We start from the raw sequence: 288,358 nt of genomic DNA, 5'->3' as shown, positions 1-288,358 counted from the left end.
TTAATCTGAAGATAACTGATTATGTAAAAGGACACATTTAACGTTGTCCGTGTTGTCATAGTTCAAATATGCAGCCAACACTGTTGGTCCAACTCCACGAAGAAACTCTGGACAGCAGCGTGCGTGTGTGTGTGTGTGAGAGAGAACGGAAGATAGATGCATATTTTATTACTTACACGGTCTCATTGCCCATAATTGTTGAGTGCTTCCTCTATCATTATTACAGTCTGTTTTCATCAATTGATAAGTATCAATTATGTAAGAAATGTTAATCGCCAAATTATTTAATGAGCCAGAACACGTTTTCAGCTGTGCACGTCACGATGTCCGAGAGTTTTGCCTTCCCGGACGCCAAGTCCATTTTTTGTGTTTGAACTTACTTTCAGAAACCAGTGACGCAAAGCAGGTGTTGACTTCCACAATGGTAAATGCTGTTCAATGAGCCGGAGCGGACCCTGAGTGTAAAAAGACTTAACATGGAGACAAAGACAGGCCGGCTGCGCAGGCTTTTAGCACATGTAAGTGCACGTGCGCTTCGCCGACTGGTTAGCTCACGGCCGCTGCTCTGCACCGCACTCATACGGCGGTTACAGCTGATAACGCCGTCCCGATCAACAGCATCGTCGCGAAGGTGTAGAATCCTCTGGTTGCCCCTCAGGTGAACACCGTTAGCTCGGTAAGCACTTTCGTCGTTGTTTTCTCTTTTGGCACCGTTAGCTGTGAGCCACTTGCTCGCCTTCGCCATGTTGAGAACCGTTGAGAGGCAATCAAAATGCTCCCAAACTCATATCTTGCACCTTTAAGAAAGTTGATAACACATTAAAAGCATGAATTGAACTGTTTTTAGCAGTACGCATAGATGATTCTTGTTACTCTGAGCTAATATACAACTGATTACAACTGGTTCCATTGAAGAAAAGTCCTTCAAAATAATAGGAATAATACGAAAATGATTTCAAAGTAAAGTAAGACAATTATTCAGTTCACCTATTACTTTCTTTATTAAACTTTTTTTAAGGAGTGCATTGCTTATGAATGACCTATTTACCCAGATGTGGTAAAAGACAGTGAGACAGTGTGGTGAAAGACATTTGACAGGCATTAAGTAATACACCCATAGATATGGTACAGTGGAAATCTACACAGAAACAGACGGACCTTGGGCCAGGCCTGCACTGACTTAACTTGTTTGGTGTTATTCAAACATTGTGGTATTTGAATATGTTTTTTCTGCTAGCAGAGGTTGTTTTGCTTGCTATAGTCTCTGTCTAAACAGGCCTCGAATGGCCTCGAATGGCATGGATGTGTCAGAGACTACCCTTCCACATATCAAATGAAAAGTACGATGCCAAACTCATGTCAACAATATATATATATATATATATATATATATATATATATATATATATATATATAAAGTTATGTTCAAAGTTTTAAGATTTTGTTCTCTTAACAGCACATCTCCAAATTCAACATATATTTTAGGATTGTTTAAAGAAAAACCTTTTGCAACACTCTGAAATATAGCTGGACAATTAATCTAAATTTCTTCAAAATCAGAATATGGCATAAAACAAAGACGTAAGTAAACATCTTTGATTGGTACATATCCAAACAAAAATCACAACATAATTCATTTATAATTGTTTCTATTAAAATGAGAGTAATGGTTTGTGAAACTGAACATTCTCTAGTATATTGTGAATCACATCTGCAATATCAGAAATAAAAAATAATCACAATTACATTTTTTTCAACAATTTCCATTACTTTTCATGTTTACAAACAAATGTAACACAATGCATGCTTCGGAGGAGAGACTTTTTGAACGAGTGCATTGTTTTCCTCGTAGCCCTTTTTGTAAAATTAATTATGTCAAGACCACAAAGACACCAAATTCTTGGGCAGTGGGATGCAGTCAGCAAGAGGCTATGACGGCAGGTTTTGCTCGTGGACATTTGGAGCACTTACAGTATAAACACTTCAGCCTACACATGTAGATAGAAAACACACAGTTTAGTCTAGTTAGTTTGGAGCATATTGAGGCCGTTACAAATCTTCTAATATGCATTGTAAGCATAGAAATGAAAAATGAAAGACCAGAAATTCCAGACTACTTCTGCTGAACCCTTAAGCAGATGTACATTATTTTGCCACAAAGTGAAATATCACTTCAGCCTTCCCATGATCTCCCAGACAGGAAGAAGAAAGGTTACAATCCGCGGTTCCCCTTTCTAATAGTGTTGAAAGAAAAAAAAAATGTTCACTTCTCTTTTCATTCTCTTTCGCTGCACCAGTATTAGACAGTTAATACAATGTCGAAGCTCAGACACTGTCATTCACTGCTCTATATATAATAGAAACTGAATAGAACAAATTCTAATCATCATCATTTTGTGTCATCACTGTCAGAGTCTCGTCGAGACACGTTCTCATTCCTACTCGTCACATACTGGCTCTTTGTCAGACCGTGGCATCACTTTCTAACGCATGGTTGCAGTAAACACATAAATAACGTTGTGAATCCAAACGAGACTGCGTATCGAACATCGGTCCGCTGGTTGAAAGTCCTGTGTTTGTTTGATCCATCCACCCTGTGTGGGTCATTATGCCACATCATCAGAATCCGGAGAGTTTTCTCAGAGCTTCTTATAAAGACGCAGATAGTTGATACTGCAGTTTATTGAACGCCTGGTCTCATACAGACGCTAAAGGGTGACCTGTGTGTCGATAGCATACGCAGAGAGGCGTGACATACCGTCGGTAGTTGACACTCTGGGAATGAGAAGGGGCTGGTCGCACAATGTTAAATTTCAGTCGGGTTTCCGTCAGATATGATCAACATTTAGCCTGCAGCAGGTCTCCGTACATGAATGTACTAAAAGGCACTACTCTCGTCTGTAAATTAGTCAAGATGTTGCATGCCTATTCCTGTTTGTTGAGCTTCTTTCAACTATAGGTGAGCCTTGACCTTTGAAACAGCAAACAAAACTCAACTCAAGGGTACTTGTTCTGGAGCTTTTGACTGTACCTTGTGGTCTTCATCAGCAGATCAAGCTAAGTTGCCATGGATATGTATGCTCAAACCTTTTGTTGCACTTGAGAGCTTTTAGGAGAAAGCTAAATAAATTGATCAAATCAAATGTAAAATACTTTCTTGCATCCAGAATGTGTTTTAAAAAGTCCACAAATGTTGGTGCTGAACTCAAAATAAAGTAAAAAGATGAAAACTACTGTTTTCACTAAATACATTTGTTCATCAGCCAATACGGTATTTTGGACTGGATTTTTAGGTTACTGGACACACATCGCAGCTTAATACAGTTCAAGAAACAAACAGAAAGCCGTTGTGGTGTGTATTTAGAAAATGTGAATGGGACCTGGGAACTTCACTAATGTATTGATAGAGTAATAACGTTCTGAGAACCAACCTTTGAAGGCCGCAGGAGGATTTTCTCAAAATTCGTAGTTTCTTCTATGAGCATCGACTTGCTTTATTGATTGAAGTTCATAGTTTCCCAGGGATGACTCATCCATGATCCCATTTGAAATCCCATCATCATTTTCTGAACAGTGGCTATCATTACATAGTGTTTTATTAACATTTGGTTTAAATCCGCCATCCGCCAACCCAGAGTGATTTTCATTGTGAAAACTCAGAGAATATTTTTCATTTAGCGATAGTGAGCTACAGTCATCAAACAGCACAATCAGGCAGTGATAAAACACAGCAATGACTGAAATGTTGTGCATCGCTATATAATCATGTACGTGGTCAGTGATATCACAAAATGTTATGCTGACATTCTCAGTCTAGTATTCTGTGGAGAGGTATTTTCGTGACGTCCTTTAGTCTCAGCTTCTTTCCTCTGGCTGTGAGACTCTTTAATTCATCCTCCACCCTCCACATATGTTTTCGTTTTTTGTTTTTTTTTGTTGCGTAACAAAATGTGAACTCAATCTGCATTTCATTGCGCAAACCTGTTGTACAATGACAATAAAATAACCTTGTACCCTTGTAGTGCAATACAAACTGCGAAGGCTGCACTGCCTCACACACTTTTAGCTGAAAGTTAACTTATTAGGGCACAAAAGTTGCAGAAAAGGCACAAAGGACAGTGTGATTAAGTACAGTTTAACACATAAATGTGACTGAAAAGAAAACAAGCGCATCTTACTTGAGGATGTCCTTGAAATGATATATATTACTTAATTGGTCTTCTTTATCAAATCATTAAATGGAAAATGGTCACATGACCATATTCAAGTTCATCAGATATTTGCGTTAAGTAAAAAATGAGTCTAGTATTACATGGACATCTGGTCTCAATGCAGTGGTACGTGTTGCAAATGAATGCTGCGTTGTGTGTCCTTCTAGAGCAATTTCCAGAAAATGCATGAAGGGGGGCATCCCGGTGAGGAGTGGTTAAGATGGATACCATATAACCACGGCTATGTTGTGTGTCATAACCCTGTTTCTCTCTGTCAACTATCCGATACACACAGGAATAGCAACAAAAAAAAGGATGTTGAAAACCAATGAAAGTTTAAAGATAAGATTTAGGCGTTCTCATAATAGATATGTTCGTTTTCACATCTGACACATCCATCAAATATGAGTTAACATACTGTCTTCATCTCAAAGGCAAAACCTACACAAAGGAAACATAGCACAGTGTATGTGGTCGCAGGTGCACATCATTTTCGAACAAACAGCAGCTAAAGTGCCCTCTTGGATGCTCCTGTAGGTAAAACATCATGAAGTGGCCTCTTGCACACCCTTCTAGTTGAGAAAACGTGTTGAAGCACATTCTCGGGTACTTTCTGCATGCTGGTGACCCACCGTGTGCAGCTGGTGACCTTTCTATATTTCTCCACCCCGTCCTTCAGACGGCCTGAGGCCGCCACACTCACTAAAACAATTGAAGTAGGTGGTGGTCTTAACAGCGGGGTCAGGACGTCTCAATGTGGTGAGAGATGATTAAGAGGGAAGCTTAATTTCTGCAGATAAGCCAGCCTTTGATCAAGTATAACCAGGGACACAGTGTCTGTGTCCAAGAACAAGCACGCAGTCGCTGAAATGAAACATACACACCCTGAAAACATACTGGTATCTGTTTGTTTCAGTAGAAGCTGGTGATTAATTCTCCACAACAGCCAACAATGGTACAGTGGTTGTTGTGGGATGTAATGTGATTTCAAAGTGACATGACACACGTAGTGTGCAGGAAAAAGCACAGTCATGTGATAACAATCGTGGCTTGGCAACATGCAAAGGGAGAAAGGGCGGCAAGTAGCACGCGATAGTGAACCATGTCAAAAACGGCAGACGTAAGACGAAGAGGGAGATTCTGTTGTAAATGTTTTTGGAAGGGGAGGTATTGTGCGTATACATTAGTTGAACTGTTCAAACATATTATTCCCGAAATAGTAACACACTGAGCAGAGCAAAGTTGACATAATACTCCACAACCAGCTCGCCCGGGTAAATGATGAGAATGAAAAGGTTTCTCGAGCTAAGGGGTGGTTAGGTTACACGTGTACACAGTTATGTATAGTGGGTGTGGTGCCACCAAGCAAACACTTTAATATCTTACAATACAATTCATGCACACACACACACTGACACCCATATTCACACACACAAGCACAAGACGTATTTCTGTATTTAAGAAGAACTGAATTAAAACAAGCTGAATTTATTGAAAATTCAGCTGTTTTTAGTTATATTGTCTCTTTGTTGTCTCAGCCTCACTGCGTGTCCCAAATAAGACACTGGCAATAGAGTTAGAGGATGTTTAAACAGCACCACCTAGTGTTGAAGTTATGGTCAAATCCTCTGCTACCGTATGAGGTTTGTGGGTTTATTCAATGTGTATAGGCCACAGTGTGTATGGTGCCTAGAACTTGACTAACTGAACCTTAACTTATGTAATATTTCAAAGGTATTTGATTAAAGATACCAGTGCAGATCGAAGGCTTGGTAAAAAATGTAACTTATGGCCAACAGTGGTAGAAAGTAATTAAGTACATGTATATCCTGTTGGGTAGTTTATTCTATAATATTGCATCAAATTCTATAACGTCATGTATGTATAATTGTAGAACTATAGCAACTATGTCCAACTGTAGTAGAGTTCAAAGTTAAATATTTCCCTCCGAAATAGTATAAAGTAGTACATTTAAATATTCACAAATACCTCAAGCGGTACTTAATTACAGTACTTGAGTAAATGCATTTAGTTGCTCTTCATCAATGGAGATAATGCTGTAGATTTACTGTAAAATAAAACAGATACCCGAATATCTCCACTAGAACACCCAGATATTAGCAAATACCAGAAGTTACATGTATGATTTATTTAAAGTGCATCTGATGAAACCAGCCTAACATTTAAAGAACATCTGTAATTCTCACAGCTCTCTGACAACTATATTATCATACAGCGCAGAGAGAGCTACACCAGCGACGTAATCACACCTGCATGTGCCTGTGATGCTGCAGTTCTACAGTCCTGCTGAGTGTGCTCCTGTTTCATAATTCATTTTCCTTATCTACTTAACCAAACGATTAGCATGTCAACACACATCCAATCACATTTACCTGCCCCAGATAACGCCTCATTCCATTGGCTGAGGGAGTTGCCTGTCAGCCAGAAGGCGAGGGCCCCTTGTTTGCATTTGTGTGGGTGAAAGGTCACGACCCTAAAGCTGACAGGGATTACCACAGGCTCCAGTAGCTAGCTCAAGAGCCACTAAATATAGCCTGCATCTGAGATGGTTCTCCAGTTAAGAACTAGAGTGACTTGCCCCGTCCCAACATGAGACTGCCTGGATAGGATTAGTGTTCCTTCACTGGCAGGGGAAAGGATATAGTGCAATACTGAAGAGTGGCATTTGTGAACGCCATTGTCTTCAAACCAATTGAAACCGGATGAGTGTCAAATAGAGATTCACGTTAGATTAGAGATGACAGCGAAATGCAGGTGAAGTAAAGCTCAGTTTATTGATTTATGTAAAATATATCACATCTTTACATTTTTGAGATACCTTCAGAAGTTAACAGTCTATTCACGTCCCCGACATCCGGATCAAAAGTTAACCGATTTCAACGCCTCAAGCAGAGCAGTTTTTAAGTTTCATGCTTTGAGGATATCAAAAGACACCTCAGCTAACCAGCTCCTTAAATTCAGCCAACTGTTGAAAAACCCCTAAACCATCTCACTTCTAAAGCTGAATTCTTTGCTACAACCCCGTTTCATCCCTAATCTTGGAAGTCCCACTCGAACAGCCCAAATTAAACACAATCACCCCCACCACCAGTTGTTGTGAATATACAGTATATGTATTTCGTTCAGTAAAACAGCAAGCAGATTGAAGATTGAATCACTGGACTAATCGAAGATCAGACACCAACAAGGAAAACAGATGAGTTGTTACAGCAGCAGCAACATTTAGTTTTCTTCTTCTTTTACAACATAACCTTTTTTTTTTTTTTAAATATCCACGTGGTTTATACCAAAGTGCAAATATGTTCAACTGCATGTACTTTTATACGCTATTATATTAAGTTGATGTGTTATATTCTAATGAATTACGAGTCTTGCAAGAAGGTTGAGGCGTTTTAGAGTATTATGGCACATTTCAAAACCAAAAGGGAAAACATGTCACAGGTAATTTACTACAACAGTTTTTACGATACACTAATATATATATATGGATATATTTGGTGACCAAAGTTTGTCATTAATACATTAATATTTGAGGAACACATTTATAAAGCATTACATCAATATTGTATCAACAGGATATCTGAACATTGCAGAACAAATATATTAACTGCATTCCAGTGCAAGTGTTGTTTTCACAATAATCCTCCTGAAGCAATATCAGATACTAGTATCTCCACTCAGTGCTGCAGGCACGCTGTTAAAGCCCACGACTCAAAACCAGACAACACATCACCCCCGAGAGGACAACACCGTTTGCACTTTCCAGTCTCTCGCTCTCGCCTGAACTCTTCAAGGTATTAGGACTGCAACCGAGCACCAGCGAACACCCTACACCGCAACTATTTGCTCTTGCAATAACCAATGGTGACACAAATTTTACAGATATATAGCTATATAGTAATGTATATACCTCCAGTGTGTACACAGTCTGACCGCTACTTCTGATCAGAGCCTCCTTGTTGGGACAAGAGACCCGCCACAGAAAGGGTGCATGCAAGAAGAGTACTCAATGCAGTATTTAGAGTTCTTTGTTAAATATTGGAAAGAATGAAATAGCCAACGTCTCTATACCAACTGTGGCAAGGGCTCCAATCCCTCCGCCTTTTCAGTGTTGCTCTTTCCTCTAAATTAATCAGGAGCTGGGTGACTCAGCAGAAACTTGGTCTGAAGTACAGGGCCTCGGCCCTCTTAAAGGTCCATTAACTTCTCCCGGGATTATTCTGTTGGTGTTTGCTAAACAGATACCTTAGAAGTATTTGGATGTACTTAAGCGCAAATTGTTTGATTTTATAGTGATTTTGAGGGGAGGGGGGGGGGGGGGAGGGGGGGGGGGGGGGGGAGTTGGTTTATCGTCCGATAATTGATCTTTTTTTTTTTGTGGTTCTTAAAAACAGTGATCTCAGGAGGACAAGCAACGTTGAGAAATGTGTTGTTCTCTTCACTTGGCAGTCATCATCTGGACAAACTCTGTGAATACAACAGAAAACAATGATTTAATGACAGATGCTAAAAGGGAGAAATTGTTAAAATGTATGTTGCAACTGAAATCTTAGTAACAACAATAAATGTGTTCCTCGTTCCAATAGGATGACATAATATCGCACCTCTTCAGGATGGAAATAACCACAAAGAGCGTCTCACCCTCATAGTTGACCTGACCATCGCCGTCAATGTCAGCCTCGCGGATCATTTCGTCCACCTCCTCGTCGGTGAGCTTCTCCCCTAGGTTGGTCATGACATGCCGTAACTCTGCTGCACTGATGTAGCCGTTACCATCCTGCCAATGACCAACAGAGGAACTATTGTTAAAAAACAGAGTTCCTGATTTTGTTGAGCGGTGCTAGTTAATATTGGCGGTCTGTTCAGTCTTAACATACCTTGTCAAAGACTCTGAAGGCTTCTCTGATCTCCTCCTCGCTGTCTGTATCCTTCATCTTCCTGGCCATCATGGTCAGGAACTCAGGAAAGTCAATTGTACCGTTGCCTACACAGTGATACAAGCAGAATGAGGTCAGAGTGGATGTGTGACTTTGGTCACACAAAACCTGAGCATATCAATCCAAAAAACACTTTTAATGGCACAAGACATAAAGGAAATACATTTTAATGAACTTCCAAAAACAGATGTGGCTTCAAGAACAGATTCCATCGAGAGTAGAACGGATGCATGTAGACTGGGGATACTACTGACACATTCTTAGCTCATCTCAGCATCTGCATATAAAATATGTTTAAAGCATATAGGAGTAAGATTCTGGCATATCACAGAGGTAACAGGGAGGGATAATCTGCTAGACAATTACAGTCACCAGTGGAAATCGTCACAATTCTTAAGGATGATATAAATGATGGTAATTTAAAGCAAAGTGCTTCAGCTGATACACTAAATATCTTCAGTATAGTGGTGGAACTTTCCAGTAGTTTTCTTTAAGGCTAGAGGAACACTCGACATGAAGATTACCTTTAAAACTTTAGTAATTATAAGTTTCAACAAGGGTAATTTTCTTGTGCGTTTGATCCTCACCGTCAGCGTCCACCTCGTTGATCATGTCCTGCAGCTCAGCCTCGGTGGGGTTCTGTCCCAGCGAGCGCATCACGGTCCCCAGCTCCTTGGTAGTGATCGTACCATCACCGTCCTTGTCAAACAGCGAGAACGCCTCCTTGAACTCTGTGGATTTACAGAAATAACACCGTTAAGTTTGCCACGAGCAGTCATGTCGATAAGGACCCTTCACTTTCAAGTCTTCCAAGCAGTCTGAATAGAAAACACACGCTAAGCATAAACAGGGTCTGAGCGTGACTAACTCAATGCTGGGAAGGAACTAAACATTGTGGGGCGCCGGACTGACACTGGTGCATCTGTTGCAACATATCTAAGATTGATGTGCATATGTGAGCTTTCAATGTGACGTTTCATCCTGTGACTCAAAACCCGTCATATTGTAATTTCAGACATGCCAACCACCAACTGATCTTAACAGACCTGTGATTACTTAAACCCCTTAAGACACTCTAGCTCCTCGGGTTTGGTGGAGAATTGGGGCGCTAAACCTAAAACAAACCAAACATTCCCTCACCAGCAATCTGCTCCTCAGTCAGCTGATCAGCCTGTTAACAAAAGAACAAGACATTGATGAAACACTGATATTCAATCATGAAAATAATATGTTAATAATAAATGTATATTTCATCAGAGAATGTTTTTAACTCTGTAGAATGATGATGTATGTTTTAAAAGAGCAGTCAAATGTTGAATTGGAGTTGGTTAGTTGAATTTGTAGGTACATTTATTTTACATTAGGCTTGGACAAACTGATATAAAACTAGACAAAATAAAGAAGGCCAACAGAAAATTGTTTCAATCCAGTACTCCAGTCTAGTTCGGAGTTCCTTGAAAACCATAAAGCTCCCGATCAGGATATGTTACGGGAGGGTGTTCAAGATTCAAATGTTCAAGATTTGTTTTTAATGTAGTGTTTTGTCATGATTAGAAGCTAAATCCTAAATAACAGATAATAAGATAATATCCCAAGCAAAATGGATTCAGCTACAGGAGTAAGTTGCTACTCGTCCATTTCTTTCTTTTCCAGCATTGCACAGCACAGCTGCCACACCTGCTGTTCTTTGTGAGGAAGGAAACTACTGACTTTTAACAGTCATCTTTACGCCTTCAGTGGGTGAGTGGTTGATCTTAAAAAGATTCATTTTGTGTGGATCTGATTCTAAAGTCACAGTACAATGATTAAAGAGATGAAAGCTTTGGGTAGGCCTAACGAGGAGCACCTGCAGCAGCAGAGCAAACTTCTCTGTTAAATCATCTCACAGCTGGGCCTAAGGAGCTAAAGACTCCTTAAACATGCAAGGAAATGAAAACAGTCCTTTATTAGGAGGGTGCTTAATAAATGACACATTATTGAATGGGCCTTTTTCGCTTTGAAAGATGATATTTCATAAAAAAACAGATTTGGAAGTAGTCTTTAGATACAGTGGGTTAGTTTGTTTATATGTTTTTATCAATGAGAAACACGTATTGATATTTAACACAAACCCACAATACTAAGATCAGTGTGACGATGTTATCCAACCCTGCTGCTCTTATGATTGGTTTTACCTTTGCATATATCGCAACAGATTTTTAAACTTCCTCGGATACGTCACTCTGCCGTCCTCCTTAGGTCTTACCGGGCCTGTCCAAGTCAGTCAACATGCCCACTTCAAGGCTGAGAAAGTGCGATGAGGGACGGGTATAAATACCCCGCCGCCCGAAATACACACGCCTGCTATAATTAGTGAGACACGAACAGGGTCGCCAATGTAGCACACTGAATATCACCACAACCAACCACCTCATTGTATCTTTTTTTCTTTTCACCGAACAGATGAGAGGCTCGTTTTTATCATTATAAACCAACTCCTGTGCCAACTGTTGCTTTACAGTGGTTGCAGCTTTGTGTCTGTGTTTAGTCTTTCTTTTTTTTATTGTCAGGAAATGATTCTCAGATGACTTGAAAACAACTGGTATGATCAGACACAACAATAACTGTGGCATTCAATAAAACCTATAAGTCTACAATAATATAGTACCGACTAAGGGCTCATTTATCTGAGGACAATCAAAAGTTGAAGTTGAATCACTTGAATCTAGTTACAGAGCCAATCCATTAAATAAACAATAATCTTGTTTCCATTTGCTCTCGCACCAGATACACGAGAAGAAATTAGTTTCTAATAATCCCTTGCTTTTTTCAAAAACCAAGGAGAGTAAAGCTAACATTTCTGTAGCTCCAAGTGGTGGTAACGCCACGTGTTCTTCTTCGAGTCAAATTCAATGAGTCACCGTGTTGGTTGGGGAGGGGGGGTTAAAAAGACGGACTGCAGAGCGTTCACTCCGTCCACTGCCAAGCACTTCAGTGGTGCTGAAGCAAGCAGTGTCTGGATCAGACAGACCATGGCACACCGTGCAGTGTGAGAGGATTTAAGGAGTGCTGTGTAAAGTGCAAAAGCAAAACAGTAGTGCTGCTTTTCAACTCATCAGTAAACAAGAGACCATGTTCCCTTTCTAATGTCAAGTAAAGACAACTGCAAAGGCTGCAGGTGATTTAAAATAATCATACATGCATAGGATATTGTAGTTTCCAGAACTTCTTTTCACAGATCATGCGTCTGTTCTTTCACAATACAGACAGCGCGTATACATCCGCAGTGCAGCCTCCAAAAAGGGGAATATTTTGGAGGGTGCACTGCGGGTCCTGACAGCCTACTGCACCAAGCATGGTTTGGTTCAATGCGGGGGGGAAGGGAAGCTCGGAAGGAGGGGTGGAGAAGAGGATCATTCAGCAGGAGCAGAATGCGGTTCAACGCTATGGCGCAATACGTAGCGGAGGAGATGCTGTCATGGTGGTGCTGTGAGAAGACGTAGCCCAAAATGTTGCAACATAACCTTCGTGATCTCCGTGCATTAAGACAAAAAAATATATATGTTTTGCATGCGGTGAGCAGCAAACTACTACCTGTGAGTTTATGTAATAGCAATTGGTGGAGATTACAAGCTTCTTTTTTTTCGCTTGTTGCGCATGTCACACTGCATTCAAAGCGCACTGCTGATGTGCCTGCTAGAGGTACTGTACTACCCGTGTTTGCAGCCACTTGTTATGTGGGATGTCAAAATAGGTTGGTAGCAAGAGTTTTGATATCCGTCTTGGGAAGATTAACGACATGTTTCGAGATCACGTTAACGCTGGACGGTCTATTTTTACAGAGCACCTCCTTCACCACCACGCCCACTCAAAGGGACTCACAGTAAACGATACAAACCTCGATTCGATCATGGAGGTTAAACCACAGTATTTACAAACACTTGACAAAACCAGTTTAATGATTATGACACGAGTACAGCAGACAACAGGCCGCCTGTTTGCTCCCGCAACACGACGTGTAACGTTACATTACGCAGCGCAGATAATAAAGAGAAGTGTTTTCTCTGTTTAACTGCAGAGTAAGTTAACGTTATATAGAAACCCACTGACCAACAGTCGGTAACGGTAATGTAAAGTAACCCTCCACCGCATGGTCTCCTGCATTTGTCCAACGTTAGCTTGTAAAGATACTAGACAGCTATCGTTAGCTCGGGTGTAGTTTTACGTTGTGTTACTATAAAACGTTAGCGGAGGATGTGATTTAACGCAATATCGATTCAGTTAGCTAACGTTACTAGATGGCGCAAAGCAGTATAACCAACGTTAACGTTAGCTAGCATAGCTAACGTAGCTAGCCAACGTTACTCACCATTGTCCCGTTGACGTTTCAAGCTTCGTGCAGATGACAAAACGACCGTTGGAAGGGTTTTGTTTCGACCTTGCTTGGACGGCAGATATTCTGATAAAGTACTTAAATGATATCAAACGTTATTTCACTATATGTCTCGGGAAATCTGTGGAGAATCTGTATCCCTGTGTTGCACCAGAGTGGCCCGGAAACCTCAATTCAGCGACACCGGTGGGTTATGACTCTGTTTCAGCACTGTATCCCTCCGCCTGTAACGTTACATCTTTGGTCCTCCCTCTCGATGCATGCAATAACACTAAACACTGATCATATGAATGTGTTTTAATTGTAAAACATGTTCAATACGCATTACTGAATGTCCATTTGACACATAACACAACGCAAAACCACAATAGCTGTTGCTCTATTTAAACAAAGTGCGCAAAGATACAACCCCACCACCTTGCCGAAGAAGGGACAGTGTGGATTAATAGAGTTGCTATAGAGGCCCCTCGTTCCGGAAGTGTTTTTCTTCTTTATGTATTCCAATTTCAATTATTTCTTTCAACAGTATCCTTACTGTTACTCTCCCGGATAATGCAATTCTAGTAAACTATTTCTGTCTTTTCATAAATCTCCGCATGTCTGGCTGGCAGCTCTCCCTGGGAGTCAAAGTTAATTTCTCCCCTGAAATGTGTACCTTTGATCATTTATCAAAGAACCAGATATTTTCAACGCAGCTCTTAACATTTTTGACTGATGATTTAACCAAGTGAGTTTTATCTAAGCTCTTGAAGTGGTCCAACTGGGACTTAAAAATCTTGCGGAGCAAGCATTGTAACGTCACAACAAGTTTGAAAGCTCATGGTTGAATATGCAACAAACACAAGACGTGGAAACTTGAAAACACCAGGTCACGTGCACAGAGAATAGACTTTTCAGTGAACTAGGAGACATCTTGTGTTCAGTTCTTACATTTTAGAAATGAACAATACTTATGCATATTCATTCAGAAAGAGTTGATGTTAACGTGGCTCTGCACTGGGCACACTACTATTCATCCATCATATGTTGACCTCTTGTGGTCAGTACAGTATTAACTTTCATTGATATCCAGATGACAACCCAATATACTGGTGTCAATCCTGATGATCTCACCCAACTTTACAGCCTTGTAAACTGCATCTCTGACAATTTAAGGATGCCCAAATATTTCCTAAATCCAACTCAGAAATTACACAAAATGTATTTGAGTTGACAGTCCACGGCAAAGAGAAATACAGTGCCCACCATATATTAATTAGGATGTTGTCATTGAGTTCGATATAACTTTCCAGCTGCATATAAACAACATCCCGAAAACAGAGTTCTATTATTTAAAGACTATTGCCGAGGCCTTGTTTTGAGTGTGTCTGCCTCTTTTTTATTAGAGAGTATGCTCAATTACTGCAGTGCATTGTTCGCAGGTCTCCAAAAAATGTCTAGAAGTGAGTTCTAGGTAATCTGTAGCAGAAGGCTACTGCTACGGATTAAATGGAAGAAAGAAAAGAGCTCACATCGTGTTCTAAAGTCCCGGCACTGGCTTCAGTTAGAATACATGTTAAAATTCTATTACTTTTCTATATCTGGATTAATGGGCTCGTCCCCGACTATTTAATTTAAAATGTCTTTCATTAGACTTTACAAATGTTAGTAGCGCCCTCAAATCCACAGATTCTCTATTGCTAACTAAAACTAGGACAACAAACTATGGAAAAGCTGCTATCTTCAGTTAGTTCTCTTACCTAAACAGTGGAATTTATGCCTCTGGATCCAAGGGCAGGAACATCAATTAAGGTTTAAAAGCACCTACTAAAAACTTTAATCATTGCTTACTCACTTACTTACTTATTTAAAATGATATACATTTCAGTACAGTTATTTAATATTACAATAATGATGATGATAGATAATAATTGGATGGCTATTATTGTTACGGTTATTAAATTAGCATTGGCATCCAGCAATGCAGTGTTTTTATATCAAGTTTATATGAAGATCAGGTAATCTCTTGGACCAGTAGCAATGTTCTATTAAAACACACAAACATTGCCATGATGACAACCTGATGAATGTATGAGCAAAGGCCTTTGTATTATTTAAACAAGATATTTAATTTGAACAGGTTTACTGGCCTGCACTTCGGTGACTAGTTTTTTCATGTGTTTAAAGGCACTCCAGCAGAGGGAGACATTGCTCTGGTGTTGCTTTCCTAGCAGCCAAAGCTGACAGTGACACCACATTGCATCAGAAATGAGTTTGAGAATGCTGAGGAACAACAATTGCGGGAAACCCCAATTCAATAATTTTAATAACTAACTGCCTACGTGATTTCCACCCATGACAGACCACAAAAAACACTCAGCTCGTTGTGCACACCTCCAGCAGGTGTAAACTACAGATACCTGATTTCACAGGAACAATTACATCATCGGAGGATCAGCCAGAGGGCTGTCAGTGAAATCCCACTGCATCAGATGTGAGTTGCAGAATAATAAGTAACAATAACAAATGAAGGATAACAAACATGTTTTTGTGAGCTGTTTCATCAGTGCAAAGTTTGGCTGATTTTATAAGTGTTTTGTTTTTTTCTTGCACAGCTGCAGACTGTGTGACTCTTGTCTAGTCCTCACACGATCACCAGGATAAGAATCCTGTGCAGGATGATTTTTCACGTTCCAAATGGAAAGAAATGTGTTATTAAAAGTTATAACTGGTGATGCAGGTGGATCTAGTGCTACCCAGCAACATTCAACTTGCTGAGAAACTTCTAATTCAATATTCTATGTGTAAATCTTATACGTAGGTTGGATAATGGATTTCTTGATAAACAGTTCCCCACCGTGTCAGGGTCACTGGTGTGTTGTCCTCCAAATTTCACTTCTCCACATGATCTCCATAGAGTTGCGTCATTTCTAATCTTGTACACAAATACTTACGAACACAATTATTTCACAGGCATGTTTTGAAACGTGCTGATGACTTGCTGACCACTTGTTAATGATTGTGTGTCTTGGTTTAGTTTCATTCAAACATAAATTCACCAACAATGTGGTAGATGATTTTTACAGTAGCTCAGTCATCTGAGACAACATTAACAGCATTTTAACCCTTTGATTACTAATTAGAGGTACAGATTACTATTGCTGTGTTTGTTATTATGTGTTCAGAAATAATTTAATTTTGCCAGGTAGGCAGTGGTCTAGCATAGATTACATTCCTTTCATATGAACTAATACCCAGCTCTATCTCTCTCTGTGGCACACCGTTTCTACCTGTGCCTCATCACAAAGGCATTTTCCAATAGCATTTGGAACAAAGGAGTGCCACATCATACGGTGGCCTGAACTAAAAACTGCTTGTACCTGGCGTCTATGCAGAGTGTCATCTTCACAATAGCATATAGGTGGCTCAGAGTCAGAAGAACAGAGTTTGAACAGTGATCTGAGTTGCAGCCTATAGTGGCGGATACAGCTACACATCCAAGCCATTGTTCCAAGCATCCAGTTCAGCCCCTGTTTGATGATCACAGAGATGGTGTTAAAGAGGGAATAAGTGCAGCACACTCCCAAGAGCATCAGGAGACAATTTGCAACCTGGTACGCCAAGATGTTCTCATGGTGCTCTCGCTGGCCACTAACAAAGTCCCCAAAGCCCACCGTGCTGAACGCCACGAAGCAGAAGTAGAGGGACTCCATGTAAGTCCAGCCCTCCATGGTTGAATAGAGAGAGGCAGCCCCACATGCAACCAGCAGGACAACAACAAAAAGGATGAGGGTGACTTGGTATACTGATGGTTTCCATTCTTCATTTTTGTTGTCTTCACTGGCTCGGCCCTCCAGTCCGCTGTGTCCAGTTCTTCTGTGGCACCAGAATATCAGCAAGCTCAGCAATGTTATGACTCTCTCCAGGAAGAGATTGAAGAAGAGTATGGTGGCTGAGCAGCCCAGCAACCCATAGAAAACAAGCAAGACCTTCCCTGTCACAGTGGAAGGGGCCGTCACTCCAAACCCTAAGAGAAACACTTAAGGTTAAAGGTCTCATCTGTGATTACGCACGCTATCATAACATTGGTGTCTTTTCACAGAGGATTGTGTCACTGGAAATGTTTTGTGTTCAGCAATTGCTTAGAAAGTATGACAAGTCAACATCCCCTTTTATGCCCTGTAAGGATGTTAGAAGTTTAAACTGTGTACATTTTAAAAATAAAAATGGCCTGTATTTTGACGGGAGAAGATATGGAACAAAAATGCAAAACACATGTAAAAGTTAATGTTTATGAAATATTAAGAAAATAACTGAAAAAAGTGATCAGAAATCTACATTAAATAAATGGATTATCAAGATAAATAACCATATTTGCTTATTTTCCTGCAAACTTATTTAGGTAGCTTTTGGCCCATAATATATGATTTAGTTTGTGTGCTTAACAACAAAATAAATGTTTATTTTTCCTCCAAATTTCCCTGAACGAAAACTTGACCTTTGAGTCAGCAGTCCACAGTGTGAGGCTCTTACCTCCGGCAAACACCGGAGGTGGTAGTGGAGGTTGTGGCTTCCCTCCTTCCCTTGGTTTGTCTTTCACAAGTTAATGACCGGATTGTATTGAAATGTTGATGTTTCCGAGGAAACAGAAATCTATTAATGTTGATGATGTCAAGACCTTTACCCTAGTAACAAGTAAGTAGCTGTTGTACAGCTTCTATCATCGACGCAAAATGTTGAAAAGTAATTTTCAACATGTCCATTTCTGTCTTTTGTCAAATGTCTCTGTGATCACTTTTGTCAAATGTCTCCTTGCTGCACAGAATCAGTTAATCCCTGTTATCTCTTAATGCACGGTGGTTTACTCTAACATCCCACTCATTAATGAACATCATCTGTCAGTTTTTCCTTTCCAGGGCATACCAAACAACTCCTCTGTAATCTTCCTGTTTCACACATTCCATCCGGTCTCAAACTTCTGGAGGCGTATGTGGGAAATCTGGAGGATATCACAGTTATGAGTTCACACCAAACGCAATTCGTGCCGCCGGTCTCAATGGGGACCATGTGTGCTCATTCGCGTGTTTTGTTAGTTCTCTCCGCAAAATAAATAACTTTTAAAATACTTGTTTTCTCAATGGAGCATAGATCGGTGCTATTCTATGCTAACATTGTAGCAGCTCCATCAACACTCACAATAACGTAATATAGACGTAAATACGGCAGCGACTTTTTCATTGTTTGTATCATATGGTTTACACACACACACATTTATACACATAGTTTGGTCTCTATTGTTATGAGGTATCGTAGAGCTCTGGTTGAACACAGATGGCTACTGTATTTGTTTCCTGATTCAACAACGGCAGCACGTCAGTGATGACAGGAGAAACATCTCTAAAGCCTCAAACCCTGAACCCTCAAGGATTTACTGACGTCACCTGGAAAGTGGTTGAGTGTGAGAGACAGTGAGGGCTTGAAATGGTGTAAATAGGAACGGGACAGCATGCAACATATCACATTACCATGAAAACGACAAAATTAGATGTATAATTGTGGGTATTTATTTTATACTTTGTACTCCCTGATTTCAAAGTCTTCCAGGCTCTTTCCTCAAAGGATGAGAGGTAACTTCATATAATCTATTTACTCGTTTTTGTCAAAACAGCTTCAATGACAACATCAAATATTTGATGAATAAATAAATAAATATCTTCCGATTTGCTCCGGCCCTCGGTTCAATTATATCCGGCTGATAAACATGGCCGCACTTCGCACTCGGGTTAGGGTTAACCAGCGATTTGCCGACTTTGCAGCTCAGAAATTTAAATTTGAACTGCTCAGCAAACCAAAAGAGCACATGTGCACATCCAAATGGAAATGATAGACCTCCAGTGTAATGACACACTCGAGGCAAAGTATGACTCTGTGGGCACTGCACAGTTTACAAGCTTCATCCCCGAAACGATGCCTCAACTCCGCCTACATGCTGCTCAAACACTCTGCATGTTTGGAAGCACATACCTGTGTGAGCAGCTTTTTACAGGAAACCCACACAGGAGTCGTCTCACACTGATGCACACCTTCACTCCATCTTGAGGGTTTCCATAGCACAGAACCTAACCCCAGACATTATTGAACTGGCAGCCAAGAAAAGATGCCAGACATCTGGCTCCGGTACATATGCATAAAAGAATGTAGCCTATTTGTTTTTGCACTTTGTCCAATATCCCTTCTATCCAGTTTATTATTTGTTGCCTGGTGGCAGTCTTTTAGGTACTGTGTGGACTGGCGACAGTCTGTGTATGTAATGTATGTATGCAATATGTTACTTGTATGGTTTTAACAGCAGACACTGTATGTATGTTTCCAAGACAAATTTCCTTCAGGACAATAAAGTCTATCTGAATCTTATTAAACGTTAATGACCCTCTCTGTGATTGAGTTTGAGAGCCCTGGCATACAGTATGCTGTATTATGCTAAAAGCTGTCATTTTGTAACTTTTTTGGTTGTTGGTGTGCCGCGGGATCTTATTAATGTAAAAAATGTGCCGCGGCTCAGAAAAGGTTGAAAAACACAGTCCACAACTTCTGTCTATATGAAATATCTCAACAAATATTGAATGGACTGCTATTAAATTTAACCTAGAGAACCATGAATCTAATGACTTTGGTGATCCTCTGACTGTTCGTGAAGCACCACCAGCAGCTCAAAGTTTTCACTCATCTTGAGAAATATCTCAACATCTACTTGATGGATTGGCACAAAATCGGACTTTTCTTTTAGTGCTACATACCATGAAGTTGACATTTGTGGTATTTGCCAAAAATTGCCTTCAAAACATGCCTTCCTTAGGATGAATTGTAATAACATTAACCGTTAACTGTTTTTTTCTAGCTCCACCATCTAGTCAAAATTTGATTGGTCAAACACTTTGGTATTTGACCTGTAAGACATTCTCGTTAGCCTCAGCTGCACTTTGTGTTAAGCATGCTAACACACTAAACTCAGACGGACAGAGAACACGGTAAACATTATACTTGCCCCACAAGTAACATCATTATCGTGACCATGTTGCCATATAAATATTTAGTTAAATAAAAAAACATTTATGCCTCAGTACAGCGACAGAGCCAATTACATGGCTGTGAACTTGTTTTTTTAAAGATTGTTTTGGCACCGAAGAGGTAGGACAGCCACATACTGTATGTTTTGTTTCGTTATGCCTATCCCTGTCCAAAAAGTTATAAAAAAATGTTTGTAGATAGTGTGCTGAAAGGAAGGAAGGAATGAAAGGCAGCTCTTTAGAGAGGGAATACAAACGTGGGAGTCATAACCATGACCCAGGTAGCCAAAATGATCTGGGCCAGATCCGGCTTAAGCTCGGCACGCCGGAAGAAACGCGTCGGGCCGAGTCCGGTTGCCGACTCTCAGCAGACTCGGCATGAATGACGCCCCAGAATCGGGACGAATACACCGGCCCGATTCCGGGTGCCGACACTGCCGTCACTGGGCCATAATCGAAAATAACCAGGGCCAGCATCGGCCCGAACTCGGCTCGCCGGATGAAACGCATCGGGCCGGGTCCGGTTGCCGACTCGTCTGAGACTCGGCATGAATGACGCCCCAGAATCGGCCCGAATACACCGGGCCGATTCCGGGGGCCGACACTGCCGTCACTGGGCCATAATCGAAAAGAACCGGGGCCAGCATCGGCCCGCCAGAAGAAATGCGTCGGGCCGGGTCCGGTTCGGGTCCGGTTGCCGACTCGTCTGAGACTCGGCATGAATGACGCCCCAGAATCGGCCCGAATGCACTGGCCCGAATCCGGGTGCCGACACTGCCGTCACTGGGCCATAATCAAAAATAACCAGGGCCAGCATCGGCCTGAACTCGGCTCGCCGGATGAAACGCATCGGGCCGGGTCCGGTTGCCGACTCGTCTGAGACTCGGCATGAATGACGCCCCAGAATCGGCCCGAATACACTGGCCCGATTCCGGGTGACGACACTGCCGTCACTGGGCCATAATCGAAAAGAACCGGGGCCAGCATCGGCCCGCCAGAAGAAATGCGTCGGACCGGGTCTGGTTCGGGTCCGGTTGCCGACTCGTCTGAGACTCGGCATGAATGACGCCCCAGAATCAATCAAGTTTCAGACCAGACGTTCAGGCATTGAGGACGGCAACAATGGGACTGCGGTTGAAGGAGGTTTCTTTAGGTGAAACAGGCACCACGCTCCTGTGTGACGTCTCCACAGGTCAGCCACGGCCGGTCATTCCCACCAGATGGAGACGGCAGGTTTTTGACGCTATTCATGGTCTGTCACACCTCGGTAAGAGGGCCTCTCAGATGTTGGTGGCAGCTAACTTTGTCTGGCACAGGCTTAAGAAGGAGGTGCTAAAGTGGGCCGGGACTTGCGTGGTGTGCCAACGCTCCAAGGTGCACCGCCACATAAAGGCCCCATTGGCACAGTTCTCGGTTCCAGAAAGGAGGTTAATGTAGACCTGGTTGGACCTCTTCCTCAGTCCCGTGGTTTCACACATCTCCTCACTACTGCCTATCACCCACAAGCTAATGGGTTGTGTGAGCGGTTCCATCGCTCAATAAAAGCTGCTCTTCGGGCCAGCCTCAAGGACGGTGGCTGGGTGGACAGGCTCCCGTGGGTCGTATTGGGGCTCAGGACAGCCCCCAAGGAGGACTTTCAAGCTTCATCCGCCAAGTTGGTTTATGGCCAGCCGCTGCGGGTCCCTGGGGAGTTCATCTAATGACTTTGGTGATCCTCTGACTGTTCGTGAAGCACCACCAGCAGCTCAAAGTTTTCACTCATCTTGAGAAATATCTCAACATCTACTTGATGGATTGGCACAAAATCGGACTTTTCTTTTAGTGCTACATACCATGAAGTTGACATTTGTGGTATTTGCCAAAAATTGCCTTCAAAACATGCCTTCCTTAGGATGAATTGTAATAACATTAACCGTTAACTGTTTTTTTCTAGCTCCACCATCTCGTCAAAATTTGATTGGTCAAACACTTTGGTATTTGACCTGTAAGACATTCTCGTTAGCCTCAGCTGCACTTTGTGTTAAGCATGCTAACACACTAAACTCAGACGGACAGAGAACACGGTAAACATTATACTTGCTAACAAGTAACATCATTATCGTGACCATGTTGCCATATAAATATTTAGTTAAATAAAAAAAACATTTATGCCTCAGTACAGCGACAGAGCCAATTACATGGCTGTGAACTTGTTTTTTTAAAGATTGTTTTGGCATGTGCAGGTCGGCCAGGACAGCCACATACTGTATGTTTTGTTTCGTTATGTCTATCCCCAGTCCAAAAAGTTATAAAAAAATGTTTGTAGATAGTGTGCTGAAAGGAAGGAAGGAATGAAAGGCAGCTCTTTAGTGAGGGAATACAAACGTGGGAGTCATAACCATGTTATATATGAAATGTCATGTGTTTGATCTTGGGGAAGAAAAACGCCAGAAAGTCTGATTTAGTTGATTTAGTCCGGGAACTGTTGACCCGGACGGGGGACATCGTCGGGCGGTGGAAAGAACACTTTGAGGAACTCCTAAACCCGACCAACATGTCCTCTGCAGAGGAGGCAGCGCCTGAAGACCTGGGGGGCTCACCCATATCCCTGGCAGAGGTCGCTAAGGTAGTCAAAAAGCTCCTTGGTGGCAAGGCGCCGGGGGTGGATGAGATCCGCCCTGAGATGCTGAAGGCGCTGGACACTGTTGGGCTGTCTTGGCTGACACGCCTCTTCAGTGTCGCATGGGGGTCGGGATCAGTGCCCATGGACTGGCAGACCGGGGTGGTGGTTCCCATTTTCAAAAGGGGGACCGGAGAGTGTGCTCGAATTATCGGGGTATACTCAGCCTCCCGGGGAAAGCTTATGCCAGGGTGCTGGAAAGGAGGCTCCGACCGTTTGTCGAACCTCGGATTCAAGAGGAGCAGTGCGGATTCCGTCCCGGCCGTGGAACAGTGGACCAGCTCTTCACCCTCGCAAGACTACTGGAGGGGTTCTGGGAGTTTGCCCAACCAGTCTACATGTGTTTTGTGGACTTGGAGAAGGCTTTCGACCGGGTCCCTCGGGGGTTCTTGTGGGGGGTGCTGCGGGAGTATGGGGTGCCGGACCCGTTACAACGGGCGATCCGGTCTCTGTACGACTGCAGTAGGAGCTGTGTCCGCATTCTCGGCAATAAGTCAGACACGTTCCCGGTGGGTGTTGGCCTCCGCCAGGGCTGCCCTTTGTCACCGGTCCTGTTCGTGACTTTCATGGACAGGATTTCTAGGCGCAGCCGGGCGGTGGAGAACGTCAGGTTCGGGGGTCTCGGGATCACCTCTCTGCTATATGCAGACGAGGGAAGTCTGGGTCAGCCTGCTTGGCCTGCTGCCACCGCGACCCGACCCCGGATAAGCGGAGGAAAATGGAATGGATGGAATGGAAAATCCCATCGGTTACATCATGAGATGATTGCGATCAGTAAATATGGAAGTTGTTGTACAAAGGAAATTGATCCAGGCTGAGTGTCGTTTGTCCCTCAGTTTCCACAGTGACAGAGAGTGCCTGAAGATAGTGGTTACATTTAGAAGGCTGTAAATTGATTCTCAGAAACGAGGCTGGTTTAATTTGTAATGTTTGCCCTAAGCTCTATGGGTTCAGGTGAAATATGGATTTGGATGGATTGCAGTGGAGTTAAAACATCTGTACCCTGTCCCCCCCCCCCCCCCCCCCCCCCCCCCCCCCCCCCAAATCAATATGGCTTGCCCTGTCTAATAGGATTAGTTCAATTGTGTGTGTTACTTGGAAATGGTATTGATTGGTTGTCAACGGGTCCTCTCTGTTTCAGCACATGCTTAACAATTGGCCTTTGTTTTATCTGTGTATCTGTCATTTTGCATGACATAACATTTTGGCCGCAGCAGTCAGAACGAAACAACCATCACTTGGTAATGAGGCTTGTCTTACATAATTTGTTGAAGTTATCAACTTTTCAAATTCTGCACTTCACATTTAACTGTAAAATTGACAAAGTTAAAATTCAAGTTTTTCACAGGCTGATCATTCATTAAAACCAAGCAACATTTTGGAACTGAAACTGTATTTTGTGTTCTGTTTTACAAATATGGATTGTGGATGAAACAGCAGATGTTACCATTTTCAATATAGTATTATATCCTGACTCACCAATGGTGGAGACTACAGTACCCACGAAGTAGAAGGCACCTGGGATGTCCCATAAGGCTCTGCCTTGTTTTGTCCGGATGCCTGCAGTCCTCGCCTCTTCATAGTGGCGCAATAGGGATTTCAGCTCTTCACAACTAATATTATGCTCATGACCGAAGTCTCTTAGCCTCGTTTCCCAGAGCTGGTGGGCCTTTAGCTCTGCTGGTCTCTCCAAGGAGGAAAATATGGCTGCACCAGCCAGCATGTAAAGAGCAATGAGCACGGAAAGCAGGTAAAAACGAGCAGTTTCCCTGCTGGGGCTCAGGGATGGGCAGCAGCAGGAGAAATCTTTCTTCATTGCCTCTTGTTAAGGCTGCAGATGGATTTTCTTCTTTGTGTGCTGTAAAGTCATGTGCTAAGTAACAGCATCAAGATGAACGATATTTGCTCAGTTGTTTGACACCATCTGTATACAGGTGCTGCAGAGGAGAAAATTGTTAGTCTAGTTTGCTCTTCTCACTGTCTATATATTTAATCCATGTAATTCTGTCTTATTCTATGCAATTAACACTACTTACATAACAACAGTTTCCCCATCCGAAAGTGAGTTGGTACTCGTTGCTTCTGGATCTGGAGGTGGCTTCAACGATGGTGGTAATGATCTGTATATGGCTACTGCTTATCACCAACTCAATAATCCATCTTTACTCTCCTTTTATGAGCCACAAACATACTCAAACATATACACTCCCGCTTTGTCTTAGTCTTCTCATAAAACAGACAACATGTGTCTACTTGCTGAGTTTGTTTCAGATATACTGATCATTGTGCTTTCAGGTCCACACTCACCATCATTGTGTCAAATTATCCTTCGTATGTCTTATCTCAGAAGAGATTCTAACAATATATTTAGAGTGTGTTTATGATGAAGCTGTCAAGGTGTCCAGTTGATCTGATTTCTTTTAGCATCCTCAAACCACGTTAAACAAAACTGAACAGTCCCGAATGAATTTGTTCCTGTTGAAACACTAGTCAACTAAGCAGTCTTATATCTTGTTTTGGGTTGATAAATGTCACATTTGAAAGGATTGTGTTTATTCATAATAAAAAAAGTCAGTTTGAAAAAATGAACCACAAAATATGTGGGACACCCAAGTGGCAGTGGTGGGCCGTCAGGGCCAGCAAAGCCTTCTCTGCTGGCCTAAACAGAATCACAAAGTTAGCTATTTTATATGGTTTTATGTGGTGTCATAATGAGGTTATTAGGAGGTGGTTCAACTGTAGGACAGCACAGAAGGCCCAGGTATAAAATGCACGGCCCGCCACTGCCAAGTGGTTGTGGTTACTTTTAAATGACTCAGTCCATAATGGCATGTTAAGCATTTCCGTGTTTCCATAACTGCTGCCAAATGTCTGGTATTTTCTCTTGAATAGAAGGACCTCATTTAATCAGACTTTCCAGCCGGCAACATAAAAATGTGTTTCATGAAGAATGTGAAACTAACTGGAATTGAACGATACGTGCCAATTTAGAGCAAAGGTCGGCTATCAAGGGGGTATTTGTATTTAAATATTTTCCTCCTTAACTTCCTCGTCCATTGGTCATTGTGAATTACTATCATTACCACACAGTTCCACTCTTGAAAGTTATCATCTGTTTATGTCTACAGATTGGAAGAAAAAAACATTGGATTCAAACCCGCAAACACCATTGAATTTATTCAGTACATATTAGGAATCGATTAAATACGTTCTGGGTACCTATCACAAGACTATGTTGCTAAAAGGCAAGAAGACAATTGGGATTTTTTTAATTTGACGAATTAACCAAATACCTAATTATTACAGTGTATATGGTAATCTCATACTGCAACAAGAAAATGTTATTGCTTTGCATGTGTACTGTGACAGTGTTGCTTAGTCTACTTGTGTGCTGCATCGGTTACTGTGTTTGTTGTCTTTAAAGGTGCCAGAGGAGCTGATGCAATGTCTAGACCAGGAGTCGACAACCTTTACTGTCCAAAGAGCCATTTTGCTCTATTTTCCACCAAATAAAATTCATCTGGAGCCGCAAAAGCTATTTGATGTCACAGTTTATGAAGTTTTATATATAGTTATATTATATATACAAAAAACATAGTTTGTTGTATTTATGAAATTACAGAACAAGAATAAAGACACTTGTTGACATCTTATTGCTATTTTACCTGTTAGAACAATATCAAACTCTAATGAAGAGGAGAGATTGCTGCAGCAGTTGAGGAATCAATCTTTTTCGCTCAACTCCAGCGTGATACTTTCCAGCAAATGCTGTGTGCTTGTTCTGGAAGCGTCTTTCAACATTACATTTTTTGTTGTTTGCAAATTTCTCGCCACATATCAAGCATACAGGTAAGCCAGCATCGTTCGCAGTGAAAGCAAATGAATACGTCCACGCAGAATTAAACTATTTTCCTCCGTGACTTTTCTTCTTTTGGATTTATCCATTGATAGTTTACCGAGGGCGGGGGTCATGATCAGCTACGTTCAGGGAAAGGCGCTAGACAGTGACGTAAGATGAAAGTGGCGGATCGCGTAGCGCGGCCGTTTTGGAATATATTACTATCTTGCTCGACAGAGTTCGAATCCACGTTGATGCGATCTTTCCATAAATATATTTTCTTCATACGTGGCTGTGATGTAGTGCTCACTTATACAATCGTAATCCCCGCAATATATATATGTGGCTTTTAGATCTCCAGTAATATGTTTGTGAATGTGTGACGAATCTGGCAACAGAGGCAGAAAACAGCTGCTGCTGTTACGCGAACACAACACACGCACGGAAGGGAAACCAGTAGGTTTGAAAACCAGGAGGACCGGCACCCACTGCATGCCCGGTGTACGTCAATAGTCACGTGATGTTAGTTTTCAGGCTTTTAAGCCGCTGTGACCATGTTCATCGTTTACTATGTGGGTTTAAGTGTGGAGCAGAGACTCAGGCGCAGACTCAGACACAGGACACAATGTGAGGTGAAATGCAAAGCTCTTTACTGGGCGTTCAACAGTCAAAACAGAGATACAAAATAACTCCAACCGGGAGCGTGAAAAATCCAAACTGGGAAAAACATCAACGTCATAAAAAGGGCTTGGTCGCAAAAGACAAAGACACAAACCGTGGGAGTCAGACAGTCTACACAAGAGAAGACCACCAGAGACGAGACCATGGGGAGATGACAGTAACAACTGAATGAATTGATAAGCCTGTAACTGGAGCAGGGCAAGCAGGGGAGTATAAGTAGGTGAGGAGTGATGAGCGGATTGCTGGCAGGTGAGTAGGAATGAGTGGGGTCGACAGAGGGAAAAACCAGGGGCAGGTGATTGAGCACAGGTGGGGATGATGAGCATGATCAGGAGAGAGAGAGACACACACACACACAGAGCAAGGCCCAACCGTGACAACCGCAGCGGGACATTTACAGGATTACAGCAGCATACAGTATAGTGCAAACAAGATACAGTAAAAAAAACAAGATCACTACAAGTATTATAAATAAGTAAATAAGTAATAAAACAGTAAAGAATATTAAATAAGTAAAAAATCCACAATAACTAAAATATTATATATACAGACAGAATAATTGTTGTATTGCACAGTGTATTTATATTACACAAATTCGTTTGTGTTGTGTGGTCTACTGGGAGCACTGCTGATTGTGCAGCCTGACAGCTGCAGGAAGGAAGGACATGCTGTATCTCTCCTTCACACACCAGGGGTGAATCAGCAGGTGGCTGAAGGAGCAAAGCACATCCACATTTCTCAGTGGAAAGTCATGTTCCAACACCCGATAAATATATTAAATGGACTATTACTTTATATCGTTGTATGTTGCTGTATGCCAAACAACAATGTTTTGACCCTCTTCTCGTTTGTACTCACTCCCGCCCCCCCCCATTTAAACCACATGTAGCCCGCACTCGCTTTCTGTAGTGTATTTTACATGTAAAATAGCCTAAAAACACAATTGTATAACGTTTGGCTACATGTTTGCACTTGCTGAAAGGCTCACTAGCTGGTGTACGAGCATTGGCACGGCATGTGTTGGGAGTGGCCGAAGATGAAATGAGATACAGGTGAGGAGGTGGGTGGGAAATGCCAGGTAAGAGCAGCAGAGCATGGCGAAATAGGAACCAGGTCAGTAGATGGGTGGGGGAAGCCAGGTAACTGCAGGGCTGATGAGAGAAGTGGGGACAGCTAAGTAGATTGGAGAGGCAGTATTGTGATGATGTAAGAAGGGAAAGCCTGAGGGTATCTGAAGTCTGGAAAGTTCTGAGCAACTAAGAACTTTAAATCACTGAAGATACCATTTGGATATAATTTTGCACACATTTTCAATAAGATAAGAATTATTTATCTTTGTAGATTAAATGTCATCTCTGTTTACATGTATTAGTTATTTGTGTTTAAAGTAAAGGATGGATTGAAACTCAAATATCTGATATTCTGAAAAACATGTTCAATGGGGAAGTCAAGGGCACTGTAAAGGAATAGCAGCATATTGTCTGCATACAGAGAAATGTAGTGCTTGGTGTTGTGGGGTCATGACTAAGTGAATGGCAGCCCCGTCTAGAGCTACAACACAGGGAGGTATTTAAGCAATTGTTCCCTGTCAACACCATGACAAAGTACTAAAATTATTGCTATGATGTTTACTTGCATCGAGAGAAAGAACCACATCATGACAATATCCTACCTTTTTGCTGATTTCTGTAAAAACAGTTTAAATTTGTGTTACACGTGGATGGAAACCTTACTAGTGTTAGCTAAAATGAAACTATTCAAATAAGACCCACACAAAAACAACAGGCAAACCATGTCAAAGTAAGCTCAAGCTTCAATTAAGTAAAATACGACACAACAGGTTTGCTTGTATATGGTTTTTATTTAGATAAAATGGCATAAAGCACTCACATGAGGCCCTGTCCTAAAACATACTTAAACATGCAATATGAGTTAATGCTGCTTAAAATAAGTAAAGAAACTGAAATTATGAAGTCGTATAAAATAATGTTGGTAAAATAAAAAAAAACAGTACAGGAATGAACAGTACAACAAAAAACAGCGCATGGGGTTTTAGTTCCGTTTAGCATATTTGACTCCCTGATATTTTTGAAGAATTGCTTATCAATTGCTGGCTTTATAAATAAGGACGTGAAAAATCCTCTCATTTATATTTAAACATGCATCTGTATGAGTGACTTGTGTGCAAACGGTTGCCACTGACTATGTAGTTTTGTGCAAATTTAAAAATAATATATAAGAATAACAACATAATATTCCCAAAACACATTAGCTAGTAGCTTTTTAGCTTATTTGAAAATCAAGCTACAAATGAACATATTCTTGCATGCTGCCAGCTAACAGACAGTCAGCTATTTTTTTCTGCAGACAGCACAGCTTTTACTCAAAGTCTTGAAAAGTATACTTCACAGCGTAAAGATGAATATGTCACCATGCACCATGTTGGGCAGTGTTACAGTGATTACTGAACATTGGTGGCTGCAACCACCATTCGTGCCAAAAAATTAGGTACGTCATTCGTAGAACTTGCACCGTTTTTGGACATCCTGTCGTGAACTACAGAGACATTTTGAACTAGATTATTTCATAAGCATGCAAGAGTTTAGAAATAGGATTAAGGATCATTTGATCATCATCATTAAGCCGGCAAATAAATTTATACATAGGATTTCTTAAGAGGGTTTAATTCTGTTTTTAATGTTTTTATGATGCTTTTTAACTTTTTGCTGTTTTGTTTTTTAAGTCCGTGATCTGTGCCATATTGGCCAGGATGCCCTTGTAAAAGATATTCAAAACATTATATATTATCCTGGCTAGATGAAAGTAAAAAAACAAACATTGTAGTTAATAATTGTAGTGATGCTCTGCTACTTCAACATTGTGGAGAGTTGCCTTATTTGATGACTGTCCGTGAACAGACTGTTTGGGACGTGTGGACTTTGTGAGGAGGCTGCAGGTGGGAGATGATGGCTAGCCTCCGCTAAAAGACAAGGAATATTCCCTCTGATAATTCCACAGATGTGCTGTTTACACATTGTGTCAGCTGGCAAGCGTCTGGGAATATTCAGGCGTCAGCAGGCTTTGTTCAGAGTTAGAAGAAGCCCTGCAGATTCCCTATGAGGACGAGTCTTATGGAGACGGGTAGAAAGGTTCCTGGTTAATTGGCTGGCAATTTGTTGGTGGTAATTTGACTGCAAATTATTTTTTATTTTTTAAACTCAACAATTGTAGGTTGAGTGCATGTTGTTTTTCGACAAGTAATGAACAATGATTCAAGTAAATTGTCCAACCCTGACTATACAGGAACGGATTAACTGGTGGGGGTAACAGGGCAGTAACACTTGGAAATAATGAAATGGAGGGACTGGAGAATAGAGTCATGGTTGAAATCAGTGAAGACATTAACATTATCAAAGAAGTAGCTTTTCCCAGGGACCAGTTTCGGGGTGCTGCAGTAATCAGGTGTTTTCAGGGTGTGAGGCGAGGGCAGAGGTATCACAGTAGCCTTTCTTCCATGGATTCTCCACACACTGTTGAACATGATACCGTGCAGGGGGGAAACACTTTCCACAGTCCCGAATTGCACTAAACAGGGACATAAACAAACACGAAATTTACAAATTCACATATATTCATGAACAGTATCTGTTCAAAAATTCAAAATGTATAAACTGATATCTTACTTTTGTCACAAAGATGTGTTTCATTCAGATTGTTCACGGACAGATGTTTTGATTCTGAAAAAGAACATTGTACATATATTATTGCTAAGATGCAGAAACTGGAATATACAGGACGTGACAAAATGACACAGACCTTTAATCTTCTCACTCTGCTGCTGTCCTGGTTGAGGTACAGGACTCAGCTTCCCTGCACAGCATGACCACAGGGAGGTGTTGTAGTAGAGGTGACCACAGCATCCAAATCCCATCTTGGCAGAGTAGAGCACCTCCATGTCCTCACTCGAACAGCACACATTCTGTTTATAAACAGTGTCACATTAATGGTCAGTAAAACTATGCTTGTTTGCCATCTTACTAATATGCCGACTCCTTGAACGATTCAGAGCACACTTATATGAATCTCATCACCAGGCTTATGAGCAGAAGTGGTGTGACTAGTTCACCAATCCAGATGGTTGAGTTCTGGTATATAATATTGTAAATTATATATTTTAGGCTTGAGCCTTGTTAAATTTACATGCACACTAAAGATGAAGTTGGTTGTGTTTATATTCAAAAGATGTTTTGTTCGAGTTAGTGTAAGATTATCTGCAGGACTTCTTCTATTGCTGCCAATATCTATGGAGGAGTCCATAAAAAACTGAAAAAAAAGTGCTTTCTACGTTCAGGAAAAAAATTATAATAATTAAGCTTACAGTTATTTAAACAAACGCAGTCTCATATGTACTGCCCTTGTGGTGATGTTGTCGGCCTTGCATGCCTTTCAAAACTGAACAAAAGGCGGCAGCAGGCTGACCCAGTCTTCCCTCTTCCCCACAACATTTTCCAACTAATTCTGGGGGATCCAGAGGCGTTCCCAGGCCAGCTGGCAGATATAATCCCTCCAGCGTGTTCTGGGTCTTCCCCGGGGTCTCCTTCCAGTGGGAGGCGCCCAGGAGGCATCCTGATTAGATGCCCAAACCACCTCAGCTGACTCTTTTCAACGCAAAGGAGTAGCGCCTCAACTCCAAGTTCCCTCCTGATGTCCGAGCTCCTTACCTTATCTAAGAATGAGCCCGGCCACCCTACGGAGGAAACTCATTTTGGCCGCTTGTAGCCGCAACCTCGCTCTTTCGGTCACGACCCAGAGTTCATGACCATAGTATTATTACCCTTATTATTATCATCCTTTATTATTATTATTATTATTATTATCAATAAAACCTACCGTTGCGGTTTGCAGAATGGATCCACAGCACTGCTCATGTCCAATAGTCAGTTTGTGCAGTGTCCCTGCGCAGCACTTCATCAGTGGGTCTTTAATGTTGTAGGCTTTTACCCCACAGCAGTAAGTGTTTTCTTTTCTGAGATGTCCGGGTGGACAAAGAAAGCTCGTTGTTAATATCAAATCAGGTGAGTGGGATCAAGAAGTTGTTATGAAGACAGATCATTTTACATTCAAAAGAGGCTGAGCTAGAATATGCTTCCTCCGTGCATTAAGTACGCTGGATGTCAGAATAGAAGATAACTTTGTGAAAACAGTGTCTACACAGGATGTGAGGTGAAAGAAGCATGTCAGCAGCACAGCTTCAGTACTGTGCCAGACTATTTAATTAAACAGACCTGAAGCCTGAAACAATTCTTTGGGCTGCTGTTACAAATGGGTAAAACTCAAGCTGTTACATGTGTAGATCGCTGTAGTCTGTTTCATCAGACAATCATGAGACGCATGACGTCAATGTTATCAAGTTGATCTGGCCAACATATCAGCAAACAATTTTCAACACATCTGGCAGACACAGAGCAAGCCTCTGCATGTGTCTCTTGCCACTTGACAAATGTCAATCCAAGGATCACTCTCCTTTGAGCTCTCAGAAAAAAAACCTCAGAAAAATATCTAGGTCTTTAGCTGGCCAGATTTTCTTCACCAACTAATCGCAATTAATTAAAATGCAAAAGCATGTGACAAACATACGCACAGACAAAGCAAACATTCGTCAGAGCAGCAGTGTAGCCAGACAGACATTCCAGACACTCAGCAATTTTAAAGGTTGCCAGTAACCATTCAAAAGAGGCAAGGGGTCAGTGTATCTGCTGGAATGTCTGTCTGTCTCGGAGACAGTCTGAAACTAGCCAGGGAGAATTTTTCCATGCCACTCCTGTCTGAGTTTGTCTGCATCCTCTCTCACTGTTTCTCACACAGACACATTCTTTAGCTTTTGAAAACCCACTGTGAACAAACAGCACACAAAACACAACTGCAACACACTAAGCTGATTAAAGAAAAGGTTCCACAAATAATCACCTTTGTCCATCGCAGCAGATCTCAGTGCGAGGCCGACGGACTTTTGTCCAGCAGCAGTGTTGTTCAGGTAAGCCATGAAACTGAGAACAATAAATAGTCCCTTTAGCTTGGTTACAAGGAATGCTGATCTCTGAATATTTCGCACCATCTCCACGTTGTGCCAAGCCATATAGCGTCTCTCCGCAGCATTTGAAGAATCAGAGGAAATAGAGTGCAGCAATACAGACTCAAGCAGGCACATTCATACACACATTCAATGCACATATGAAAACATATGTATGCATGAATTCTGACAAAAATACAGACCCAATACAAAAAGATGTAATATAATTTTGCAGACGGTTAATGTAAATGACGCTAACGTTAGCAGTGCGTTTATCCATTAGACAAAAAACAGACACACTTGCTGTATAAAAGGAGCTGGGCGGAGCTCTGAGTCCTCTCAACAAAGCTGACCCAATACAGCAGTTTTATTATTTTTTTTACAGTATTATCTGAGGTGCACTGCTGTTAGTTCTAAGACTGAAAAAATATTCTTTGCATAGATTATATCAAAGAAATGTGCTGCATTTCCTTAAACCAGCATTTGTATTGATACAAAATGTTGTCAGAAGACACACAAGGCAGCCACCTAAAAAAAGCAATTTTGTTTTCAATTCAGTTTTTGAGAAGGGTGTGACGTGAACCAATTATTTACAAGCCCACATATCTCTCTGAAAACTGTGGTTTACATTTCAAATGTAAACCACTTGAGTGTGGGTGTGACGTGAACCAATTATTTACAAGCCCACATATCTCTCTGAAAACTGTGGTTTACATTTCAAAAAAATGTAAAAAACATGGAGAATTCTTGACCTTCAAAGGAAAAACACTCCACCCAGCTGAGCAAATCAGAAACAGTAAGTGTCATTGATACATTACTTGATCTATCGAAGGCTTCCTCTCAGATACACAGCCATCACAGCAGACATGTGTATGCGGGTTATACACAGAGGGAGCATCAGCAGGTCGACCTAAACAGACAGGGGACGGGGTGGGGGGGGCAAAGAAAAAACTGTTGCTTTACCAGACAGAGGGAGTGGGGAAGAATGACGTCTGGGAGAGGTGACTCAGAAGATTAGACAAAGACAAGAGAATGGAAATTGTGGAAGGGAAAATGTTGAAGTTTGAAAGAAATCCGCAGGCACGTCTGTTAGGGAGGTTACCAGCAGCTGCAGTTTAACATATTGTTTTTCAAGACACTACCCTCATTGACACACAAACATGAGAGCATGTCTTTTAACCTTCTGATGCAACGGGTGGGAAACCTGTTCATTCGCTTTTTTTAGTATCGAGCTAAACATTAAGAAGAAAAAAACAACTGAAGTAGGAGAGAGCCCTCAGATAAGATAATGATCCCAGATCTGTGAGACCAAAAGCCTTTAATCTCTCATCTGATCTTTCATGCCTCTCCTCTGCCCATGTGTTACTTTCCAGGTGTACAGATTAATAAAGAAGAGGGGTTTTCGTGCTCTTTCGTCCACTGCCCCCATATTTCCAAGATCCAGGTCTGAACAACAAGAAGACAGGAGCTGATCTACAGCCCTGAGAAAAGCACTTTTGTTATGCACCAGGAGTCATTAGTCAGATGGGATATTTGTAACCTCAGGGGACGGTGAAGAGCCCCCTGAGGTTTATGTTTCACATTCTACTGCTGCCAAACAACTCTTGTCACAAGTCATCCTGCCCTCTGTCCCCACATTATACAAAGTGTGGTATTGATCTTGCAAATAGAAAAACGCAATAAAGTGAATATGCTTGTAATTTATGCTTCGACATACTTTAAGGTCTGGAAACTTATCTAAGTCAGAGGAAAGGAAGGGCGTCAGCCAGTTTAGAATTAAAAATATTGTCCTTAACTTTCCATGCATTCTTCCAAAAGAAAAAAGAGTTCACACACCCGAGATCACAATGCTGTTCTTCTAAGATGTTTCAGATGTTCCAACTACTCTTTCTTCAGTGTGCAGTTAGTTATTTAGTTTCAGACCAGAAACTGTCCTCTCTGACAGAATTTTGTACTTGCTGGACTTTTCAGAAAATCAGAAAACATGGGTTGTTTTGAATTAATCAAGACTCAAACCGTATGCAGGGGAGTTATAGTAAACTACACTATCACTGTTTTTCATCATCCTAACCTCTCACGAGCGTAGCTTAGCAACGTCTCCTGACACAGTAGCATGTTAGTCTTTGCCTTCACAGTTGCCCCTGAGGGTGTTTACAGGTGCCATAAAAATGACCTAATATCTTCAACAAACGGCTCTAGAATCTTTTTAAGTATCATGCCCTTCAGGGGGAATTTGTGGTGCAAGTAGTTTCACACACCCTCACACACAACATAATGATGACATGACGTCCCGTCATATAACAACTGATAGATGCAACACCCACACACTCAAAACAAACGAAACCACTTTCCATACCTGGGGCACAGCACCGCTGAGACTTACCCTGGAGTTTCTTACAGCAGCGAAAGTTACTTGTTACATTGTAACACGATGATCCACAGAGATTCGTGTCCGGCTCAGTGCTGTGATGTGCAAAGACAGGCAAAAGCAATGTAAAAAGCTTGGACACACAATTCTTTGTACAGCTAAATTATCAAAAGTGTGCATGACTTCAGTTCAACTCATTAAAAGTCACATTAGCAACAATGTAATCATTGGGTTAAAGGTTCCCTGTGGAGTTTTTGACCTCTAGCGCAAGATGCACACTGGTGACATGGTAATCGTGGATGGTTTCAGGCTCACAAATAGAATGAGAGTAGAACTAACATTCTGATTTAAGTCAAACGTAGCAGGATGGTCAGAGATGCAGCTAATTTAACGTGAACCATTTCCATTGCAACCTTCAGCGAGCTAACTTCCGTATAAACCGACTTGCTGCAAGTCGCAGACTCACTCTTGCAAAACAATGGCCTCTTCGTCTTGTGTGTAAATAAGTAAGAAAGTGTATAAATTGGCCTGCTGCTTGCTTGCTTTGCAAGGATGTTATGAGGAAGGCATTGCCTTCGACATGTTTGTTAGACCACAATGCATATTGGTGAGCAACTCTCAATGCATTAACATTACAAGAAAACAACTCATTGTAACTGAGTATAGCGACCTAAAATGGTTCAATATTTAACCACGCAATTTTTACTGTGAATAATGATTTGAAGACTGTCAGTGTGTGGGACAAATAAAAGTTGTGTTGGTCCCAGTGAGTTAATAGTAAGATAGTTTGAACCTTTGGTTGTCTTGCCAGTTGGGTCGAGGCTCGGGTTCCTGAAAAAAATTAACAGATCATGTAAATTTCTCACAGGGCAACCCACTACTTTGCTGCTCTGTCCCTGTTCTTCACTGATCAATGCAACAACATGACTAAGGCTTTAAACATTATTATGATCCATCTGAATCCTCACACTCAAATTAAACTGCCTCACAATGGTAAGCTTTATTAATAAATAACTACTGTGGATTGCATTATATTGTCTGATTATTTTACCCACCCTATATTTATTATAATGTGTTGCAGATAGTAGATACTGTCCATGTATAAAGTTATTGTTGTGGTGCAATCAATTTTGGACAGCTTCAAAACAGCTCACTTGTTGTCTCATAACAGGGAGGTTAATCACATAAACTGAAAATAGCAGTTTGTTTCTTACCTGTTGTTCCACACCTGTGGAGATAAAGCACATAACGTGTCTTGAGCATAGCATGATTAAATAAATCAGAAATGTTGACAGGAGACAGTGAAGATAGTACGTGGGCAGCTTATCCTCCCATCTAGACCAAATTGAAGAGCTGTCAGTGACTCATCCTGCATGTTCAGACATTTGCCGTATTTCCTCTCCTCTGTCTCTGTGCCTAACCAAGATGGAGAGCACACTGGCCATGTCATGAGAATAAACTGCAATAATTTCTTCTCAAATGAATTAAAATAAAATAAATAAAAAGGCATTATATTCAAGTAGGGTCTACAATCATCTATGTAATAATTGAAAGTTCCTTCTTTCTAATTTCATGAGGGTGGATTGCGTTGGGAAGATGAGCTGCAAATATTGAAAAAATAAATATGAACCTGTGAGAACAAAACAGACTTCAAAGATTTACATGAAACTACGTTAGGCAGATGATGGAAAAGGTTTAGACGCACCCGACTCGTTCACACAGCTGGTACTGATGGGTTGTATCTTTAGACCTTCTGTCATATCACAGCAGCGCTGCTTGTTTGTGTCAAACTGGTTCTGTCCACAGCACAGGTGGTCACTTGAATTTCTCTCCAGGATTGTCTTATTTTCAATCGGACCACAACACAACTGTGTGTGATTATCAAACGCCTCTGTGGAAAAGATCGGCCAAAACACAACTGACATGAGTCAGAGTCTTTCACCAAGATACTGTGCTTCGATTCAGCTCTACTCACGTTTACCACAGCATTGGGCATTTGGTGGAGGTTTGGTTACAACAGTTGATTGACAGCATAGTTCATGAAATTCGTTGTAGGCCGTCGTTCCGCATTGAGCTGTAAAGACAAAGATCCCGTCAACATACAGTCTTCACGCACACATTAATTAGCAGGAAGTTCTTTGTTCCTTGTGCGTTGATAACTATCGGCTTTCTAAGATTGCCATGACAATGGGAGATGTGGGAAGGCCCCTGTACACAGTGCTATTTTCATATCTCAGATGAAGATTGATAATCATTAGAGAAACGCGGTCAAATCCTTGGTTGTCAATTGTAAAATACCATATTTATTATATAGTTTGAACCTTGCGATGGGATCACACAAGAGCTTGTTTCCTTCAGCATTTCCTGAACATAAGAGCGGTGCAAGTTTATCTCTCTACTTGCATATCTTTTTATATTTACATCATATTTTGTATACTAAACATGAACCTGAGATAACAATACTAAACAGATTTCAAAGATTTGCATGCAACTTCATTAGGCAGATAAGGGACGACGTTTAGACGCACCTGACTGATTCACACAGCAGCTGTAATGTATGGGTTGTATCTTTAGATCTTCTTCCATCCGTGAACAGCAGCAAGAAGTCTTAGTGTCAAACTGGTTCTGTCCACAGCACAGGTGGTCACGTGAATTTCTCTCCAGGATTGTCTTATTTTCATCCGGACCACAACACAACTGTGTGTGATTATCAAACGCCTCTGCAAAAAAAGATCTGGATGATTCTTCAAACGGTATCCCTTTTAGCTCAGCCACAACTAAGGTGACAAACCAAATTTTGTACCAGGAAAACATCGTATTTATATGTGAGGAATACCCAACAATGTGGTGAGATTCCAAGCTCTTTAGCTCGAGTTTAACACTCTGTAAACAAAAATCTGCACCATATGTGTCTGGCTAAACTGTCTGGTAACTAAAAAATCGAATAGACACCTGCCAGCCAATCAGAAGAATCAAGTATTTGTTTTGGGAATGGTATATTACCATAAGGAAATCTAAGGAAATTGTATCAAGTAAGTGTATACTGTTTCTATGATGCTTTACATCCATTGTGTCCAGCTTAACTCACCTTTACCACAACATTCGGCCATTGGTGCGGGTTTGACAACGACTGTTGACTGACAGCATTTTTCATTGAGTTGGTTGTAGGCCTTCAGTCCACAGCAATCTGACACCTTTCCACTTAGACCCTTTGTAACGTTGTAATCTGGAAAAAAAGAGATACATTTAACATACAAAGAGAGGTGGAGTCAAGACACTGACACCAGCACCACAGTAACAGCTGAAGTACCATGTGATATAGTAGGTCCATAAGGCAGTGCTGGGAAGTGCCCCGGTTCAAAGAGAGGTCAAAAGTGCAATACAAAACACATGGTCTCTGAGGCTTTTCTTCAAGAAACTCACTAAGCTGGCTCAAGTCCTATTTATCAGATCGATCTCAGTTTGTATTTGTACACAATGAAACCTCGATGAACACCAACGTTAGTCATGGAGTTCCACAAGGTTCTGTACTTGGACCAATTGTATTCACCTTATACTTCCATTCGGCAATATTGTCAGAAAGCACTCCATCAACTTTCATTGTAATGCAGATGATTCTAGCTCACTAAACTGCAAGCATGTCTTAAGGACATAAAAACCTGGATGACCTGCGACTTCCTAATATTAAATTCAGACAAAACTGAAGTTATTCTACTCGGCCCAGAACACCTCCGAAATCAATTATCTACCGGTAATGATATAGTTTCTCTAGATGGCATTGCGCTGGCATCCAGCACCACTGTAAAGAATCTCAGAGTTCTCTTTGATCTGGATTTGTCTTTTAACTCCCTGATAAAACACATTTCAAGGACTACCTTTTTTAACCCTACGTAATATTAAAAAAATCAGGCACATCCTGTCTCAAAGTGATGCATAAAAAAATGTGTTCATGCATTTGTTACCTCTAGACTAGATTACAGCAATTCCTTATTATCAGGTTGCTCTAATAAGTCTCTTAAATCTCTCCAGTTGATTCAGAATGCTGCAGCACATTTACTAACAAAAACTCAGAAAAGTGATCATATCTCTCCTGTATTAGCTTCTCTGCACAGGCTCCCTGTAAAATCAAGAATCAAATTAAAAATCCTTCTCCTTACCTACAAAGCCCTAATTGGTCAGGCACCATCATATCCTAACCCTAACCCTAAATGCAGGGTTACTTGTGGTTCCTAGAGTCTTAAAAAGTAGGAAGGGAGTCGGAGCCTTCAGTGATCAAGCTCCTCTTTTGTGGAACCAGCTTCCAGTTTCAGCCCGGGGGCCAGACACTCACCACATTGAAGAGTATAGGCTTAAGACTTTTCTCTTTGATAACGCTTATAGTTAGGACTGGCTCAGGTTTATAGTTAGGGCTGGCTCAGGTTTATAGTTAGGACTGGCTCAGGTTTATAGTTTGGGCTGGCTCAGGTTTATAGTTAGGACTGGCTCAGGTTTATAGTTAGGACTGGCTCAGGTTTATAGTTTGGGCTGGCTCAGGTTTATAGTTAGGACTGGCTCAGGTTTATAGTTAGGACTGGCTCAGGTTTATAGTTAGGACTGGCTCAGGTTTATAGTTAGGACTGGCTCAGGTTTATAGTTAGGACTGGCTCAGGTTTATAGTTAGGACTGGCTCAGGTTTATAGTTAGGACTGGCTCAGGTTTATAGTTAGGACTGGCTCAGGTTTATAGTTAGGGCTGGCTCAGGTTTATAGTTAGGACTGGCTCAGGTTTATAGTTAGGACTGGCTCAGGTTTATAGTTAGGACTGGCTCAGGTTTATAGTTAGGACTGGCTCAGGTTTATAGTTAGGACTGGCTCAGGTTTATAGTTAGGACTGGCTCAGGTTTATAGTTAGGACTGGCTCAGGTTTATAGTTAGGACTGGCTCAGGTTTGCCTTAGTCCACCCCTAGATATGCTGCTATAGACTTAGACTGCCGGGGGACTTCCTACACTGAGCTCTTTTCTCCTCTTCTGTCTCTCCTTCTGTATGAATTCATGTTCCATTAATGCACATTACTAACTTTGCTTCTTCACCGGAGTCTTTGTGCTTTCTCGCCTCACAGGTTTCCGTGGATCGTGGTCATATCTGGACCGTGGTCCTTCCTACTGCCATGAACCTGCTGACTGACACCCACTGCTACTATCCTTATTCATTTTAGGCACATTGCTATTACTATTATTACCAATATCATTGCTGATTTCACTATCATTGTTATTCAACTGTATCCACTGCTGCTGTTATTAGTAGTCATCATTTTTCCATAATTATTCTGCTACTCTCATTATTTGAAAGATTTATGCTATATGCATTGACTGTGTTGTAATTCTATTGTGTTGTTCATTCTGTTCACATGACATCTATTGCTCTTCTGTCCATTCGAAAAGAGGGATCCCTCCTCCTTTGCTCCCCCTAAGGTTTCTTCTTTTTTTCTCCCTGTTAACGTGTTTTTTGGGGGAGTTTTTCCTGTACCGATGTGAGGGTCCCGGGACAAGGGATGTCGTATGGGTACAGATTGTAAAGTCCTCTAAGGCAGATTTGTGATTTTGTGCTATTCAAAATAAATGTAATTTAATTTAATTTAAATTTAATTGAAGAGTGTATTACCTCTTACTGACAGTGTAAGCGCTGTTTTATATTTACAGTTGCCATGGTTATGACACAATTATCACGGCCACGCTTTGTGCCTTTATTCTCAGCAGCTTCTTGATGCTGCCTGAGGAAGAGCACCGAAGTTACAAGTTGCAGTCCAGTGTTGCTGCCACTGTTGAGCCTTTTAGTGTTATCTGTCTTGGATAACGTCTTTATTATTAAAGTTCCTCACCGCATTCAACAGCGCCCCTCCTTTTTTTAGGGGGTAAAATTACAAATCAACATTTAATTTTCTTTCTGTTTGACACAAATGTGTGATTATTACCTGTTGTGGTGTTTCCATCTTTTACTTTACAACAAGTGGCTTCTTCTGGGTTGAAAGCCTGCCCTCCACAACATGACAGCCCTGCCCCTGGATAAAGATGATTCTCACAGCACACGGCGTTGCGGGTGTCGTACTTTCCTTCTTCACATGTATTTCTGCAAGAGAGTCATTAGTATTGCATATACATCAAAATAAATATGTAAAAGATAATGTTATTTGTACATATAAACGTAGCTTTATTTCATGTCTTTGCACATTTCACCATTATCCTTTGCAATACTGCCCTCTGATGGCCTGTTGTAAAAACAGTCTTAACTAGAATAGTTGCACAGGTAAAAATTAGGTAAATACACATTTCCATCCTTGCTGTGCACATGAACAGATTGCATATTACTCATACATAACTTATTCATCTTGTATTACTCATACATAACTTATTCATCTTGGAACCATGAATGTGCGACAAGATGTCCACTCAAGGTGATATTTTATTTGTCCAAGTGGATCTTTTAACCTGATGATAAACTTGAGAAAAGCTCATAGGGTCACTTAGGATGGATCTCTGGGAACCATTAATATATAACATTTTATGGCAATACATTTGAGATACAAGGGACAGAGTGTATAATTTATAGGGTCCAAAGGTTTGGAGGGGCCCACAACAATTGCTTGTAATAATAATTTTAAAACAAGTATACCACCATTACAAATAAGGCTTCTACAAAGAGTAATGGTTGAATAAACAGAGAGACCCTCTATAATAAAAAAAAAACATAGTCTTATGCAGGTGCTCCAATGGCCCCGCCTAACCTTTCTGCGACCTTCATGGATCGATCCACTACTCCCAATATGTTCGTTTTGAGAAAGCCTTAAGTTCTGTCCTGGTCTTGTTGGAGCCAGTTGATTAGTCATGCCTTTTCAAAAGAGGAAATTGGGTTTGCAAAAGAGAAACTGAAACTAAAAAACCTGTTTGTATCCAACTTGTCACAAACTGAGGCATTGCTGACCTTGGCATGACTTTTTAAAGCACTGGGTAGCCCAGCCCATGGTCACAATAAACACGTGTTTAACATTGTGAATTCAAACAAAAACACTTCCTTAGGTTTATGCAACAAAACCACTTAGTTGGGTTTAGGAAAAACATCACTTTTGGGCTTAAAATAACTATGTAAACTAAGAAAACACATCACAAACATTTTGTAACTAACTCAACACCAGTCTCCTGTTTGAAAGTCTTGTGTTTTATTGATCCATCCACCTCCCCTCCATCCTGTCCTATGAGGGATTTCTTTGGTCTTTATACTACGTCACTGCACTCACAGAGCGTTTTCTCTGAGTGGCTACTGTCAGGGATAGGTTTACATTGTGGTTACTTGAAAACCTGGTGTGTTGCCAGTTATCCATGTCTGAGAAAATATTAGCTAAACAACTAAATACATGCACAAGCAAAGGGAAATATTTGAAATGTGCTTGATAGATGTGTGGTCAGCGTGTAGTCTTAAAATGGGTTGGTAAATCGAGTTGCAGCTTGCTGCACGAGAGGGCAGGGGGAAATGTGAGCAGCCCGGGCAATAGTCAATAGCCTAATCAAAAATTCTGATTGCAAAGAGGATCCCTATATTATAATAAATGACAAAGTGTCTAAAGACACGACAAAAAAAGATGGAGCTCAACCCATGTGTGTAGCCTCCTTAGCACAAGTAAGAAGAATTCCCTTTTCCTTTTCACTTAATTAATTGTTAAGGGTAGGCCTATAATTCCTTAAGAAACAGACATTTACAAAAATTAAGAAGAGATGAGCACAATGAACGAGGTGTGTGTGTGTGTGTGTGTGTGTGTGTGTGTGTGTGTGTGTGTGTGTGTGTGTGTGTGTGTGTGTGTGTGTGTGTGTGTGTGTGTGTGTGTGTGTGTGTGTGTGTTTGTATGCGTTTGTCTGTGTATCTGTGTCTACACAGCACACGAGTGACATGTCGTCACAGTGTGCTTTGTGCAAATACATTTTGGCACTATCTTCATAATATTTTCGGCAGACAGTCTTGGCTGACGTGTGTTGGGTGAGGATGATCACTGTATTTCACAATTTTTTGACACGAATGTCTCGCTTGGAGGAACAGGTATATCAGTTTCCTCATCTGATGGTTCATAATCAGCACCATTATAATCTGAATTGACCTCAAGATGGTCCTCATCTTCAGACACATCCTCCTCTATTTCACTGTCGGGATCAAGGATGTGCTCCAGAGCCTCCAGGGCTGTCATCCTTTTGTTTCTGTTGCTCATGTTGTCCTTCAGTAAGCTGCTGTAATGTATCTGCAGTGTGTAATGTTGGTAGGACTCCCAAGAAACCATTTTGTATGTTTCGCCCTGCATGCTTTCTCCTGCTAAGTGTGGGCGGAGTCCTGCAATCTGCTATTTGAAACTGTAGAACACTTTAGCAGCCTGAATTTAATGAAAGTTATTTTGAGGAACTTGTACCTGACTCAATGTGATGCATCTACCAGACCATCAGTGAGAAGATTTTCTATATAGTTATTCTCAATGCTTGCTATTGGTGCCTATGTGTCAAATTCTGCTGTAATCAGATGAAATCAGAAGAAAGAAAGTGTTGTCAGGCTATCCGTATAAAATATGTGCAATGATGGGAAGGAGTTGTATTACTTGGCTATCACAATGATCAATGAGGCAAAATTTGTATGGAAATGTCTAGACGGAGGGTGTGTGTGTGTGTGTGGGAGGGCGAGGGGGGGGGGGGGGGGGGGGGGGGCTCGTGCACCGCCTACAGAGCAGAATTCATTGCTACACCCCTGACTGCCACACACATGTTTTTACTTCTGGACTTCTGAGCAATTTCACCAACATTATTCATTCTCCAGCCCCCAACTATTGCCATTAATTTTCAAAAGACTAGCCACAATGTCTTCACTTTGCAAAAATGCCTAACTCCCAAAGCATTGAAAGCGTACCAGTCCTCACAAACACACACACACACAAACACACACACACACACTCATTGGGAACACTCACCGGTTGCTGTCACTTTTAGAGGCTGCAGTCGCTCCCATCGCAGCCTCTGTGCACAAACACAAAAGTCACAAGTTATGAGTCATTGGTAATATCATTATAGAATGTGTTAACCATCGCCACATTTTCTAACATTAGATGAACATTACGTAAAGTCTCCTCCTGCTGCAGTAGCCAATGCAATCACACCCAGATTACCTTTCTGATCAACATATGAAGTGTATTGATTACTAGCAAGTTATGCGGAGGCAAGTTTTTTTATTTTGAATGGTCATTTTACCTTTTCTTAATTACTATTCATGACATTTTTGTACTTGATTTAAGTCGCATCCCTTAGCCTACAGAGAAAGAAAAAAAGTCACGTGAAGAAGTTAAATTGCGTCAGAAAGGAACAAAAGAAAAGTGCTGAAACAGCAAAGAAAAAAAAAGTTGCGTCAGAGCCGGCACTCTGCGTCAGAGCCGGCACTCTGCGACAGAGCAGCAACCGTATATTTTGTTTACAGACCCTTTTTTAAAATGTAAAGGGAAGCAGTAGGTTCACTCAGAGTTTACTTTAGTAACCTTTAATATTCTAGCAGTTTAATGTTTATCTTCATGCATTTGAGGCTATTTCCTGTCAGCGGATTCTAGCTCAAACCCTGACTCACCCGTTTCTCCGGGGTCAAATCATATGCAGACATCAATCCACCTCCTCCACATCCACCGCCTGACTTTATAGCCATACTGCACTTCCTTCCAATTTCAACACACAATGGGAAAAAGCAAAAAGACTACACAACTACGTGCATTGAAGAAAAAAAAATAACTCCGCTCTCTATTCACTTTAATAGGAACTTGAGATGTGCTGTGTGAAATGCTAAAAGTTCCTTTTGCAGAGACTTTAGTTAAGGCTTTATCCTGAATAGTCACAGTTTCACAGCAATTTAAAATCCATGTTGGTTTTTAAAGGGGAATCATTGCGCACATATAACTGACTGATCATCTGCTCTCTAAAACCACCAGACCATCACTGAAACATTAATTTCCCCATTGATTCCTCTCTCCCCACCACACACACACACACACACACACACACACACACACATTGGCATCTCAGACGTGGAATACCTAAAAAAAAACACATCTGAGACAGCATGTTCTGGGATGACTCAATGAACAAGAGCACTGAACGAGCTTTTGCGAATTAAGGAAAACCAATCAACAGTATTGTCACTTACCAGCGCAGACAGTGGTGAAGCCGCAAATCAGAGAAACTGAAAAAGTGTAACCAAAGGCATGATTATATTGGTAACAAGTGATCACTGTCATTAATCCAAATTAATTTGTGCTAAATTACGCCCCTAGCCTACCCAAGCCGAGAGTCAAAAGTGGGAGCATCTTGGAGCCTGTTTGGATCGTCTGACTGCTGCTGAGAAACTGATATGTAGAGATGCAAATAAATGAACCGACGCCTAAATAGAACCAGTGAGCCACTCCTCCCACCTAAAATAGGCTATGGCACTTATAAACCTGGATTCAGGGTCACGTGACGCATGTGAAACAGACTGCCAATCGAGTACCTGCATAAACATGTAGACATAATAACCCAACTTTATAGAGATGCAATATGTTGATAAAGATCGTTTGTTGCAGGTTGGAATGTACAGTTGTGGGAAAGATGTGGCGAGAAGGCTATAAAATGTGGTTTTGTCATCACAGGAAGGCTGTAAACCGCTAAACATTAAGAAAGCACTGCGTGACGCAGTCACCGGTCTATCCTGTGATCGGACCTTCCGGCTGTGATTAGCTGGACAATAACTAATTTCCTACATGCTAAGAATAACCACCATGTAAACTCAAGTTAAGTCCTGCATTTGAAATTGACTCGCGTCAAACTGAACACCATCTGATCAAAATCATGCTTTTAAGAGCATCCATCAACTGTACCTCTGTACTGTAAAATATGTCCCCTCAAATGTAATGGAGGACAAACAGAAAATACATATTTGAGTAATATTTGAGGATGTCTTTTTGCATTTTTACAGCAATCAAGAGCAGTACCAACTTACTCTGATGAAATATGCTTGATGGTCAAAGTCTGTCGGACTGTTCATATGAAAATGATGCAGCATTTGAGTGTGACTGTACATTTCTGTCTCGTGTTTCATTTATGTTTTACGTTAGCCTGATAAGTTATTAGTATTGTAAAAACTGCTTCCCGTATGAGGTTGTAAGCAAAACCCCCACAGTGGAAGGCATGGAATAAAACAAATATAGGCCACAAAAATTATCCAGGAATATCTCAGCCTAGAACAGTGTCGGTGTTATTGAGAAAGGGCGATGTCATCTGTTTTTCGATTACGCGATAAAAGAAAAGAAAAGAAAAAGGCTGACTTGAACCATATCGTACAAACACATTTTCCTCTTAAAAATAAGTCGAATTAAAATGTGCAAGCTAAAATTAAAATAGAATGATTTTTTGAAGCTATGCAGTTCTTCCCTTCATTATTCAGTTCACAGTGCGCACTTTGCCCAAAGTACTATTATAGGTTTGTTTGGCAGCTGAATTCATTCAAAATAATAAATATTACCTAAACCACAGCTTTCGTTTTTTTCCTCTGATATTTCCTGCAGTGATTAATTGACTCTCTTTAGAAAGCGTGGATCTGCTGAGGCAGGTTGGGACAGATTTCACCACCAGCAACAAAATAACGAACATGTGAATGCAGTTGTAGCAGCACGTAGGATGTGAGCTTATGTTGAAAATAAAAGCGCAATAATGATCATTTAAAACAAACATATTACTGTTGTTCATATATTCAATGTCTCTGTATTTAAATTCATAGCAGTGTTTTGACGGAGCGCGATGAGGCGCCTTGAGATCTCGATCTCATACATGTTACGACATCTTTACTTTCACTTTTTTCATATCAGGGTGGATAATACAATGTTTGTTTACGTGTAGAATATTAAGTCTTCATTGTTATTGAAGAAAATAAAACGAAATACTAGGCCTACTAAAAAAATAGTGTTATTATTATTAATAATATTAATAATACTAATAATACTACTCTTGATAATAATCATAGCCTAAAGTTAAGATACCTTGAAAGGTGAACCCCGAAAGTTGTTGATCTCCTGACATGTTCAGGCAGGACAAAACGAAACACACAGAAATGTATATGAATGGACCTGCTGCGCAGGAGGATTAAAACTAAATAAATAAACTATAAATAAACTAATAAACTAGGCTATTGGGAGACGCAGCATGCACTCATCATTCGTTAGGACGTTGGGTGTGGCGCGATGCAACAAAAGATTCATTAATCTCAACCATATCTATTTACCAAATTAAACCAGACAGAGGTTCACATTTAGTCACAAATATTTTTGCATTTGGGGCAAATAGGGCATCACATTTCACCGAGGCCATTACAGCCTATACACTAAATGTTAATTGGGAGTATTAATTCAATGATTTTATCTGCCATTTATCAAACCAATCCAGATATTCAGGTGATGCTTAAATATTGTTTTATTTCCTATTTCATTTTCATTGTTTGTTGATTATTTTCTTTTCCTTTTCTCTCTCTCTCTCTCTCTCTCTCTCTCTCTCTCTCTCTCTCTCTCTCTCTATATATATATATATATATATATATATATATATATATATATATATATATATATATATATATATATATACACACATATATATCGTTTTATTTGTCAACTTGCTCATTGTGGGACTTTGGGTTTTCTGCTGCTGTTGTTTCGTTGTTTCACTTGTGGATACTGATTTGCTTCTGGATTCACCTCCTGTGTTAGTTTTGTTTGTCAAAATCCTCCTCCTGCTCCCCGTGTCATCGTTCGGGTCCTATTCCTTTTCCTGACATTATGGAGAGGAACCATAAAAAACCCTACCTTAGCTTTCTGTTTATTACTATTCCTGCCAGGAGATCATGAGATTGGTCCTGTGAGTTTGTGCGTGCGTGTGCATCTCTGTGCCTGTCCATGCAAATCTTGTATATTGCTGCTAGAAAATACATAATATTTTGGGTGCTCATTTATGGCGGCATCTTCTATACTGCCAATAACTGCCTGCTGACTCTTCACCTCAAGAGATGGCACTTTTTTATTTTTTGCTCTTTTATATTTTTTGGGATGGTGTGTTTAGTAAACAGCTAACAGAACTACAACTTCAAACAGTTGAGTACCACTGAGCACTGCTAAATGGGCAGACAGCTAGGTGAGTTTGATTTTGTCAAGTTTGTAAGTCTTATACGACTCTGAGCCGATTGTCAGAGGTTACCACAAAAATAATCCTCAGCACGCATGAAGTTGTCTTGCTTCCCAGCTGCTGGGCAGAAATATGACTTCCGTGTCCTGCATGAACTAACGCTATGCTTCATAAGTCAAACAAAAGATACACATATTCTACCGATAGCTTGATCTTTTCTGCTTTCTTATTAACTAATAAACTTTAATGACCCTTATCACTGGTTTTTTTTTACAGTTATAATATTTGCATCCATTTTGATTAATTCATGCAACTAATGTACTGTATTTTGAATTTTTGTAATGTAGTAGATACAATATATTTGCGTGGATTCATTTATATTTTTCGTCTCTGTAGTTTTCAATTGTAGTCCATTTCATGCGTTTCACTTCTAACGCATTAAATGCATCAGTCCAGAGCTGCTCCGACTGTTCAAGTCTAGCAGTGACAACATAATCAAAATCAGCAACGTTGTCATCAGATTCTAGTAGGAAAATGTGTAATACAGGTTCGATGACACAATTAAAGTCTCCAATCAATTCTGTTTCATTGTCTTAGAATGTTTGCTGACTCACTGTCATGTCTACTGGGAAACTGTTATTAGTAACATCTCTACTTTTTCCTACGACAAGTTGAAATGTCTGCCGAGAAGAAGAAGAAACTTTAATCCTCTCAATCGTGGTGAACAGCAATAGTAGTAGAGTATGACATGATGACTTAGCAAAATAAAACCGTACCTACAAAACAGTATTCTGCACCAAATAAATAATAATAATAAATAATTAAATAAATGAATAAAAAACGTTCTTCTAAAATGTCAATACACAGTAACAGTATATTCTATATCCAAAATATATATATAAAAAACTTTTCCCAGTTGTGCAGCCAAAAAAAATAAAAAATAAAAAACTATTCTGTAGGCTATAAATAAAGTGCTTTCCTCCTTTATGCAATTATTAGTATAGTGCTGGGCAACGATTAACCTTTTAAATCACGATTAATCGCATTGTTATGCGCAAAGTTCAATAATGAATTCAAAAGTTGTGTATTGTGCACTTTTATTTTAAAAGTACTGCTATATGAACAAAAGAGCAATAACATTTGGTTTGCAAACACTTTAAACAAATAAGGTTCTTTTTAACAGCAGTATTCTCTTTACACAGCAGTTATATCTCTTCAATGTGCTCAGTGTGTGACTTTATGTGAAACGTTCCACTGCTGTGCAACAGGAATAAAATGTTTCAGCACGTTTCATCTAAATGTGTGTCTTGTGTCTTCATGACAGTGCATGTGAATGCAGCTCTACTGTTCATCAATATAATGCTGTAACTCCGAGATGATGATGGTTACCCAGCGATCAAAGAATAAAGACACTTTACGCACAATTTAGGTGAACTTTCTCTTTAACTCACGAGATGCAGGTAGTATGTTTTATACTTAATGTGAATATAATTCATACTTTTCATCTTATTCTGAAAACCGGATGGTCGTCTGAAGGAACCGGATGTTGTCTCACGTTAATCTTTCCGCTAACTTTCAAAATCCTTCGCTCGCTCCCGATCTGTACCGTTTGAATGCGTTTACCGTGAATTTCAGCATATAGGTGCACTATATGTCTGCTGAGTTGACCACGGAGAGCTGAGTGTCTGCTGTATGGGGTCAGATCAGTCTCAATAATTGCAAATGCACACAGAAAGACTCACAAATGCAAACAGAAAGATTCACAAATGCGCACAGAACAATTCACAAATATATTCGATTTACAAATGCACACAGAAGGATTTACAAATATATTCGATTTACAAATGCACGCAGAACGATTCACAAATCCATTCCAATGCACACATAAATAAATTACGATTTATATAAATGTAAAAAAAAATCACAAATATTTTTCTGCATTTGTATGCATTTGTTTGTGGATTTGTATGTATTTGTTTGTGGATTTGTATGTATTTATTTGTGGATCGCACTGCATTTCTTTGTGGATTGCTACACATTTGTTTGTGGGTTTTATGAGACTCCCCTGACATTGCTGGATTCACAAATGCGTTTTTTTCAACATAGACCTATCTGTAGCCAATCAGATGTCAGCCTCATTTTCAACCAATCACATGAGCGCAGCTCCCCCTCCCCTCCCCACGAGACTGCCAGCTTTGTTGAATCAGGAAGTAAATACTGTAGCCGTCTCTGTTCACCCAGAGCTCTACGATACCCCATATCAGTAGATATGTAGTGGGTCCACCTACCAACAAAATGTCCTTTTCAATGAGGTCATATGACAGCTAAGTTACTTTTGTCTGTGAACTAACCTACTGTAAAGACTTTCTGTTAAATAACAGTGAAGTGCTGGCAGCAGAGACGCCATGACTTTACAGCATATTACTGTAAAAGTAGAATACAGTATATTTCTGTATTGTTTCAATCTACAGTAAAATACTGGCAGCAGAGCAACATACTGTAATTCTACAATAGTCACTGTTGAACAATTTCAGTCTATTACAGTAAAAATGAATGCAGTTTATTTCTGTAATTATTTGAATTTACAGTAACTTATTGCTTAGGGCAGGGGTGGCCAACCCGCGGCTCCCGAGCCGCATGCGGCTCTTTGCCCGGTTTCATGCGGCTCTTACGTTCATATCGAAGTTTGTATTTGTGTTTTTTTAATGTTCGTGTTCGCTTCGCTTGAGTTAAATACGGTATTTTCGTCAAACGCGCATGTGCGGCCACAGATTACGTTCCTCGTCGACCCATTTAACGCCGAGACGGACTGTTTGAAAGCCCCGCTAGTCACAGATGAGGATGCGGCTGAGTTGGAGATGATCGATCTTTGTGAGGAGGACCAACTCAAACCTGCTTTAAGGGACGGGACCATTGAGTTCTGGAAAAGTGTGCCAATGAAAAAATACCCCAATGTCAAACGGGCTGCGCTTAAGATACTGTCAATGTTTGGGTCAACATACGTCTGCGAGTCTGTGTTTTCTACCGTGAAACACGTGAAATCAAAGCATCGATCTGTTCTGACTGACACCCATGTGAAAGAATTGCTTCGAGTGGCAACAACGGAATACAAGCCAGATTTGAAGAGGATTGTTCAAGGCAAGGAATGCCAGAAGTCCCACTAAGAAACATGCATAGTAAAAGAAAAACACTATTGTTAATTATTATATTTTTGTTTGTGGACTTGGTTGAACTGAGAGTTTGTCTGTGTGAGACAGTGTACACAATGTTCATTGTTGAAAATGACTGGCCTGTGGTCTTAGGAGTCAATTTCTGTCATTATCATATTGGTGTGTGACATTTACAATAAATCTGGCTGAGCAAAGGTATGTGTGTGTGTGAGGAAGGGATAGGGTGATGTTCATGTGTGCCCATGTGTGATGTGGCTCTTTGCGGTAACACAGTAAAAAATGTGGCTCTTGGTCTCTGACTGGTTGGCCACCCCTGGCTTAGGGGGTTATATTACTTTAAACTCTGTGTTTACTGGAAAGGCAAAATGTATAATACAATAACTCAATTTAGCAGTTTAGAATATCTAAGATATTGATGCAATGCAATTAACATTAGAACGTTATTGTTCTGTGGGCTACACACATCTGCATTATTATGAAAAGTATGCAACATAAGCAATAAACAACTTCTACAGGATATGAATCAAACAAACTTTTAACAGAGCAGTGTCAACATAAATACTGCTACAGTAAAAAAAAAAAAAAAAAAACACTTAGATGACCCTTCGAAACAAGCCAAAGACATTGAGTGGCAAAATAAAACCTGCCTGATAGTGTCTGCCCAAAAGAATGGCAATATGTCAACAACTGCCAGTGCCAATAGTTGTCACAGGAGTGCCGCCAGCAGTCAGAGGGGTGTCGGAGGGTGCCAGAGAGTGCTGCCAGATAAATTAATATTAAATTGCATGTAGTCAACTATTGTTGCTAACACACTCCCATCAGCCCACATTTATTTATATTTATTTATTTGTCTTCTAATGTTACCCTGGTATGTGCTTGCATCATAGACGAACCATTTTCTTGCATATGGTCATTCTATTACCTTTACTTTTATTTTGACATATTCTTACTTCCAGACTACCTGTCTTACTTTGCGTCGCTCTTCAAAAGAAAAACAAATAAACCACAAAACAGACTATCAAAACATACAAGGACCAGGGGGGCACACTCCTCTGCGGCACCCTCCGGCACCCCTCTGACTGCTGGCGGCACTCTCTGGCACCCTCCGACACCCTCCGGCACCCTCCGGCACCCTCCGGCACCCCTCTGACTGCTGGCGGCACTCTCTGGCACCCTCCGACACCCCTCTGACTGCTGGCACCCAGACACTGGGGTGCCAGTGCCACAAGGAGGATCTCGGCCCTACACAATTGTTATAGAATAGATTCATAGTTGAAATCAGTGAATACATTCTCATTTTTAATGAAGTTCCTCTTCACATGAAATCTGTGTGTTAGGGGTAGCATCACATTTACCCAATCAAAGATGTTTGAGTGTGGATAAAAAACGGAGCAGTTTACGGTAAAACAGGAAACAGGACTGTGGGTGTGTGAGGCAGCGGTTGGGGGAATGAATGCCATGTGAGAGACATTTCTCAGAAATTGGAGAAACTCACAATAGCAAGAGCTGTCATGCATGAATTCCTTAAAAAAAAACATACAATGTGACAAATGAAGGGAAAACCCAATGTTGTGCAAGTAATATTTATGTTAGCATTATGCATCATGTATTGAGAAGGGGACCCATCATGTTAAAACACCAAAAGACATACTGGTTACAGCTTGACCTATATGCAGCACATTCAGAAAGAGATAAAGGAAGACAGACCTGAACAGAAGTTCATATATATTAATAATTTTCTCGACAAGCGTTCATCCGAATGACTTCTGTTATGGTCTGGCTCTAAAACCATAGCAAATGATCACGAAAACTCAGGCAAGGAGTTAACCAAACAAAGACCTTTATTCCACAAAGGCCAGGACATTTCAAATTGCAACAAAAATGAGTATTCTCATAGCGAATGCTGGTAGGTAAAAACGTGCCGCCAGTTCAAATCAGGCAATACTGCTGCCAGATGTGGCAGCAGCACACCAGGTGTGTCAGCGGGGAAGAAGCCAGCTCTCCCTTACAATGGGGCGGGTCTTATAGACGAAGGCATTGGCCAGCTGCCTCCTATCTTCTTGATGGCCTCACTCCCCAATGATCCAGGGACACTGAAAGATAGACACAATTCCCTCTTATATTTGAAGTACATTACTTAGCGTCCGATTTGAACAGGAAGCAAAACCTGTTTCAAGGCCACTGATGTTATTTTAAAACTGATGTGGAAAAAAACCTGCATTTATCTCTTAAAATTGTCGGTTTTAAGCTATTTTGGTGCAGTGTTTAGGTATTGTAGTCTTGCTGGAAAATATATGATCTCCTAAGCGGTAGTTCTCTTGAAGACATGCTTTGATTCAGATGCATGTATTTCCCCTCTACTGTCACCGGCCTTTCACGGTGCTGCAACACCACTGACATTAATACCACATCCAGATGGTATCTTGACTGTTTTCACAACAATTCACGCTTTACTTACGTGGGACTCACTCAAACCTACAACTGTTTAGTTCAGCTTTAGTATCAATAATTGTTTCTCACTTTGTACTGAATCAAAACGAGACATTTTATATTATGAATGATCACTGTCGGTGAAGTATGAGGACTGGCTTGGTTTGTTGCTACAACTGAAGGTTTTACTTTGAATGATAATAATTGATATTTCTAAGTTTGCAGAAGTTGTTATCTTTATCTATGTTAAACCTTTAGCATTCCTCATTTAAACTAATAATAACAGAAAGCTGCTGGCAAACTGCAAAACAAATAATAAAAATGAGAAAAGTGTCTGATGAGAAAATTGTGTTAAAAATCCCACAAATCCACTGAGATCTCAAATATGAAGGAATCTGTTTGATGCTAATTGTTGTGGACTCAAATGATCTGATCTGATGACAGCAGAGATTGATGGACTTTATTTAACTTTGAGAAGTGCAGGAGTTGGTGGTGAACGTGGAGGATGAGGAGGAGGAGGAGGAGGAAGAGGCATCTCTGATGCTCAGATCTTGCAGAAGGAATTCATCCGTTGGGTCTTGAGGTGAGGCATAGGTGTAGATGGAAGCTGCTGGTCGCTGGCGAAGGCTGCAGGATGGAACTGGAAGAGGATGAAGGTGGAGCAGGAGTCTGGAGATGTTTACCAGAATCGACAGGTGGAGGCCAGGGCTGTAGACTGCTGGAGGAGGCTGTAGGTGGAGGTTCTAGCTGCAGCTGTCTGCCAGAATTTAGGATACAGTTGACTGCCAGCAACCTGCAGGTGGAGGCGACAAATGCAGGTTGCTGGCAGAGGCTTTAGGTGGAGGTTCTAGTTATAGCATACGACCAGAATGTACTGGAGGCGGCTGCACATTCTGGCAGAAGGCTGCTGAACCTTAGGTGGAGGTGGCAAATGTAGGTTGCTGGCAGAGGCTTAGGATACAGTTGACTGACAGCAACCTGCAGGTGGAGGCGGCAAATGTAGGTTGCTGGCAGAGGCTGTAGGTGGAGATCTAGGTTACAACTCTGCCAGAATGTGCAGTTGGAGGAGGCTGCAGATTCCGGAAGGCTGCAACATGAACTTTAGGTGGAGGCCGAAGGCAGAGATTTAGGATACAGTTGACTGCCAGCAACCTGCAGGTGGAGGCGGCAAATGTAGGTTGCTGGCAGAGGCTTTAGATGGAGATTTAGGTTACAACTGTCTGCCAGAATGTGCAGGTGGAGGAGGCTGTAGATTCTGGCAGAAAAAGCTGCAACCTGATCCTTAGGTGGAGGCGGAGGCTTTGGTTGCTGGAGGAGGCTAGAGATGGAAGTTAAGGTTACAACTGTCTGCTAGAATCTGCAGGTGGAGAAGGCAAATGCAGGTTGCTGGCAGAGGCTTTAGGTGGAGGTTCTAGTTGCAGCTTTCTACCAGAATGTGCAGTTGGAGGAGGCTGCAGATTCCGGAAGGCTGCAACATGAACTTTAGGTGGAGGCGGTAGGCAGGGATTTAGGATACAGTTGACTGCCAGCAACCTGCAGGTGGAGGCGGCAAATGTAGGTTGCTGGCAGAGGCTTTAGATGGAGATTTAGGTTACAACTGTCTGCCAGAATCTGCAGGTGGAGAAGGCAAATGCAGGTTGAAACCGTTCAAATATCAAAATGTTCAGCTCGTTAAGGACACGTGTGCTATGTCTCTTCATATTTCTAATCTTTAAACCTTTTGAATTATTAAGCTTTTTGCAATTTTTTGTTTGAATTGGATATCTATTTTCAGCAATGTTTTTGCAATTCATTTCAGCTTTCAGCATTCCAACGCATTTTCAGCAGGAAATGCATTTTCTAGTTAGACTTATTAACTACTTTATACTTTTGGCCCTTTAAGTATAGTTCGAATACTTTTGTACTTTTACTTAAGTAAAAAGATTATTTCTACACTGTGGTATTGCTACTTTTACTTTAGTATAAGATGAGAACTTCTAGCACCACCAGCAGAGAAACACGTTTGTTCATTTCCTCGTTTTACCGCCTTCACACTCCAGTAGGCGGCGGTAATAAGCCTGTGAGCTACTTTCCTGTCCAACGAAGAAGAAGAAGTAGTAGAAGAAGAAGAAGAAGAAGAAGAAGACGTGCCCGTTGTCTGGTACCGCTGATGTTGATAACTGGAGGAAACAGTGAGTAAATATATATATTAACAATACGAGGGTTTAGTGAAACGTTAGTTAATCTATTGGACGTTATTAACTTCTACTGTGAGGAAGAGAGCTTGCTCTGCGGTCACAGCGTGTCCAGATAAACGTTGTACCATTTTATTTTTTTATCAGAGTAGTCTGAGCAATTAGCAGCGTGCTCCAACCAAGTTGCTAAAGTAAAGTTTAAATGTCAAACGTTGGCTGTAACAGCGGTTCAACCTACAACGTTAGCCGTGGATTAATAACCTGTAGCAATGTGAAATGTGAAGCTTGTTGTAACTTACACCACATGAAGCTAAGTGTAACGTTAGCAATAAATCCAAACATCATGGCACACGAGTCTTTAAAAATATACATGAGTTTCAGTATTGACGCCAAATCTTTTCAATGTGTTCTGATGCTGATGGTGTTAAACTTATGACTTATATTGAGAGGGTGGCCTGCTTCAATTTAGTCATTTAGTAAGCAAGGCGGTGTCCAAAAACAGAAGCTTCAGCAGTGAAGAATGTCATCACAAGTCCCTAAAACACGAGGCTGAACTGTCTTAAAAGTTATTTAATTCATAATGTTATAAAGCAGAGACAGCAGTAAACCTTCACATGGGATAGAAGCTGCTTGATAAGTGACCAATAATCGATTATCAACATTATTTCCATCAACTAAATGTTTGCATTGTTTTTGAGTGCTTTGAGGTAATGCATGCACATCTTCAGATTTTAATCATAGTGCATTCATTGTTTAATTGATTTAATCGAATCACAAAAATGCTACATTTTTTAATCATCATTTAAATTTCTTGGTCATCTGTGTGAATGGTCTATACGCCAAATGAATGGGTTTAAAAGTAGGCGTTATGCCTGGTTAGTTTTGATCATTTGTGTTTTATTTTTAATTGGCAGAAAGACTCAAGATGGCGACGCCGGTGTCTGTGCTCCGCCTCCCAAAAGGACCCGACCCCAACAGCCGCGGATTTGACCCCAAATCCCCCCGTTTCATCGCTCTCTGTCGAACCACCATTCCCTCTTCTGCGGCGTCTGACACAGATGCCGAGCAGCTGCCGAGAGAGCAGCACGCCCGATCCGTGCTGAGAGAGAGTTTCCTCCGGTGTCTCCTGGCCATGGCCAACAAGAAGATTCAGTTTCACATGTACGAGCGGGTGAAGGTGGAGGCCACGTTTAGGGCGTCCGACATCGACGTGCTGAACTTTCAGGTGTCGGACCTGCACACTCCCATCGGGGTGCAAAAAGAGGCTCTGATCAGGTGTCAGGATGTGATTTCATTCACTTTTGACGCGTGAACACTTTTGTTTTGTTTCCTGTTTAAACAGAACACGCCATTTGGGATGAGAAGCACTTGGGAGTCTCGTTTGTTGTTGCAAGTGAGCTCTGTTTTCACACTGTGAGATAGTTTATACAATGTGTTGTATTTTGTTTTAGGTGTGGTTGTACATAGCTGTTTTCAGTCTGTATACTTCAGTCCATCGTACTGCTCTGTGAGATTGCTTTCAGATGCTGATGAGCAGTCCCACTTTTTAGCACAAGAGGGAGTCGTAAGCCTGTGTTTTAAGAGGGATGCGACGGAGAGATACTTTCTGTAGAGCGTCATCACTGCTGTCTTTCTTTTTGAGATGCAGAAAGAGGTTATTACTGTGCTCGAGTTGACATGGTATGTCTTTTGTCATATTCTTTAACTGAGGCAAATGAAACCTTGCACTTAACATTTCTTTTGAGTGGAACACTTTTCTATTTTAATGTCTTATTTTGTATTTTCTTTTGTTTGGAAAAATATTCAAGACACCTGGAAAGATTCATGTCTGATAAAGATTGATGTTGCTTAAGAAAACAAGTTGTTACTCGCGTGTGTAACCCCCCCCCCCCAGACCACCACATCCATCAAAACAATATCGTTTTTCATAATCACCTTAAAAACAATACAATAAAATGTATATTAATGGATAATAAATAATTATTGAATGCAACCCTGTTCATAATAACGGCAGCTTTAGCATCTATGTAGTTTTACATCTCTTTGTAGTCATTTGGCGTCTCTGTAGTTTGCATCTCCTTGTGGTCATTTTGCATCTTGTTGCGCCCCCTTCAGGTAGTTGTGCATTACTTTGTGGTCATCTCATGTGTCTCTTTGTGGCCATTTTTGTATCTGTTTGTTTTGCATCTTTCTATGACTGTTTGTGCATGCAGTCCCTTTAAACAGATGTTCAGGCATAGGCGCCACAGGGCCTGTGTCCAGTAGGCCGCAGTACTCCATACATGAATACAGAAGAAGTTCTGAACCCGGAGAACACCAGAAGGAGCTATAACTTAGCTTTGATGTTTTCAGTCACCGATCTAAAACATTTACAGAGTGGGATATCAACCCGAATCAAAGTAATAGCACCTCAAATATACTGAAATCCGAGATGGATCAGGTGAATTCACATCATTCTTCCTGAATGTTTCAGTAATCTAACACAAACTGAGCCCACGTCTGATGGCAGCACAGATATTCATTGTGGTCACTTATTTAAATCCTTGTAGTCATAAATAATACAGAAGAGCAGGATTCTTCATTGTTCAGCACCAGCCTCATGGGGAGGAGCAGCGGGCATCAATACTATTTAATCTTACTAAAAGGTGTATTTTGCGAGTTCCCAATAAGTCATTTTATTTGAGTGCCATTAGGCGGGCGTGCTGTGCCTGTGTCTCTTTTTGTACCTGAATTATCTGACCACTCAGTGGAGACAGTCATCAATGAGGCAGTGACTCATCCTCTCTCTCTCTCTCTCTCTCTCTCGCCCTCCCTAATCCGAAATATGACTTAAACCTTGCATGACGTCATCGAGCCTGTGTGATTCAATCAGGAAGCCCTCAAGGACAACCAATGTTAATTTCATATACACAAGCCTGCTCCCTCAGTTCTCACTCTCACCTCTGTGATGAGTGTCCACATCAGCGGCAGCACATACTGTACAGAAACACATGCATTTCCATAACTTTTTTATTGTACTTGTACAGTAGGTATGTCACAGACTACATTTTTACTCAACACATAACTAGCTAATACAATATGATGAATTGTGAAGATGAAACTGCCCAACTGTATATGAAGTAGTTAAGATGAGTTCCCCTTAAAGCAGCTACACCATTAAGTCCCTTGCTTTTACATTGTATTACTATTTTTACTTAAGTAGATATGGATTTGAATTTGAAGAAAGGACAGAGAAGGGCAGGGTGTGAAGTTAACTTATTTATTTAATCAGTAGTGCAGATGTTTTAGTTAAGATGGATTTAGAAATGATATTCCAATCCGGCCATAATAACGTCCCAAATGTCTAATTTAATGATGTTGGCCAAATGCTGCCATAATATAGGACCCATTGGCTCATATTGTGTCATCTGTAAAGCTGCTAATCATTATGATTTATGTTAACAAAGGATGAGGTGACATAATGTGAAAGGGGTCTTTCCTTGTGATTAATGCAACGAGTATTATCAATACATCAACAGCTAGAGTGTCTTAGCATCTTTGATCTCATTGCTTTGGTTTTCCAGTGTTGTGTTTAGTTAAACCACAGATCGTTTACATGATTAAGATATGAACGGTTTTGTGAGAATATATATGTTTTAAAAGTGGATCGGCCATAAGAATGATCTCTTCTGAAGAGCTCGAGCTGGATTCATGTTCTCTAATGTGTACCCGGGCCCGGGGACACGCTGTCTCAATGTTATCTACTCTTACTGTTTGTCTTTCCTGACAGTCTGCTTCTCCCCGATTCCAGTGGAAAAACATTCCTACCTCTTAGTATGCATGTGTATTTGTGTGTGTGTGCGTGTGTTGGTTGTGTCAGTTATGATGGTCCAAGGAATCTGCCCTGTATAACAGCGCTGGCCAACAGGAAGCACATTCCGCTTCTTCCTGTTTGTGGCCCTCTCTCACTTCCTGGTGAGTGTCTGATAACTTACAAAACCACTTAATCACCCTTTTGCTTAAAACTACCAGCAGATTAGAATAGTTGGGCGGTGAAATCATGATCATGTATATTTATTGTGTTTCATAAATGGACACGAGGAGATGATGTATCAGCTCAGGTATTATTGTATCAGACTGAACACAAAAATGCCATTATTAAAAAAAACAGAGCAAAGGAGGCTGCATACATTTATAAATATGAATCAAGCGGTGAGACAAGTCAATGAAACTGCTTCTCTGCTGGCTCATTATGAAACTGAAGTAAAACATTGACTGAATGGCTCTGCCTGCTGATAATTTGACTTTAATTCCACCTTTAAATAACTTTTCTTTTTTTTTGCTTATTTCCAGCCTTAATTCAATGTCTTTTCTCTTCTGTGGCTTCTGTGCATTTTATTTTTAGCCTCACAGCGTGGCTCTAGGCAACCCCGTCTCCTACAAAATGATGTTCCCGTACAACTGAACTGCATTCTCTATTACGTTAAGAGGGAAACATATTTTCTCCCAGATTACGGTTGAAGTTTTAAACACATGGTTAGCATTGTAAAATAAAACTAAACAAAATCACAACATAAGTACTTGGTTATGTTTAGGTAAAAAGTGAAATCATCTGTTTTGGCTTAAAATAAGCATGTTTTATAAATCATTAATCTTACAGATGTAAATTTAAATGAGTGAACATTGACTTATGGTTTGACATGGTACACAAACAGCTGGTTGAAGGCCCTGTGTTTGTTCGACCCACCCATCCATCTAATGTCCTCCATACACAGACTTCCGCGGACTATAATTAGAAACATATTTGTGAGTCATGGGACCAACGTCACAAACAAAAGTAATCCGGTAAAAAATGTGTTTCCTTCAAGACGTCATTCCCAGTGCAGTTTCGTTGTATGGGAATGTTATTATTAGGAGACCAGTTAGGTCAAATTATCTATTATTAAATCACCTCAAAATGTACTAAATGTATTGACACAACATTTGGTACAGGCATTCGTGAGTCCTAGGTACAGTATTGTTATGACTTTTCGCCTAAAGTGCAGTCTCTTTAGTACTTTGGTTTATGACCAAATACCTGCAAAACCACCCCATGTACTGTACCATCAACAGCATGTCAATATTGTCATTGTGAGCTGGTTCTAGACCTATTTCATATATAGTGCATTACATTAACGTACAGCCATTTTATTTTAGCTTCTGAACTCTTAAATGTGAATTTCATGCGCTATATAGTACACTACCTACCTTGATGTGATGTGTCCCTGGGCAAGACACTTGACCCCAAATTGCTCCCGAATACTGTGCCTTGGTGTATATTTGGGTATGAATGTTAGCTAGTCCTGATGGGCAGGTGGCACCTTGCATGGTACCCCGCCATCAGTGTATGAAGTTGTGTGAATGGATGAATAACATGCAGTGTAAAAGATCTTTGAGTGGTTGGAAGACTAGTAAAGCGCTTTACAAGTACAAGTCCATGTAGCATTTACCCTCATAAATGTTCACAGTGGAAAGAAAACTGCTGACAATCCCACAATGCAATGAGTAACTGTGTGTACTAAGTAGGGAATAGTGAATCAGTCCATGAGCGAGTGTTTTTGGAACTTTAGTCTGTTTTTGCATCATAAATTGTATCTCTTCATTATGTGTACTCGTTGTCACTATTATTATTATATACAGAAGTATTGTGTAAAATCATCAGTCATGATTAATCATAATTAACAAGAACACACCCCATCTACATCAGTGCATCCAGTACAATCATTAATGAATATGTTTCTCTAAGTACGACTACATGGTGATATTTACTGTTAAGTGCTCACTGGAGGTAGCCAGACAAGCAGACACGAGAGGAATGGCTGAGTCACCGTCAGTCCCCAGCTTTGTTTGAGTTGCCGCCGGGGGGGAATGTTGGAGGAGCTCCAGCGATTGTGAGGACCAGGCGCTGTGTGGCAGCCTCACTTCCCCGACTCAAGTGGCCAGAGAGATAAAGAGGCTGGCAGGGGAGCATGCCAGCTGGACCCCACTGCAGCGGCCCAAACATAAACAAAGGTTTAAGGTCAATATAATGTTAATTTACCATTACCATTTACCATATTCAGCTGGTTTTGCTTTTGTATAAAGTTGCCAATTGTTTCAATTTTAAATTAAACACTTGAGTGCTTTTAGGCAATTTAGAGAAATCAAAGCATTGGTTTTCTTCGTCAGATATTTAGTATGTCAGTCACATTAGGACCTGCAACCCTGTGAGGTCAGTGAAGGCTACTGTAAATGTCCAATTTAAAGAGACAAAGGATCATCGGGAAAAGGGGGACACATTTGCACAACTGGTGTCTAGACAGGAAGATATGTGAGGAGGTGGGAGGAGAAGGGAAGTGCTCATTAGGAGTTAGATTAAAGTTATCTTCATTTATCTATAAGTCTGTAGACTCCATCGTGGTCCACTCCCTTTCCCACAGGAGTAAACACAGGAAGATGATGCTAATTAGTGTCTGTGATGCTGAAGACCCAACGATTTCATCACGGATAAATTCACCATCTGTGACCATTTATCCTGACCAATCAGAAGTGGAAGGGCGGAACTTTTGCTGACTGGTTTGTGAGTCTAACTGTGGGGTAGTGCGTCAAATGTGTCTTTACACAAATGCCAAATTAGTGAATAATGTTTGTTTTAAGCCATTGATGGATGGCATTTTGGTCGGTCAAATGCTTGTTCAGACTGAAATATTCCAACACCTACTGGAGGGATTGCCATGAAATATTCCATTCGTGGTCCCCAGAGGATAAGTTGCACTGACTTTGGTGACCCCCTGACTTTTCCTGTAGTGCCACCATGGTGATGATATTTTTCGTTTTCCAGCAAAATATTACTATATATACAGCATACAACTAATGGATGGATTACCATGAAGTTTGATGAGGACATTCATGTTCCCCTCAGGATGAATTGTGATCACTTTTGTGAACCTCTGACTTTTACAGCACCATCATCGGGTTAACGTCCTCATTTATCCAATACTTTAACATTCAGAGCAGCCTCAGCTGTACTTTGTGTTCAGTGCTGTTTAGCAAATCTCAGCATGTTGACTCGCTTTACTACAATGGATTAAAATACATGATATACTTTGTATAGCATAAGATATATACTGTATATACATATATATATATTTATATATATATACATACTGTATGTATTCGTTATTTACTGATTCTGCTTATATGTGTCATTAGCTTTAATGATCTAAAACAATTGAAATATTTTCCTCTTACTTTACAATTTGGACGTTAAGATGATATAATCATTACTTTGTATTTGTTCATATTGTTTTGTTATTATATTTTTCTGTGTTCCATTGATGTTCTCTAGTGCAACAGTCACTTTAATACAATTTGTATTCATCAAAGTAGGTCAGGCTGAATAAAACCCACTTCACATTTTCAATGACCAAGCAGTAGTAGTTTTACATAAAATGACTTCCTGCCTCACCTCTAAAACATAATTTGAATCACAAATTGTACAGAAACTGAAGAACCACTGGTCAGCCAGGGCCTGTTGCCGAAGCAGTTTCTTTTTCAGCGCTACAATCCTCTAATCGGACAAAAATAGGAAGTAGTCATGCGGTATTTGAGAAGTGGTTTCCTGTTGGAACCGGCTGCAGGCACAGACCCAATCCTGACTTCTGCTGTGTGTGCCCACTCTCAAAACGGATCATATTATTATTATCAGCATCTTATGTGGGAAAACATTTGGATACACTCCAGCCAACAGAAATTCCTTTGGAGATGTTTCCATGACCTGAAATGACTACATGGCTTTTAAAGAGATGTGCTTATGGTGTTTGTGAGGGAGGTTGAATGATGGTGATTGTAGAGGGGAAGCTGCCTTGGCAGAGGAGGTGGTTGTCTGCTGCAGAGCTATTTAATCAGGAGGAAGATCACATGCTTGTGTAAGTTTATCATCCTATGGTCATTAACTGAGTCTGTGGGACAGACCTGGAACAGACTCTAGGTGTTTCCCACAAGGATGAAGGGATGTTCCTGAACACCAGTGGTACATTCACCCAAGTGCTCTGCTTTGTACTCCCGTAGTACAATTTCGTGGTATTTCTACTTTACCTGAGTATGAAGCATTTTCTTCTTCTATACTTATGCATTACTTTATACTTGTGACTTTTACTTACTAATTGAGCATTTTTATAATGTTGTATACTTTCACTTTAGAAAAGGGTCTGAATACTTCCCCCCCATCCCTCCTCCTCTCTCAACCTCTACCTCTCATTTTCTCTCTTCCACCTTTGTCCACTCCTCCGTCTCGTCAGATCACCTGTTCCCCTCTCTGGTCTAAATACAACGCAGCCCACTCACCCTAAATATTTTTAAACACTTTAAAGGAGTCATTTCACCTTCTCCGGCTTCCCTCCTTCGTGTTTTCTGCCTTCATCAAAACAGCATTTTAACAGTGGACTCAGGCTGAACTGATTGCTCATAATTTCACTTAGACACGCACTCACGTCCAACCCCAGTGACGCGCTCCTCCACACGGCAATCTCACTCTCTGCCTTACTTTTTTTCCTCCCTTCCTCTCCTCCTCTCTTTCTTTTATTCTTTCCCCCAAGAGACATGATTTACTTGTGTCAGGGACAAGGACGTCTGCCTATTAGCAAGTGCCACTGACGTAGCCATCGCCATCCCCTCCTCCTTATTATCCCCCTTCCTCGTCCGCCTTCTTCCCCCTCTCCTCCTCCTCCTGCCTTACTCAAATTGGGGTCACCCACCTTCATCGTGCAGGCTGGTGAATCATCAGTGGGCCTCGCGCCGCACACGGAGGAGGGACGTTGCCCGCCTAGGATACTTCCGTCCTCCTTCCCAAATTACCAGGGTAACCCGACATTGTCTGCTCTCTACTGTCACATCACTCTGTCGCACAGAGAGGAATAAAGAAATAGAATATGAATGAGGGACGTAGTGGTTAAGGGGAGCGGGGACTTGTGAAAGATACGGTATAATGTTGCCTACATAGTCATATCAAAGCTCACCACCTTTTTCTTGCTTCATCAAACAGCTATTATAGTGGTATGATATAGATACCCCAGTACTCATTCACTGCATTAACAGGACAGAAAGTAGACAATAAATGTGGCCTATACTCCACCATTACCTCAGCATTTTGTCATGTGTGTTTAAAACATATACCACCATGCTTTTCAAAAGGAGTTCCAGGATTAAAGAGTAACAGTTTCGGGGTCACTTCACCCAAATTCAGAAATAGTAGATTCCCTCTCTTGTAGCTGTCCATGATCCCTAGAAATTAAAAACAAATCAGGCAATTCTTCACCTCACAATTTACGTATAGTATAGTGTGCCTTAAGGCTGAGGAGCTCATGGTGGTGGATCAGCATGAAATGCAGGAATTTGACTCACGTCACAGACCTAACCATAACCACCATCTCTACCTAACCTCAACCGTTCTTTTCATATTTCTGACAGGACATGATCTCCACTCTCCTACATTAGAGCTAAATGCGCTACGCGCCCATCTACGGCCCCAAACTCCTCACCAGTACTTTCCGCTGAATAGTAATCACACCACTCCAAATGTTACTGGGCATAAATTGTCCAAATACCGTAATTCATCAGCTTTCTCTTCCATTCAGTGTCTCAGTCAGTCTCAGTTTTAATAGATTATTTCTTCAATGAGAAAAATTAAATCAAAACTATTTGCATGGACGGATACATTTGAGACACACTCAGTAAGAACATGTGTTTTTTTAAACTTTGGTAAACTGAAACTTAAATTCAACTGCTATTTAAAGGGTTGGCAATGTTTTTAAGAAACCGTTATGCGTTAAAATTCAACATCCCGACAGCAATCAATAAATCAAAATAGAAAATAATCTGGTATTTGCCTACCTGCCTACCTGCAGCTGCTGTGCACATATTGCTCGTCACTGCAGTCTTTCACAAGTTGCTAGCTTGACAGCTGTTTACGTTTATAATAATAATTTGGCTTTGGAGGGAGGTCTGAAGAGACGGGCTGTTAGTGTTGTTGTCTTGGCGACTTTCTTCAGCGAGTGCTGCTTGCCACTTTCTTTGGAAAAGAGTTGGGCTGGGTTTTGCGGTTGTATACTCTCAAAATAAAGCTTACTGTCATTGGTTTACTTACTGACCCCAGCTTCAACATGCTAGAAGTTAAACACAAAATAAAGATATATATTTGTCATCTTACATAAATTACAACAAAATCTCACACAGTGCCTTACAAAAATAAAATGTAAGATGAACATAAAGCTTATTTTCCTCAACTGAACTAAACTCTCTTGTTTTTCTTTGGCCCCACCAATGCTCAGTGTTTATAACTGGGCAGAATGTAGAGGACAGAATGTATATGTTATGTGTGTGTGTGTGTGTGTGTGTGTGTGTGTGTGTGTGTGTGTGTGTGTGTAGGTGTGTGTGTGTGTGTGTGTGTGTGTGTGTGTGTTCACAGAGGGAAGAGGTCAGCTCTGGCTTGGTCCGAAAGCATGCTGACTTGGCCGCAGCTTATTTGCTGATACTATCTGTGAGTAGGAATCTGAGTAAACAGTGAGGCAAGATAACAAGGAGAGCACATCTTCCTTCCCCCCTCTATCCTTCTGTTCTCCACCACAAACTTCCCAAATCCTTACAGAGAACAAACAACTCTCATCATCCCTCCATCTCTTTCGCATCAACCTCTTGCGGAATCTTTCAACCCCATTGACCCCTCTCTGTCTGTTTCTGCCTCAGTCTCTCTCTCTCTCTGTTTTTATGTACCAGAGAATGTAAGACTTGAGTGCCCTTCTCCTGTTGTGAAATGGCCAGATCTCTGTCTTCAAGCTCGGTCCTGTCCTTCTTTCTATAGATATCAACGGACACAGCTGTCCGGCGACATCCTGCCAAAGATAGTACCAGAGAGATGAATCACTTGATTACTTTATTCAAGTCAGAGATGTTCATATATTTTAGCACAAACACAGAGAAGTTCATGCAGTTACTTATAACATGTTTAAAATCTTTTCTTTCCATTTTTTCTCAAACAATTCAGAGAATCTGGAAATGTGCCTGACCCTGTTTCAGGGTCTAAGGAGAGTCTGGACTGCGTGACACTGCAGGCTACACCTGGACTCATCTGGACAGTGGAGGGCAGCTCCCAGCACATCTGGAGTAGATACATAAATAACAAGCACACATATGTATAATATGTTCTTCATGGGAAATACACAAACGCAGACAGGCATGCACTTCTGCACCAAAGAACAAACATCCGTCCTCTTACATGTGTCGTGTGTATGTGTATTTTAAATGCAAACGTATGCAGAAAGACAAAATGTATATTAACTCGCACACACACATGTAGGCCAGATGGAGCTGCGCTGTCCTGCCATGTCATGAGTTGTGAGCCTGCGTTTATATTTTATGTATGAAAGGAGACTTGTGTTTTATCACACTGTCTCAGAGAGAAATATGAGCAGGTGCTGCAGCTGTTTGAGGGGCATTTTAACCTCCCAGAAGAGCCCACTAACAGTGCCGAACAAAACATTCCAAATTAAAGCTCTGAACCTCCCTCTGGGTCGACCCACAACATCATATGTGTTGTGGAATGCTTTAAATACATAACTGGTCCTCTGCAGTCAAAGCAATACATTGCAACAGTGTCAGATAGGAAAAGTCCGGGTCTACATAACAGCATCACTCATGAACAATCTGTTTAAAATGAGCACTAAAGAGGTACCTTTTAAAGGGTTGTTTTCATGAATGTTATGAGGTTAGACTGTTTAATCACTGTTTAATCCTTTCCTCACAACTTTGCTCTTGTATTATTTCTTTTTTTGGAAAGGCAGAAAATAAAAGATCCACCCTCCGGACTCTGATGCAGAGTACAGCTCTTGCCTCATGACTTAAGAGCAGCACGGTGTGAAGTCCAGAGCTTGACAGGCCTGTGATGCTTGAAGTCGAACCAAAAGCTGCACACTTCATACTTCTGAGATGTGACAACTGGTGCAGAAGTCCAGTCCTTTTTCTCTGACATTTGCATAATTTCTTTCACATTCCCACTGGTTGTCTTGAACTAAATCCCCTTCTTGTAATGTTATAGTTTCCCTCATTTCTCCATATGTTCGACAAGAGGAAGTGCCACCATTTACCACACAGTTATTTATTCACATTTAAGGAAGGATTGCTGTTCATATACAAATACATTCCTTTTGTGAGCCTTGTGGCTTTGGTGCTCCACAGCCACTTGCTGACTCTGAATCCAGCACCAACTCCTACTCAAACCACATCCCAGACTGGGTCTCACTGTCTTTAAAATTCCCATTATTTGTTCACCATACATCCCCTCTCTCCTCTTCATCATCTCCGTGATTCCCTCTCTTTATTTCAACCTCTGCCGTCTTCTAATTTTAAAGTCTGTGTTTCCGTTCAGATGCAGCTCATGCACTATCTTCACTCAGGCCCATCTGGCATCTTCAAAAATCTCTCCCACCCGTCCTCATCCCACTATAAACTATTTGCATGCAATGCAATTGGTTGTCATGACGACGGGCCGGGCCGAGGGTTGAGCTGCAGGTGTTCCTGTTTGGGTTTGGCGGCGTGGAATGCTCCGCATTTCGTATCTTTAGTCTCGCGGAGAGCTCTTCTGCCTGTGGGTTGAGTGAGCCACTCGCTTGTTTGTTTATTTATTTCAAATAGCCAATGACCTGCTCAGGTTTGTGTCAACACGGAGGGCCAGCTTCCTGTTATTACTGACCACACACACGTATGCATATACAAACCTATAATATATGTACTGTAATTGTGTATCGGCATGCAAGCGCAGACACAGACACATGTGCTGTATGTGCACTGTATCCGCTTTCCCAGACAAAAAACATGGAAGCATGCGGTCTACTTTACGTTACTACTAAATGTGCACAGAGTGGACTGCAACATCTGCAGAAAGCCTCTCACTATGTGTGCTTATCTGTTAAATTCACATTTTAAAATAGTTTTTATTTTCAGCAGTCTCACCGCATGCTCAACTGACAAAGACGGGGCGCCCACAGCTATGATAACTGATCTCAAATCAAATGAGCCAAAGTATTTCACTTGAGGGACACGCTGACAATAAGACTGCACAGGTAAAGAAAGTAAAACAATTTGAGACTAATGCACACAAGGAACAGAAATGGTGAGAATGTGAATGACCTTTTTCATCATGTTCAGGACAGTTATGTAATCACTCATTCAATGATCATCTTCATCTCTGAACTCCTCCTTCAACGTCAGAGATTCAGAGGATATTCTTCTTCCGCCCTGACAATCTGAGAGATGGAATGTCTTAATTCCCTTTATGTAGAGATAAATGATGCTTAACTTTTGTCTCTGTGACACATTATCCACTTTGTTGTATGCTCCAGGATAAAACCAACCGAGGCCGGCTGTGTTACACTGTAGACGAGAGTGTGCCAGTACAGACCACATTTGGCATCTGTGTTTGCTGGCACCTGCTTTCTAAAATATACACTGACTATATTAATCATCTGGTACAGAAGCTAGAACAGCTGCTCAATATACTCACATATAAGTGTAATTAAAATGTGTGCACTAAAGCACCATTTCATCATTTTGAGTTTATTAAGGAGGGATATTGATTTTACATTTTATTTGGTGGGTTGATGTAATTTGTTTCAGAGGTTTGCTGTTGTGTTTTACACTTTCATGAAAGATTGAATGTACACTAAAACATTAAAACTGTATTTCAAAGCATAACGTTTGCTTCTTTTCTGACATGCCGAGATTCAAGGAGATACTCATCCAGATAGCTTTCCAAAGTCTCAACCATGATGTATATGTTGTGTTAACAGTGGTCATTTTTTTGGAATATATTTGAGTTATTTTTATTTCATTTCTAGTGTTCATATTATATTCCTCATTTATTTTCCTTAGCCGAATCGATGGTCTTAAGAAAGAGGGTGCCGTGTGCTACAGATTGCAAAGCCCCTTGAGCCAAATTTGACAGTAACGTATAAATATGATGTCATTGTCTTGTGCTCCTGTTCTTTGAGATGTATGTACTTCTAATTGAGCTTGAGATCTGATTGAGGTCATTATTTTTCAAATATCGTGACATGAAGAGGTTTCGACTTCAATCAAAACATTGTTATGTTAAACATTTTTCATTCTTTTTTAACAAGCTCAAACAATACATGCGTGTTACAGTTTGTTGCTTGTAACACCAACATTTCATTTTGAAACTACACAAACATTTTGTGTTTTTTGTACACGGCCTACAAGATTGTGTTTTAACAGCTGGAAAAAATATAAACGTTGATATAAAAATCTATGAAATTGTAAATATCACACCCTAATATGATGTTTTCCTAAATTACAGTGCTGTTCTAACCAACAGGAACTGCAAGCACACACAACAGTTTTATACATGACAATGACTTGTAGGACTTTACTGTACACCACGTATGTTTCAGTTGAGTTCTTTTATTCATACAGGAATTCAAAAGACAAAGCACACCTTTGATACTCCCACATGGTTACCTACGTACAGTCTGCACCAATAAGAAGAGGAAGTTTAGAAGAGGGATCCGTTAGTCTGTCTTTGTGTGTGTGTGTGTGTGTGTGTGTGTGTGTGTGTGTGTGTGTGTGTGTGTGTGTGTGTGTGTGTGTGTGTGTGTGTGTGTGTGTGTGTGTGTGTTTGTGTGTGTGTGTGCGTGTGTGGACTCAGGTACACTGAGCGCTGAATCCCTGAATGAATTAGTTCAGCAGCAGTAGTAGTTTCTGGAGTGTGTAGGTGGGTGATGAATGAAAGACGAGTCCATTACCGGGTCAGTGTCCTTGAAAGAGATAATGAATGCATACCAGCTTATAGGATTCTCTCTCTCTCTCCGTCTCTTACACACAAACACACACACCCACACACACACACACACAAACACACACACACACCGCAATGACTCTTCAATGACCTTGTCTTTAGCATCTGCAAACATGATATGACTGAAATGTGCTGTGGAGGAGTGTGACCATGAAACTTCCTGTTTCCGTTTGCTTTTTATTGCTCTGTTTATTGACATTCACCGTATGTATATTTACCTTGTATTTGCTCTCATATTTTTATTGGCTATAACAATAATGATGATTATACACTTTATTTATATAGCACTTTTCTTAACAAGGTTACAAGGTGCTCTCCAGAAAACAAAAACAAAAACAGCAGATTAAAAGCAAAAACAACACAGGGATCATAAAGCACAGGGGGATGAAATGAGGTCAAAAGAAATGTCAAGACTATAGTTTATAAAACCCAACAATGTATTAAATATCCATAAATGCTTTCCTATAGAAGGAAGTTTTAAGATGGGATTTAAAAAACGTATGAACAGAATGTTCCACAAACTGATTTATTTTATGCGTACCTTATGTCCACGAGTTCCTAATACATTTTGGGTCCTAATACATTTGGCATATGTGTGTTTCTATCGTTCTATCTGTCAAAAGAATTCTAGCCTCGGTCAAAAACATTTACTGGATTTAATAAATTGGAAATGTATCTCGGCCAGAACATTCACCCTTCTTTCTATCTCGAGACGCCTGACCAATCAGAGTCGAGAGTAAGCGCGTCAGGCACTCTCACTTGCACTCAGGAAGCCGACAAGGAAGGTTTTTACTGTCCTATTTCCCTGTTTTCGGATTTCTTATTTATGTGTTCAGCGCACATACAACTTCCTATTCACCTTGTCATTCATCTGGTATCTCAAAAAACATTTCTGGATCATAAAGTCAGACATCTCTAGTTAAGGTCTTACCGAACACCCTGCAGCGGCCATATAGTAGTTTTTTTATGGTCCTTTGAGTCAGATATTAGTGCCTAATGCAATGCAAGATGTCAACCCCCCCAGAACTAGACATGCAAGTCAACAACCCTCCCTGCACACCTTCACGACCTCAGTGGTTACAGTACATCATCATCGACAACAGCAGCACGTTTCAGGTGATGAGAAAACCATCTCTCAAGACTAGCACACCCCTCACTCTAGCGGTCAGTTGGTGCAGCTGTGTGACAAACCAGAGGAGATGCAACAGCGGAACAGGGACCTGATGCAAAACTCCCTCCTAGCTGCAATGGAAAAGCTGAAGCTACGCAACTACGATCTCAACTTTAAGACCGAGCAGAGTGAATACAGGCTGAAACAACTCAGGCGTCAGAGTACGGTGGAGACCTATCAACTCTGTGCAGATCCAGCTAAGTGGTTCAGCAACTTTGGCCCTCCCATTTCTATCAGTCTTAGAGTGGGAGGAAGACCAAATGGACGTCACTCACCCAGAGACTTACACTCACTTCTACATAGAGAGCCTTGAGTCACCGCATGGTCAGCTTTGCCCTCGTCCACATCAATCCACATCGAGAAAAGATTACACTCCATCATCTCAGCAACACTGTGGTCAGGCCTGTGCATGCCACTACTCACTAGATCAACAGCACGCTTGCTCCTACAAGTATAGATATATGCAGATAAAGTGCCTGCTCACCAGTGAGCGGCACACCAGAGAGACTTTACGCCACCTCAACATCAGCCAAGACATGAGGCCCCCCAGCAACATCACTCCAGACACAGGTCTCGGGGCCCAGTCCGTGTCAGAAGTGGTCATACAGGGTACCAACACCGGACATACATACATACAATTCCGGACTTCATTCATCCGAACCAAAGGGAATTCTCTAGGCTGAAAACAGCCTTGGACAACATGTTCCCTGCAGAGGCCACAGAGAGGTTTAAATTCCAAATCCTGTGTGACCATCTCAGTGTTGAGGAAGTCTTTTCGATAGTCGACTCTTACATCAATTTAATGTAATCATGCCCTGACACAATGGTAGCCCTCAAACAGCAGTTTGGGGAACCTCACCAGTTGGCGCTCCAGCACATCACCGAGCTAATGGATGGACCCAATATTGTCAGCGGGTATGTCAAGTCATTTCAGACCTTTGCCCTGAAGGCCCATTCTCTAGTGAGCATATACTGCTCAGTGTAGTGGAATTGGACTGTGAATCCCAGGTTTTCTAACTCCTTAGGAAGCTGCCACATGACCTGACATCTAGTTTTCACAGGTTCATCCATCCTCAGCGTGTCCCGATCTTTACCTTCATGACCTGTCCGACTAGCTGGAGTTTTAGATCCAGGTGCAGGTTGACGCGTCAATGTTTGGCTCCCGCAAAGATGCCAGAATCAAGAGGGAGCCATGCAGACCTGCCAAGCCCTCTGGGAAATCAGCTATCATCCTGATGGGTACTGGGCATCCACTGTCTGAAGTCAAGCCCAACGATTCAGCCAGCCAGAAGAAAGGAAAGAAGTAGTGCCCATAATGCGACCGAAGGAAGCACTTCCCAACAACTGAACACAGCAGAGTGGGTCCTGTATGTTGACCGACCAACCTGAGGACGGAATGTGCTGTTGAAGGTCAGCAAAGTTTTTCTCAGCAACAGAGAATGAACCATATAGTTGTACACTGCCTAGCAGCTTGGCCATCAAGGCCCGCCCGAGGACATGCCCCTCAGAACCGTGCGCTAGGATCTCCAGGTCCTGCATGGGGCAGCTGTGTCCTGTATTCTATTTCCTCTATCCCAGCCACACAGACACTACCAGATCAAAAAAGCCTTCACTACCAAATAACTTACACTAGCTGAACACACACATCCTGTCAGCACCTTGCTGAAGAAGTTCCAACAACGCCAAGAGCTGCCATGTCAGCAAGGGAACAAAAAAGGATGAAGGGGACTAATGAAGAAAACAAAACAACGAAGGAGGTACAAAGGCAGGGAGGAGCTATAACTGTAAGCTTTTATCTTTTATTATTATCTTTAAATCTTTTAAATGTTACTGTAGTGCCATCATTACATTAGTTAATACAACTGGGCACCTGATGACTTTTCATAGGTTTACCAGTAAAGTCCAAAATGTTCTTGCAGTTTGCTAAGCATGGTCCCTGTTTCCTTTCTATTGAGATGGGAGGAGGTGAGAGGGACGGGTTTAAGTGACTCAGTGGGCAACACATGGGGCATGAGGTGTTGGCATGACAAACTCGCAATCACATACACAAACACACACACACACACACACACACACATTTATTCCCCATGTCTCTCTCTGTAGAAACAGTGACCTCAGGGCGAAGGAATTAAATCTTATCGCAGCAAAAGGAATTCTTTGCTTGTGAATGAAAAACGTCATGTTTGTGTGGCTGTCTAGGTGTATAGTCTGTCAGTGTGTGTGTGTGTGTGTGTGTGTCTCTGTCTGTGTGCACTTCATGAAGAATGTGTGGCCATTTCAATGGAGTGGACTCCTTCATGTGAACATCTAAAGAACTTTTGTATTCGTCTCTGTCTCCTTTCTCTACTTCCCTCGTACTGACGTACTGACATCCATTCGTCCTTCCTAACACTCACAAATCATTCTTCTTATGACTTTCTTTTGCAGTGTCATTCCCCTCTCAGACCCACACGATGTCTAAAAACAGCAAAGCATGTCAAAGTATTCACAGGAAACATGGATCCAACAGTCTGAACACTTTTCTCATCATGTTGCTCGGTTATCATTACTGCAAACTCTCGTGTTTTGTCAGTGCAAATACAACAGTGTAGTCGTCCACTTTTGTCTGGTTGCTGTTCAGTCATTGCAAAACCTTGTGTTCTTCAGCCCAGAAGAGGACATTTGTATTTATCCTTAATTTGTTTGTTTGCAAATAAGTATTGCCTCCACTCAGTGTATATGGTATATAACAGGTTCTCACAGACACATTTGCCAATACCAACATCCCTCATTAGAGAGAAGGTGAAAACTAAAGCCAGACAGCATTTGCCTGGAGGCCCCAAATCAAAAACTGTGATTTGTGAAGTAAACTTAGCGGAGGTATTAACTTCCAAATAGACGTATTAGTCGTCTGCAACATTACCACTACGGTTATAAAGTAAAGCATGGATTTATCTAGTGGAGATGTTATTAGTAGAGTAAATTACGCAATTTGAGGCACATTGGCATTATTACAGTAGGTTTTCCCTTTGTGCTTGTTGACTCCAGGGAAGTGACGAGTTTAGTGGTAACGTCAGTATATCCAGCATTCAGTAGCAAAAGCTAACTGCAGTCAATGAGCCGCGGCCTGTAATGCCTCGTCGCTGCTGATGACATGCTCAACTTAGTCTGAGGAGCCCTGAAGCCCAGCCCCTGCTGCGGCAGCGCTGTTCACTTGTTTATTCAAAGTTTATTATTATTGAATGTGTCACACGTCTAAATTGCTCTTAATTTGACAATGCACGTCCTTGGGTCAAAAGATATATCATCCAAACATCTAAACCATGTATACAGTTGTCTTTTCATTTGGTTATCGTTGTGAGCTATTTGAAGCTCAGTTTGACAAAGTGTCATTTTTAATTGATAAGGAAAAAAGCATTTACTGCACACAAAATAAATCCAAAACGTATGTAAATGTACAGTTTTTTTTCTGTGAAGTCTACAAAGTTTCATAGTAGCACATTAAAGGCATTTGGAAAAAAGCAAAAACATTAATAACTCATTACATCTACACAATGAAGTTAATAAGGTCATACCAGAAATGACTCTCCAGCGCTGCATGTTTGTCATTCAGGCTGTTTCCTGGTGAGGCATCGATCACATTAAGTGTTTGAACATCAATCTTTGCTTATTTTTAGGGCTGTGAAGTTCTTCTCGCATGACTCACTTTGCTCCATGACGTGCTCTTCTCAGGAAAATTTGATTTTGGAAAAAGTCTGTAGACGGACCGAGTCATTAAGCTCAATTGTTTTCATAAGTTCCAAAACAACACTTCACATTATGTTGATCAGCGTCACTTAAAACAGTGGCAGCACTCATCGCTAAGTATTTGTTGGTTTACAGCAGATCTGCAACACAACATTTACACGCTCACATCACTCAGCTGTGCAGTAAATAATCAGGTTCATTATTTTGAGCTGTTTCCGTGGTTTAAACTTTAAAGGAAAGTGATTTTCCTGTTACACAGCTTTACATGAAGTGATTTAAAAGCTGGGGTTAATTATTCAGAGAAAGACGTGACTTTATAACAGTCAATGTGTACAACTGTTCTGATAAAAAAAATGGCCTAATTCATTAAAACCCAAGCAAATTTTAACATTTATTATTTGGGGTTGTGCACTGACTGAACAACTTGAAGATGCAAAATACGTCTGATTTTTTTATAGTAGATCAGCAGCTGCATCACATTGCTCGTATTATTCGCAATTTTCAAAATAGATTTGCCACCTGGCCTATATGAAGTATTCATACTCCCTTTAGCTCTGTTAAGCTCTGCCGGGAGTCGACCATGCGTCAGCCCTGAGAGAGGGAGACAGACCTTCTGTTAGCGGTCTGGTCCTGGGGGACTGCCTCGACGCCACACCTGATCAGCAAACCTTCTGATGCTACTGTTACACAGGTTAGAGCCAGCCTTCCACCAGCCCGCAGTGACTCCCGGCACCGGGGTTTTCCACCAGCCGAATCCAAGACACCACAGCTGCATTTCCCTGCTGTTAGTCAGTAATAGTTAGTTAGTAAAAAAAAAATTTTTTAACTGATGACTAAATTTAGATTGTATGTTGAGATGAAATGCTGCCCCCTATTTTTTGGGAGCGTCTGGCTAGGGATTACTCAGGGCACCTTTAAGTCAGTGAGTAGGGCTATTTATCAAAACAAGTCAAATCCAAAACATAAAGATATCAAACTTGTTTTCCTTAAAAATGTATGCACTGCATATGTAATATGATAACATGATAATATTTTGGCAAGAGCAACGGCTGGCAGTAAAATTGGCTGTTATTGACATCTGTCTGGCTAAATTTAGACTTTACAAGTAACTGTCATAAGTCATTGCTGTCATGGCAGCAAGCAAGCCTTTTTGCATCTTGCCCATCTTGTCATTTTCTGTCCAGCCATCCTTGAGTGTGATCATCATCTGACCTTCACCCCCGATCCCAGTTCCCTCATCAGCTCCTCGGTATACACACCTTCCCTGTAGCCACACAAGTCATTCCTCATGCTTATGCCCCGTTGAACTTAGTTGAATGTTCTGACTTCCTGTCTGTTGCCAGACCTTTTTCTCTATTCAGTGATCCAGTTAAAGACACGAAGATGTTTTATTAATATCACCCATACTACAAGAAGTTACAGCAATAACATCACCCTTGCAGTGACGAATGACTTTACCATAAAAAAAAACCTTATTGTAGATGCACTTGTACACAGATGATTATGAACTTGACACTGTCTAAATCCTGGATATTATTTAAATACACATATTTACTAGTTAGTCAGTTTCATTGAGTGTTGTGCACAGATAATGTGAATTGAAGGGCTAAAGAGCCTCATTCATTTCGCTACTATCATCTTGGAAGCATTCACTTCACACACAAACACACTGAGCGAGTGCGTGTGCGCGCGTGTGTGTGTGTGTGTGTGTGCGTGTGCGCGCGTGTGTGTGTGTGTGTGTGTGTGTGTGTGTGTGTTTACAGCTGTTTCTGCTCTTTCTATGAGGCCAAGTCACCTTTCTATCCAGATTTGCCGCTCTCCTTCCCACTGTCACTGAATAAGTGATGATCACGGTGATCGATGAGCAATGCTGTGCGACACTTTGCTGAAAGAGGAAAAAGAAGAAAAGAAGTAGTTGAACAGAGAATAAGTCCAAACACCCTCCTCCCCCTCCTCCTCTCTTGACGAGGCTTTGCTCTGTGTCCATGGAGGGATGGAGCAGTCTGGAGGTGGGAGCACTGGGATGCAGGACGGATGGTTGGCTTGTTAAGAAGGCAGAGGGGTATTACTTTAAAAATCTCTCCACCCCCGTCGGAAGTCAGCGGGACAGGCAGCCGACGGCTTTTCCAGAGGATGGGAAACCTGGAGGCTGGAATAACTGCTCATTTGGAGAAGCCAGAGCTGTGGCTGAGCTAGGACGCCGGAACCATGAAGGCCTTTATCCATTTCTACAGAACAAATGCTCATACATCTCAGATCTTTTAAAGGCCCATATCAGTGAATTTATCATGTCAGTCCTTTCTTTGTTCTTTTAATTAGAGCTTTAGTGTTGGAAAATAATTTTATACACTACTGTCTTATATCTTTATCAGATAGTTCCAGCAGTATGATGGTTACAGGGAGTGATCAAAGCCATCAAAAAGAGATATTCTGGGTGAATTCTGCATCATTTATACGTGTTTCCCCTAAATTCAACTTTTAATTTAAATAAAGTTCTAAGGTTTGCTCAACATGAGTTTGTAATGGCCACTTGTGGGTCAGTGAGGTTTCACAGGCTTTCTGAAACCTGTGTGTATATTTTGCATTTCACATTTCTACTGACTCACTGTTATATATGATGATGTTATTGCACTCCAGGCAGCATGACAACAGCTTGCAGGGACTAAGCTTGAGTTATGCAATCCATCACCGTAAGCATTACGTCACTTTTATTGTTTTATGTTATCATAGTAATGCAGTTGCAAACAGGGAATGTAATTACAGTAACATTCTCCCTGGTGGTGCTTTGAAAAGTTTGTAAGAAGCTCTCAAATCTACAACAACAAATTCACATTATGCTTCAATGGTGTCCATGTTTGTCTTCTGTGTTTGATCTCCTCATCTGTTTTTGGACTCTGATATTAGAGTTTCTTTGAATGCACCAATAAACAACAGTTTTAAGACAGCTCCTGCTCAACATTAACAAACAAAAAAGCCGGCCCCTTAATAGTCACCGTGATGGATTATCAATTTCAAGCCAGATTTGAGTCTGCAATTTGATTTTCACTGCAAACTGAAATGAACTAAAACAACAGCTTTCTGGACGTTAGGAAATCAATCTAAAAACATAGGTATGCTTTTGGAAAATGTTCAGTTAACTAGCAAAGACCACACCATTTTAGTAAGCAAATTATAGGGAATTGTAATGGAAGATAATGGACGTGGGGTTAAGTGGAGTTGAACACAAGGGGACGGACAGAGGGTCAAATGAGGATTGATGATATACCCAGAGAGTGCTTCATCGTCCCCCCTTGTGGTTTCTGTAATTATAGAGAAGGACAAAAAAAAGAGAAGGGGCTTTGGTTGAGAACTGACACAAAAAAAGTGGAGGGTGAAGGGGGTTAGATACACCAATACAGGTATGCCAAGAACAGTAGAAGGAGGTTAAATTTGTAGCTTTCTATTTCTAGTTCACTAAAAGGAATTGTCCAAATAACATTTTAGGATATTGTGGTTTTAGTGTGGAATTCCATGCTTCAAATTCTTCTTGGCAACATTGATGGTGGGCTATGATTGGAGTACAGTGCTATACTGGAGGACACTTGGTGGATGTTTTCAGACATGGAACTTTTAACCTCAGCTGAAGGTCACACTCACTATACCCCCAAGACAGACGATTCATCGAGGTGATCATGAAATTCTGTATAGATTAGGTGTTTCAGTTAAGTTTGGATCTTGCTGTCGTTTTTGACAGGAGGATGTGTGAACATGTACAAATGGACGATTTAATAATTCTCTCACATTTCATCAAATGATTTACAAAAACACCCTAAATATGGTAATAACCAAATTCAGTCAATTATGAAAAAAACACATTTTTCCAAAAGACAAAGTGTGTGCTACGAGAGCCCAGCGAGCGTGTTTGTGTGTAAAGTCGTTCTGCGTTGGGACAATTACTCAGCCTCGGGGATGAATGAGGTCTGTGGATTAAGGTTTTTTGTGTGTTTGTACGGGAGTGGACGGGAAGAGCAAGTGGAGGGGACAGAGAGGAGGAGCAGACGGACTTGCGCAAGTGATTCTCCAGATGAGATCTAATATGTGAGACGGTGCATCCTAAAGAGACGTTTTCTCATGGGTCCACCCCATGAATACAAATTCACCCTGCCACCCGCTCTGTGCCGAAAGGACAGATGCACCTTGCCTCAACCCGTAGTGGAGAAGTATAGCTTTTCTTTTTTTTTACCTCAACGTTTACTTCCATCCAATCACAAAACTCAACTGAGGTGACTTCATGGCAGCTGTTATGAGTCATCCATTCATACCTTTTTCTTGTAACTGAATCTGTGTGCTTTTATTCACTGTCATGGGGCCTCGTGTTGGACGAAACGTAAAATGGTGCCAACGAAAAGCAGCAGGTGAGTTTGTTGAAGGAGGAAGTGTGGAAAATAATCAGTTTGCTTCTGTGTGCCGACCTTGGGGTTATCTGGAAAAGGTCGTATGCTTGTGTGTTTGTGTGCGTGTAAAAGTGTGCGTGCATGTGAGCACATCCTTGTCTGTTTTGTTGTGTTTGGTTTGACTTTAGCCCGATCATGTGTGTGTGAGAATGTCCATTAATGTTTGTACTCATGCTTGTTTGCTTGTGAGTGAGTGAGTGAGTGAGTGAGAGAGAGAGAAGATAACAGCAGTACAGTAAATCTATTGGGGCAGGTCTTAGTGACATCACTATCTAGGAGGATCTTACTGGCCAGGCAAGTCAATTACAGTTAAACTGAGTTTACCAGCTGGGCACTTTGTATAGCGTAGAAAAAAAGCAAAAAGAAGTGTGTGTGTGTGTGTGTGTGTGTGTGTGAGTGAGTGTGTGGGGGGGAGAGAGAGAGAGAGGAAAAGGGGAGGAGATACAAAAGGGAGGAACAGAAGGGAGTGAAACGGAGAGAGACATAGTAAGGCGGTTTAGGAACTAGAGGGAGTTGTTGCCGGTGATACAGTACAGACAGACACAACTCATTGTATTCCTGCAGCTTCCACATGCACAGCGCCGACACCAGTGTGTTTTAAACAACCAGTGCAGGCAACAGAGAAAGGGAGTTGCCCACTTGCGTAGGTCAGGCAGGCAGAGGGGAAGCCGGTGGATGTTTTTAAGAGTTTGCTTATCTGACAACAGGATGAGAAGCTGAGCGAGGGAGCAGAGAGGGGAGAAAAACATGGAGAGAGCAGCAGTACCTACAGCCCGTTTACATAGGAGACATAGAAGAGACAGACACTGGTTACCTTGAGAGAGGTAAAAAGAAAAGCGACAAGAGGTAAATAGTCCACTTTGTCCAATCTGTCCAAAGGAGCGGGAGCGAGAGCCGAGGGATCGTAACACTGGAGCTCAAGGATAAACCATGGACTCTGCATACATCCCACTACACCTGGACGTGAGTACTACATCCCTTTCACACACGCACACACACACACATCTGTCTGTCTGTCAAGCCACAGGCCACAGGAACTGTGCTGCTGAAACCATTAGTCACTCTGGGGAACAACACACACACACACACACTCATGCACATGCATACTCCGCTGGCACAGTGTGGCTCAATCAAAATCTTGTCCGGTGAGCAACTTGTCCAAGAATAATGCGCCCATTATGAGTTCAAAGAGCATAACGTAACTCACCACCGCTGCAACATACACAGTATGAATTGGCCCTCAGTGTTAAAGCTCAGCAGCTTTAATGGGAAAAGCAGAGGTGTGTTTTTGTTCTGTATTTCACCATGGCTTAACTGTCAGACACACGATGAGAGCAGTCTCTGAGCTTTCAGCAGTCACGGGTTAGATATGTCAGTGTTTCCATTGATGCTTGTGCAGTGTTGCGCCTCAGCGGGGGCCTCCTGTTAACCACAATGCACTTGTGACACTGAGACCTCCGGGCATCCCGGGCTGAGACGAAAGAGGAGATACTGAGGAAATAAAAAAGCAAGAGGATGAAAGTTGTAAATACATGGCAACCTGTTGATGCTCTGTTCAAGCTCACGCATATGAGACTAAAACAAAGTCTGTGTATGTGGTTCCTGATCAGTCAATTATGATAAAGAAGACGGGAAACACCGGGCCTACTCCACTAAACCGAACATGTGTGTGTGTGTGTGTGTGTGTGTGTGTGTGTGTGTGTGTGTGTGTGTGTGTGTGTGTGTGTGTGTGTGTGTGTGTGTGTGTGTGTGTGCGTTTAAATCTATTTCCAACCGCTCTCACATATTTACAACCCAGCTCCACCACAGTTCCATGTCTTGGCGTGTGTTTTCTGCTTACGTGTTCGTGCTCACTCTGCCTGGCACTTAGCATGTGTTTAAACCCTCTATATACTGCTCTTAACATGTGTGTGTCTGCATGTGTGTGTTTGACGTCTGGGTCATTAGCCAGCTAATCGGTCCAGCTGGGATGAATTAAAGAGCGTTCTATAATGTCCAATAAAACCACACAGCAGCCGACCTGGAATATTGTTCGAATGATTTCATCTGTTTCGCCTGAGAACTGTTTTGGACATTTTTCACCCCGCCCCCATTATATATTAACTCCCCAGCTCAAAGTCGTGCATTAATGACTGGTTAACCATGCGGAGTATTGTGCAGTTATAACCTCACAGTAAATTATACAGACTATGGCGTGCATGCTCAGTTTATATATGTATGGCACAGTTGCAAGTGGAAAAAGAGCAGCAGTGAATACAGATGTATCCTCAGAAGTGTTCTCAGGTGTGTACTGTACACCGCACATCACATTTGGTCTCATGAGGCTGTCCAACATTAAATATTTTGGAGTGTTTGAGTATGCTCAGAGAGAGAAAATCAAACCTGTGGCATAAACGCTGCACGTATCGTGTTCTGAAAGAATGAGACGGCAGCATAGAAAAATGAGAGCTAGCAGGGGAGGGGGGGGATCAGGAAGAATGAGAGGAGGAATTTGGGAAAAGAAACACGGGAAGAACAACAGGAAGGGAAAGTTGAGGGACCAAGCGTAACATGAAGACAGCGGCGGTGGATAAATCAGCCGGCTGCGGTGACACTCCGGCCCTCTGGCCCGGCAACAGTCTGCCGCACTCTTCCGCAAAAACACCATTCATTTAAGACATAGGGAAAAAAAGAGCAACATTAATGGGAGAGGAAGAAAAGGAGAGACGGAGAAAGGGAGATAGGGAATGGGAAGGTGATGCAGAGAAGCACAAAAACAGATATTGTTAACAAGAAAGAACAAGAGAAATATGGCAGAGAGGGAAATTGATGGATGAATCATGAGAGGAAGAGGGAAATAGAAAAGCAGTCAAGTGTTGTATGACAGCATAAAGCAAAAGGACAAAGTTCAAGGAATGCAAAATGGAAGGAGGAAGGGGAAAGGGAGCAGGGTTTGAAATGATAAAAAGAGAGGCAGTGAGATAGAAACATGACAAAAGCAGGAGTTAGAAACGGACGTCAGAGGGCAGAGGTTTTAATCAGAGAGTTCAGAAAGACACGGGGCAGGCCGGCGACGATTCTCATCCGTTGTGCACCAGGGTCACGCCACTGTCGGCTCGGGAGGTCAGGTCTAATATGTCTAATAGGCTGAGCTGCATGCATGCACACACAGACAGACGATGCACAAACGCTGCGGCTGAGGCCCTAACCCTTCATCTCACCTTATCATTGGACCCATTAATCATACAGCCGTCCTCCTTTATCCCCAAGAATATTTGATTAGTCCACATTCCTGCCAGAGAGAAAAATAATAAAATGTGAACAGTGAGGCAGGGATAGCCAGATATGAAAGCAGGAACTGGGGGAATGTTATCGTAAAAATGTCAGTTTTTACGGCTAACTGGAATGAGACGACATCAGGATGTACACAACACATAAAGATGCTAAATCAGGACTGGATCATCTATGTACCGTTTGAACTGGACAGAACCAGTCATAACACAGACACTCAGGGAGAACAGAGTATGTATGTCAAAGCGATGTAGGGCAAGCTTGTCTCCGCTCGCAAACCTCTTCCTCCCCTTTCCGTGTTTCTCTGCCTAGCGCAGGTCGTGACACACCCTGTTGTGTGACGACTGAACCTTTGAACCTGCAGAGTCACCTGGGTGGTTTTGTACTTTGTGAGGAAAGTACAGGAGAGAGATGGTGTTGTTGTCCTTAATCTGCTTTACAAGCCTCCAAAGAGTATGGGAGAGGCTGTCCAGCATGGTGTGTAATCTGTAATTGTCCTCTGCGTCGTTGCCTCAGGTGAAACAGCCCTGGGTGGGGCTGCGAGAGTTTAATGGATAGCCAGCAACAATCCCACGCTTGGAGGTGGCTTACTTTCCCAGGCCTGCCCTTTGAACCACGTACCACATGAGCAACACACAATGCATAAAAAATGTACACACCTTCACACCTCCGAACTCCTTTTAACCCTTTTCATGACAGTGTGGTAAGATTAGTGGTCATTACAGTGTCATTATGTGTTCGCTCAGCCATAAATGCCTCTGTTATCTCGCTGTAGAGGGCTTAATCAATTCTCTGTCCCTCAGAGAGACGAGATATGGAGATAGAGGAGAAAGATATGTGAGAGCTCGGACAAGCTTAGAGTTCTTCTTTTAGTAAGTGATAGGTGCACTTTTCTTTTGAAAAATATAATTTATACTTCAGTCAACCACGGCGACAATGGGTTCCTGATTCACTTCTCTTCTACTTCTATTTTGTCGCACTTCTGTTCGTTTTTAGTTTCGATTGTCTTGTCTCTGACTCCTTTGCTCTGACCCTTTTACTCCTCAGCTCGACCTCTTCAGGTCAAGAGGGCCGTTAAACTTGCTGGTTTCTAATTACTGGCTCAGTTATTATTAACACCTGCACTACAGATGTGCTGGGTGTTAGCCAGGTCGTAGTGGTAATTACATGATCCCCTGTCTGTGGTCCGGTTCCCGCACTGAGAATAGTCATGGAGGGAGAGATAAGCTGATCACTTGAGTTGAGTCAGCTGAAAGAGGCTTTAATCTCTCAACACAGTCAAGTTTAGCTTAAAGGAGCGCTGTTGTGCCATCTGTGGGGTTTTGCTCAGAATTCTGCTTCAGTAATAAAGAATAGCAAGTGAATGATGCAGGTGAATGTGGGAAGAAGGGGAGATCATCTTTGTGACGGGAATTCATAACACTACCGCTCAAAAAAGCACAAAAGACACTTCTGCATATGTGCAAATAATACTGTCCTTGGAAGAACCCGTAAAAGTTTTTTTGTTTTATTTAGATAACCAATAGAATTTCAAACCTTGTATATTTGAGCTTTTTTTTTTAATTGATTGAAAATTTGAAGGGCAATTAGCAGTGAGTGCTTGAATGTAAGACTTTTGAACATACGGTAGTTGAACAAAACTAAACAAAAGCACCCAAATTCAAAATGCAGGATTTAAAACAGGTATTCATATACAAGGATCAATATTAGACAACAACTGCATCTGAATGATATGATATTGTTGGAGTCATTGGGCAAAGATTCCATGATAACATTTCTTCATTTTTTTATAAGTCTGCAGTTTTCTGAAAAGAAAATCCCAGAATTGGAAAATACAGCCCTCCTCTCTCCCCTTTCTGTCCTAAGCCCCTCCCACCAGACGAGCATGCAATTCATAAAATTACCATTCATTTCAAACTTCCTCCTGATCGCTTTATACAGTAACCTGTACAAGTACTAATGGTTCATTTCATACATCATCCCAATCGTGATTGTGATTGTGATGCCGTTATAGCAGCAATTGACCATGAGAAGTACTGTCCTGTTTTCTTTTTGCAAACATGTGGTCCTGTCAGGAACTTTGAGATGACATGATGTGATTTGAGGCTCTAGATAGCTACAATATCGACAAAGTGTTTCAGAGATGGAGAGAAGATGTTGCGAATAGTTTGGCCTTCTGCTCACCGTAGCCATCATGAATGCACAGCAGCTCTGAGCTCACCACTCACACAAAAGGCTAAACTATTCCAGACTCTCTTTTTGATAAGTCCGTTTTCCTGTTTTAGTTTGCTTTGCAGTGTAGGCAGTTATTACCAATGGAGGAAGAGCAACTTTTCCTGCAACTTTTTCTCCAGGGTATTTCGCCATTGAATCAGGCTCTCACCGAAGGGACGTGCATGCGCATCTGTATTTGTAGAACAGTCAACAGGAACACCTTGTCTCTGTGATTGGCCCGGCCTGTGATCACGGACTACATTTTCTAAAGCCTGAAAACAAAGCCAAGAGGAAGTGCAGAAGTCTACTTTTCTCTCAGACCACCTGAATCAAAAATATGTCAGTTACACCAAAATATACTGCCTACCTCAACTTTACGAAAAGCTTTCAATCTTCATCACTCACGCATCATTATAGAGATCTACCGAATGTTTGAATGAATATTCTCCAGCGATTTGAAAATGAAAGGAGGAGAAAATATCCGTCATCGTGATGGCCTCTACAACGCCATTACACTTCACTAAAGTCCACAGCCGTTGATTCATGATTCACGATCGATGTCTTTCATTCACAGCACTGTGATCTCTTTCACACATAAACACACAGCAATTACAGAGACTGTTTAATTACTCATGCGTAGGTGTCCTAGGAGATATATGGCCCCTGGGGGTATGAAGCGCGCTATAAATTAACAGAGAAAAAACAAAGTGGCACTGTTTCTACCGACAGGAGTAAGAAGCAAACAACTTCATATGGATTTGTGGACAGTAAATATCTTGAACATATGCCACATGAAGGCTGAAGACTGATGAGAAACTAGTGTGTCCAGGAAGGGGAAGACATAAGCATGATATACAGAGTCCAGGAGGATCTCAGAGGAGCTATCTCTTTTTCAAATTTCATATTGTGCTCTAACACAAAAATTCTAAGCATCTAAATTTAAAGAGGATCAGAAACGTTGCATAACCTGCCTTCATAAGTTTGTCTGTTGATGTTGAAGATTGCTCCTCTTTTGTCTTTTATTAACTACTTCCTCTCTTGTTTTCTCCATCACACCTGTCCTCCCATCATTTATCCTCACCTTCCTGTCTCCCTCCAGGTCCACCATGTTCCCTGCTAACCTGCTGCTCCTCATGGTCCTGCTGCTACCTCAAGCCTCGTCTGGTCGCCAGGGTGGAGACACCAGCAAGATCGACCATGGCAGGGTGTCCCCCGTGCCTTCCTCCTTGTCGCCCCCACCAGCTGGTTCCCTCCTCCTGGAGCCCAGTCTGGCTCGGACCATCCAGAATCTCCTCCTGAGCCGGCTGGGCCTGCAGTCGCAGCCCGACCCTCGGCCTGGAGTGCCGGTGCCCGGGTACCTCCTTAATCTTTACCGCTTCCACCAGCAGCAGTACCATCTAGTGGAGGACCCCTCGTTTATCTTCCCCAGCCAGCACATCCAGCAGGCCAACACCGTACGCAGCTTTCACCACAATGGTAAGCTCACTGGTACATCATGATGCTCTCAACCTATTTAACTGCAATAAAATAAAAGTATTTGAAACGTTATTGTTTGGCCTTTGAACTTTTGTTTCAAGGAAGCTGTTCCTTCTTTATTAACCACAGATGAACTATATATATCCTATTAATGACAGATGTTTGTTGTGACTCACCAAGTATCCATCTGTGCGCGCTTAGATAAGATGGGTTGTTTACAATCCTGAAGTCTTCTTTAAAAACATGTGCGAGCGCATACTTAGAAACACTGAGGGGAAGTTTGTTCTGGACTTTGCTCTGCAGTTCTGATCACGGCCGGATTAACCTGTTTGGGAGTCCGAGGGCAAACATTTGCTGTTGGACCCCCGCCGATCCCCCACCTATTGCCCTGCCAGTCACCTCCAAGTTCACACATATCTTTTCTTAGTTTAATTTGTTTGAAAACAACTTTATTAGGAATATGCACAGTAACGTAACTTATTTGCTAATATTAGTAGATCATTTGGCAATTCTGCTATTGAAATTATTCAAGAAATATCTGGCAAATGACAAATCTGACTAATTGACTGCTGTTTGTGTCTTGTTGAGTGTAAATAACACCTTTTAAACCACACTAAACTCCCATATCCCCTCGTCTCTCTTCCTCTTTCTCTTAGAGCCCCTTGGAGACAGTCCTTTAGCAGTGGATCGTAAGACGGTGCACATCTCCTTCAATGTTTCCTCCATCCCTCAGGATGAGAGGGTGCTCTCCGCTGAGCTTCGGCTCCTCCGCAGTGACAGAGCCTCACTCGGTCCTGGGGTCCACAGACTAAACCTATACCTCACTGAGCACCATGAGGACCCTGAGCCCACCCTGCTGGAGACAAGGTTACTCACCACCGGCCTCCACAGCCATAAAGCAAGTGGTTTCTGGGAGGCTTTTAGCCTAAATGCAGAGCTCCTCCAGAAGGCCCTGGCTGGGACTGGCAGTCTGGGCTTCCTCCTGGAGGTCAGAATTGAAAACAGCACCACAGTGATCCCTGACCAGAGCCTCTTCCCTACCGCAGCTGAGGAGGAGGCAGAGAGACACAAACAAGGACACCTGAGAGTATGCAGGTCTGTGGGTCAGGACGAGCATAGCTGGGCCCAGGAGAGACCCCTCTTGGTGGCTTATAGTCATGACGGCCGTGGAGAGCCCTTGGTCAAACATGGCAGGAGGACCCCCAATGGAGGCCAGAGGATGAGAGGGAGAAAAGGGACAAAAGACAGGACCAGGAGCAGCAGCAAGGGCCGCAATAGAGACCAAGCCTCGGGCAGGGACAAAAAAACGGCGTATACGGTTCCGGGCTGGGGGGGTGTTAAAGGAGGGGTCAGTTGGAGCGATGGGGGAAGGGTGAAAAGAAATGGTGGTCGTGCTGCAAAACTGAAGCGCCTTTCTCGTAACAGATGTCGCCGCCATCCTCTATATGTAGATTTCAACGATGTGGGCTGGCACAAGTGGATCATTGCACCCAGCGGCTACGACGCCTTCTTCTGCCTGGGAGAGTGTCGCTTTCCTCTGGCCGACCACATGAACTCCTCCAGCCACGCCATGGTGCAAACTCTGGTAAACTCTGTGAATGGAGCAGTGCCCCGGGCCTGCTGCGTCCCCACCTCCCTCAGCCCCATCGCCCTGCTCTACCTGGACCCTCAAGACCGAGTGGTGCTGAAGAATTACCAGGACATGGTGGTGGAAGGCTGCGGCTGCCGGTAGTGGACTGGAGAACTCACCCAGAGAAAGGCAGACGTGGATGGAGCAACATCGAGGGAATAGGAGAAAGACAGAAGCTTGAAAAAGGCAGATGGTGGGAAGAAGAGACGCCAGTTAACTGCAAACAGACATGGAGACTGATAGAGACAAATGTAACAGCGCAAGAAGACTGAGGGGAGAGGAGGGAGATAAGGGAATGGATATAGCAGCTAAATATGAATTATGAGGAGCAAGAAAAATAAGTCAGACATAGATTGACAAAGACAAATAGTGAACGGACATAATCTGCCACACAACAGGTTAAATGATTCGACAATAAGGCAGAGGAAGCAGAAATATGGTCAACACAGATATACTGCCAGGAATTACTTTTCACGTTTTACCATTTAGCAATGATGCAGCTGTTTACACCATCAACCGACAGGCTACTTGTTCTCTCACGAGAAGCCAGCGCTTAAATATCAGATGGCGTCTATTCTATATCCCAGTGTTTGCCAATCATCTCAGACGACTGTCTCACAGGCACATGCACATGTGTTTAGCAGTGGACACACAAATTAAGCTCTGGAGCAGAATCCTGTAACTTCCTCATTGACTTCCTGATGATCCGATGATCAACAGCATTAGCAATACGACGATGGCACTAGTACGGCTTCTAAACTTTGTGTGACAGTGATGTTTCTGCAGTATTTGAACCAAGAAGTAGGGTGCATCTGTAATAAGAATGTTCATATAATGACAGACTGTCCCCTTACAAGCGCCTCTACATCACAAGCTATTTAAAACCACAACAATAATGCTGAGGAACTATTATGCTATTGTTTGAATGTACTACTATCACTATTATTTAAAAAAGAGATTTTTTTATGTACATTTATTTTGCAGACATGAAGAAAATCCAAGTGATGGTTGTCTTGTGATTTTACATAATTCCACTGAATGGCGATTCTAACTTAAAAGACACATTATGTATTTAAGTAGCAGCAATATGGTGTATTTAATCTTGAAAATATTTAAGATACCTGCACTCAGCAGAGCATACAGCAAACGAAATAAGAAAGCCTGCCGTCCACATGAAGTAATTTATGGTAGCTTTACATCAGTACAAATGTTCAGTGTATTGAATCAACAGTCTGTGTTACTTAAACGTCCCACCTTATCATTTCACACATTTTGGTGTCCTACACATGATAGCAGACATAAGTGGTGTTGCCTTTAAAAGCTCAACTAACAAGTCAATTGAAAGCTTTTTGTATTGTAGCTACTGAAGTGTGTAACAACAGGTGTCTTTGCTAGTTGTGTCTGCATGTGTCAAGAAAAAAAAGCAGGACCGACATTAAAACTGGGACTTTAGTGCCTTTCAAACAGGGGCTTTAAAAGTGTTCTCTGCTGAGCTTAGTAAATGTTTTTCCGTGTTGCATTTTTCTCTCTAATGTTAAGCAACAGCTTGTAAAATGTTTGACAATATACCTCTAATAAACAAAGCAAACAGCACAACTGTCACATGACTTTTCTTTTGCATCAACAATTTTCTCCTTTTTGCAAAGAGAGCATTTCATATAATTGTTTTTCTTCAGCCTACAATGGAATTATTGGCATGTTCAGGAAGAAAAAAGGAAGCCAGAAGTCCCACAGAGAGATTTAAACAGATTTGTGTATATGATACTGTAGCTAAGGAAGCAGCTTCAAATTCTCACATTGAAACAGCTGTGAGGTTTAAATTCAAGGGGAAATGTCTTATCTCCACTGCACTCCTTGCTGTGAACCGCTGTATCACTTCACACTACTACCCGGGAACAGTGCAGACGTGTGTCTGATCCCAGATATCACACGCGGAAGCGAAAAGACAGAAAATGTAGATGAAGGAAATAAGATGCAGGAGCAAAAAGTTACTTTCCACACTTGGCTGCAGGGCATTCATTAACGCAGGGGTCAAACTAACTCAACTGCATCTTTGACCTCCACATTCTTGCGTGTTCTCAGAAGAGGGCCCTGCCCTCCGCAGCCACCACCAGATGGGCTCACTGCTCACTGCAGGTGTGTTAAGCCTACAACCTGTGAGGGGAAGGGTGTGATTTGGTCCGTGTTAGATAGAGAGCAGCAAGAAGTGTTGTATGTAACCCATTAACGTCCAACAAGCAGGTACAGTAGCTGGGATACTACAGACTCACCTGATATCCTCTTTTACTTTTGCTATATTACTACTTTCCAGGAATATATCATTCTTTATCCAGGATTCAGTGCTTTAAATGAAGGTTTGATTTTAAACGCAGAACTGTTATTATAAAAATATAAAATATGGTTTATTCTAACCTTATAATGTTGTCTTTCATTTCATGTGATTCATACAACGATGTGGCGGTAGATCAACACATCCTCTTTAAAGGCGCATTACCTTGTAGGTGGTTGTAACACCAGGACAACTGTCTGCACCTTTGATTGTGCTCCGTACTCTGATATGGGGATGGACGCCTGCAGATCAACACTTGTCAGGAGTATACTGGCGTGTGTGTGTGTGTGTGTGTGTGTGTGCGTGCGTGCGTGCGTGCGTGCGTGCGTGTGTGTGTGTGTGTGCGTGCGTGAAGAGAAAAACAGAGCAAAGACAAGAAAGTGTAGAGGCAGAAAAAAGACATATCATGTCATATGATATCAGGTTCACAGATGGTTTGTGCCTCTGCTCTTGAAGATAACTCTTTGGGTTAGTGCCAGTATATTTCATCTCAAGGGCTGCAACACATCATGGTTCACTTAGTGGTTGACTGATAACCTCTGGCCTTTTTCCTCCATGACCCCCTACTCACTTTTTCACCTACAATCCATTCCTTATTCTACCTTTCCTGACTCATCTGTCTCTCTCAGCCTTCAGCTTCCCCTTTGCAAATCACAGGTTCTTCAACCGCATTTTTATCTCAGCCTATTTGTCAATCGTCTGCCCATCTTGACACAGCTTTTGCCTCTAAACCTTTTCCCTCTTTTAACCTGACCTATCGACTCATTCTTCTCCCGGCGTCTAGATCAGAAACAGGTGTTTAACAGTCCATTTGTCCCTCACGATGAAGGGAGTGGAGTGAGTATTGATAAGTCCTGACCTGTTAGTTCAATGTGCTGCTGATTGGATTGCAAAAGAAAATTGTGAAATGTCCCTCTTCCGGCACATTACATTACAATAGCATTTTGGGCAATCTATTGGCAGAAATTGAATATAATATTAATATTTTGTTGTTGTTGTTGTTGTATAATCACCTAAAAATAGCAATCATTTTGATTTCATTGCCTTAGAATTAGCTGTTTATATCTACATAAGGGGTGTGTCCTCTTCACAGAGCCTGCTAGCCCAGAACAGATAAGACCAAGGACATTTGCGTTTTTGTGATTTTGTGTTGGCCACCATAGTTCTCCTCCACGCTTGGCACACGGGAGAAGTTTCAGTTGGTTGCAACCTGCAACCTCACCACTAGATGCCACCAGATCCTACACACTAGACCTTTAAAGGAATAATTGTAGTTCGCTACAACATGGCTGTCATATGTGTTTGGCAAATATGGGGCATCGTTCAAAGCCAGGGTGATTGTCTGACTTGTGTTCCTTGATTGTTATTGCAATATTATTAATAACAGACGTTCTCTCTTCCCTCCTGCTTTGGTAGAGCCCGCTGTGAACTTTGAGGAAGTGCAGTTCTAGTTCATCACACTTTGACCACTCCCTTCATCCAAGCTCGCTGCCTTGATCTCACCTTAACCTTTGAAACATGTTTTCTCTCTCTCGTCTCCTTCCTCTCACAGGTGCTCTGCTTATGAGTTCTTAAGGGTGAGGTTGTGGAGCACAAAGACAGGATATGACCAGGCTTATCTTGTCAGGTGTGGGGGCTGTTTGAGGCTGGGTAGCAGCAGTCTTGATCCAGTCAGCCCAGAGGAACACCTTCCCTCAGTCCATAAATCATTCAGGTGTCTACGGAGGAGCAATACTGCAAGTGACAGGGCCGCTCGGACACATGGCTGTGCCTCTGTGTTTGGATTTATCTGTGATGAACGCCAGATAAGCACCAGGAAAGCAGGAGGGAGTTCAAATGCCTCACATTACAGAGAGTTCTTCACGAAGAGAGTGGGCATGGTCTAGCCGGGATTTTTAGATAATTACAACCAGAGTATGCTTCACAAAAATGGTGCAGCCGCAGCCAGGATTTTAAACAGTATTGATGTCCATAGAGCCTCCTCTTAAAGAACATGTTGACATACCAAAGAAAGTTTCCCCACTCAATGTTACTCAACATAAAAACTACTTCATGTTACGTTGATGATCATATGAATTACGGCCAGCTTGGCATGACAGAGGGTGCTAAATGCTATCATTCCCATGAGCCTCGAGCAATGTTATGGAGATTAAGCTGGTCTAAGGCACAAATCAAAGCTATAGCAAATTTACAACACTTCATCTTGAATGTGGACAAAACACTTCGCCACAGTTGGAGAATTAATCCAAAATTGGCCCATAATTTGGGCTGGTGAAATGGTTTTCTCAACAGCATTATCTTTATCTTTCTGTGAATATAACAGAATCTTGAGCTTTGTGGTTGGATGTTTCCTCCATGCATGCTCTTTCTGAGTTGTAGTAACTTGTATACTGATTTGACAATTTAAATCTCAGAAATCAGGCTTTAAAAAACTAAATTTTGTGCATGATTGTACAATACAATTTCCTCCCCAGGTTGTTAAAAACTTAAAAATCCCAGAAGAAACACTGAGAAGATGACTTCATTATGAACCAGGGTCCAGCTCTCCGTGTCAAAATTTTGAAATGTGTCAGCAAACAGTGCTGCAGTTGACCTTTGGCGTACGTCCTAGTTTTTAATATCATCATACCATAACATCTATATACCAGCAACAACGGCTCAACAGACTGATGTCACGCATGGGGATTGCCTCCTGGTTCCTGGAGTGTGGACAGATTTCATCAGGACTGACCTGCCAGTCTTCCCACCCACACTGACAGACCTGACCACGGACTGAGGCGGCCTTGTGTGTCCCTAGTGTCCCCTGCAGACTGACAGCCTGCTCCACAGAAACTACAGTACCACCCACCTCCCTGTTAGACAGCTGGGTCAACTGTGCAGCCCGCCCACTGCACATAACATTTAATGATCTAAAGCACCTTTTGGATTACTTATTTTTTTATTTCAAAATGATGACTTAATAAACTATGAATTTGACCATTGTGTACACACAAGAATACACTAGTATATGTAGACAGGCTTAGATATTTGGAAACCCTTAGTTCCAAAACATTTTCTATATACTGTATTTCTGAGAGGGTATCAGTTATTTGTGAACGTTTGTGGGATGGCCAAAAGGCGCAGCTACAAACAGTGTTTGCCTGCAGGTTTTTTAAACAGTGATGATAAATAAAAGCCAAGATGACAGTGATATACCAGCAGCAGAAGTACCGGGGCATCACTTATACTGCCGGGGTCACAGTCCCATAATGACTGCAAAATATTCCCCTTTGGACATCAGAAACAGTTTTCAATCATGCTAACCCCTTAAGTACACTAAATTGCAGTTTGATACATATAGTGTGTCACACAATAAAAATGGTAGTGTCCCAAATCACTATAGCAGATGTGGATGTATCTACCAGTTGTGTGCAGCTTCTTCTGCTGCTACAGCTGCTGAGTTGGTGGTTTTAGTCTCGAACACACATAACAGATAGCGAGGGTTTTGGGTTTAGCCTCCGAACTTCAAAGAAAGACTCATGCTGAAACCGAATGAGCACAACTGGACCTCTGGGTCGCAGAGTGAAGCAGGTGCAGCACGTTGAAACGCCGGGAAGGCCGACAGGAAGCTGTCATGTCACGAGGCAGAACCCTGACCCCTGCAGTCTGTCGCTCCAAGTGCACATCTCTTTTTCTCCGACTCATATGTGAATGTGTGTTTGATGTGACCGTGCAGAGGTTGCATAAGGAACAGCTGTTGTCCTAAATTCATCCTTGTCAGTTGTGTCTTCCTAAATGTTCCAGATAGCATCTTTATCAAAAGTGATACCAGTTTTAACACTAAATGAACCAACAACAGTCTGCGCACCATGCTCCTCCGCTCTTTTTCCTCCTCCTCTGTCGTCTGTCCATCTTTTCATTTATGTTTTCATCTCATCTCGGTCTTCCCTTACAGCTCAACGATGAAAAATGATGTTTTTACAGGTGTCTCACAATGCGGATGCTCTCCCTGCTTGAATGGGAATTGCATTCACTCCTTCCCTCCTTTCTGCTATTCCTCCTTTCTCTCACCACCTCTGATTTGCTCTTGACACTCGAGGCATGCGTTCAGGAACAACTGGAGTTGAGAAGAGGGAGGGAATGTTCATAAATTCAGTTTTAATTGGCCCTGTGCTGAGGATGGAGGCAGAGATTTGGACTCTGAAGAGTCCCCCAAAACATGTAGCTCTTATTTCTCCCCTGGAACAGCCAACAAAAAAAGTTTGGATTCATTACAGCTTGGGTCTCGTTTTCATTCTCAGTTGTGAGAAAAGCGTACTCACCAAACGAATTACTGAGATCTGGACAACAACATCACGAGAACAATGTCCAACAGGGTAAGAAACATAAGAAGTCAGATGATCATCAAGTTGTAAACATGTTACAGGCCTATGATCTAGCTTAGTATTAAAATCCTTCATCCAAGGAGAAAACTGAAAGTGAGCACACCTGAAATCCTAGTTAGAATCTTTCATTGCAAAGCAAAACACAAAAAGCAGGCACCAAGAAGTCGGGCAGTTAACTGTGATGATGCTTAGAATGTCATAAGCCTTATTTGTACTACATCGATTTGGCTAACCTGGCACCACTCACACCAAACTTGCAATGAGAAAATTTCCTCTCACTCACTCTGGCATGTTTTACTGATCAAAACAAACTATACTTGCAACCCATATGAGACCATGAGAATCATTACCCTGCCCCGGTGCATTTGTTTAAAAACCATCTGATTGTATTCTTAACAATGTCGCCGTATTCCCAGCTTTAAGCAAAGGAGTGAAAAATATAAGGAGGAATCAAGTGATGAAAGAAGAGAGAGATGGCGAGGGAAAAAGACAGGAGCTGGTGGACAGCTGTTGGTCTGTTTACTTCGAGGATATCGCTCTTCTCCAGATGTTTAGCAGCACACAGAGGAAAAAGGAGAGAGAGGAGGGTATAGGGACGAAGGAGAGAGAGCAAAAGAAGATGTGAGTGAGGTTCAGTGGCGGTTGCCAGTTTGGACTCATCGTGGTGTACTTTATGACTTGCACATTCAAAGTGCTACGTGGTCAGTAACCAGGAGTCATAGTAGGAATGCCCTGTCCTGGGATAACAGAGGAAACAAACACCAGGCTCAATGGTGAGTAACCACATCCACCGATCCTCCTAAATCACCTAGAGAAGTATAAAAACATAAAAGGAAACGGGAAATACATGAAGTGAAAATCACACAATGTGGACATGATATGTTAACCTATATAAGTCAATAACTTGTGCACTAAAAGGTGCTTTATTTCTTCCAGATGTACCTGTTTCTGGCTATATTTCCAGGTTGTGTGAATTCTTTGATTCTTGTCTAGCTTGTCAGGCTTCAGCCACATGATTTGAGTTTGCTGTTAAATTCTGCGAAGTGAGATTAACTCCTCTGCAAGCACGTCGGCTGAATCTAAGGGAGCTGTCAGTGTATTTCAATTTAGCCACTGTCTGACACAGAGTCTCCCTCCTATCGGTCAACTAGAGGAAGGAAGGCATAAAAAGGCAAGAGGGAAAATCATCGAAGAGAGTGACAGGAGAAGAAAATGACTTAAAACTGAAAATGGGGCCTTAAATGTATTAATTTCACAAACATGGGAGGTCAATGTAATCCCCCTTCATCCTGTATCAAAGCCATATAATACAGGTGCAACACAGTTTTGGCTGAAAAGATCACCCCCCCCCCTTTCTTGTTCATCTTGTCTCATAGGTAGCTTTGTACAAGGCTATTTTCATTATGCTTTTTCTCAGATCCAGACTCCTTCATTGAAATTGCACATGTATCTAAGTTTGAAAACAGGGCTGATAACAGGCGCATGAATAACTGGGGCCTATCACCGAGCAGCAGCGGTACATGATGCTCCTGAGATGCATTAACACAGCCTGCAGCCTTTCCAAACTCTCTCCGAAAAAAACTGAGACGGGGAGAGGGGAAAGAAAGAGAGAGGAGGGAGAAGGCCTGGCATAAAGATTAGATTAGCACTTTAAAACATCTGTGAACTCGTCCGGCCCGAGCTACGCTTCCCCACAGATTTGGGCCTGATCTCACATTTTCTTTCCTCCACATCCCCTCCCCTGCTCTCCACCTCTACTTCCTCCACCCTCATCCCCCTTTTGTGGTTTGTCTGTTCTGTTTGATCTGTCATTGGACTTTTAGTTATAACGCTAGGGATGGTGTTGTTTTATCTTTTTTATTCTTATTAGCAAATGTTGCCGGATTTGTTTATGCCACTGTGCAAGAGAAATCTACTGTCGTCTAAAAAAAGAGTAACTCTGACCAGAAAACAGCCATTGGGCATTTGTTCAAACAACTTTAGACAAAAATAATCACTTACATTTCTGAATTTCCGAAACTGTACGATAACAAATTAACCTCATTATGAGACCTGACAAAGAAGATAACTATTCGCCTGGCAGAATATCAGACCATTTTGAACACATTTTGACTCTCTCTTTCTGAAATCTGGCGACATTTGCTCGTGACATTAGATTTGTAGCACCCAGTGGCGCCATTAGGAGTTAAGAGGTGGTAAATAATTCGCTCAGCAGCGTAACATAATGGTGACGGGCACCGGTGTATGTTCTTTCTTGGCCCTCACCTCAAACACAAGCGCACGCTTAGTGCACACACAGACATGGACACACGCAAGCACAGCATCAACACTCCCACCTTCCCAGAGTTTTGTAATTTAAGACATGATAATGTGTGTTATAAACACCCTCTTCCAGACCATCCATCTCTGCAAGTTAAGGTAAGGGACGACATGCCACCTAATTCTGTTCATATCACTGCTGTGCATCCATTAGGGGAAGAAAGCACTGGCCTGGTTTAGAGGAAAAGGGTTTCCTCTGTTCCTTTCCCCTTTAGCTATGCATTTGTTTCCAGCAGCATTGAGCTGTAACTCCAAAGGGAGGAAGGGTGGGAACAGTATGAGACAAAGCGATGGAAAGACTGATATATACTCTCTAATCTCCTCTGGTGGGCTCAATTATTCTGTCTGCAAGTCAAGAGATGAGCTGAAACTCTTGAGGGACCACAGGAATGCCAATCAAAAACACAAATGTGTACTGAATAAAGTATATTCTTAAATTAACTGGATGATGTCTCAATTGAACTTTGCTGTCATGCCCAAAAGCTAAATGTAAACGTAAAGAAATGCCTCATAATCGTAACACTTATTAAGCATAAGATTTCTACCCTTTGTTCTCTTATGCCATTGGAACTATTTGTATTATAAGACTTTTCAACCTAAATACTTCAGTTTTATGGTGATAAACAGAAACACATATCAATTTGAATCATGTTAATTCTACTTATATATTCTTAAACGGGTGGTCATTTTACTCAAATTGCATTGTTCTTAAAGCTTTCAAATGAACAGTAGCAACAATGGCATGGTCCTAATAAATCATTTAAACTTGAAAATAATGAACATATTGCTTTCTGTCACAATCATATGAGAGTTTCTATTGGCCCAAAGCTTACTTGGGTGGGAGTAACGGACACATTATGCTTGTTTTATTGGCTCAAATGGTCTGCATCTGTAGATATACACTTTTTAATGATACAGCACAATTTTATATTATTATATAATTATTTGGCAGAGTGCCACAGACCCCATTTTGAGAACCACTAATCTGCCATCATTATCGTAAAATGGGAATGTGCTGTGCTAGAACAGGAAGCCTGACAGGCATAGCAACCATGACCAAATAGGGCGGAGCTCAGCGAATAATCAGTTGTCAGGTACAACTGTCGTTTGTGGCTGGCTGCTCTAAAAATAATGTTTTTGTAGAAACACAATATTCTTCATGGCTCCTCTCATTTCTTTAGTTGATGTATTATTTCCCCTCTTTACTTTTCTCCGGCTGTACTAAAACACAAACTTTCCTTTAATTTAAAATCCAGGCAAGTTCACCATCAACCAGATGTCTAGCCGAGATCAGTGGTTTACTGGAAGCTGGAACCCTCGAACAAAACAGACCACATGGTTCTGCAGATTCCCAAAACTTGGTCTGAGTCAAGATCAGGTGCGTGTGTGCGTGTGTGTGTGTGTGTGTGTGTGTGTGTGTGTGTGTGTGTGTGTGTGTGTGTGTGTGAGTGAGAGAGAGAGAGAGAGAGAGAGAGGGAGTGTTTGAGTGTGTGGGGATGCTATGTAGCATTTGGCAGAAATTTGACAAGCGCTAGTAGGAAGGAAGAAAAGTGAGGCCAGCAAGAGGCTATGGAGCATTTCCATCTGCACGCTTACGGGACATCAACAAAGTCTGTTGTAATAACAATGAGCACTATAGCAGGTGTCGATATTATTCTTGTTTTGAAGATGCCTGGCAAAAAATGGTTGCAAACTTCCTCCTTAAGATGAAATAGTATTATGATCGGGAGTGAGGAAGACATTCTGATTGTGGTTTGGTCACAGCATGGAAACACCAAAAAACATCGCACACACGCTATTTAAATTAATTTATTTAGGAAGTAGCTCAGGAACCGAAGGCTCAGAGGTTTGATTGTATTAAATCCTAGACAATGGCAACCACAACAAGACAAAGTGTGTGTATATCCATTCTACATATACAGTGTAGTAAGAATATTAAGAAAACCAGCTAATCAGACGTGAAAACCATTATCTGGTCAGTGTGCACCTAAAAAATGCTGCTGTTTGTATTACAGGTCATAAAAATCTCTCCGTCGGGTTATTTAAACGTTAATCAAAGAGGATTTGATGTTTGAAACGATGTCTTAATGCTTAAGCAATTGTTTTACTGTTGATTGCATGAGGTGTCCGATCTTACTGCTGTCGTATAAGCTCTGATGAGCACCTCACGCTGTTTTGTTGGACTATTTGTTGTAAGTCAAATTCACCAAAAGGATTAAGATATGAGGTAATTCTTGGAATGCCATCTTTTTTCTGACTTAAATGTTGTTATATTATAAGCGACGTGGGTGTACGATAAGGAATAAATCATTCCAACACGTTCTGGGTTTTCCTCATAACTTAAGTCCCATCACCGAATCAGACAAGCCAAAACCACTTCTCCTCGCTCTCCCCTCTCTTTTTCTCCTCTCTCCTCTCTCCTTGCTTAACCCTTTAACCTCTAGCTGCCTGAACAGCGCCAGCTAGTGTTGATATCTGCTATCAGATCATCAACTTAACATGACTGTCGATACTAAATATATATAAACAAGATTATAAACAGCAATTCAATATCATACTAAATGTACATTTGCACATGCACAATTATGTTTAAACCTGAGTTTACGTAATTACATCTATATTACACAATTTCACTCTCACAATAACAACCACATTGCACTTACTTTTCATAATGCACAGTTCAGTGCATCGTTCAGATCAAGCTTGGACCATCTGTCAACATCTCAGGGTCTACAATTGAGCATTCAACACTTTCTTCTGTTCCTTCCGTCCCTCTGTCCCCTTAGTCCACTTCCTGCCTTGTTTTTGCCAAAGCAACAGCACAATAACATAAATCACAGGTCTGTTATAGCCAGAATGAGAAAACCAAGCCTTAAGCTACGAGAGCATCTGCGCTTGCCTCTAAAATACACAAGCATACGCAGGCATGCACGCAAACAAACACAAGCCTTGAGCTGTCAGCATGGGGGCCTGAATCCTTCAACAGGTTATTTTTATACACATCGACAGGCAGGGAGGGACAGACCTGAGGCATCGTGTGCTTCAGATGGGAGAGGGAAGAAAGGATGAAGTCATGGAAGAGTGGGAAAAGGCAGATGGAGTAAGGAAGCAAAATATGAGCGAGAACAGGAACATGCAAAAATGAGCAAACAGGCCATTATGAAAAAGGACAAAGATATCCTAAAAAAAGCTTCTTCATCTCCGTGTATCATAGTAGATGTGTAGAACAGGTAATGCTATAAAGACCACCCGCAAGTCAGTGCTGACCTCTGTTTGAGTATAAACTGTTCCCATAAGACGGAGGGTTTGTGGAGTAGATAGTACAAAAAGGTCTTTTGAATAAACTGTGTGGACGTACTGTCCCGTTAGCAACTGTGCACATTCACTTGTAACATCATCCCAATTCAAAGTTTGTGGGCAAAGCAGGAAGCAATATTACGAATCCTGCTATGTTGAAGGCATAGGCCCTATTCTGCCTCTGATTGGCTCACCCTGATATTCTTACCCTAACCCTACCAATCTCAACGAGTAATAGCCAATTAGAGGCAGAGTAGGGCGGGTCATGCCTTCGCCACAGCAGGATTCATAATTTAGCGTACTGGAACGTACGGGCGGGACAATCTGGTGGTACCATTGAGTCACTCTCATAAAGAGCTTTTCCCCCTTTTCACTAAAACTCCCAGCTAGCATGCTTGCGGTTAGCTCGACATCTACAGTAGTTCACTTTCCAGCCCAGCGAGTATGTAACTAAGCTCCTAAAACAAAATATTTCATAAAGAAACATGGACATATTTCACTGTGTCACTTTTCGGTAAAACCGAATGAACATTCATGATGTCGCCCTGTTTCCCATCTTTGGCCTCTGACTGAGACCACCAGAGAGAGAGAGTTTACAGTTCCTCTGAACTTAGAAAGTAAGTATTCTTTATGTCAGATCAAAATAAAAAAGTAGACATCTTCCAGTCTGACATAAAACGCACGGATTCAAGTTCACATATTTATGTTGGGGAAAACATGCCATGGCTTATTGAGTGACAACCTGGGAATTGTTTCTGCCAAAAGAATTAGAACAATTCTAAGAAACCTCCAGCTGTGAAATAGAGTAATATGCTGAGTTTATTAGCAAGCAGGGATGTGCAGGCTGCGTAGTAAAGAAGGTGATATTGTCTGGGAAAAGGCTATTGGAATAACAATTTTTGTAACATAATCCAGAAACCACCACTAATATTAAATGGATAGTAACCTCCATGGCAGAGGTCCCTCTCTCTCTCTTTCCCTCTTTTCCAACTCGGTCGGCAGGGTGGGTGGGAATGTGACAAGTCGGAGTGGGAGGAGGAACAAGTTCCAGGACTGCCACTTCCTACATGGCGGTTCTCAGGGAAGCAGCAGGGCTGGGAACAGGAAACTCCCCAAAACACATCACAGACAGGCGGAAATGAATATTTAAAGCAATGAAGTGTGTAAATGCCTCTGTGTGTGTGTGTGATGATGAAGTACTAAGGGTATAAGGAGGAGAGAGAAAGCACAGGAAGATAATTTAATTTTTTTTTAAAAAACGAGTTATACAGTGGACAGTAGCCAAAACAACTTATGACTGAAAAGAAAGAGAGAAAAACAGATGGAGGAATTAAAAGCAAGGAGGAATGGGAGTTTTGCACAGGTGGGATGGACGGATGGGTGGCTGGGTGGATGATGGAAAATCTCTTTGTCCTTCATTCTTCCCCCTTCTTCTAATGACGTGGCAGTGATTTGCGGTGCCGGTCTTCTTCTGGTCAATCCCCACACACAGGAGTTCAGTGGCAGATGAAATCCTTCACCAATTTTATATCTCCCAAGGTCCACCCTCTGTTTTCATAATGTTTAAAAAGGGAAATGTTCTTTTATTGGGAAACCGGTGACATGTGGTATGGACATATGGTAGCCATCACAGCTGGCTTAGAACCTGAGGAGGATAAAAGGTGCGTAGGATGATGCAAAAGCTGAGGAAGGTGGAGAGGAGGATGGTACGAGAGAGGGAGGGCCGGAAAGGATAAAAAAAATTCACAATTTCCAGAAATAGTAAGCACAGGAGGGACTACTTTTGGAAACAGACATAACCTAATGTTATTACTTTACCACAGCAGAATGACCAAGCTAATATGAGGCTTCAGTCTAAGTCAGACTACACAAAGTTGGATATATCAAAGCTTTTTAGTACCATTTATTTTTCTTACTATCCCTCCACTGTGGCGCAAAGAAAACCAACTTTGAAATATACCCCGTCTGAATCATCTAACGCAGGTTACTTAAGCCTTGTAATAGCTTCAGCTGAACATTAGTAGTAAGACTGTTGACTTATCACTTATAACAGGTCAGCGAGGAATCTCTTAACGGCCAGAGAGGACAGGAGGATCAATTACAGAAACAACAAAAAACGATTGTAAAATGCATATGGATATAAGACGTACATGAAAAAGGTGAACTTATCCTTTAAGATATGTCTGCATTTACTTTTCATTGGAGCACCGTAAACTAAACCGCTCCTCATGGACACTGATGCTCTCTACACTCTTTTTGATCTCTCAGCAGTGGCCAGAATGTTAAATGACTTTCACTACGTACACTTTCTCTGCTCACCAGAAAGGTTTATCAGCTCATCCTGATACAAGCTAGATATCGGGATCAGCCAGCAAATCAGCAGTGAAGGTACCAGGTGCCCCCTTTCCATATGGAGAGCCATGAAGGTGCAGGTGCAAGTGCAGGTCTGGGATTTTAACAGCCAGTGGATCAGTAATGACCATCTCCAAGCAATGGCTGACGAATCCAGTGTCATAACCGTGGCTCAAGAGAGATGACAGCTTGGTGGCCCACAAAAAATATCATGTCGTCACCAATTCTTCTTTTATTCTACATGGACATGACAACGTTTAAACCACGTATCACAAATTGCTGTTGAAACATTCACATGTTTGCATTCAATGTTTAGTCTGGAATGACAAAGAGGTACGTTATATTTTTGTACTTATGTGCACATTATTGATAACCAGATCCTGCAAAGAATGTACAGATGTGCGTGTGCCTCTTGATGATTGCCATTAAAACACTTTGTGAGGAAGAAGCGCCTTCCTTGTCCTGCCTGCTACAACCACAGTGGATGCTCCAATGTCCCAGTCCATCTTTCATAAAAATAGAGAAATGTCTCTCAATCTTGTGATGATTATGATGATGACGATAATGACAATAATGATGCATGTTGATGCAGCACGCCCTAATAAGCACACAGCTGCCCACATGTATGTTTTAACCTGATGTATAAACTGTGTGTACAGTATGTGGCTTGAGGTAGCCAAAACCAGCAAGGTCATTAGTCAATTTAGCAGCCTCTCCAAAAGCTTTTTGGCCCACATGTGCCTTTAATTGAAGTTTTCACTTGTATACAGTTGCATTGACATTATCCCAATCCCTACACTGTAGCACACACTGACATATCCCCCAAAAAGAAGCAAACAGGTGGTGTCTGGTGTCTTCCTGCACTATCCAAAGATACCAAAATCCTACCAGCACCTTTGAACAGAGCCAGGCTAGCTGTTTCCCTCAGTTTCAAGTCTTTATGCTGAGCTAAGCTAAGCTAAGCTGCTGGCCGTACAATGAAAGGACAAAGATTAGAGTGGCATCAATCCTCTCATGTACCTCTCAGCAAGAAAGCAAACAAGAGTTTTTACCAAAATATCAAATTATTCCTTTAAAAGCTGCTTCAGAGCAATACGATTAATATTCATATTAATTCAAATGTACACATAACACAAATATACACGCAATGTGTAAGATTTCACTCAGGAAATAACTTTGAGGCATAGTCTCTCAAAGTTTTCCTTTATTTAATGGGGCTGCATGAGTCCAGGCTGTTGCAAAAGAAGTCATGGAAAAACAATCACAACCATTTTTTTCAGGAGGCGAAAAAACTTTAAGCACCTGAGGATCCTGGGACCTCAAGACACCCGGCTGCACTGTGGGTGTCCATAAGGTTTCATAATTAAAGTAGATGCACTCAGAGAATGACTCACTCTCCAATTACTGTCTGAACACCTCACATTAATTTAGTCTTTGATCTGACCCGAGTGGATTGTCCTTCTTGTCTCACATCACATCTTGTTCTACCTACTCCCTCATTCTTATATCTTTTCTCATATCTAACACTGATTATTTCTGTCTCCTTTGATAGCCTCCAAGACTGCATTATTCCCTTTGCACAGACGTCTGTGGTTCTTTCAACATCCATTCTCATGTAGCAGAGGAGCCAGGTGTCAGCAATCAACCAATTACTGCCTCACTCATATAAAAGCAGCGTTCTTTGTTTCAGTGTGTAGCTGCTGTCTTAACGTGAAGGAAGTGCAGAATATTGGTGAGTGGTTGTTAAAGTTTGATGTGGGCCACTGCAAGAGGAATGAGTTTATGCTTTCTTATCTTGTGCATTATAAGACAGTGTTTGCTCTAATGTTTAAACATGACCTACAATTCTATAGGCCTTAATTTTAAACACAACAGCTGGTTTAATGATGCTCTTCTCTAAATGAAAATGTATTACATTTATTTTCTCCCAATTTAAGACTAAAGATGTCTGGCCGTGGAAAGAAAGCTGTACCCAAACCAAAACCTCATGTATCCCGGTCTACCAAAGCAGGGATCACTTTCCCAGTGGGCCGTATCCACAGGCTACTGAAGAAAGGCCACTATGCTGAGCGAATTGGCAACGGCGCAGCAGTATACTTCGCAGCAGTCCTGGAGTTTCTCTGCGCAGAAATCCTGGATCTGGCAGGAACTGCCTGTCGTGACAACAAGAAGCACCGCGTCGCTCCTCGCCACATCTTGTTGGCAGTGAAAAATGACGAAGAGTTCGACAAACTGCTGGCAGGGGTCACTATCTCGGACGGTGGCGTCATCCCAAATATCCAAGCAAGCCTTCTCCCTAAGAAGACCAAACTGCCCAAGGAAGATGGTTCAGCTAAAGATGTTCAGTCCCAAGAGTTTTGATTGTGAATTTACGTGTTTTTACAAATTTCATATATTAAAAGAGTTATATTTTTTTAAAACAGTTTTTTCTCTTATTTCGTGACACTTGTTGAGCAAGACACTGGAAGCGGAAGTCTTTGGGGAAACTTGTCCACCATATGAGTTTGACCAGCAAATTTCTCTGAATGCTTAGGAAGTGTGCTTTATTGCCTCATGCAGCTGAGAATTTCATGGATTTTGAGGAATGTAGTGACATGAACTACTTTAAGGATAACTACACTCGTCTTGCTCCTGTGAGCCTCATGTCTTAACTGTCAACATGCTGCCCAGACGGTGCACACGGCTATTAAAGTTTGCATTGCTGCAGTTTAGTTTAGTGTTGAGGCATAGTCTCTCAAAGTTTTCCTTTATTTAATGGGGCTGCATGAGTCCAGGCTGTTGCAAAAGAAGTCATGGAAAAACAATCACAACCATTTTTTTTCAGGAGGCGAAAAAACTTTAAGCACCTGAGGATCCTGGGACCTCAAGACACCCGGCTGCACTGTGGGTGTCCATAAGGTTTCATAATTAAAGTAAATGCACTCAGAATGACTCACTCTCCAATTACTGTCTGAACACCTCACATTAATTTAGTCTTTATTGACTGCAGATTACACGAGGGGCCAGACGTATTTCACACCTTTTTTCCTGCTGTCAATGAGGCATTATGAGGCTAATGCTGCTGTCATCTCTGGAATTTATGAATGTGGAAAAAGTGGTTTAATGATGAATCTGCTAGTATCTGTTGAAAGAGGTGAACAATTGCAATAAATACTTTTTAGAAATTCTGGTATTTTCAGTAGGGTTATTGCCCTTTGAAAATGAATTAAAAAAATATGAACACCACTCTATCCATGTGAAAGCATGTCTATAATCGTACAAGTGTGTCTGCACTTACGCAAGAAGTCATTGACCTTTGACTTTGCTTATTGTAGAAGATCAGTGGCTTTCCTAAGATCGGGCACAATGTCCTGTAGTCCGCCGCTGATATCTCCATAAAAGTGAAGAAAGGGGAAAAACTAGAAGTCAAAGTAACAGCAATCATCCTAAAAGCAACATCTTCAGATTTATTACTGCTCAGGGAAAAGAGGAAAAAGGCCCCAGTGTGTCAGCCAAAGAGAGTGTGAGAATGCCTTCACGGTTTACCTGTCCACCTGTCTAGTGGAAGAACAGAGAAAGAGACCTATACATGTAAATTCAGCAGTCAATTTTGTGAAAAATTGCATATCAGGGAGAGATAAACTGTCTTATTTAACTTATAGTGGGTTAGCAGACAAACAAAATCGTGTTAGGGGCTTTGGTGTCTGGTTTTGCCTTCAATCTCCGAGTTTAATCCTGGATCATTTCATGACTTCCTCTTCTCTCCTTTTCATCTCCTCTTCTTACTCAACAACAGACTGCAAACGTCAGTGTTAGTAGCTACTGTTGCTAATAAATACAGACGGCATTCAGCCTTTATCCAGACGAAGACTCTCAGGAGAACGGCACAAAAAAAAAGAGCTGGCCTGCTTCAATGATGACAACACACATGATGAAAAACTACGACGTATGCACTGATCTAGTCTCTACTGAGTGCAAATAAATTGTGTTAGGAACCAACTCATTGTGTGCACTGGCTTTATACTTTACATACTTGAAAGTCAGGCTCCAGAGATATGCATCATGGGAACTGCTCTGTGACAGCTTGAGAGTCCCGTCCTGTCCTCCTCGTGTCGGGAGGATGTTGAGAGGTTGAGCAGAATCACATCTAATCTGTCCAAGGACAACCTGCTGGGAAGGTCCCCTCTTAATTTGTCTTCCCGCTGCACTGCAATTGGCTCTTTGCCATGTTTTAAAGTGAATCTGAACAGTCAAAATGTGTCTGTGTGTCTCTCCTCCATAGCTCACTGTCGGTACATGGGGGAGAAGCAAAAGGTACAAAGGACGAAGCTGGTTGCCTTAAAATTTGGCAATGAGGATATTGGCAATGACACCAGTCATTGCTTTGAAGCAAAAAGAAAGTGTGAAAACACGAGGTCCTTTATGAATTTATTTACTTTTAGTGGGAGGTATTCTTTGCTCCGGTCATGTGTGCCACTAGCAATTTAATATTAAATTTTATAGGAAATATCCCACTTGTATTAAAAATCTGCACACTAACCTTTATTATCAACCCCCTCTGTCCGTTCAATTAAATAGTTTAGTCATTTATCGACTAGCTTTTTGTTTCAACTGTTTCGCACGGTCTTCATCAGCAGGTGGAGATTGCTCAGTTTCCATGAAGAAGGCGATATGCTTTCTGTGGATCATGGAAATATAAACAGTACCGAGCTCGCGGCTTAGTAGATTATGTAACACGGTTGAAAAAGCCAATAAGTGGACCTTGATTAAGGATTGTTTTGTCAAACTATTGTTTGCAAAGTCAGGAATTAATATTGATGCTTAGTTTAAACAGTGTTTACTGTTTATTCTCAAAAATTGGATAAAACCTAAAAAATTACACCCAAAAATACTGGTGTAAAAACACATGCTACCACATTTGGGTTACTAATCATGAGTTGCCTTTGAGACCTTCAAACATAAATAAATCCCTGTTTATCTCTTTTTCTGATTGTGATGAAACACTTGATACACAGTAGAGATGAGTCATCAGCACGCCCCTAAACAGTTAATTAGTAAGCACATCAGGCACTCAAGGAGACAGAGACAGTCAAACACCTACTCATAAAGTGAAGGATCATGACACCATTAAATGTGGTTTTATAAATGCTCCTTTATTAAGAATATGTCATTTAAGTAAAAAAAACAATAAAGACAACCTGCAACAAGCTACAGGTTAAATCTGAGGTCTGTGCTGCCATCTGCTGTTGATGTCTTTCAGCACATTATGAGATGAAATTCATCAAAATGGGTGGAATAGATGACGTGCTACATTGTCTGTTTAATGTTTAAAAGAATATATGTTTTATAAGCAGCATGCCCTGATGCATGCGTTTAGGACATAGATAGTGAGGACTATAAAGTTCAAAAGTAAACACTTTTCTACACAGGTGGATAATGTACGTGCTTTTCTTTGTCCCGAACTGTGCATGCAAAACACTTTTGCACCAGAAAATGACTACATGTTTCTTTTTACTACAAAAGGAGCTATTTTAGATCGTAATTGCTGTGCTTACTTTAGCACACTAATAAAACAAAGTTCAGAACTCTAAGTTTTTAAGACCAATCAAACAGCAGTTTATCCAAGAGTTTTCTTTCCACACACACACACACACACACACACACACACACACACACACACACACACACACACACACACACACACACACACACACACACACACACACACACACACACACACACACACACACACACACACACACACACACACACACACACACACACACACACACACACACACACACACACACACACACACACACACACACACACACACACACACACACACACACACACACACACACACACACACACACACTTAGTATCAAAAGGAAAAGTGCTAAATATGCAGCAGAGTGCCTGTTGTATTATGTTAAATATTACATTTTATTATTTGATTTTTGCTTCCAAAAGGTTGCAGAGGGGAAGTATAAAGTAGCATAAAATAAAAATACTCAGAAAAAGGGCCTCAAAAATGTTATCGGTTACATACCTCCACTGCCTATTACTCATACAAATCTTGCTCATTTTTTTTGTGCCTGGTGGTTGCAGCAATTTTGGAGTTCTATTGTGTGACTGATTGGGAGGTTGCACTGTCAAAATCGCATTCACTGCCATTAACACTTAACTTCTCTCTCCACTTTCCCTTTCTTATTAAATTCGTGTTTCTCCACTTATTTAAACAATATGCACATTTATCATCAGTACGTTCAGGTAATCACGCTGCCACTCAGTGTAGAAATCTCAGAGCAAAAAAGGTTACTTTCTGTGCAGTTACTGTGATCGGTTTCACACAAATGTTTGATATTTGGAGCTTTCCACAGGAAAAAGTGTGCTTGTGCAGAAAAGCACAACTTACTCTTTGCATCAAGAAACAATAGTGTCCACCTGCAGTGTTACTCAGACAAATGTATGCGAGAAATATCAAACAGTCTATAACGTTGTCAATTGTAAGCTGTTCTTTGTTAATGGCGGCTGGCATCCAAACCTTTGCATTGCCACAAACTACTGGATTTAAACTAGAACTTCCCTCTCTGATATAAATGCTCTACTTCCCAGGTGTTTAAGAGCCAAAAGCTTCTCTCAACTGCTGCTGCACACCTGTTCCAGAAACTCGCACACCCAGAAATCTCCTAGCAGCATCTAAAAATAAGTACATTTTCTAGGATTTTCTTTCTACTCCAGCAGAACAGTAAATTATCAATGCAAAAAAGGCCCAAAACTTCACCTGATCTGACCCGAGTGGATTGTCCTTCTTGTCTCACACCACATCTTGTTCTACCTACTCCCTCATTCTTATATCTTTTCTCATATCTAACACTGATTATTTCTGTCTCCTTTAATAGCCTCCAAGACTGCATTATTCCCTTTGCACAGACGTCTGTGGTTCTTTCAACATCCATTCTCATGTAGCAGAGGAGCCAGGTGTCAGCAATCAACCAATTACTGCCTCACTCATATAAAAGCAGCGTTCTTTGTTTCAGTGTGTAGCTGCTGTCTTAATGTGAAGGAAGTGCAGAATATTGGTGAGTGGTTGTTAAAGTTTGATGTGGGCCACTGCAAGAGGAATGAGTTTATGCTTTCTTATCTTGTGCATTATAAGACAGTGTTTGCTCTAATGTTTAAACATGACCTAAAATTCTATAGGCCTTAATTTTAAACACAACAGCTGGTTTAATGATGCTCTTCTCTAAATGAAAATGTATTACATTTATTTTCTCCCAATTTAAGACTAAAGATGTCTGGCCGTGGAAAGAAAGATGTACCCAAACCAAAACCTCATGTATCCCGGTCTACCAAAGCAGGGATCACTTTCCCAGTGGGCCGTATCCACAGGCTACTGAAGAAAGGCCACTATGCTGAGCGAATTGGCAATGGCGCAGCGGTATACTTCGGAGCAGTCCTGGAGTATCTCTGCGCAGAAATCCTGGAGCTGGCAGGAAATGCCTGTCGTGACAACAAGAAGCACCGCATCGCTCCTCGCCACATCTTGTTGGCAGTGAAAAATGACGAAGAGCTCAACAAACTGCTGGCAGGGGTCACTATCTCGGACGGTGGCGTCATCCCAAATATCCAAGCAAGCCTTCTCCCTAAGAAGACCAAACTGCCCAAGGAAGATGGTTCAGCTAAAGATGTTCAGTCCCAAGAGTTTTGATTGTGAATTTACGTGTTTTTACAAATTTCATATATTAAAAGTGTTATATATTTTTTTTAAAACAGTTTTTTTTCTTATTTCGTGACACTTGTTGAGCAAGACACTGGAAGCGGAAGTCTTTGGGGAAAATTGTCCACCATATGAGTTTGACCAGCAAATTTCTCTGAATGCTTAGGAAGTGTGCTTTATTGCCTCATGCAGCTGAGAATTTCATGGATTTTGAGGAATGTAGTGACATGAACTACTTGAAGGATAACTACACTCGTCTTGCTCCTGTGAGCCTCATGTCTTAACTGTCAACATGCTGTCCAGACGGTGCACACGGCTATTAAAGTTTGCATTGCTGCAGTTTACTTTTTGGCCCTTTCACCCAAGATTTGTGCTGGAATTGTGACTGTGGCCCAAAATGTTAATGTCAAGACTTTGTGTTGGCAGTAAGAAATGACAAACTATTTTTGTTCACGCTCACATTTTCATTGACTTTCAAAGCAGAGGCAGAATTGTTATCTCTGAAAATGACTGACAATTAGTGTACTGGCTATACAATTTTCTCCCATTGTTTTATTTCAAATCTGGAACAAAGGTCGACCTGGCAAGGCAATTAGACACTCCTTGTACCTCCTAAATGGTTGCCCATGTGTTTGTTTTTATGAAACAATCTGATCTTTCACAATAGATAGCTGTCGAGCATTTGAAGTCTGCAAAAGTCAGGATTTACTTATGAAGACTGTATCGAAACAACCCGGCAGAAGGTTGGGAATAATGACGATCAAATAAAATGCTACAGAAACTTATTTGGCAGTAATGCGTTTGCTATTCTTTACCTTTTTACTGTGTTCATGGAGTCCTTGTAAGATCAAACTGAAAAAAAAATTACATTTTTGTTATGTGGCATTTGTCCAACACTATCATCAAACTATGTTTAGGAGTGAAATAAATACAATAAAAGTAAGCAATCCAGTCTTAATTAGTCTCGATTCCTAGTCTAAACCTGTTTTTAGCAACGGTCTACAACACTGCGTCTCTTGAACATGCCCCCGTGGGCAACGACGTGCTGACGTAAGACGTGTGAACAACAAACAGTTGTTGGACTTCAACAAGCTAGCGAATGGTAACGCCAGACCAAACAGGTTCAACGTACTTCTCCCGGATAGAGAAACACTTACAAAACCTGTGCGGTCGGAACGTCCATTATAATCTCATAATAATTAGCGGCATTTGTGCCGGCAGGTGTAGCTTCGCCACGGTTCCCTATAGCGCAAACCGTAGCCACTGAAACATGGTCATTGCGCGGAGTGTGACGCCTGTTTTTTTCCTGGCTGGTCGACGGTTGTGATGCGAGCCGAGCAACACGACGGAGGGTGAGACTCCACGGCCGGAACATATTGTTATTGACCGAGAAGAATGGACTTTGTGTGGGAGAAACAGACGGGCTCACGCAAAGAAGCTGGCATGCGACCGCACACGGGCCTGGAAGAACAACTTTAGCAAGCTAGCTAACATTAGCTCGCTCAAATTCATGCAAATTAATTGGTTTGGTGTCGGAGCAGTAAGCTCTCTCTGTTATGGAGGCTCCCTGAGGGACTTGTTCATTTCTATTGAGTGCCCTGGTCTTCTTAAGTATTGTTGGAGATGTGCTGACGACAGTGAGCATTTCTTCGCTTCCCTCCTGTAGGACGCGGTTGGCAGAGATTATTAAGAGGTGCTTGGCTGCCTGGGTGGTGATAAGTGTAACAAAGTTGCCTGGTTTGGCACACGGATAATTACTGCAACAGTATCCATTTCACATAGTTGTCACATATTTCTTGTATTGAAATTGTGTGTGAAATTGCACTTTAATTAGCTTTTTTTTTTTTAAGGATGCACCAAAGTCACCTGTGATTTTTGGTGATTTAATTCACCCCTTGTACAACAAATTAGTTAAAATATAGGTATAATTTTCTTATTGCACTTGAATATAATTTGGAGAATAAAGGACCAGTATAGGTTCACATTTAAGTATATTGTCGTGAGACAGGCTTATCCATGTCAGTGGGTTACTAGTCACTGTTTAACCTAATATCTAGGCTGTCTGGCACAGTTACTATCTGAGTCTCACTGGAAATGAAAACATGAATTTCGAAGAGCAGTGTCTAGATTTGTGCAATGTCAAGACAAAAAGCAACGTGGGCGATGATCACAACACTACCAACCACACAGAGGGGGTCACCCCCCGGATCTCTGAACTGATGACGGAAAGTAACACAGAAAAACAAAACATTGTTCCCACAGAGGCCTCCGAAACGTACCTGATGCCTCAGCTCACCGACAACCTTCAAGCGGCGGAGGAGGACAACCACCAGGCACAAGACACACTGGAAATTGACGAGGTCAACGGGAATAGAAAGAGCACTGTTCAAGACACCCCTGCGGTAGGGAATCCCACTGACTTGATCTTTTCTAATGATGAGCAGCACAAGGATGATATTGGGGTGGAGAAAATGAAGGAAGATAAGGACACTGATCCCGCAACGTTTGTTGTGGAAGAAGGGGACGATGGTGGGGACATGGACATAGGTGTGGATCTGAGTCTCGATGAGAGCGGAGTGTTGGAGGCTGAATCGAAAAATGACAGATCGTTCACGGACAATACTGTAGACTCTGAGTCCACGGCTCAGGACGTCCCAGCTGAGAGCCCGTCAGACGCCATCCAGACAAGCAGCACAGAAGCCTCAGCCACAGACCGAGCTGGACTGTACCCTTCTGTGGAGGAGGAGGACGATAAACACAAACCAAGTGGCAAACGGGTGACGTTTCCCTCAGATGAGGATATTATCTCTGGAGCAGTGGAACCCAAGGATCCCTGGAGACATGGTAATACTATATGTGTTTGTGTCTGCCCGCCTGTATGTGTGAATTACTTTCTTTTTATTGTACTCGTGCCTGTATGAACATGTCAGTTGAACATAGTTTGCCAGGATTAATTCTCAAGTCTTCAAACAGCATCTTTCTCTCAAGCGCCATGTGACCTGTCCTGGTTTATATTCTATGTATAGTCGGTAAAACTGGGATTGGTGGATGTATGTTGTCACTGATGCATGAGAGGTGTGTCGAGTGCTTTTGTGTTAACTCGTCATCTGTTGCATCGCACTACAGTGCAATTAGTGCTGCACCTTTGCCCCGGAACCTTTTTCAAGCGCAAGTTATTTACTTACTTTAAATAGTTAGGTAAATAACATTATAGCTTTATTTACGCAGCAGCCAAAGTATACTTATATCTGAATAATAGGCCCGGGCCTCTGCTGTGTGCCATACTGTGAGTGAATCCCACCACTCCTTGAGGTGTGCCATTTTCTTCTGTTGGATCCTGTTTGTTCAGTGAGAACATGTCAAAAGGAAGCTCATGCAGGATATGGCACTGCCTTTTTTTCTGTGTGTTGACATAACGAACCCAATCCTACAAAATTGCAAACAAACCATCCATTCCATGTAATATTAAGCTGATATTTAACAGTTTTAAGTTTAAACTTTTAATAATTTAGAAGCACAAATATAACAGATAATAGCTTTGTTTTTTTTCAACTTTTTCTTAGTTTTTTCAGTCTAGTTCCTCTGATGCAGAGTTATACTGCTTTAGTCGTTTCATATTTAACTCTTTTTTTTTGGGGGGGGGATCAACTGGCACGTCATGAACGATGTGACGATGACTCACACGCTCCTTCATCTGGCGTGGAGTCGGGCATCATCTCTTAAACTGAGCTGCAGTCGTAGTGTGACAACTGGTGTTTCGCTGGCAGTGCAGTGACGGCCGTCAACATAGTTGAACGGCTGATTGCAATCAGAAAGGACGCCAAATCTGTTGTTTTTGGACAAGGCTATATACTCCCAACATTACAGTGTATTTGTGACTTGTGCGGTTTTGAGGGTAAGCCAGTGACAGTACTGTTTTTGTTTTTTTCGTGGCGTAAAATGTAGGCCAGGCCAAAGCAAGGGTCAGTGATGCGAGATATCCAGATGGGGGAGGGGGAGTAGAAGGAAGCAAAACTGACTCACGTTCAGCTGAATACGAATTGTTTTATTAACTCTCCTACAATTTATCAGACAGCCAATCAGAAAGCCCCCCCCCACACACACACACACACACACTTGTGCTCACTCCATGGTACTCTTAATTTATATTCTTCCTACTCAAAATAACGTACCTTGTTGCATCCATGAACCTCGCTGCTTGTCTCACAACGCTATTGCTTCTCAAAATGTTCCTGTATCAGTTTACAGCGCACATGCCAGGTAGCCAGTCTGACAGTAAATTGGACATGAAATATTATCAGCCAAACTCCACGGGGAAGGGGGGGGGCACATTACAACCCAGGTAACCAAGATTTCTGGGATCTTATCAAACAAACAGTCCCGTATCGAGATGACCGATGATCTGTGGCTCAGATTATTTATCACAGCACGTTTATCACGTAGTTTATTTAAGTTTCAAAGGTCGAACTGATTGTGCGGTTGATATGAAGGCAGGCAGAAGTTAATCACATAATACAGTGTGTTCTGTAGGTAATGTAGACAGATATGATAATACTGTGCTACATTTATTAGAACTATTTGAAGTTGATTACAGTCCAAGTATTTTACGTTACTGGCTGTTAGCCTTATGCACAATCTGCATTTGTAGTTCATATATGTGTATATATACATTAATATAATCATTATTTGTACTTTTTAATCACCTTACATTTGATTACCTTCATTAGCACATGCTCTATTCTAGTAAAAGCTCTGTGTAGTAGTTCTGGTGGGTAGACCATCACTTCACTGCCGTGTGTTTATTCCTGTGTATCAATCCAGCAAACACCTCTCTAGGTGTAATTAAATGACGTCATGTTCCTGTAGGGGACGGATGCTTTGAAAACTCAACAGACTGCAGTTTATGATAGCAGGATTTTACAACTGTGGAAAGTTACGGCAACAACAATGTTATCGTTAGAAGAACAATGTTCACGTTACTGGGAATTTTCCACTCTTCAATATATTGAGGAAAAAAAAATATATATATATATATATATATATATATATATATATATATATATATATATATATATATATATATATATATACAGTTTTGATGCCTCAGTCAATTTTAATGGGCTACTGTGTCATTTAAAAAGCTGACGGCACATACGAGTTCATCAGTTGGGAAAACAGGTAGTCACTCCCTTAAGATATTTAGATAAACCTATTTAATTTCCGCAGCTGACGAAGCCTGATGATTGCTATACACTTGGAAATTGCGTCTTGCGCCATGTTTTCAAACTTTGCTGAATTACTCGGCTGCTCTACCAGTGAGTAACAGAGTAACCGGTGAACTCCCTGAACCTTTAGGTTCCCCTGCACATCTTTTCCTTTGTCCTGTTTCTGCCATCTTTAGGATCTATTTGAATGTGTGTGTCTGTGTTTCTGAGGCAAAGTCCTGGAAATGTATGTGAACCTCCACTCCAAGGCCCTTCAGGCTTAGTTAGGAGCACTGTGCCACAATAGCGCCATGATCCATCCAGACCCTTTTATCTGCAGATCTAGTGTCAGGTTCTCTGGGTCCCGGTCCTATGTCATCTGTCAGAAACACAACAGTGAAGTCTGAGCTCAGAGCCTGGAGCTCTATCCATGCACACTGTGAGTTACTGTTAAGAGCGGAGGGGAGAATTTGTTAGATGGGTATTGAATGTTTGCAAAGTAACGTATACATCTGGTTTAATAGCTGTCACGAAAGGAGCCTCTGAACTTAAAAGCTGCTGTTCAAAACAAACACCTGAGGTTCAAGAGGGAACAGTGTCGGGGGAACAATAGCAGCCAGATGGGGTGTCATATTTCCACTTATTCCTTGGCACTCATATTTCCAGAATTGATTGTCAGTTTTGTGGCATCATCTAGCATACAGGCTAGAATTTACACTCAATAGACCAGTTTAATTGTGTCGACAGTGGTAATGTCAATGTCCTCTTGTTCTGACTTAGTAATATCTTTCCTAGAACTCGTTTCTTGTCTCTCTCCCTGTCGAGACTTGAGGGACGCCTGCTCCTTCCCTCCAGGCCTGGGCAAACACTACATCATATCCTGAGATTCCTGAACTTCCCAACCTGCTGCGTTCCTTCCCCCTTGCTCCTTTTCGCCTCCCCTTCCTGGCGGGTCAATCCGTCTATGTGCAGCTCGGGATTATATCAGCAAAGCATGCTATTGCAAAAGCACCAGATCATACTAGAAGCTAATCATTTATTTCAGTCCCTGCAAACTGTCTTTAATGCAGAGAAATTGTTCAAATGTAAGGTTGTTTGTTTTACAGAGCATGGTAGAGTACTATAACGTTGTCGTAGTAAACCTTTGTGTACAAATATGTTAAAGTGCAGTGCGGACAGTTCCTTCACATTAATGACGTGAAGATAATGTTTATCCTGGAGGCAGCCACACTCTTAGGCCTACGTGCAGCTCTGTCTCATGTCATCAGACCCAAGGCTCACTTGGCACCAGGTTATTAGAGGCTGTGACCCATGAGATGTTATGTGTTGTGGCTGTGGACCAAGTTACATGGTGATAAGCAAAGCTTTCAGTGTTCACAATGGACAAAGGCTTTGAAAACCTAGAAGTTAGATCATTTTGCACATCAGTACTGGATTTTCTCGGCCAAAGCCAGTGGAGAAAAAGGCGTAATAAACTTTTCTGAAGTCCTCGATGAATAGACCATAAGTGTTAAGAGGGCACCGTTGCATACTATTGGGAACAACATGACCACATTTTCCATAAAAACATTGGAAGAAACAAAGTTCACACTATTACTGAGGCAAAGAATGCACGGGAATAGAAAACCGTCGAGGACAACGAAGCTAAAGACGACTGGTTTAGTTTTTAGAAATGAATGAAATCCGCGTGGGAACATTGCAGAGCTATAGAGATGCACCGATTGATCGGCCACCGGTTGACACCGGCTAATTGTAAGCTGATCGGCCATGACCGAGTTTATGCAACTGTCGTCTAATATATTTCCTCTTGTTTTTACCGTCACAGTTGCTGGCGTCTGTAAAACAAGTGATGATTTCTCATCCTGTAATATCTGAGTAGGACTTTGTGCCCTCGTCGAGCAGGAATGTTTACTCTTATCACTCCTGAAGAGGCAGGAAGTGAAAAATAAGACACACATTCCACAAAATGCACCTTCATTTTCTCTCTTCTGTCTGTCTCTCTGTGTGAGAGGCATGAAGTTAACATTGGCATGTTGTGATTTACTGTACAGCTGTAGTTGCTGTGTATGCAGTATTGTGCAAATACACCTAAAAGCACTATGTTGTCTGAGAGCAATGGTGTGAAATGTTGGGGGGAGGCGGTATTGTAATTTCTTTAGCTTCTGCCTCAGTCTAACCGGAGAGTTAATTATTGATCTGCTCGCAGCTACTTTAATCGACTCCAGAGCTTTTGCATAACTCCACTCCTGCAAAGTGTGGATGTTTCTTGAGCCACATTATTAGAATCACTTTTACTCTGTTCACTTTTAACCCACTGCCCTCGTACAGACCAATGCTGATGCAGGACGATCAATAGTTTCAACCTTTTGGTTGGTCTATTTTAAGCAGAAGGCGGCTCTCTGCTAAAATGCAAACATTTCTCTCTTTGTCTTGCCCCGTTGCTGCCGTCTTTTCATCCTGCCTGGTAGAGGCAGCCCCACCTCTGACCAGCCGGCTGTCATGTGCGAATGACGCTACGGTCACCTCCCACAGCACGGCGGTGTGAAATGGCAGGCGATGGGACTGGAGACCGGCAGAGGGGGACTATTTTGAACACTTTGGCACTTGCATGTTAAGTAGGAGTGGGCAATTTGGTGCTCCATCCACGACATACTCCCTTCTATCTCTGGACGTTTGCCCACAGGCTTGGTTTACATTGTGGTCTTGTGAAATGCCAAAATGATGTTTATGTAACAGGGAAATGAGTAAACTAAACTTTTTTTTGTTTACCTCATTTATGTAAATGATGGTAGGCTTAATAACAGAGAGTCTAACCTCTCTACTGCAATACATTTCAACAGCACCGCAAACAAAATATGAACATTATTATCTTCATGAAGGTATAATTTAAAGCAGGAGTGTTAGTATTAGTCTGCATAAGCTTTAGCTAGGTGCATTGGCCGCTCAGTGATTTACTTTGTTTTCCTAAAATTCAGTTTTCCTCTTCCGAGCTTTAACAGCCAGTCTGTGCTTTCAGATTCCTCCCCGGTGTGGAGAAAGAAAAAAAAAGCATACATTTTTGGGTGTGTACAACACATAGTGTGTACCAAAAGCTAAAACGGAGACATAAATGGATTATCATTTTTTTTTATCCGATAGAGTTGAAGGACTGCGTGATTTGAATTTTCTCCATCCATGTTTATGAAACCTTTTTTTAAACCCTCTAGAAGAGGAAGTGAGCTGATGATGAATGTCAAACTAACAAATAAGCGACTGACTCTCAGATTAAAATGATTTCAGTCAACAGGACACCAAATCACACCCGATGTCGGCCTTGAGCCGAAACGCAGTGGATTACTGGACACCTGGCCTCCATTTGTTGCCGAGTGCTCTGCCTCCAATCATCTGTATTGGAGCACCTTTTTTAACTGCTTGCTGGGAATAATTTCCTCTTAAAGCATGTCACCTGTCAACACTGGTTTCTCTGTCATAACCTTTCATTACAGACATTTAACCTGATAAATAATCACTTTAAGGTCCCTTTCCAGAGGCCTCACACTTTCTATCTTTTCAGTATTTAGCTCTCCCTCCTCTCAGTATGCTAATCCTTCCAGAGGATTGGTTGTCCGTCGTCGTAGAGCAGTATTAGCTGCTACATAACACATTGTTGAAGAATGAACTAGGTCAGTCAACAGGCTGACGACCTTTTCTCACAGTTTTCTCTCTTAGTTTTGTCGTTATGTAACTTAACATCATTCTGTGCCGAGGCCGCTGCTGTCCATGTAGCTCCAGATGAGTGCAGACAGCAGCTCAGGTGTTTATCTGCAGTAGCTCGAGTGAGGCTGGTACAATCTGCACCACATTCCCGGTCACTGCCAAAGTTTTTCTTAAGCTCTCCACATACAGATTGTGCCGTATCGTTCTTAACTATTGAAACCAGAGTGTGCAGACTAGTGTAAACAGAAGAAACGAGACATTATGCAAGTTGTAATTTTTCAACAAGATTCTCTTTGTGCCACGTTTTATGGTCCTCAGTCTGTCTGTCTCTGCAAATAGTGTGGCGTCTTCCTCTGCACACATGCAAACACTCATCTTTGCTTGTTTTCTGCTTGTTGTTGGAGTGAAGGAAGGAAGCACATTACTCGAAGACTGTGTGTTTGCACTTTGTTTTTTGTCAGCTAGACAAAGAATAAGAGTGAGTGGTGAAGGCATAAAGATGTCAAGGCTGAGGAGGATAAACAGACTGACATAAAGAAAATGGGTCAGACGTCACTCAAGCGCCTTCTCAATTGTAGATGCAATGGAGTTTACTGAACGGTTTCACACAAAAATAAATGGGAATACAACAAATCAGCGACAAATTGCAACTTTCTTGCAAAATGATCTTTTAAATTGCCCAACATCTTTCTGGTAGGTGAGGTGCCAGCTCTTTCTCCACTACCGTTTTGAAGATAATAATCACATAAAGGTTTGGCTTCAACAACAAGTGCTCTCAAACAACTTAATAACAAAGTAGTTGGAGTCCACCCCTCACGTGTTTCTTTTAGATGTTTTTCAAAAAGTCTGAAAGCCGTGGAAAAGTCTTTTCAGAGGTTTGGAGACGGGGTGGTGTCCGTGTTGCCCAATTTCTTTGTGACTTTCCAGAACTAGCTGGCAGGTCGTGCTGCTTTATGCCTCATCTGCCCAGGTGTACGTTGATGTAAATAAATAAATAGGCAGAGCTCAAAAGTCCATCACAAACTCCTCACAATCCGACTTCCTCCCCTTGTTTTTGTTTTTAACTAAACCATTACTCACACACACTAGGAAATGCCCCAACTTGTTTAATGCCAGGAAACTGGATTCCAGGGAAAACACATCCAAACTACTTCTGGAGAGATACAATAAAACAAGAAAAACTAATTACGCTCTAGACATAAACCAAAAATGCTGATACATACAAGATATAGCTGTTACTACAGAAATATGTAAATACTTTACGAGTGGCTGCTGTCAGCTGTGATTGCACCAAATTAACTTTCAGGCTGCAAACTTGATGTTATCAATCAATTTATTTGTCACATTAAATCGTACGAGGTACGACTCCAGTGAAATCTAATCCATCAGCTCCTTCAACGAAGATTGCAGTTATATTCTCAGGATCGGGTGTGGAGGGTCATAAAAAATACCAATCTGATTTAATAGTGGATGGGTTGGGGGTGGATAAAATAATATTGAGGAAAACGTGAATTATGATACACTCTCTAAAAAGTGAACGTTGCACATCTACGCGCGAGGAACAGCAGCATATCTTCATTGATTATTTCAGTATCTAAAAGTTAAGTTCTGTTTCCTCTGTCAAGTTTTATGCATTATTCGTCACAAGCACAGGCCGCCTCCTTCTCTTCCACACGAGTCTCTGCTCCGCCACATCACCTGGTTGAACTGTGCTGCCCACCGGCACTCCAGGATACAACCTAGTCTCAGATAAACACGGGACAACACAGCTCTGTTTAATGTGTTCCTTTGCTGCTATTCCCAGGAAAGTGTGCTCCTGCTCCTAACACTATTGTTATTAATCTCTACCTTTTTACATTCATTATTTTATTTCCTGTAGCCTGTTTTTGCTTCTGTATTACGCAGTTAGTAGTTCCTTGGCCTACCTTTTTTAAAGCTAGCCTCTCACACAAAGTGTAAACATGGTGATGGTGACAGTTAAAGGAGCATTCATACAACAACTCGTGTGTCCCAGTAAGACGAGCACAAGCTGAGTCTGGAGCCGGAGCCCACTCGTCCACCGTGGGTCGATCTGTTCTGACCTTTAGTGGGAGGCGGTAGAGGATTTGAGTGCAACAGCGTTATGTTGTGCAGCTACAAAGGAGAGCAGAAGTCTTGTATTTTTAGCTGTATTTAGTAATAGCACATCTTGTTTAATGAGTTGTCATACTCTCATGGCAAAAGACTTGTTTGGCAGCGTTAATTGAAACAAAAATAAATGATACTATGTTACATTGGTTTGATTAGTGGATGGGAGAAATTGGCAGTATTTGATTAGTTGGCATTATTAAAAGTGAATTAAAATGATTAACTTAATTAAATCTATGGCTGACCTGAATGCTTCATTGACGTCCAAATGAGCACCAATCAGTGTTATCTTATTATAGGCTGTGCATTACCCCCAGAAGTATGTCGTTCTGATGCCTGCCTGCCATTGTTAAAGTAACATGACATGTTAAATGAAAAGCTTGACCTCGCCTTGTGCTTTATAGCGTCGGTGTAATTAAGGTGTGGATGTGACATAGCAGGTTTAAGTTGAGTGCTCGCATCCAATGCCTAGCTGTGAAGACGATGGTTGAAAAAGCTTTGACATGCTGTAGGTACAGCTCTGTGCTTGTTGCAGCGTTGCCGGTTGTTCATCTCAAGTCATTCTTTTATGATTTATGGCAGGTATACCTCCCTTGTTGCCTGACATTTTTCCTCGTCCCAAGATACCATTCCAGCTGGCTGTGCAGTGAAGCACAGCCAGCGACATGGCCTTAGTTTGTTATGGAAGTGTTGAAAGATGCACGGTTCATTAAAGACTTTAGGAGTGGTGAGGCTGCTTTCCCACATTTGGTGGATTCATAATGCACCTAAGGGTCTTAACACAACAAACTAAATTATACCAAATGGATTTCCAGCTATCCTGTCATGACGGGAACACTTACATTTGTTTAGATTTCCTTTTTTTTCTACCTTCAACATTATCTAAATCACGATGGGAGGTTTAGAGATGACAATTATTTACAGATCTAGTTTATGTGATATTTATCAACCTAATTGACACGTTTTGCACATAAAAAGCATTTTTAATAATTTCACTTCATGTTAGTTAGTGACCATCTTGAATAACTACAGCCAGATGTTTATCCCGTTTTATTAAAATGTCTGCTCCACTTCAGGCTAAATCTTCATCTGCAAGATAGCGGTGAAAAGCTCGTCATCATTTCTCACCATAATGTCCACAGAGCTTGATTGTTGATCTGAGTCAGCAGAGTCAGTCTGCTGTTGTAGAAGGATCTGCTCTTTTTATTTCTCTCTCCAGCTCAGCGATGGAAGAACCAAGTTCAGTGTGTGTTGTTACACAGTGGACTGTGGCCAACAACAACAACAACAACCAGGGGGAAAGGGGCATGCTGCTTGTTTGGGTTATTTTGCAGATTCACCGGGTCAAAGCAGAGAAGAAGAAGTTCCCTTCGCTCATTTGTCTCTTTCTCCTCCCCTTGCCGTCATAGGGTTGCGAAGGGTCGGGCAGTTTGCAAAAAGTTTCCGAAAAATCTCCGAGGAAAGTTACGCTCTGGAGTTTTCTGCACCATAACAATTTAAACATGTTTTACGTTTTAAGTATCTTTTTGATAGTGAACTTATTTAAGGTGGGAAATACTTGTAAAAAGTAATACCAGGTCTTATGGTATGTTTTGGTTAAATTAATGCCCATTTAATTGATTTGTAACCATGCGCTGCGTCCAGCGGTGCACTCTTGCATCACATGTTTGGATCATTTTCCAGCATCCCCCAAAAAATTGGAATGCAGTAAAATGACAACCCTCAGCATGCACAATCAACATACTGTAGGTGTGCATCGGCGCAGCCAGACTGCTCCTTGTCTATGAAGTTCTCAATGTGTCTACGATAACGGAACAATATTCAGGTTTGCGATGCTTGTAATGAACATTCGGTCTCTCCCTTTCTCTCTTTTTCTTCTTCTTCTTGCGTCCTCAGTGCAGATTATACGAGCGAGGCTGTGAGAGGGCAGTTACTCACAGCTGGTTAATCTGATTTATTGATCCCAGCATTCCCTTGTGTAAAATAGCGCTCACAGCCTGTACATTGTGGCCACCCATGGGTATTGCAACATGCGCACCATAAATATTTATAGCCATTTACATCTCTGCCTTCTGCTTTTTTTCTTCTAAATCCGACTTTACCGCTCTTCTTCCTCCTAACCTGGCTTTCAAAGAGGTTGTTTGGAGCCGTGCTTCCCTCCTCCCTGTCTCCCCCTTGCAATAAAGTGCAATAAAACAAAGACTAAGCCAGCAGAAATTCAGCTGTAGCTCAGCTCTTAATGATCCTGCGGGTTAATGCTCAAATCCTCTGTTTAACGCCAAGCATTTGACTCCCGAGTTGCTTTCTGTTTCTGCTTTTTCTATTTCTCTATTTTAAACTCATAGTTCATTTTTGCTGAGGTGTTCAATCTAAGCTTCCTTAAAACTACTTTCTTTGCTTTTCAGCACAGTAGTGATAGATTAGACCATATACTCTAGGAAAAGTTTGTATTCAGTCTCCAGTTTGGTTCCCACCCCCCTTCTCTTTCTCTAATTAATGAGCTATGTGTGAAAATAGTGTGTAGTAAACAGGGGACCCTTCCCTCAGGAAGTGTTTACACACACACACACACACACACACACTCCACAGCGACTCTGCACAATAACACTTTTTTCCAAGGACACAGTGTTCACTTGAACGCACACACTGTGCTGTACAAATGTACAAGACTGCACTCTCACACATGGGGCAGCAGAGGCATTTAGGTTAAATCCACAGTTCTGTGTCACTCTTTGTAGGGAAAGCACACATTTTTGGATTAATGGAGTGTTACTTCATTTCAATTGATTTTCAAGCATCAGCTTCCAAGAGAACTCTTGCCCGGGTCCAAACCTATGAATCAGCCCACTCCACAGAGTTTGCGTGGACCGATACGTCTGGTATTGTGACATGAAACAGCAGTCTCTCGATTTAAATAGTCAAATAAGCGCAGGGAGAGTAATAATACCAACAATGGAGAATGCAACAGAAGACACTGACGCTGCTATCGAGGCTCGTCTAAATCCATTAGAATTACCAAACAGCACTCATGCTTTGATGTCTCGAAACATTTATTATTTACCTCTGCCGTACTGCTACGGGATGGCGGGTTAAGCGTCTTTGTTGGCGTATCTCGATCCCTCCTCTCCAGCCTTACCAGACTGTTCTAGATGTTCTGGTCGTTGCCTTTACCCACTTAGTCATCATATCAACCAGCTTCAGTGAGTTTTCATGTGTATACTCAAAAGTAAAGTGGTTTCCATTTTGAGTGGCTGTTTGGACTTGTTCTCAAAACAAGTAAAGGATGTGTTGTGGCCGTTCTCATTGTATTCATGTGGCACTGACTAGCCCTTTAATTCAGTCACACACACACACACAAACACACACAGACACACACACACACACACACACACACACACACACACACACACACACACTCTATTACCTCAGACTCACTGCAGTATCGTCTCTTGTGGTATTTTCAGCGGTGGTCTGACGTCGGTACGTTTCATTGAGACGGCGAATAACGCAGTTGGTCAGACATGGAGGTTTTTGAAATGGCCTCTTTGTCCCACGAGCAGGTTATTCATTCTGACCTGTGCTTGAACAAACACATAGACGCACATATTCAACCATCCAAATCTACATGCTGAAATACAACGGTTTTATTATTTAGTACATTGTAGTAATGCTGGTTAGTCAACTCTATTCTGGCCTCTCGTTATACAGACGATGAACGTGAGTTAGACTGATGAGGGTCACTGTGGAAGACAAAGGGCAGAGGAGGTGGAGGCGACTGAAAAGTGAAGCAGAAAGATTGTCACCTTGGCAAGAGAAATCAAAATGCTGACTGCAGCACAAAGTCTAATTCACACACACACACACTAGCCCAATGTATACAGTCCTGTTACAGTCGAAGCATAGGAACAGTTCCTGTCTGTATACACAGTCTAAAATAAGTCATCCTGTTTGCGTTAATCTAATTATATGTCCTGATCTTTCTTACTTCCTGCATACATGCACTATTCTTTCCTTATTTTTTCCTTTTGATTCTGTCATTATTTTTCGTCTTTCTTTTACTGAGTGACCTCACTTCATCTCTCAGCAGAGTCTCTCAGCCAGAACAGTGGGTTTGAATGTTGCCTGGTCATCTGACTGGAGTTAGCCCCAGCAACAATCTGGGAAGGCATCAGCGGCTGACCCCCACACACACACACACACACACACACACACACACAAAGAACAATACCTCCTTTTTGTTGACTTGAGTAGGAGAACCCTTACAATTTATGATCCTCTTCGTCAAGAGAGTACTCCGTAAGACAGCCGGACAAACGGGTCACATTTTAAAAAAGCTGATTTTCCAAGTGGGTTTCAGTAGACTTCATTATGTTGATAATATGTCATGGAGCGGCATCACTGGCTGATCTGCAGGATTGGCCTTATGGCAGATCCAGCTGAAGCCCAATCTATTTCAGATGCTTTGTTTGTTGCACTGTTGGCACCTCAGCTTCACAAGCAGGTTACCTGCAAGTGAAGTGCAGAGCATAGAAAATACATAAGCGTCAGTTAAGCTAATATGTAAACTATTTCAGGGTCATATTGCAACTGTGGTGCGTTTAAAGTTTTGCTAGAGATAAAGAAAAGCTGTTTAAATCCTGTCCCAACCTTCCTGACGACTTATATAGGATATTATGGGAAACCATCGAAAGAAAGCTTTCATACACGTAAGCTGTCACACATAGTTAAATTGGATTGCTAGCTTTAATGTATGTTAGTAAGCGCTGTGCAGCTTTATTATGCAGAAACAGAAATAAATACAAATAGAATAAACAAAGATCATCAACCGATATCAGACAATATTAAAAGTTACGGGGCAAAAAGTGCACGATCATCTGGACGTTATTTTGTTCATTCAGTTCAATTCTTTTGTGTGCGTGAGATGAATTTGTTTATTCAAACAAACTAAGCGGTTAAAGCGATCCTAACCTGCTTAATTTTCTGTGTTTTGCAGCTCAGAATGTGACGGTGGAGGAGATCCTCTCTTCCTACAAACAAGCCTGTCAGAAGCTCAACTGTAAACCCATCCCCAAAGTGCTCAAACAGATACAGGTGAGGTTCAACACGGACAGTCACACACACACGCTAAAACACAAACTGAACCTTATAACCTTCATTTTAGTTTTAGCTAATAAACTGGCACGAAGTGTGGTCTCTAGTATTTATTTATTCATAGTTTCGATTGTATTGTAACTCAGTTTGTCTGCTGTTGGGAGAGGAACATTTCACCCAGTGAGGAAGTGCTGAAATGCTGCATAATAATGTCAGAGAGAAGGTCGTGAATGAGAAGAGCTTGAAATAAAATTATGTTATTTGCCACCTCTAGTTGAACGTCATAATCTTTTCTTAAATCCTTCGGCAGAGTGGAAAGTCATCACAACCCCGGCCCGCTGAGCTCCTGCTTTTTTTCCCTTTTTCACTCAGTTTGATTTGATTTCCCCTCTACTGCGGTCCTTGTCACTTCAAAAAGCTCAAAAGCAGAACTCAAACGTTTGTGTTAACCTCGCTGGTCCCCAGCAGACCACTAGTGCACAAGGACAGGATCCCTCACCAGCCTCCCACCCAAACAGACTTTTCCAGACAAAAATTCCAGTTCCAGCTCCTCAAATGTTGATATTTGGGGGGTTTTCTTATATCGTAGGTTGTCTAGGTTTTTAACTGGTGGTCAGAAAAACAAGCAATTTGAAGTCACTTTAACTTAAAAAAATGTATTTGGACATGTTATTGATTAAACAATTAATCAAGGAAATAATCATTATAGTATTTTTAAGAACCGGTCTGAATAGTCAACTGAGTGATTTGATAAAGAATGTTTTATCAACACTAAACCTCACTATCTAACCTGCCATGCTCTTAGCCTTTAGAAACATTTGAAGCAACACCTCTGTCCTTAGTGTTTCCAAACAAAGAAGTTCCTGACTGTGTGTCGGTGTACATTTACAGAAAACTAGACCCGGCCCAGTCCCATGGTAGTTACCAGTGGTGAGTTCCCCGATCTTCAAAACACGAAAGCCAACACGTATCATCTGTTGACTGAGCTACACAGTAGTGTGCTGCTCACATCGAGCGTGTTGACTGAGGCTAAAGTCTGTTGTGACAAAATTGCTGCCTCCTGATTCAAGAGTCAACCGAGGCCGTAACAAGAGTGTGGAAGATCAGAACCGCTGAGGTACAAATAACTACGTATACCACAAGGCTATACAACATGTATTATAATAGAAACTTGTCCAGTTGAGGCAGCGCTGCTGGACAAGCTGGCTGGAAGCAGTTAGGACGTCCCTGCAGGTCCACCCAAAAGTTGTATATAATTATGAAGGTTCCTGTTCGTGAGATTGAACAAAATTTAGTTCCAAGAATTACATCCCAAACCATTTCTTCTGGTGATGAAAACACTTCAAACGTCTGTTAATGTGGTTTGAGGGCACGGCATGATGCACAATGGCTCTGGACAAGTGCTGCTATAGTATCCAGTAGAGGTGGGACTTCTTCCTTTTTCAGCAAGGGTGGTTGTTCCTCCCTGCAGGCAGACGAGTGTTTCGTGTCGTCTTCTTTTTTTTTTTTGTGCCTTCTCTTGTGGTTTAGCCAGCACAGTCATGCGTCTCATAACCCCTCTGCATAAGCACTTCTTCAAATCCAGTGGGGGAAACCTCGGGGCTGTTTGTTTTGATTTAGGCTATTTCTGCCGACCCCGTGCCGTGTACGTGTGTGAATTGGTGCATGTGCTGGATCTGTATTGCTATTGTTACCATGTTGAAATGTTTCTTACGTGGGGTTTTATTCCACTGAGTGTGAGACGTGTTCTTTGTCACAGAGGGCAAAATGGAGAAGGAATACAAATGAATGGGCAGAGAAGACAAAAGACATTTATTTAACCTCCTTCTCAAGCAGACCGTCCACTTATCACCCAGTTTTAATGATGCTGGTAACCTGATGCTAGGATGGTACATATAGTAGATTTATCACAGTAAATAGACCTTTTTGCAGAGCTTTCGTGACGCAATAGGTGCACGAATCTTGTTTCTTTGTGGCCACATCGAGCAGCATTTGTCCTGCTGCCTTTAGACAATAAGAGGAGAGTTACAGATGTAGCTACAGTTCTACAAATCCTGGATGACCACCAGATGCAGTGCGTTTGTGGTGAATATTTTCTCATGCTCGTGCAGGTCGATTCTTTATATCAACAAAGTCACGTATGACCTGGGAAACGTTCCTACTGTCGTATCTGGAGAATGTGCTCGGTGACAAAAATGAGGCTGCGGCACATATATAAGGGCACACCTCTCAGGGTAGCCCATGACGTGGACACACTTCTGGTAGGTGGTCCGCTCAAGCACCCGTAGAGCAGCTGATCCTAGCAGCTCTCCCGGTTCCACTGGGACAGAATGGAGGGTCCTCCTACATGTTTCTAACAAGGGTGTCTGAACCAGAGTGGACATCCGGCGCCTAACTTTCCTTTACATCAGAGCAAACGGCTGCAATCCATCCCTGAGGCTGGTGAAGGAGGCTTCGATAGTAGCCTGCTGCAGAAAAGCTGAGAGGGCGGGCATGAGGTGAGAGAGAGAGTTGTTGATACGACCCATGCACGCCATGGTATAATAAACCTTAGAAAGCAGGTCATCTGTGACCAGACATCGAGGTCAAGGGCACCTGGCATCCGGCCTAAGAGCCTCTTCAGGACAAACTATGAGGGAAGTAATGGTAGGCTTAATAGCTGGCATATAGTGAAAGCCCTCCCTGTTCCAGCACCGGAATGGAAGGTCAGGATAAGTGACTTCATCAGGGCTGGCTCGGCAGTTAGCAGATCCACCTTAGAAGACAGCTTGTCAGACTTGGCCTTCTTGGAGTGAGTGAGGAGAGTCAAACATAATGGCGATACTGGATAAACTCCGCCACACTAGTTGCTGAGGATGTAAAGTCAGTCTGAGCGAGAGCACTCTGCTAACCAGGAAAACAGTCTATGCCGTGAGAGGCTAGAGAGGACACTCTCTCCACTGGAACCATAGTTGTCAGATATAGAGACTCGACCTGCTTGTGTGCGAGACAGAAGATATTCAGTGTTAAAGTACAAAGCTATGTCCATGGCAGTCAGTAAGGAATAAAGAGAACTGACATTTAATTGACAGCTTTTAGCATAGGCTGACAATATTCCTGGAGTTACAATTACTGATACTTTCATTAAGATGATGCATAATAATATAAAAATAATAAGGCAATATGTTTAATGTGAACGTATCAAAAGAAGACGGGTCTCTTACAGGCGGCAACCTTCGAGTGAAGCCGATGCGAAAGTGTCTTAACATGCTGTCTCTCTACTGGCCAGCAGGGGGCGACTCCTCCAGTTGCAAAAAGAAGTCTGATTGTATTGAAGTCTATGAGAAAATGACTACTTCTCACTTGATTTATTACCTCAGTAAACATGAGTTTATGATCTCAGTCTTTAGTTTCAAGTCTTCTTTAATACAGCATGATGTTCCTTTAGTAAATGATGGTCCATTTGGAGTAGAATAGGCCATAAAGCGGAGTATGCTTTAGGGCGGGCTTACTGTGATTGACAGGTCGCTACCAGAGACGTCATTCTTTCACCTTCCAAATATGGTCACTTCCGTTCACCGGTTGAAAATATACAAGATGGCGACGGCCAAATCGCAGAACTCGGGGCTTCATAACGGCAGTCCACAAACCAAAGTTGTGATGTCACACTGACTTCGTCCACTTCTTATATACAGTCTATGGTCTCTTAACATGAGAGCCTCTGTCTAATATAGACCTGGACTTTTATTTTAGTAAATAAATGCCCGAGCCATTTCAGGGAATTTTATGTTTATCTGATATCTCTGCTATTTCAATACTCGGTGTATGCAAACAAACTGTATACATGTTCCTGTCTCTGCTTGGATTTGTTTCCAGTCACCAAACTGATTCCTCTCTAGTAAGACAAAGGAGTTGTCAGTATTAGCGTTGGCAGCAGGGACACATTAGCACTTTCTCCTGTTTGTTCTGTTGCACTGCAGCACACACTCATAAAACCCTGAGCTGGGCCTCTTCACTGAAGCGTTGCACATTTGTACCTGCAGGTGTGTTTCCATTTGTGAGTGATGATGCTTGTGATTCAAGAGACTCTGCAAAGAAATCCCCACACGCTTGGTCAGCTGAGAGAAAGAAGTTGGGTTAACATCTCAGCTACTTGTGGAAATGCACACCACTGTGCTAAGCGGCTGTTGTGAGCTTCATTTAGTCCTACAGTCTGGGTATATTTCCACTGGGACTTAACAGTGGGTCGTCCTTTAGCCACTGATCCCTGACTCTCCACATGTGGAAGTGTCCCGACCAAGACTTTACAGCAGCGCACTGCTCCTAAATACTGAGGGTGGGTTACCTGTACCTGGATGTATATGACAACGTTTTTCGGGATGGTCATCACATAGGTGGCCCACCTTCTCCCCTCCATCATATTCTGCATGTCTGGCTTCTCTCCGTCCCTCCCTGCCACTGTCGTGTTTTGGTCCACTACCGCCCCCTCTCATTTCTGCTTAGTCATCCTTGCAGTAACCAGCCACACAAACAAGCCAGTCAGACCAAATGGCTGACCAGTGAGAGGGAGGTTTGCATGAGGAGATCCACCTTTTTTTACATTTTTTATTTTTTTTTTCCTCTTTCACTCTAAATGCTTTCTTTATGAAGTCCCAACTGCACTGTACACGTTGCAGCTCGCCAGGGGCCCTGCAGGTTATGTACATTTCTGGCAAGTTGTTTGTGCGTCTGTGTTTTTATAAAGGTCACTATTTAGAAGCTGTGTGTTGAATGCTTGCACTGCAGTAACTCCCAACAGAGTCTCACGACCAGGACAACTTGTGAGCTGTGGGCCACATTTCTGCTGCAGCAAAGTAGTTTCCCTATTATGAGAATATGAAGAAACTTGCTCTCTTGGTTCAGTATATCTGGCACAAGGTAGTTTTATTCTGCTGGGAGTTTACCACAAATCAATGTAAAATGAAGGATTCAATATTTTGGTGCGTACATCACATCAGTACTGTAAGACTTAACGACACCCACACGCAGCACACACACACCTACTTCTATTATTATTACAGACATATTCTAATTAGGGATGCAATTTAAAGGTCATGAAGGCTGCATCCCAATTCAGTTGCTGGACCCTTTGAAGTCTTCTATACCAAATGTGTGAACAGACTGATAAAGCATTTCAAAGGCAGACTGCAAAATATGCAGCGTGTTCAATGTGTTACATGTAAAGCAGAGGTTCAACATTTTTGGAAATAAGATTATTTGTTTTCTGACTGAGAGTTAGAGGAGAGGTTCAAAGCCACGCTCATGTCCGTACAGAAAATATTAAGCATGCGCTGGCAACCTTAGCTTAGCACAAAGACATAAAGCACTTCGGCTTTTGACTAATGCGATATAACATGTTAAAAACGCACTGGGTCAGATAAAACACACTAATCAAAACTGGGAAAAATAGATACACAGGAATCAAGAAGAGAATCAGTAGCTCAGTGTTGTCCACCCACAACACACACACACACACACACACACAGATCCACCAACACTCGTGCAGAGGCACATTGTGCGTCATGCACTATTTTGGGTTCGAGCTGCTCTGTCAGGGAGGTATTTACACTGATAAAGTCATTCTCGCTGACAGGTGCCCCATATATGCGTCAGTGAAGATTGTCTTGCTGTGAAATTGCTCAAAACATGCGTCTAGTTGCGTTTACACAGTAAACACCATCTGGTTAATGAAGAACATCCAGAATTTTTAATTAAACCATATTTCATCAATCGTACTGTTGAAAATGTCCAATGCTGCCTAAGATGAATGATTCAGTTGGTTTCATGATTACTACACTCTGTTATTTACTGTCTTGGTGTTTCTTGCCGATTGCGTTACGACAAAAACAGCTTTCAGATGCGCCATTTGTCTTATTACGTCATCGTGTTATTGAGACCCGTTGAGTCATGCAGGAGGCCGTGGACCCTCTGGACAGCTAAATGATCATCAGTATGTTCAGACACGCCGATAAGTGATGGCACGAGGGCAGAGGTTACTGAGTTCATGCTGAATGGGCTACGAGAGAGAGAGAGAGAGAGAGGGATTTACTGCTACATAGTTTTGAGGGCAGCACTCTGCATGTTTGTGTGGGTTGTTGGATGTTTTACCAGAACAAGAGGTTAAATATCTTCATACCTTTTTTGATGTGTGATTCTGTTGTTTCAGACTACATCACTGGATAAATCAAGTGGAACACACAGAGACAGACAGCTGTTCATGTTTAGGTTTAAAGTATTAGGTGGAACATGAAATGGTCGAGGCACGTTTAGGCCACGTATCTATCAACAGATGTTTTTTAAACTTTCACTCTAAGTACTCATGTAGCTTCTAATTGACTCAGAGTTGCCATCATTGGCACTCGCTCAGTATTCACATTCAGTACCAGAACTCAAAGGCACAATGATGCGCATATAGTAAGAGTTGAGCAAACGTGTCCTGCAAATGCTTTTCTTTGCGACAAGGTTTATCTTAGTTTACATAAGATCTGTGTTATTATCTCCAGTACCAGTGTGTTGCATTGCCTCCTGTGTGATAGTCCATGGAGTAATTCACAAACTCAACTCTTACTGACACGGCTTCTGTTTGTCTCTAGGAACTGAAAGACCTGACTCTGCGAAACGAATGCTTAGATCTGAAAGGTAAGCACCAACACATCAGCATACCGTAAATCCAACTAGTGGGAATCAACACATACCATTCCCTTTTCATATTGGGAGATTCATTTTTACTAATTCTATCGATATATGTCTTTAGGTGAGAAACTGGACAACAAAGCATGTGAGTCTCTGGAAGAGATTTTGAAGAGGGTCCAGTTTAAAGTGATAGACCTGGAGCAAACCAACCTGGATGAAGATGTAAGAAGATTTTAAAATCTGCCTCTACCTCATTCCCATCCTTCATTTCCAGTAGCTAGCATACTTCCATCTTACTTCCATAATTCATGCTTGTCACTCTTTTCTCTTTCACTGTTGCTTTCTGTCCTCAGTCACAGTCTCATCCTCTTTTTCACTCTCACTGTACTGACAGGATGTGGAGTGTTTGCCATGGAGGGTTTTCTGATTACTCCAGATGTCCACTTGTGTAAACACTGTTGAGGGACGTTTGGGCTGCAGACACGCACAGATAGAGACAGTGTGGAGCAGAGGCACACAGCCTGGACCACTTCCTTTCACACAGAGCTCCAAAGATACCGTATAACAGTCAGACCCACGCTCTGCTGTTAGCCAGATTCACATAAGATGAGCTTCTTTAGGGTTCGGAAGGGTCACTTTAATGACATTCTTGTATTCCCGCTGGCAAAGCCATGTCAGTACTTTCACACTTTAACCACAGAGCACACTGGCAGATGGTGTGATAGTTGTAGTCCTGTCTTTAGAGACACGCGTGGACTTAAGGATCATTTGGGCAGCTGTCTCATTACCCCCCAGACTGTCGGTTAAGTGTGCAGTTTGATTTCCATGAACATGAATATGATTAAAGATACCCTGTGGAGTTTTTGACCCCTAGTGGCGCAATGGAGCGATGTCTTTTAGTCCCAGTTTTCTTTGTATCATGTGATTGAGCACAAGGACACCCAGGATGTACACTTACGCTCATCAGCAGTTGGTGGCAGTTTAATGCACAATGTGTAAAAATGAACCAAGCCAAGGAAGAACAATGCTAACAAGAAAACATGGATGTAAACAATATAGGCGGCAAATTCTTCCAAAGATCGGCTCTGCAAAGTTTAATATGGAAGGAAATGCTTTCAACACATTTGTTAGACCATAAGATACACACAGTGAATATAAAACATAACCTGAAAACAACACATGGTACCTTTTAACATAAACGTATGTGAGAAGACAGCTTCAAACCCACATAAACAACAGAACAAAGCTCATAACACTGAATTTAACAAATGCCTAAGCCCTAATAACCAATAACTACATTTTATCATTTTATATATTAGCAGGCAGTAACTGTCTTGGTGGAAAGCACTACTATATAGGACAAGAGATTGATTGAGTGGCCCGAGCCCTTTCTGTGTAGAGGTTTCTGTGATGGAGTTTCTCCAACTTTCTGATTTAATAAAATCCGCCCAACAACATCAAAGATCAGCTAACTCCATCTCTTACTGCTAGCTTGAGCAATCCCGGTGAAAGCTGTAAGTAAAGGCTAACACGTCTTCACTTTCAAATTGATTTATGGATAAATGATGTCCGTTTGTGGCATTGCTTCCTTTGCCTTGCCTAACTAATGTAGATTAAGATCCGATCACAATGCGGGAACATCTGAGATAACGAGAACGCATTTTAATACCAGTTGTAAATGCCAAGACCCATGAATCGGATCTCATTATCCAGATACAGATCTCGTTAATAACCAGGTGTTGTCCACATGTGTTTGTCCTGAGATGGACTGGTGTTCTGTGTTTTTGTTTCATAGTATAGTTTTTATTTATTCACAGAACTAAATGCAAACAGTCAACAATTCATGTTCATATTGTTCATCATCAATACTGTACATATACTTTTTCAACAGATGTATGTTTTAGAAAATGCACACACAGATCAGACACACACACACACACACACCAGAGCGTCACATAATCCAAACAAATGCAGAGTGACGTACGCACTTTATTCAGCAGACGTGGAGCGCCGCCCCGGAAGTATGAATGGAGTAGTTGAATGAGTCGGTGACTGAGTCACCGGAGAGCTGCATCTCAGTCTGGAGTGTCTCGCCTTGGGCTCAGATGAAATGAAAAGTGTTGAAAGGAGAAAAGGAAGTCGAGGGTAGAACGGCGGTGGGCGGGATAGAAAAGGAATCGAATGGTGAAGTGAGACGTGTACAGTAGTAGCAGTTGAATTTGGCAGAGCTCCAGCAGGGTCGTCTTGTAATGATATGGGAAGATGAAAGGAGAAGAAATCATTTTGGAGACATGTTTTTAGAAGCATGGGGAGGAGCAGAAACACAAGATGGCTTTTATTGGGCTGAATGTGACTCACTGTCCCCCCACCCTGTAGATAAACACACTTGTCTATAGACTCTATAATGTCTCAGAGTATACACACACACACACACACACACACACACACACAAATGGGAAAAGGTAAATATGAGACTGTGCAGCCGCTTGTCTTGTTATTTCTCATCAGCCTCAGTGGAGGATGAACTTCAGCGCTCACCCTGTCATCGTAATCCGCTAGTCACATCCTGCAATCTGCTGCACAGTTGAGAAAATTCTCCACTGGCTGTTTGTTCTGGTGGAGTTTCAGTTAGTTTTTAACTGTTGCTGAGTAAAAGACAAGGAATCCACACATGACAGCCAACGACCCAGTCGCTAATGTTCTTAAAACATGCTAAAAAAAATACTGAAAAGCAAAAATATCAAGCCATCCACCTTTTACTCCTGAGTCATAAACACTTTGATATTGTTGGATGAAAGAGATGCACCCCACAGCGCTACCAGAATGAGATGAAAACACTCTGATCACATGAGTGCACTCAGGCTGCATCACCTGACATCTCACTTCAGTCCTTCATCTGCTCCTTTTACCAAACAGGGTTTCACCGCACGATGTAACAGTGTTTCAAAGAACGTTCTTCTCATTATCTCTACAACATAGCGGAAATTAATGTTTTTACAAACATAACAGGTTTTTTACTCAATCTTTTTAAAGAAGAAAGGCAAACTTTTGATGGTTTCAGTGTCTCAAATGTCTCTGTGTGTATATATACTATGTATAGTATATACTGTATGGTTGTAAAGTGAATTTTGAGGTTTGGACCGTTTCCCAATTTGTGTGTGTTTCAGAGAACAAACTGTTAATGTGTTGATTGTGAAAATAATCTACATATAATCTAAAGCAGCGAGGATTGTTTAGTCAATCAACAAAGTTAATCGGCAACTACACTGATGAATCAGTCAATGAATCGTTTAAGTCGTGTTTTAAGCAAAAATGCCAAACATCTGCTGTTCCCAGCTTCTCAAATATTACAATTTTAAAATGATTTGAAGCTTTTCAGCGTCATAAATGGCAGTAAACTGAATACCTTTACATTTTGGAATGTTGATCTGATGAACAAAGAAATAATAACCACTTATTTCTGATATGTTAGAGACAAAATGATTAATCAAGGAAAGAATCTGCAGATTAATCAAAAGCTTTATAAAGCTCTCAGTATTATATCTAGAGGATAGGAGCGGTAACGCTGCTCATTTCCTCACGTTCACTTCTTTAATGTTCACTGACTCTTTATTTGCATCTGTAGACGGTCACCCGGCTCCAGCCTTCATCATGTAACATTTCTTTCAGCATTCTGACACGTGTGACCAACCGTGAGATGTTTGTAAAACTGCTAGATTTTAATCTGAAATGCCATAATAGTTGTTGTGTTTCTCTTATTATCAGGGTGCATCCGCTCTGTTTGACATGATCGAGTACTACGAGTCGGCCACACATCTCAACATCTCCTTCAACAAGCACATCGGCACGCGGGGATGGCAAGCTGCCGCTCACATGATGAGGAAGGTGAGAGATCAGTGGAATAACGTGTCAACCTTTTCAACAGCGCTGCACCAGTTTATAAATAATAATATAGTGTTGAGGAGAATACAGGCTGGATCCTGACAGAATGAACAGGATGATGGCGGTGTTGAGAGAGAGAGATTCTCTTTCCTCAGACGGACAGTAAAAGCAGTATTTGTAAAATAAAAAAAGGGGAGAGATGGACGACACTGGTCTGGTTGTGTTTGTGCTCTTCAGACCAAACTGAGTGCAAACATTTGATGTTGTGTATTTTGTGTTCCTGACTCAAAATAGTTTTCTTTACTTGTGTAATTGTAGTTTTGTGCCCAGGGGAGAAGATCGATCTTTCCTCTGCTCCGCTGTTGGCCTTTCCTCCCTTTGCTCTTCTAAAGTCTTGCCCTTTACGGAGCTCTTTGACGTCCGTTATCGCTTACTGTGTAGAATACAAATGGGCCGCCAGGCAAAACCCATTAATATATCACCTCTCAAGCAATACATGTGACAAAACACATGGATATGAACAGCTACAGGCTAGCCTTTGTCAAACAAACCATGTGACGGTACTTTAGGTTGTTTCAGAGGAAGAGAGAGGAGGAAGCTTTTCTAAAAAACATATTTCATAGTTTGTTTTCTAATTCTATACTTTGTAATAGTTTACGGTGTGAGATTAAACATACAAAACACAAAATGTAGTAATTAAAAATGTTTATATCAGGTTACTAGATTGTAGAGTTTGTGGATATTTTTGGCTTGGCTGACGTTTATTGTGTTGTAGCCTGGCAGTGCACCGCAGTGAGCAACACTAATCTGTTTGCCAAACCGCAAATTACTTTGCAGTCGATGTTATTAATCTTGTGGTCGATTTATTTGTTTGTTTTTTTCAGGTTTGGTTCATTACTTTCCCACCTAAAGGGAAAATCGACAAATTCTCAATCACAGTTACTAATGATACAATAATTCTGTTTCCAAAAATGTAATGGTATTCCTGTGTGTGTGGAGCTCATTTCTCGTCTGATCAGTGTTCGTAAAAGGCTTTCCGTCGTCTTCAAGCATCGGGTGTGTGATGATTTATGAATAGCTGTCCAGAGACACCAGCTTGTAGATTGTTTGTGTCGTTGCTTGTCGATAAAAAAGTCTCAGTCGCTACTTTCAGCAAAACCCAACAGATCTTATAGCACTAATGCGTCCTGGTGTCCTTGAATCCCTGAGGTGAGGCCTTTGATTAAGCAGATGGAAACCAATATTGAAGTGCCTTTACCTGGGTGACAACGTGCATACACGTCATCTTTGTCATTGACATTTGCTCATTTAAGGATAAAGTTTTATGAATGGAGTCTGTTGACGCTCTCATCTGGTGTTCATCGGTTTACGACCGCAGCTAACGAGAGGTTATCCGATTAGGAATAAAGATCAGAGGAAAATGTGTGTTTACGTGTCTGTTAGCCAGATGTTGCAGTTCGCCTACTTGCTTGCTTACTTGCACAACAACAAAGATTGTTTTCATCACGTTAATGAAGACATTATTTCACACACTTCTTAAATATCTGATTTGGGTGTGCTTTATACGTACACACCAAATTTATTGTATCTCTGCTGTTGTTTCAGACGAGCTCTCTGCAGTATCTGGATGCACGTAACACTCCTCTGCTGGACCACTCGGCTCCCTTTGTAGCACGAGCACTCAGGATCAGTGGCAGCCTGGCAGTCCTCCACCTAGAGAACGCCGGTCTGTCTGGCAGACCGCTCATGTTACTGGGTAAGATGGGCAGAGCCCTTCCTCTTCCCAGCCTGCCTTCAGTGTTGGACAATCCCAATTCGAGAATATAGTCCTCTATTTCTGACATTTTGTTTTTCTTTATACTATATTTCTCTGGACAGCTACGGCGCTGAAGATGAATATGAACCTGCGGGAATTGTACCTGGCAGACAACAAGCTCAATGGCCTGCAGGACTCGGCCCAACTTGGCAACTTGCTTAAGTTTAACTACAACATTCAGATCCTGGACCTGCGCAACAACCACATCCTAGACTCTGGTACACAGCCGTGATGGAGCACTAACACATATTGGTTTTATAGTCACGGTGGAACTGTGTTGTAAAATAGATTTGTTTACTGTGCACCCCAGTACCACAAACTCCGATAAGATGAGAGTTTATTGATCCTAGTGGGGAAATTAGATCATCGTGGGAAAAGTAATACAAAATAATTCAATAAATAGAATAAAGTAAAAGCTGGGAGGCAAACAAAAGTATTACATTTGGCCATCTTTGTTTTCTTTTGTAGTAAAAAGCTATTCATTCGGATTTTACAGCAATAGGTTGCCAAACACACTCAAACATCCCTGTTTAAAGGTCTGCATAACAGACTGACTAATGAGCTAAAAATAACATCCAGGTCTTGGTGTGAAAATGTGTTCGTTGCTTTGCTTTCCACCAATACCGTGTCTTTCATCTATACGTGATTAATAGACGCTCATACAATACTCAACTTATTCTAGCACATTTCTTTCTTATGTTTACAGTAAGTGAGGTCCTTTTGCTAGGACGAATAAGGCAAAGAGTTAGCTGCTAATGCACCAGACGGCCTCAAATTAGACATTTTATTTTATTTTTCATGCTTAGTTAAAATTTGAATATATTTAAGTTAAGTTGGATGCAGATGTACTAACTCTGTCCGTCTCCGTTTGTCATCACAGGTCTTGCCTACGTGTGTGAAGGACTAAAAGAGCAGAGGAAAGGCCTCGTCACTTTGGTGCTATGGAACAACCAGCTCACACACAATGGCATGGGCTACCTCGCTGCTGCACTGGTACACACACACACACACACACACACACACACACACACACACACACACACACACACACACACACACACACACACACACACACACACACACACACACACTGTGGGACAATAAATCTACTCTCACACACACTTATCAGAGGTTTCAAGAGGAACACAATGGCTGTTTGTGTGTCTATAACAGCTTAGGCAGGGAGAATTCAATTTTCTCCTCATTACTCTATTAAAGAAGTGATCAGACAGCTCTGCTCTCGTACCTCCTCTCCTCATATCTGTTCATGTTCGTCAGCTGGACCTCACCTCCACGTGTACAGGTTGTACTGTAGCTCAGTCTACACCTGGAATGAGTTTGGTTTATTTAACGGATAGAGTTTACCCAGTAAAACAAAGAGATACTGACTGAGGAGTATCTGCTTCAGCCAAGATTTTAAGATTTTAACAATTTTACTCTCCTCTCGCTTTTTAACCTCCTTAGGATCTTGTTTAAGACGAAAAAGATAAATGACTCACATTTGCTTTTCACTTGATAAAACGCTACTCAATTTATTTGTGTAAACTTGTGAGTGACAGGTGTGTAGCTGATAGATTAATGTGCGTCACGCTAATACAGCTGACATTTTGTGCAGTCAGGTCTCGCTCAGTGAACAGATGTGAACTTGGGACTCGTCTTCTTGCATTACCATTTTGTTTATCTTGGTTTGATTTCACAGCAGTCTGGCACAGATAATCCATTACCAAAGTCACTGGTCTAATGTCTGTGGCTGAGCGATAGCATCATTATCTTCTTCATTGTTTTAGTACTGTAGTGTTTACATTTAGACACTGCCGTGCTGAGTCATTACAGTCTCAGCCAGATTAACTTTTATTGCCGTTTGTTTTCTCCTTTTTAAAGGAACCACAGGACATTTTCGAAACATAGCATAAATAACATTATTGAATGACAATAATACAGCCTTTGCACCATGTTTCTTGTTGACATTATTCCCTGTTTATTGATACTGTTTGATGAGATGAGATTACATATTGTGAAGTGTGTAGTGAAGCTTGAATGTTGCTCATGTTTGACGAGTTGTTAAGTCAGAATTTGGCTACATATTTCATTTTAACCCTATTATCTTTCACAAACAAGAGATGTCTTTGAATAAAGAAACAGAGCTGTGAGTATCTTATCAACAAAATATGCCATTATTACACTTATCACTGATGTTTATGTGTAAGCAGTTACTCTGTTTCTTAGCAGCAAAATGTTTATAAAAGTAATCATCAGGAAGTGGAGTGAAGTAACTATTGATCAGATCTGGGAGAGCTATAAAGGTGCGAGATCCGAGATTGAGAGCATTTCGATTGCCTCTCGACATGTCGTAGCTAACAGTTCCAACGATGCAAACTATGGCGAAAGTGCTTACAGAGCTAACAGTGTTTACCTGAGGGAGAACCGGAGGATGGGTGCTACACTTCCGTGACGTCCGGACCGACAGCGTAGGTGACTTCAGTCTGTGAAAAGCACTAAAAACATACATTTTTGCTGTACTTACTTTTACGTTATCAGCTGGAACCACCGTATGAGAGCAGTGCAGAGCAGCGAATGTGAGCTAACCAGTGGGGCACGCTCACACGCAGGAACATGCACTAAAATCACACACACACACACACACACAGCCGACCCGGCTAAGTACACAAAGCAAGGAGAAGTTTGAATAACTACACACACAGAAGGAGAGTCTTTATTCTCTGGTTTGGTCGACATTACTCCACTACATCTTTACATCTTTACATAGCAAGTAGTTGTTTGCTACTATATTAAATAATAAAGCTCCCTTAAAGAGTTTAATTAACAAAAACAGACAAATGAATGCATTTAACCTCACATGTTGTGTATGGAGACTTATGACGCAGCAGTCCTGTTATTTTTAGAAACACATGATGGTTGTTCTTTTGGATTATAAATACTGCATTTTTCTTCCAAGAAATCCGTCTGATAGTGAGGCTTGTGAGATGATGCGGGACACAAAAAAATGGCCTAAAAGCATCATTTAAACTGATAAAGAACAACCCGTGACTGTCTGACTCATAACCCCGGGGATAACCACAGTGTACTTAGTCCCCACATTGTTGGGCATGTAACAGCAATGAGTATAAAGGAAGGAGGCCTGTACACTGATGAAATGAATGGCGAAATTAAGATTTGTTTACACAGTAAATAAGAGCAGATTATAGACCTCAAACCGCTCTGGCACTCATGGGAGTTTATAGTAACAGCTAACAGGAAAGATAATTGTTCTCAGTTAATCGTTCCATTTCTATGTATATTCATGATTCCCCCGACAAACGGCAGCTGTAAAAACGTAACTGCATTCTACCATTGCTAAAGAAACTATTATAAACTTCAATATCTGTGTTTTTTCTCTGCTCTCCCCCCTCAGCCATGCACCCAGAGTCTGGAGACTCTGAACCTCGGCCATAACTCTGTGGGTAATGAAGGGGTCCACAAGCTGAAGGACGGACTGATTTCCAACCGCTCCGTGCTCAGACTGGGCCTCGCTTCCACCAAACTGTCCTGCGAAGGTGGGAACTAGTGCCTGTCAGTTTTTGTGGAGGACCTTTTACTGTCCTGCTTTCTTTTTTGACTTGTTTCTTCATTTTATCTGTGCTAAAGGAGCTGTGGCTGTGGCTGAATTCATTGCTGAGAGCCCCAGACTGCTGCGTCTAGACCTTCGAGAGAATGAGATCAAGACAGGTGGACTGATGGCGCTGTCACTCGCCCTAAAAGTCAACACCTCTCTGCTGCGTCTCGACCTTGACCGGGAGCCCAAAAAAGAAACTGTGAGCATGCGGCCAAGGCTTGGGAAGGGGTTAGAGGAGAGGAAGTAAAGGGAGGGATGATGCATGCGTTTCTGTTCTCCCAACATTAGGTGTCTGCTTAAGCATTTGTTAGCGTGACCTGTTTAGTCAAAGCCTGATACATCTTAATTCCTTTGTGCCATAGTCCTCCATGGCTGCACCGGGTGATATTTCCCTTAATTCCACTGAACATGAACACTATGGAGGGATATTTGTTTCACAAGCAACATACAGATATACACACAGTAACATACAGATATACACACAGTAACATACACACAGTAACACACAGATATACACACAGTAACATACAGATATACACACAGTAACATACAGATATACACACAGTAACATACACACAGTAACACACAGATATACACACAGTAACATACAGATATACACACAGTAACATACACACAGTAACACACAGATATACACACAGTAACACACAGATATACACACAGTAACATACAGATATACACACAGTAACATACACACAGTAACATACAGATATACACACAGTAGCATACAGATATACACACAGTAACATACAGATATACACAGTAGCATACAGATATACACACAGTAACATACAGATATACACACAGTAACATACAGATATACACATATGCAGATTGTTTGTTATAAAGTAAATCCCAATACACCATCCTGTTGCAAACAGAGCACCAAAGGAATAATTGAAATGAATCCCCATAAAATACACAGTTAACTCCCGTCTCAGTAATTACTTTGCATAAAACTAGAAGGCCCAGCTGTTTTAAGCAAAATTTCTAAATTTGAATTTGAGTGTCTATAATCAGTTTTTTAACATGTATGCCTTCAGCAGGGATGTATAGATCTGGTGCTGAGAGCTACAGACAGGATAAACAAGGCAGAAAGTATTGAGATGGACAAAAGCAACTATGACGTTTTTGCTGGATTTGTATAATACTGGCCTTAGCCTTCTTTTATGATTTTTCAGGGCATTTTATGCCTTTTTATTAAATATCTGACAGAAAATAAGGGGAGAGAGATGGGTAGTGACGATAAAGGTCTCCTTAAGCGCTCCCAGCTTTTTAAAGAAAATTGTGTTTTGAAATAAAGATATTACTGACTAAAACTGTAGCCTGAAGGGTTGCTTTGATTTCTTTGTATTCTTGTGGTTTTCTGTTCCATGTTTGAAACATATTTCTCATGTTTTTCAGGTGAAGAGCTTCATTGAGACCCAGCGCGGCCTGCTGGCTGAGATCCAGAATGGCTGCAAGAGGAACTTCATCCTGGCTAAGGAAAAGGAGGAAACAGAGCAGCAGATGAGGCAGTCGGCATCCATGGCTGAAATAGCCACAGAGGATGGGACCCGAGAAGAAGAGGAGGCAGAACCATTAACAGAGGAGAGAGGGGACAAGGAGGTTACAGACGGAGGAGAGAAAGGTGAAACTACAGGGAATGAAGAACAGTCAAGCAGCCATTCACGAGAGAGCACTGAGACGAGCATTCCTCAAATGATCCTGGAGTCAGACTCAGACACCGAGGATGAGGACGAGGAGGTGGTAACAAAGTCATCTTCCTCGTCGACCTCCTCCACTCGGTTTAACCAGACTAACCCTCAAACCCACACGGGGGTTGTAAAACAGCCCCTGCTCAGTGCCTCATGTACGTCCTCGCCCCCGTCCGCCTCACCTGCTGCCGTGCCGAGTGCCATTTCCGCCATCACCGTCACAGAATCCGCAGTTCCTCCAGGCACCCCTCCGTCTCCTGGTCGCTGTATATCTGTCTCTAGTCCAGGGAGGGGTCACAAGATCTTCATGGTAACTCGGGTGGAGAGCCCCCCTGAGCAGCAGCAGCAGCAGCAGCAGCAGCAGCAACTGCTACAAGTCCAGATGGGTGTACCTGCAGCTCCCAGCCGCGGTAAAGATGCCTCAAAGAAGCCTGTAGACGGGAACACACCCCCTACGGAGCAGACACAGCCCCCGCCCTCATCTCAAACAGCTACACAAACACAACTGACACAAGAAGACGCGAAGGAGAGCTCGCCTGCGCCGTCAACAGACTGTACACTCACAGAGCAGAGTCCTGTAGCACACTTAGAGTCTGCACTCAATACTACACTAGAGCCACAGTCTGCAGGGCAGCCCACAGAGGATGTGGCCGCTAGCATTTTAGATCCAGAAGTGACCGATACAAGTCAACCAGCACCAGCCATGCCTTCAAATTCCTCGTCAGTGCAGGCTGCAGCATTTCAGCTCACTGAGGAGGTGATAGAGAGCATTCAAAGCCCCCAACTTGAGCCCACTTGTGTAGAAAGAAAGGAGGAAGGGGAGGAGGAGGAAGGTCCTATAGAAGACGAGAGACAGGTGAGCACAGAAGGAGGGTGTAAACTGTTAAATGAACCGAGTCAAACCCAGACTAGTATCCCTGCGGTACAAACGCAGCAGCAGCAGCCGTTACCGTGTGCTCTTGAAAACCAACCAGATGAGCTAACATCTGCATCAGAGGAGACTCTGTCGCCGAACCAAACAGAGGAAGAAAAAGAGGAGCCACTTCTACAGGAGAAGCAGGAAGCACCGGCCGACTTGTCGGAAAATGAAAACCCCAGTTTAACAGAGAAAGACGACAGCCAGCCAACCCAAGAGGAACCATGTCCAAAGCAGCAAACGGAGGCAGATGAGCAGGCAGTAGAGCCTGTTCTCTCTGTCCAGACTGATAAACAGGAGCCGTCTGTCACTGAAGGTGGAGCTCAGGAGTTAAATCCTCAAGCAGAGGAAGCCTCAAAGAGTCCCGAACCTGCCGCGACCGAGTCCGTGTCCGTGTCCCCAGTCAAAGACGAGGATTCGCCCGATGAGAGCTCTGCAGACGAGGACGAGTGTTTCGCTGAGGCTCCGGAGGACGAGATAGTTGGTTCAGCTCTACCCAACGGCCTGAAGCCTGAGTTCTCCCTCCATCTTCTTGATGCCGAAAGCCCCAAGCCAGGCAGCTGTGTGATGGAGCACGGTGAGTCGCTGTAATCACTGATCTCTGCTGTGTTTTTAGATAAATAAAGTCACATTGTGCGGTTGGTTTTAGGTATAGAAATCCTGTTTGGTAATGTGTGTTATGTGTCACTTGTGTAGTGAGTGTCAGCTGTGGACAAGAGCTGGAGGAGCTGCTGCTAGAAGCCAGTTTGGAGACGGGCAGAGAGGCACCATGAGGATGTGAGGTAAACATTTATCTATACGCATGTACAACGTACGACACCTTTACCAGAAAATGCATCTCATTTAGGAAGTAGAAAAGTAATTATGCAGTGAGGATAACATTGTACTCACCAATGTAAAAACACTAGTTATTTCTCAAACTGTCTGTTGTAAACTTTGGTCCAGTCTACAGTCACGCCTCCTTAATGTTGGCCTTCCATACTTGCCATAGTTGTGCATACAGTTCTTCTGAGCAATTGTTAGCGACATTGCAGCTGTGTTCACTCTTGGTTTTACTGCCAAATTAAGGGATGGCCAATCTGGATAAACTGTTGGCTCGGTTACAACCTGTCTGATCAGCATTGGTTTTTTTCTACAATTAGTCGGTTTTCTGCTGACTTCAATGCACGCACTTTGAACGTTGCCAAAATGCAATACTGTGGCTGAATACACACTGACGGAAGACTGCAAGTGCTGCTGCTGCTGCTGCTACTGCTACTGCTGCTGCAGCCAGTGTGGATGAGGTTTAAGGCCGGCAGTTTAGGTTTGCATGTGCAGCCATGTGCAGTAGCATTTTAATGGCAAAATATGCTGCAAAACTAAGTGCTGTAATGGCTTCAGACTACACAGTAAGCAAAGTGGTTTTATCAGAAGATGTTTATCGGTCATGGATAGATAGGTCATTGTTGAGCTGGGTTTTACAAATGCCCTGTGCTGCGTCCAGGAATGATTCATCACCTCTCTTTTACTTCAACAGGGACAGTGAGGACGAGAGGAAACGGCACTCGGTTTGTCTGGCTCTACTACGTGACTGGTTGCCCGATAATGTTTTTGTTGTTTCTTTGACTTTACCACCAACACAACCTTTCCTTAAAGGACAGAAGACCTGGTGTGACAGTTGAAGCTCTCTGAAAATATAAGCAAATTATGGAAAGACAATAGGACAAAATCAACTCCTGGAGCGTTGCTGTGACAAATATGGAACTCTCTACATCCACATTACATTGACCACTGACACACACACACACACACACACACACGTATGCACATTATGAGGAAGCAGGGGGAAGAGAAATAAAATCACCATGTTATCACTACATTCTGTTAATCTGCAGTCTTTACACACAAGCAGCCGCCTGCGGATGAGAGAGAAGAGAGCTGGGGGATGAAACACTAACCAAAGACAGAACACAGACCTTTCCCTCTTGTTGCTCTCTCGTGTAAATTTCCACTGTAGTTGAGGAAATATCTAGCAATTTTAAGTTTTTTTTTGTTTTGTTTTTTTGGGGGGGGGGGGCTTTTTTCTTCATAAAGTACATACACAAAGAGATAACGGTGATAATAAGAAAAAAGGGTTGATGACACAGTCGCGTCACAGAATAACGGTGATGGACGGTGCTGAGCGGACCTGCTGGCTTTAAACACTAGTTCTGGACTAGTTCGCTGTCAAAGGTTTTTATATCTGAGGAAGCTGAAGATGTTAACGTGTCTGTTTAGATGTCAATGGTTTATGTCCGTGTCCCCACTCCCGACCAGAAAAAAAAAAAAAAAAAAAAGCTCTTAAGGGACCTCTGCCAAAGTGACCTCCCCCTTTGTCCATTTTTCTCCTCACTCACTTTGGCCCCTCAGGAATCAGCGTCTCCCTCCGGTTGGTCTCCTCAGATCTGATGTGGAGGAGCTGTAACTGTCTCTCTACTTGCCTTTCAAACGCTTTCTGAAAGTGACAGTCGGTCATTTTGCTCCCCAGCTGAAAAAGACGGAACTTCTGCGAATGTCGGAAAGCAAGATGTCTGAGTTATTTACATCTTCTTCTTTTTTTTTTCTCGGTTCTCTGCAACGTTCAGACACTATTATTATTATTGCTTCTCTTCAACCGGTCGTTGTTTTGTTAAACTCTTTCTAGAAAAGCAGCTCGGTCTCTGTCGTCCTCTCTCACTCTCCCTCTTCCCGTCTTCCACCTGGTGCTTTATGCCGTCACCGCTCCAGCTCATCATTCATGTTGCCTTCAAAACTCCTTTTTTCTGTTTGGGCTGCTTTGAGAAATTAGTTATTTTCTATTTATTTTATAGCTTCATGAGCCTTTTCTGATTTATTTTTTCCATTTTCTTCTTCGCCCTCATCCTCATTTTATCTTTATTTTCCTTATTGGGGGTTGCTTTTAAAGATTAACCCCACGTTGATGTATATTTCAGATTCAAACTAGAGCAAATATTTTTTGGGGGGGGAGGTGGGGCAGTGTAATGTGTGTTGGAAGGAGAGGTGAATATGATTGGATGGTTGACGATGATGACAGTCGGGGTGCAGTAATAAAAGCAAACACTGGGGAGCAGCACAAACTATCAGTTCTCGTCAGAGTCCTTGTTTTTAACACTGCTCTGGGGTGACCCTGTGGCCACGAGGGGGCGCTGTGGGCCGTGTTGGTTTCACACAGAGGAGACAGAAGTAAAGGAAACCACACTGCACGAGCTGATGTCTGCGCTCAAATCCAACTCCTGTCTGGAATTTTCCAGATCAAGAACTTAAGCAAACAGCTTTACATGAAATGTCAACTTCATGTATGTTTCGTAAAGAGAGCTGCTTTGTTTTATTTCCTGAAACAGGTACAGACAGGTGTGTTTGTTTTTGTTTTTCTCAAAAGGAGCAGCATTCAATCTTCCTGCTCCTTTCCACCCAACAGATAGTTTGCCCCCCCACCCACCCACTGTTTGTTATGCTTTAATTTTTAGAAATTTTTAATAATAATTTGTTAACTTAATTGAAAAGTGCTGGTAATCACAAAGAAATGTATGGCGAAATTTGTTCCTCTCAAATAAATGCATGTAATGACTAAATGATATGACTGAATGTTTCAATGTCTGAACTCTGATGATGGAAACATGTGAGCAGGATTTTTGGAGACAGCTGGTGTCTCTTAAATACGTGATTTTTGAAACCTCGACTAAATGTTTCCAGGAGTCAATATATCACTTCTCTAGTAACAGTAATAATTATTGAAAAGTACAGTCCATTTAAAGGTTTTTATTTTCACTTTCTGTTGATCAGAACCAAAATTACCAACGTTTGGAAACGTTTCACATGCGCTGTCTGTAGTGTAGTTTTAATAATTATTATTATTGTTGTCAAGTTGGATGTATACCAGAGCTTTAGGAAAATCAAGTTTCGTGGTTGAAATTGCAACTTTGATGTTGAATACATTTACATAAGTTTCCTGTCCCATGTTTTATTGTTCATGTATCTGTTGTTTGCTATATCTGTTGAAAAATCATTCCTGTAAAACACAAACATATTTTTGATGACTCCTCTTGAACTCTGGGTGGACACATTAATGTGTCCAATCAATTGTAAGTTGGTGTGATCAGACAAACCCGGCCATGAACTATAACCACACAAATCGTTAGCATTTAAGATGGAGAAACCTTTTGTTCCAAAGAATGTGGCAGCGAGTAACTTGTTCTTTAGCAAACATTGTGACAATAAGCAGCCTGCACTTTTCAGTTTACATGATGTGCGAAGCAGCGCCTCGTTTTTGTTTGCATCTGTTGTCTTGGAGGCCGGGGACATAAAAAAACAGAAATATCACAGAGACAATGATGCTGTTCTCCCCCACAGACATGTCTCCCCCGCAGATAAAGACGTCCTGAGGCACCACTGCATTGCCTTGTGGTCACTTTTGTAGTTTCTTTTGCAAAATACTGTGTAGGCAGCAGGCAAATTTCTCCCTAATTTACATAAAGTTTTCAAATGTCAACTTTTGAACCCTCCCTACATGCATGTACACATAAAAGATTCTTTCTCAGTGGGGCTTTACCCTCGTGACACGGTCAGACCCAAATTCAGCCACGAAGAAAGAATGCTGCTTTTCTGCACTGAGTGCAGGCACAGTGAGGTAAAGGTTTGATAAAACATACTAAATATTAGCACTCAACAAAGTGCAAATAAGACTGACGGGAATGTCATTTGCATGGCTTTCCCTTCAACAGGTGTTGAGATATTTCAGTCTGGAGCAAAGTGGCACACTAACCGACGCTATTAGCATGACTAAAAATAAATGTGAAATGTTCAAAATCATCTCTTTCCAAAAGGAAGATTAACAGGATAACAAATGCAAGAAATACGTGCTTCTGCTCGCCAAAATGTTTTCTTTCTTTTCTTTTTTATAATTCCCTCTAATCTTTTGTGTCTTGCAATAATTTGGAATATTGTTTGTCTTTTAAGCCTTTAAGAAATATTCCATCAAAACAAAGAAAGGTGTCTCTCCCTCCTGTCTCCTGGAGTGAGGGTGTGTAGTGATGGCGGGGGGGTCGAGCACAGGGTGGGAGCCCCGCTCTGTATGTGAGGAATTCCACACTGGACTAATCCACTCCCACCTAATAATGCTTTAATAATACAGAGGGTTGGGAGACTTTATCTTCTGCCTCTCTTTATAGTTTGAACGTTGGAATTGTGTAAAGAGTAAAGGTTATCGGGAGCATTTACAGTCATTTTTAAGCTCTCACAAAACATCTTTACTTCAACCAAACAGTCTCTGTTTCACACACAGCGATGAAGGTCTGGGTTCTTCAACCTCCATAGTGAGCACCGCAGGGTTTCGGTTTCATTGCACCTGTAAAGTTCTGGTTAAAATAAAAATATTTCCTGATCTGCTGTTGGCCTCTTGTTCCTGTTCACGACTAATCATATGGTCAGAGAATCTCCTCAGGCACCGTCTCTGTCCACGTCAATATCAAACATGTGATTCAGCACCTCGGGGTGAACAGTTGAGTCAATTGTGAAGTTGTCCTGTGAAAATGTTTTGTTGGATCCACGGACATCTCAATGTCCTCAGTCTAGCGGTAACAATAAGCTGAGCTTGATTTGATACTGATGTTTGCGTGTTCTCAGCAGGGAGTCGAACTGGACAGCAACTTTATACGGTGATGATTTGTCAATGTTGGGTTTTCATATTGTTGCGCTTCCTCCAAGTGGATACAAAATTCAATCATAGCAGCTTTAAAGAAATCCTCCAAAGGAGCAGTCAGAGCTTCATAACTAAAACCCAGCTTTGTGGGTGCTAAAGGGTTAGCCAGGTCTGTGTTCTGTGTTCTGTGTTTTCTCTCTCTCTCTCTCTCTCTCTCTCTCTCTCTCTCTCTCTCTCTCTCTCTCTCTCTCTCTCTCTCTCTCTCTCTCTCTCTCTCTCTCTCTCTCTCTCTCTCTCTCTCTCTCTCTCTCTCTCAGGGGACACTGCCAAGGGATCAAATGCTTCCTCACTGGGTCTTTTCCTTGCCTCAGGAATGTGCTGGCATGCTGATAGAACAGTAGGGATTTATCCGTGGTGTCAGCCCCTATCTGGCCTGTTGATTCGCAATCCAGTGGACTGCAACAGACCCCTGCACACTGGAGCAGGGGCTGATGGGACAGATGCGTCATCTGTGGGGTAATGAATGCTGAGACACCATGTCTGAGAGTGCTATCAATCAGAATCTTCCCATCTCTTGGCGAGGATGTGATGATGTGAGTTTTCACAAATATATACAAGCTGTTGCATACAGTTTCCTTTTTAAGCAGCTGTCAAGTGAGACTTTAACTTATCGAACAAGGAGTTGTTTCTCCTCCTACAAAGCATAGAGTACACTGTTGCCCACTTTGTAGCCTGTGCTTCGGGGTTTTGCTTGGTCTGGTATGCATTAGCTTATGTGGCTAATGGTATTAAATGTATACATGTTAAAGGTTCTAAATACAACATGCAGGTCCACTAGATGTCACACTGCCATCTCGTTCTTACAATGCTTTTTTTCATATTTTTATTTAGTCTTTTCTGCCTTGGTTTATTGATTGCTGTTGGAATGTAAAGACAATGTCAACAAATATAACAGAAAATATTTATAAAATACATTACCCACCCTAGCTTTAATTGTTTGTTTCTCTGCGTACGCCTTGGTCAATCTGAAATCTTGAAATAAATATTTCATGGTTTTACAGTTCCACGTTTTAAATCAAGCTTTTAAACATATTTTTTTAAATTGAGCCAACCAGATCAAACAATAAACGCTGGCCTCAACCGTTAGCTCAGGTGTGTCTCAGTGCAGGACAGGAAGATTCCCGCCCTTTTTTTAGACTTGGTACCCAGACTAAGGCATTTTATGCTTTTTTTTTTCCTCCTTCATTCCGTCCCTAAAATACCACTATACCTCTGCTTTTATTTTATTTTTCGCACATTTTTTCGCACGCTGTGCTGCGCGGTCTGTCGCGTCGGTACGTTTCCATGGCAACACCTCTTTCAGCCTCTCCTCCACGGCAGCCGCGGTGTTCACCCTCTCCGTCACCGACACCTTTATCCCACGTTCGTTCAGGTCCCGTGCAGCCTCGTCGGCGCTCTCGTAGATCCGCAGTCCGCCGTCCCAGTACACTCGTATCTTGGTATAGGGCGTCTGATACCGGATCCCCTTCTCCTTCAGTACCGCTTTAATCGGCCCGTATGCCTTAATTGCATCTTTCCATTATGTCAGCTGCATAGTCGTTGTCAAAGAACAGTCGCTTGCCATCAAGTTCAATCTTCTGCTGCCACGCTTTCTTAAGTACCAGTTCTTTAACATTAAACTGTAGAAAGTTAACTATTATTGATCTCGGTGTTGAGGTCGCAGCCGGCTTTGAGATCGGGGCTCTGTGAGCCCGCTGGATTTGGAAATCGACGTCATCAGGAAGCGTACGGTGGCTTTTTAATAACTCCATTACAAAATCAGTGACCGATCTCCCTTCTTTATCTTCTGGGACTCCATACATGCGGAGATTATTTCTCCTTGAACGGCTCTCCAGATCAACTATTTTGTTATGCATGTTCGAGTTTTGTTTCACTTCCAGATTCCAGGTCTGCTATACGGGTTTGTGCCTCGGTGATGCTTGCGTTTTGACTCTGCAGTTCACGTATCACCTCGACTTTAAACTCGTTAAAGTCTTCTTTTATAGTTTTCTTGACATCGCTTCTAAATTCACTAAGGTCCCGTTTCACATCTTGTTTGAAGCCCCTCAGCTCTTTAGACAGTTGTGTGAGGCCCTCCAGCAACACGTTTTGATTAGCTTCACCACCTGCAGTTGATTCTGCGTCGTCTTCGCCGCCGTCTTCTTCTTGATTGACATCGGTAACAACCGGGTTTTCTTGTGTTTTGTTCATTTTCTTATCAGTCTTACACCTCCTTTGCAATCTCCCTCCTCTCATACTCAGCTTGGTGTAGTATTCGTATAGATTTATATTGATAGGAGGTATATTGAATAACCGACTATCAGGAGCTCACCACTATACGTCCATCTTGTTGTAGCGCTACCGGAAGTCCCCGTTCTCTGCTTTTATTTTCATCGGGTGCCACAGGTGTGCAGGCCGATAGTAGCCAAACCTTCAAACGTTTTGGAACTGCCAACTCTGTCAAATATTTAACCACGTTACCACTCCACAGGCTGTATGGGTAAAAACACACATTACATTACATCAAAGAACGCTTGCAGTGATTGGCTGTGAGCCACGCCATACAAATATGGGTTTAGTTTTTTTTAGTACAAAAAGGTTTGAAAAGCTTGATACTATACTTGGATTATTTTAGTCGATATCTTAAAGGTGGTCGGTACCGATACCCAGACCCAACTCTGCCTCTTGCTGGGGCCGAGTGCTGCCTGTTACCTTCCTTTAAACATCAAGGCAGCCTTTTTTTTTCAGACATGACCTTATGATCTGCTTATATAATCCTGACAATACAATGGGAATTTAATTAGTGCAAATTAGCTTCACTGGATCTGCTCAGAGAGTGTGTGAAGGCTGGGTGGGCTCTGTGATCGCCCTCTGAATGTATTTTCTCCCACCAGAGAGCTGAGGAGGGAATGCAAACAGGGACGACTGGGGAGAGGACGATACCACCCACCCATCCCCTCCTCCCCAGCTCACATGACTGTGATTAGAGGAGGAGTGTGGTGGGACAGAGAGGGAGAGAAGGTGAGCCCGATGAATGACATTTTTGGGATTTCAGCGCACAGATCACATCCAAGACCTCAACCTGTCTTTGATTGCTGACTGAGGGTCATCCTCTTTTCTGGGGTAATTTAAACTTTATATACTAAAAAGTAAAAAGTGTACATTTGCTGCATTTGTCTTACATTTTGATTCGTTATGCTTGAGCAAGTTAGTTTGTTGTGTGTTAAATGTACAGTGTTGGAAGAAATGCTCAGATATTTTTTCAAGTAAAACCACAGTGTGGAAAATCCTCTGTTACAAACAAAAGTCCATGAACCAAAAGTAAAAGTACTCATTATGCAGAATGGCCCGTTTCAGAACAATATGTTATATTTCTGGATTATAGTTACTGATGCATTAATGTGTTCATACTTCAATGTTTCAGCTGGTAAAGGTGGGGTTTAATTGAACTACTTTGCTGGGAACTTCTGCATATCCCACCAGATCAATATCGTTTTATCTTCACCAATAATAATACATCATCATTTATCTGTTGATTATATTTTGCATTATCAATTTCAATCTGCAAAATAACTTTTATCTCAAGTTATCAAATCACTGCCGGGGAGTAAAAAGTACAATAGTTGCATCTGAAATGATGGACTATTTGTATAAAGTTGCCGAAAATGGAAAGTAAAGTGTCTGAAATTGTGCAGGAGTGAATAACTCAGTCATGCTGAGGCACGCTGGTGTAATTCATTTTGAATGAATATTAAAAGCAGAGATGGAAAGTAACAATGTTTCTAGAAATAGAAAGTAATAACACTGAAGCAAATACAAATGGATTTTTAAATCATATTTACATCCTTTTTAAATAATGCATAATGAAGAGCATGCATGGTGGAGGTTATCAGAACGTGTGTGTGTGTGTGTGTGTGTGTGTGTGTGTGTGTGTGTGTGTGTGTGTGTGTGTGTGTGTGTGTGTGTGTGTGTGTGTGTGTGTGTGTGTGTGTGTGTGTGTGTGTGTGTGTGTGTGTGTTTGTTTATACTCTCAGTTGCAGGTATGAAGGTGCTACACTGGTGCATGCTGGGAGTGACCATCCTGCTGCTGGTCTGCGAGGTCACCATCAGTCATCTGTGCAATTCCCTCATCACCTTAGTGGATGGTTTCCACACACTCTTCATCTTCTTGCGCATGACTCTTCCTCCTCTTCAAACTAGCATAAAAATGAACCCGCTCTCCTCTTCGGATTCCTCCGCATCTCCTCCACATGCTTCCTCCTCCTCCTCAGCAGTACTTCCCTCCATCCTGCCTGCAGGGTCATCCATTGAATCTCCACCTGGGACCCGGGCCGATGGGCCCCCGGACTGTGGCGTGTCCTTCACCAGCAGCAGGATTCAGCCTGTGGGGGCTTTCTTTTCTGCCCTCCTCCTCACCTCTCTGTGTCTCTCTTACTTCATGGAAATTGTCAGCTTTTCCCTGGAGCCACACCCAGTGCAGCGCCCCCAGCTGCTGGTGGTGGTCGGAGCTGTCAGTCTGCTTCACAAGCTGCTGGTGGTCTGGCTGAAGTGGGATCAGCTGCAGAATGAGAGGGCCGATGCCAGCAGGCAGTCGAGGAACGAATCTCACCTTGAAGTGAACCACAGAGGTAACATCACCTACAAGAGTACAAGGTCACTTTGAAAGCATGATGCACAAATATATACAGTACAACAATATGTGGTACAAATAATAGTAATAAGGCATATTTATTGAGGCTGTAATTAATAGCTTTATTAACAGCCAATTAATCATTAATAAGAACTTTTGGGTTGCTAGGTTGTGGTCGGTGTTGCCCTCCTCCCAGTGTTCAGTTTTGATGCTAATCTAAGTTACTAAGAATGCTAGCTGAAGCTTCACATTTACCATATATTGATCCTTGTGTGAATTTTACAACTGCAATCTGTGACATCCAGTTCCAGCTGGTCTGATCAATCTGATCTGAGATACAATAGTTAGTTGCTCAATGTGTGATGACCACACTTTAAACTGTACCTAAGGATTTTAAAGTTCAATGTTGTGTAAGACACATTACTGCAATTAAGTTGGGTGAAATTCATTCATTTTGAAGAATGTGGAATTCGTGGGCAGATCACAATGATGCATGAGGCTTAAAAAATCCTGCTGCAGAGCCCCTCTCTCATGTCATGTGAAAGCACTTGTAATGGCAATATGTAATAATCTTTTACCACAGAAGAATTAGTGTGCCTGTCGAGCTGATGCTAGTGTACAGACACATTTCCCTTTGAAGTAGCTGCCAGGTGTATATTCAGCTGTGAGGAACATCAAACAGTGTCCACGTTTGTTTTTCATTCCTCTGTTCGACTCCCACAGTCTTGGCTGCAGAGGAACCCAGAGGCCAGGCTGAGCCGCGGCGAGTCCCGGATGATGTTAGCTACGTCCAACCTGCCGTGGACAACTCGCTCCACAATGGGGCGCTTGTCCTTTGCAACCCGGGAACCTCCAGCGTCCCTGACACTGACTCTCAAACTGTCCAACAACAGCCAGTCCACCTGCATGCAGCAGCTCAACAGGACCGCAGGGACTGTGAGGCAGCCGGCGGTGTCGCAGATTTGAAGGTTTGCAAGTGTGAGAGTCGTTCAGAAGACATCACAGACAACCCCTGCATGGGACATCTTGGTGAGAGAGTTTAGCTCCTTGGACTGTCACCTTTCTCACTTTAGTGTCGCGTAGAAAAAGAGCCACATATTTTACACATGTGAAGATCATGTTTTGCTGTTTTCTCTCCCTTCAGACAGTCAAAATGCATTTAATACCAAAGTCTACAAGTCATCCCATCACATTGAGAGGACTGTACCAAGCAGCCAGCGGCCAGTCAGTCTCGTGTCCTTTGTCCTCGTCGTGCAGGGCCTCACCAGCTCTCTGCTGGCTCTGATCAACAGCCTGGTGATGCTGCTGGTCGGCCCACAGTTCCTACACAGCTCGGGAACCTGTGGCCTGCTGGTTTACCTGGATCCTGTTCTCTCCCTGCTCGCTGTGATTGTGCTGATCGCCACCGCTGCACCACAGGTCGGTGTGTTCATGTCATGCCTTTCTAGTTTGAATGTTGAAGCATTTAGCTGAAGTTCTCATGTGTGCTGCAGCTGTATCCAAACCTGCACTGACTGTCGTAAATCTCTCCAGGTGCACAGGTATGGACTTCTGCTGCTACAGGCCACACCTCCACACATTTGCGCATCTGATCTTGGACGAAGGATTACGAGTGTCCCCGGAGTGCAGGCTGTGCACAACCTTCACATCTGGCAGTTAACTGAATCCTTCATGGTGGCCTCTGTCCATGTACACTGCCATGCTGGGTTTCCAATGCACAGGTGAGGTGGAAAGGTCTTTTGACTTTGGTACCTATGGGGGTTCTAACAAACCATGACCATTGAGGAATTATCAATTCTGATTGGCTGAAAGGTATGGATTCATTTTGGACACTTTTAATATGCATTTGCCATTCTAAATTAACGTGTCAGTATTAAACTGTAGGTAAAGACAGCAACAGTGAGGCTTAACAATGGCTAAAGCTCAAAGCTCGACATTTCGTTAATGCAGAATCCTTTTACACATGTGCAGGTGTGCTGATCTGATGTCGGGGGTCACTAAGGTGCTGCAGAGTGTTGGAGTGAGCTGCTGCACCGTCCAACCAGAGTTTGCCTCCTGCTCTGGGTCCTCTGCAGGCAGCGAGGGGGACGCCTCCCCTGTCATCCACAGAGAGGACCCCTCCCTGCCACCTCTTCTGGCCTGCAGCCTCGCCTGTGGAAAGGCCTGCGCTGGGTCTATGTGTTGCTCTCCCGTAGAGGAGGAGACCAGCCTGCTGGCACCACCAGCTGGGGAAACAAAGGAAGAGCCTCAGACACTGGTCATCGAGAACACCTTCCTCTGACTGAAGTAGTAGAAATAAATGAATGAATGTAAAGGTAAAGGTAGTGGACGATGCGGAAAAATGAACAGATTTTGAAAGTGTAATCTCTCCTAAAGCATGGCTCACACATTACATGTAAATGTTATGTTTGTGTTGGTTTGATGACATTAAACATGGCGCTGCAATATCAAGCGAGGCTTTTCTTCTTGTGATGCCTCATTTGTACTCCGAACCTCTGTATTACCATGTATGTATAAACAAATAATACTAAAGTGTGTCTCTTTTTATTTTAAGATAATATGTATCCCGGTGGTACAGCGACCAAAGAAAGTAGAAGAGCAAATGCATGAAGATATGTGATTTAATGGGCTACTGTATTATATGAGTATGCACTTTAATACTAAATGAAACTATGCACCCAGTGGTGGAAAGTACCAAAGTACATTTACTCAAGTACTGTACTTGATGAACTTGAACTTTATTTCATTTCATGCTACTTATTCACTTCTACACATTCAAACACAACTATTGTACCTTTTTTAAGCCACGACATTTATTTTACAGCTATAATTTCTAGCTAATTTACAGGTTAAGTTTGTATATGTAAAACTAAAAGTTTATAAAATATGATGTTCTGTTAACTACATAACAGTGTATAGATGAAGTATGAAGTAGGATAGTTAAAATGAGCTCCACCTCCACCAACTACAACGTTGATGTATCACTTACATTAATACAATCTCAATACTTTAAATACATGTTTTGCTAAAGCTACTCTTTCTTTGCTCACTTGTAATGGAGTACTTTCATTTTTATTATTTGAATACTCCTTCCATGAATAGAATGAGGAATAAGACAGTTGAAATGTAATGTATAATGAGTCTGCAGCAGTATAAGCAGCAAATACAGTTGTTGCAGCAAAAATGTGAGACTGAGAGAGTTCATCAGACTACACAGCAAACGCTGCAGGAAATACACAGGCACACTATGCAGTCATTATTCATGTCATCAGTTACACCTGTGCCTTTCCTATCTGTGTTTAATCGTAATCTTCTATATTTCTTACCCATGATGACACCATGTGGCTCCGCCTTTTTATTGCCGGACAGCCAATCACAATGCACCTACTTTGAATAGCACAGCACAGACCCGACTACGTTCCCCGTTTTTGTATTTATTCGACAATAATATGCTTAACAACATCCGGCACGTGATGGTATACTTTGTATACGAGTGCTCTGTTATAAAAGCAAACTAGCATTGGCGAGACACCATTACTCAAAACACTCTCGTTGATAAATTGTGTATATACTCTTCCACATCCTCTTACTGATTGCCCGGATGAGCCTCGGTGGTCCGGGGTGCAGGCTTCAAACCTGTAGTTGCTTAGCGGCAGAGTGGTTCAATTCCACCTTTCGGGCGTATGTGCGCGCTGTGACCGTCAACTACAAAAGAAGTGATAGAGTCATGTTAACAATTTGTGCGTCCCTACGTGTTATTTGATCGATACACTTGTTCTACCATCTTGTTTTAAGGGAAAGCGTCACATGTTTTAATTCGCTATAGTACAATTGAGGATTGTTATTTTACCTTTATTACATGATTTATTGCAAGTAAATTGCAATTTATTGCAAGCTTATAGTAAGCTAACGTTACTTACTTTTTATACACAAAACTCATAGTGATGCACAATGAGCGCAATATGAATTTTAGGAGAATTTAAACTTAATTCTGCTGTCACAAAAATGTAAAACATATGATCAATGATTTCCTAATGTAAAATCAAATGCATGAAAAAGTTCATAAATTATTCGTTATAAATAAACCCAGGGTAATAACTGGGGAAGCATAATTTACCATGAATCTACATCCGCTCTGCCAAGAAAACGAAATTGATTGACAGTGTATGAAAACCAATCATCTGTGAGCATTTCCTGTCCCTCATCCAATCATGTTCCTCCGTGCTGTGGGTTGGCCGATCCATGCGGAAGTGTGTCTGTGCAGCGGAGGCAGTGGGTGGTACGCGTGATGTCCTTGCCCGCTGAATGTTGGACTAACCTGGATTGAAAACTCACTTAGTACTTGGTGGAGGTCACTTTTACATCATAACTGGTAAGACAGACCTTTAAACGTGCTCTTAACGTTATATCAGACTCATAGAGGCTGATGTTTAGATGTATGACTATGTTGTTGCACTGTGCCTGTTAGCGTCCTGCTAACTCAATGTCTCTGGTGTTTTAAACATCAACATGTTTAATGATTGATTCATAATGTATTAAGTTAAATGCCAAACCATCACTGCTGCAAACAATTGGACATTTCGACTTGGGCACTGGGACTTTATAATGGGCATTTTTTTTTTACAGTTTGTTGACATTTTATAGAAGAAACTGTCAATCAAATTAGAAATACACAGTTTATTTATAATAAATCTAATCGTTACTTGGAGACCTAGGATGTATTATTTGGTCTGATCAGGAAACAAAAGATTCAGTGCGTCCTGGTCAGAAAACCCTTAACATTTGTAAATCTGTGACCATAAATCTCGCTTGTTAAATGAGGAAAACATTTTATTGAAATGTATTTTCTTTAACTGAATCCCAAATCTGACCCACCTTATAAATGGAAGTGCAACTCACAAAACTAAGTAGAGAAAGTCATAATTCTGTGTCATGAACTACTGATTTTCTTATTGATTTCCTGCAGTAACTGTTTCATCCTTAATCTGTCTTTCAGATTTGACTTGAAGAGTCCGTTATGCCTTTTCATAAATACGCCCCCAAAATCTGGGACGTCCTAAAGCTAAAGCAGGGCATCTACGCTCGTCTGCCCACACACTACCTTAAGTCCCTTGAGCAGAAAGAGTCACAACCCGTCCATTGGAAGCCTTTGGGAGTCCAGTACCGAGCCAACCCAATAACGGGGCAGAAGGAGCGGGTACAGGACGTCCCGGTACCCATCTACTACCCTCCGGACTCCCAGGACGGTCTGTGGGGAGGAGAGGGCTGGATATCAGGCTTCAGATATGCCAAAAATGACAAAGTGAGTATCCAGTCTTTGGTTCTACTGGTGTGTTGACATGTGACTGTCCACTCGCTGTCAACCTCCTTTTCTTCTTGTTAACCTTTCAACCTTTACCAAAAATATCATACAATTCTAGTTTTGTTTTAGTGGAAATTCGAATTATTCAGCAGCAAAATGGTTATGCTCACAAATAAGAACATGTTAAATGCAATCTTCTTTGTAAGATATGATTACAGTACTTTAGTATAATGTTTCAGTACTTTTATGATATGTTGTAATTTAAAACATGTTTTGGGTAAAACCCTAAATCTCTTTAATCTCTAAATGTTCTCAAAATATTTGTATTTATTGAGAATGTATCCATTAAGAAACATACAAAATATACATACAAGCTTTCATTGTTCATCACACTTTTGTCTTATTTCTTTATTGTACTAAATGGGATTGTTGAGTGGACACACAAGATATCACTATAACTACATTATTATAAGTTGTATGTCTACGCAACCCAGCTGCAATGAATATAAATATGTAGGCTAAATTGAAAAAAATCATTGCATCTTTAAAGTATGTATTGAAATATATAAATATGTGGCACTAAAACCCAGAGGACGTTTACATTGTTCCCAACATGTTCTGATGTTTCTCTCTCTGTAGATGTCGACTCGTCTGAAGAAGACCTGGAAACCACAGCTGTTCAAGAGAGAGTTATACAGCGAGATCCTCGATCACAAGTTCACCATCACAGTCACAGCACGCACTCTGAACCTCATCGACGCTGCCTTCGGATTCGACTTCTATATTCTCAACGTAAGAGAGCTCTACCGTTGTGTAACAAAATTAACATTTTCCAATCGGCTTTTCATGTGACTGTAATTATCCAACTCCTGTCAGACGCCAAAGGAAGACCTGAAGTCCAAGTTGGGGGAGGACCTGAAGAGGGCCATGTTGCTTCGCCTGGCACGCAGAAACACAGAGCTTTACCCCTCCGACCCCGTCAAGGGAGAGAAGGTCTACAACAAATACAAGGTAGGTGGGATGTGTTAAAGCGATTCTAACTAACCTTGATGTTTACCAGCTGCTGTACAAGAGAAGGAGTTGTGATTAAAAAACAAATTACGTTTTTGTTTCTCTGGTTCCTTCTGTCTGAGCAGCAGTTTGAGATCCCGGCGGAGGAGGCCGAGTGGTTGGGTCTGAGTCTGGAGGAGGCCGTGGAGAAACAGAGGCAGCTGGAGCACAAGGTCACCTCATTCAGCACTTGTTTCAGCCGTTTTACCTCAACAGAAATGAAGAAGAAATGTTCCTAAATATCTTCTATTTTTTATGAGAAAGACATTACAAATCAGAGAAACTGATTTCACATCTCTATCCCACCTTAATAAAACCATAGACCCCTGAAAGATGTGAAAAGAATGTTGATTTGTTATGATAAAGCAGTGCACAGTCTATGATTAATCCATCCTAACTCAGTTTTGTTCACCCTCTTGTCTCTCAGGAGCCGGAGCCTCTGTTCAAGGCCTGTGTAGAGGAGCTGGTGCAGGAGCTGCACATCCAAAAACTCTCGGAGCCCCACCTCATAGAGAATAAGTGAAGAAACAAACCGTCTGAGCGGGACAGAGGCATCTTTTCATACTGAAAAATTAAGTAGGTTGAACTGTCAAGCTTCTCCAGACGGTGGTGGGAGTTACACGGTTTCTGAAACGTTTTCACCCGGGAGAACATCCTGCAGTATCCGCTCGTATTTCCATCTGAGAGCGACACAAAGGTGGAAAAGACACAAATGATGAGGCCATGTTGGAGTAATGCTTATTTATTTCCCCTCACATTTAAGATCCATACATAAGACATTTTAGGAATTAAGAGAAAAGCCTCCGTTAGTGTAAATACTCCCTGACCAGTTGTGATATCAGGCCCTTGTACGGGATATCCAAGAAATAAAAGATTCCTTTTTTTTCTTAAACCCTGTTTCTGCTTATCTGTTATCTCCCATAATTATTTATATCTTATTATCTTATCTTATTTACACCATTTCAAGCAACTCACAACCACTCACCAGGTGACGTCAGTAAATCCTTGAGGGTTCGGGGTTTGAGGGTTTAGGGGGGACATTGGGATTGGGCCTAGGATTGGGCAATTTCCTCGCTTGAACCGGAAGTTGTTCTGCACCGCCATATTGACGGCCGTCCCAAAGCTTTTATTTCTGATCTGAGGAGCGAGGATCGAGGAGGGAGGAGGGATCTCCGAGGAGCCATGAGTGAGGACGCAGGAGAACAGCCTGCCAGGAAGTCTTTTAACGGCCGACACGCCCCCTCATTGTTCATCATGTGATTGGACGCTACAGCTGATCGGACTGATAATATTTTGTTCAACGTGTAAACAGTGAAGACAGATCGCAGATTAAACTCAAGCTTTATATTTGATTAGTTTTCTGATTCCCCGTCTGGTTTGAATATATGTTCATTGTAGACTGAACAACAAAAGGACCCACAAATAACTTTCTTCATTTGTTAGAAAGATTTGTGTTTTCATGATCTGATATTTCCCTCAATAACTTTTATTATGGAAAAAATTAAAGTCAGAGAGAGCTTATCATCATTTCAGTCATGTGAGGCTGATCATTCCTGAGTGTTTGAGTTATATCATTTAAGAGAAACCATAATCCAGTGGCGGGCCGTGCATTTTATACCTGGGCCTTCACTGCTGAAATACCACCTTATAACCACATGATGGCGCCACAGCTAGGGTTATTATTCGTTTCTTGGGCTGTAACTATATAACGTTACATATTTGTATTAAACCGTTTGGTACGAGGCTTACAAACCGAACAAAACGTTTGAATAATACTAGTGCATTTGGAAAATACAGAAGCTTAAATTGTAGAAAATATGTTTCCTGCTCTCACATAGGAGACAGCGGTCCGTGTGAGTTCTGAACTGGAACAAAAAGAACCACAACAAAAAACAGCTGGGCCTCCGCAAATGTTCCGGGAGGCTAAGCTAACTAGCTTAACGGAAAAACAACAGCAGCAACACGCATTCTGCTACACACTCAAGGGCCATTCAGATATTAGATGTAAAAAAACGAACCAGTTGACTTACCAAATGCTGATCACATCCTCTTTTCTTTGTTGACAAAGATTAATCCCACAGTTAAATCCCAACTCACAAATCTGTTTATCCTCCTTCAGCCATTGAGTGTTAAAAAACAAAGCTAGGTTAAAAAAAATAAAAAATCTACACCAAGCAAAATGCAAAAAATATCATAATTTCATTCACATCTTTCAATATGAACTCTTACTACTTGACTAAGCCTCTGCTGTTAAATTTCGTTTCACGACAGTCACGTGCTCGCCCACTGACCAATCACAGCACAGAATCTCACTGCAGCGCTGCTGCTAATGCTGACGTAGCTGTAGGCCTGCAGGCCGCTCTGGCACGTCTAAGAATCTCAAACTAAAAATCTGATTGGTTGAACACTATGTCAATCAACAATATCGTCCCCATTCACTTCAACTGCACATGGAGGCACTGGTGAGTGCAGGCCTGGGGCCTCTCTTCTTACCTAGAGACACAGAGGTGAAATCTGATTGGATAAAAGCTCTACTTAAAACAAGCTGCACTGGAAGCAGAGCAACTGAGGAAGACAGTAGCTGCGCAATGAGAAAATAAGATAATGGGAAAAATATTTTTGTAAATTATGATACATGTAGTGTATTTAAGAAAAATTATTAAATTATAAAATAGCTATAACTTTGTGATTCTGTTTAGGCCAGCAGAGAAGGCTTTGCAGGCCCTGACGGCCTGCCACTATATTATACGTGGTAATATAACTCTGAATGGAACCACAGTACTGTATGATGAACACTTACTAACACTAATACCAACAATATATCTGTACTCTCAGTTACATTTTGAATGCAGAACTTTTACATCGTGATATTGGTACTTTTCATCTGCAAATATGCGTCGTTTGCGAAATGTCTAATAGTTCATTTAGGTTTCTAAAGTACAAGTTAAACGTGTATTTCACTACCTTTGAGTATGTACTGTAAACCCAGGACATATTAAGTCTGTTTACCCAGTAGATGGAGCCAAAATGCTTTAAATGAGTAAAATCTCCATTTAATAGAGTTAGATCATAGCCTGTTGAATTATGAAGCCTTCTTTGTTCTTTTGAAATCGATTTAAAGAACTACGGAAAGAAAACAGGCCAATACAGCTGCAGTTAAATGTGCTGTAGCTCCTGAAACGTTCTTTGCTTTTTTCTCGGTAACGATAATAAGTAGTGCTACAAAACAAATGTTGTAATAAACCACACACCTGCCCATGAAGACACACTGATACAGCTAAGATCCTTATATGGTGACAGACAAAGAGGTGCACTCGAACATAAAAACAGCCGTTTCTCGGCTGGTTTCGCTTTCAACACCTCTGGTCTGATCTGTGACAGTTGTATTGGGCTTGTAGCTGTTTAGCGGTTGCAGCGTACTATTATGGTAAGATGGGGAGTCCCTACTGGTGTGGGGACTCCCGTGGGTGTTGTAACTTGGCAACAGACGGAACAAAAATGATACCTGGCCCGTGTAAACAGAAAGATTCCCCTCCTTATATAGATGCAACCTCAGTCTGGAATTACCCCATTCATATAGTGCACGTGATCAGCAAATCATCCAAATAAACACAACATCTTAAACCGATTTTTCAGCAAACACATGTTAGAGGAACTTCAGGCAGCTTCATCGTTGCTCCCCTGAGCTAAGTAACACTTAAAGTCAGAGATGTTAAACCATTTTTTAATTTGTAAATATTTAACATTGTAGCTGCCTCCTTACCAATCCCCTTACCAGTCCACCTTTGGTCAAATATATGTAATGTTTATCAAGCTTAAGAAAGTTAACTTTTAACTTTGTGGATTGTGATGTATTCCACCACTGTGGTCCAGACTGGAATATCTAAACAACTGCTGGATGGATTTCCATGTAATCTGGTGCAGACGTTCATGGTTCCCGTACAATGAATCCCAATGGCTTTGACGATTCCCTGAATTTTCCTCCTGCACCACCATCAGGTTGACATTTGTGGTTTTGCATGAAATGTCTCAACAACTACTGCATCCATATTTCAGAGGAAAATACTCAATTTTAGTTACGAGTTACTTTATGAATTGAGTTGAATACAAAATATAATCAACAAATTAATGATAATGTATTATTATAGATACAAATACAATGAGACTTTATTGATCCCCGGGGGTAAAATCACAAGTTACCTAACAGTATATATTTACGTAATTTAAATTAGCTCCACCTTAACCAGCTGCAACATTACACGGACCATTCTGCACACTTTTAACTTTTCCTACTTAAATTATATTTTGAAGCTATTACTTTTGTGCTTCAATACAACAGCGGAACACTTCTTCTTCCTCAGATTATTCACCATAATGTGTGAGATTTATCAGTGAGTGACTGGTAAACAGTTGTGATCACCTGACCCAGAGTGGGTGTGACTGCAGTGAAAGCTCCTGTTTTGATGACTTCATCCGAGTGATGTAACTGAAAGTTAAACTTCCACCTTTACACATTTCCGGTTAAAAAATAGACTCAAGCACCCTGATTAAGTCTCTTTCCATCATTATTTCTGTATGTGATTTTTTTTTCTCCATCGCACATGACTCATCCTGTCTACTCAATTTTCCCCTGAGTCTCCACAAACCAGCAGACACCTCTACACATCAGACAACTGAGAGTTGAGGTTCATGACTGAAGTTTTAAACATGCAGGTATTAACAGTGGTGGAGGAAGTATTCAGATCCTTTACTCAAGTAAAAGTACCTCAAATTCGTATGTAAGTACAGTACTTAAGTGAATAAATGTACTTGGTTACATCCCACCACAAAAATGTCCTTTGAGGATACTGCTGTCCTAAAAACTGAAATCCCAGATCAACTAGAGATCGTGCGATGGTATCACACCAGCTGCGATGCCACATCAGGCCAGAGGCTGAAAGTGAGGGTCCACTTTTCGCCATGATGACACACACCCAGACTCACAAACTGAAAACAATACCAGCCACAAGCTGTCGCAGATGGTAAAAACTAGACCGTGATACAAATAAATAAATCCTGAAGTATGCTAATACTTCCTGTAGCTATTAAAGCCTTCTTCTCTAAATCTTTATTAAACCACCAGTTTTGGGATGACCACATGTTATGGCTGATAGTGTAAACATGTCCAGACAAGTCACAGCAGCAGGGTATGGTGGTGCCATTTTACAGGAAATAATGTTTATCTCGATCAGAGGCCTTGGAAACCAGTTCAGTGTGGAGTTTCCCAGCGGCAGTGAGCCAATTATGTTCGGGTCAAGTCAAATATTAAGTGACAGAAAGAGCCAGAAAAAGTAGCACACCTGCTGCTCTCAACATCTCACACCCAACAACAACACATGAGATAACCAGGTGCACGCGTGGAATGTTAAATATTGAAACTACACCTCTGCCATCATTGTTTATTTAGGGTTCAGTAAAAATCGGGTCGTGGGTGTGACCATCACAACATTTACTGGTTTCAACTTTTTAAATGTGAGGATTTGTTACTTTTTCTATGATTTTAAATTGTATTTATTTAGGCCTTTGTTTGGCGTCAGGCTGGTGTGATCAAATTGCAAGATGGCCTCTAGTTTAGGTTGTTGCCAACGCTCACTCGATTACTTCGGCAGTCCACAAAGCCTTCTATAAAATTGAAATCAAAGGTACATATATATATAAACTTAATTTGAAATTATTTGACTGATTGATTTTAACATTCTTTGTATTTACATTTGAGAAATTATTTCCCTGTTAAAGATAGTTATATAGTATACCACAAAAGGTTTCATTAAAAAAGTCATAAAAACTAAAAAGTCCAAGTATCAAAAATGTGTGATGTCACACAACATGTCATAGGGCCAGATCAGACTAAATCTGTCAAAAATGTGATATGAATATTATAATATAGTATGACATAAAAAGTCATAGCATAGTATGCAATTTAAAAATGGAAGTATAGTATGTGAAAAGGTCACTAAAATGTCTCAGCATTTTATGTTAAAAGTAGTCATGGAAAGTTTTAATATATTAGTTTTAAAAAGAGTTTCCTAGTATATGTAAAAAAAAATAAAGCCATTAAAAAGCCATTGTCTACTATGTCGAAAACAGTTACAAAAAAGTCACAAAGTTATCATTGTATATAATTCAGAAATAGTCTGAAAAAAGTCATAATACAGCATTTAGAAAAAAAATCATAAAAAGTTATAGTACAGTATGTTGAAAAAAAGGCCATAGAATAGTTTGTCTGACAAAGCCATTGTATAGTTAAAGGTTTGTAATATAGTATCTAAAAAAATGTCTGTTTTAACATGTCGAAAAAAGTGATTATTGTTATATTATACATCTCATGTTCGAAAAAGTTCATAAACAAGTCATAGCATAGCATGTCAAAAAGTCATTAAAAAGTTATAGTATAGTATGTCGAAAAAAGTACTAAAGTCATGGTATAGAATGTACCAAAAAAGTAAAACATATATATTATAGTACAGCATTTCCAATAAAGTCACAAAAAACTAATATAGCATGTTGAAAAAAGCCAGTAATTTATAACAAAATGTCTTAAAATTGATAGTATGGTATGTTGAACAAAGTCATAGTATGTTGTAAAAATTCATCGTATAGTATGTTATGCCATAAAAAGTCAAAATAACTATAATAGTCATAAAATACTACGTCAAGAAAAAGTTATTATGCCAGAAAAACTGTTAAAAAGTAAAAGTATACTAGGTTATGAAAAGTCATAGTATAGTAAGCCACATAAAAACATTTAATACTGAAGTTACCCTTCAATGACCCTCGTATGGATTTTGAACAAAAGCACAAAAGATTTGCTCACAAACCTCAATTTAGACATTTCGACAATTTTGAAATGGTCACATGATATTGGCGTAAACTTCCTGATCTGTCTATATACAGTATATATATAAATAAAGAAATATTCCTTAAGTGGTATTACAAGTTTCCTGATAAGCATGTGACATAACAAAAGACTCAGAAACCACAAACTGAAAGCAGAATCTTTCTACAGCCTGGACGACTAAACTAAAATGTGCCAAGAACTTGAGAATAAAAAGGCATCGAGTGAAGTTAAGACGCTGCGAACAAAGGACACCTCCCACCAGAAGGTTTGCATCTGATTTCTTGGGCAAACAAGTCATTCAACATTGTCTTGTGACAGTGCTGACATTTAAAGCCAAGAAGAGAAAAAGCTTGTACTTGTTGATGTTGTTGTTGCCAAGCGTCATTGTTTTTATAAGTGAGCGAGCAGGTTAGTACTGTGTGTAGGCAGGCAGCTGAAGGTCACATTTAAAATTGATTTCATCCTTTTTTCACTCCTTTTGTTTCTTTTGACAAATCATCAAGGCAGCAGTCAGCTTCAGAGGAAGTAACGACGAGACAAAAATAACACAGACAGACAGTTTATTGTTTATTTCCTGAAACATGGACACTACAATGCTACAGCGACGGGCGGAGTTGAACTCGTGACGAGCTACGAGTGGAAGTTCGAATGTTTAGCACGAGAGTGAAACTGCACAACAGCAGGAACTGACACAGACGAAGTTTAAATAAGAGGACTGGTTTCTATTGCCTTGAAGTAGATTAATTATTAAACAAGCGGCCGCATCAACAGAGAGCGATCAAAGAACAATGTGAAGAGCAGATCTGAAACTACTTGAGACTTTTTGTGCTAAAAATAAAATCCTACACTTCTTCTAGGAAGTCAGGTCATTTTCCCAAAATCATGTTGAAGCACATAAGACCTTAGACAGACATTATATGACAGGTATTTAAGTCATACCTCACTAATCATTTACTACAATAGAAGGCAATTCATGAGAGGGTTTCTATTGTTCCCAAGTAAAATATAGACGTTCATGAGCTCTCTCTTTAAAACTCAGCATCTACCAGCACACATGCAGGAATGTTAACCTGCTCCTGCTGGTTGCTAAAGCCTTGACCAGCAAGGTCTCCAGACAAAGATATGGATTTAGCAAGAGGGCAAACACATTTAACAAGTGCAATCAGCCGAAGCAGTAGTCTTGGATTGAGGACAACATAATCTTGTTTGGGTCTAAATCCAGAGGCGTTAACAAACCATTCTTTCACATGAGAGTGGTACCAATTTTCTCATCTAACTCTCTGCACGAAAGCAGTGAGTGTTTTTCCCAAAGTGCCAAAGATATTATTTTTAAGTGGACAGAGAGAGCGTGTAAGGGCGATTCATGATCCGGACTATTCAGCTACTCTTCCGTCTTCACCTGAACCATGTTGGAGGGGCTGTCCTGGCCCTCTGGCTGCGGAGTCTGGATCTCGTTGACGAGCATGTTGAACTGCAAGTCGCTGTACTGGGAAAAGTCCTGTGCATACGAGCCAAAGTTCTGGTTAAAGTTCATATCCGGGGTGGCAAACGTGGAGCTGGCATCGGGCCCCTGCTCAAAGCTGGAGGGCATGGACGAGGCAAAGCTGGGGTCAGAAATCATGTCCCATAGTACAGGTATTTCTAGCAGCTGATTCAGGATGTCTGTGGCATCGCTGCCATTGGTTGAGTCCTGGGGCTCGTTGTAACACATTTCCCCTAAAGCGGAGGCCCCGGGCTGGGCAGCACACAGCCTCTCGTTGGGAGACATCATGGTTGGAGGCTGCTGAATGAGGAAGGGCTGCTCTGCTGCAGGTGCACTCTCCGCTGCAGAGAGAGGAAACGGATTATGTTACAGAGAAAATAACGACCGGTTAGAAATAAGATGAAAGGTCCGTTATTAGGTAGAGACCTTTGTACTTGGATCAGGACATGAGATTTGTGCCGTTTGAAACTTTAAATTATTTCAAATCAATTTTGTGGACAAAAGCGGTAGCAGCGATGGACCAGCTCTCCACCTCTCACTGGGACTGTTTCAAAACTCCTTTTAGTAACTTTAACAAGCAAGATGTTAACATATTAACATGGAAACATACAAACCAGTTTATTCGGTAAACCTTGCTAAAACTAATGCAGTCTTGCAATAAATCCAATTTGATGAAGGTTATAACGCGATTGATAAAACAGTTTAGAAAAGTCTTGATTCGACTGTGTGGTCATATTGGAAGGTGTAGTTTGTGTTGCTGTTGAAATTCATCAAGTTCTACTTCTCTGTACAGTTAATTCATTGCTTGTACTTCAGTGCGCATGTATATTGTATTTCAATTTCCATTCAGGGTAAACAGCATGTGCATATGTATGTACATAGAATAGTTATACTATATTTATTTCAATATGTATATCAATCATCTTGGGCTCAAGTTTCCATTTTCTTTTAACATTGTTGGAGTAGTGAATGGACAAAACAGGTTTCTGTGTTTACATTCAGTGGGAGTATAAAACTTGTGCGTCTGGCCAGATGTCATAGAACTGAGCCATTGTTAATGTTAATTAGTAACATGTGGATTTTTATGCCGTGGCAAGTCAAAATGTTTGCTGTGAAAAAGTCGATATAGCCACAGTTTACCTCCTAACCACGTCTACACACCAAAAAACAAACATGAGAAAAGAAAACATCAAATCGGACTGAAGAAAAAACATTTGAGCCTCACCTGTCACACAAGGTTTCTCACTGAAGCCGATGTCTGACTTTATCTTTCTCTTCCGCTTCACCTCATATGGATCTGAAATTAGTTAAATGAACCTGCTGTTAATGTTTCTAATTTGTTTTATATTAAGTAAACTTCTGCCATTCAAGCCGACGCTGCCATCATTAACTCCACAGACCAGACAGTTCAGTGTTGTACAGTCCTGACTGACCTGGGTTGTGTGGCAGGTACGTGAAGGTAACAGTCTCGCTCTCCATCTGGTCCGAGAGGCGACGCAGGACCACGTTGACTTCAACCTCCTCTGTGATGTCCTGGTCCTGGTAGGGCGGAGTCTTAAACACGATGGCGATTTGCCGGTGCACATCTGTCTGGGCAAACTCCCCGCTCGCCTTCCACGACCCTCGCCTGAAGATGATCTCGATATCATCTTTGAATCAGGGGAAAAAAAACACAGTCATGTCAATCAAGACAAATGAGAAAAATACCTCAGAATATAAAGGATTAATTTTTCTAACCTAATTTAAAAATGTTAAATGACAAGTCAAAGTAGGTATGACGGTATATACATATACTGTATATATACACATATATATATATATATATCTGGCAATACCGTTTCCACCGCAGTAGATGTTTGCAGACATGGAGGAGGAGAGTAAAGTTGTAAATACAGAGCAGGTACCCAAGATGAGTAAGAACTCTGGTTACATGATTACAAGACATTTGTAGTTTTTGTGACAGGGTTTAGACGGCTTTTTAAAATGAAAGCTGAGCTAATCCAGCAGGAAAAGTCAAGTCTTTTTTTTCTTTTGGTTTAATAATTTGCATGACTGAAGCCAGGCTGGGATTTATTTGCAACTGTTAAACTCCAAACACGTAACACTTGGAAGATTTAACATTCCTGAGAACAATCATTTCGAAAGAATTTTATCATTATTTTTATGTTCTCAATTATATTTACTGTATCAGTACTGTAACTAACAATTTCTGTATCGTGAAATATACCATTACCATGATAGAAAATAAAATACATGATAGAAGATTTAGGCTATATCGCCCACCCCTCGGTCCCAGTGCTGTCCAGTGTGCCTGCTATTTATATCTTCTTTTATCCTAAGCATACTAAGTGCTGTGTCAATAATGCCTCTGGCCAAAGCTCTTGACGGTGTGGAGGCATAAAAGACAGACAGCAAATCAGACAGCAGCTGCTGTAAATCAGTCACAGAGGCATCTACTCTACGTTAGTACTAGTTCTGCTGTATAACAAAATATCTAACTTACAGAGGTGCAAAGCCTGCAAAATGCACACTGCTCCACTCATAAATAATATGATGCAGCAAGAGAACCTGTCTAAAAAAATGAAGGTAGGAAAACACTATGATAAAAGAGAAACAGTGGTCAAAAGAAACCCCTCCTCAATAATGACTGAAAGACCCAAAGTTAACAAAAAATAAACATAAGCAATAAGCTTTATAAAACTGTCCCTTACCTCATAAAACAACGTATCGACAAGGCCTTGTTTTAATGGCTGCTAACTAAAGTTTGGGAACATCATCATCATATTGTAAATGTCTGCCTTTGGTCGGGTGTGCATTTGATCCAGCAGGGGATGTTTTCAACTACTGTGTGAGCATAGTTTTGTGCATCCTCTGTATACTTTTGTATATGGGTGACAGAAAGGACACAAGGAGACTTTCTCTTACCTTTCTGCACTTTGTCACACAACATGTAGATCTCTGTCTTGCCGGAGCAGGAACCTCTGTACTGGTTAAAACGACCGATCTTCAGCTGTGATGTAGTCGTGGCCTCTGTGAAAAAAACAAAGCAGTTCGTGAGAATCAGAAAACTAATTGACATATTGTTGGCGCAGTTGTTTAGAAGAGTCCGTTTCTTACTCTTGTCATAGATGGGGTTGGACACCACTGGGCTGAGACAGTCTTTTCTGCCGTCTTCCCATTCAAACTCACACTGAAAACACAGACGCACAGCGTTCATGTCCATGTCTTCAATGCCCTTTGTGTGACCGGCTGAGGGAATGAAAAGACACAAAATCAAAAGACTGTTTCCAGGAGACACAACAACAACAACAGCAAGGAAAGAAGAAACAGTACCAGTACTGTGGATGTGTAGAAAGACGACAACATTAACTAAGTTCTGATGAGCTGTGTGTTTTGGGATCCATCTTACTTTGAAAGGGGTCGATATTCTGGTTTCTTCTCTTCTCAAGTGAAGCGTCCAGCTCTTTCCTCCTCACACACTGGATACCGAGGTTAGTAAAGCTGCAAGTCCAGAAGAAAAAACACGTTGTGTCAGAAAACGCAAGAAAGATAATGATTTAACAAAACGTTGGGGAAGAGATGAATGAAAGATGGGTATGAGCACCTGTGACGTCGGTTGCTGTGAGGATTGAGCGTGACCACGCAGATCCCTGAACTGTTTGGGCAGTCTTTACCCACAAGGCAGTGGGGGTGAGGCCGGTGTGGGGGGTCTTTGGTCACCAAGGAAACCGTGACTGTGACCCTCTTTAAGTGTTCAATGGGACCTTGAATCTGAAAGACAGAACAAGACAGGAAGATGAAAAAGAGAAGTAGGTAGAGAACAGAAGAACATAAGGCAACAGTAAACAGATCGACATCTAGCTGACAAAAACAACCACACAACACACAGACACAAAGACACATTTACGCTTAAACAGGAAGTGTTTTAACATGGTGATATAGTAAGAAATATTGTAAATAAGGAGGGGAACTGTCAAATTGAGAAAAATTTATGAATTGAACATTAAAATGTGCAACAGATGCTGCCTGGAGAAGTCATTCAGAGTAGCTGCAAATCAAAATCTTGGAGTGTCTGTGTTTTTATTTAGCATATTCTCACTTTTCTCCCCTCCCCTCCTTTTCACTGTGTATTTTAACTGACCCACATCTGATCACCAATACCTGAGGTACTAATTTCACCAAGAAAAACTAAAAATGCCATCAACAAAATGTTAATCAAGGATTACTTACAACTACACTTTATTTACACAAAATAAAGAAATACACAGATTTTTAAATGTTAAGAACTTCACACGCCTCAAGTGTTGTCCTCGTTGAGCGATGGTGTTTGTATAAAGGGAAAGATGAGCGTGTAGGAGTGTTTGTCAGTATGGGGGCAGGGGATAAACCACCCATTTTTGACCACACTTGAGCTGGGATTTGCAGGGACTTTCTAATTGACTCCAACAACCCACATCCTTCCAGCTCCACCCGTCTGCACGGGGGGTTGAAGTGTGCACACCAAAGAAAATCAACTGTGGTTAAAAAAAAAACAACTCTCCAACTGTCACTGAAAGCTAGTAAACCCCCTTTAAGGTCCAACACATAAAAATAACAAATAAAAACAAACTGCACTGCGTCTACCTCTATCGTAGGCTGACTCTTGTTGGTCTCAGTGCTGGACGCCCCCATGATGCTGCCGGCCGAGCGTCCCTCACATTCATAGCGAAACCTCATGCCTCTCTCCTTGGGCTCCTCCAACACCACCAGCTTGGGCTTATTCAGAAGCCGCTCCAGCATCTCAGTTTCGCCGCCGCGGTTCTGAGAGGGAACGCCGCGGGAGCTCCTAGAGGCCAGCGAACACGAGGAGCCTCGACCACGCCGCGAGAAACCGGCACCGGCTCCCCGGGAAGAATGAGCCATCTCTCTGGGAGTGCTGGACTGCTGCTGTGGCTGAGGGAAGGTGCAGGTTGGCTATGGAAAAACAATAACAAAACCTTATTAACACCATTATTTATCCTCTATGCATCCAGGTAGATGAGAAGAAAACTTATTTTTTCAACAGAGACCTGACCAAGACGACAGTATAAACGGATGCAACAGATAAAAGAAATGTTTCAAATTAAAAAGCTGGAGCAAAACAACATAAAGACCGTCTTTCCCGTTTCTGTCCTCACATTAGGGACAGACAGCAGATGTACGTCTTGTGATCCGAGATACATTGAAGGATGAACACAATTCACGCAGATATGCTGGTAAATTAGCCAAAATGGCTTTAAAACACCAGCACTTCAAATGAGAAACTTCAGTCTCTGTTTCTTAACAAGGTTTTCAACATGTTGCTGTAGAGAGACGTTCATGAAGCACAATACCTACATATTTGTAACAGGTAGCAACTTCTACGGTCTGGTCCTGAGCCGCACATCTAAAGACAGTGATGAAAAATACTCCACTACCTTATCTCACAGCTATAGCTACTAGTTACTTTTCAGATTTTATATAAAAACACAAAAGACTTATCCAGTGGTTCCCAAACTTCTTGGCTTGTGACCACCTTCAAAAAACTGTGTCTGGCTATCCCATTAATCATCTCATGACCCTACAGGCTTCCCCTGAGCATTAGAAAACAACACAGTCAGAGGCACGTTTTAGGAGTATAGACCAGATGACGCTGTACGTAACGCATTCTGCATGATGGCTGCAGTGAAACGAAGCCGCAAAACTGAGTCACTGCATGTTTTTTCCTTCATACATGTGCTTTCTATCAGTGCAAAGAGTCAACAATGTGCTCATTTGACTCCTACTTACATTTTGATCTCTCATTTCCCCGTTATACCACAGACCAAGCCTTTCCGTTCCTAGTCAGGCTCTTGTTGTTGAAAATATCTCTCACAGTGCTGCTATTACTTTCTTTTTCTTTATCTGCAGTGCTCCCTATATTCACTCATACATTAGGCCACCGATTGGCTTCAATGCGACGCAAAAGGAAGAAAAAGAAAAAAGACACTCAAGTTTTAAGTCTATCTGAAGCATCAATGTAACGAAAGATGAACAATCAAACCTGCAGAGAACAAAGAAGTAAAGATGTTGACCTCTTTTTCACTCAGGCAGAGAGCTCATTAAACCGTTGCTGGGTGATGCCTTTGCATGAGATCATGTTTCACAATATCCTGTCGAGCCACAGGCGTCAAATTTAGAGGAGCGTGTTAGCCGGGACGGACCTGTTAGCCTTAAAACAGAAGAGCTAAACAAAAGCCTGGCAGACTGAACCAGCGGACAGGAAATAGGAAGCCAGCTCAACTTAACGTGGATTGACCAATTGGAGAAGCACAGAGCGAAGAATGTGACCTTCCACCCCTCGGTGGGTTTGTCTGGTAAACAGAAAGGATGGCAAACTGAAAGTAGGAGTCACATTACAGTTATTCCAACCACTCCTCCAGCTCAGCCGCCTCCCACAGAAAAGCATGCTGAGGAGGTGCGTCAGCCACCATCACAGGCCGCGAGACTTTTTTTTAAACAAACTGAATTTACACACAGACCCACCCAAAACGCATCTCACATGCAGGTACTCTGCGGGTAAAGAGTTTCAGCTGTTTTCTTGTGACCTACATTATTACCCGTCTGTGCTACAACTTCACTGCAGGCTTATCAGATTACAGCACTTCTGATCTGTAAACCACGTGCTTTATTGTAAGAGCCCAAGCTGCCTGACTGCCTAAATATTACTCTGTACAACAACAAAACACACAACCGCCGGCACATGCAGTGCACTGCAGTGTCTTCTACCTCCACTTAATCCTTAAAAAGGCTGCAGTCGCCTCTTTTTGCATCCTCATAGAGAAGAAGCCCAACTGAAGCTTTCTGTGTTCTGGAGTTTATTGTTGACAATAGCAACATGAAGGCAATATGGACAAAACAATGGAGTCACGCTGATGTGTAATCGTTTGTCTGTGACTGCATTCAATTACTATTTGTGTATAATCTAGGGCTACAACAAATTATTATTTTCATTGATTAATCTGCCAATTTCTGTTTTGATTAATCAATGAATCCATAAATTGTTAGAAAAGTTTTTTAATGGCCATCACAAGCTCCCACAGCTCATGGTAACATCTTCAAATTGCATGTCTGACTGGATGCTTTGTTATCATTTAATAATCATTTTTATACAAAACAAGGAAAAAGAAAGCAGTAAATCCTCACATTTGAGAGACTGTAACGACATGGGGATATAATTATATCATACACATAATGATAAACGTTTACAGTGCAATAATAATCGAAGTTGTGGAATAAATTCTCTGACAACTGACTAATAGAAAAAAGGACTATTTGTATTAATGTAGCCTAATTTCAATAAATTCATAAAATAAAATCCATAAACTTTTACAATGGCATCTGTACGTCTTGAGATTGGAGCTAAAATATGCAGGTTCTAACACTTTATATACAATTAACATTAATGAAATTATCTTGTGTACAACTAAACTTTATCTGCGTTTGTCAAGGCCTGCTGCTGCATTGCTAACAGTCACTCTAGGAATGAATGTTGGCAACAGTCTAGGAAGAGGTAGAAACCAGATGAGAACAGACGTAAACCATAACAACCCAAATGACTACACTGGTAGACAATCATCACACAGTAAGAGCACACCCTCAGATGTTTTTGCACCCACTCTCACCTGACATGCAGTGCCTCTGGCCAGCAGCACGGGCTGAGATGGCGGCGAGGAGCTCTGTTGTCGCATCCTGGGGTTCTGGCAGAGGTCAGCGGGGGGGGCAGGAGGTCCAGGCAGGGAGGCACCGGACCACTCTGTGATGATTTCCTCAATGAGATCTGCAAAAAAACATATTGATAGTGTCTCAGATGAACGATGTAACTGAGATAATGCTGGTGTAAAATGTCTGAAACAAATGTACTAGGCAATGAATGATAAAGGGAACACTGCTCTACTCATTAAATGTCAGTTGTTGTCAGAGACATAGAGCTGCCGTAAGATGACATCATCTTAACAAAAGGATATAAAATGATAAAACCTCCAGAATAAATAAGGAACTGTGCTGACAATATGAACACGGAAGATCTTATAAATGACTGAATAAAAAAGCATCACGTCTACTTCGCCTACTAGTAACACATCTCTGTGTGATGCTGCACCTTATGATACGTCTAAAGAACTTAAATGTGGTGAACAGGTCTAAAGTAATGTTCACGAGTTCTGTTGTGGTTGTCAGTAGTATTGTATTTGTCTGTTTATTTATCCGACGTTTGCTGTATGGAACATGATGAAATATGAAAGTCCTAATATCTATCTATGCACAGTGTTGAAGCTGTGTATAACAAGGCGTTGCCTTTTTGTTTGTATGTGATGAACTTAAAAGTGTTGTTTTATCCCACACTGTCTATTATTTTCTATATCAGGTCACTACACATGTATTATAATGTGTTTACCATGACCAACTGCCAAATCACACTAAATGTGTTGTGCTAAAGCGGTTGGTTTGATAGTTTCACCAGTGTTAGGTGCTGCTGTGGTTATCAGCAATTGAATATACAGTGCACACTAGTTCGTACCTGTGGTTGAGTTCTATGATGTCTGACACTTGCCAAACAAACAGAAGTTACGGTTTCTTGCAGCGATGGAGTAGAAAACATTAACAAAGTCGAGACATTTCATCTATTAGGCAATTGCGAGACAGTTCGTCAGCAACAATTTTGATGATCAAGTCGCGATCACTTTAGTAATTTAAAACATATGTATAACGTGAAAACGAATCAAACACATTGGTTTTATACTGCAATTACAATAAGTGCAAGTGATCTGAACATGCAAACGGGTTATGGGAATTGTATTTACATTCTTCACTATTTTTTCAACATGATAGCTGTACTGTATCGACAAGTGAGAAAATAATCGGTACAGTAGATAATAAAATTAGGTTGCAGCCTTAAATATAATAAATACATTCGAAAGAATACATTAAATGTTTAATAATGCTGTTAATATATATTGTTTTAATATTCTTGTCTTGTTTATGATTAGTTTTGGTTCCCAGGAAAACTAACCAGAGGCTTTGTAAGAAATATTACAATAAAAGATGAGGAAGCAGAAACACTGATGATGGTGTGGTCTAACTTCTCCTTCTGCATGAGGTCACCTGAGGTACCACTTTGCTAAATTGCCTCACAATCCCCACACACGTGACTTAATGACTCCTGAGCACAAGGTAAAAAAACCCAGAAAAAAACAAGAGGCAACACTCACCAAATTCTGACGGCCCTCGCGGCTCTGCAGGACAAACAGAAAGCATCAGAATAAAAACGTAGCTGTTCAATGTTTAACTTCTCATGTAAACATTGTGGAGCAGTAACAGCGGGAATGAGAGCCGGGTAACAGTGATCTGTTCCCGGGAATGGGTGTTGGCTGCTCTGCTCTGACAAATCACATGCCTGGTAATGATGTCAGCCCCCTTTCACTCACACTCACACTCACACACACACGCACACCCACACGCACAAACACACTAAAACCTACCAGAGATCCCGTTGAAGACGTCCATGTCGTTCATCGCATGTGAATAGTCCTTAAAGACCATATACTCCGCCGTCGTGTCCTTTCAATTCTTTCTGAACCGGATAAGGTATTATTCTTCTCTTCTGTGTCGAGACGCGTCTCTCGTTTGAAAGCAGCTCCGGTAAATACGGTAAAGACTAGTCGGGCTACAACCAGCCCCGAGGTTCACGGCCAACTCGTATACGAGCTGTTCGACGGACTTGAATCCATGTGTTGATGACTTCTGAAGCGTAGTTTGCTTCACTTTTTTTGGTTTCCGCAGCAGCCTCGCTCCGATTGGCTGGTTGAGGGTATGGAAATCCCCCCCACGTCACGTCACGTCACCTCCCAGAAGGGAAACCCCCCCCCCCCCCCCCCCCCCATGGGGACAGCAGGTACCTATACCAGGTACATTGCTGCATTCAAATTAAAGATGTTCAATATTTAAATTAGAGCCCAAAAGGGGGATCGTGACGCCAAAAAGAATATAGATTTTTTCCATTAAGTAATAGTTTTTGTTTCTGAGCGTCACTTAATTTGTTAAACAAATTGCAACTATTTAAATGAGCCTCCATCACAAACACTTTGGCTATTTATAATCCAAAGTAGTCAGTCAGCTTTTCCCATACAGAGACATAAATGAAGCTTATTTATTGCATCATGCCGCTGCTCCCGTTTCCGACAAACTGATGGATACGCGGGAATTCCTATTTTTATCATCAACAACTATATTTGTCAACTGCGCCAATAAGATCGCTGCACGTTTAGGAACTGCCCTTAAAAGAGTGACGCGCGTCAACTTTTTAACCGTTTGCTCAAAGTTGTGAAGCGCAACAGCGACACCTGCTGGATACACAGAGGACAGACAGCCGGCTTACAGGAAACGGAAAGTGAACGTTGAAGCGTTTAGAGGAAGCAGTGACTCAGCGAGGACAAAGTAAAAAAAAATAATAAAAATACTGACACTCTTCTCAGCTGCAGTGGTGTTGCACATAAACTGTACCTCAACCTGGAAGATGATCAACAAGATATAAACGACAAAAAACTACTACATAAAAAGTTGAACAGAGTTTTAGCTCTTTAGGACCCTAAACGCTGTGACAATGAACAGCCGCATCACTCTGAGACCCGTGTCACAAGCTGAGACCTGTAGGTTAGACGCATGCAGCATCGAGCTTTGGTCAGCTGTAGGGCATCAAAGTGTTTCTGCTAATGCTTCATAAAGGAAAGTGACACAAACAAAACATGTGCTCATCATCTGGTGGTTGAATCCTTTGTATAGGTGAATACTTCTACCTAGCCTCATCACTCAGTAACCAGACTAGAATACCACTATTGTGCTACTAAATATTAGGATTAAATTGACTGTTTCAACTTGTACTAGTTGCAGTATTTTCACTGTGTTCCACAACACAAACATGTCCTGTATCTAGTATTTAATCCCAGCATACTGCAACAGCCCGTTTGCTTCCCTCATCAAAGAACTGACTACATAACATATTAAGCCTTTTAAGCAAACAAACTGTCTGTAACATATATTTAAAATGTTGAAGTTTCATGCCAAAAAATGTTCTTGAACCTAGAAAGTTATTTAAAAACCACAGTGTAAAATTGAAAAGAAGCTTTGGAAAGACATTTTAAAATCACACTTAGGTTTTACTATAAACATGAGTGAATCAAAATTTAATATGTACGAACATGGAAACCGATTTGTTTCAGGATTTACAGCACTCAAAATTAAAACAAGAGACACCGGAGTTCCTCCAGCACACCCGACTGTCTCCACCGTGTCTGTCGAGGCGATCTGTTTCGGAGCGTCAACGTGAAACAATTTGAAAATCAGACATCTGGTTGAGGGGATAAAATTAAAATTAGACACCGCTACACGGATTTGACAACAGTATTATTAACATGACAAGCTGAGATTCTGTGCAGTTTGAGGACGTACAAAAAAAATGCTTCAATGACTGAAAAAAAAAAATTAAGTCATTGACAATATTAATATATTTATATTAATACCAACAAGGCTGTTATTTTTTATGTTCAAGTTGAGAACATTAACCATTTGTTTTAAATTGAGGGTAGTAGTCACTGTCTCGTGGGTAGTGTCCTGTTGAGTCGGCCATCTTTTCTCCAGTCACCACCTCTCTCTCTCTCTTTCCAGTTCCCTCCAGCACTACTCACCAGGTTCCAGGCAATCCGAAACATGATGCTCACATGGAATGAAAAGAAAAATTCACAAGGAATCTACACAAAGAAAAATTTAAATAAAAAGCTACACTTAGCCTCTTTTTTTTAAACTCTGTATAAAAAAAATAGTATAACTGCAACCAGTTCTCCTCCCAACCTCTACTCCAAGACATCGTTACCCTCTGAAAAATCATACAGATACAGTACATCACGTTTTGTTTTACTTCACTTGAACTGCAAAACGAGAGGGCCGGGAACAGAAAGAAGAATTTACCAAGTCTACACTGAATATGATTCTCTGTGGATCCACACAGAGATCACAGGGAACAGTTGAACTGCACTTTTTTTTTTTTTTTTTTTTTAGTGGCGTCCATGACAGCTTAACAACGACTCCCCTCCCTGCCTAATTTCCACAAGTCCTCTTCGCCCCAGAAGTGAGGGCCAGGGAGGCAGATGAGGGCGTGGTCTCGCTTAATCGTTCTTCTTCTCCTCCTCTGGTTTGTCTGTGATGGCGGCGGGTGTGGCAGGGGCAGCGTCTGCTGCTTCTGTGCCGTCGGGGACGCGCTCCACTCCGCTGGTGCCAAACTCGTTGAACCTGTTGGGATCGACCCGGTAGATCCAGCGCTGGTAAAGGTAGACGAAGAACACCACGTCTGCAGGAACGGAGACGGGTTAGTCCAGTGAGAATCGGGTATAATTAAAATGCATTATGCCCGTAATAAACACTTCAATCATGAAAATCAGTGCGATGTAGAGAGTTGACACTAGGTGGAGGTGGAGGATTATTAATAACAGATGCCGTGACAGGCATCAAAGGCTGATGATGTTAAACGGCTTTAAATGATTATTTAACTTCCCCTGATCCAAGTAAATACATAAGAAGTGCAGCATGTAGATGGGGGAAGACGTACCGTCTCTGAGGCACCCTATCCTGTACATCATGGGCATCTTGATGACGAAGGCAAACAGGTCGTCGATAAAGGTGTTGAGAGCCTTGTAGGTGAGCATCCTCCATGGGAGGTGGGCCACAGACTTCATTTTGTAGTTGATGAATAGCTGCGGCGTCATTGTAATGAAACCTAAAAACCACATATAGGAAGGATTAGACAACAAGCAACGGGACTAAGTAAAGTCTATTAATACACATCACATTAGCAGAGGCTGCTGGGAATTGGATATGTAACCATGATGCAAGTGTGAAAACATTAGCTACATGTACATCCACTTAGAGACAAGATAATTAATAGAGACCATTAGAATAATCAGCTAAATCTCTGGCCTTTGAAAATAGATTTACATAAACAGGAACAAAACAATAAAGTAAATTCAATAACACATTAAGAAAATAAATATACAATAGTTCCAGGGATAGAGATTCTTGTAAACTTCTGTATTTAAGGGTATTTACTGTATTTTTATGATATTTTTTCAGTTTGGAAGGCCTACACAGAGATTGGAGATTTTGATTTATAGGTAATAACCTACTGTATACAAGAGTGTTCCCTGCATTTTTTCATATACATTAGCTAATTCATGGGCAGTTACATGGCACACACATTAATAAATCATCAAGTTTATTTGTAAAAAGTTCATTTTCTCCTTTTTTAGCTAAGATATGTTTTTTGTATTACCGTTACAGTACATTAAGTCCTGTTTATGTGCGATGAAACCATTCAAAAATATTCAACTCCTGGAAATCAATATAAATATTCCACGTAAAGACAAAATGATAATTAATGGAGTGAAGTCTATGAACGCTTCAGACGTACTCACCAAAGGTTAACAAGAAGCCATAGAGCATGCTGAGTACCCATGAGTACCAGCCTTTGTGCTCTACGTACAACAGACTGTAGACGGCATAGCAGCCAAACAGAGGGTAGAGCAGCCACGACAGGTACTTGAAAGCCATCTGCTCACAGATCAAGATAGGAAAACGTTTTATCAGAAAAAAATATGACATTTACTTGTACAAAATATTACTCATTTGCTTTTTTTGTAACACTCTTGCGGTGTTCAGAGTTGTGTAGTTGAGTTTTGGTTTTACTTACGTCGTCGTAGATTTTGGTTGAAGACTGCACATATGTTGACTTGTCTTTGAATACCAATCTTGGCAACACTCCTGCAATTTTGTTCTCTCTGTCCAACTAGAGAAAGACAAACACAGGTTTATAGGTATATGGAAATAATAATAGGACAATGTACAGTAGAAATACAGGAGGTACGATGGGTTAGCATTCAAATTAACAAAAGAGAAAGTTTGAAAAACATGTGAAACTTATCAAATGCAATTGTTGGGCTTCAAGGTCTCTTTCTAAAGTCAGTCTAGTAGAAGAGTCTGCTAGTTCTCATTCAAACATCTTGAAACATTCACCGTTAACGCCCAATGTTCTGGTTGAAGATGAACTCAGTGACATTTGTAATATTTGTTAAAGACGGAGGACAGGAGCCACTGGCTCAAAGTTTTTTTCTTTTTCATAATTTAAATTGAAATAAACAATGTTAAACAAACAATATTGTGCATTAAAGAAAACAATCCTCCGACTTACCTTGACGTCCATGACCTTGGTGATTTTCCACAGGTCAATAAGGAGGCCGATGAAGACGCTGACCTGCACCACGAAGTTAGTTTCGTTGTCCAGGATGTACAACAGCACCACCAGAGACTGAAAGACTCCGAATGTGATGGAGCGCACGGAGAGGCCTTCCAGAGACTGTCTGCTGTTCCAGAACTGGATATCTGAGGAGGAGATGGTGGTGAGTTGAAGCTGAGCGGTGGACGAACACAGTGCAGTCTGTGTTGTTGTTAAGTCCTCACTAAAGACGGGCTGCTGTGACCTCACCATTCTTGAAGGCGAGAAACTCAAAAATGCTGTGCACAATGGACACAACAATGGTGATTCCCAGCAGGTACGGGTTGGTTTCCAAAAGAGCCACCTATGAAAGAGAGTTTAATCTTAAATTACAGGTGTAACATAGTCTGAATCTTTATGTCTGATCAGAAAGTACACAAGTTACATTTAGCTGCCGCCTCACAGCTAGAAAACAAATAAAAGATAGTAGAAAAGCACTATAAATACAGCTAGTATGAAAAAATGAAAGCAATTGTATTTTCGACTAACCCAAAAGTAAACCTGTGTATAAGAACCAAAAAGAAACATTTCCCATCTCATCTCATATAATGAAATTCCCTTTATTCAGCCTTCCGTCTCTGTGACCCTTGACCTCTTACCTTGACAGAGTCTTGGTCCTCGTCGGACTGCTCGTAGGTGTCGTCGGGTAGGAAGTTCCACGGTGAACGTGCATTTTGGGCAGCGTACAGCTGCCAGCGCCACAAGGACAGCGGGCAGTAGGCGAGGCGCAGTGGTAGTGTTGTCAGGGTGTCGTTGATGGGAAAGTAGTCCTTCTGAAGGTTCCAGTAGTCATTGAAGTACACAATGGGATAGTAGTCGCCACTCACCGCATCAAACTTAACATCTAGTGGTAGAAGAGTGGAAAAGTCAAAGATGGTTTGACAGAAAAAGAACACCACCTGTAAAAGAACAACTCTTGTTGTTCTTTTTCCACGTTGAGACGTGGCAAAGAGCGGAGTGGGAGGAGCTTACGTTGGTCCAGAGGAGGGGGAACAGAGCCCTTAACCCAGGCAGTGTGATCGTCCACCATGTTGATGGTGAGGTTGGGGTGCCAATGAGAGATGATCTCCACTGGACCGTGGCTCTCTGCTCGCTGTGAACAAACACATTTGATTTGACATGTCAGAGATGAGCTGCACCATCATCTACGAAGAGCAGATAGTCTTCTATTGATGATAGGACCAATACAAAGTCAAATCCAACTAGTCAACTTGTTGATTTACCTTATTACTGACTCAATTTTAACTAATTAAATTTTGTTAAATGTATTTAAAGATAAGCTACAATATGCTTTTCTGTAAGATGTATGTCATGAGGATAAACACGTATTATGGACTAACAGACACTGGATTCCTAATAAAGTAATAAAAATACTACAAACAGTAATATATTTTGTAAATAAACAATCTTTGGTTTTGTAATTGTGACGAAGATGCTCACTGGTGAACAAACTATGTAGTTGTGACACCACTTCTAAAATACCTCAAATTGAGTTTGACATTTCTTTACTGATATTTCTTGTTACTTGACCCCCCCCCCCCCCCCCCCCCCCCCAATATATCGGTCTATATGTATTAAGTAAAAGTATTCAGTAAAACTAAAATACCTTGATCACTTCAGGATCTGCTTCTGTCTCGCCTGTAAGCAGATTCTTGGTCTTCATAAACTTTCTTCGCTTGAATTTATTCAGCACTGAAAGAGATAAAACGAGTAAAGGTTAACGCTTAGAAATGATGAAATATACTGTTCTATTATTACAACTTTTGTTTAAAGTTTACACTTTGTGCGTTCTCCAGATGTGCTTACTGCGTGTTGAATGAACTGTTGCCAGTCTGCGGTACTGCCCCTTGCGTTTCGGGTCGGGGTGGAATCCACTTTTAGTGAAGTAGACGTGCATGTAAAGAGAACCGTTCTTCAGCAGATTCTGCAAGTACACAAGCAGGAACAAGTATTAGATTTTCAGACAAATACACATTACAAGTCTGTCAAGTTCACAGTAACTCGTCTTTCCTGTTCCTCACCAACGTCGACCTCATACCCTGAACTAATACCGGTTCCCTCTCACAATCCATCTACTGTCTGTCACCTCTCTCTTCAGATTGTATCACTCTCCCCGTCATCCTCACCTCTGGGATGTCTATCTCCCTATGGTGCTCGTAACAGCCGTCCCCTTCCTCCCCGACGCTCCAGTCTCCGTAGACCAAGTCCCTGTGAAACCAGAACAGGGCTTCTGTGTTGTTGAAGTCGGTGAACACTTCGTCTGGGGACAAAAACACGTACAGGTCCTGCAGGCACGGTAAAAAAAAAAAAAAAAGGTGTTTATAACATTAAAAGAGTCATGGGAGAGCAAGCCTGAAAGGAAGATATAGCTCCGTTTTGCTTTCTAAATACTTCAAGAGATCACAACAGCTTCACTTCAATTAAAAACAACTGGCCGTGGGACAGAGGGGACGAGCGTAATACCATGAGGGTGTCCTTGGGGAACAGGTTCCTGCTGGGTACTCTGGGGGCCCCGGCTGGAGTGTTGGGGTCTGGAGTTGAAGGCCCACGACGGAACCAGCTGCTGATCGCCCAGATTATGAAGATTCTGGAGAAAGTTAAGAGAAAAAATAAATTTAGGAGAGCAGTAGTGGATTAATACTCGCATGTGTATGTTAATGGAGAAAATACTAGGTAAAAAACCCTGAGACAAAGTAATTTGTTTTGACCTTATAGCTTGAGATCTGAAGAACTCTCAACCACCCTTTGTGTGCTTGTGGCCTTGTTCAATGTCTACTCCCCTCTTTGGTTGGTATGGGTTAAAAAGACATTAAAATAATGCATTTGTCTGATATAATACAATTGATAAAGATTGATTCTTTGTTACACATGATATGGTTGCCTTCGATCTACTTGTTCTACTTTATGAAAGATTTTAAAATCTAAATCACTGTCAGACAAACTTACAACAGCAAAATAATGCAACGTAATCTTTTTGATGTAATAAATTGACATGTTCGTTCACTGGTTGGCTGTCAAAGTAACTGTAGGCAGGAAGATCAACCAAAGGGCTTTATTTGATCTCGATGCCATAAAAGTACTAAACTGGTATCACCTCCACACATGCTGTACTTTGCTTGAGCATTTTTAGTGGAAAACAACCCTTTAGGTTCTGTACATTTGGAAGATTAACTGATTAGAGAAACATGTTAAAATGCCCTGAAAGTTACTTAAATCTACATACACTAGACAACTGACATCCACCACAGTCAGGTAATACTTATTACTAGGGATGGATATCATGAGGATTTTTTTTCTCGATACTACTACTCTTATATATACACACACACACTAGTATCTTCTTTTTCCTTACTAAATAATTGCTTTTTTTAAATAGCATTTCTTAAAAAAACTAATTCAGACCTGGATTATAATTTATTCATACATCAGATATAACAAAATGCTGTTTATAGAGCATCAACAGTAATGTTTACAACAGCTGACATGAACTCAATATCTCACTATAAACGAATCTAAAAGTGTCAATAAAATAAATAATACTCCTGACATCACAATACTGAGTAGAGTTTAGAAAGAATGAAGAACACAGACATCAGTCATCCATCCTGTTGTCTTCCTCCCTCTGCTGATTACTGCCTGCAGGTACCGCTGGCAGAGGGAGGAGGAGGGGCTGGTTTGTCTCAGCCAGCAGCTGAGTTTATAAGAATTTGCTAAACTAAGTTAAGTACTTAACAGTTAGACGACATACAAAGTAGACTAGATACAAAGTAGACAGCTTTTAGACGAGCTAGCGCGCTGTGTTGTGAAACACACAGCAGCGGTGGATGAGACAGTCTTGTATTATCGCTTTTCTTTGCTTGTTGAACAGGTGTATTGCTAAAGTATTGGCTTTTTACAAGAGATTGGGTTTCATTGCATTTGTGACAACAAGCTTGATCAACATCTACCCGAGTTAAATTAATACACACTTTATATAATTTACCCAGTGTGTGTAGGAGCACAACTCCGCCCCTCGTGTAAAGATGGGCACCGGGAGAGAAGTTTGCAACGCTGATTAATTGCTCAATAACCTTATTTTCCATTATGGAAATCTCACACCCCAATGTCTCAGATACCAATAGCACAAGTGATAACTTCGAAATTTATCCATACCCCGGTTTTTACTAATCTAGAACCGGTTCCCGCTTAGAACCGGGTTTCAGAGGGCATCCAAACTTACTGCATAGTTAATAAAGTGAGTACAAGTGATTGACGGTGCAGGATTTCTTTGTTCATCCACCACAGTCAGAAATGAACACTTTTTGAACGGTCCATTACACAAATCACTGAACATTAAGTAAATCATAATTAGTGTGCTCTTTAGAGACCTGACCTTTGTCATCCCACCAATGGCAGCAGGAACAAATGTACCCGTGTAACTGTACCAAAACAGACTCCATTAACTAAACATTTGTCTTGTTTAAACAGATTCTGCATTCACATGTAGGATTTGTAGACAGCGGGGGGGCGGGGGTTAAGATTTTTGCATTGAAAGCGTTCTGATTTCCATTTGTAGGTCAGAGCAGTCGTGACTTATGACACCCGAGCAGACGTTGGATAAATGAAGGTAAACAGTCTGTGTGGAGAGCAAAATAGACGCAACACGTTGGCCAAAATGCATTATGGGAACTCAGCCACTGTCGTCTGACAATGATTTTTAATGGTTAAAAATGTACTTGTAAACTGGCTACTTGTGAAACAACCCTGTCGTACACGTCGTCTCTCAACTCCAACACCAGTCTCGAATCACAGTTTGCTAATCGGACCGCAAACAATGAGCAGTGCTCTCCACTTACAAAGAGAGGACACGCCGGCCGAATCAAAAAAACAAGAACTAACCTGAAGAGGACTCCTTTAATGACCTGCCATGCATTAGGTGCTGGTTGCGGCGGCTGCTGAGGATCCAGTGCATTTTCAGCTGTCTGCACAGCCTGGCCATCCGTTGTTGCAGCGGTCCCATTGCTGCTCACCTGCAACTATAGACAGAAACACGGTCAGTGCAGCCAAAGACGACACAAAGCCCAACGTGGTGGTATGATGAAGTGTAATCTATAGGGGACTGATTTATCCTCAACCTAAGGTCAAAACTGGGAGAATAAAGTACAGTTTTAAGGATGCAAATAAGGTGACAAAAATACAATTTATCCACAAACGGCAGATTTGATAATTAATTGGCGAGATAAAACAGTATCTCACCAAACCCTCTCTTACTCCAGCTTCTCAAATATGAAGATTTGCTGTTGTCTCTGATAACACAACTGTAAATTGAGTGCTTATGGGTTTGGACTGTTCTGGTAAGACAAAATAAGCTATTTGAATAAATAACATAGGGTTCTGGAAAACAGACATTTGTTAAACCATCTTCTGACGTTTTATTGATTTTTATAACATTCAACTGAACTGAACAGATTTACTGATGAAAATACATTTTTGATGAAATGCTAAAATAATTACAAATTACAGGAGGATGTATAAAGACGACATATTAAAGGCCCTAAAGCTGAGATATTTTATTTCTAAGGATCGCTAACTACTATGATCTCCTGACCTAACAGAACCTTTGTATCATGCAAGTATTAGCATACATATTAGCATATTAAATATCAGTAAAATCTTTCATTAGTTTGCTTCAGCGTGTCCACGTAGTCATCGTCCCCCCCACCAACCCCTCCAGCAAGGCCACATTCTATTCAAGTGACACAATACACAAGCGTATGCCAAGTCATGAGACTCATTCCCCATCTAAACATCTAATCTCCCCCATTGTCACCAACACAACGGAGACCAGAGGCTGGCCTCGAGAAACCAACAACACTTGAGGGTGAAAAAAACGTTTTCTGCTCAGCAGGTTATTAAAGGTTCCAAGAGGGCCAAGAAATGACTAAATGAACATCGGAAATGTTGAGGTTTGTGATAAAACACTGGCCCAGCACCATCACAAACCGAATTTCAAGGCCATGAAGTGGCTCAGAATAGATCTTTTCATCCTCGATGCCATGTGCTGCAGTAAAAGCAATTATATTATCTGAGACATGGATCTCTGTCTCCTGGAGGGATCAACGTAATAACCATGACACAGATGGATCATCGATATATGCTCTACAAGAGAAACAAGGCTAGCTGTTCCAGCTCGAGATAATAATGGACAATTTACACACAATGACCAAGGATTAACAATTAACCACCTGTATACACACACGCACAGGGTGCATAGTAAATGCTTCACACTGGATAGTGTGTGTCTAACAGGAAACGGGCTAACAGTCAAGATAAATCAGTCATTCACAGAAGTGGAGATTGCTCCGGTGATATGTATCACACATGATGACAGTACACTACAGAGGGAAGTAAGCCAATATAGGCCAATAAATAGGGATATAAAAGGCATGTCTGTTGATTGGTATAGTAAAAGGCTTTCCATCTGTGCTTATTTAATTACATTAAAGACCACTTTAAAAAGGACATTTTGTACAAGGAAAAAGGATGATATTTTAGACATGAAAATGCTGACTTCATCATGCGTGTTGTGCTGGAACCAATACAGTTACACCGGTAACCGGCAGAAATATTAAATTAATATCATTATTAGCCACTTTAATAGTAGATTAATACCTCAGAAATGTCTCTTAACTGATCAACTCTCCAGCAGTTGGCCTAAAGAGCAAGATAACTCATCTAAACGTAATAGATCATGCTGTACCCTTAACCTACATTCTGCCACTTACATTTGAATCACAGAGCTTCGGTTATTTTGGAAGATAAATCCCTAGTGAGATGTGTACAAAATCCCCCAAATTGTTTTAGCAACATTTAACCCCGGAAAAAAGATGGTTGTAAGAGAAGGATGTGGAAAAACCTTCAAAAAGGACAGCCAATGTTTAACAAACTTTTGGGCATTTCTGAGACTCAGAGATTTGTCATTGCTTAATCAGTGTAATGATAATGACATGAGGTGTGAACTGGGGTTACTAAACAATAAAAAGGTTCCTAAAGAAAATAAAAACTAAGTTTAACCTAATTCTGAAAAGAATCACTGATCAATCATTAGTCGAATGACAAAAAAAAGACTAGTCTGTCTTGGTCTTAAGAGTAAAGATAACAGACATTTGCTACAGCTTTTATCTATCTATATATAGTATCACTAGTAATTTTGTGTTTGTTTGGCTAAAGACTTAAATTAAGCAGAGACCATGAGAGAGATGATTCACTTTGACCAGTGGTGACTTATGACATTTGTCACTCCGGAAGTAATTGCTAGTTGACTGGATATTGTCCCAATTACTTTCAACAACAGCTACTATTTTAACAATTTAAGAAAGCACATTCCAGAGTTAGCTAATTTTGACGTTGTCTATCTACATCCGATTCATCTCATTTGACATTTTTATCAATATTAGCTGCCGGATTTTCCCATGAGGCGTAAACAAAATGTACGTCGAGCCTCAACGTTTCCCTGTAAAGACTGTAATAATGGAAGACTCGGTTTGACAGTTAAATAATAATGTGGTCGAGCTGATCGAGACTGGCCTGGTTAGTCACGCCGAGCTGCGTTGCTCAGGCCTTGTGATAGCTAACTGACACACCGCAGCGGTCAGCTGGCTCACACCGACACACATTGAGTCAACTAATATTAATGTGACTTTTATGTAATGTTATGTCTTCCATTGAGTTTTCAACCGTTAACACCTCTCTCACGTCGCTAACAGTGCGGGTTTCTCAGCACACTGCTAACGGCAGGAGGGGGTCGTTTTAAAAACCAACCGGCAACTGACAACGTCACTGAGGCTCGTGCAACGGTCTGTAACACGTTTTAATGTTAACGGTCCCCACAACGAACATTCCAACGGATAAAAACGGCCCCCTTCACGTGGACGTGAAGAGTAAGTGACATAATGAGAGTGTCATTCATTTTTTTTTTTACCTCGCCGTTGCTCTCGGTGGCTTTAGCAGCTTCGCTCTCCTGCGTCGCCATCTTCCCTTGTCTCTATCGCGCACACACACACCACACTGCTGCCTGGGAAACTGTGCTCCCGTCTCGCGAGAGGACAGTTTGAAGCGTCATTGCAGTGACGTGCGTCTTCAAGGGGAGTGATGAAAATAAAATGTGAGGCTGATAAATATTGTAAAATATGCTGTTTGTGGCTGATGAAACGGCATGAAACACCGTGCTTAGTCATGCATCTCCCACATGCTTCTAAATAGAAGCTTCCTGAAAACTAAAAAAGGAGTATATACTATTTGGTGTTTATGAAATGTATAAAGCAAGTTGTAATTGTTCTCTTAACCTCTGCCATCCTCCATAGACACACTTTTAGTATGAAGTCGAATTTGCAGTGATAGAAAGCACCTTTACTCAACTTCTGTAAAATCTTAAGGGACCGGTACATAACTTGAGTATTTCCATTTTAGGCTGCTGGAAATAAAATACTGCTGTATGCTGCTTTCCAGAGGCAAATACTGCATGTTTACACAACACTATGCTATACACTATAGTAGTAAACCTCAACCTCAACATTAAACACTGCCCACGTGTTAATTCTTCTGTAAAATTGTTCCAACAAGATAACTCTGAGAAAAGTTGCCATTCTTCATGAGTGGTTTTACTTTTGATATTTAAAGTATACTTTGCTGATAATACTTCTGTACCATGAATATTGTGCATACTATTGTAAAACCAAACATCCTTAAAGATTCAGGATAATTAAGTTAATCTCAGGCAAAGAGCAAATGGTCTGTATCATATTACATGTACAACAAACATCAACTCAATCATACGCTCCAGTACTGGCAAATCAATTTTATTACCATGCATTAACTACCCTTTGGCACATAGTAACACCAGCACCTTGGAGAAGAAAGTGTTTTATATAAAATCAAAAGACAACACTACATTTTTATAAGTAATGACATTGCATTGAAAAGAAACCACAGGAACAATTAATCTGTATTTCTTCTGTAAACGTCAGATGGTGAAAAACAATGTTGCAGTTGCAATAGTGTTAACAGTATTGGACCAGAAACATAAAACAAAGAAGAAATAAGGCATAGCATTCATTTTCAAAAGCAAAGTGTTGTGGTCTTCGTAGTTTTTGCTTGTGTTTTCAAATATTTATATGACAGCCAACCTGTTATTTAATCAAAATATATAAGAACATTTTAAACAGAACCAAAAACATGTGCTTCAGAATTCAACAACCCACTACATGACCATTAGTTCAGCCACCCACCCGATCAACAACACGCGATACTATAAGATGAATAAAGGACATGAACAGAAAGGGCTAAAGAGATTGTACTTAAACTGCATAAAGTTAAATGTGTCATTTTAAAATGGAACTGCAATGACTTAAAATAGCACTACTAGCTTTGACTAACAATGTAATGTTGTATTACTAACAGATTCAGTTCTCTGAAACACATCAAAGGACTTCTGGGAACCATTTGGCATTCAGTTGGAGAATATTGGAAGATGTACCAGAGCTACTTTACTGGTCATTTGAAATTATACACTCTATAATTATTGGATACATCCTTGGATTTTGTTATCTATTTATACATGTATCTTTAAGAGAGCTCAATTAAGTACATACACTGGATTTTCTCAATCACATTCTAATTCAAAAATATGCAAGATTGGGCCTCATCTGTCAAGGCAAAACAATTCCCAGTGGTTCAATATAAGCAGGAAACATTTAACTGCAGACAATTTAATGTTTAACAAGAGGAACTCAGTCAGTTAAAAAGGGAATTACATATTATTTCCACTTGGAAACACACATTGGGTTTTACACAGTACAAGCACAAAATGAATGAAAATGACAAAGATCTTGATCTTTCCTCTTTTTTGACTAAACTTATTGTCTGTCAAACATGAGCACAATTTAGGGGAATGAGTTTGACCGTTAAGCACTGATGTTGATCATTGATCGGTATGTGACGTCGTGTTACTCTGAACAAAAAATCCTAAGACTACAGTTAACTATAGACAGTTGTATACAATCATCTTTGAAAAAACTGATACAAACTAAATGAGGAGAACTGAAGTTGTTATCTAAACTGTCGATATAGACTTTTAGATTACATATAAGACTGCCATGTTGCAAATGTGTGGAAGCAAAAAGTACTAAACTAAACTGAACAGAAGTGCATGAAGTGAATAACCACGTATAACCTTTATGCTGCCTTACATGCAACACAACCCCCTCCTTTATCAAACCGTGTTGGGTGTAAATATCATGAACTATGATCATATTCATCACACAGAGATGTACTACCGGACATTCACATCCATCAGGTTGCGTCAGCGTTGGTGAGAGGGAACTTAAACCAAAATACCCTTTGACTCTTTAGAGAGAGAAAGTGCGATGACAATCTCTGGTTGGTGAATGGAGCATCTTGAGATTCACACTTAAATTTCTTTTGTCACATTACAGTCCTACATCTCATCAAAATCATAAACCTCCTCAGGAAAGTCTCCCACAATCACACTCAGCGGCTTCACAAATGCACCATATTTGTTCTCGCATTGAAAGTATTTCTTCCCGTCAACACTGTGGGAACACAATTCAATAAAAAGAAGGGGGTCAAATGCAAAATCAAGACCAACATGATCAACATTGTGCATAGCTATATAGAAACTACTTACATTCCATCGTGCTTTCCCAGAGGCTCATCGTACTTCACTCCAACCCAGTGGCCTGGCTTGAAATCTGCTGTACCTGCAATGGACGTGACAACATTGTTCTTTACTCCAGGTACTACTACTCTTAATGTCTCTTGTTTAGTCAAGATCCTTCATATTTTGTTTGGGGGGGGGGGGGGGGGGGGGGATATAGTGAGATGACATAATTTAGGTTAATATGCTATAATTGTGGTTAAGTACAAGCCATCGCGAGCAAGCAACAAAAACACTGATGTTTAAGAAGGGTTTCCTCCACCAATACGCTCCTGAAAGCTGGGCCTTTAAGCCTAAACCTGCCCTAAAGGAAGTAAACCAGCTAACATGTATCCACACTTACCAACATACATGACCGTGCCAATCTTGGTGGGTTGTCCAGGGACCTGCACTTTGCATCTGTTGCCAACAGACAGAGCATCAGCAGCAGCCTTCTGTTCGTTGTTCCGAGCCGCAATGTCAGCTTTCTTCTGGGCCTGTTCTTCCTCGTTGAAGTGACCGACACCCTGTTTCTTCATGAACGACCTCATTGAGTCTGAAAGAAAGAAAGTTGGATTGTAAACAAAACACAACATATTACAGACTGTGAATGCTGCTGAACGTCTATCAAATAAGATGAGAAGATTCATTTACAACATTTGTCAATGGTTAGCATACTGACAAATAATTTTGAATTAAAAAAGCTCAGATGTGGTAGGGTGGACGTATTGTCATTTGTTGGTCTATGACTGCAACTAACAATCAAGTATCGTTAGCGATTGCTTTACAAATGATTGTCTGGATCCATTGGTTTAAAGTAAGACATTTGGGAAATACATTGTATTTACTTACTATGAAAAGCATAGAAAAAAAGACCGTACCTGGTCTCTTTCCATAGGCGTCATCTGGTAGTTCAAACTTCTCCACTTTGGAAACATCAGTGAACTCGTTAATCTGACCACTGCTGTCAATAACCTGTGATTCAGGAGGAGACACAAAAACCTTCTTTAAAAAAAAAAAAGTCCACACCAGTAGTTTTACATGTTTTAGCCAATAACTGCAAAACGCTTCAAATAAGCAGGTAATAATGATCTGTTTGTCAACATTACATTATTGATGAATAGAAACTCACACTTGTTAGTAAACCTAAGTAATCATTAGTCAACACTAGTGAAAAGGATAATTATTATATTAACCATTAACTACTACCTACATAGCAGGGTTCTCATTTTAAAACCAGATTGCATGTTTTACTGCAAACTTCAGACAATGAGAAGTTTCCAGGCACATGTCTTGGGGAAACATGTATTTCTACAAAAGAAGAAAATATGCTAAAAAAATCTTATTTGAAGACAGAGTTTGATTTGGAACCAAAGACTGATTTGAAAACCTGTTGTAACTTTTTATTGCTACAATAGAATGGTGGTCTGGGCCACTATATTAAAAGAGCTTCTGAACCGAGCAGCTACATACATGTATTCTGCAGTTATCATCCACAGAATAGGAACCCAGCAAAGCTTCATTGTCGTCCATTTTCTGCAGGAATATGTCAGAGACACTGAACAACTCCAGGTCCATTGAGGCAGGAGATGCACCCACAAGCATCTCCAATTTTCCCTAATTACAATACAAACAAAATGAGTGCATTAGTACAGAGCAAATGCATCTTTTAAGGAGTATACTGTATGATAGACTGAGCCTCACCTTTAGTTCTGCTATACTAATTCCTCTATTGAACCTGCGTGTCATCTCGAAGGAGGAGATGGTGTTTGTTATGCGCACATTCACTGTGGGGTTGGTCACTACTGTCAAACCTTCCATGATGCTGGTTGTGGGATCAGACACTGAAAACAATAGACAAACAATGCGACATATTAGCCAGTTAAACTGATCCAACATCATACAGTTGCACACCAATACAGTAAATAGGTAATATCCCGGTGTCCTCCTGTGTCATGGTACAGAGTATTAATAACGTTACCTGTTCAATGAAAGGACAGGACAATGAAGACCCACATAAAGAGGACAATGAACATCAACCCCCAGGTAGTATTTAGCTGTTCCCCTCATAACTTACTTTCTCTAACATCGGCCTGTTACAAAACACGTTCTGGTGAATTAATAATAGTTGTGTTTAACTTCGTAAATTACCATCTGTTCCTCATGTTTGCACACGTTATCATTTAAGTTTCATCCCACATGTTCGTAGTTTAGCTAGCATGTCTGGATTAGCTAGCCGCAGGCTGCGTCACCGTTAGCCGTTTGTGTGGCTAACAACAGCGGAGTCACGTGAGATACAGTCAACACTTAGTAGTAGAACCAGGCTGCCACACTTACCTGTAAAATAACGTTACTTGTGTTTTATATCAGGACGAAGCGGATTAACAGACACGGTACGCACCTTTCAAAACAGAAGAGTCGCAGCAAGATGTTCAGACGCCTCGCGACACCACTCCAAAAAGCACGTGACCACCCCGATGGACCAACCGCTTAGACTCGCGCGTTGTTTTCTAATACAAGAAACCCCGCCCTTCTTACACGCAGTCTGTAGTTCTGTTATTGAACGAACAACTCGTTACTATAATTACTAATCAGTTTAGCAATTATGAAAGCAATAAAACCCCTTATATTCTTACTAGTATCATGTTCAACTACATTATGGTCTTTTTCATGGTGTCAGATATGTTAATTCACGTGAAGCAATACCGAGAGTAAACTGTTGTCACTATTTTCTGCCCTGTCATATGCCTCGTGAGCCATTTTCAATAAAACGGCTGCTGCTTTTTTCGGAGAGCTTCGTTCCCCGCATCACTACCTTGTCGTCTTTGTGTCACCATGTAACTTTAAACTATTACGTTAAAAAAATGGAGATCGTGCAAGTCACTCTGGCATCAACGTTTAGCAGCGTACATCAATTTCTGTCACGCCCAGCTCTGGAACATTCTGCCCCGTCCACCGGCACAAAACGCACCAATCAAATCGGGTGACAATCAAGTCAACCAATAGGATGACGATCCAAATGGAAAAGGTCTGCGTCACCGCCTACTTACCGGTCGATGGACACGATCAATAACCAATCATCGTACAAGAATGAATGTGACAATTGAAACAACCACACAGTGGCGCTACCAACCAGTTTAAATCATGATGAACAAAGACTGAACAAAGTTAATTTTTTGTGGACTATTGTAAACATGACAAATTCAACAAGGCCAATTGTTTGGAAGTTGACGAGTCTGTTATAGGAAAAGGTAATACTGTACTGTGATTTAGTCTGGTCAGGTTTGACCTAATAAGCAGCTTGATCCCAGGCTCTATAATGACTACCACACCATGGTCAGGTCCATTACAATCTTGGCTTCTGTGTAGTACCTTTGCACTACAATACCTGCTTTTGCACATGCCACTAATGCACAGAATACAGTATATTGTGTGTAATGTATAGGAAATCATATTGTCGCAATTTCCATGAGGAATGATCAGTTCAACCTGTCATTTCTAAATGTTCCATTTAAGCATTCCAAAACAAATGTCATTAGCCATGTTATTTTGTCCTGTTGCAGTTTGATTTTTGACATCAGGAAACAATCTCCGCTCCTGGAAAACCAGCCTTTTCTTTAAATGTGGACATATTTCAGTGGACCAAAGCATTCAATGAGCACAGATAACAGACTAGAGCATGTACGGGCAGACAAGAGGCGATCAATGAAAGCTGAGAGGTCTAACTAAACACTTGACTGGGAGGAGCAGGAGCTGAGACAAGCCCACGGTCCCACAGCGAAGATTTACATTCCTACGGTTGTTGATGGAGACAAACCGGCCTCATGCATGACTTATCTGCAGGTCATGCTCACATATTTGTGGTATGTATATCATTAAGAACATGCCGCATTCTCTGTCTGACACAGTTTTCACATTAATGTCTGAGCTTCAGGTTAGAGCCTGTGCATATAAAGCTTTCGGTTTGTATAATAATAACAAATAGCTAAAATTTAGGTAAGCCATTTATTTTCTGAATTTACCTACAATTAATTTACCTGACGAATAGAGAGAGAGTATTACAGTTTTGGTTTCATATATTCATTGAGAGACGTCACCACTAGCATTTGATGCACTGAAGTGGGCTCAATGGATGTTCCAGGATGCTCTCTCCTTTTAGACTTAGTTGTGTGTGTTTACTGACAGTATTTGCATTAGGAAACCACCTCAACCACACCAAACCCTGGGATCCGGTTGGAAAACTGGGATGACAAGAACAAACTTACCTGAACAACCACACTGTCTTACAAAGGCCTTATTCTGAAATTGTATACATGCATTAAACTGTTTGATGTGAAGCTCCTGAACATGCTCAGATTGTTCCAGGGGTGTTAGGTTAATGCTGGTGCATGATAGGAAATTTGGGCAACTCTTATGTTCTGAATTTACCATCTCAGACACACACACTCTTGTACTGGAGAGAAGCTGTCAGAGCGCACTTTCTGAACTGTGCATGTATTAGGAATCTACATTTGGCATTAAAAAGAACCATTGTAATTCTTAATCAAAAAGGATACCTCTGTCTGGCTACATATATCATCTTTATTTACAACATTATACACATTATACAGACGATAGATCAATTAATCACAAAAATAGTCAGCAGAATAATCAATGATACAAAATAACATAGCACAAGTTAAAACGTGACAACGTAAATTCACATTACATTAGAAGTATAAGGGAAGTAATCTGACAAAAAGCCAAGCAAACGACAGCAGACAGGTCAAGCGGTGTATCACCTCTACAAGCTAAAGCATTAAAATGCTGACTACACAGTAATGCATCAGTAATCAATACTATACCAATCCGACAGGGGCCATTCCACCTAATTGGTACTTTTACTTAGGGCTGCAATTAAACATTTTAATTATCAATTAATCAGTCGATTATTTTCTCAAGTTGAATAATCATTGTTTTGGCAATGTCAGGAAATGATTAATAATTTCACAGAGGTGGCTTCATGTTTTATTGACACAAGATTTCCAGTTATAGTTACTAAGACATTTGACAAAGACAAGCAGCAAATTATTAAAAAAAGGTTTTTAGCATAAAATGTAACTGAATAGATGAATTGGTTATCAAAAATAGTTAATTGACTCCGCTCTGTATATGTTGACTTGTGTAGTTTTACTTAAGTAATCAGTAAGTATAAGTATCATGTATATGCAGGACTTTTGCTTGTAGTGAAAGATTGAAAAATCTCCATGATCGACATCAGCCAGATGTTTGTGAAATTTCATATTATTGTTTTACACAACAAACATGTGAGAAGCGTCAATAAGAAAAACATTGTTAGTGCTGGAGCTACACAATAATATGTAAGTCCGGAAATATGGTATGATGTGGATAATCTTCTGTCACAAAGTAACTTTGAAACAAAGACACTACATTATAGGGTAGGAAAGGGGCGGGGCCGCTGGTAGCTTGCAGGCACATTCATGGTTTGCTCGACTGGCGGAGAATGGGAGAGAGGGAGGGAGAGAGAGAGAGGAGGAACTGCGGGAGGAAAAAAAAGTTAAAGTAAAAATGGCTTCCTTGTCTTTGGAGTCTACAGAACCATCTGAGAACAGCCCAGAGGAGCCAACGACAACGGAGTGCAAAGAAGAGGAAGATCCGGTGCAAATTTCGGAACGATTACTCCAAAGTTTCCAAAAGTCGGCTTTGAGTTTTTCCACCGACCAAGTATCATGTCTCTGCGAGGCCCTTCTGCAGGCGGGCAATGTGGATCGCCTGTGGAGATTTCTATCCACCATACCTCCTTCGTCCGAGCTGCTACGTGGCAACGAGACCCTGCTGAAGGCCCAGGCACTGGTGGCTTTCCACCGGGACGAATTCAAGGAGCTGTACGCCATCCTGGAGAGCTACGACTTCCACCCGTCTAACCATGGGTTCCTGCAGGACCTGTACCTGAACGCCCGCTACAAGGAGGCGGAGAGGTCCCGGGGCCGCAGCCTGGGCGCAGTGGACAAGTACCGGCTCAGGAAGAAGTTCCCCCTGCCCAAAACCATCTGGGACGGAGAGGAGACCGTATACTGCTTCAAAGAGAAATCCCGAAATGCCCTGAAAGAGTGCTACAAGAGCAACAGGTACCCGACTCCGGACGAGAAGAAGAACCTGGCCAAAGTCACCGGACTGTCCCTCACGCAGGTCAGCAACTGGTTCAAGAACCGCAGGCAGAGGGACAGGACCCCGTCCGGGACCCACAGCAAAAGGCAAGACCGACAACACTGGAAACACATTTATGTAGCGAGTCTTTATGTAGCGAGTTAGGGGGAAACCAAAAGTCTGTCTTGAACGAGCCTTTGATTAAGCGAAAGCGCCTCGTTACTTTGTGTTGTGTTTTATGACATTGACGATACCACTCAGTCTGAACAGTCACTGAAAGTACCAGACCAAACCTTCATGGTAAACAAAGACCTACAGGGTGCAGCATAGAACGAGTACGTGGACACACGTTAAACTCCAAAGTAAAAGAACAACAACTAACAACTAAACTAAACAACTAAACTAAACACTGCATCAAATAAGAAGATGGACAGAGGGAGCTGTCCTTTTGACAGCGAAAGGCCACACAGGTCTGAGAGGAGCGTGTTGCTTTGTTATGAAATGTGAGATCCAGGCGCCCACCGTGGCTCAAGTTTCCTGAAACCCTGCACCGCTGGCTAGGGCCTGCAGGGTGACCGAGGTCACAGTCAACGTTTCCACTGAGACGGTGGATGTGGTGACTAATAAATACAAAAGAGGGGGGGGGGGGGGGGGTCTCCAAGTTTTTTACAGCCACTATTTCACCAAGTTGGGGCTGGGGGGGGCAAATTGTTAGGCGATAAGAGAGATACAGCAGACTTATCTTATCTGGTTTGTGATGGTCTGGAAGACAAACAATGCGTATGGTTGACCAGGCACACATTGTAGCACACATTAACCAGGGAGACGACCTAAAGGAGCTTCTAGGAATCTGATCTAGCTTTGTCTTCTGAGAGTTTATACTGATTCACTGCTGTGTATGGAAGGTTTTGTAGATAAGATGGTAAAGGTTAAAATAATAATAATTATAATAATAAGTTGCTATCTTCACCAGTTTACCACAATTAGCCACTGAAATAATCTCTATAAGACACAGGTGGGAAAACTAGAAAACTGTAATTATTGATTTGAATTTCAACATCTGCAAAGTAAAATAAGTATTTCTTGTGTACATTCCCCGGCTGTTGCGTTTCAAATAGAAGAGATTTAGAAAGTTTCCTAAGTTTATCGTTTTGCAGACTCTCATAACAGACGTTATAATGAAAGTGTTTTTTATGTCATCATCTTTAAATCGCCTGATAGAATGTATTTATTGAGTCATTTAATTGCCCCAGACGGAACATGTTTTAAACAGTGCAAATGAGTCAGAGTTGGCCAAACCACAAGCGTTGGGTGAATTACATTTTTTTTGTCAGCATTTCAATAGTACTGCAATCAAAATGCAAATTCAAATTCTTTCTTACAACAATGTGAATTTATATCCTCTGACACATTCTAGCCATTTCAAACTCTGCTACTGTGACTGTGAATGAAATGCATTCTCAGACCAAAACCAAAGTAAAAAATTGTGTTGAACAACCACATACCATCATGCAAGATGCAGTCTGATAAAGACTTTGCATGGTAGACATCTTGTCCTTTCAATCTAATGGAGTTTGGGAGCTATAATCCAGCGCACAGATACAGGTTTTTTCTTGTTAATTTAACTGACTCTTGGTTTGTTAAATACAATTTTATATATCTGACAATTTAAAGTCCTTTAAGACTTGTACATAAAATATAGTCCTTGAACAGAAATAGGGGCTTTGCAAAACATAGATCACCTCATGTCATAAGATCAACACAGGCGTAGAAAATTACAAAGGGAATAAACCGCTTGAGTAAATGTTCATACGTGTTCTCGTTGAGCACAGGTAAAGCCCCGTGTCCAACCCTCTAAAGTCCCACGCGTTTCTCTTTTATTTGACCCATTTGTTTTTCCTTCGTTCCAGTGAGTCTGATGGGAACCACAGCACCGAGGACGAGTCGAGCCCCATGGACGACACGCCCGATAAACCAGAGGAGGCTGCCGTCTCCACAGCTTCCATCATCTCTCTCTCTGCCCTCCCCTGTAGCACGGGAGGCCAGCTCATCCTCAACGGGTCCGGTGGCTTCCTCACAGCGCCTCAGTCGTTACTACTTAATGGGAATTCCCTGCTCTCCAGTACCGGCGCTGGTGTCATAATTAATGGGCTAAGCTTGGGCGATTGCCAGACAGTCACGCTGAGTCCTGTTGCAACCAACTCTCCGTTGATACTGAACGGGGCTCAGGTAATATCCAAACCTTGTATCAGTTTGCAGCAGCAGCAAGCCGTTTCTATGGCACAGCAGGAGCTTTCGGCCAAGCCGAGCGGTCTTCCGGCAGTTGTTTTTAGCACAAACACCACATCAGTCGCACACCCTCCATCCATCATCTCTCTTCCTCTGCAAACCAGAACAGACAGCGGCAATGCAATGGATTTCATCAGTGTCTCTGAATCAGAGGGCAGCAGCCACACAGTATCTTCGTCTTCATCTTTATCCCCTTCCTCACCGACTCTGTCCTCCCCAACCAGGCTCCCCTCACTAGTCTTAACACAAAACACCCAACGCCAGGAGTCTCTCACCCTCCCGGCCTCCATGTCATCTGCAGGCATGTTAATCTCCAGTTCTTCTGTGCCTCTCTCCAGTCAACAAGGGGAGTACGTTGTCTTCGCCACTGCTGGCTCTCACTTAAACCCTTCTAGCTCTGTCATTTACTCCAGCAACTCCGCCCCTCAGGTCTTCTCTCTGCCCCAGGTTGTGCCTTCCATCCAGGGTATACCAGTCTCCCAGCTGGTCCAGCACTCTTCAGGAGCCCAGGTGTCCCAATGCCCTCAGTTGGTCCCAGTGTCCTCCCTCACCTCGCCAGCTCCTCAGTTCCAAAACCAGATATTGAACACAAGCACCAGACTGGTGCAACAGCAGCAGGATGCCTTAACAACTTTGCCTGAAGGTGCTACAACCATAGTCTCTATCTCACAGCTCAACAACAGTCAGCTCCCACAGCGAACGGTACACCAGCTGGGGGACCAAAGCACAAACTGCACACCCAGCAGAATCCAGGTTCCACAGGTTATTTCCTTCTCCTCCCCGACACAAGTAGTCCCAGTCCCCCAGACCAAAGGCACCACACCAGCACAGTTAGTCCCCCTCTCCATGCCTCAGCTGGTCCCCGTCTCCCCCATCCAAACTTCCTCCACCATCTCTTTCCCCCAAGTGGTACCTGCCAGTCCTTCTCTCTCCATCCCCTCGGCTGGAGTGCCCTTACAGATCCTGACTTCAGCTCCTGCAGGGGTCGCACAGGGTCCTCTCAGAATAAACCAGTTGAGGCCCATTCAGAGTGTGGGTCCCCAAAGCATTGCGGCCCCCAGTGTGCAGCTCCTCAACTCTGGGATCATTCAGCTGCCCTCTGCTCCTCCAGGTAAACTGAATTCATTCGATAATTGTGTATGAATGTAGCAAGTCGAGCTGAAACGATTAGTCCACCAACAGGAAACTACTCTGCAACTGTTTTGCTAATTGATTAAGTAGTTTATTGCATTTTCTAGGAAAATTGGGGGAAAAACATTTACTGCTTCCAGCCTTTTTAAAAGTGAGGAGTTTCATAAAACAGCCGTGACCGGGTCGATCGGCCGCAGGGACCTCTGAGCGACGGGGCCACCAGTCGCCCCGAGGCAGCAGAGGGAAGTGGTCGGGCGGGGGTGTAGGGCTTGACCGTGGCCTGGAGATAGGAAGGAGTTGTTCCTTTCACTGCCCTGTAGGCCAGCACCAGAGTCTTAAACTGGATGTGAGCGCTTACAGGGAGCCAGTGTAGAGAACGGGATTTGGACAGATAAAACAAGCAGGAAGACACAAACTTGGGCTCTGGGAAATAAATGTATTTTATTACGTGGGTGAGCTGATGCAGAGTCACTTGATACAAGTAATTACTAAATTAGCAATAGTTATAGAAATAGTCCACAATGGGATGATCTACTCTCGGAATGGGACTAGCTATAGTTGTTGTTATTTATTTTACAAAGTTTGTATGCCCATGGTAGTCATGTTATTTGTTTCAGTCAAATACCTACACATATATTCAGTTTAATCTCAGATTAGACAAAGAGGGGCAGAAAACCCTCACAACTTTGCTGAAGAAATATAATAATAACTTGATTATTGTCAAAATAGTTTCCAAAAGATTATCTGGCAATGGATTAATCCACTAATTGTTTGAGCTGTAAAATATGGTCATGAATGTTTGCTAGTACAGTAGGCTAATTCATGCATAACATCGTAACACTTAAGAAATGCATATAAAAAAGAGAAAGTTAAGGGAAAAAAATGATTGTAATACACACAGCATTCATTAAAAAAACACAAATAAATAAACAGAGGAAAAAACACAAATAAATACAGAGACAGAATATTATTAATGCCGTAGTTTGATTTCCTTACAGCAAATGTTTATTATCTAGAACACATGTTATAATAAGTACTGGTTTGTAAAATAATCTGCTGCATCTCATACTGGTGCGCCTCTTGTTTGAATGTTGTAACTCAGTCTTGATCGCCGTCTATTTTCCCTTCATCACCACCGTAGGTAACCTTCTCCTCGGTGGAAGCCCCTACCTGAGCGTCCAGCAAGGCAAGCTGATTCTGACCATCCCAGCCGGCATTCAGCTCACCAGTTTGCCCCTGAAACCAGTCCCTGATGCTTTACCCATCTCTACTAATGGTCTGAGTCACTTTCTCACCTCCTCCGCCCCTCCTGTCGTCTCAACCACCTCAGGGCCGACCCCCAGTGGCCTCGCATCATGTCCCCTAAACTTCATCAACTCGTCTCCACCGTACTGTGCTCTGGAGACGGGGACACCTGCCGTCCTCTCCCCTCCGGTGCTGGAACATTCAGTCACCCCTACAACGCTGAACTCTCTCACTCCAGAAAGTCTGCTTACCCTCAGTCCCATGTACAGTGGGGTGACACCCAACACCCAGTTGTCCCAGCCAGCCTGGAGCCCTGTGCCCCTCTCCACCTCGGCGAGTCTAACTCTGTTTGATGTCCGCGGCAAGGGGGACCTAACTGTGGACCCGGCTTTGTTAGGCCTACCTGGAGGAGAGTCGCTGCTTCTGGGAAGCCCCTCGCCGGAGCAGGATTTGGACGCCAACTCGGCACTGGGGAATCCAGAGGACATGGACGGGGACGCCAAGATTCTTACTCAGCTCCAGTCAGTCCCCGTGGATGATGACCTCGGCTTGTAGTCCGTTCACCCGGCTGGTCGGCAACCCAGTGTCTCTCAAAACAAAAACAATGAAACAACGCAGTAGGTTGCAGAATCTGCCGCCTGGCAGATTTTTATTCCAACGCTGTCAAACTTCTAAGAGCCAAATGTTTTTGACAAAATGTTCAGGTTCTGACATGTACAACGATGACGCTCACTCGGTAGGGCCTGGTACCATCACGGTCTCAGCTGGCACTTTTGAGATGAAACCTCAGCAGCTTTATTTCACATAGATGGGTAGGGTTACATGGGAGTTCTTTAAAACTAAAATCTGTACGTGCCTTATGTGTTTTATCAGACGCAGACAGAAGAACTAACACAGATTGGTCCAGTTACAAGTCCTGTGTGTTTAAAAAAAAGAAAAGACTATACTATGCAAGGCATTATGGCTTCGTCTACTCTCTCAGCTCTTCTTCGCAGTTTTGTGGACGACTGGCCAAGTTCAGCTGTACTTGGGAAAGATGTCTGGTTTTTTTAGCTGGCAAGAGAAGAAGTTCTTTGTGGATCGACCACAGTAACTATACACCGCGCTGTCTGGCAAAGGCATGAATCTAGAAATAGTTGAGCTTGGCCTGTCTGTCCAGAGCTCAGATATTCAGGACTTATTCTACCAGGAAACAACTCCAGGAATGTAGCGAGGATTATATTCTTCACCAACGGAACTGAGTTTAGTTTGTTGAGTTTTTTATGTGAAACCATTAGTACGTCGTAGCTTCAAGGGCTACACAGCAGTATTTTATTACTACAGGTTACTGAAGTCTGGGCTGAAACATGATTTTATCAGTAAACTGTTTTAAATGACTCTCTGCAGTTTCAATGCTGCTCTCCATTAGTACGAATATCACACAGGAAATAAAAGGGTCTACACTCTATGCAATGCATGTTTAGTTCTTGATAGGACACTTTGTGGCACAAGTTGATAAGCCAGTACTCCTGGGAGATGGAAAAAAAAAAAAAGCTTTTAAATACTGAACTTTTAAATGAAGCATGACACTAAAGCATTTGCTGTGATCCCACTTCGTGATATTTGTTGTCAAATGCATCCAAAATCTCTGTTTGTTGATCTCGATAAGTGCCTTATTTTAAAGCCTACAGGTTTGATGTTTTTGATAAAAATGTTTTGACTTTTTACACAGTTTTACAAATGCTATACACACAACCAAATTTTGGGATTCACGTTATGGATTATTTGAATACCCACATTTGTTTGTCTGTTTGATCGCCAGTGAAATATAATGTGACAGTTTTTGTTGCATAGTCACAGCCCGATCTCCTCTATTTGTATATTTTGCACCTTTTCATTCATACGATGTTTACTGCGCTGCTGTGTTGTTATGACAGTGGTTGGACTCATATTCTCTTATGAAATGTCTTTTATATCTTTTTCTAATTGGACCTTAATCATCCTGACACTGATTTCCTGATGAAATCTGTTGTAAATTGATTGGAACAGCTCCTTCCATTAAAACCCGATAATGCTTATCATCGTTAAAGCTTTCCACTGTCATAACGCAGGTAGCGGTCAGACCTTTGGCCAATTATGGTACACAAAAATACACTTCAGTGTCGCATCTAGTTACAATAATGGCCTTAGTGTTGTTGTTTTTTTATTAGAATGTTTGTTATTTGTCTTTTTTGTACATTTAATCTATTTAAAGCATGTATCAATCAGTAAGAAAGTGAGTCCTTGTGAAAAAATGCAGATAGGAAATGATATTCATTTTGACTTGGAAGGTCACATTGTTGTGCAAACTGAGGTTTTACAATCTTAGACTACATGTATTAAAGTCATTTTGATGGTAATTTACAAATACAGTAGGTCGCCCCCTGTTAATTCATGTTAAGGCCACTTGTTCCCAGTGGCCTTTGTGGCCTTTGGGTAGATTATTGAACAGCTTGGACAAATCAGTTTTAGTCTGAATTTGACTGAAATTTAAATGAATAGTTAAGGGGTAAAGGGAAATGTGGTATATGGTAGCCTGCATTTGTTTATATGAGCCATTTCTTACCAAAGTATGTTGACATTAAAGCCTCAATGGGCGTATGCACATTTGTACCCGTTTGTTTGTAGCCTGGGATACGTTTTTGCTCTCTGCTACCTGACACACATATGACTCCAGATTTAACCAAAGATAATGTATTTTGATCGACTTTTTGATATTTGTGAAAGGGAACGTTTGTGTCTGTCATTCAAGGTTCTTGTTTTCTCATTTTTGTATTCAAATGCATTCTATTTTTTATATTTCATAATATTGCAATAAACTACATTTACAGAAAAGGTTTCGGCTTTTGTTACGTTGGGAACGGTTAATTATTGTTTGCACTTAAAACGATTTGTCCGAGGATTATGCTTCTAATTTGGCAGGAAAATGTTATTCAAATGCATTTTCTTTCCACATTGCAAAACCATCATACTCTCTCTGTGGGCGAATGGCAGTACAATAGCAAATCCAAATGTGTGTGAGGGTGTTTGTACAAGAGAAAGGAGGGGTGTATGCTGTGTTGTTGTAACCCTGATGGTCTCAGGTTACCTGTGATTCAATTCTGCCTGGGCATGATAATAAACACACATGCACGTTCACTTGTTCATCCACAGACAAGCCACAATGCTCCACAGAGGCTTCAGCTCGCTCCTGTACAGACATAAGAGAGGTTCTTAGAAGACAGACTTTGGCTCAACTTACATCTCAGGGCTTTGAGGGCAGCCATCCTGTTTCCACAGCAATGATCTTCACACCAGAGCAGGTGGCTTGTGTGTGCGAGGTCCTCCTGCAGAGCGGTTACATGGATCGCCTTGCTGGCTTCCTCCGCACTCTTCCTCCTCCTCCTCCTTCCCTCTCCTCTTCCTCCTCCTCTCCTTGCCCTGGGGAGCGGGAGAGTGTGCTGAAGGCTACAGCCGCTGTGGCCTTCCACCAGGGCCTCTTCACTGACCTCTACACCCTGCTGGAGGGCTTCCCCTTCTCCCCGCGCAGCCAACCGCTCCTGCAGCAGCTCTGGCTTAGAGCCCACTACATGGAGGCCGAGAGGCAGAGGGGCCGACCCCTGGGAGCTGTGGGGAAGTATCGGGTAAGGAGGAAGTTTCCTCTACCACACACCATCTGGGACGGAGAGGAGACCAGCTACTGTTTCAAGGTATTTACATATCTATATGTACAACTATACTCATATATTCTATTCTTTTACTTTTGATACTTGGATTATATTTTGCTGGTGAAATTTTGAATGCAGGACTATTTCCACTTTAGCACCTTATTTTAATACTTTTTCCAACACCAGGGAAGTAACAATGTTGGAAACTGACAAAAGTTAGCTTGAAGGGCTTTGGCCACCGTTTAACTTCAAATGAAATATTAAATAACAATCCATCATGAATAAATGTTGAATGGCAAAACCTACTTTAAAGGTACGATAAAGCTATCCTAATTCTTTGAATGACTTTGTGTTTTAGTATTGTTCAGGCCTGACTTTATTTATTCAATATACCAACAGGAAAAATCTCGAAATATACTCCGCAAGTGGTACCGCCATAATCCTTATCCCTCTACACGGGAGAAGCGGGAGCTGTCGGGGGCCACCGGCCTCACAACCACGCAGGTCAGCAACTGGTTCAAGAACCGCAGGCAGAGGGACCGAACCACGGACGTTAACGGGTCAGTGAAGGGGCAGCAGGTCGCTCATGGGCACAGCGCCATGAACATATATTTAACTTAATTATAATGAATGAATTCACATATAGATACGTACTTAAAGAGTAACAGGTTCAAATTCAAGGCATGAAGTTTACATTCAATTGATAAAAAATCTATTAAATCTTGACTGTGGTCAACAGAATCTTGAGTTTGTTGACCACAGAGTGCTGTGACAAATGATTGAGACCTGATTATCAGATGAGACGTTTGTTTTCTCAGAGGAAGATAACTTATCTTCATTTTCTGGTGATCCAACAGAAATATTAATATTAAAACAGAAATAACTTTTAATAAACTTTTGAGAATTATAAAATTTCAAACATGGACCTCCTGGTCTATTACTGATTGTTGTTTTTCTTGTCATTGTCTTCCAGTTTGAGACTGTGAAAGTAGAAATACGAGTTTGTTTGTTTTATTAATGCAACATGAACATCTGCAAAGCATTTACAACAGAACCAAACTAGAGCAATCTGAAATCATGTAAAAAAAAAAAATTGAAGTCATTTTTAACTTTGTGTCACACATGTCATTTGTCTAATTTTACATAGTACAACAGCACCCTCTTATGGTCAAATTAAGACATGACAAAAGATTCAACATGATCAGATGCAGTTTTCTGACGCTCATCATCTCTTCATTCAGTTTCCTAATATCAAACTCTGGAGGAACCTCAGCCGAAGTCCATCCTTCCTCTGACAACGACTTCTCACCTCCAGGAAGCCCCCATCCGCTGTACCACTGCCCTCCACCGCCACCTCCACCTCCACCCCTCTCTCACCCACCATGTCCTCTAATTCACATGTGTAGAGGCCTCCATTGAGCATGCTTTTCAAATGTTGAATTTGTGTCTTCTATTACTTGGTTGTTTCTCTTTGATTAGTAAAACATTAAAAAACAGTTTCACTCCATTTGGAATGTAAAGTCTATTTTGTGGCATCAGTAAAACTGTTAACAATGTTTGTTAACAAAACTTCTTCTTTGACTTGTCAAAGGGGAGCTGAGTTTGGGACTATACTGGTAAAATGTTCCTGCATGTACTAATATTTTCTAGTAACCGCATTTTTCTGTGTTTTTGACGTCCCAAAATTGCATCAAATTTCGAACAGAAACTCAATAAAACTTTTCAGTACACCTTTTACAGGGTGTAAATGAAAATGTGTTGGATTTTCACTCTAATAGCATCATTAAACTGGCACAAAATGTGCAGTATAGCCATATCATATAGCTAGAATTAATAACAGCAGGTTCCTCAGTCAGGTGAAAGTAAGGAATTATTCACAGATATGGCCGAGTGTTTACAGCAGAGAGGCCTCAACTCATTACAAAGTCTGTCTTCAAGAAGACGTTAGTGCACCTCAAATCGTACCAATGGGGGAAATAAATGTTAATGTTTTTTTTGCTTCATTTTTCACAGGAATGAAGCAAAAAATACCAAAATAAAAAAAATAGAGTGTCTTTGAATTCACAGACTCAACTTTCCGGTACCGTGATACAAGAAATATTAACATTTGAATTAAGACTTTCAATCCACATCGCATCCCCCGACATTTAAACAAATGTCTTCGACTCATCTGTCACGAGAAACCAAGGAGTCCGGTCAGTCCAGCAGGGCCACATCTTTGGTAAAGTTTTAGCTGGTAGCTGGTCCAATTTACGCTGGTCATTTAGCAATTATCCGTCATCAGTGTGACAAATAGCACGAGCACTCCAGTACGGGGTAAAAAGTGAGCACCTTCACTCCAGTGTTTGTCAGTGTTTTGTGTTCAGAAGCCCAGATATTCTGCCAGAAACACAGCCATGATCTTGGTCAGGTTCACCACGGTGGGACGGTGCATGTTCTCCTCTGTGTCGTCCAGTGTGTGCCAGAACTGTGGGAAGGGAGTGGCGATGACGTGTAGCACAGGGACACCTACATGTGTGGAGGGGGGGAGATAGTGATTACTGGCAGCCTGTGTTATATACTTACATCATGCAGTAGGTTTCTCAAGATTGTCTGTGTGTCACACACCTTTGTGAAGGAAGGGGATGTGGTCGTCCTGCACAGGTCCGAGGTACACATCCTTCCTAAAATACGTCTGCTCTGAGGGGTGAGACGTCAAGAGACCCTGTCGATGGAGTCTCTTCTCTGAGAGCGGGGGGGGGGGGGGGGGGGGGGGTGAAGGCAGCGTTAGGGCACACGAACAGAGAGGGGATTTTAAATATTCATGAAAACGCTACGGCCAGCGTTTACCTGCAGCGATCAGACGGTCAAACCAGCGCGCCGTGTTATCAAAGTGATTAGCAATCAGCGGATCGGGACCGCCGAGCAGGTCTAGCAGCACGAAAAGGTCCTGGAGAGAAAGTGCAAAGTCATACATACAGCCGTACATGTTTGCTGAGATGTAAGAGGTTACATGACAGGAGAAGTATTTTTATATATATACAGTCCATACAGAAATGACAGACCTGCTGTCTGTCGTTAAGTTTAAAATGGTATACGTTTGGGCAGTCTGCTAAGTTCAGCCTGCTCATACATAATGTAGAGTGTCTCTGGATCAGGATTTTTGTTTCCTCACCACAGCCTGAAGCATGGTGGCTTGTGTGGCGCCGGCAGGGTGAGGCGTGCTGGCCATCCGCTCAGCCAGGTGACGCGAGCCGTACAGCGAGTCTGTGGCGGTCCACTCTTCAAAGGACTCCTCCCCATCAAAAAACAGCAGCTGAAGAGACACTGGGAGTTTCTGAGGAGGAAAAAGGGGAAGAAAGAAATTCAAATGCATTTGTCTCCCTGCAGTGATGTCGCAGTGTGTATTCTTCCAGTAACTACATAAATCACAGCCTCAGGAGGGATACTGCTATTTACAGATGACTGCTGCAAGGAAAACAAGGAGCTGGAGTCAGCATTTCTTATCCTACACTGCAGCCACAGAGCCAGAGGGAACAAATGAGTTATATAAGAAGAAGAAGGAAAAAAAGAGAGGCTACTCTTGTTAGCATGTGCATCTCTGAAGTGCAACCACTGCAAACCGCCAGGACATCAACGCACACGTAACAAAACACGACTGAGCACAGACCTGCTGTTTGAATGATAGAAGCTGGGCATCCAGAGAGGTGACAAGCTCCAGGATCATAGCACACGGCACTGCCGAGTCACTGGCCCCCAGAAACACCTTCTCTGGGGCCCGGGGGTCTGGAGGCAGGGCCTTGGAGTCGTAGTGGCAGGCCAGGAGCAGCCTGCGTGGGGCCGAAGGATCCAGAGTGGCGACGATGTTGGTGAAGGTGACCTGGCCCCGAGGGGTCGAAGACTGGAAGGAGTCCAAGTCTACGGCCCAGCCGGCGGACAGCGAAGACAGAGTGGAGGTGATGTGCTGAAGCAGAGCAGGGAGGGCGGATTAAAGACGAGTGAGGACAACGTGTGAAGAGGAGGAAACTATAAATATCTACACACCTGCTGTACAGCCAGGCTGCCGTGGGTCCCTGGGAGCCTCTCTACCAGGATGGGCCTCAGGTGGGTCTCCCACAGGCGGGTACCGTCCACCTGAGAGGCCAGACGGCGGATTTGAGCCGGAGAGCACTTGCTGGGTTTGTGGGCCAACTGGATGGACGGGAGATTAAGATTAATGATTAATAAGCACATGTGGGAAGATAAAAAGCCTCTCCTCAGGTTGTTGTGGTACAGAAGAGGTTTTGTGGTTCAGGTGTGACAAATGCTTGGCAGCAGCTAATAGCTGTCATGTAATTATAATCTATTATGTCTGTCCATCATGGAGAAGAGGCTTCTGTTGCTCTCCCTGAAGTTTCTTCCTATTATTTTCCCAATAAAAATGATATTTTTGTGCCATTTTCCTTATTCAAAACTGAGGGTCTAAAGCCCTTTGAGGCACATTTGTGAATTGGGATGATACAAATAAAATATAGTGAAAAGTATGGAATAACAATGAAGAGATGAACGACATCAAGCACAAGATGTTGAATGCAGCCAATGATTACTTTCATTATCAATTAATCTGCAGATTACTTTCTCAATTCATTGTTTTGTGCAGAAAATGATAGAAAATAATAATAGTATAAATCACAATTTAGTGTTCCAGACAATGGTATCAGACTGGAGGACAGTCACAAAATGTTACACCAGAAGGCTGTTTAAAATCCATCAGCTGAGTTTAACACAGGTCTGCATTTTCACATCACAACTTGTTTTGAAGCTAAATCGTGACTCAATATGCAACTAACACAGGTGTGATGTGGAAACTTGAAACCTTCTCTTGTACCCAAAAGTAGAACATTTTGAAATGAACAATATTTGCATATTCATAGATTTTTCAATGAGGGAGAACATGACTTTGTGTTAAAAACATCAGACACAGCACAACATGTCTGGAGGGGATCTTTACAGACTAGTATCACATGACCGATAAGTAGCGAATCGTCCCAACTGGAACCTGAACATATTTGGCATTTTTTGTTGAAAAAATGTCAAACTATTAATTGATTACTGTTCTGTGCATCGCCTAATACATGAATTAATCGACTACTAGTTTTACCAGTAGACATGTGATCAGCTCCAGGTTTAAGTAGCTGGATGGATTTAAACAAAGTGGAATGTGAGGCTCACAGCTCAGCTCTGTCCCACTGACACGTCTCATATCTGGTTACTCAGAGACGTCACACTCTGGTTCTGACTCCATTGTATATCAGTGGCAGCTCCCACAACAGGCAGGTGAAGTTTTAGAGTCCGAGTCTACGTGTCCGTCACTGCTCTTACCCGGTCTTTGGTCAGATCTGCGGTGGGCACGCGGTTCACGTGTCCGTCGGCGGTGTCGTTTGACAGGTAGACTCCCAGAACCACCGCGAGCACCAGAGCCCCGAGGAGGCAGAGCAGCAGCACCCGGGCCCGGGGCATCCGCACCCGGTCACATCCGAGGAGAGAGCCGTCGCCGTTGCTGCTGCTCTGCTGCAGAGACTTGTACCTCCGGCTGGACCTGGACATGACTGGAAGACGAGAGGCGTCGAGGAGGACGTCCGAACTGATACGTGTCCTACCCGACGTGTGGAGCATGCAGGGGGGGGAGAGTCACACAGGAAGTCAAAGCTGTAGCAGCCTGGAGGGGTTAAGGCTGTCCGTCAGCTCGGTGCTTACATGTGTCTGTAGTCCTGTTTCAATGTAATGATCCGGTGCTTACATGTGTCTGTAGTCCTGTTTCAATGTAATGATCCGGTGGTTACGTCTGTAGTCCTGTTTCAGTATAGATGCATCCTTTACGTTTGATTGTATGTCTTGTGTGGTCCCGATCTTCAATGTGACTCCTGCAGCGCGTTTCCTTGAAGGCATTGTTGATTTTATGGCTTGTTTTTGTCAAATTAATCGAGGATGAATTATAATAATTTACACACAAACAGATTCATTTTGTTTAGCGAGCAGCAACTGTCTACAGCTGTGTTTAACTCATTTTCACCTAATGAGGAAAACTACAATAAAGAGATCATGTAGCGCTAACAAACTTGTCGTAACTCATCTGTTGCAGTAGTCCATTTAAATGTACAAATGTCTTCTCATTACATCTTGGCAGTCTCTGGTCAAATGGTGTAACTTCTTTTAGGTTTATATTGTGGTTGGCGAACAGATTTGAGGTGCGCTATCGCCACCTATTGGTCGGATGAAGGAACTACAGTCAAAGTGACTAAGGACATTTAAGTAATTTAATTTTATGCTTCTTATTACTTTTGCTCCACTTACTTTTCTTTTTTACTTCACTTTTACTTTGCAAAAATCTAATTTTGAACTATAATCAAAATAATTCAGATGTATTTTAATAGCAGTATGTAATTAAGTGTTTCATTTTGTATAATCATTTTCCTTGATTACTTCTGTGACTTAAAATATTATAAAACAAAAAATCGGTCCAGTACATGAATCAGAGTATATCAAGAGGTCTCAGATCAGCTAACTGCAAAACTAATTATACTATCATTTCCCTGGTGTAAACTAAAAGAAGATATATCATTTCTGTTTTACTTTCAGTGTCAAACTAATCTATCACAGACCTTTTGTTTACCTCATCTTCATCTGTGAAGATGGTAACTATCAGAACCAAACTGATTACAGGACGTCACCCAATCACTTCATTTAACACTCTTACTACACTATGAACTTCTACTCAACGTCTGGGTGTGGTTAACATGCACACGAAAGAGCTGCAGTAGTAAAACATGTTTAAAATAAACTTATTAATAACTTATATCTACCCAAATCATTGCATCATCATCTTGTCTATTATTTTTCCTTCATCTGTCCAGCTTGTTGTCGTTGTTCATAGCTGGTGTTTCTATATAGAAATAGATTTTTAAAAATACAGGAGTCAAATTCCTGTTATGTGCCATGGTGCTTGGCCAATACATATTTTTGTTATTTTTGTTTGCAGTAATATTTGAGGTGATGCATCGATGACCTGTGTGTGTCTTTGAAATAAATTGCATAAAAGGAGTGAGAGCACAGTGTGGATACATTCTTGTGTGCTGTATTAGTGAGCTTGAAACAAGCCAGGACAACACAAAACATGTTATGTGACCTACATCTCTCTCTCCCGCCAAGTTTTAGTCCGGGAAACGTGAACGGAAGAGGAAGCTGACATTCAAACTGTTGTGATTGGTCCTCGGATAGTAAAGTCCCGCGTTCTCTCGCTGGTGATTGGTCAGAACGCCCGTCCATCTCTGCCTACAGCGGTGACGCCTTCCGTACAAATACAGCGTTAGCGGGACTTTAAGCGGTTATTCTCACTCTCTCTGGATCTGGACGGAGTCTGTGTGTAGCCGCACAGTTTGACACCGAGCAGAAGATAAAGTTGTAGCTGCTGAGCTGCTGTTTCTCTCTCTCAGGACACGAGGAACAACACACGTTACCAGCATGCACGTGCTCAAGCGAGGTGAGCTGTTTTCTGTTGTTATGGATCCTTAGTTAGCTTCAGTGCTAACTGTCAATACTGTGGATTGATCTGTCACTATTCACCTGCAGCGACTCATCTGCTGCCTCTATCCGGCTGATCATTTGATGCAACACTAAACTTACTCACCGTGCTTTAGTCGGTTAGCTAACGCTAACTAGTAGCCTGCTGTTAGTTAACTTAACTATACTAGTTAGCTGTTAGTTAACCAGTGTAGCATAGCAGGGTGCAGCCTAGCTGTCACTTTATTGAGTGGACTAACTCTTTTGGCGCCATGTTAACAATATGTCGCTGTATATATGTCCGCTTGATTACCAGCTGGCTGTAAAATCAACCGTTGACTTACTGGTAATGTGATTTCCGGGGCTTTCAGCTGAACGCATTTGTTTGCCACAAGTCTTTGTGTCATGGTTGGCGCCAAAATGAAACAGGTCGTACAGGCCCAACATACCTGCATGTTAATGTGCACCTCGAGTCTCTGGTTAGAGGACATGTTTAAGTATAAAGACTAATGTTGACTGAATAATCGAAATAAATAGTTGAAGACCACAATACCCTGTATTAGTAGTTGTAGTGGAATGTAACTGTGCATTTCCTCAAGTAACGTGACTGTACTAAAGTACAATTATGTGGTACTTGTACATTACTTGAGTATTTCCATTTTATGCAATTGACTACATTTTGTATGTAGATACTGTACGTGTTACTCCACTAAATATATTTGATAACTTGAGTGACTTTGCAGATTTAGAGTATTAATATATTGATTAATACATTATAGGTTACACTACCAGGCTGTATATAAAGAAACTTGCATCAGCCATACTTTACCAGCTGAAACAATACTAATTATATTAGTTATACATAATATGAATCTAAAACTGTCCATTCTGCGTAATGAGTACTCCCACTTTTGCTACTTGAGGTATATTGATTAATACATTTAATGTACTTTAATTTAAGATTTTTAATGCAGTAAAACGCTTATTTTACACTTTATTATATAGTTACTTTGACTTTGGTAAAAAGATTTGAATACTTCATCCACCATTGATTAACAGTTAAATACCTGGAGGAATCACACTAAATATTTAGATTAACTATTTTTATTATTTTATCAAATGTATACTTAAGTTTGAAAGGAAGCTAATTCAAACAGTTTTTTTATTTTGTTAAACATTGACAAAGATCTTAACTGATTAAAGATCCAGTTTGACATCAGCAGTTATCTGATCACTTTGGCCGCTGATAGTTTCATCTTTACTGTTCATCGATTTGTATAATTTTTCTGTCCTCTTTGGACCGCGGTGATCGGTTTAACTGAAAAATGTTTTGTTTGTTTTTCAGATGGACGCCAAGAGCGTGTCATGTTCGATAAGATCACCTCTCGCATCCAGAAGCTGTGCTACGGCCTGAACGCTGACTTTGTGGATCCGGCCCAGATCACGATGAAGGTTATCCAGGGTCTGTACAGCGGCGTCACCACCGTGGAGCTCGACACGCTGGCCGCGGAGATCGCCGCCACGCTCACAACTAAACACCCCGACTACGCCATCCTCGCTGCGCGGATCGCCGTCTCCAACCTGCACAAAGAGACGAAGAAGGTGTTCAGCGACGTGATGGAGGACCTGTACAACTACGTCAACCCCTTGAACAGAAGCCACTCTCCCATGATCTCCAAGCAGACGCTCAACATCGTTCTTGAGAACAAAGACCGCCTCAACTCGGCCATAATCTTCGACAGAGATTTCTCCTACAACTTCTTCGGCTTCAAGACTCTGGAGCGGTCCTACCTCTTGAAGGTCAACGGCAAAGTGGCCGAGCGACCGCAGCACATGCTCATGCGAGTGTCCGTCGGGATCCACGAGACGGACATCGACGCAGCCATCGAGACCTATAACCTGCTGTCGGAGAAGTGGTTCACCCACGCCTCCCCCACGCTCTTCAACGCCGGAACCAACAGGCCACAGCTCTCCAGCTGCTTCCTGCTCGCCATGAAAGACGACAGCATCGAGGGCATTTACGACACCTTGAAGCAATGCGCCCTCATCTCCAAATCAGCCGGAGGAATCGGCGTGGCCGTCAGCTGCATCCGGTCAACGGGGAGCTACATCGCCGGCACCAACGGCAACTCCAACGGGCTCGTCCCCATGCTGAGAGTTTACAACAACACGGCCCGCTATGTGGACCAGGGCGGGAACAAGAGGCCCGGGGCCTTCGCCATGTACCTGGAGCCCTGGCACTTTGATGTGTTTGACTTCCTGGAGCTGAAGAAAAACACGGGAAAGGAGGAGCAGAGAGCCAGAGACCTCTTCTACGCCATGTGGATCCCTGACCTGTTCATGAAGAGAGTGGAGAGCAACCAAGACTGGTCTCTGATGTGTCCCAACGAGTGCCCGGGGCTGGACGAGTGCTGGGGGGAGGAGTTTGAAAAGCTCTACACCTCCTATGAGAAGGAGGGCCGGTTCAAGCGGGTGGTGAAGGCTCAGCAGGTGTGGCATGCCATCATCGAGTCCCAGACGGAAACCGGGACTCCGTACATGCTGTACAAGGACGCCTGCAACAGGAAGTCGAACCACCAGAATCTGGGCACCATCAAGTCCAGCAACCTCTGCACAGAAATCGTCGAGTACACCAGCCACGACGAGGTGGCCGTCTGTAATCTGGCCTCGATCGCGCTCAACATGTACGTCACCCCTGAGCAGACCTTTGACTTTAAAAAACTAGAATCCGTGACCAAAGTAATCGTCAAAAACCTGAACAAGATCATCGAGATAAACTACTATCCAGTGCCTGAAGCGGAGAAGTCCAACAAGCGCCACAGGCCGATAGGAATCGGTGTACAGGGTTTGGCGGATTGCTTCATCCTCATGCGTTACCCGTTCGAAAGCCCCGAAGCTCAGCTGCTCAACATTCAGATCTTCGAGACCATTTACTACGCCGCCCTGGAGGCGAGCTGCGAGCTGGCCGCCGAGCTCGGCCCCTACGAGACGTACGAGGGCTCTCCCGTCAGCAAGGGCATCCTGCAGTACGACATGTGGGAGAAGACGCCCACCGACCTGTTGGACTGGAAGCTGCTGAAGGAGAAGATCGCCACGCACGGCGTGAGGAACAGCCTGCTGCTGGCGCCGATGCCCACGGCCTCCACCGCCCAGATCCTGGGCAACAACGAGTCCATCGAAGCCTACACCAGCAACATCTACACCCGCAGGGTGCTCTCCGGGGAGTTTCAGATCGTCAATCCTCATCTGCTCAAAGACATGACGGAGAGAGGGCTGTGGAGCGAGGAGATGAAGAACCAGCTGATCGGCCACAACGGGTCCATTCAGGTAAACAAGACCACATCCAGGTCGCCTTCCGTAGGAAGCGCTGATGTGTGCTTATTTTTCGGCATTTTTGCTTTAAAAATGTTGTGAATAATTAAATTGATGTTTCTGCTCTGGTGTTGTAACTGTTCTGGTTTTAAATTTGTTTCAACAGAACATTGATGAGATTCCAGATGATCTGAAGCAGCTGTATAAAACCGTTTGGGAAATCTCCCAGAAGACTATAATCAAGATGGCCGCCGACCGCGGCGCCTTCATCGACCAGAGCCAGTCGCTGAACATCCACATCGCTGAGCCGAACTACGGCAAACTAACCAGCATGCACTTCTACGGCTGGAAACAAGTAAGTGAGACCGGGACGTGAAGGAGAAGTTGCCACTAATGAGTGAAACGACGCGCATTAAGACTCGTCCCTTCCTCTCACCACAGGGTCTGAAGACGGGGATGTACTACCTGAGGACGAAGCCTGCCGCTAACCCCATCCAGTTCACCTTGAACAAGGAGAAGTTGAAGGAGGTGCAGGAGCCGGTCAAGGCCGCAGAGGAGGAGATCAAAGAGCGCAACATCGCTGCCATGGTGTGTTCTCTGGAGAACCGCGACGATTGTCTCATGTGTGGATCGTAGACCACGTGTCCTCTCCGCTCCCCAATCACCCCCACCTGCTGAGGCTTCAGGTCGTCACACCAGCTGTGACTCGACCGTGGAGCCGGGTGTTATTTAAGTGCATTAGTAACAGTTAAAAAAACTCGTGGGAATGTATATAATTAAATTTATTAAAGTGTTCTGCTTACTTATGCGAAATGTATAACGGAAAGTACTCACTACAAAATGTACTGTTTGAAATGAAATAACTTTGTAATAAAACATTTTACATGCACGTTTTATTGTAGTTGTGTGATCTTTGGGGGGCAAAAGACCAGTCTACGAAACCTGTTCAAATGGTTGCAGTAATGTTTTTTTTCCCCTCCACAGAGACTACTTTAACAGACTACAATATTAAAGACATTTATTGGGCTAAAGTGCCATCCACACAATGGTTCCACATTTACATATAAATTGGATGTTGAGGTAAATATCTAAAAGCAATTTTAAGATGTGAACTTTTCCTGATTCATTCAAAAAATTAAATGTTTGATAATGAAAATACATCTGTTTAAGTTTCGTACCAGTTGTGTAACTTCAGAGGGAGAACTGTTATTAAAATCAGACCATGTTGATAACGGTTTTTAATATATTTTTTATAAAATAATGGAAACATAATTTACACTTTTAAATGTACAAGTTATTACAACCCAAAGAAAACAATGTCCAACCAAAACGTTTTGTCGATGCATCGCGTACGCTGCTCTGTGCAGAGAGCACCAACGCACAAACGGGGAAAAAGATGCCAAAAATAATAAAACGAGGAATCTTACAAATCAGTTTTGTACAGAGATCAGAAGTAAAACGGCATACACAAAACACAGTACCCTCATCTCTCAACAGTGGGAATGTGTTAAAAAATAAATTATCAAAATATTTAACATCTAAAAAACAAACCTAGTTATACAATATTACCATTAACCATGATGCATTATTAATTTGTTCAACAGGGACCGTTGTGTATGCTATAAATAGCTTAAAATTATACAGAACAGACTTTATAAAAAAAGAAACCTTGCCCCCTTTTTTACAAAAGCAAACTAAAGAGACTTGCAGATACTAAAATCACAGCTACACCTGCAAAGCTGCATGAATGGAGGAGTGAGTCACTTGAACTAGAAATGCCCAAACAGGAAATAAAAGATGCTTCTTTTTAGAATCTGACCCCATTATAGCCTGAATGTGTTCACGAGAGTCCAAACGGTCCAAACGTTACTGGTATCAAAGTTACACAGCCCGACTGTATCACTGCATCACTGGCTGCAGAGTAATAGAGGAGCTGGGGACATGAAAGGAGGAAATGGCAGTTTTCTGTGCAGCTCAGAGTCTTGTGATGGTAGGAGTGGGTGAGAAGGATATTTCTTGTCACGACGTATCTCATTTTATATGAAGTTTCAATACAGTCCACTTTCTGGAAAATCAATTGAAAAACAACTTCTTAATCCTGCAAATGAAACACTTATAAATCAAGTTATTCAACCATGAAGAATCCACATTGCCATAAAAAAAAGGTCAGATTTGCAACTTTGCCAAGAACGACGTAATACAGCCATAAATATTAAAGGGATGACTACACTGGTAGAAACTGTACGCTGCAGACATCGAATACACATCGCCCACTCCTAACTGGTGTGTCATCATACAGCATCTTGAGGAACCTGAGAGAGTTAGGATTTAAAATTCAACAGTTCCAGTCAGACCAGGGAAGAAGAAACCTCGCGGTGAGAGAGAAGCATCCGTCCTTCAGGGCAGAGCGGGAGATCATCATGTCGTACAATTTGATCAGCAGTATCTAAACCGACACAGGACGATTGAGAGTCGTCCTCTGCAGGGGTGTAATTGTTCAGTACCAACGTCCAAGAAAAATCACTCATTTCTGTATGAAAAATAGATATAGTAAGACAATATCGTTAAGCAAGCTAGCGGTATAAATAGTGTCTTGTGTTCATTTAGAGAACACGGGGACAAATCCTCTCACGCGCACAGACACACTGGTTCTGATATGAAGGAGCTTCACTGTGGTGGAGGGAGTTTCATGTACAGAAAAGGTTTTACAATACGGCTTCATTTTGAGTAGTATGCAAAGAAGACGTCATTTTAAGAATAGTTTGACATTTATCAAATCAAGTATGTGATAAATAGCTGAAATTGCCAATCATGTCACAGAATTTGGTGCAACAGCAGGACCAACAAGTCCTGCAAGTTACTACTCTCCAAAAAAGTAGTCCCTAAAACATGGAATTTTCCTTTTTTCAACTCCGAATATATTTGGGATGAGACAAATTAGAAGATAACATGTTATTTTAGTAACCGTTTTTACTTTTTAGCGTATATTTAACTGAACGTCTGTCAAACTACTGCTTTAAATATTAGTACGCCTTTGAAATGCTCTTTTTTCTGTGATAACGACTCAATGTTAAAACAAGTATCCAGTACATCTAGATCTGAGATGATAACGGCACCGCTGAAAACAGTGACAATTGAACTCAAAACAATGCACTACATCAGAGATATGATACTAATAATATCACTGCGCTGCATGACATCCAGCATGACATCCACCATTCAGACTCACTCCACACGCCGATGGCTTGTTTCACATCTAAAGGGCCACAGGTTCATCCATGTAAACGGAGGAAAGAAGAATATGGTGACCCACAAGTGTTCATGTTACAGTAAACTGGTTTGTTCATCACTCTAAACACCCTACAACAGACCATCACATTCACTCACAAACTCACAGCAAAGGGGAATAAAATGCAGTTTTTGAGCACAAACACTGTTGTGCCATAATGCTTCTGAGTACCATCAGCTACACACACACACACACACACACACACACACACACACACACACACACACACACACACACACACACACACACACACACACACACACACACACACACACACACACACACACACACACACCTCTTTAGTACGACAATATCAGTACAATATGGGTAATATTGATACATGAGAATTGTACCACACAGGCATCTATCTACAGTACCATGTCTGTAGAGCTTCCATTACTTCTAGTGCATTCTGGGAGATGCAGTCTGTAATGAGTCTTTTTTTTTTGGCTGATTCGCTGCAGGAACAGTATTAGGCCTCTCCAGGTGATGTGGTGTTCTCTAAAACAGTTTCCTCTCCTACTCGCTCCTCTGGCATAGTAGCATATGTATTTATACATACACACACACACATATATATATATATATATATGACAAGTATATAAGACTTTCTGACTTGAGTCTATAAAAATAAACAGGCTCAGAGATTAGAGAGGGAGGGTCTCTGTGTGCAGGATGGGTGAGACTTTCGGGGAGTGACGAATTTAAAAAGTCAATTGTCTTGTTTTTTGCTCTCTCTACAGTTTAAGGCAGTCCAGTGGAAGATGAGTGAGGTGACATCATTGTGACCTCTGCCGCCGCTGCGCGTGCAAGGAATCATGGGTACTCTCACCGTCGGCCCTTCCTCTGTGGCCTCTCTTCTTCTTCTTCTTCTTCTGCTGCTGCAGGCATCACTCCCTCCTCGAGTCACTGTCGTGTGTTAAGGAGTGAGCCTCGTGCTCACTCTCTGTCTGGCCGTTGTTTGTAAAAATAGTGTTGAACTTGCGCAGCTGCTCGCTGGCTGTGAGGCTCTCCACCTGCAAGCGCTGGTTATTCTCTCTCAGGTTGGCCATCTCTGCCAGCAGAATGACTTTATCCTTCTTCTCCTGGTAGCAGAGCGGCGGGAACGAGGAGAGAAGAAGAGAGACGATGATTATTCAGTGACGTGTTGATCGGACAATAAATGGAACTGTAATTTTCACTGTTAAAGGAATAATTTTGGGGAATACGCTGATGAGCAGGTGGATACCACGCTCATGTTTATCCACTAAATATGAAGCTACAGCCAGGAGACAGGTAGCATAGCTTAGCATAAAGACTGGAAGACTGGTGGTCTGGCTCGGTTCTACGGTAACAAAAAGGTGTCTACGAGCAACACATAACCTCTAAAAAACATGTCGTCTTTACACAAATTAAAGAGACAAGACTTCTGAGAGACAAGATCTGTTCTGTATCTTGAACCCACACATTGGTAAAAAGATGAATTATTGTTAAGTTGTGACAGCAAAGGTATCAAAAAAAAAGAAGAAATTGGGTATCCTGGTGGATGCAACTAACATTACTATAATGTTCTCTTAAAACGTTCTACTTTGATTAATCTGTTTAATAAAGGAAAAAAGATTCTTACTTTCTCCAGATCAGTGTTCAGCTGTTTCAACATCACTTCCAGGTGGAAGAGCCGACCAGACAATTCGTTGGGCACCTCGTCGCTGTAAACACACACGGCACACATTATTATTACTGACCCGTTGCAGATACCTGAGGTCCCTTTGCAGAGCCCCAGACCCTCAGGAGTGAGACAGTACCCAGTGTTATAATAATAACAATAATAATTGTCATAATTTGAGCACAAATCACTTTGCATTGAGCCAAAAAACACTCTAAATAAGAACAAATACAAACAGCGAGCTGCGCTGGTTATGTAGGTTTTACTGGTGTTTGTGTGAATGTTCATTCTTGTGGAAGACTGTTTGAACTGAAGATCTTCAGTTTCAATAATAAACTGAGTGCAGCTCACTAAATAGAAACCCCGTCTGGCAACACAGACACCGGAGCAACAATTCAAACATCCAACTATAGTGAGAATATACAAAGGAGTAAACACGCTTGGGATGCAGTTCAAATAAATTCAGTCAAGTGCATCACCACCAGATGGCAGTAGTGAGGAGGAGTTGTATTCCCAGAGTTCTCTGACTGCACTACTTCACAAAAACACAGTGAGGTTGACCTACCTGCTGAAGGTCGGTGTGGTGCGCGGCGTCTGAGGAGTCTGAAACTGGACTGGACTGACGACTGGTGTCATGTCCGGACCTCCAACCTGTGGCTCATTCAGCGAGAAGAGGGAAACGGCTCTTTGTGCTGCAACAGAGACACACGATCACACTTTATAAAAAGCTGCATAAAGGAGTCTTTTCACCCAAGTGTCCCTGGAGATACATGACACAATCACACCTGAGCACAGCAGGACCTGGCGGCAGGTGAGGTTATGGATCAAGTGTTGGCTTGAGTCCAGTGTGTTTGTCTGTGCTGTGATCGTCTGTGTGGTTACGGAGGACACAGGGGACAGGAGAGAGACCCAGAAAAGAAAGAGTGTCTGGGAAGCAGAGCGGGTGATCGTGTACGAAGCATAGATGAACGCAGAGATCTCCTTCTTTCCCAGGAGTGTCGTGTGACAGCAGAGAGCCGAGACACGATGAAACCGATCAACGGTATGTCTCACGTCCACCAGGGATGTAAGATTGCACACCGATTAATCTTGCTTATTTGTTGTTACAACAGAGCAGTTATATTTTGGGGAAATTTAGATTTGTTTAGCATTAAATTGAACAGTAAATCTGATATGTAGATGGTTAATGGAAGCAGTTGTGAATGTAACTTTCAGACAATTTTAACAGAATTATTTTGCAGAACTTTCAGCCATATTGCGGTTGCAGTGATGTCTGTTCAAAATGTCATCACGTCATAATTTCTTCCTATTAAATATTTGTGAGAAATTGTCACAATTAGCATATGAATTCTTGAGTTATGGCCAATAGCTTAATCTTTGACCACCAAAGTCAAATCACTTCTTCCTTAAGAGCAAGTGAATGTTTGTTTCATTCCCTCCAGGCTTTTCCTGAGATATCGCTTTGCGACGGTCAGACAACACAAAAACATCATGCCTCCAGCCGGGGCTGTCGCCGGCGCGGAGGCTAAACAATACACAAAATGCCACATACTTCATTTAGAATCTCACACTGAGTTGAACAAACCTAATCCTGACGTGTCTCCCGCCTCACCTTCGTAGGCTTTAGCAGCGTTGACCAGGCTGGACCACTCCAGCCCACAGGCTGTGTCAGGGAGAGGCATCAGCCCGGGATCGAGCCTCCTCAGGGGGGGAACTTTGTCTCTGACTTCTGTGAGAGACAGCTCTGAGGCGGACAGAGGCACTGAGGGACAGGAGAGCAGAGCAGCTGCAGTGAGCAAACAAACATCAAACACATCTACATACTACAAGGTTGTAGAAGTTATGAAAGCAACAAATAACTTGTGCATTACAATAATAAATGATTGCTTTCATCACTGAGCTCCTTAGATCCCCACAGAATGAAACTTGGCAGCTAATACACTCAACACAGCAGTGTAAGTTTTCTCTACATGCCTCAAAGCAGAAGTTTGAACTCACCCTTCTTGCCCTGCATTTGGTTGGAGATGCCGTGTCTGCGTGTGGGCAGCGTGCAGGTGAACAGCACGTCAGTGGGCGTCGTCGGGTTCTCGGAGTTGGCGAAGCTGGCCTCTCTGCGCCCGCTGCACAGCGACTCATCTGAGAAGGTGCGCTGCAAGGTTCGCCTGGGAGACTACGGAGAGACGAGGGACCGGAGATCAGAGAGCTGTGTGTGCAAGTTCATCAAAGAAAGACTGTTGACTGAGATAATGGCGTCAGGTGTTAAGAGTGTTCCTCACCGGATCCCTTTGTGGCGTCTCTCCCGGGTTGTCCATGATGATCAGTTTCTTCAGGTCGTCTTCGATGGTGCTTTTGTAAGTCCGTCTCGGAGAACGCAGATCCCTCAGTGAGGCCCGGAGCCGAGGTTGTCCAAACACGTTCTTTGAGTTTGTATCCACCTGCCTGGAGACAAGAGACATGAGAGATGAGACATGAGACACGAGATATGAGACACGAGATACAAGATATGAGACACGAGACACGAAACATGAGACACTAGACATGAGACACGAGATATGAGACACGAGACACGAGATATGAGACACGAGACACGAAACATGAGACACGAGATACGAAACATGATATGAGACACGAGACACGAGATATGAGACACGAGACACGAAACATGAGACACGAGATACGAAACATGATATGAGACACGAGACATGAGACACAAGACATGAGACACGAGATATGAGACACGAGACACGAGATATGAGACACGAGACACGAGATATGAGACACGAGATATGAGACACGAGATATGAGACACGAGACATGAGACACTAGATATGAGACACGAGACGAGATATGAGACACGAGACACGAGATATGAGACACAAGACATGAGACACTAGATATGAGACACGAGACGAGATATGAGACATGAGACACGAGATATGAGACACGAGATATGAGACACGAGATATGAGACACGAGATACAAAACATGATATGAGACACGAGACATGAGACACAAGACACGAAACATGAGACACTAGATATGAGACACGAGATATGAGACACGAAACATGAGACACGAGATACGAAACATGATATGAGACACAAGACATGAGACACGAGACACGAGATATGAGACACGAGACACGAGATATGAGACACAAGACATGAGACACTAGATATGAGACACGAGACGAGATATGAGACACGAGACACGAGATATGAGACACGAGATATGAGACACGAGATACGAAACATGATATGAGACACGAGACATGAGACACAAGACACGAAACATGAGACACTAGATATGAGACACGAGATATGAGACACGAAACATGAGACACGAGATACGAAACATGATATGAGACACGAGACACAAGACATGAGACACGAGACACGAGATATGAGACACGAGACACGAGATATGAGACACAAGACATGAGACACTAGATATGAGACACGAGACGAGATATGAGACACGAGACACTAGATATGAGACACGAGACATGAAACATGATATGAGACACGAGACGAGATATGAGACACTAGATATGAGACACGAGACATGAGACACGAGACACGAAACATGATATGAGACACGAGACACGAAACATGATATGAGACACGAGACACAAGACATGAGACACTAGATATGAGACACGAGACACGAGATATGAGACACGAGACACGAAACATGAGATATGAGACACAACAACTGCAGGTCACTGAGGTAGATGGAGATTTTAGATTTACTTTTCAAGTGTGCTTGGTAAACTCATTATCTTTAAACAAGTGTGATGTTACAGTAACAGAATGTAAACGACCCAGACTTCATCAGTCACTAACTTACTTCTTGCTCTTGCTGCTGTCAGAGATGGATGTCGTGGTTGTGTTCGAAGGTGTCGGACTGTTGTTGTCGTCGTTCTGCCAGCCTGTTGGTCTGCTCTTCCCATAAAAGGCCTTGGGGGCGGAGCTGGACAGAGGGGTGGAGCTTAAATGAGCTGAGGTGGGTGTCGTAGTAGCGGCTCGGACGGGCCGGGCTTTCTCAGCTGTTGGAGTCTTGTAACCCTGCGGTGTGTAGGCCCTGAGAGGACACGGACACGGACACGGACACACACACACACACACACACACACACACACACACACACACACACACACACACACACACACACACACACACACACACACACACACACACACACACACACACACACACACACACACACACACACACACACACACACACACACACACACACGTGGTTAATGCATGATGTGACTGAAGGTAAGTTAAAGTGTCAGGACACATACGATTGGCCATGTCACAGAAAGCTGATAGATGATGCAAGGTCAGCTAATTTAACAGAACAAAAGATGAAAGAGTTCTGTGTTCAAATCATCTTACATCATATGATTTAATTATTTACCCCTTTTCAGGATCATTCAAATACTTCATGTCACAAAAAGAGCTTTAAAGTTACAATGTTACTCTGTTTCGTTCTCTCTGTCAATAAGAGGTAAACCAGAGATCCAAATAGTGTGCGCAGCTTAAAACACATTTTACTTTTAAGGAACAGTTCAACATTTTGGGACACAAGCAATAATAAGCACCCATTAAGTGTGATAATTAGTAAACATTAGCAGTACAGGTAGGTGGCTTTTTGTTACATTTGGACATAGCCAGGCTACCTGTTTCCTCCTGTTTCAAAGAGCATACTCCCTAAAATGTCAAACTATTCCTTTAAGAAAGAAGACATAATGATCTTGCGATTAAATGACAGTTGCGGGAGCTCCTCTGAAATGTACGGCTCCCGTAAACATGTGCAATAAATGTTCAGAGCACAGATATTTGAGTTTATAGTTCAGCTCTTTATATGTGTTGTCTTTCCACATTAATATATTCATGCATAATTCATTCTTGCAGAATACATCTTACTCTCCTCCTCTTCATTGGTCAGGCAATGAAGAGGAGGAGAGTATGCCATTAAAGTTCACACAGCAGGTACTATGCTACTGACTGCTGATACAACACCTTTAACAGCAAAGGGATAAACAGCAGATGAGTTACGAACTGCAAGTACCATCATTAATCACCCAATAACACCTACTGTAAACTCTGACCAAAACAAAGCATAGACCTTACAACAATATCTGATAAACTGTGTCCTAAAGCCTTCTGGTCTAATTTTACGTCTATATTATGTTGATGGTCCAACACATCTCAGGCACAGTCGATGGCACTCGATGGGGTTTAAACACAGATTGTTTTAATCCAACACAGAGCGGCCGAAGCCTGCGCATGTTTGTGTGTTTTATGATGTGGGGGAAGCAAGTGCACCAGCAGAAGAGATCACATGACGATCTGTATGTTTTACAAGGATTAGGCTGCTTTAATCTTTAGTGTATCCTTTAAAGATAGATTTCCATGTGTTCCATTTCTTTTAAAGAAGCTGGTGGTGGTAAATAACGGCTACTTGGTGCATCATTCACTTAAGTCTTAAAGTTATTAAGGACACACATTCTCCATGAAGCTGAGCAACATTTAACTGCAACCCTCTCTCTCTATATAATAAAAGCCATTCATTGAGGTTAATGTTATTTTTCACAGAAGATGCCTCTCATCAGTGAGACACCTACCTGGGCTTGAAAGCATCCATTTTCTCGGCGCTGGAGCCCGGAGGCGGGAATGTCCTGGTGCGGTACCCTTTGTTCTGATTAGCTGAGGCTGCTACGATGGGCGAGGACTCTCGTCTCCTCGCCTCTCCGCTGCTGCCGCTGCCGCTGCCGTTTCCCACGGACAGCTCCTGGACGCCGCTGTAGGAGTGCATGGGCTTGTGGGACTGGCTGTTGGACATGTTTCCCTGCCGATTGTTGTTGTAGTGGGTTGAGGCGTCGATCCCGCTGTCGTTAGACCCTCCCTTGTTGAGAAGGTCGGGGTCAGGGTCCACCGGGTCGCCGCCTCCTCGCTCTCCTCCGGCTCCTCCGTCGAACCAGCGCTCGTCGCTGTGGCTGCTGGAGGCGTTACTGGACAGAGTGTTGCTGCTGGAGTGGCTGGAGTACGGAGTCTCGCCCTGCAGAGGACAAGACGTTTAGACAAACTCAGAGGCAACGAGCCAAAGAAGACGAATGAAATGAGACGGGGTGAGGACACAGACCTTCGAGTGTCTGTTCGGAGAGTCTTTCCCCGGGACATCCTGTCGGGTTGGTCTCCTCTGCCCCCCTCCACCCCCAGGACCCCGAGACGACGGCACTGGGACATGCCAGAGGGGTTCTAGACAGAAACACACACAGACACTCACAGGATTAAAGAAAATTACACTGAACCTCTATGGTTGGCAAAGAGGATTAAATACTTATAGCACATTCAAACACTGACCTCCACCCACGCACAAAATCACACTCTGTTATCTCTACTGGGTAACACACACACACACACACGCACGACAAAACAGACATTGAACGCAGTTTAAGACAAGTCTGATTAATTTACAACCTGCAACAAATTCTTTTTTGGCCACACACTTCCAGTTGCCTGTTTGCAGATATGAGGCAACATTATTATTATTTTGGAGTTGTGTTTTTGGCCACCTGATTAAGTCCTGTCACTCTGTTTTATCTCTGTTTTGGTCTCTACCAACTAATGAGAAAAATATCTGCTCAACTATGTTCACCAGCAAGTCGATCACTGTCTGTCTGCTGCTTGGAGCTGAACAGGTAGCGCACAGTGCGGCTTTTTTGAGCTCTTTTCTGAAAAAACATACAATTATTGATTAAAGGAGTATTCACAACATTAGCTGCTTGCAGTTTCTGAAGGTGGTGTACCTGTTTTGCAGCGCTCCATGGTGCTTTCCTGACTGGTGAAGCCCGAGGAAGACTCTCCACTGGAGGTGACGTCCACACTGAAATGGGGCTCATAGGGCAGCAGGGGGCGCTGTCCTGCTCCATATCTACACAGATGGATCATAGGAGGAGGGGTGGCATTAATAACCACATTCATGCCACTCAGTTATATGAAACAACAAAAATGTGTGGGTAAATTACTCAAATGAAACTCCAAAGAAAAGCCCTTAAAATGTAGCGTGAGGATTTGAATTTCTGTTTTGCATTCTGATGGCAGTTGAATAAAACACATTTATCCGGTTGGGCGAGATGTTATCAACCTCCACACAGTGAGGAAGAGCCGCCCACACACCAGATCCTTCCTCAAGGAGACAGTGTGTTCATACACGTCTAACTGCAGACCTGACACATTAGTCAGCCTCATCGCATAAACAGATATAATCCACCTCGAGCAAACAAAACAGTAGTTAGGAGTTACATCAGACATGTTTAATCAAGATTAAAAGAGGAATGGAGGAGAGCTCGGAAAACGAATAAGACTCACACACACACACACACACACACACACACACACACACACACACACCTGTCGGGGGAGGGTTTGTAGCGTACGAAGGGCCCTGGTGTGATTCCAGGCGGCCCCATCGTGGAGAGGCCGACTAGGCCGGAGGAGGGTGAGGAGAAGCTGGCAGAGGGGTTTCTGTAGGGCAGCCCTCTGTCGCCTCCTGCAGGAGACAGATTGTAGTGGTTCTCTGGGTAGCTCACTGGCCTGGAGGGGACACAAAGAGGGTGACGGTTAACCAGCAGAACAGCAAACAGACAGCAGAGAGGTGAGGAATACGAGTAAGGCTGCTACAGAAACACAAGAAACCATTCATCTAAATTAAGTGAGAAACATGCTGCTGCAAAAAAAGTCTCACCTCTTAGAGTTGAGGTGCTGGGGCTCCCTGTAGGGCACAGGCATCAGGGTCTTGTGTGAGCGGGACAGTGGAGGAGGAGGGGGACCCATGGGGGCCCAGCGCTGATGGTTGGGGACACTGTGGAGCCCTGGAGGAATGGGTGGGCTGTCCCATCGCCACGTCTGGCGAGGGGAAGGCCGGTAGCCGGCCGCCAGGGGCTCAGGTTCTGGCTTCTGCTCCATGGTCTTCATCTCATACTCCTCTGTGCAGCCCCTAAAGACACGGAGAGAGGAAGGGAGATCCAGCAAAACAAGTCAATCCAGTCCACGCTCCCCTCTTCTGTGAGTTTAGTGTGTGAAAACTGTTCAAAATATCTCAATTTCTCAAATCAGGCCATGAAAACAACTGAAATGTTTTCATGTTCTCATAGTAGCCTCTAGCTAGCCCAAGATCCAGCACATATCTTTTACACATCATCATTATTTCATTCACAGCCCATTACAGGAGGGCAGGAGGCATTAAATACGCATACAGGATGTAGTCAAGAAGAGACAAATGCCGAAAGGAAGAGAGAGAGAGGGATGGCCATGACGGTGGAGGAATGGAGTGAAATACCGTGAGGTGAGAGGGTTGGAAAAAAGATTGGAGATGCAAAGATTGAAATAAGAGCGATGAGGACGCAGTGTGTGCCTGAAAGAGTCGGTTCAGCCAAGTAATGATTATTTTCACTATAAACCAATCTGCAGAATGTATTTTTGATTAATCCTTCAGTGTAAAAATGTCACAATGATGTCGTCTTTAACAGTATTATTTGGTCTGACCGACGTTTACTGTCATTGAAGACAAGCAAATATTAATTTCTTTCCTTTAAAAAGGGTTTCTATTCTTTTAAATTAGCATTTTTATGTTTAATGTATTATGTAGAGCACTTTGAATTGCCTTTGTGTATGAAATGTGCTATTTCAATAAAATGACCTTGACTTGAACAATTAATGGATAATTAAAATTGTTGCAGATACATTTTCTGTCTATTGACTAATTAATTAAACAACATTTTATTTCAGCTATAACCCAAATTGTATAAAAAACAACAAACAAACCCAACTATTAGGGACTATTTCTCCACCAGAACATAGTTCCAGTTAAAACTGTACATACACAGTGAACAGTTTGGATTCGTCTAAATAACAGGGACATTATTTTAGCAAAGATAAATGTCTGTAAAAAAAGTAAATATAGTTTTTTCAGTATACAATACATTAAAATAAATACCACCAAAGGTATCTGCATGAATACATAGCAGCAGAGGTAAGTGAAAAAATATGTTTTTTATAATTTGGGTGAACTGATTCTTTCGCGTTTAACCTGGATTCATTGTAGAGCCTGGTGACACTAAACCCTCTACTGCACCTACTCTGCTACAAGACAGTAAAACATTATCAAATGAAAGCTGTAGAGATGTAAACACAGCGCGCACACACATCAACGCGCCTGTAGAAAATATGAATACTATGTATAAACAGTGCACAATCACTAAATAATGAACATGATCACAACACATGGTCAGGACACGTTGATCAATCAAGGAATACTACCAACTCAACCAATACCCGTACAGTTACACAGCAGTAGTACAAACCTTAGAGAGAGCGGAGTCTACGTATGTTGACATGCAGTGTTTCTTCCATCACGCTGGCAGATGTGACACAGCTGTAGCTCCCGAGACACACGTGGTCAAACACACTACAACATCACACCTTCTCTCCTCTGGATCCCTCCATCTTACATGAGCACGGCAACCAGTCAGAGCAGAAAAAAACACTTCCAACTCTGGTTTCTCTTTCTTTCTTTCTTTCTCTCCTCCACCCACCTCTCTCACTCTCTCAGTGGTGTTGAGACACGTCCTCCTCACCGAGCGCTTCTCTGCCTCTCCAACTCAATAAACCCTGCCTCTTTCTCTTTCCCTCCCTCTTCATTCGCACAGGGCATACATTTTTAATTAATCACTTCCACTCGTTTATTTATTTTATGCGATCCTTTTTTTTTCTCCCTGCAGAATCCAAGCCTTAATCTCATGCAATCTGCTTGCCTGGCACACAACGGCAAACGAGTCCGAGAGAGAGAGAGAGAGAGAGAGAGAAAGAGAGAGAGCGAGAGTGGGGGATGAGTGAAATACAAGACTCTTAATTATCAGCTGCTACTTGAGAGAGAGCGTGCATGTGTGTGTGTGTGTCAAAGGGATTTAACTTGGTGTAATTAAACTGCCTCAAACATTAAAGATATCTAACCACTGTGCGATCACACAACCCGCCACAATTACTGTATTTAAAAGCCCTGGTTCTCAGTGAGAAACACACACAGCCACTGTGGTTATTCTTCACCTCCACAACCGCTCTGTAACACCACATCAGCGTCTCATAAGGCCTCGTTATTCTGTCTTTGTCAAGGCCGTGTGTGCAGATGAAAGGATGGAAGAGGATGACGGGAGGGGAAAGAAATAGATTGTGGGAGGAGGGGAAACAAGGCGATAGTAAGCTGAGCGAGATGAGGCTACATACAAAGGACAGGGAAACAAAGAAAAGCAGATTTCTTTTAATTCCCATTAAACAAATGCTTCTTTCTTTTTTTGTTGTCGCCATGCTTCATTCCGCCTATTTCCTCTCGAACCACACATCGTTTCTTTCTCTCCGTTCGTTTGCTTCCTCTTTTCACGCACTCCCACACAAAATCCTCCCAGAACATTGGAGTCTGGCCATTACCTCACCAGTGCTTTTGTGTGTGTGAGTGAGCAGCGTCCTGCACTCACTCCGGCTCGCTCTTGTCCTTCCACTACTGCCTGCTAACACTCAGCAATGCTGTTGCCTACCTCCTCAACATCTGTATTCACCAAAGCCGCTTTCAAAATGAGGCACTCTCGTTAGTTTAGCTTCAAAGACATTTTAACACACCTGCGAGGCCCACCCTCTTCGTACGGAGGGATGATGATGACTTTGACCGTGACCGACGTCCTCAGCAGGTCGATCATCTGCTCGTGAGTCAGCGTCACCGCGGCCACCTTGCAGATCTCCACCAACCGACTGCCCTGTCTCAGTCCTGCCTGCCAGGCAAAGCCATATTCCTCCACCTGCATAACAAAAAACACCAAACACCCCCAAAAAAAGTCTTCAAACAAGCCAGTTATGTAGAGCCAAGAATCCTCCTAGATGAGTATTTGAGGTCTGGTGTGGCAGATGGTCATCTGACGGTACCTCAGCCACAGTGCCGTCCAGACGAACATGGAAGCCCAGTTGTCCCAGTCCGTTTCTTCTCAGAGTCATGTCCACCGTCTCACACCCCACCGTCAAGGACTGACCAAGGAGAGGACATAATGTGAATAAATAAGTATTAGATTTACAGTATGTAAAGTCTTATGTATCTGGGTATCTTCTAAAACAAAGGAAACATCATAAAACAGCATGAAAGGGGAATTCAATTAGCAGGAAGAGCATTAAACTGAAATATATCAGAAATATTAATATTCACACAAAGTACCAGGTGACGTAATCTGAAACAATGCATATATTTGCTACTGTTAGAAAGATTGACTCTTTTTTTAACTATAGATATTTTGTTTTCTGTTGGATTAACACAGGATTTATCACAGTATTATATTCCTCTCATCAACCAGCTGACAGATTGAGTTATACGGTTGCATAAACTACCTTGATGCTCGATGATGTTTGAGTTCATATTTTGACATGAATCTAATAGGCCTGATAGGCCGTAGATTATTATTAACTTTAGCTCTGACACATTATTCAGGTTTTCCAGGATGCAGATGTAAGAAAACAGAGCAGATCTCCAACATTTAAACAATACCCAACAAAGGCAGAGAAGAGGAAAACCGCAAGCTAGTAAACAGCTTGACTACGCCACATTAACTAGCGCTGGTACAGAGAAACAGGAAATTGGGGAGAGTAAGATGCAAAAAAACACTTTCTGAGGACGGGAATTAATTCAAAACATTTGTTCGGCCTCAAGGATACACACATTACCATCAAATGTAAATATAACTTTGTTTACATCCGATAACATACTACGGTCCCAAAAACAACACAAGCGATGTGCTTCAAAAGGTCACTGAGATTTACATTTCCTGGTCTGGTAGTCACTGACCCTCTACAAGCTCTGAACGCTCACCTTTAACCTCTGCACCACCTCCCTGATGTCCTGTGCACAGCCTTCCGGGACCCGCACGGCGATGTGGTCTCCTCTGCCGTAGAAGATCTTCAGCGTCAACCGCTCCGGTGTCCAGCCGATCACGTCCGCACAGAAACAGTTGAACACCACCTCTTTGGTGGAGCAGTCTGTGAGGAGGACGTATTCGGCCGACAAACCCAAGGCACAGGGCAGCTCCGTGCCACCTCCGCTGAAGTCCTGGGCCTGGACCCTCCAGGCGATGGCCCCCGCCGCTCCCAGCTCCGCGCCCTCTCTCGCCTTGGAGCGTTCCCGCTTTTTAGACGCGAGAGAGATGAGGTTGTTGAGCTTGCCGGCTGAGTCGAGCGGCGTGCTGCTGACGTAATTCTCAGCCAGGTCACGCAGGTACTCCTGCCGCGTTCGCGTCGCCATGGTGTGGAACTTCTCCGACTTGTGCGCTGCAGTTTCTGCGTTGATGACTTTGGCTAGAAGGAAGTTACGAAAGGTTTCTGGGTCCCGGAACGTGACGCCGCTGGGGATGGGTGGGCCGAAAGGAGGCACATCCTTCATTCGCGTCACAGCAACGCTAAGAGAAAAGGTGGGACAGATTTAAAGAGTGAGAAACAATCTTTTTCTTTATTATAGTTGTGTATATGTACTTATTCTGTTAAAAAAACTTTACCTGTAACAGGTGCCTTCAGAGCAGGGGTTGTGCACACGGACAATAACAAAGACATGCTGGAAGTGTGAGCGGATATTCTGCGGGGTGAAAGGCATCGCTCCCGGCTCTTGAAAGATTATAGTGACGATGTCGTTCCCTATGTGCCTCTTTCTCAGGAGCTAAGGAAGAAGAGATGAGAGATAAAAAAAAAAAAGACAAAATGAATAAAATGAGCCAACATAACTGCCATTGACACAACTGACTCAGTGAACTATAAGAGAGAGAGTCTGACACGGGAAACGAGAGACACCAAACAACAGTTCTTTGTGTAATTCATTTTTCGGATGCTGTTTGGGCTATTTGTGTCCGTGTGTGAGCTGGTTTGTCCGTCTATCTGTGTTGGTGTAGAAAGACACGGCACAGAGTGCAGGCTGTGTCTGTGGAGCGCTGCTTGCCAATCCTCTCTTCATCTGCAGAGGGAAGTGTGTGAAAGTACCAATTATGTAATCCTATCCGGCCCACTGTTTGGACACAGAAACACAAACATTCTGCAGTGTGGTGCCACAGGAGCATCCTTTACTCGCGCTAACTTCTGCCCGATGTAGTGGTTTGAAAAGTTTAACTATTGTGGTTAGAATTGATCATTTGGAGAGAAGAAGTCTGGGATCTTGTATCTACATCTTGACTATTTTCTATTTTAGCATCCTTTCTAAATATAACTAAATACTGCTGACATGTAAGATTCAACAGGTATGTACTATACATTTCATCACTGGTCATACAAAGTGAGTGTGCAGGCCTAGCTGTTCCTCTGTCCTGAATGAAAGAGCCTCCACAGGATCTATATTTCTACTTCCCTCCTCCTGCCGCCTCTCATCCACAACAGGTTCTATGTAATGTCAGATGCTGCCACCTAGAGGTTCATCTCAGCAGGTACACCTCATTGCTGCCGCACTGTCTCAACCTCTGGATGGAGTTAAAGTCCCATTTATTAAAATTACACTCTGATGTAAGAACATATATGAACTGTTAAAACAAACTTTTAATTGACTCAATTAAAAAGGTGCAACCTGCGCATTTCTTGTTTACTCACCATTTACAAGATGTTTAACCGATTATTTAAAGATGATGAAGCTTGTTAGTAATAAACAGATTGCTGTGGGCATTGGTGATAAGAGTCCAGTACTCCAAGCCACAATATTAATTTATTCTCTTTTATATTGTTATGTTAGAAATAGCCTACACCACTGACACATAGTAAACTAATCCTGAGCACCCACACGGCTTGTTGTGAGAACATGTGTGAGCCTCTCACGCAAACACTTAATGCAAACTATTAATAATACCCACAAGCAAAATGTGATCTTACACACCGTTCACTGACACACGCAGTCCACGCTGCAAACCCACAGCACCCAGGAGAACGTGTAGGAAGGCAGCTTTATTTAAAGGAGTAAAGGGAAAAAAGAAAAAGAAAAAAGGGAGAAAATAAAGAAACTACTCACTACTGAACCCCACCCAGCTCTTATCCAGTAAAAGAATGAGAGGCAGAGAGAGGGTAGAAGAAAAAGCCAGTGAGTAAGAAAAGACACAACACGAGAGGCTGAATTAAAGAGGGAAGAGACTCTAAATGAGTGACACAAGTCACGATGAATTCTTGCTGTGGTTTATGACACAGAGCAAACAGAAGAGGCTTCAACCAACGGCCACAGACAGACTGTGGGTGACAAGAAAGGAACGCTGTGGATGCCTTTCTCAGCTGTACACACAATTACAGGCCTGAGACTCAACATACGATGGGGGGTCATGAGCGCATACCTGCTGTGGGTTGTTGGGCATGTACGGCAGCATGGTGGACACGTGGAACATGACCTCGTAGCCCTGGTAGGTGGTGTACAGGGAGTGGGTGCCCGTAGAGTCCGCTGGAGAAAGAGATTTTAAATTTCCCGTGAGACGTTGTTCACTACAGATGACACTGTGATGTTGTTTTAGATACCAAAAGTGTGATCGTTCAAACAGATGTTTTTCCAGGGATCATGAGGATGCCAAGTCATTCGCTGTGCTTTTCCTGGGGTTATGACACTTGGCCTGGCTATAACTCTTCAGACATGGAATACATAACTTTATTAGCAACATCTGGGTTGTAAAAATAATGGATTTTGTATTATTGGTCTGTTTTATGTAAATGTTCCATGCGGCTTTATTCCAGCATGAAAGGAATGAGACACGATGCTTGTTAGTGGAAAACGTCTCACTGCTGGAGAACAGGAGTGGAAGTTGTTGTTATGATATGGAGGGTTTTATGTTCCCTCAAATCAGTAAAGGATCTAAACACTGAAGACTTATATATGCGTGTATCTTGAGGGTGAGGCAGGCTCGGCCTGTTTCTCTTTAGTGCATCTCCTTATCAATTTCCTTGTTAATTCAATCTGTTGTTTTGAATATGTGCCATGATGAAAATGCCGAGAAAGTATTCTTAAGATTACAAAGAGCGTAGGATTGCCATCTTGACTTTTATGCGTTTATTCAGACGCAGTGCATGTCTGAAAGGGGCTCTTCCGAAGACTCACTCTTTGTGTCCAGCTGTGCAGCGTATTTGGTGAATCCTTTGAGAAGGACCTGCTCCCCCAGCAGCTCCAGGAAGGCAGAGAAGGCGGGTGACGCCTCCTCGTTGTTGTACATCTCCTCCTCGGTGCTCTGGCCCGCACGGCACAGCAGAACACCCACCTTGTGCTTCTGACTCAACTGCACGGCAGGAGAGAGACAACATTAACATCGCGCACGCACACACACACACATACACACACAGCTGAACCACTGCAGTCTGAACCGTGTGCTTTTAATGCAACTTGATGTCAAAGTGGACGGTACAACCCCGATGGATATATGGATGCACTTAAATATTGAGCACCACTTCAATGCTGTTAAAAAAAAAAAAACACCTGCACAAACAAAAACAATCCGACTGCAGGGAAAAACACCTCCGCCTTGCACTTCACCCTCCATTAAATAAAAGGCGAGATAACGTGGCTGAACATTTAGAGCTTTTATGGTTACACACTCATGCTCAAACACGCCACTCCCTGCTCCACTCAGCTTTCACTGACCTCAGTCCGATTCTGTACTCTGCACCAACACCTAATCAGTTATATTTCACTTTTAAACACTATCTGAGCAGCACCACAAGCCTCTGTGTTACTTATCAGGTCAGATTGTTCTGCTTTACTCAGCAAGCCTGACTCAAAGCCATTTTAGCTATTTCAATTTCAATGGAGGCATCTGGGGTCAACTGTCGAATTCCCAGTTTTATCAAACGAGACCATAAATGAAATGCAAACACAGACGCATAACTCACCCCCTGTTCGTCCAGTTTGAGAAGCTGCTCGGTGACTTTGGGTGTGCTGAGCGCCAGCCTCAAACAGGACACGCTGAGCTCAGGGACCACCTGCTCCAGGACCTCCTTGAGCGGCAGACCGCGCACGGTGCCGTGCCTCCCCGTGGACGCCACCGCATCCTCTAAAATGGAGCCTCGCAGGGTCACAAGCTGAACGTGGGGACAGAAAAAAATGATTTTAAGGATATAAATATCTAAAATCACAACAAAAATGTCAGGAAGTTACTCCACTAGACGCATTAACAACAGTTTTTGGTGGAAGAAATACAAATTAATTTTCATATGGTCCCCTTTCATTCATCGCTTTACTCAGAACAGGAGCCGAAATATTATCACTATCACCTTTACTACTCATCGTAGCTACTCTCTCTCTCTCTCTGTCCAACGCACACACGCACAGACACAGACACACACACAGACACACACACACACACACAGACACACACACACACACACACACACAGACACAGACACGCACACACACACACAGACACAGACACAGACACAGACACAGACACAGACACAGACACAGACACACACAGTGAAAGTGCTCTGTGTGAAGGATTTTAGGTCGAGCAGTATTGTGAATTAATATTCTGCTCAGTGTTGTGCTGCCACAGAGTGCTTTGCTCCCCGGTGAGAGGAAATTGACCTGCTTCAAAACAGTGAGGCTATAATAACCTCAGATACAGTTGGGAGGAATGGGCTGTTCCTTCTCACCGCCCGCACACACACACAAACACAAACACACTTACAACTACACACACAAATGCGGCTTCATTAAAAATGCATGGCAGACTCCGGAGCTGGCAGGGGCCGGAGAGACAGTTGAACCTCGGAGGCTCGGGTGTGCCGCAGATAAATGAAACCTGACTGACACTCGCATGAAGTTATGGAGCTTTCCTTTCAACTCGGCGGCTTCTGTGCGACCGAGCAGCGAGGGAGTGTGACACGCTGGGCAGGAAACGTCAGAGGGCTGCGTGCATTAAGTGTGTGATGGAGGCAGAAAGAGGAAGTCTCTCCACCTCGCTGCGTCAGCACTGCTGCACAGAATTAAATGACAGAATTAAGGAGGATGGATATTTGAGAGCAGCTGCGGCTTGAGAGCAATCAATCTCTTTTTTTTTTCCTGTGTGGGAACAGTAGGCCCGGGTGTGCTGTGTGTGTCCGTTAGCTGAGCTCTGTGTACTTAGATGGCGGAGAGGCTCCATTGTTACACCAGCGCTAAGGTGATGAGGCCAGGCAGCCATGTAATCCAGCTAGAACCAACACAGGGCCAGAGGAAGAGCGACACGAACACAACGAACAGAAGCAAACGTTGCTGTTTATTTGAGTTACTTTGATGTCACTACACAGGTGTTTATAACACATTAAGAAGGTCGTACTAACTATTCATACAGAAGACTAACATTGATTGATGCTAGCGCTGCAACTAAAGATTATTTTTGTTTAAGATTAATCTGCCAATTATGTTCCTGATTAATCAATTAAACACGTCATTAAACAATCAACTGGAACATGTGAATATTTGGCATTTTTCTGCTTGTAAAGCCTTATCCAATTGTTTGTTGATAATGAGTTGATATTGTTGTTATAGTCTGGTGCTGTGGAGGCAAAAGCTCTGAAAGTAAATGAACGTGAAAGACGTGTTTGTAGTCTTTGAATAAATCTGAGGGAGAATCTTCACTAGTTCTCCATGATCACCAGCCCACCACTTAAAGCTTTACGAGTATTTGAGCCATCAAAGTGGAGAAGTGGTTGGGTGTGCTTCCTGTGAGAGCAGCCAGTGTTTGGTTTGGCTTTGGTGAGACCGCGCAGGTGGAATTTTCCACTGGCCAAGAGGAGCGAGGAGAGAGAGGGGGGTGAGTGGTGAGGGGGGAGGTCAAAACCAGGGCAGAGAGGGTGAGGAGAGTCATGGGTAGGAACAGGGAGGTAAAATAAAAGTAGGAACTAATTCATGCACAGCGTGCACACTCACAGCGACTCATCACCGTCACTCAGAACAAACACACACAAGCGGCGGATCGTTCTTACCTCACTTGTTCTGACGATGAGGCGGTACTGGTACTGGTCTTTCAGGTCTTTGGTGTCTTCCAGCTTCTCCCTGCGGATGCTCAGGGCCACAGCGCCCATCTTATCGTCGGTCCCAAAGTAGTTTGAGTGCTCTATGTGAAGGACAACAGGAGATGGAGATCAACGTTACGGTTCGTGTGGAGGAGAAACATGTCTGAATAGGGGTTTGTGTTTCATCTGTGGTTGGATACATACACAGCTGATCGGTTGTTGGTTTTATACACAGAAAGACCAGAGTATGTATGTAAGTGTTAGTCAAACAGGTGATGAATGATTTCAGCATCTTTATCAGCAAAAAAGTTGTATCTTCTAAAATGTGATATTCCTGTTTTTCTCAATCTCTTATGATAGTAAACTGAAAGATTTGGGGTTTTCGACAGTTGGTCGAATAAAATGAGACAATTAAATATTTCAAATATGACACTTGAATATGTCAACTGTTTACCAACAGTTATACAATATTATAAAACGTCTATGGACCAAAAAATGAATCAAGAAAACCAGAATTGTATTCTCACTCTTCTGTAGTACTAAACCTTAACTAAACGTTTTTAGGTTTTGGATTGCTAATCGCCAACTTTTATTTTATCTTTAAAAAAACAAACAATTAATCATTCACTTTGAAAAATGTTTTTCTGCAAATCAAAGATGTCAAACGTCTAAAAATGCCACAGGCTGTTTAAACTCAAGCAGCTGGACAAAAACGTTACATAAATAAAATTGTGTGTAAAACTGGAAATATTAAAGTAAATATCTCAGTTAAGAATTAGTAAACAAGACTCTATCCAGGTATTCAATCCCAGGTTTTGGTATCATGTGATACTTGGTACTACAATTTGTAGCATCAGTAACAAAAAGGCATCATGGTTTAATATAATAAAGAGAGAGAACATGTAGCTCTGTATGTGTAATAAGCAGGACTGGCAGAAGAGGGGCATTGAGTCAAGGACAGGACTAACACAATGACATGCTAACTAGTAATCAATACTCAAGTAATTACAAAATAAATTTTGCTGACACAAGGGAATAAAATACCATTCACTACTGTGTGTAACAACAAGACTGTATACACAATATAGACACAAGAAACAAACAAAAACAGAGTGTCATAAGTTGCCAATTAACATGCGGTGGCTTGTTACCCGTGTTGGCACACAACCTAACCATCCAATAAGAGGCTGCGACAAAGCTTTCAACGCACTTCACCAGCATCTCGCATGTCCTCTTCTAAAGCTCCTAAGCTAAGCCGCGGTAATGCCAACGCCACAGGCAGCGTGGGAGTCCAAAGACAATTTCTCCACACACTCGGGGAGAAATCCAGCTCGACAAGTCTTCCTCCTCTATCCCCCGTCTGACTGGAGTGAACCGAGATGACGTACGCGTTCAGAGACTTTAGCTTTAGCTTCCGTGCCATGTCATGTGGGGGGGGGGGGGGGGGGATGTCAGCTCTTTGATGAGGCTTTCTCGCACAACGCAACACAATCACAGTTGCGTTCTGGGGGACAGCTAAGCTGGAAACGAGTCAGCAGAACATATTTTTGGAATGATAACCTTTATCTGTGAGGCTGCAGGCCTGTCTCTAACTCACACACACACATGCTTGCTCGCACACATGTGGTCCTAACAGCATCTGTCACTAATTAGGGTGCAGCCAGATGAAGTTTGCCGAGAGGAAGTTTCCTCCCCAGCGTCTGAAGAGGTGATGTTGACAAGAAATGCCAACAAACACGTGTACAACACACACACACACACACACCTTCCGTCTGTGGTGTTACTTCTGACACTGGAAACCACATGTAAAACTAAGCTGCAGTGGCTGACCATGGTAAGTGGTACTTGTGATTGTGCAGAAAGGCAGGTGGTGTATTATCAGCTCAGAGTTTGCCAACAGTCCAGTTGCAGGTACATGTGTAATAAAAACTCTGGGAGCGTTGCCAGCTCGGCCCGCTCTGCTCAGGCCCAGCTGGATATTAACAGACGCAGGAGGAGATTTGGGGAATGACACCGGAGGAACGAGATCTACGCTGAGGGGCCCAAATTAGAGCTTCTGAAATGTGAATAATCTGGTTTTATCACTCTTTTATGATAGGGGACTGAATGTGTTTGGAGTTTTGGACTGTTGGTCGAATAAAACATGACAACTAAATATTTAAAATATATTAAATAAACATATTATAAATATGTCAACTCTTTACCAACATTTTATAGACTTTTATAAAATATTATAAAATATTTATAGACCATAAAAGAATTGTATTCTCAGTCTTTTGTACTAAACTCAAACAAAAACATTTTAGGTTTTGCATCGCTAATCGCCAGCTCAGAAACTATGATGGATTTTTTTATTCTATTTTGCGTAATCAACTAATAATTTAGTCTATAAAAATGTCAGAGAATAGTTAAAAATATCTTAGTTCCTCTAGAGCCCGAGGTACCATCTTCCCGTCTAACTGAATCTTTATAAATAATCCATTGCAATTGCCTTGTTTTTGAAAGGTGCTATGCAAAAAAACTCCTACTTCACTACAAGTGGAATATAAAGAGTTTCAATTCAGTTTATAGCATCTACGAATTACAACATAAAACGTATGTTGTAATACTGCAAACCATAACCATGTATAGTCATTTTCTCTTTGATATGTCTGGTTCTTCATCAATGAATATGTGTGATATCTGAATGATAGTAAAAGTGTCTCAGTGTTACCTTTCCCATGGAAGTAGTCTCTGTAGTACCGGGCCCCCAGGTCCACATGCTCGATGCCGTACAGTTTCAGTCTGTCCAGTCTCGTGACCTGCTGTTCAATAGGCACCTCCAGCACCGAGACGCTGGCGTTGCTCCTCCTCAGCCAACCCCTCGTCCCGTCTCCTCCTCCGTCTCGCTCCGCTGACGAGCTGAGGAAGCTGATGTTGCGCTCCCCGTGGCCTCCGGTCTCATTGAGGAAGTGCGGGCAGCAGAGGAGCAGTGGGCTCGAGTTGTGGGCTCCGGGAGGCCGGTCCAGTGGGTCCACGCCCAGGGAAGGTGTCATGGAGCCGAGCTCGGGGCTCAGGGTGAGATCCTCTATGCTGGAGTAAACCGGGTCGTTCACACTCGGAGCTGTGGATCTGGAGGACAGGGACACTGACGCGGCTGACGCCCCTGTGGCGGTGTTCCTCCTCTGGGCGGCGTAGCCCCGCTGAGCCGCCGCCTCGTGGAGGTCAAACAGGATACTCTGAGCGTCGAAGTGGACAAAGCTCTTTGGGCACACCCACGGTTTGTAGGAGGCGTCTGCTGAACCCCGGCCTCCCCCATCCTCACTAGTCTCTCCCTTCCCTCCATCCAGCTCGCCGCGACTAGAGCTCCTGAGTTTCCTGAACAAAGAGGAGGTGCCCAGCGACGACTCCGTCCCGCCACTCTTCTTCCTGACTCTCTCGGCTCCGTCCTTTCTTCCCGTCCCTCTGTCGTCCCCACCTGACGGACCAGGCGAGGGAGCGTCTGGAACGCGCAGCACCTCCCCGAGGCGTACGGGTGCCGAGCTGCGCTGGTCGGGCCTCTCCTGGTGAAACTGGCTGAGCATGTCGAAGAAACTCTGCTCAGGAATGCCCTGGATGTCAATGGAGGAGGTGCTGCCATACTCTCTGAACAGGTTACCCATCCCGCAACCTCCACGAACCTCCACCTTGAAGCAGAAAGAGGAGAGCATTTTCAGTTCATGAAGATATATCAGTGGATACAAAACATTCATTTTAATATCAATATTCAAACACAACGTTAGGCCACGTGTGAAAAGCACCGTATTTGGTTCATTTCAAACAAACTCTGGTGAGAGTTTGCCTTCTAAGTTCGGTTAGTTTAGGCGGGAGGGAAAGCTGATGACTCAGCTCTGTCGTGGTTTGTTTGTATTGTGAAAGCAAGGCAGATCAACCAGAGGATTTTATTGTATTAAATATGAGAGCTTAGCGTGACACAATACATGACATGAGGTGGAGTTGCAGTCTCGGGTAATAGTGCTCATAATCTTGTTATTTCTTGGTAATCCCTCTTTGATATCAGAGAAGATACAAACACATATTAAATGCAGGAAAGTGCATCATGACCAGTCAAAGTAGTGCTCTACCTTTAATCCTCTTTGTTTGTTTGTACAAAGTTAGTGTAAACACACTTTAGGAGATTAAAGACCCACCTCATTCTCGTCCTGTTCGCTGAGCGTCACCTCGCTGTTTGAGCGCTGTCTCAGTGGAGGGAACACTCTCAGGCTGAACGGGCAGCTTCTTTCGACGCTAAACCCTCCTCCTCTGAACTCTACATCCTTGGACCGCCGCCGTGGCAACCTGGTAACTCCTCCCCGCACCAGACCGATGTCGGACGACAAAAATGAAGACATCGATGTGCCATCTCCGTGGTGAAAGCCGCCCATTTGCCCGTTTTCAAGCAGCGACTCCCTGGACTGCGCGCGGCGTGGGGGCCACTCTGCAATCCGCGCCCTAACACCCATTTTGGGCACGGAGATGCGTGGTTGGATGAACGGGTCAGCTGGGTGGCCATTTGGGGTGTGACGAAACGCAGTGTGCTGGGGGAACCCTCCTCCATCCAGGAGGTCTGAGGAGGTGCAAGTGACCCCTCGGTCTCTGTAGCTGTTCATGGCGCCCCAGGAGAGCTCAGGGCAGGGAGGCACGAGGCTGGCATCCCATGTCAGGAGGGGTGCTGGGAAACAAGAAGAGGAGGGGCCCCACACACACTCTGCTGACGGTGCTACGGCCTCCAGCTCCCAAAAACATCGCCTTTAACTGGCAGGGTGGAAAAGATCTCACTGGTCCATTGAGGACCAGCTTAGAGTCAGCTCTGATCGTCTTCTTCCTCCGACTAGTTTCAGTCTACCGCAGATCTGAGAACAGAAGAAGAAACAAAACAATCATTCCAACAAACCAGCTTCAGAGAATCTGCATCTGTTAAATCACAGAGCTTGTGTGACCCACATTTTCTCCACAGGCACAAAGAACAAACGAGCGCTGAATTTAGAAAAGAGCGAGTCACTCAACTGTAAAACAATGTAAGACTGTTAAGAGAGAGAGAGAGAGAGAGAATAAGGTGAGGGAATATGACAGAGGATTTCTTCCATTGAGTCTAATCTTCAGGAGGCTGACAAGGGATATTATTATCACACACTGTGTGCACTCGAGTGCATGTGCGTTCACACACAAACACCCAGAGGACAGGAACGCTGTAGCAGCTCTGCTGCAGATTAAAACAACTGAAACACTTCAGCTAATATTATCAGCTGCAGATTTAAACAGATTGAGTACACAGACAATTTAAACATCTCATCACTGTTGCATATTCACTACTCGTGTGTATTGTCTCTCATTTGGGGAAAAAGGCCCACAGTGATGATGATGTAGCTTATATGTGGCTAATGTTCTCGATCCTACTCTAAACAGCAAACAACTGCAACTTTGAGACGAAGAGATGAACATGGACTCCAGGAGAGACAGAGAAGGGCGAAGGCACAGAGTGACCCACCAGCTGGAGGGGTGAGTTGGGGTAAATCCAGAAATAGAGTGATCAGACGGAGTCGAGAAAGAGCAAGGAGGAGAGCGGTACGTTGCTCAGTGAACCACAAGGGCGGGCTTTAATAGGACAGTCACAGTGCATCAAGTCTGAAGAACCTACCAGCCGTGTAGAGACTCTTGTTTACTCAGAAGCATCTTACAGTCTCTCTGGAGATTTGATCATATTTACATGCATTAATGTCTTCAGTGCATGGTAACAGGAAATAGTGTCAGGGCATGAAGTTTTATATTTATGCTTTCTTAATGTTTGGTGGTCTACAAAGCTAGACTTAATACGAGTGTTGTACTCGTACAGCTCCCAGCAGACTGAGGCATTCTTCTCTTTTACTGTCATCTTCAGTGCAGACAATAGTTTGGGTCACATTTTTTTGGGCAGTTACGGTTTGTACAGAGTGACTGGCCGGGAATTCATATTGGAGAATATAACGAACTGATGATGACTCCACTGGATGAGCCACATGAAGAACACGATGACAATGTGCTGGCAGTAAAGACAGACAGAAGAGCCTTGTACAACAAACAGTAGAATACTGTTACATTTTTCATTTCATAAGCCCTTTTAATACCACATTGAATGCCAATTCATATTTGTTTCACGATCATACTGACCAAAGTATGATGGAAAACCAGTAGGGACAATATGGTCTAGAATGAATTATTATATCACGTTTAGTACTTGCAAGCGTTGTATAATAACTTGACGATATGAATAAATTAAATTACTGATGATGCTGACTGAAACTCCAGAAGAAGGAGTGAATTGTGCAAACAATCCACCGTCAAAACAATTCTACTTGGTTTGTTTGCTTTTTAAGACGCAGATAACCGGATTACACAACTCATGAGCATGAGATATGAAAACATGGGCTATTTAAATATGTTTTAGAGCTTCACCTAAATGTCGAACATGTAAATGAGCTCAATCCATCTCCATTCCTGCTGGAGTCAAAATGCTCCTCTCCCCTTTCTCCTGAATTTACTTCTCCTAATCTCATTCTCTCATTAGCTTTCCATTCCTAGATTTAAGCTTCTTTATCTACATAAGCCTCTCCTCAAACCACCAAACTCCTTCAAATATCGACACAACATTTGCTCAGAGGGCAAACGCACTTCAATCTGCATATCTACCTTTTAAATGGTGCTCTTGTTCCGCTAAAGTCTTATTTATTTGACTTTTTCATTTATCTTTGTCAGCTAAAATTCGACCACAAATTTCCCAACACACAGTTTCTTCATTGTATGTCCAGCTTTTACACATCTTAAGTCACTGAGCCTTCAAATGTCACAACTGTAAAACTCTTTTGCGTGATTAATCAGACAATTATTGCTCTTCAGACAAAAGCTTCCAGGAATTAAATCGTATGATTCAACCACAAGCAGAACAAACACAAACCTACACAACGGTATAATCATTTGAATCGAACCACATTAAATCATCGAAGCACTAGCGAAGTATTAGCCTGTAGAAAGCCTACATCAGAAAGCTTCTGGTTGTGTCCAGGGAGCTCACAGTGGTTTGTGTGTTTTATGAACGCCTTTCATGAGTCCTCTCTGAATTCATTTTTGGCCTCAAGAATGCATTACTCAGTCACTCACACACGCACACACACACAAACCTCAATTCACAGCAAACAAAATCCCCCCTATAGTCATCAGCCACGCAAATGTATCATGTCTTTGTTTTTGGAGCACCATGGGAAAAAGGCTCCCGTTCTGATCATGCTTTCTGACAGAGACTCTCCTCATCCGGAGGGCTGTCCTGTGATCCGCTACGAGGCCCAATCCCAGATTAGCATCCGTCCCCAGCTGCAGGAGCTGCAGAATGGCTTCATTATGTGTCTGAGGTGCCTGATGAGAAAGAGTGTGGTCTGATCTTTACCAGTGACTTCTGCCAGCACACCACCCATGAAACAAGTCTACTAATACTGCAGAATATTTAATAAAGTCACACCTCCGGTATGATGGAGAGAATACCAGAACGTCTAGGGCGACGTCTACTCTGCACAGAAGTGGGGAAGAAGCCAATAAACTGTAGACCAACAAACCACATATATGCTCCATTGGGGGAGATGGATGGGAGAGTAAAGAGCTAGGTGTAATCAACAGAACTATAAAATATGATTATCAATTAAAAGGATCATATATAAATCCAGAGAAGGAAGAATACAGTAGGAATGGAGCAGACACATGCGGGTTTGGCCCAGACTTCACAAGACAACGTGCGGCCATTTAATGCCTTTTAATTACTCACACATAGTAATTATTTCAGCTTTGGGGGATGCACCTCCCCCTGTTTAGACTCTCCTCGTCTCTCCCATTCATGCTCCCTTCCCCTCGTCTCCTTCCACACCCGCTCCTACTTGCTCTGCGTGGTGCAGGCTTGGCCCGTGTGCGCCACCGACACACACCGAGGCTGGTAATTACACTGGTTAGATGCTGGTAATGACAGAGTTAGCAGAGGAGTACAGTTTCCAGAGGAATGAGTGTACTCCGTGTGGAGGAGGCGCCCAGCTGATGACGCCGCTTGCTGGAATGTCATACCGGGTACGGTCAGACCAAAGATCAGCGCGGAGAGCTCGTTGGAAATGTAAAAGCATCAGCGATGAGGAGAGGTAGGCCTGCCATATTGAAGAAGGGATGCGTGGCGACAAGCAAAGGTCAAATGAAGAGAGGTACGGGCAAAAACCAAAGGCTTCCGAAAATCTACAATTAACTAAATGTTTAAAAAGAAGCAAACAAACTGCTTCGATTGCGTCGGCTCAAAACAGGTTTTTATAAATCCGTGGAGAAAAAACTCCCCCGACATCAAACATCAGCAGCAGTTACTGTAATTGTTTAAATGAAGCCAACGATGCCAGAGAGCGAGCTGCATTATGGGCTGGCTTGAAGAACAGATGGCTGTACATATGACGGGCAGATGGCAGACAGGAGCAGAGCGGAGCATGACTCTGTGATACAACAGTGCTGGCAGGGACATCACATCCAGCATTCGTGCCACCTCGGCTTCTGAAGGAGCGGACGCACCAGGAGGCGCTATCAGGGCTGAATGACCTCCACTCATGTGGACGTAAAGACTTACTGAAGTTAGAGCCAGCTGAAGTGACAAAAGAGATGATATTAAGCTGAAGAAACGCATAAACAGGAAAATAATCTCCAGCTATGTGAGACAGTTTGAACGGCGTGTGCTACTGTTGGGAACAGATGCTCGTTTCATTTAAATCAGATGCAGAGCTGAGTTTTGAACTTGAGTCTTGACCTGGACTTGACTTTCTTTCAACTCAACCTCCTCGCATAGCCTTGCCGGGCCACACACCTTGAATAGTTTCATTATTTTGCCGATGCATTCAAAGGACTTGGTCTTAGCTAAGAAAACAAGATACTCTCTATCCCTCTATACTTAAGAGTGTAGTCGCAACACAAAGGGATCTTTTCACAGCCCAGGAAGAAGGATTGCAAACAACTAAAATATGGCATATGAGAGGATTTTTTTTTACTTATGAAGACTTGAGACTAGATGTTGTCCTACAAGTCTCCAGTTAAAAGACATCAGTGCTTTGCTAAAAAAGGTCAGTGCCTTTAAAGGGTAGAGGTGAAGTTTTCAATTATAAAGGGCTGATGAAGAGCCGGTGTCTGTCTGCGTTTTTCCTGATGTGATCGTAGAGGCAACCTGCGTTCCCTGCTACGTAACAGATTTGACAAACAAATGTAATGTTGAGCTGGCACACAAACAAAATGGAGCTACAGCACTCTGACCCCACGGCGCACTGGAACCCAGCTACAAGAGAAGTGTTTTCTTTCCCTGCGGCAGGAAAACCTCTCTCATTCTATCGAAATACCGACAGTAGTGGCACGAAATGCTCATGCGCCGCATTCTTTACGAGCAACACTGCAGGCGATCCTGGAAGTCTAGAAATTGAGTGTCAAGACACAAACTGAAGCCCTCCGTCAACAACAAACCCTCGACAGGAAACACAACATTGACATATCAGGACATTGCGCTGGAAGGAAACACAGAGTTGGAGCCTCCGACCCTGGTCTATATTGAGCTTGGACGTGTGTTTGGTTTATCTGGAGGCGACATCTTTCCCTCTCAGACTGGAGCCCAACTAAGCTGCAGCTCTTTCCGCGTCGCCCCAACACTCGTTTTCCTTCCCCGGTCTTTTCCCCAAGTCTCTCCCGACCTCGCTGTCATTGTCTCCACGGATTTACATCTACATTGTTTTTGCTCAATCCTGCTGATGTCGCTGGTGTCACTTCCATCTGCCTGTCTGTCTGTCAGGCTGCAGTCCTACGACACTGAGACAGCACATGAGGAGGAGGAAGACCCTCAATCTCTCTGGATGTCCATTAGTTTACAGAAATAATCCATTTCATCTCAACAGAGAATTTCTTTTTCACATTACAGGAGGTCAGAGGTCAGCGTGGTAGTAGCCGGAGGGGAGTCAGTGGGACACTTCAACAAGGTTAAGAAGGTTAAGAGGTGTGATTGAAGGAGCAATTAACTGTTTTTGCTTTTAGTATTTAATCCTTGCTGTTGTTGGCACTAAAGTTTTAAACCTGAATCAGAGAGAATAAGTAAAGCACACAGAACATTGCATTGTGGGAGCAGCCCATATAAGTGGATGTGGAGTTGTGTTTGTGGTTATTACTGCAGCTCACCTTCATGGAGGAGAGAATATAACAGGTGACCTGCTTCTCATTATCAGTACGAAATGCAGATGAGGAAGTGCTTTATCTATGAAAGGCAGACAGCTCACCCCGACACTAACGAAAAATATCCAGGTCATCAAGTCAATTAGCCTTTTATCAAGTCTCTCTGATTATAACCAAACATTCTGCAAGCAAAGCGAGTTGTGTTCAGAGTTAAATCAAAGCACAATACAGACACATCTATAAGTATCAAGACAAGGACAGAATAGGTTCATACCGCCTACACACACACACACAAATAATACAAATCAGAACCAGATGCAAAGAGCCTAAAAATACTAGCAATGGCAGACTTGCAGTGATTATAAGAGAAATACAATAAAAAGTATAAAGACAAAGCTCCCAAGACAAATGTTACAGTCTGCCAAGTCTACATAATGTAACCTCAGAATAAAAACGTTCTGCTAAATGATCACACACACACACACACACACACACACACACACACACACACACACACACACACACACACACACACGTTACCTTGTTCTGCCTTCAGCTGTGCCGTGTGCAGGTAAAGCAGGTGAGGTTTGACGACACGATGCAGAAAGGGAAGGCTCAGTATTTTACTCTGTAGGAAAAATGAGAGAAATTGAGAACTTGGTAAAGTTATAGAAACAACAGAAGGTTTTTGCTTTACACGTGTGAAGAGTTTGTATGATATAATGCGTAACAGGTGAACAAAACTTCTTGAACCAATGCGTTTCTTACATGTTAATCTGCACCTTTTGCCATATTGTAATATAATGCTTTGTTTTTCACATCATGTGTGCAGTTGCAATAACTGGGCGTGTGCATGTTTGCTTCTGCAGAGCAGCTGTTATCAGTTCCACGCTCATCAGGTCAACCACACAGACATTTGTCTATTGTTTGTGAGGAGTCTGAACAAAGATGCCTGAGGCAGTTTCTCTGTGCAGCATCTGTAAACACGTTTGCATGCAGGCGAACACGCGAACACGCGAACACACGAACACACGAACACACACACACACACACACACACACACACACACACACACACACACACACACAAAATAACTGATGTTTTAGTATTAGTTTAAATACTATGTAGTAGAAACAGATCCTCTGTACACTGTAGCAAACAAAACAAAACACGGGGTCAGATTTGGTCTCCATCGACCTTACAGCCTGTCTCCATCCTTGAGCATGGATGGAAATATACAGGAAGGAGAGGAGGATACGTGAAGGAGGCTGTGCACTTTGATTAGAGGTCGAGGGGCCTAAGAAGAGAGGAGGGGGGGGCTCTTCAAATAGAAGTAGGACATAAAGAGAGGGGTGAAGAGGGGCCAGAGGTGGGGGTGGGTGGGAATAAGCAGACATAATGTCCTGAGGGGGAGGCCCATTACTGTCTGACAAATACAGTTCTAATCAATACTGATCAATCAGAGTCCACTTACCCTGCCACGGCAAGCATAATAACACTGTCCTTAGCTGAGGGGTGGGGTGGATGGGGGTCAATGACAGTGAGAGTGTCTATTCTCCTATAGCAAAGCGTCAGCCCTTAAAGTCAGCGGCGTCAGCATGGACTCAAGGCTCTGGCTTCACCCCACTGCCCTGAAAGGGAAATGAAACTGGAAGTGAAAACTTCCCAACCGTGGAAGACTTTGCACCACGGACCCCAGCCTCAGAGAAATACTACAGCTTTTGTGTAGAAGGTAAGCTAATGTGTGCAGTCATTAACTAACACACACACACACACACACACACACACACACACACACACACACACACACACACACACACACACACACACACACACACACACACACACACACACACACACACACACACACACACACACACACACAATTATATTATTTGAAGGAGGTGTAAGTGACAAACACAGATAAACAAATATACATTTGGGGCAAACTCATAAAAGCTGAATCACCCACATCCAGTTATTAATTTTAAAGTTGAATGTAAACTAGTATCATGTGACAGCCTGACAGGTATTAGGAATAATGTGATTGAGAATAGATTTAGATGTTTTGTATACAGAAGATGTCATATGTCCAGTTACCCCTGAAGCTGTAAATACAATGTTGTCAAGCTTTTCCCTCAAAGAAGACGCATTGTTGCCAAAACGTCAGCTCACAGTTCCAGTTTACTCGGCATATTATTTGAAAGCACTCCTGCTTTCGTTGCAAGTTGTCCTCTTTGTTTTCCACCTTACGTTTGACAACACATAACTATTTAGAGTCAATTTGAGAAACTAAGGTGCAACACTCTGGCTGCATCACCTTAAGTCACGTCAACTCATGCTCATAGAAGATAATGGAGTTGGCATTCAGACAGCAGTAGTAGTCGTGTGGAAGCAACTTTTCTGTAGCGTTGACTCATCAAGATGCAACCAGTGTGTGTGTTTTCATAGAAAACAATAAGCACGGGTGTTTGGACACGTTTTTTTTTGGCATTAATAGGTTTCCACAAAACCTGACTCAGTCGTCAGCCACAAACTACTTTGGAAAACAACAGCAGGAGTGAAGGGACACATACGAACGTTATATAGCTGGTCACACGCACACACACCTTAAACTGCCACAGGGTTGATTCATCACCTCCGTGACACGCCGTCAGCTTAAAATGTTTCGTGTGAGGATCACAATGTTGGCTTCTGCGGCATTGCTGACATTCCTGAAGTACCTGTCCCTGAACACTAAACCTAGAGCGCTTCTTTCAGCCAGAACATGTGAAAGGTGGTGGATCTGAACAGCTTGTAAAGTCCACCGGGTCCAATGACCCAATAAAACACACGGCAGAACACGTTCGACAGAGGGACCATGAACACCACGATGAAGACAAATGACCTCTGTAGCCTCCACAAACACCGCACATCTAAACTTCACCGAACCGTGACGTGAAGCAGTGAAGTGCAGAGAGCTGACTTCAGACCACACGTCCACACGTGTCCATCTGTGCGACTCTGGGAAAGTCTTGCAAGTCTGCCGCATATTTAGTCGCGGAGTCTCTGAATCCTTCCAGACAGAATAACCGTCACACAGTCAAAGCACTTGTTTTCAGTACAGTAAGTAATAAACTCATATGTTAGGGATGTTTCAGAGGAGACTTTTCTCATTACAGTAGAAGTGGAGGCACCACTGATATGGATAAAGAGAGTGGGTGCACGTGCCTTCGCCATCATTGTGTTGATGTTGTGATTACTGTCACAACAGTGATGCGTGAATATTTGCTGTGTCAGTACTCCTCCAGAGTTCAGCCTACTGAGCCTCACAGACTGCTCATTTGTTGTCTTCAGCTCTGGGTAGAAGATTAACACATGTTACGATATCCGTACGTACATCCTTCATCTGTTACTGCTTATCCTTTACAAACCAGCAAAGGGCTGGAATCGATCCCAGCTGACATGAGGCGAGAGGCGGAGTGCACCGTGGACGATCACAGGTTATGATACGGCACAGATGACTGATTTTTACTGTTGAGCAAAATATATAAATGAATACGTTATTTGCATTGCCAGCGTGTGTGTTTCGAGATAATAGATGTCAGAAATAAATCCGATAAATAAAACCAATTTAAATTAGATCTTAAACATGAAGTTGATTAATTGCTGGACAAAAAAAGCTATTTTTATAATCAATTAATTGTTGTTGTCAAGCATCAATGATCTATTTTCTCAAATGTGACATTTTCTCTGTTAATATTACTGTGAACTGTATTGGTTTTGGTTTTGGACTGTTCAGACAAAACAAGCCATTGAAAGATTGTGGTGTCCATTTTTTCACGAAGCGATAACAGAAATAATGATCAGTTAATGCACCCGTTTTAAATATTCATCTCTAAAACACTGAACACACCAGGCAATTACCAGCAATATTTTTTATGTTAGTATCTTCCTGTTCAAGCTTGTGGATTTGGAAGAAGAATTATGACGACAAAAATGTCACCGTTTGCTGTTTGCATGATCTTTGCATGTCATGCTGTAGTCTAGCGTGTGTAATGAGAACACATGCTGCAGGAGAGGGAGGGAACCCCCTGCAGAGAGGGGTGGGCAGCCCCATTCACACTCCATCACTGGGAGGCGGGGACACACTTTCATCCTTTCACATCTCCTCCACGCCCCTCCGTCTTCCCCCATGATTCTAGCCATCACATCTTATTCAAATTGAAACGGAGAGAGAGAGAGAAAGATATTCGTGTGTTTGCTTGCGTTGCTTCCTGACAGGAGGCTGAAACGCTTCCCGCTGTGGAAGTCTCCATTAGGATGAGTGGGAGTGTCGCATGAGGAAAATCTAAATGAAACCACACAGTGTGCTCGTAAAGTATCCATGTGTACGCTATAAATACATCCAGCTGAGAGTTCTCCTGATCAATCAGTAGCTGATCAATATGAGTGAAGATTTATTCTCAATAAGAGATTGATGATCCGCCTATTCTAACGTTCCAGTATGAACTTACAAAGTAAGCGTGCAGTTATCATGCAGGGCTTTATTGTTCTCGTGTAACTCCCACCCATCAACAGAGGCTGCAATTATCTACTCAGACAGCATTTGGGAAGAAATACTAAACTGTAAGTATGTTGGCTTTTGTTTATTAATTATTACTTGTTAAGAAACTGATCATTGCACCATGTTAACAATATTCAGAGCAAAACAGAACAAAAACCTATAAACTAATCACAATTGACATGTCTAAATTTGGACTGAGTCAAGTCCGCTGGCTTGTGTGCTTCAAATCCGGGCATCATGAGAGGAAAATACAGTGATGAAGTCATGTGCACCACACAGAGCTCCTTTCACCAGAAACCACTTGGAAACGCTGCCAGAGCCGTTTGATCGCTATGATGGTGCTGGTTGCTATAGGAACGAGAAGGTGCACCGGCGGAAAAAACAGCCGTACGATGTAGGCGGCGGGCCGACCGGCAATCAGGACACGCAACCTGAAGATACGACGCAGTAATCCACACAGCCAGCATCAGCTGGTCACTTTGCAGTGTGCTGTGTGTCACTGCAGCAGACTGCAGCAGAGCTCTCGCACTACACCTGCTCTAAACTAAGACTTGTGCTTTTTGACTTTCTAATTTTACCTCTATGTCTGCACCGTGCACCCAACTGTCTGCAGATTCTGTTCCTCGTCCCTCTGTGGGTTCATCAGTCGGTCCGTTTCCCCTCTCGTTCTCCCGCAACCACGAGCATCAAAGCGTGTCAGAATGAGCTCTTAACTCTTCAAAGACGTGAAAAAAAAGGCTCAGGGCTGTAAAAGTGCACTCATCAGCAGACTTCCAGCATCTGTTACTTGTTTTTGTTTCCGTGGCATAATCCAGTCTAGCAAATTCCTTGCATTTCCTATAGCGGGTTGCCTTTAGACGCTATCTATGGTGAGTAAAGCTCCAGAGTCAGCTGTAAGGAGAGGCTTTTCAATTACATCTGCAAAGCTTGAACCTGGTGACAGAGTAAGTAAGTAAGGAGGATTAGCACGGGAGTTTAAAGGGTAAACTTGAGTTACTTTATAACTGGAAGTCTACGGGTTAAACAAGTACAAAACACCCCTGTTTGTCTTAAGATTGCTCCTGTGAATGAGAATGACTTCCTAATGAGTCCAGGCCTGCATGTCTGGGACATAATCTACTCTGGACGGGGCGGATTCCTCACCACACAGACATCTTCCTCAACACACAGCCATTCTCCGGGCTCCTCAAGCGTATCGGATGGCGTCAGGTGCCGGTTGATTACCATCTAGATTTTGTCGGCTAGCTACCTGTAGCGGCTGCGGGAGGCCAGGAGGGATTTATCGGACTGTCTAAGAAAGTGCCCGACGCATTCCTGTGCAGCGACGCGCAGGTCAGACACAGGAGCAGTCAAACTCTCTCTGGTGAAATGAACACATCGCTAATTCTTTGATCCAAACTCAGGCCAGAGGGCACATTCCTGACAACAACGACACGGCTGAAAAGGAGACATGATATGATGTTATACCATGGCTCTTAAATGCTGAAACAGCTGATATTGTGTTCAGGTTAACACCCATCTTTACAGTTTAAAAGCAAATAGCAACAGCTTAGACTTTATAAACATGACAGAAATAATAACAATAATACAAAATATAATAATTATAATTCACTGACTGCTCACAACGCAAAAACAAACGGAAAAGAGACAATATGGAAGCTGCTCTTGGGCTCGGCCAATCTCCCCATTGGTGTGATGGTGATACTGTGTGTGTGTGTGTGTGTGTGTGTGTGTGTGTGTGTGTGTGTGTGTGTGCAGCAGCAACGACAGGTCCTCGGGGTGACTTACACTGTCACAGCTGTTGTAGCTCCCACAGAGACGTCCCACAGGAGAACAGCGGGCTACTGCTGCTCCACGCTGATTAACCCGAAGGCGAAACACTCGCTCTCACGCACATTCTCACACACACACACACACAGAGGGGCACATGGCTGCTTGTTTACTACAGACACTATGGTACAGCTTGAGTGTAACATTAAATTATTCAATAGTACTCATCTTCTGGGGCATAAAGGTCTGGGGATTTCTTTTTGTGTGTTTTTACTCGTATGTTTGAATCATTTTGTATCTAAATAATTGATTAGCTTTATCTTATCACTTTGCTTAGATGGCTTAATTACTTTGCTGCTAAACTGAACTGAAATCCAGTTTCCAGCTGTCTTACTATTGTGGTTCAAAACAATAAACAGCAAAAAAAGAAAACCATCCAACTACTGACACGGGTTTGGTATTCCTGCCAATAAACCTTTTGTTGTTCTTAACTAAATATGTTCATCCTATACTGCCACTACACCAACAATGTTAATAATACTGAAGCAGTTGCATCACTGATGTAAGAATATACTACTTATACTAAGTAATACAAGTATTATGAATGCTTGTGTTAACAGAGTTTCAGTTTAATGCTCGACTAGCAAAGCTAATGCATGCTAACGACCTATTCTACACCTTGTATCATCAGGATGATCAACAGAATTTTAATTTAAATGATTCAGTTACTATATTATCATGGGTGTATTGAACCAAGTTAATGTCTCAGAATGACATCACTGCTTACTGAATCATTAGACAGAAATATGTAAAATCGTGCTTCGTCAAGAGACAGCTGTGCTAGCCAGCCCATGCACGGTATCAGTGACACATTTTTATAATTGGGAATAATGTTAAATTAATGTTTGCTCACTTGTCATGAAGCTGACAGCTCTGTAGGCAGCTCGTGGGTGCAATCAACTACAGTAAATACATCTGCCATGTTCAATCTGCGTAGCGCAGCAGTGATTAGCTGCCGTTCGTACTCAGCGTGGCCGAACAGGTGCAGTCAGATAACTGTGTGCTGCGGCAGCAACAGATTAGCGATTGGTGCTCCTGTTTCTAAAAGACTCCGCTACGTAACAGACCTGGACAGCGGAGACAGACCTTCTCAGTTTATGTCCAAGCTGGACACGGAGAGTTCAGCTAAAATACCATCCGATTGTGGTGAAGGGTTTGGTAATCATTGGTCTATTACCAATAATCTCACACAAACCCCAGAAACACACAGATGGACCCGAGCAGAGGTTTTTAAGCCACAGTGGGATGGCGGACATGTTTGCAGCTGTTGTGTTTTGCACGTTACTTTGTCAATCTTTTCTCTGACTTGAGGTTTCCCACACGGGTGTTTTCCTGTGAGTTTAGACTCCACTATGCATATCTAGAGTTTGGTTCTGAACCGTAATACAATTTGCTGCCGACCAAAATGGGAGCGAGGCATTAACTGTCTAATCTAACTCTCAGCTGGAAAGCAAATAAGCGCATTTTCCAAAATGTTGAACTCTTCCTTTAAGCACAGATGGTCTCGTTTTCTTCTTCTTTGATCAGATTTACAAATGAGAATTTCTAAAATCGTAGGCTCTATTTTTATATAGTTATTTTACAGCCGCATTGTGTGAAGACACATTGAACAGCTTAATTTGTTAAAAAAAACTCAAAATAGGATACAGAAAGTGTCTGTGCGGTGTCTGTTCCCAGGTAGTTTTCTACAACACGCCTTCATAGAGGAAGCGGGGGCAGAAGTGTGTCAACATGTAAGTGTGTGTGAGCCTGTACTGCTGGTGATTTTCAAGGTTCTTCCTGTAACGGAATCAGAGCAGTGACAGACTAATGAGGATAAATGATGATGAGGCTTCAGGAATAGAAGGCCCCCAGTGGGGAGAAGAGACGATGTGTCAAACAGCTGGGAGGGAGTCAGGGCTTTCCTCCGGAAGCTCTACTTTTATAGAAACACTATATCTGGCACAGAGGAGCTACAGTATCCACTGAGAGCCCCGGTTACAGCTGTGCAATAGGAAATGCTCTAAATAATGATTATCTTGAGGAAACTCCCTCCTTCAAAGGGAGGTCGGGGGTCAAGGTTAACAGCTCGGGATCCTTGAAGCGCCCTCCTTCTCCTCTGTATACCTAGTGTGCTGCTGCAGACGACTGACCGAAACAGATGTAGTCTCTCTTTCAACAGGCCCCTGATCAGACTTAGGAGTCCATCTCACTGCTTCCAGTGACCGGATCAGGGAGGGTGAAGTGCGGGGTAAGCCTCAATCACAAAATTCCTAAAGCGCATTCCTCCATGCACCTCGGTAAAAACAGATTATTTAATCAGCACAAGCCCAGAAAAAAAAGCCAAAAAAGGGTATTTTAGGCTAAGAACGGGATCTGGCAACATTCAAGAACTACTCAAGAGAAAGAAAATAAAAAACAAATACAAACAGTGAAAACTGAACCCTCTGTATTGATCTCTGAATTAAAACTAGGGATCGCTCCAGTGGTTAAGAAACCAAAATGCCATTAGGTCAAGTCCGGTCAGGGCCTTTTATTTGAATTTAATTTAATTAGAATTTTATTGTCATTCACCATTTCTTTGTCTCTCCTCATTTTCTGTCACGTTTCCGCTCTCTAAAAACATAAACATACCCATAAAATACATAAAAAATAAGATTTAACTATTTGATATTCAGTTAGTCCTGTCATGTTTTAAAAAATGAAAACCATGCGGTGTGAGACTTTTGGTATAAGATCACAACTAATGTGAAGGCGTCACTTTGATGGCCATTATTTTATCACATTCAACATCTTGAAAAAAATAATTGGCAGAATAATCACAAATGAAAATACTCATCAGTTGCAGCCCGAGATGCTTTGTGGACTTGAACATGTACCTTGCAGTCTGACAACATTTCCCGCTGTCTCGTGGTCGTCGTCATGATCAATGAAGAAATGCTGACGTGCGACCAAAACGTCATAAAGCATAAAGACATAAAGGACATGAGAGTTACATTGAGTGACATCTCCATCAGTTGTGTTTTTAACACGGCTGATTAATAAGAAGTGACAATGTTGTCCTATTTTCTGAAACCTACTCTGCATGACGCAACAATAGCAAAAGAGGGTCAACGGGGGTGTGTGTGTGTGTGTGTGTGTGTGTGTGTGGGGGGGGGGGGGGGTTACAGTGCACTCAAACAAAGAGGGTCTCTGACACAAACCCAGTCTCTCTCTCTCCCTCTCTTTTCTCACCAGGCCTCTCGCGGTTTTGATTTTTCTCCCTGAATGGCGCCTTTGACAGAAGAGGCAGTTATTCGGGCCTTATTATGTGAAGACTTAGCGAGCTCCCAGAGGAGAGAAACCTGACTGCTGCAGATCATTTTTCCTTCAGTTACCGTCTCTCCAGAGTGAAGGACTCACACGGACTAACTCAGGGGTCACAGTTTGCTCTTGTGAACAAATGTCACTACACTTGAAAATCAAGTTAGTAGGAACAACGTTATTTATGACGGAGTAATGCATTTTGAGCTGATTTTGAGCTTTGAACCGACGACTGCAGCTGCCTCCACCCAGCATTTGTGTAGCTGCATGGCCTAGATAAGCTCAGCTGGAGAGAGAGAGAGAGAGAGAGAGAGAGAGAGAGAGAGAGAGAGAGAGAGAGAGAGAGAGAGAGAGAGAGAGAGTGTGAGAGAGTGTGGCAGGGCTGAGAGATAGCGGTCAGAGATAGAGATAATAGTGTCCAGCTCCTCTGATGTCTGTTAAACGACCGACTCCTTTGGGATTTCCTCCGTACATTTACTGTAACTGGATTTGTACAATAGTCGCTGGTTAGGCCAAGACGAAGTGTGGGAAAGGTTTGGCATATTGTGGGCGGAATACTGTAAAGTCAAAATAATCTCACAACAAGTAACTGAGTTTAACTGAAGCAGAATTTAGAGATGATTTAGTGTAATTTCTCCTCCATAAAATGAGGGAGGAAGCCGTTTTACAGGCTCACTTTTAATTTGCCTTGTTAGTCAAATCTGATGCCAACTGCATGAGCTTTCTAAATGAAGGAAGTCAAATATAATACCGTTAACGGCTTTATATTCTTCTCAAACACGCTCCGGTACAAAGTGTGCACTCAACCCAAGTTCACCTCCGTTCCAGGAATGTCATCGTGGGATTTGATGGGACATGCAGGGCAGTCACCATTACACGTTTCTCTCAGGACATACAGCTCGAGATGAAACAGAAAAGATGGATCCCATTGCCTCTTCATGACCCTTCCACTTTCCTGGAGGACCTCAAGTCTTTGCACACAGATCCCAAACATACCACTCCATATTTTCATCTCTAATCTTTCCCATCAGGACTTGAGATGATGCTGGAATCTCCAAATATACTATGAGAAATCTCTGAGAATCATCGAGCAAACAGAAGCTGAACTATGAGAGAGCAGAACAGTTCAAAGTCCAATCGTTTGCCGGAAAAGGAAGAAAACAACTTGATCTCAACAACAGAACTCTATCGTACGGCTTAAATAGTTAATAAAGTAACGATCTATCTATCATACAGAACAGCTGACATGAGGGCCATAGACTGGAGTAGGAACAGAACGTTGCTGTAATGGGAGGTAAACAACTCTTGAGAGAGTCTTGTTAAATGTCCCTCTCCTGTCCTCACCCAACCTCTCTCTTAGTCTACTTCCAGGCCGATGGCACCCTGCCCACCACCACCACCCTGTCCTGGGGTGATCCTGACCCAGACCCTTTCAATCCACCACGGGGACTCTAGACAAAGCAGGCTAAGAGCTGCTGGAGGAAATTAAAAACACAGCTACTACTCCCTTCTCCCCCTCTCTCCTCTAGCATGAGGCCAAATACTAGTAAATCCTAGTGAAGTCTGCGTATTAAGTTCCAAATCTTTTTTTAAATGTATTGCTGAAACCACAGAGACCCACATCATGAGAGAAGGAGCTGTGTCAGTGTCCGAAGGATAAGCAATCAACTGTTTACATCCAAACGCTTGTATCTGTGAAGTACAAGATGAAATGTAATTACAAATCATCCTCCAATAACTCATAATTAACCTCAAACACTTCACTCACTGCAGACTTTGGTCAGGTTGGTCAGACATGTCTGGCATCAGCCTGCTTTTATCCAAACACGGACCGAACAGAGATTTGGAAATTCTGAACAGGATCTACAGGCAGGAAACATGGAAAATACGAGGAGGAGGAGGAGGAGGAGGAGGAGGAATGCACGAGGGAACCCCAAAAATGTGACCCTCTATGTTTAAACCAACACTCAAGCAAGTTTTAAACGGCTGCCTGAAATTTCTCAGTCTGAAATTTGGCAAGCAGAGTGCCTTAAAACTACTGAATCCCAACACAACGGGTTTCAAATTAAATGCTGAATTTCACTTGATTCACTGTTAACAAACTGACTTCCTGGTTATTTAGGCTGCGTGCCACCAGCTCGAGGTCTTTAGAAGACTACTAGATCCCCGTATAAGCACCGCTGTGACTAAATGCTGTTTGGGAGCTCTCATAGCCAACAACTCCTTGCTAAGTTTAGTTGTTGTGTTTGCAGCATTAAACCAGACATATTCCTGCATTAGGGTGGTGCAGAGGATCTGTAGAGCTGCTACCTACTCTAAAATATAACTACATACACATCAAGGCCACTGCAGCTGTGGTGATACCACACGGAGACCGCGAGGAGTGTGATTGATTCCCTTTTAATTTCACTCTTCAGTGAAGCCGTACTGAATAGCTATAAAAGATACGTCTGTGCGGTTTATTTCTGCCATCGCTATGAGAGAGCAACTGATCCTAAACACAGACCTCCAAACACTTCACAAAAGGCGATCTCACTGCTGTAAAGAAAGCAATCAAGCTATTTGTTCTATGCATGAATCGGTGTGTCTCGGTTTTATCTAAACACGTTCAAACAGCACAAACCTACAACCCACCCAAACAAAGCCGCTGGCTGCTAGAACTCCTGGCAAAACAGGAAGAACGACTTCATCACAGCGGCACACAAGGTTCAGCGAGGATGACTTTGAGCAATCCAGGCAATTGAGTTTCACTACGCCGTGAGTCACTGCACACCTCCACCAACAAGGAGGAACTATTTATTTCTGTGGCAGTCGTGCCCACAGCGTGTTGGCCTACACACACACACACACACACACACACACACGCACACACACACTAACCTCCTGACTTTATACAAACAGAAACTGGAGAAGAGCTTTGCTTTGCCAGCTGATTAAAAACAACTTTGATGTCTTTGAAATGGCATATTTGTAAGTAAGAATAAATAAATAGGAGGAACAAAACCAAAAAACCCCGGTCCCTTGTTCCGACAGGACTACAGCTTCCTGTTCACTGTAACTCTACTTGGTTGGGAGGGAAATGTTAAGTCACTGGGAGGTCTGCTTAATGAGACAAGCCGGGTCTCTTTACGTGCCACATGTGTTGCAGAATCACACACATACACACTTTTACCACACATCCACACCTTTCTTCTCATTAGTATCTCCTCGGGTTTTTTTCCACCAATTTTTCTCGCCGTCCTCCTCGTCCTCTCTCACATTTCTTTTGTGTCATCCTGGCTGCTCTTCCCACCTGTGCATTACTGTTCATTTTCTCTCTTTCCCTGCCAGACGGACAGAGCAGAGGGAGAGAGAGAGAGAGAGAGAAAGAAAGAGAGAGAGTGACAAACAGCAGAGCGTCCAGTTCTCACTGGGTGGCCTGTGTCCAAGCTGTTTGCTAACTGCGTGTCACGGAAAAGCAGCTCACAATGCAAACGTTAGGCTAAAGCAACACACACACACACACACACACACACACACACACACACACACACACACACACACACACACACACACACACACACACACACACACACACACACACACACACACACACACACACACACACACACACACGCTGTACATTTGAGCATCTAACAAAGCTTCTGCTGCTGCAGCCACCCACTAACCACTTAGTGCTGTGGTTTTGCTCTGATGCTTTTTATAAACACAGACCTGGACAACATGGGGAACAGGTGTCACACACACACACACTCAGTGGCAGCTGTAGGAGGGTTAACACTGGAGCTGAGAACTCTGAGAGAAACTCTTGACTATTTGAGTTTCTTCTCCTGTCTGTGGCGAGGCATTCACTGAGGCAAATATTGACGGAGGGCCGGCTTGGGCCCTGCCTCTGTGCTCCACCGCGTCACCTTGGACACAATGCAGCAGAACACGTCCTTAACCACAACACTCGTTTGTTCCTCAATATTAAAAAAAGGGAACTTTTTCTCTTGTTCCTGGTAAGACATGTTAGTTCCACATTTCTTTAAAAAAAAAAAAAAAAAGGCTTATTGTCATCACAAATGAAGGTTAAAGCAGTGATTCAAACAGTGATGAGTCGGAACAGGCGTGTAATTTCTGATAAGATGCTACCGGCTTGTCTCTAAATTGACTCATGCAGGATTAGAATCCGGGACCAGTGACTTGGCAGATGTACGCGTTACCAACCGCCTTAAACTGGTGCCGCTGGCGAACTGGCAGTCTGTGTAACTGTATCCTGCAGAGGTACATGCTGTCATGTCTTTGTTCTTTGGGGACAAGTAAACCTGATGATGTGCTGCCTACCGACCTTCTGTGGTTATGGGTTTATGGGTTTTTAAATGTTTCTTTTAATGTGGGAACGTTGAATAGTTTGGTATGTAGGGAAATACCCGCGAGTTTGATGGGAAGATCAACACCCCTCTCGTTTATATGCCATTCAATATGAAGTGGACGCAGCAGCTGGCTTGGTTTCACATGAAAGTGAAAAGTTAGACTTTGTGGTATTAAAAAGGTTTATGTGCAGGACTGTCACCTGACTTCCCGAGTCTGCCTGCTAACCTACGACACATGAATCACGACAAACCACATGGTTTACACTTACGACTTCGTACGGAAAGAACATAAATATATACAACATGTTAATGAGGGAGCTTTAGAGATACCGGTAGATTCATTTTGTTACCTTTGGACAGAGCCAGGCTCGTCACTTCTTTCTTGTTTGTGCTGTGCTAAGCTGCTGGTTGGCGCTTCATATTAAATGGACAGAAACAAGAAGAGTGGTATCATGTATTTTTCAGGTAGCAGTACGACCACCCATACCTATCCACAGGTATCAGAACTATATGTACCTAGGAGGTCATGTAATGTTAATGTGATTAACATGTAACCTAGCACACAATAATACACTATTGTCCTACAAAGTCGTCCAAAATTCCACCGCATTTATGGGAGAAATGTGTGAAATGAAACTCATGAACACCGACCTTTGGAAACAGTTCTAGTATGGTGTAGCTTTACTCTGGACGTATAACAACACAGAGCACTATTAGTCATTTCAGAAGAGATAATGTAGTCTTGAGGGGACAAAGATCTTTTATGAGATGGTAATGAGTCTTCATGGCTGCCCGAGCTCATCAGATCTTTCATGCATCGTTGGACTGCACACCGTCGTACTAGTAGGCTGCTTTTAAAGAGGAGTTCTGCCATGGCTAAGCAGCTTGGACTTGGCCAAAACGTGCATACAAAAACACAAACACAACCCCTTTTAGATCACATCACTCATTGTGTCTCATCAGTGTGCCCCCCCCCCCCTTCTTAAGCAACTATTTGATACTCTGCATAAAAAGCCCAATTTGTTCAGCAGCCCAGCCTGCGCTCCCCTTCACACAGACTCTTCAGACAGCGCTCCCATTCAGTGCTAGAATCAGCCTTTGTTAATTATAAATCTCACCCTCTCCTCTTTCCCTTAGCAGGCACAGGGAGGAACGTACCCAGAGTGAGTGCATGAGATGAGGGATATTAAGAGAGGTATGAGAGGTGAGACCGAAATGATTTGAAGGAAGATGTCAAAATGACGGATATGAGAAGGGACGCAGGGAGGAGAGAGAGTTTGTTTTGGGGGAAAGAGGGATAAAATAAGGACCGGGTAGCAAATGAGGAAGCGTAGCTGACCCTGATTCCTCCATGACTCCACTCTGCTGGGGGGGGGGGGAAGTCCAGACGTAAACCTACAGTGACAGGGCTGCTGCTGCTCCAACAACGCACCCCCCCCACCACTGAATCAGCCTTGTTCCTCCTCCATCCCCGCTCTTCCACTTGCACAAAAGAGGGAAACTTCTTCAAATGTTGTGTGGATATCCGCTACGTTGTGAAAGCACAACATGGGACAGTAAACCGATCTTTAAAACTCAAGAACATTCAGCCACACTAAAAACGCTTTGTGCACAATTTGCCTTCATTAATGTGGCGTTGTGGAGAAGCCTGCACATAAAGAATGCAAGGAACGCGGCGTTATGAGCCCGTTTTATTAGGAGAGGGAGCCCCCGCACAGTGTGGGGGGAAACAGGCATGTGATGCTGGATGGAAGCTGGGACTCTAGTCCAGAGGCCAGTCCAGCACAAACCAGTCTGGGGGGGCTGGCTGTGAGCGCTAGAAGGGCCAACAAGGAGGCTCACTTCAAACCACAGCAGGGCTCCTTCACTGGTGTGTTTATGAGCAGGGAACTGCCTAACAACTTACACACACACACACTTCAAGATGGACGGATCCACACTCATGTGCATTCACTTATAAGACGAATAAAAAAATGTTGTGGTGGTACAAATAATTGTAAATTATGAAGGCAGGATAAAAACAACAACCTCACACAGATAGTATTTCTAGGCGGTAAGAGAGCGGCCACAAGCAACAAACTATCAGCTCACTCTGGGAAGAGGATTAAAAGCTCTAAGCTCACCGTTTTGGCAGGAGACCCTGAGATGGTGTGCTAAGTGGGTTAAAGCACACCCCTCCTCTCCTAATCGCTCTGTCCTCCCCTCCTCTCTCCTCTCTCCTTCAATCCGTCTGCCACCACCAGCTGAGGGGAGCAATTTCAAGTACCACAGAATATTTGGAGTTGCCTAGGTAGAGGGAGTTAGATTAAATTAAAAAAAATGCATACACGCAACTTCATCCGGACACAAGCATGCATTTGAATGACTTGGAGGTCTTCCTTTGTTCTTCTCATCTTTGTTTTACTAGGGTCTGCTGCTCTTCCTCTCACACCTACTGTAATGTGTGATCTAGTCTCTCCTCGTGAGGGCCGATCCTCACCGTGTGTGTAGAGCTACAACTTGTATTGATCTGTGTGCACTCTGTTTGCTCTTAAAAAACAAAATGTATCTTGAGTCCACACTGGATCCCTAGCCAACATGCACACCCCCCCCCCCCCCCCCATATCTCACACAACATCACTACCCAGACACTGTGGTAACACGAGTCTATGGTGAAACTGTAGAGGTGCAGCACCGTCCCAGACCCCAGAGAGACCAGACACTGTTTGCCTGCGGGACTTTGACTAGCGAGAGCAAACAGAGAACGGTACAGTCGGCCCATTGAGACCGAGCTGAAACACACAGAGCCGCACAAAGTACTGTACAAACTGAGAAACTGTGAGAAAAGAGAAACAAAGAAGGAGGCCAGCAAGCCGGGGAAGTGAAACAGAGCAAATAGCACCAGAAGTAAATCTCAAATACTGTATATTTGGTAAAAGGGCACATACAAAACACAAGACGGCGCCACAGACTGCAGCTCTCTGGTACTTTCTGTTTTTGTGTGCACATACTTGACCAATAAAAGGAGATTCTGACACGTATGAGGCTCCTATGCGCTTGGCACACAAATTAAACCCGTTATCTTCACCTTGCCCCCAATCTGTGAGTAATGGACAGGCACCTTCAAAACTAAAAAGGTTTGAGATCCCATTTAATCCATCTCCACTCAGCACCAGTGGGAGTAGTTGCTGAAGAAAACTCATCTTACACAATATCAATGAAATGCAACTGCTTTTGTGTCTCTGACTGGCAGAATACTGAGCCTCCTAAAGAAAAAGGAAGGAGGCCCGCCCACCTCTACTCTCCGGATTAGGGATCAGATTCAGCAGGTTAGTCACTCTGGGAATTGTGAATAGTTGGATATCTCACTCTAAAATGTGGTCTTGTGATGAGATGTGCAGAAAGCTTACAAGAATTATTTCATAAAAAGGCGTGTCGCATATTTTTTTTTCTGACATTGAACCCATTTAGCCCTTATTTTAATGCATTTGTGTATTTTGTCGAGATGTTCGTTTTTAACTGGCTGCTATCATTGACATGCTGGGTTTCTTATTGCTTGATTCAAATGAAAATCAGCAAAACAAAATGTCCATGCATGCACATGTAAATGGTTCTCACACACACACACACACACACACACACACACACACACACACACACACACACACACACACACACACACACACACACACACACACACACACACACACACACACACACACACACACAAATGTCTACAAAGTGAGAGGCAGGAGGTGAGCACAGGTGAACACAGCCTATTCAGAGGATATTATAAAGAGGGGTTTGTCTCGACTGAAAGAGGATTACTGGGGAAAGGTGTGGCTCCTTTTAACTCACCGTTTTGTGTGCATGTGTGTGCATGTGTGTGTGTATGTCCTAACTAGCCAAATATGAAAACCCCATTATGAGCACAGGATGTGGCTGAAGCTCGTTCAGCACCTTCCCTTCAGAATCCAGAAGGTCCACCTAGATTTACTCTCAAAGCCGTTCCCCTCTGAGCCGGCATATGGTTCCAATGCTGCAGCAGCGGCAATAATTCACGCATGCTTGTTGGTTTCGGGTTGCCGTATCAATCAACACAGCGGAGGCGAGGGGGAGTTTACTCGCCAATAGAGATCTCAGCCCCTCAAAACTATCTCAGGCATCTGACCCAGCAGCAGTATCTCTGACGTGGAATCTGGCCAGTAATAACAGCAGAGCGGAAGGTGTGTCTGTTCCAGCCAGACTCAAAGCACTCCAGCAGAGGGATTGTACTACCACATCACCATCACTTTGTTCCTTTAAACTTGGCGACGGTCTGCACGGCTGCCACTTTACTCGTTCTTCACCCTGCGTATTCCAGAGGCATCACTGTGAGTGCGGCGCGCTGTCACAACGAGCTAGATCCCTCCAGAAGTCGCCTCTCTCTCTCTCTCTCTCTCTCTCTCTCTCTGTGTTTGGTTTAAAGTGTGGCGTGAGTCCAGGGTGTGGTTCTACAGCCATGCGTGAGAGCACGCATGGCTGTAGAACCACACCGAGCTGCACATGTGCACACAACAGCATACACTGGCCTGGTTGTTTTCCAAGTTGCAGACAGTTGTGAAAACATTTGACTAATGACAAAAAGTTTAGAGAAACGGGTGGAAAGGTGGAGAGAGGGGAAGAGGAGGGTTTAAAGGTAGAATTTGACATTTAAATTAAATTTTATTTCACTTTTTTTTGCTGAGAGTTAGAGGAGAAGTTCGATGCCACTTTGTGTCTGTGGATTAACTCTTAAGCTCCGGCACATAACCCTCAGGTAAAACCACAACTTGCCTTTTTCCACAGTTTGGTTTTAATACTGATCAAACAAACGAGATGCAGCATGTTAGTTCGAGAGCTTCAGAGCTGATGGCAGATGGGACAGAACCCGGCTAGCTGCTTCCAGTCTTTATGTTGAGCTAAGCAAGGTTCATATTCAACACAAGAATGGTATCAATCTTCTCGCCTAACAATAAGTGAATAAGTGCATTCCTCATAATGTTGATTTTTTTTGCTTTATGTACTGTGCAGTGGGAGGAAAAATAAATCCTAGAGGCTCCCCTCCCCACAGGGCTGCCAACATTTCAGTCAGATCCAGACGTGGGAACCACTGGAAAAGCACAACCCTCTGTGGACAAACGTGCACGCGAGTGCGCACATGCACATCAAGGGGTCTGCAGCAGTTGCATGTCAGAAATGTGCTTAATGGACGCAGCCATGTATGAGCTGAGGTGTTTGGGCTGAGAGCAGTGACAAGAGTTCACAAGGTGGCCTAAGTGCATGTCTGAGGCGGAGGAGAGGGGAGACGGTGTGGGTGTTTGTGTGCCTTTGGGCAACAAAGTGGGTCAAGAGAGTTTCATCCAAGAGCGGGAAGATAGCAGTGACCTTCAGCACACACACACACACACACACACACACACACACACACACACACACACACACACACACACACACACACACACACACACACACACACACACACACACACACACACACACACACACACACACACACACACACACACACACACAGAGACCTGGTAGCTGGTAGCATAAACAAAATGTCTCTTAATCATTCTCATCACAGTGAGAGGAGATCCGTTCCACATACAAAACCTCTCCAGAGACAACCACTCACTTCCACTTTGTTTTGTTCTCCGTCTTTGTCTTTTGTGATTATCATTATTACTTTTCAGGTGGAGCCTCTCCTCACACAATGACCCAGACAGTTTTATTTAATCAGAGCTCGGCTGCAGAAGGTCATGGGGAAAAGGGAGAAAGAAAAGAGAGGAGGACGCATTAAGGACGCGAAAGAGGAGATGGGAGCACATGGGCTGGCTTTCTTACACCAACAGGCCTCCCTTTTAGCCTCTCCCTGTCTGTGGGCTCCTTTCCCTCCTCCCTTGCCAAGTCACGTCTCTCCCCCTGAGTTATCAGCTCATCCGTCTCCTCCTCTCCCACGATGATAACAGGCTCTACTGTTGTGTGCAGAAACACCCAAACTGTCACTTCCCCACCCCCCCCCCCCCCTGCTCTCTGGCCTCCTATGGGACAGTTAACAAGGCCTTCACTGCTGCACACACTCCTAACACAGCACCGAAGAGCAGTTAAGCCGCATCTCATCGGCTCAGCTTGCTTAGAACCTCGACGGAGGAGGTGACAAAAAAAGTACCATGAACCAGGTACTATCCACAACTTCTGCTAATGGAAAAACCCACAAAAAGGGTGAGTCGGTTTTGAGCAGTCAGGCCGTACCATGCAGTGGAAATGCGGCATTAGCATCACTGTCTCTGCTGGCTAATAGCCAAGGTAGCTTTATTTACATAGCACACTTCAGCAGCAAGGCAACTTGGAATGCTTTGCATAAAACACCAATCGCATCAAAACAAAGACAGCAAAGAGTGTCCCCCATTACTTACAGCAGTGCAGTTTGGTCTGAAAGCATCTGGGCAGCAGCCAACTGTGCAGAGTGGAGTCACTAAAAACAGCCTGAGCTGAGCATCACAATGCAAGTGTTTCAAAGGGTGGCATCAGCCGGGCTAATTACTATTTAATCAAGCACTTAAATACACAGCACTGGAAGGCATACGAGTTCTCACGTGTAGTAGCACAGTTGCTCAGGCTCAGCAAAAAGAAAAGCTAAAATAGAGAAGATGTGTGTGTGTGTGTGTGTGGTACTATAGTTTAGTTAGATGTCTGCTCCTCTCAACTGCTTTGTGTGACTTAACACTGGATTGATTTGAAATGTATTTTACAAAAATATAGTTGGAAGTTATTGTGAACATATCGCGTTGGCATGCTACACTAAAGATATTCAATATCATAGCATTGGTCTGAGATGGTGGAGGAAACCCTGCTGTGTACAGAATGTTTCTCTGATATCCCCTCATGTCCCACTCACAGAGCTCATTTCACATATTGCCCGGCCTCATCGACGGCACAAACACATTAGCGTCACCATACCATCCATGTGCAGAGTAGACCAGATGAGCTTGTGTGGAAACAGCCTCCATCCCCGGTATCAAATCTCATTTGGAAATGAGGAGGAAAGAAATGCACATTTGGATACAGTACCATAAAAAACTGGGCCGAGAGGCATTCGTGGAATGAACAAGTTATACTCAATTAGCATTAAAACAATGGCTCCACAGTCAGCAGTCACAGCCTGAGATGAGAGCTGTGAAGAGGCAGAGGGACAGGGAGACCGTATATATATGTGAGTGTATATATATATATATATATATATATATGTCTGTATGCATGCCTCTCTGCACACATGTACAAAGAATTAGGGAGAAGAAAGAAAACTGACTTTTGATGTGGTTTCATGAAACATTTTACAATGAGACAAAAGAAGAAGAAAAAACTAAAAAACATCTTTGAAACAGCCATTCTCACCCAGACACATAACACACACACACACACACACACACACACACACACACACACACACACACACACACACACACACACACACACACACACACACACACACACACACACACAAGACTGTGTGTTTGGCTGTTTGTGTTTTAAACAGACGAGCATGTCGCTAAAAGCAAAACATCCTGAGGGGGGAAACATGTAAATCTATCGACAAGCATCCTGATGGTGTTTGGTGTTACACCCAGTCTCCAACCGTTTTCTTTTTTTCCCCCAGCAGCAGTTGGAGGTGAGCCAATACTTAACCATCCCAACAATGAATGTGCAAAGACAAAGTCCAGGATATAGGCTACATGCCAGAGACAGGGAATGTTTGTACTCATGTCCTGTGAACTGGTCATCCGTCTTTGTGACTGATCTCTGCAGATCTCCCCCCCCCCCCACCACCATGACTATTGTCTGATTCATAGCAACACTCATCTCCACACATTTGCATCCTCCTCGGTACGGACTCACTTCCTGAAGCACAGAGGACAGCAAGCGCCTCCAAATAAAATACAGATGGAATTTCGCATGAGGTGTCCGGGGGCTACAAAGATGCTTTTATTTCTCTACAGAAGGAAATTAAAATGTTTTACGATGAAGAATTGATACATTGTTCAGATGTAGTGGGCTGGGGCATTACAGTCTTCTGTTTCAGGCTTTTAAACTTTCACATTCTGGATCAACGATTTCAAACATTCTTTTATTCTAATATAAAAATCTATCAGTCATCCATGTGTGCGTTGATGTTCCCTGGTAAGATTTAGAGCTGAGAACAATTCGTCATAAAAATACAAAATAATACATTTTAAGATGTGTGATGACCATTTTAGAAGAAGTACTTCAATTTCTGTCATTAAACAGAAAGTAGTGAACTCTTGCCCGTGATTTCTCAGAGCCCGAGGTGACGTCTTTATACGTCTTGATTTATATGACCAACGGTCAAAAACCTTAAAAGACATTAAGTTAACAATAATATATGACAAAAAAACAAACTAACTCCCGCCCTTGTGAGGCTTTTCAGGGAATAATCCTTGAAAAGACGATCACCTCTAACTCTAGCGTGGCCTTTACATTCTTTGCTGTCGCTCAGATTCAATGAATAGCGAGGTAGTGAGCTCAAGCCTTCCTTGACAGTTGTGTGATGGTCAAGCTCGTGTGTGTGTGTGTGGGGGGCACACGGGGTTAATTCACTCCTCCTCACTCCATTAAAAGCAGATGGAGACAGAATCAGCTGTTTCTTCATCCCGTCATGCAGGATTTCCTCTTTCCAGAACATCTCTGCTATGTTGGTGTGTGACAGAGCTCTTTGTGTATGCATGCAAGCACACACACACACACACACACACACACGCCCCGTCAACCATGTGTTTGAGGGCTCAGTTAGGGATAGATATGAAGCAGGTGCAACAACACGCTCTTTGCCTTAAAGAAGCAGACAAACTCAACTCCCTAGACAGAAGAAACAAGAAGTCTAAGGACTAAAGGCAATAAAGACATTACCGAGAGAAAGGTGTCCGCTGCTCCTCTTAGCGGCATGACAATTCATATTAATGGTTATGTCTCTGAATGCTTTGCAAACGCCTGTTCCCTGGAGATCAAATGCATGATTTGCGCTTCTATCCTCCACTGTCTCTCACAGCACAGCACTGGAACTCCATTTAACATCATCCGTACCCTTTGAAAGAGGAACACAGGCTAGAGAGAAACATAATGAAGGGTGGGAGAGTAACAGATAAGAGCTCTTTATGTTACGGAGATGAGCACATTCAGTACTGCTCACAGACTATAGACCGTTATCGCAGCGGTTCCTGCTCCCTATGGCCTTGGATTCGGCGTGAGAATCGAGATAGAACCCAAACAGTCGCGTCTGGTTTTCTGTGAAAACTTTCTCCTCTTATTCAAATAAACACAGATCAAAGCGTGAACGCCTCACCTGACAGGGCCGGGTCTACAGGCTCTTTGTTAGGTGAACACCCAATCGTAAATCTGAGTGGCCTCCGCTTGAAATTACTAAATGGACAGCGATGCATAAATCACTCTTTATGTACAGCACTTTGTCAGGCTGTCGGAATGATTTGTAGCAAATGTAGACATCCAGTAACCCCCGACGGACGCTTAGTGTTGAGTCCAACAACCCTGTTTAAGTGTGCTGTGGATGGATGGCGAGGCATTCCCTCTCGCTCTCTCCTCTCTGCGACCAGCGCTGACCAGGCCGACCTGTGGCAAGAGAAGGCCTCCTCAACATCTGTGTTTATCCTCTCGCTAAAACCAGCAGGCTATATTTACCCCGGTCAAACAGACCCGGAGCAGAGAGGAGTAGCAAGATGTAGCCTGTGACACCTACTCCGTCGTATACTTCTACCCTCTGTGAGAGATGGAAACGGCACACCGTCAGCGCTATTAACGAGAGCACATTTTAAGACATTTACTCACAGGAGTGTGATTTTCTGATTCATCCTCTTACCCGAGAAGAAGACACAGATTGGTAAACAACACCTCGAGGCGATCTGACCTCTGCAGGAGTGAGACGAAGAAGAAGAGGAGGAGGAGGAGGAGGAGGAGGAGGAGGAGGAGGAGGAGGAGGAGGAGGAGGAGGAGGAGGAGGAGGAGGGAGGCTTTATAGATCAACTGCCTACCTAGCAAATGTTTTATAGCTGCACAGGAGGCCATAAAGCACAGACTCGTTTCAGGAAACATTGGTGTGCTCCTCTTTCTGCAGATCTCTGACCTCTTGACACCGTCATGCACGCTGACTTATGGATAAGACCCTCAGGAGAGGCACATACATCAGAGAGAGTGGGGGCTCCGCATTACTGTTGGTGGTCTGATGCTATTTCATCTTAAACTGGAACGCCTGCGTGTATGATGCAGGGCTGCTGGACGCACCTTCAACCTGTGTTTGACCCATTTTACATTAGACTGCTGTTAAGAGTTTAAATCCCTCGAATAGGAGTAAAAATAACGCTCTCGCACACTGTCTCAGGTACTGCTGGTATTTATTCATTTATGGTGATTAAACATGATGGAATCCTCTTCTTGAGAATGCATTTCAGCATTTGGGGCTTTAATCTTTCATTTTATAGGGATCTACTCATTTAATGTAAGCATTTAGGGAGACAAATATGGTTTTTACTATATAGACTGTTCATTGTCTATAGCTCCATATATGATATTGGTGATGGTCATGGGGTAAATCGATGATGCTATCGATAACTTCCTATTGCACATGGGAAATGTAATGTGTGACTAATTGCAGACTAGCAGCCACTCCCTGTTTAACATGGCTTCTCATTGTCACAAAACATTTGTCTGATGAAGGTCTAGCACTGAGACTTTGCAAATAAACATATTGTTGCCAGTTAGGCAGTGTGCAGGAGTTTGTTTGCAACTTTTAAACAAGAATTACAATATATATAACTGTATCTATAACTGTATAACTGTATATATAACTGCATGTAGATGTTGAGTAAATTATAATTCATGTAGCATCTATGTATATACTTGTAGTATATATAAGGGAAGTTTTGTCATGCTTGTTCATGGTACTGATGAATGAAACGTCCAACAGTAAACAAGACAGTTTGGAAGAGTGCTTTCAATTTTATTCAAGTTGCACCTGTTGCACATTCAGGTTTGCAGAGATATTTTTCAGTGATTTGAGGCCATTCCTGTTCTCCTGTTCACACAGACTCTAGTCGACCACTGTGGTGCTATATTGGTCACAGCTAAACCCCATAATTACACAGATCTACACTACATGAAATAATTAACAAATCAAAAATATTCATATCCACGCTGGCTGTCGCCCACACAGGTCACTCTCTTGTGTTTCTGAGTCTCTTTCTTGTGGATACAATTTGGTTTGCATACTATGTGAATATGAGATAGTGTCATGTAACTTTCATTTTAGTCCAATACTTTTTGACTATTTTCATTTATTTCAATTTTGCTGTGTTTATTTAAATGCAATGTATTTATTAACTTACGTAAAGCACTTTTAATAGCTGGTTGATATGAATCTGCTACACAAATGATAATATAATAAATAATATATTTAGTTTTTAGTCTGAGATCATTCTGTATATCTAAGAGGTAGCTGTGTGAATTGAGTTGGATTACTAAATCAAAGTGACAACACTGACTATTTATCATAGTATAATATATATATATATATATATATATATATATATATATAGTATGATATAATGTATTATAGTATGAGTATTTGGAGATTTGGAGGGCTTGGTCATCTCCAGGATAGTTTTTATCGGTTTGTTATGTATATTATCAATTAAATACAAAATATCAGAAAACAGAAACATTGAAATAAACTTAAATAGAAACAGCTGTTCACCACAGACAACCCTGGGTGTGAAGAGGCTGTGATGACACGTGCTGCTGAGCCACTCAGATTAACCACTGACATGAGTTGAACTACAAATGCGTCACATTGTTGGTTTGAAACACATCAGAGAGGGAGAGCAGTTTGAGGTATACTTCAATGGCTGAAATCTATAAACTATAATCTATAAGTGTGAAAACACACACACACACACTTATGCAGCCATCACTGTGCACCCTGAAACAGACCAGGTGGGATATTTAGCCTTAGCTATCGTCCGCCCTCTGTGACCTATCAGGATACACCCCGTGATAGTGATGGATGTTGTTTGAGTGTGTGTGTGTGTTCTTCTGCAAACCGTGAAAACACACAATTGTTCATTTCTTATTTAACTAAGACGCCTCTGAGGATTAAATAGAAACCTGGCAAGAGGATTTTCGTTTCAAAATGACAAACAGCAGGAGGGCTGCCAGTGTGTCGCGGTTAGGAAAGGAGAACCTTTAACCAGAACACTTCAAATCACAGAAAAGAAAAAACCTCTTGGAAATGCATTGTTCGCCCAACAGAAGACGTGTGTGTGAGTTCTTTAAAACCCTTGTTAAGGATAAAAGAACAGTGAAAAATCACCAACTGATGAGTCACCGCTACCAAGATACGGTGATTCAACTTAATGTTTACAGGCGAAATAACTCAGGTGGCCCACGTTCAGCTCCGTTTGAAGACGGGATCCTTTGTTCCCGCAGCTGTTTGCAATGAAACGCTGAAATAAGTAGCTCACAATATGAGATGCTCCTCAAGATCACAGACTTGTTATCTGGTACCCAGCGGAGCCGACTACAAGCCGACCGCTGGAGGTGCTTTACAACTATGTGACGTGGGACCAACGTTATGAAGTGAGCGTAGATTAGCACGGATAATGGGATGACGTAAATACCAAAACAAACCTGCTTATACAGATATTTCTGGACAGGAGTTTTTCCAATACTGTGTAGTATTGAAAGCAAAACATACTCTGGAGAAAATCTACGGTATGATCAGAAAGGGGAAGTTTAACTTGATTGTCTCAGTTTCAGAATTACACATGTTCCCGAACAAAACCAAAACTTCATAAACATTGTGTATTGTAAATAAATACCTTAGATTTTGTCATTTAGTCTTCCGACCACTCAAAGCGCTTTAACACTACGCGCCATTCACCCGTTCATACACTGATGGAAGGCTACCATGCAAGGTGCCACCATCCATCACGACTAACTAAGCATCCGGGAACAATTTGGGGTTAAGTGTCTTGCCCAAGGACACACCGCCAGGGACTGGAGGAGCTGGGCATCGAACCGCTAACCAGTAGGGGAAGCTCACATGCACTAACATGCATTCACTATATCTTTACACAGCACGCAGTAGTTTGTTGAATACAGCTCCTTTAGTGACAATGATCATTTACGTTATCGTTGGCCCCTTGCCTTGCCTATGTAAAAAAGCCCCATTACAAACTATAGCCTACTATAGAAGCATCACACCCAACTGTATTAAGTGGATTTAAAGAGTTTAACTACAAAAACTTAGATAGTTATTGCATTTGAAGATCCTAACTCCAATGAATCTCCACCACTGTCTGAACTTCCTGATACTTTCTGCAGGTTTGCTTCATCTCTTGGAAGTCACATGTATTCTATACACGCTGATGTAATAAATCATACTGAACTACATGTGTACTGCAGCTTCTTCTTCTTCAACTATCAATTTATGTTTGTCAGGCAGGTAGAAGGTTACGAAAGAAGACAGGAATGAAGGAGCGAATAAAGTAAGTGACATACAGCAGTGACGGTTCTGAGCAGTAAGGCGGAGAATGTTTAAAACTCTCGCAAGAGCAGAGGGTTTGATCCAAGCGTCATTACTGACATTCTTTGAATTTTCAGCTAAAGACACACAACACTGGAGTTGTACAAACTGATAAGTTCACAGGCCGTGAAAGCGAGAGAGTCTGCTCAGCTTTGCCTTTGATATGGAACATTTTCAAGCAACCATTACAAGCATGGAAATGTCTTCCTGTAAACTATAAACAGAGAGCATTTAACAGACTGGAGCATTGCCTTTGATCAAAGGAAATTGGATTTATCATATGAGAGAATCGTGTCATTACTATTCAACATTAACGACACAGTTCAGAACTATATATTTCTGAATCTGATTTTCTCTCGGAGGGAAAATGACATGCAGGACTTCCCCCATTGTGCTGACAGCTCAGCTGCTGTTACGGGAGGCTCAGCAACAGGATAACCAGGGTAAGGCATAAGGGCATCATTCTCACATTTTCCCCTTCCATTAGTTCCAGAAGGGAGGCAACCAGAGTCAATGTTGGCCAGAATATGTGCAGTGCTGCCATGCTCTGCTGCTCGTCCACGACAGATCCATCATGCTGCTACTCGACGTGTCGTTTCCTGAGGGCTGGGAAATACAGCAGCAACAAGGGGGGATCTCTGTGTGAGGGAGGCATCATCACCTCTCCATTCTGCTTACACGCTCGACTGCGCGCACACACACACACACACACACACACACACACACACACACACACACACACACACACACACCTACTGTGCACACTGACATCTGAACAAAGTCTGCATGTTCAACCACGGTCAGTTCTCCTTTATGACCACATTAAAATCATTAAACCAGTTGCATTTATAACTACTGCAACACTCCTACAAAAAAAATAATAATTGCAAGTGTAACCCGTGGACTGTATAGAAGAAGGTGTAACCGCACAGCCAAGTATATCACTCGCAGCTTATTTTGAAACAAATCTCCAGCCAACAACAACTTCCGATTGCAGCACAACTACTCGAGATTCAGAGCTCGTCCAGACTAACTAGCTGGCTAGCTCTGTTGCTCCCAAACAAAGCTCCCATTGTCTGGAACTTGTAGTCTTAACGTTTTCTCTTGGCCCTCACAACTGTGATTAACTCAGGTACAGAAAAACTACAAATCCAAAGTCTGTACGGTGCTGTGGGCATGCGCACTGGGACCTTAATGAGCAGGAAGGTTGTAGAATATTTCGTAGTTAATGAATTGTTGCGGGTAGCGGTGTGTTTGAGGCTGAAGACCCACTCTGTTAGCCCGGAGTTCTAAGTGTGTGGACGGTGTCCGGTGGTGCTCAGACTACCGGTAGTAAAGACTAACGTAGTAACGAGCTCGTCCTCTGCATTCACTGAAGTTGGTCTGCTCGGCTGCTTCTCGGTGTTTGCTCTGCTCACTTTTCCAGCGCTTTGAATGTGTCGCCCTGTTTCAGCTCAAACTGTTCTGAGAAAAGCAAAAGAAGAGTACACACCTTACCGGACGCTGTTCCAGTGTTTCGGCTCGGCTCCTTATTCCGTTTAAAATAAATCTCCAGGCATTGTGGAAACACTCGTTGCGGCCGACGGTCGACTGCCTGTTCACCCAGCGAGACGGTTGCCAAGAATGCTCAACCGAAACCACCCGCACACTCACTGCGCATGCGCAGCTCCGGTTGTGCGCAACCTACTGATAGTAACACACAGGGGGCAGCACGTTACTACCACTCTGTGGACCTGTGGACACCACAGACTGTACATAGGAACATGTGTGTGGACACTATAGACTGTAACATGTGTGTGGACACCATAGACTGTACATAGGAACATGTTATGTTATGTTATGTTTATTTTATTTGATATGGACATCACAGTAGCATTAGAATTGTAACATACATTTATGCACAAAGCCCAGATGCACTGTGTTAAGTGTTTGTAGCAAAATGCTAATTTATAACACCTGTCCACAGGAGGCTTTTTTGTGTGGACACCATAGACTGTAACATGTGTGTGGACACCATAGACTGTAACATGTGTGTGGACACCATAGACTGTACATAGGAACATATGTGTGGACACCATAGACTGTAACATGTGTGTGGACACCATAGACTGTACATGCATGTGTGTGGACACCATAGACTGCACATAGGAACATATGTGTGGACACCATAGACTGTACATACACGTGTGTGGACACTATAGACTGTACATAGGAACATATGTGTGGACACCATAGACTGTACATACACGTGTGTGGACACTATAGACTGTACATAGGAACATGTGTGTGGACACCATAGACTGTACATGTGTGTGGACACCATAGACTACATAACATGTGTGTGGACACCATAGACTGTACATAGGAACATGTGTGTGGACCATATGGCTGTGTAATGAAAATATGAGGAATTAACTGTGAATATTAGAAAATACATCTGAGCGTAAACACATGGAAATAACACTAGATACGCATTCTGTATATGTAGCATGCTGCATGGTCGCAGTTTGATTATGCATCGCACACAAATTAGTCAACAGCACAACCTTGTGGCTGCTTAACAGAATCATTCCTCTGATATCAGAATCAGCTTCATTGGCCTTGTTCTGGTACACACACGGAATGTGACTTCGGTTATTCGTTACTCTCATGTACTTTGACAGAAATAGACAAACAGTCAGGTAAACATAAACATTACACTATATTATATACATACAAATTAAGATATGTAGCATACATGTTTTGATGAGTCGAACTATACATTTTATGTCTAACTAACATTGCATAAATGGTAGTTTAGCTTACAGAGAGACAGCCAGCCATCTTTGGAGGAGCAAACTGCAACTATATCTGATTTGTGGTCTCCGGCAGCTGTCTCTGCACCAGAGGATGTTCATAATGTGATAGCAGTAATTATAGTGATTTCTACAAATTAAAAATAACAAAAGGTGGAACAATGGCAAAACATTGTTGAAACCTTATTTTATGCTTGGGCGAAGAGAACTAGATAACTACGTTTGACTCAAATTATACTGAAAACGCAAAAGACACTGAACCTCCACTGAATGCTTTGTGTTTCATCATTAGGCACCAGGGGTCAGTGTAGCTTAAATTATTATGGGTGGGAATACTACTTCTACAACTGTAATGTCTTTTTCTGAGGAACACACAATCCTATCCATATCAGTACAAATGATGACATTATATGCATCCTCTCCTTGCATAAAGTAAAAACCCGTAGGGAGTATTTTTGCAGTAAAGGATCGATCATGTGAAGCTCCAGCGTATTTCAAGAATCTTAGATCCACGTTCTTCAGTTATTTGCCTCAAACTGTCAAAGTGTCCTTGAGCAACATACTCAAATCCCTGGAAGCGAGGGCTGTTGCTCTTTAACTGGCCTTCGACCATGTACATTTTCCAGTGAGAATGAATCACTATATCCTTGTATTACATTATCACTATAAATTGTAGGTATTCCTCATAGGGCAATGCATTGTAGTGTACAATAAACCAACTATATCTTTATTATGTACTTTGACGACAATTCTTTCCCTTATGATTGCAACATCGCTAATTATTTAGCCAAATGCGCGGCCAGAAGGATGTAGGTCAGCAGGAGATCCCTCAGGTACTACATTACCCACAGTGCAACAGCACTCGCTCACCACCAGCACAGTCTAGTCTCGCTCCAACCATCAGACCGTCCTCCTCTCCGCCCTGCACGGTGAGCTGCACCCTGATCTGCGCACACGTGATGGGAGTAAATACGCACACAGCCTGCGCGCCTCCACCATCGCTATGTTTTGTAGATCGGTGACAGAGGGAGCGCTTGTTCTTACGTATATGTGGACGGCACCCCGGTGTATTCGGATGCAAAGCCAGCCCACAGACTGACAGCTCGGTGCTCGAGATGTCACGTCTCTTTGGAGGAACAGTCTGTTTGAACACGACGGACCTCCGGACAGCCGGATGAACAGCACCAACACGGACTCCCGGGGGCGTATTTTAGTTCCTCGCCAAATTGGGTTAGTGACCTGGACGGTCCCTCTTTACTCGGATGTAACCACACGCCCATGCGACGATATCGGTGGATCTTGCAGCCAGTGTCCAGGTTAGGTTACAGTAAACGCTAATTGTTTACGTATTAAAGTAGGGCTGTTTGGGGCGGAAGACGTCAACTGGGACTAGATCAAACATATATAAATAACCGTTTCTATTCATATTATTGCTATTATTATTATTTATATTATTATGCTATATTATTATTATTAAGATGGGGGATCAGTCTATTTATAAGGGAATCATGGATCCTACTGTTGGCTAATTCTGCAATGCCACCATGCAAACCATCGTTGACATTATTCTCCACCTTGCTGCCGCCGTGTGATGGTTTCTGTCATTCCTAAAGAAGTGTTGGACATTTAAAACCTTCACTACGAGACTATCGATTGACGCTCCGAAACTGCCATGCGTGCTCTTGGGGCAACAGGACATACACGCTGGCATCCTTTTACTGTCTCCAGTGAAGAAGAGTTTATTTTCTCACCGAGGAACTCGTCTCCATCTCAAATGTAGCCCAGCAGAGGAGACTGAACCAGGCCGCTGCACAGAGACGGAGGCCGGTTTGTTTTGCTCACACTTGGCCGGATGCTGAACACGGTGCCACTTTACAGCTCTGTATTGAACACATGCCGCCGGCTTGTTTCTGTAATTCCCCAGCTGTCTTAAAATGAACGGGCTCTTTTTGATAAAGGCTATTCATGGACGTTGAAGCGGCTCATGTAGGATTCAGCCTGGACCGCGGATATTTCAAAATGCAGTGTGGACGAGAAAACAACCCGTGTTCACGGAGATGGCTGGCGGGGGAGGTGCATCTACACCGGGCTGCATGAGGAATAACGAGGACGCTTGCTCAGAGGATTTCTCTCAGCTCAAACACAGACTGATGTCTTTATTGGCAGCCTAAATAGTCCATATTCCATACTAAGACCCTCAGATTCAAAACACCAGTCCTCAATGGGATGATATTCAATTCAGAAGAGGTTATGTGTTTATCAGGGCAAAATGATTCAAAAGTATAAATCATGAACCCAGAGTCGGTCTTGGTTTAGTCTGGATGAACTCTGCTTAATTGTAACAGCAATT

General features: G+C 42.3%; 17 protein-coding genes across 22 annotated transcripts; 10 read left to right on the top strand and 7 right to left on the bottom strand.

The window, feature by feature from the left end:
* Positions 1–6,987: 6,987 nt before the first annotated feature.
* On the bottom strand, positions 6,988–13,724 carry calm3a (calmodulin 3a (phosphorylase kinase, delta)). The gene is made up of 6 exons (XM_079166564.1): positions 13,518–13,724; positions 10,310–10,340; positions 9,757–9,900; positions 9,110–9,216; positions 8,874–9,009; positions 6,988–8,699 (listed from the first exon to the last, which is right to left on the bottom strand). Exons 1-6 carry the CDS (start codon positions 13,518–13,520, stop codon positions 8,671–8,673), a joined length of 450 nt encoding a protein of 149 aa, XP_079022690.1. The 5' UTR covers positions 13,521–13,724; the 3' UTR covers positions 6,988–8,670.
* Positions 13,725–16,780: 3,056 nt separating this feature from the next.
* Positions 16,781–25,062, bottom strand: LOC306701212 (potassium channel subfamily K member 13; the record flags this gene model as incomplete). Its single annotated transcript, XM_079166468.1, has 2 exons — positions 16,781–17,547; positions 24,726–25,062. 2 exons carry the CDS (start codon positions 25,060–25,062, stop codon positions 16,781–16,783), a joined length of 1,104 nt encoding a protein of 367 aa, XP_079022594.1.
* A 32,049-nt stretch (positions 25,063–57,111) lies between these two features.
* gemin7 (gem (nuclear organelle) associated protein 7) lies at positions 57,112–58,997 on the top strand. Its single transcript, XM_079165838.1, has 2 exons — positions 57,112–57,162; positions 58,080–58,997. The coding sequence occupies exons 1-2, from the start codon at positions 57,141–57,143 to the stop codon at positions 58,475–58,477; spliced, it is 420 nt and encodes a 139-aa protein (XP_079021964.1). The 5' UTR covers positions 57,112–57,140; the 3' UTR covers positions 58,478–58,997.
* A 22,299-nt stretch (positions 58,998–81,296) lies between these two features.
* bmp16 (bone morphogenetic protein 16) lies at positions 81,297–90,200 on the top strand (the record flags this gene model as incomplete). Its single annotated transcript, XM_079165881.1, has 4 exons — positions 81,297–81,319; positions 82,238–82,321; positions 87,942–88,318; positions 88,975–90,200. 4 exons carry the CDS (start codon positions 81,297–81,299, stop codon positions 90,048–90,050), a joined length of 1,560 nt encoding a protein of 519 aa, XP_079022007.1. The 3' UTR covers positions 90,051–90,200.
* A 16,353-nt stretch (positions 90,201–106,553) lies between these two features.
* LOC306700673 (histone H2A, orphon-like) lies at positions 106,554–106,970 on the top strand (the record flags this gene model as incomplete). Its single annotated transcript, XM_079165753.1, has 1 exon — positions 106,554–106,970. One exon carries the CDS (start codon positions 106,554–106,556, stop codon positions 106,968–106,970), a length of 417 nt encoding a protein of 138 aa, XP_079021879.1.
* Positions 106,971–111,885: 4,915 nt separating this feature from the next.
* Positions 111,886–112,302, top strand: LOC306701266 (histone H2A, orphon-like; the record flags this gene model as incomplete). The annotated part of the gene is made up of 1 exon (XM_079166523.1): positions 111,886–112,302. One exon carries the CDS (start codon positions 111,886–111,888, stop codon positions 112,300–112,302), a length of 417 nt encoding a protein of 138 aa, XP_079022649.1.
* A 1,121-nt stretch (positions 112,303–113,423) lies between these two features.
* On the top strand, positions 113,424–149,381 carry ppp1r37 (protein phosphatase 1, regulatory subunit 37). The gene is made up of 13 exons (XM_079166129.1): positions 113,424–115,155; positions 128,332–128,429; positions 135,041–135,086; positions 135,202–135,302; positions 138,846–138,965; positions 140,568–140,718; positions 140,841–140,996; positions 141,659–141,771; positions 144,191–144,332; positions 144,424–144,590; positions 145,814–147,599; positions 147,719–147,804; positions 148,539–149,381. Exons 1-12 carry the CDS (start codon positions 114,414–114,416, stop codon positions 147,793–147,795), a joined length of 3,699 nt encoding a protein of 1,232 aa, XP_079022255.1. The 5' UTR covers positions 113,424–114,413; the 3' UTR covers positions 147,796–147,804; positions 148,539–149,381.
* Positions 149,382–156,756: 7,375 nt separating this feature from the next.
* On the top strand, positions 156,757–159,628 carry LOC306701211 (uncharacterized protein; the record flags this gene model as incomplete). Its single annotated transcript, XM_079166467.1, has 5 exons — positions 156,757–157,345; positions 158,071–158,376; positions 158,492–158,766; positions 158,881–159,068; positions 159,319–159,628. Exons 1-5 carry the CDS (start codon positions 156,760–156,762, stop codon positions 159,626–159,628), a joined length of 1,665 nt encoding a protein of 554 aa, XP_079022593.1. The 5' UTR covers positions 156,757–156,759.
* Positions 159,629–161,603: 1,975 nt separating this feature from the next.
* Positions 161,604–164,608, top strand: mrpl28 (mitochondrial ribosomal protein L28). The gene is made up of 6 exons (XM_079165806.1): positions 161,604–161,719; positions 162,344–162,649; positions 163,289–163,441; positions 163,526–163,660; positions 163,786–163,872; positions 164,127–164,608. The coding sequence occupies exons 2-6, from the start codon at positions 162,365–162,367 to the stop codon at positions 164,220–164,222; spliced, it is 756 nt and encodes a 251-aa protein (XP_079021932.1). The 5' UTR covers positions 161,604–161,719; positions 162,344–162,364; the 3' UTR covers positions 164,223–164,608.
* Positions 164,609–171,130: 6,522 nt separating this feature from the next.
* Positions 171,131–181,819, bottom strand: relb (v-rel avian reticuloendotheliosis viral oncogene homolog B). Of its 2 annotated transcripts, XM_079165787.1 has the most exons (11): positions 181,575–181,819; positions 181,305–181,328; positions 179,721–179,875; positions 176,683–177,012; positions 175,664–175,830; positions 175,469–175,560; positions 175,177–175,308; positions 174,985–175,089; positions 173,493–173,708; positions 173,285–173,356; positions 171,131–172,400 (listed from the first exon to the last, which is right to left on the bottom strand). In XM_079165787.1, exons 1-11 carry the CDS (start codon positions 181,633–181,635, stop codon positions 171,958–171,960), a joined length of 1,797 nt encoding a protein of 598 aa, XP_079021913.1. In that variant the 5' UTR covers positions 181,636–181,819; the 3' UTR covers positions 171,131–171,957. The 2 variants fall into 2 exon arrangements, with proteins under 2 accessions (XP_079021913.1, XP_079021914.1); XM_079165788.1 differs by lacking the exons at positions 179,721–179,875; positions 181,305–181,328; positions 181,575–181,819 and adding an exon at positions 178,131–178,150.
* A 2,260-nt stretch (positions 181,820–184,079) lies between these two features.
* Positions 184,080–194,467, bottom strand: clptm1 (CLPTM1 regulator of GABA type A receptor forward trafficking). Its single transcript, XM_079166234.1, has 14 exons — positions 194,373–194,467; positions 191,291–191,427; positions 188,876–188,999; positions 188,539–188,697; positions 188,219–188,336; positions 188,019–188,104; positions 187,385–187,505; positions 187,012–187,256; positions 186,623–186,716; positions 186,329–186,519; positions 185,831–185,926; positions 185,556–185,691; positions 184,694–184,861; positions 184,080–184,435 (listed from the first exon to the last, which is right to left on the bottom strand). The coding sequence occupies exons 1-14, from the start codon at positions 194,421–194,423 to the stop codon at positions 184,254–184,256; spliced, it is 1,908 nt and encodes a 635-aa protein (XP_079022360.1). The 5' UTR covers positions 194,424–194,467; the 3' UTR covers positions 184,080–184,253.
* A 766-nt stretch (positions 194,468–195,233) lies between these two features.
* On the bottom strand, positions 195,234–199,640 carry tbcb (tubulin folding cofactor B). 2 transcript variants are annotated; one of them, XM_079166858.1, is made up of 7 exons: positions 199,507–199,640; positions 198,810–198,949; positions 198,579–198,722; positions 197,987–198,080; positions 197,470–197,661; positions 197,097–197,169; positions 195,234–197,001 (listed from the first exon to the last, which is right to left on the bottom strand). In XM_079166858.1, exons 2-7 carry the CDS (start codon positions 198,924–198,926, stop codon positions 196,887–196,889), a joined length of 735 nt encoding a protein of 244 aa, XP_079022984.1. In that variant the 5' UTR covers positions 198,927–198,949; positions 199,507–199,640; the 3' UTR covers positions 195,234–196,886. The 2 variants fall into 2 exon arrangements, with proteins under 2 accessions (XP_079022984.1, XP_079022985.1); XM_079166859.1 differs by having other exon boundaries at positions 199,443–199,539.
* A 3,000-nt stretch (positions 199,641–202,640) lies between these two features.
* Positions 202,641–210,764, top strand: six5 (SIX homeobox 5). The gene is made up of 3 exons (XM_079166502.1): positions 202,641–203,359; positions 205,163–206,652; positions 207,814–210,764. The coding sequence occupies exons 1-3, from the start codon at positions 202,674–202,676 to the stop codon at positions 208,470–208,472; spliced, it is 2,835 nt and encodes a 944-aa protein (XP_079022628.1). The 5' UTR covers positions 202,641–202,673; the 3' UTR covers positions 208,473–210,764.
* A 452-nt stretch (positions 210,765–211,216) lies between these two features.
* On the top strand, positions 211,217–212,988 carry six9 (SIX homeobox 9; the record flags this gene model as incomplete). The annotated part of the gene is made up of 3 exons (XM_079166465.1): positions 211,217–211,624; positions 211,982–212,142; positions 212,898–212,988. The coding sequence occupies 3 exons, from the start codon at positions 211,217–211,219 to the stop codon at positions 212,986–212,988; spliced, it is 660 nt and encodes a 219-aa protein (XP_079022591.1).
* Positions 212,989–213,028: 40 nt separating this feature from the next.
* Positions 213,029–217,728, bottom strand: qpctla (glutaminyl-peptide cyclotransferase-like a). Its single transcript, XM_079166851.1, has 7 exons — positions 216,923–217,728; positions 215,606–215,752; positions 215,232–215,525; positions 214,737–214,898; positions 214,412–214,511; positions 214,190–214,306; positions 213,029–214,090 (listed from the first exon to the last, which is right to left on the bottom strand). Exons 1-7 carry the CDS (start codon positions 217,214–217,216, stop codon positions 213,945–213,947), a joined length of 1,260 nt encoding a protein of 419 aa, XP_079022977.1. The 5' UTR covers positions 217,217–217,728; the 3' UTR covers positions 213,029–213,944.
* A 1,210-nt stretch (positions 217,729–218,938) lies between these two features.
* Positions 218,939–223,301, top strand: LOC306701285 (ribonucleoside-diphosphate reductase large subunit). The gene is made up of 4 exons (XM_079166546.1): positions 218,939–219,080; positions 220,446–222,427; positions 222,579–222,767; positions 222,854–223,301. Exons 1-4 carry the CDS (start codon positions 219,062–219,064, stop codon positions 223,046–223,048), a joined length of 2,385 nt encoding a protein of 794 aa, XP_079022672.1. The 5' UTR covers positions 218,939–219,061; the 3' UTR covers positions 223,049–223,301.
* A 340-nt stretch (positions 223,302–223,641) lies between these two features.
* Positions 223,642–284,828, bottom strand: sipa1l3 (signal-induced proliferation-associated 1 like 3). Of its 4 annotated transcripts, XR_013767219.1 has the most exons (25): positions 284,706–284,828; positions 256,130–256,217; positions 249,550–250,251; positions 248,094–249,045; positions 245,351–245,481; positions 243,278–243,466; positions 242,493–242,667; positions 241,741–241,844; positions 239,944–240,101; positions 239,265–239,847; positions 238,334–238,432; positions 238,034–238,209; positions 235,107–235,358; positions 234,773–234,955; positions 234,169–234,293; positions 233,502–233,617; positions 232,984–233,417; positions 231,196–231,429; positions 229,623–229,785; positions 229,345–229,516; positions 228,932–229,108; positions 227,912–228,038; positions 227,308–227,389; positions 225,935–226,786; positions 223,642–225,878 (listed from the first exon to the last, which is right to left on the bottom strand). XR_013767219.1 is itself a non-coding variant. In XM_079166151.1 (24 exons), the coding sequence occupies exons 3-24, from the start codon at positions 250,006–250,008 to the stop codon at positions 226,592–226,594; spliced, it is 5,286 nt and encodes a 1,761-aa protein (XP_079022277.1). In that variant the 5' UTR covers positions 250,009–250,251; positions 256,130–256,217; positions 284,706–284,828; the 3' UTR covers positions 223,642–226,591. The 4 variants fall into 4 exon arrangements, 3 of the variants coding, with proteins under 3 accessions (XP_079022277.1, XP_079022279.1, XP_079022278.1); XM_079166151.1 differs by having other exon boundaries at positions 223,642–226,786; XM_079166153.1 differs by having other exon boundaries at positions 223,642–226,786; positions 228,959–229,108.
* Between the last annotated feature and the right edge of the window lie 3,530 nt (positions 284,829–288,358).

The sequence above is a fragment of the Pholis gunnellus genome (genome assembly GCF_910591455.1).
Source record: "Pholis gunnellus genome assembly, chromosome: 9".
Lineage (NCBI taxonomy): Eukaryota > Metazoa > Chordata > Actinopteri > Perciformes > Pholidae > Pholis > Pholis gunnellus.
This window is presented reverse-complemented; position numbering and strand designations above follow the sequence as displayed.

Excerpts from the sequence above, each read along its gene's own strand:
- sipa1l3 (XM_079166151.1), bottom strand. The coding sequence starts at position 250,008 with ATGAACAGCTACAGAGACCGAGGGGTCACTTGCACCTCCTCAGACCTC. Across the intron at positions 243,467-245,350 it reads TCATCGTCAGAACAAGTGAG|CTTGTGACCCTGCGAGGCTC; the intron begins GTAAGAACGATC and ends CCCCACGTTCAG. Across the intron at positions 229,109-229,344 it reads CCAAATGCAGGGCAAGAAGG|TGCCTCTGTCCGCCTCAGAG; the intron begins GTGAGTTCAAAC and ends CCTGTCCCTCAG.
- tbcb (XM_079166858.1), bottom strand. The coding sequence starts at position 198,926 with ATGGAAGGTTTGACAGTAGTGACCAACCCCACAGTGAATGTGCGCATA. Across the intron at positions 197,662-197,986 it reads CGCCTATGGAAAGAGACCAG|ACTCAATGAGGTCGTTCATG; the intron begins GTACGGTCTTTT and ends TCTTTCTTTCAG. Across the intron at positions 197,002-197,096 it reads CTGGGAAAGCACGATGGAAT|TGTTGACGGGAAGAAATACT; the intron begins GTAAGTAGTTTC and ends GTGTTCCCACAG.
- calm3a (XM_079166564.1), bottom strand. Across the intron at positions 9,901-10,309 it reads GACTGAGGAGCAGATTGCTG|AGTTCAAGGAGGCGTTCTCG; the intron begins GTGAGGGAATGT and ends GTAAATCCACAG. Across the intron at positions 9,010-9,109 it reads CCTTCAGAGTCTTTGACAAG|GATGGTAACGGCTACATCAG; the intron begins GTATGTTAAGAC and ends GGTCATTGGCAG.
- ppp1r37 (XM_079166129.1), top strand. The coding sequence starts at position 114,414 with ATGAATTTCGAAGAGCAGTGTCTAGATTTGTGCAATGTCAAGACAAAA. Across the intron at positions 135,303-138,845 it reads AAACCAACCTGGATGAAGAT|GGTGCATCCGCTCTGTTTGA; the intron begins GTAAGAAGATTT and ends TCTTATTATCAG. Across the intron at positions 144,591-145,813 it reads GGGAGCCCAAAAAAGAAACT|GTGAAGAGCTTCATTGAGAC; the intron begins GTGAGCATGCGG and ends CATGTTTTTCAG.
- LOC306701285 (XM_079166546.1), top strand. Across the intron at positions 222,428-222,578 it reads GCCACAACGGGTCCATTCAG|AACATTGATGAGATTCCAGA; the intron begins GTAAACAAGACC and ends TTGTTTCAACAG. Across the intron at positions 222,768-222,853 it reads ACTTCTACGGCTGGAAACAA|GGTCTGAAGACGGGGATGTA; the intron begins GTAAGTGAGACC and ends CTCTCACCACAG.
- clptm1 (XM_079166234.1), bottom strand. The coding sequence starts at position 194,423 with ATGGCGACGCAGGAGAGCGAAGCTGCTAAAGCCACCGAGAGCAACGGC. Across the intron at positions 188,698-188,875 it reads TCCCCAAGGACACCCTCATG|GACCTGTACGTGTTTTTGTC; the intron begins GTATTACGCTCG and ends CCGTGCCTGCAG. Across the intron at positions 185,692-185,830 it reads CAACCAAAATCTACGACGAC|ATGGCTTTCAAGTACCTGTC; the intron begins GTAAGTAAAACC and ends ATCTGTGAGCAG.
- six5 (XM_079166502.1), top strand. The coding sequence starts at position 202,674 with ATGGCTTCCTTGTCTTTGGAGTCTACAGAACCATCTGAGAACAGCCCA. Across the intron at positions 203,360-205,162 it reads TCCGGGACCCACAGCAAAAG|TGAGTCTGATGGGAACCACA; the intron begins GCAAGACCGACA and ends CCTTCGTTCCAG. Across the intron at positions 206,653-207,813 it reads GCTGCCCTCTGCTCCTCCAG|GTAACCTTCTCCTCGGTGGA; the intron begins GTAAACTGAATT and ends TCACCACCGTAG.
- relb (XM_079165787.1), bottom strand. The coding sequence starts at position 181,635 with ATGGTCTTTAAGGACTATTCACATGCGATGAACGACATGGACGTCTTC. Across the intron at positions 175,309-175,468 it reads GAATATCGACCCCTTTCAAA|CCGGTCACACAAAGGGCATT; the intron begins GTAAGATGGATC and ends TCATTCCCTCAG. Across the intron at positions 173,709-174,984 it reads GTGTGACAAAGTGCAGAAAG|ATGATATCGAGATCATCTTC; the intron begins GTAAGAGAAAGT and ends CCTGATTCAAAG.
- gemin7 (XM_079165838.1), top strand. The coding sequence starts at position 57,141 with ATGTTGATAACTGGAGGAAACA. Across the intron at positions 57,163-58,079 it reads GTTGATAACTGGAGGAAACA|AAAGACTCAAGATGGCGACG; the intron begins GTGAGTAAATAT and ends TTTAATTGGCAG.
- mrpl28 (XM_079165806.1), top strand. The coding sequence starts at position 162,365 with ATGCCTTTTCATAAATACGCCCCCAAAATCTGGGACGTCCTAAAGCTA. Across the intron at positions 162,650-163,288 it reads GATATGCCAAAAATGACAAA|ATGTCGACTCGTCTGAAGAA; the intron begins GTGAGTATCCAG and ends CTCTCTCTGTAG. Across the intron at positions 163,873-164,126 it reads AGAGGCAGCTGGAGCACAAG|GAGCCGGAGCCTCTGTTCAA; the intron begins GTCACCTCATTC and ends CTTGTCTCTCAG.
- qpctla (XM_079166851.1), bottom strand. The coding sequence starts at position 217,216 with ATGCTCCACACGTCGGGTAGGACACGTATCAGTTCGGACGTCCTCCTC. Across the intron at positions 215,753-216,922 it reads CAGATCTGACCAAAGACCGG|TTGGCCCACAAACCCAGCAA; the intron begins GTAAGAGCAGTG and ends CCGTCCATCCAG. Across the intron at positions 214,512-214,736 it reads CCACCATGCTTCAGGCTGTG|GACCTTTTCGTGCTGCTAGA; the intron begins GTGAGGAAACAA and ends CTTTCTCTCCAG.